This window comes from Ochlerotatus camptorhynchus, unplaced genomic scaffold, assembly GCF_037179485.1.
Source record: "Ochlerotatus camptorhynchus isolate MF236.1 unplaced genomic scaffold, CSIRO-AGI_Acam_v1.1 ptg000180l, whole genome shotgun sequence".
NCBI classification, from domain to species: Eukaryota; Metazoa; Arthropoda; class Insecta; order Diptera; family Culicidae; genus Ochlerotatus; species Ochlerotatus camptorhynchus.
In genome coordinates, this window is record NW_027040670.1 from 2,655,192 (window position 1) to 2,943,549 (window position 288,358).

The 288,358-nt window shown below is 40.9% G+C and overlaps 1 protein-coding gene across 1 annotated transcript; it reads left to right on the forward strand.

Annotated features, from left to right (window-relative positions):
• Positions 1-22,210: 22,210 nt before the first annotated feature.
• On the forward strand, positions 22,211-183,737 carry LOC135701934 (knirps-related protein-like). Its single transcript, XM_065222886.1, has 3 exons — positions 22,211-23,495; positions 155,321-155,398; positions 180,064-183,737. The coding sequence occupies exons 2-3, from the start codon at positions 155,321-155,323 to the stop codon at positions 181,327-181,329; spliced, it is 1,344 nt and encodes a 447-aa protein (XP_065078958.1). The 5' UTR covers positions 22,211-23,495; the 3' UTR covers positions 181,330-183,737.
• Positions 183,738-288,358: the final 104,621 nt, after the last annotated feature.

Here is a 288,358-nt window from a genome sequence, read left to right on the forward strand (position 1 = left end):
GACCTGGGTGAACAGGAAGCATGGAGAAGTCAACTTCCACTTGACGCAGTTTCTGTCTGAGTGTCTGGTCATGGCTGCTTAAGGAAGTACCTACATCGGATCGGACACACAACGTCATCCTGCTGTCTGGAGTGTGGGATTGTGGAAGAATCACCAGAGCACGTGGTCTTATAATGTCCTAGATGCTCGCCCTTAGCGCGGAGAATGTCGTCGAAGAAATGTGTCGAGAGGAGGGCACCTTTAACGCCGTCAACAGAGCAGTAACGCAAATCATGTCAGTGCTGCAGCGAAAATGGTGAGAAGACCAGCTAGAAAGTAGCAATGAGCTCACACAAGTGCGAAGTGAAAGACGGAGCCGAGAGAACTCTCCGTCGGAGTCGGCTGAATCCACCGCCGGGGGTTAGCTGAGTAGAACGCGATGCTGGGAGCTTAATGGCTCACAAATTGGAGAGACGATCAGCGAACTGGAAGCGCCAGTTAGATGGGGTAAAGTGAGATGCGTAATGCACAGCCCCCTCCAAAGCATGCTTGGCATACACAGTTGTACACACCAACTGCTCATTTGTTAATAACTTATTTTTCTTTCAAGTAATTGATAGATTAGGATCATAGTTTACTATAGATATGCAAATAGTAGGTAAATCTTAACATTTGAATCAACGCCAATGATTTTTTACACGTAAAGTACGAGGTGTGCAGCGAGCATTTCTCACTTCATTTTTACAACGCAAAAAAAAATACAGTTTATTACTAGAATTAAAATCTACTTTTTTTACAAATATATAACAAGCTTAAACTCTATTCTATCAACTGCTTCAAAAAGAACTATGTAACGTCAACTGTGTGCGAAGTTATTAGCAAATGAGCAGTTGGTGAGTACAACTGTGTATGCCAAGCATGCTCCAAAGTAATACGACAAATGGTTTCGGGGGAAAAGGGCAGGCGTCCGAGGTGGTTTTAGAGTGGTAAGAATCTCACACACCGTGCGCCCGGTCGTCAAGTGGTGGCATGATGGCCTTTTTGAAAGTTTTCCAAGAAAGAAATTGTAAACAAATTCTGGAACCGACAACTAAGAGCGCTGTACCGGACAAAAAGAAGCATATCAATTCTAAATTGGCAGGGGATTATTTTCAACTTATGGTTTAAATGAAAACATCAGCAACGTTCTACTAAGCACATCCCGCGCTTTACCTCCCTTTTCGAACAAATATGATAAAAACAAATGAAATGATTCTACTATAGATGCCTACTAGCTTTGTTTACCTCTCCATACCATGAATTTGATAAAGAGCTACAAATTGTTGAGATATAGTTAAAAATCTAACACTGCTTCTTGATTCCGCTTGCAGATATCAGCAGCTTTGCGACTAGCAAGGATCTCGAGCGTCAATCCTGCATTTACATGAAATTTATCAAAACACTAGGGCCACCTAGCGAGAGAATTGCAAACCAAACTGTGCACAATTAAAAAGGACTTAGCTTTCTGAACAACATTGCAGATTAGTGCTAATTTGGATGTATCAAATATCTTGAGATGTCGGCGCAGCATTTTCACAAAATTCATAAGAACACTAGCGCCAGCTAGCGAGAGAATTCCAAACTAAACTGTCATCAATTCAAAAGGTCCTAGCCTCCCGAACACCAATGCAGAAAACAGCCAATTTGTATGTAACAGTGATCTAGAGAAATCGACCCAGCATTTATACGAAAATCAGAAGAACACTAGTTTCATCTAGCGAGAGAATTCTGATTTAAACTGGCCACAATTCAAAACGTCTTAGCAATCTGAACAACAATGCAGAAAACAGCAACTTTGTAAGTGGGTCGTTCCATCTGAAGTGACCGAGCCAGGAACCCTCTCCAATTTAAACCAAACTTGGTGGAGTAGCTTATTATGGACCAATATTGAAAAATTCAAAGTCTTAAGCCGATTGGACTGCCAATCGGCCTACCAATCGGTGACCACCCCATTTTTGCCGATTTCTAATCAACACCAGTTTTCAATGCTATAAATCTCTGTAACCATTAAACCAGACGGCATTGGGTACCGTTTTAGTAAGGAGTTTGGACGTACAATCGAATGGCATGATCAGATTTGATCTCCAGTGTTGCCAACCTTGCGATTTTGTATTTAACCTTTTTAGGGGCTGTTCATAAACTAGGTAGACAGTTTTTTTGGGATTCTTAACCCCCCCCCCCCCCCTGCGTGGACAATTGCCCATACAAAAATTATAAAATTTGTATGGGCCGTGGATAATTGTCAACCCCCCCCCCCCCTAAACTGTCTACGTAGTTTATGGACAGCCTCTTTACATCTTTTGACATCTTTTAACATCTTTTATCTACCGGTTGAGCGAAAAAAAAATTAACAAATATGCTGTATTAAGGCCTGTACTCGAAAAAACTGCACCACGCAAAAGTGTTCCCCAAAAATTTATTTTAAGTCGGATTTTCTTGAAACTTTCAGGGAATAAACTAATACATATGGATTATGTTTCGGCATAGTTACTTTATTCAATTTCCTTTCCATCGCTGAAAGCCCGCACCTTTCCCTTGGGACCCCTCATTACATTTTGTGCAATGGTGGAGCCAACCTTTTTGGTCACTTTCATCCATTCTTTCTTCAACTCCAGCTCGTTCTTAAACACCTTGGACGATTTTCGAACTATGGCCTTCATTATTACCCAAAATCTTTCCATCTCTGGTGAATTTGGGGGGTTGGCGGTTTTTGGTACAAAAACAACGTTATTGTCTCTGTACCAATCCAACGTCGATCGCGCGTAATGGCATGATTTCAGGTCCGGCCAAAATAATGTCTCGCCTCCGTGGGACCACAGGAAGGGCAACAGACGCTTCTGGAGGCACTCGGTGCGGTAAATTTCGCTGTTGATGGTGCCAATTGTGATGTACGGTTTACTCAGTTTACCGCATTGGCATATGGCCTGCCAGTGCAAGTATTTTTTGGCGAATTTGTCCACTTTCTTCTTCCTTATGTCTTCCGGAACATCAAACCGTGATTTGGCAATGTAGAACTCCAGCCCCGGTATCTGCTTTGCATCTGCCTTGATGTAGGTTTCGTCATCCATAACCACACACATCGGTTTCGTTAACCACTCTCGATACAGCTTCCTTGCGCGGGATTTGGCCGCCGTGTTTTGTTGATCACGCCGGTTCGGTGCCTTCCGGACCTTGAATACACGAAGCCCAGCTCGTTTCATGGTTTGCTGAACGAACCAGGCGGAACATTTTGCCTTCAGAGCCGCGTCGCGAATCGAAAGGCTCGGATTACGCTTGAAATAATCCAACACCTTACGGGCCTTCACAGGGTCAGCTGTCTTCGATTTTCTTCCACTTCCAGCCCACCGCTCGGTTGTCTGGGACTCCTTAAACGATTTTACTGCCCGAGACACAGTTGTATGGGTGATTCCCAGTTGTCTTCCGTTTCCATCTCATGGTCGCAGTCGGATTTTCCATGCCGGCGCGCAAAATTCTCCGACGATTTTCTTCTTGTTTCGATGACATCTCAATAACCACTAAACCGATTGTTATGAAATTTTGCACATGTAAACAATTTACTCCAAACTAGTTATACCCAGATTTTCATCAATTTTAACCCACGGATAAAAAAGTTTAAAAAAATGATGCATTTTTTTTTTCGAGTACAAGCCTTAGGCCCATATTATAGGTGTCACTTCACGGTGAAAACTATGTGAAGTGACCAGTTGTCACTCACTGTGATGTGATTTCCGTGTAAATCAAACGGGAATAACTTCACCGTGAGTGACAAGTTGTCACTTCTCCGTGAAGTGACATGGGTAGTTGTAGTAGTAGTAAAATTACGTGTATTTCTGTTAATTATGATTTTACATTGTTGTAACATTTTAATTGATTAGTCTATCAGGCTCTTCATCTTTGTTTCATTTGTTACTCTAATTTATGTATTAACGTTTTTCTACTAGCCTACAGAATACCCCTTTGGGGGTGTGTTATGTATGATTTGAAAAAATGATAACCTACCTAACTACGAGTATAACTTAGCCTAACGTGCTAGATCACGTATGATCTGATGAGTTGATCGCAGACAGGTGTCTCTGAACCTTTCCAGGATGAATACTCTCCGTTCTTCTAATGTCTGAATTCCAGCCAGGAGGTGGATCTCAGAATTTATAGTTCGCGGGGGACTGTTTAGGATCATCCTAAGGATCTTGTTCTGGATCTTTTGGAATTTGAGGTGATGGCATTTCGCGCAACTCTCCTAGATTGCCATACCGTATTCGATTACGGGAAGGATGATTTGTTTGTAGACAGCAAGCTTATTTTTCAGGGTAGACCTCCTGTTGATGAGTGGATACAGGGATCTTTTCAGGATGTTACACTTGGTTTTCGTTTTATCAACGTGCTCCCTGAAAATCAGCTTGCTGTTTAGTTTTCAGCCGAGGTAGACTACCTCTTTCGACCATTCTACCACTGTTCCGTTCAGGCAGATCTTATTATTCTCCGACGGAACAAATCTGGGAAATTTAGAGTGTGGAAAGATGATGACCTGGGTCTTTGCCGCATTGATAAGGATCTTCCAGGTGTTGAAATATTCAAACAGGACGTCCAGGCCTCTCTGAAGTTTGGCAGTCAGAGCTTCGATGACCCGACCCTTGTAGACGATGGATGTGTCGTCTGCGAACAGAGACAGCGATCCACCATCAGGGAGAGCCGGCATATCGGAGGTGAACAGGTTGAATAAAATGGGGCCAAGGATGCCTTGTGTCCTTGTGGAACCCCGGCACCGATGTTGAAAGCATCCGATGTGATGCCATTCAGAGAGACTCGGAACGTCCTGTTCGATAGATAGTTATTTATTATCTTCACTAGGAAGTTTGGAAGACCGTACTGCTGCAATTTGAGCACCAGACCATCATGCTAGACACTGTCGAACGCCTTTTCAACATCCAACAACGCCATGGCAAATGTTTTCGACACAGACTTGTTCCGTCTGAAAATGTTTGTTACTCGAGTCAGCTGGTGGACGGGCGAACGATCGACCTTTCTGAAAACCAAACTATTCCTCGAGTAACAAGTTGTTTTCTTCGGCACATGTTAGGAGCCGTTGGTAGAGTGCTCTTTCGAACAGTTTTGATAACCCTGAGAAAAGGCTGATTGGTCGATAACTTGAAGGAGAGGACGGATCCTTCCCAGGTTTCCGGATGGGTATGACTTTAGCTAACTTCCAGCACGAGGGGAAGTAGCCAAGTTGGAGGAACAGATTGAAAATCAGTGCCAGATGGTTTTAGAATGTGGACATGTGTTTGAGTTCCAAATTCAGGATGTTGTCGAATCAACAGGCGAAAAGTTCGTCATCCGTAATCTCGGATTCCTCGGGAAAATATTAGGAATCTGACGGAGGTTGGTTGCGTTTACAGCTACCTCAGCTTCGTGAGGGCTGACGATGTTTTGTCCGAGATTATGGGATCTGATGAAGTGTTGACTTATCGCGGCAGCCTTCTCTTCAGGAGTTATCAGATGAACCACTGGGTCGCCGGGACTATCCTGTGGGGTCAGTGGTGGAATGGGTCTTGGCTTATTTTTAAGGATTTTGGATAGTTTCCAAAAGGGTTTTGCACAATCTGGGAGGGATCCGGATCCTGTTAGCAAAGTTCTGATTTCTGAAGTCCACCATCGTAGCTTGGATGGCTTTTGTTAGGCGATTACAGTGGGTCTTCAAGACAGGCAAGCCAAAACGCTGGTATTGCCTTCGTATGCAGTTACGGAGTCTAATGATATTTTTGGTAATTCAATCAAGGTTCAGAGTATTGCTCACCTGTCTGGATACTGGCACGTGTTATTTCCTGGCCCGGGATATCGCTTCCTCGATGGAACGCAGACACCGGTCAACGTCTTCGGGCGTCTCCGGAAGGACACCGTAGGCGACAGTGGAGTCGACGCAGTGTTGGAACTGATCCCAGCTGACGCGATGGTAGTTGCGTCGGGAAGCTTGGAATCGGTTGACAGATGAGCCCACATCGGCAGCCACCGGATAGTGGTCCAAACTCAGCTCCTGGTGGGTCACAGGTTGCGAGATGTTGTCTCCCATGTTGCTGACGAAGATGTTGATGGTGTAGTGTACGCCAGACCGGCTCAAGCGAGTGGGAGAATCCGACGCTATTATGGTGTAGTCATCCTCTTGCAGGTCGTCATTCAGGATTGTGCCGTTTTGGTTGCGTTGAATGTTGCCCCAATCCTAGTGTTTGGTGTTGAGGTCGCCAGCAATGATGTGCTTCTCACGGCGTCGAGTTAGTCTGATGATGCCTCTCCGCAGGTCTGCCGCCGACCCGTTCCTTATGGTGACTTGTTTGGAACTGTAGGCCGCAATGATGGTAATAGGGCCGACAGGAGTGGAGACTTCCACACCCACCGTTTCGATCATCTTCAGCTGGAAACTCGGTAGCAGTCGACAGCCAATATTTCTCCTCAATGCGATAGCCCCTTCTCCTCCGCAGGAGCTGATCCGGTCTAGCCTTACAAGTTGAAAATCGGGGAGGTGAACATTTATCTCCTGCTTCAGGTGTGTTTCAGTGATGACGGCGATGTCAATGCTATGTTCTTTTAAGAAATCAACGAACTCGATGATGTTGCTCTTGAGCGAGCAAGCGTTCCAGTTGGCTATTTTGATGGCTTCACGGTCCATACTTTTGCACGAGGGTCATAACTGTACGAAGCTGTTCAGGTAGTGTCTTGGTGGTGCGCAAGATTATGATCACCTCAGTCACGAGGATCACTAGTTCGTCGCTTGTGAGTGCAGAATTGTCTTGTGAGGTGAGGTTTGGTGGACGCATATCAATCATTTTACATAAAAACGGTGCTTTTCTATCACATATTACAGATTTCAGTACTTATATAGCACTGAAAAAACCGAACGGTATCTTTGCTTATGCTTTTAGGTTATCATTGTTACATAGAGAATTATACTATGGAACAACTTGCTATACCCGCCTCCATTAGCCAAAATCCGGGCAATTATAATTAAGGCGGAGCATAGCAAGCCGTTTTATAGCATAATTCCCCAAGTAGGAGGGACTTACAATGTTAATCTGAAAGTATAATTTATAGGTACCGTTTTATAATTTCAGTGCTTGGTATTGAAGTAATCGATTCCATGCAATAATGTGTCACAAGTCGATTTTTTTTTCTTTGGTTGTTAATAGCAAATGACGGTAAATAGAGTAGGGAGTATCATTCCGCAAAAACCCATTTTAAAATTCGGGAAAAAATAAAAGTTATAGGTACAAATGCCTTTGCTACTATTTCAAAACAAAATGCAAAAAATTAGTAATATCTAAGGCACTTGTTGAGTTGTGCCTATGTTGCCCATACAAATACGCAATTTAGTTATCATTTAGCATGTTGTTTATTCATGCAATATGGCCACAACTCAAAAAAGTAAACCCATTTTTTCGGGACCTTCTGATCTCAAAGTTACTTCTATGGCTTAACAAACCTTGAAATTACTGTTGATATCCATTCTGTTTTGTAAGTAACTTATTGAAACCCTTATATGAATAGTAATAAAAGTAACAAATTTGTCTTGATTTCAAATCCTAGCAGCAGCGAGATTGCCCCGTTGACAGCATTAGTATCTAATGATTCGGGACTCTTTTATTTTTTAAAACTGCATTAATCCATTTGAGAAATACCAGATAAAACAACAAAAAAGCCCTTTTTAGGGCCACAAACTAAAAAAAGTATGGAACTTGAACAATTTAAAGCATCAAACTCAAAAACTAATGCACCGACCAATGCGGTCCTACGTCAAGTATCACAGAATCTTTCTACTTTTTTGGAAGATCCTAGACGTTTACCCGTTTTCTTATTTGTCACAAACAGACTGATAGTTTACCATGAAAGATGCTTCAAGATTCGTGTCGTTGGCTAAAGGACAACATCTGAGGATGCATACTGAATTTTATTTACATATTTCTTTGATTGAAGAAATGCATTACCATCATTAAAAAATAACTGACGAACAGAGAAAAAAAACAACATAATTAAAGAAATAATGATCATCTTCCATATAAATAATCCCAACTCCAAACATTACGTTTCCCTTTCCGAACTTTTTTTTTAAATAATAATTGTTTCCATACTTTTCCGACTCTGAAGAAAACAGCCCATTCACAGGTAGTCTCGAGAGCCTGCATCGGTTGCCTCTGTCTCCTGTGGTATTTCATCGTTTGTTTGTTTATCCGTGCCCCTTTCGTGTACCTTGTCTCTGAGTAACACACTGTATCACTTCAACCGCTTTACCCCCTTCGAAGGTCGCAACCGCAAAAGTCAACTTCCAGGTTGTGTATTCATGAAGAAGGGCATTACAGATTTCAACACATCTTCGCTGCTGGCCCAGCAACCAAAACAAACGAGGACAAAGAAGAAACGAAATCGTATGCGATCGGCCAGAAAAAAAAAAATGCAGATAGGAAGTAAAGTTTATCCTCAGTGGATTTGGAAGAAGCATTTGAATAATTTCAGTGGATTAAGTATTCCCTCCGGTAAAACCCCCTGAGCAGGACATCTCCTTCAAGCGCACATGCTGTACAACTGTGTAAGCTTCGGTTGGTTTCATGTACGCTGCTCACGTCTTCGGACTGATTTCCGGGAATTTCAGACCAAGCTCCCGAGTACATTCCACTGCTGCCGTTGTAAGAGTGAAAACCCGTCGTCTACTGGAAATGAGATACGGACTGGTTGCACGATGCTAGATAAGAAACCTGACCGACAAAACGACAATTTGTTCGAACCGATTACTCACTCACCCATCCGGGTCGACCCATTCCACGATGTTTCATTTGTTTTTTGCTAATCATAAAACTGATTGCATCCGAGGAATCACTCAACCCGGCTGAAAACCAAACTTCTTGGAGACATCCATTTTACGACCGATGCAATGCCGTTTTCTGCACACGTAGAGTCGAGGAGTGCAGCATTTTTTTGTTAACCATAACGAAACAAAAAATCGAAACTTTTATAGCCCCTCCGGTTTGTCCTAAAAGATCCTCGCCATCGCCTGGTTCCGGTGCACAGCACAATTCTGCCAACAACAACCAATTTTTGCATGCATTCCGGCCCAAGAGCGCATTTAAAACATTTTCGCAAACGATGTGACAAAAACAAAACCGAAAAAGCAGCATTATTATAGCCGTCATAAAATTGCTCTTTATTCTGCCATTAAACAGTTATGTTCGTTTCTGAAAGCAGCAAGCCCAGGCGCGTTTATGTGCTATTTTGGGTGAAAATCTCGCAGCCAGGAGGGAAGATTGGCAGACCGCAGCCAGCCAGTCAGTAGGGTGGAAGAGAACCAGTCGCATCAGGTACGAAAACGGCGATGGTTGGGTGAGGAACATGCGTGCCTGAACATTGTATGTATGAGTGTCCTTTGGATAGGTCGAACCCAGAGTAAATATTTGGAGACTTTTTTTTTTGGAACTGTCGTAAAACGGAGAAAGAGCATTGTGCGCATTTGTCCTTGCAAGGTCTTAAAAAATCGTCTCCGTTTTTGCGTACTCGCTTGTAAACCAATAAAGGTCGATTGCTATTTGCAAATTTTTGGCATTTGGCATAAATGTTTGTTTTCCAGGTACATGTGTCTGCACGATGTTTTATTTTTGGCTGAAAACTGTGGTAGAAATGAGCGACTACATAGGGCTATAAGGTGAATGAATGCATCTTATCAAGAAGACTGGAAACTTTTCCAGAATACAAGAGAAGATGTAGTAGCGCTGCGCTTGAACGGATGGGGGAAGCAACAAATATAAATGAGCAAATACACAACCCTTTCTTACCGAAACTTGACACATTCAAATTTTTAGTTCACAAGTCACTTTGTGATGCATTTGCTCTTTGTGGAACATGGCTTTCTTCAGACACCGATCTCCCTTTCTACGATTTTAACATTATTCGCCTTGATCGAGCAATTTTGTATGGAGGGGTGCTTCTCGGGATTACTAAGCTCTGTTAATTTTATAGAATCGATCTGCCTTCCGTGACAGGCATTGAAGTTGTCGCATGTCAGGTAAATATTCGAGGTCAAAGCCTCAGTATTGCCTCAGTATATCTTCCTCCAAGAACTGCGATTTCTCGCCAAGGTCTCTCAGATATCTGCTCAGCTTTATCTGAGCCTCGGTTGATCTTAGGAGATTTTAACTCCCACGGTACACAAACATCGACTGGCCAAAATTTGCGGCCACGGTTCTCGGGGGTATTGAATCGGTTGAGATACTCCCTCCGCTTGATGAGTACTCCTTTTTATCGCGACTTATCGTTGACTGCACTCTTCAAGCACAGACGAAACGCGTTCCGGGTGTTTCCGTTCGCAAACGACCTTTCACTCTGTAGTGGGATAAGGATTGCACCGACGTGAACAACGAGAAGTCCGCCGTGTTTAAACGCTTCCGCAAACACGGTAAGGTCGGGGATTTCGAGCGGTATACCGACCTCGAGAAAACCTTCAAAGACTTGACTAAAGCCAAAAAAACGCGGTTACTGGCGTCGGTTCGTCGATGGTTTGTTGCGAAAGACTTCCATGAGAACACTCTGAAATGTCGGCAGGAAAATGCGAAACGTGTCATCACCGGTCAACGAAGACAAGGAGAACTCAGACAGTTGGATATTCAGCTTCGCGCGGAAAGTTTGCCCGGATTCGGTGTCGGTTCAAACCAACGTTCGTGATCGTCCGTCGTGTAGTAAAAAAATAGATTCCCCGTTTTCGATGGTGGAATTCTCACTTGCGCTCCTCTAATGTAACAACTCAGCTCAAGGAATGGATAGAGTCAAGTTCAACTTGCTTAAAAATCTACCAGACGTCATGAAGAGACGCTTGTTGAACTTATTCCGTATACGGAAATTGTTGAAGAAAATGACTCTTTTTCGTCTAGACAAATGGGACCAGTCGAATGGTCTACTTTTAGGTACGCAATTTGGATTTCGGAGAGGCAAAGGAACGAGCGACTGTCTTGCGTTGCTTTCAACTGAAATCCAACTGACCTATGCACAAAAACAGCAAATGGGTTCAATTTTCTTGGACATTAAGGGGGCTTTTGATTCTGTTTGTATCAATGTCCTTTCAAATAAACTCCATACCTGTGGGATTTCACCAATTATGGACAACTATTTGAGCAACTTGTTGTCTGAGAAATATATGAGCTTTTCTCATGGAAACTCGACAACTTTACGAATTAGTTACATGGGTTCCCCCAGGGCTTCATGTTCTGAGGCACAACATCTCTGATCACTTTTTATTGTCCTTTCTGGTTCTACTAGGTCGAGACCTTTTGGTGCGGCGAGTATAGAAAAAGGAAACTAAGCAAAACACATGTTCGGTTCGTTCGCTATGTGCAATCGCACCATGCATGCATTTCTGACCGTCCTCATTCTATCATGGTACTATGTGAATATGAATTAAGGAAAATGTAGGTTAACGGTTACATTTGTAAATTGAATTGTTGATGCGTTTTAACTCTACTAATTGATTGATCAAGAAGATGCATAGCACACATTGTTTGCTATTTCAAAGACACCTGGAATTCAAATTACAGTCGAAATTCCTTTCAGAATATTGGACTGTTCAAGATTTAAGCATTCCGGGTTCCAACTTAAAAATTTAATATCTTACTTTCTTCATTGCAATTAATGAATCATTCAGTCTTATAACTTTGATTCTGTGCGTTTCCATAACTGTGTGAAAAGGTAAAATAGAGGGATGGTAGTATTCAAGGCTCATACTGATTACAAAAAAAAAAATATTGTATACAGCCATTCATAGCACAACGATATAGTGGTTCTCAAAATTTCGTAAAAAAAAATAAGTTTGTTCCTTATCGTAAAATATTATTCGCTCAATACTCTTATACCTCTATATCTATTTTCATGTATACCTATAGTGTTAAAAAAAAAAAAAAACAATGTAATCAATGTTTTTCAATATCAATTTTTAAATATCATTATATTTGTCCTAAAAAGTATTTTTAATTTCCTTTCATTTGATATTTTGATACTTGAAATCTCAGTGGTTCAAAAGTTATAAATCTTTGAAAAAAGCCAGTTTAAATTATGTTTTGTTTTGACCACCCTAACATGGAAATAGTCACCCAACTGGAAAAAGTACATGGGTCAAATATTTTATAATAAGAAACAAAACTACCAAATTTTACGAAATTTGAGAATCACTATATCGTTTTGCTGTGGAGTGGGTGAATGCATAGAGTGTATCTCAAAATTGATCGTACAGCAGTATTTAAATATTAGAAAAACGCCTCTAGAAGCACAAGTTAAAAAGATACGTCTCTGAATTTTTGGCAGCTGACTCAGCATACATTTATCAATTATTGTCTCAGTATTAGGCATATTTGGTTGGTTGTACAAAAAGTTACAGCAATTTAAGGAAAACGCTTTTTTCTTGAAAAACTTTATTTTCTTGGGGGGTGACCCCGGCGTAGTGGTTAGTATCCATACCTCTCACGCCAAAGTCATGAGTTCATATCTCACCCTCCGAACAAGTCACAAATAACCCAAAAGTGTTAAAGTGACTATACAAAAAAAAATCTTGAAATAAAATGACCATAACTTCTAGAAATTTTGCTCATTTTAAGTCGTAGTAAGGATCATTAATATGCCACTAATTTTACTTAAATTCGTCCACTAGGTAAAAAGTTGCAAATCGAGCGTTTTATTAAAATAAATCTAACTTCATTCAGGCTCTTCCAATTAAAACCAAAACTACAGCAATGAATCAATAAACATCATTTTTGGCCGCTTTTGAAAATTTAGTCGATTTCAGAACTTATGTATGGGCCCAAATAAGAGGCATTTAGGCTGACATTACATCCATTTCCCTATCTATGCACCATGTTTCAAAGAATTGTCCAATTTTGAGATACACTGTTCATTTATAATTCATATATTAATCATATGGGTAATCCAAACATTTTGTTTAATATCTTCTAGCCTTTTCTACACGTGAGTTTAAATACATTCTGAGCGGATCAGCAATATTTTAGGTAAAAAAGGTGTTTTTCAAAGGATGATTTTAACGCACTGTTCGGAATTTGAATCAATACGGTAAATCGCGCGATGATCGAGACGTTTCCGTCGGATAAGATTATTTTGCGGCCGAGTGTCTAGGAAGCTATGGAAACCGAAATGGCTCTTGATTTTGTTTTATGCCCTTATAGTATAAACCACCATCGCACTTCGTGAGTTGCCCCAATAGAACCCTTGCTTTTGGTTTGAAACAAATTCGTTCTATTATATAAAAAAAAAGAAGTATACATATTCATTTTCTTCCGAACTAAATAAACCACCATCACACTTTGTGAGTGACCCCAACAGTATCCTTGCTGTTGGTCTAAATCGGGTCAAATCGCTTCTAATAATTATTTTATATTCAATCAAGTAAACCACCATCACACTTTGTGAGTGGCCCCAACAGCATCCTTGCTGTTGGTTTAAATCGGTTCAAACCGCTTATAATTAATTATTTTGGTCATTGATAAAATAAAATAAACCATCATCACACTTTGTGAGTGGCCCCAACAGTATCCTTATTGTTGGTTTAAATCGGTATACACACATCTAATAATGATCTACATCTCTAGACAGCCGGCTGTTTAGAGCATAAATCGAAAACACTTATAAATAACTACACAAAACAAAAGATCGCATCACTTATCAAGGTGAATCCTGATCCAACGAACCTAACCCACTAACAAAACCTCCTTCCTGTGACTTTTGTGGGATGCAGAGGTAAACACGGTCCCAAAACAACAAAAGTCACACACTAACATTCCTTCCCTCTCCCACCTGATTGCAAGGACGTGGCCGGTGACGTTATTGATCTTTAAAGGTAGGAGTCACTGGAACATGTACACTGAGAATGGCAGGTTACTCCCAAGCCCCATTCAGTTGATTCTTTGTACAATTTCACTGGTTCAGATCAATCATGGAGTGCAACTATCGATACGTGCAGTCAGACTAAGCTAAGCTAAGCTAAGCTAATATCTTCTAGCCTTTTCTATATTGTTTTTTTTTTTTTTTTTGTTAATTCGTTTATTTTTCAGGCTTAGTCGAAAAAACTTTACAGAGCCGATATATTATTTTTCTTCTTCAATAAGGATCTTAAAACAAGAGTTAAGGGGGTTTAACCGATTACTCGCGGTCGTCTCGAGGTTAGAGAGTTTTATGGGGAAAGGTTGAGAGGATTATGAATTTCATTTGTTTTAATATGGTAACTATTTCTGAAACACTTACTTAAATCTAAAGAACTGATGATTTCAACATGAGATGAACATGAATACTAAAGAAGCAATGTATACACACACACACTCTTCCTCGCAAACACATTCATCCTGACAAACATACCAAATAAATTAAGAAAACAAACTATCTACAACCTAAGGTTAATGAATTTCAAAAATTCATATATGATTTTCATATATTCCAAATCGCGCCCAGCCAAGATATCTCAAAATGGAACATTGGGTTGTCTGCCTCGAGCCCGAAGGAAATCATACAAATGTGATCTGACTCCACGATACTCCGCACAAGACCAAAGGATGTGGTCGCGTCCTGGTAACCTTGTCCTCATTCACAGAGATTGCTGTTTCCCAACCCCATATTGCATTGTATAAAGGTTATATAGGTACATCTTGGTAGAAGAGTGTTTGTCACCCAAATGGAAATTTAAATAGTTATTATTTTTTTTTTAGAGATTGATAATCTTATGGCATCTTACTGTATTCTGCAGTAGACTTTTTTTTTCGTTGGTTTGTTTTCCGTCGATCTTGTTTACCGAACTAAGTACCAATGCTACCAAAATCAACGGCGGCAGCTCCCACACCTTGACCCTACATATCGACCCATCAACTCATGAACCGGGGACCAACGGCTTTACTAGCGGCGCCAATGGTATAGTGGTAAGCGTGATTGCTTCTTACTTCATAGGGCCTGGGTTGAATTGCAGTCGACGCCGTCGGGATTTACTGAGTCATAAGATCTCTGATCACGCCTTGATAAAGCCGTTGATCCCCGGTCCATGAGTTGATGGGTCGAAATGTAGGGTTCAGGTGTGGGAGCTGCCTCTGTGGCGTCGGTAGCATTGGTACTCAATACCACTGGTGGCTTAGCCCTCTTCATTGGGGGCGGCAACCAAAAGGGGCCACTTCATAGCTTTTCTTTTTCATTTTAATTAATTAAGAGTCATTTTCCTGGCTTTTTTTTCCATAATAAGCCAGAATTTGCTTCATAATGTGTAGTGCTTTATCAGCCAAAGAGAGTTCCAACAACCGATCTGAGAGAATAATTGGTTGTTTTAGTAATTCTAATTGAAAAATTAAGGTTACCTCGCACATAATTCACTTTTTCCGGCTCAAGTGGAATGCGTTTAATTGTGTTATGTGGCAGTTGAGCCCGATGCTTGGTTGTCGTCGTTCGTGGTCTTCCACATGGATTGTTAAAGGATCTTTCATCAAATCATGAGATTCCTATGGTGGTGGAATTTCATTCATCATCATTTTCTCGACTTCCCTGGGCATTGAGTATCATTGTGCTTGCCACACAATATACAAATTCATTAATTAATAACTGTGGAAGTGCATTTAGAACACTAAGTTGAGAGCATGCAATCAGCTAATTTGCTCAAAGCAATAAGCTTAAAATGCGAATAAGAAGAAGAAGAAGAAGCATAAAAATAGACGATGTGAATAATTTAAATTTAGAGTTTAGTTTTCATGGCAAATTCTAGTGGAATTATATTCAATATAGGACACACGAATCATGTAAAATATTAGGCTACGATGACTCTTATATTATTATTAATGATCAATTCCTTCACATCGAACATATTTTAATAGACATGAATTATGAAATTTATTTTGTTGGGAGAGAACTGATATTTAATGTTAACATATATTTAATTATGAGCTAATAAATCGACTAAGCCTCCGGAAGTTAATAACATTATTCGACAATATATTAATATAAGTATTAAAGACGAACAGGATGACATCAATTTTATATCGAATTGTTGATTCAATGTACAGGTAGATTAATATCAATAAATAATGCAAAATATATTTGTAAAAATCATAATTCTCTATGTGATGTTCATAAAGAAAACAACAAGCATCCTGATTGACTCGTAATAAATCAAAAAAAAAACTAGATTTCAGTGATTTTTATAAAATATTAAATTTTGTTTTTAATTATATTTTTTAGAAATATCAAAATACGAATACAACCGAAATAAAAAAAAGCATATCAAAATATGTTATGAACATGATTTCTTAAACGTAATTTGTTATAAGTTTGATAGTATTTTGATATCCGACTTTGCTCAGGTTACCACTTTTACTAATGCTTTCCCAGCTCCGAAAGGGTTTATTTTGGTATGAATTGTCATTATGGGTATGTCGTCTTCTTGATCAATAACGACAGCACACTTCCAACCTATTTTATTTTAAGATATTATGCTACTCCACAACCTGAACCTCTATGCCCTGTGGAAAACTGTGGATCAATTAAAAGGACTTTTTTGTTACTTTTCCCATAGAGGAGCAGATAAGATAATCTATTTTGAAATGCTCCAAAGGGATAGCTGAATACGAGACACCGGTTTATACTGAATAAATTCGTGATATAAGCCGTTTGTGATCCAAGCAATCTTTGGCAATCTTTCGAATATCTTATCATTTATTATTATTTATACACAGTTGCCTCTAATGATCGTCACTTAGAAACAGAAAATAGTGAATTTACTTATATTTTGGAATCATTAATACATATTTTATGTATTGATAGTAATTATAACTGGCATTGTTATAATTCTGATAAGATGAGAAACTCCTCACAAACCACTTTTCATTAATATATCAAAATATAACACACGTTGATATAAATATCAACCATTGATATCATTGTAAAATGTCAAAATATCCGGTTGACTGTTCGACTCACAAACTGTAATCAATCAGCTTGTGGGTTGTTAAAAGGGCTTGTTTATCGATTCGACAAATATAAAAAAAAATATTATCCTTATACCTGTTACCATGTGATATAGTTAATTAAACGATAAGAATGATAAAAATGGTGGGGTTGTGTACAAGATACGATCGCATGGTTGACGTAGCCTACGTTAAGCTGTGTTATGAAATTCTCGTGCATTTTTCTAGATATTGATTCAAAATACCTATGTCTTATGTACATATTTTGGATGTCCTACTTAGTAAAACTTGGTTAAATTCAGGACCTCATAAAAATGCGAATACATATCCTATTTCATTTGGTTCCTAAATTACAATCAGATATGAGTAAGGCTTTCTTCAGGTGATTCATTGAAGCGTCCAACAATGACCGTCATGATGGCTGATATTCCCTATTTTCAAGATTTCAAGGACACAAATCTTGGACGGTTGTGACATCACTCATGAAATTGAAACTCCTTGTGTACTGGACTGCAACAAACGTGAAGTTCCAGTTTCTTTGTTATAAGTTTTGTGAGAGCTGATATCTGTACTCTTGAAATTTTTATGTGGTAATGAGATTGATCAGAAATAAGGTTTCCTCAGCGATTCAACTTCAAAACGCTAAAAGGAGTGCACAATTTTGCACCAATGTTATGCAACATTTCATAATTGATCGGGATATCAATTAGCCATGAATCCCTTCAATAAGTTCTCGGTACATCTTTTATCTACCGATTGAACAAATAAAAAAAAATACTAAGACTGTGTTCCATTTGGAAAATTTTCACTTAGATTTGACACTTCGAAAATAAATTCAGATGTTCGAAAATCCCTCTAATATAGATCGTCCGATTTTCGAAAAAGCGTCTGTCAAAAGTGATTTCTTGTCGGTCAGAAATACGTCTGCTGGAAAAGCAGGTTTATTTGAAAATTTTCCATCTGTCAAATTTAAGTAAAAATTCACCTAATGGAACACAGCCTTAATAACTTGAGCAAAGAATCGGTTCCTTGTTGTGTTTGTCAGATACTAAATAAAAACTTCTTTTATCGATATGTGTGCTGAAAATACCTGGGCCGAGTGGATTCAAGGAGAAAGTCGACGAAGAGAATATTGTCAGTGTTACCTAGGACCTAATGCAATGTTCAGCTTGAATTGTTTCGCTTAGCTGTAGCAATGTAAACAGAAAATCGATGACGGGAATCGAACATTACAAGTAGGCCCGTTTGAACGCTCACTGTCGAATTTCAGAACCTAGCACTGAAAAAAAAAACTCGACGATACCTCTATTAATGCTAAGAGATAAGCATTGCAAGTCCCTCCTACTTGAAGAATTATGCAATTGAACGGCTTACTATGACTGCTATAGCATAATTTTCCAAGTAGGAGGGACTTTCATAGCTTATCTAAAAGCATAACTAAAGGTACCATCTGATAATTTCAGTGCTTGGTACAGAAAAATGTAATTTGTGTAGGAAAATCCTTTATATCACCACAGAACCACCCCGTTCCCGCTTTCTTATAAAAAATAATGAATGTGCGTTCACAAAACGCACGAAATCTTAAAAAAACCACATTAGGATTTTTTTTTAATTCAATCAATAGATTAAAGATGTACCGAGAATTAAATGGAGGGATTTCAAGCTAAAATGTTCTGACCGCGATACGACGATCAATACCGAAATTTCATTCAAATTTCATAAATGTCCAACCCGTTTTGTGTGGTGTGCTGCTGATTTTCAGTGTTGCCCAATGATTAGGAAACTTTCATAAATAACGTAGTAGTTGAGGGAGGAGAGGGGTTTCAGAAGTTGGGACCGGCAATCTATTAGGTATATTGCAAAACACGCTCCGAGGAGGAAGAGGGGTTAATTGGTCTAATATATACGTAATTTATGGATGGCCATAATTTTACTTCCAAGGCTGTGTCGCAATGAGCGAGTTAAATTTAACTCGTGGTTAAAAGCGACAGATGAGTTATCGAATAACCCTGTTATACGAGCGTGGTTATTTCGGATTTTGGTAACCGTTGCTGAGTTTTGTTTGAAAAATGATCAATTTCCGGCATTTTCAAACATTGAAAATAACTTTCGAAATGTCACGTTTAACCTCGAGTTAAATTTAACTCGGCAATTGGTATACAGCCCAAGCAGTATTGCTCGATTACTTTTTCGAAGGGCCTTACCAGCTTTTGTAAACAACGCATTTGATCGTCGATTTGGCGTAACTGGTAGCTCACTCACGCATGCTAACACTACCATCAGATAGAGGAAATTTTCCCCTACCTGATGTAGTGGTGTTAGTATGTGGGGCGAGCTATCAGTTATGCCAAACCGACGATAAAATGCGTTGTTTACAAAAACTGATATGTCCTTTCGAAAAAGTAATCGAGATTTGTAGTTACAATTCAGGCAAGGAGCGCCGCTACCAGGTGCAAAACTCGGATTCTGAGCGCTTGATAGGAACCGCCTTCCTACTGCTAATGCTGCTACTGCTACTGCTGCTGCTGCTTACCCGCCGTCCGAAGCAAAAATGAGTTAAGGCACATTAGCACCGCTGTTTTATAACTTTTCAGATTCAAGTAGCACGATGTGCAACCAAATTGTACTTGATTATGAGGACTGGGCTTGGGAAGAACGTTTATTTCATGAAAACAGTGATAAAATTATCACTTTTTATTTGTACATTCTTAAAACATTTTTTTTTTATGAAAACTTGAAAAAGCGTTTATTGTAACAGCTTACGAAATTTATTTCCTATCGATTAGTTTATTTGGATTTTAATTTCATCTATAAATGACAACGTTGTAAAGGTTCAAAACCTTACACCTTTGCGTGACGGTCGCAATTTTAGATTTTCGATTTACCCCCAGTACCTTCCCGTAAGACGTAGTTTACGTCAAAATAACATCCCTTCTAACGAGCAGTCAGAAATCAGAACAGCTGAGCATCAGAAGTCCGTTCAAAATTAACGAAGATAATAAAATAAAAAGTTAAAAATTGGGCTAAGGTTAGGTGCTCGTACCTATTTAAAGAGAAGAAAGGATTATTTATGGATATTAATTAATATAATCCAGAAATACTTCAAGTCCCCGCGTACATCGTACGGGTTAGGCAAAAATGTGCGTCTATCTTGAAAAACTGTCGCATTAATGGCCCTTCGCTCATTTTCAACTTCTATTCAATTTTCATACTGCCGTACTCTAACGGAACTATCCACCTACCCTCTTCTAAAGATCATTCTCTAGCTAATAAATCATCACACTAAAGCTTCATGTTAGCATTTCCAACCAACTCTGATAATCCAGAGTTAAACATACATTCCACTTATTTGGAAAATTTGAGAAATCTGTATATTTTAAAAACATCTGTAATTTGTGCATACAGATATCTATATCAAAATGATGAGAAAAATCTGTATCATTGTGGCATCACTGAGACGATGATGAAAAGACCCACCTCGACCGGAGGAAAGACTTCATGCAGTAGGACGCATGACTAGGCCACCGTCATCCGGTCAGCATCGACTTTCACTGGTGTGGCCTCAATTTAAGAAACAACCGGGCCTTTTCAGGGACACCAATTCAAAAACGGAAAGAGTTAGGAACTAAATGATCATCATATTTGTTCCGTCCACTAGCGGTACTATGTCAAGCTTCCGTTTGTGCCGGAATTTACGCGGTTTTTTTTCACACGGTTTAATTTTATGTGGCACGTATCCCCCGCGTAAAAAGCAACTCCAGTGTACTTAACGATCTTTTCTTGTATCTTACAACTGCAAATTATAATATCGTCAAATGATTTGCTAATTCCTACAATCATTGTTTTACAGCAAACGAATGGCCACAAGCCTGCAGACAATCACAAATGGCAATGTTAACTGTTTCATTCATGAACTGCATTTGCAAGGCAGTCCGAGTAAACATCATCGAAATGTTCTTCTCTCTAGCACATAAATTTTCTGATTGTCCAATGTTTTAAAGTCAATATGTTTCGAGATACGTACACCTCACACAATATGTATCGTTTCCATGTAAGGGGCACGAATTTTGAAAACTTGAACTTCATTATTTATAAAGAATACGTCACTTTATGTATGTACTGCCTTATTATTATTTTTTAACTATCCTAAATCGTCACATCGCTATTAAAACATCGTTGTTTGTGTCAGGTAAGACGGTTTTTGTCCCATACTACCTGCCTTGACACATTTATTGGACAAAAAACAAACAAAATTGACCTGGATTTTTTAGAAAACCCATATCCATTATCATCAATTACACCCCGTCCTAACCCGTAGTCTGGGTAGCGAATTTCGCTACCCCGAAGGAAGTGCACATGTTCGCTTGCTAATATTTTTTCTGGCCATCACTTTTTCCATCTCTCAGGGTAGATCCTAACAATGATCGGCCGGGGTTTCTTTACGGTAATTAGGACCTTACTGCCCAAATAGAGCCCCGGAAAAGGGGGCGTCAATAAAAATCAACCGGGACCCAAAACAAACCATAAAACAATAAACGATCCGTGCGTCCTAGTGCTGCCCCGAGTTCTCCGTTATGATAGCACACTCTGCTCTGGAGTGTTTAGATCTCCGTCGCGAGGTGGCGATCGCTTTGATCATACGGGTGCTGCCACGAGCAAACGACAGTCGGTGGTATTGGTTGAGGTGAATATACCAACACCAGCCCACCGTCAAACGACGAACGACGTGTGGATAAAATAAAATTGAAGCATCAAACCAGATCAACGTTAGATCTGGATTCCGCCTCGTTTCTAATATCGCACATGTTGGGCAAGCGACGGTGGTGGCAGAGCGCGATGATAGGTGAGACTCCGCCCCTCGGGACCGGCCGGTTCCATGCGCTGATTGGTTCGATCGTTTCCCCTTCTATCGTTCGTGCCTTGTGATGCGGGCGCGTGCTACCTGTTGCGATTGAGTTGAGCAAGCAGCATGCTTCTTTGCCGTCTCCGTTGCCCACTATATTCTTCACACTGTTGCAAGCAAGAGCGTGGTGTGTTTCTGCTCTTGTAGGGTGTAGACTGTCTCGATGGGGTGGTTTATAGTGTAGCATACGCAAGACGGAGTACCAACACAAGCATAGGAACGTCTTGGGATCGATTCTTCGTGCTTGCAAGGGGGTTTTTTTTCTTCCGCTGGTGTACCGAACCGTTCGGCGCTGAATTTCGGTTTCAGTTACTGAATGTGCGCGCTCTCGATCACATGGTGTGCAGGTTGTGGTGTTGTGGAACCGAGAGAAGGTTATTGTTTTGAACTCCTCTCAACCGGTTGAGCCCGAGTCGAGTGGTGTGTGCCTTATGCAGGTCGTAAGAAGCCCCGTGAGGTTTTATGTTGCAGCAACGGCAGCAGTGACCAGCTGGTGCACCGATAACGAGGTACGACGGGCGCGCGCCTCCAGTGGTGTACGCATTGTGTTTTGTGCTTGTGTAGTGGTGGTAGCTGGTGAAACCCCCGGTGGGTTCTGGCGCGATTGAGTTGAGCCCTTCTGGTGCAGGCAATCAGTGATCCGGCAGCGTGCGGGGTTAACAGTTCCGAAACCCCGGTCCAGCGAAACAGTTTCCGCTTTTTTCAGTCTGACTCGCACTGCGGACGCATCGTGTACTGTGTGTGGATGGTTTTTAGCGACTGGTCGCGGCGGATTTATTGTGCACGCGTACTGATAAGGAAGTGTTATCGATTAAAAAAAAAACAAACAAAACAAAAAACTAAACAATTGTTAAGAATATGATCTTGTTCGGATTTACAAAAAATAAACACAAACAAATCGCAGCTCCTCGCTGAATACGGTGGAAGATAATTGGATGCGTGTTAGGAGAAAACACCAAACCAGCTAATCGTTGGTAAACAGTGAATGAATTACAAATTAACGAGTTACTACAAATTGAAAGCAGAACAACCAGAACACAATAACAACAAACCTCGCCTCGGCTGCTCTGCTAGTTTGAAGTGCTTATCAGATCGGTGTTAATTGTTTGCCACACGACCACCGATCCTGGCCTAACCCGTGGAAGGTTCGAAAATCTGGAGCGAAAATTGATAGTGAAAACAACAAGCTTGGATTGAACTGGATGGATGGATTTGGAGACAAAGTGATCTGATTGACGCAAGATTAGTGCGGTACTGATAAATGTGGTGATAATACGGTTATAACGAGGAACACAAACAGCAGACTTTCGAGAGCAATTGGAACCCATCAAGCGGCAGTAGTCTCTGTTTGCGTGTGTATGTGTGTGCGGCCAAGTGATTGAAACGATAGTAACGAGCTCTGATTGTGTTCGATCGACTGTGTTAATTAAATTTACTCTTTCGGAAGTGTTAACCGGAGAGCTATGGATAGCTGATTGGAAGTGTGAAGATTAAGCTTTGTTTGAAGAAAAGGAGGAAATTCCTTCGGTACCATTAGAATTTCACAGTCGACTCCGGTCCGGACAAGGCAGACATATCTGGACGAGAATAGCTGATCGCGAGTATTATTCAAGGTGAGTGGTGGAAGGTGCCAAGGTGGGAAACGTTGGGACGACCATACATGGCGATATTGACAGAACAGCTTTCGTCACACACTCGGGGAAAAATTGATCGTCAAAGGAAACTATGGCAATTGTCAGTGACAATGTAGTCAAGTATGAAGATGTGCAATGTTTGTTATTAGTTAAATGGGTAGCTAAACGAAAATAACTTAGCAAACTAAATCTATGCAACCGTTAAAGTGAGCAAGCATTTACGTCCTTAATTGTCTGGGTTATAATAATGTTTAAAATAATGCATGAAATTACAGTTTTGACGTAAGATTTTGACGAAAGTTTCTGTAATAGCCAATTCCAGTGTCAATGTCAAACATAATTTTGTCAATATCGCTTGAAATATTTTAATTGCAATGACAAATCTCAGCACTGGCGTATGATAATTAGTAAGAATTAATTTTGTATGATTGTATATCTAATTAATTTTCTTATAGAACGTTCTTTGAACCACACGGTCGTTTAGTCTTACTCAATTACTGAGTAATTTGGTATCTCTTTTTCTCTCATGGAAGCATTACTAAACTTTCATAAGGTTACATAGAGTTTTGAGTAAACCCAATTTTTATGGTATCTGCGTTATACAATTTTACTCAGTCACTGAGTAAGAATGAACGACCATGTAATGGAAGGTGGATTGAAGTTCCGCATATGATTTAAAATTCCCGAGATTTTTTTTACCGACGGGCTTTTGATTAACAGCAACGATAATCGTACAAACTTTTGATTTAATCACAACTTCTATAATATCCTTGATATAACCTGTGACTCCTATAAAACGTTCAATTAATCAGAATTGATTAATGAATTAATAAGTTGTCATATATGCATAATGTCCATGATATATGATACCATGATATGTTCCTCCAAGGTAGACAACAATTTCAATTTCCTTAACCATGAAACTACTAAAGTTGATCATGTGGTCTAGGATCAACATTGGGTGCAATGCATACGACTTTAAATTGCCAGTCGACACGAGATGAGAAGTCGTACTCAATGCACCGAATAATCAAATTTCCAAGATGAGTTTTGCAAATCAACATGATCTGGCTTTCATGTCCAACCAAACCATTCAAACATTTAAGATGTACAACAAATTCTGAAACATTTAGGATAATCAATACGAATGATCATAGCCATGAAAGGTTCGTCGCTTATTGCTTCGTGCTGTCGAATGAATGAGTGTTGGAAAATTTCTGCAGTACCATAATTTCATCGATGTTTAGAAATAGACTTGAACGATATGGGTGGTAAATCTGGGGAGTGAAATTAGTCTCAATAGAAAATTGATCAAGAGCAGCAGGAAAAAGTGAAAAATTTGTTTTGAATAGATATTATCTAAAGCTTGGGGATGACGGAGATTCATATTTTGTTTAAAATTATTATGCTGGTATGGCAATGTTGATCAATGACTTCTTCCGCGAGTTTTTCGAAAGTTAGGTGAGTTAGATTATTCGATAGAATTGGTTGCTACAGGGTGGATGGACTTTGAATTACGAGTAATTTACGAAAGAAGCTATTGGTTATGTTTGCGACATTGGTCCTTTTGAATGCTCAGTGTCGAAATGTTATCCAGTTCTGTATCTGAAGCCTAATACTTATAAGCAATTTGGCTAAAGACTGCTTTCTGATTGAATTAAAGTGTTGTGCAAAAGTGAAGCTCTCTATCCATTAGACACAGAATCTCAAACAGGGTGAAATTAAATCTTGAAAAGGTATGAAACACAGTTTTATTATCGGAATGGAAACAACGGTTCTTAAAACTCAAACTCAATTGAACATTTGGCCGAAAAATGATAAGTTGAAGAGAAAAGCTCATGAAATTACACTCAAACTTTAAACCAATGCACAGAGTTTTCATCATGGGCCATAAATACCCTCTACATCGTCTGGGCTTGGATGTAGATTTTAAAGCGCAATACTTAATTTTTACAGATTTGAGTGAAATTTTTCGAAATCAGTTCGTACATTTAGTTTAATGGCTTAAAATTAACAAGTGAATTTGAAGTATCCAAAACGTTATTTTTTGCTTGTTTGGTTTTGGTACATATTATGTTATTTTTATCATTTGTGTGAAATAATCCGTTTACTTTCAATTGTTTAGTTGACTGTCTCAATATATTTTCCTGATAAAAATCACTGAACAATTTTGTAAGCCACGCTGTAGCTGTGCATCTTTGCGGCCGTACTTGTACAGTGATTGCTCAAGTGTCTCATGTCGAATCCTATTTCTGTATTATGCAATCTTTGAAAATTGTGGGCATAGTAAATCGTTACTGATTTTCAACCATGATCCCAGACAATCAAAAGCCGAATAACATTGCATCCATAGAATCCTAAATTATAACCAGGGTGTCTTTCATTCATTTTGGCTGAACACATTTTGCAAGAAATTATGGAATAATAATGTATTACGATGGTATTTTGTATGTGTAAGGAACAAGAAAAGATGGTGAATTAAACTTTTCCAAAATCGAATTTAGCTTTTCTAAAGTCAAATTTAGCTTTAGAGTAACAATGAGCGATTTTCTGATCACCTTTTCACGAAGCGTGTTGAGCGTAGAGTGGATGAGAAAAATAACCAAATCACTTATTGCGACTCTCATGTAGCAAAATTGGCAATGTGGGAAACACAAACTTCACAATCTTTTCTTGTAACTAACACAAACACAATATTGTCATAATTTCTTATTATTCCATAATTTCATATAACATTTTTTAGCCAAACTGAATTAATTAAAATGAAAACTAACCTATATAGGACAAAATCATACATAAGTATGTAGTTCATCTTAGGGGTGGTGACAGTAAAATGGACATCTTGAAAATGTCTTTGATACATCAGATACAACAATCAGCCTAATCAAACACGAATGTAATTTTTAGTGTTTTTCTCAGCGATAATCATCCAGAACGATCATCCCGAGCAAAATACAGCATCAAAATTACAGCAAATCGAAATTAAATTTTACTGCAATCGAAATTAAACATCAAACTGTAATCATTATTTGGTTAAATTTTACGCAATTGACAAATTTAATAGCAAATTTTGATTTTATTGCCTAAGCATTGAATATTCGTTTTGTTATCAACAGAAAAAAAATGCACATCAAATTGAGTTTTCAGTTTGCTCTCACTGATAGCAAAATTAGTTCTCAATGTGATGTTGATATTTCAACCGTTTATACAACCAACATGACAGTGACCTGAGTAATCATTATCAGCGACATCACAACATCAAATTTAGTTTTCAATTTGGTCTCAGACTTTGCTCGGGATTGAATCAAGTTTTCAAATAATAAGATTTAGCTGATTCCACCAACTCTACTTCAATTTACCAATATGTAACCATTCCTTAGGGTCATGGATTGCCTAATCAGCTAAGGCACGGAGGTGGCGAGTTTGATTCCTTCCCTTCAAACATTGAAAGCTGAATAAGAGCTTATTCAGCTAAAAAATTGCTAGCATTTAATCAGCTCTAATGGTTTGTTGGGTGGTATGTTCTAGAAAATCATTCAGGTTGGAAATTTTATCGACTTTTCTGGGCATAGAAGCAATACAAAGTCTGCATGTTTTTAAGCAAATTTGTAATCGATACTTACTCGATACTTAAACACGTTGCACAGTGGGGAAAAATCGACCCAAAATCCCACTTAATTAGACGGCGCACGTTAGGAGTCCTGCAAAATAGCCTATCTTATGTGAAAAAAATTTTTGTTTGACTTCGGGAAGTGGTCCGTTTTGCCCGATTTACCACTAATTTTTGAAGAAAAATATAATTATCATCCATAAACTGAACTTGGTGCGCTTAGATTAAGCCAACGTGAATTTTATCCTTGTAAAATTAGCTGGGGAGTTGAAAGGAGCTAGTTTTACTTTGATCAGACGTCAATAAGTGGTCCATTTTACCCGATTTCCCCTTGGCCAATTAAAACAAGATTAAACACTCGGAAAGCATTATTTGACTGAAAAAATATTGAGCTATTTGCATTTAACTTTTGTACAATCATCCAAGAAATCGAACGGTGTGAGCCCTGTCTTATGGTGACCTCTGAAAAATCCTATTTTACCCTATATTCCGCTCAAACTTGAACAAACTCCTATATCATGTGGTTTTATATATTGGCGTCACGCAATTGCACTATAGTAATGTAAAAATGTCCGGAGAATCGAATGATGATGGTCCAGACTTAAGGACATCTGTTTTGCCCGATCTCCCCTCAAATTATAAAAACAAAATAAATCAAGTGGATATTTGAATTGGTACTATAATGCATAAACGGATATGCACCAAATTAACGTGGAATTATCCTAGGAATCGAATGGTGCGAGCCCCGTTTTATGGTGACCTCTGCAAAACCCCATTTTACCCTATATTCCCTTCAAAATTGAACAAATTCTTACATTATATGGTTTTATAGATCCCATTTTAATTTTCTTCAAAACTGAATTTTTGAATAAAAAATTAATCTGACCACCAAAATTTTCGTAATCGTAAATGAACTCTGCAACTTCGTTCTAGAAAAGTTTCGAAAAACTGCCAGACAGCTTGTCCCAACACAGAAAAAGCAGTGGTACGAAGCAAACTTAAAATGCGTTTTTCTCGGCTTGTTGATTTGCCATGAGCGGCAGATTATTCAACCCACTCAAAAAGTTCTTCAAGATGGAATTCTTAAAATTTGATCATTTGTAATGAACGTTATTTAGCATAAGCAGCTTATTTAGGCAAGAAATGGCTTATGCAGCTGAATGTGTGTTCAGCTAACTAGAATGTGTGTTGGGGTTTATCACATTGACTACAATTGTGGACATTAGTGTATTTCGTTTTGCAAAAAGTGTTTGATTTCTTATAGGCCACCTTCCAGTTCCATTCATAACCCCAAAATATAAATCTGTTCAAAAAATGGTAAAGATTGATGGACGTGTAGGACGGTTACGCAATTCGTTTGAATTTTGTATGGGAATTACTATGGATCAATTTCAAATGTCACTTTTATCCCTCTAGCTTTGGTTTTAGTTACTGTAAAAAAATAATAATATATGGTTGCCATGACAATGGTTAATAAACATGTTATTGTTATGTTTAGTTTTGCAGCAATTCAAGAAAGATAAAGATGTGGAAAATTTTCAAAATAGGGTAAATTCAAGACCAACAATTGAAAAGGCCTGTAAACAAACCTTGTAAGGTCATTTTGTAGTGAACCGAAGTCCATCAACGCAAACCAACAAAATGAACAGGTAGGGGAAATTCTCCTCTACCTGATTGTGTTTTACGTTTACGAATGTAGGCTTCGGTTCGCGAGAAAATGGCCTTACAAGGTTTAACCTTTTCAATTGTTGGTCATGAATTGATAGTTGAATCTGTGCCAGACAACAACTTAAATTTCATCACAACAACAACAGACTTGTTGATCGTTGGTAATAATATATTTTAAAAATTTAACGTTTGGACATCTAGAGTAGTGGAGGCCTCATAGCCTAGTCAGGAAAAGGCACGGTATTACCAAGCCGGAGGCGGCAGATTTGATTCCCGGTGCGGTCGAGAGAATCTTTTGGGTTGAAAAATTTCTCGACTTCCCTGGGCATAGAGTATCATTGTGCTTGTCACACAATATACAAATTCATGCATTGGTATTGGCATCGAAAGCTCTCAATTAATAACTCCGGAAGTTCATTTAGAACACTAAGTTGAGAGCACGCCATTAGCTAATTAGCACTAAGCGATAAGCTTGAAATCCGAATAATAAGAAGACGACATCTAGAACCATTTTAATTAACCAAAACCTCCATGTAAACTTCAAACCATTTACGTGACCACTAAATCTTTATTTTCTTCTTCTTCTTCTTCTTCTTCTTCTTATTCTTATTATTGTTCTTCTTCTTCCTCGCGTTTCAAGATTATTACTAATCGCATATTAGCTTGTTGTGTTATTAAGCTCTCAATTTCGATGCCTGTACCCTTTTCGGCATTAGAAAAATTGTGTGGAAAATACAATTATACTCTATGCCCACGGATGTCGAGAAATTTTCCAACCTGAAAAATTCCTTGACCGGAACGGAAATCGAACCCAGCCACCTCCAGCTTGGTCTTGCTTTTTAGTATTGCCTTTACCATCTGCCTTGAGGCAGGTTCAAGCTGGCGTCAAGCTTTACCATTTTTTGCGCAGACTCATATTCTGGGTGACCTAAGCACTTAGAAATACTTAATTTTATACGTGACGGAATCCATCTTTGACATAAAGGATGAGACTTAAACAAACATTTGTCTTGTAAAATTAAATGCTCCGAGATTGTAAAGTTCGTTACTTGACGAAAAGTACGTTTGATTGAGCTTAATTTTGCGTCTACTATGACTCAGTTTTATGTCAAAATTGACGCTCGTATGTATCATTCGCAGAGCACCTAAATTTACAATAGGTTTTCTAAGTGTGTATAATAAATCTAACACTTCTGTTCGAAATGAAGCACCCCAAATGCAGAATTTTTACATTATTTGGGATCCCCTAGAAAGGTAATTCAGTCACTCCATGGTGAATCGATGACTCTCTGACATTATTTCGTATTCCATGACCTCGAATGATCTAAGCTGTTAAAATATAGCTATTTTTTTAATTATCTAGTTCATTTCTTTGCAAGGGTCAATCGCAATAGCCTTACGGAGCCGATAATTAATTGTTCATTGTTTGTGACAAAATTGATGATGAGTATCTACGGTCCATATGGAAGAATGACTACGTTGGTGTACGGAGAAGAGGGGGGGAGGGGTTACTTAAACCTCCCAAAATTTTGGTCAACGTTGTTTTTGCACAGTCCGTACCAAGCCATTTTCAAATGTATGACTGATATACGGCAGTCAGTAGCTGATTCCGTCGGAGCTAGTTACAAGCTTAATTATTTTGAACTGACATTTTATTTGACAAAACTTGATCAAATAACCGTGCAATATTTATGGTATTTTTTTTTCTCTTTTCTGAATTCAAAATAATTTCCTCCGATTCCAACTCATCGACTCTGACTCCGGTTCGAACAAAATACAATAAATATGTAACAACTTTCAATATGACGGCTACCAAGCCTTTGGGGGATTTTTCCATGCTACAGAATTGTTTAGATTTTCCTTCGTTACTTGGGTTATTAGTTATATGGGCACATTGCAATTTTATATTAACACTAACGATCTTGACATGTTTACCTAGGGGTTGAGTACTTAAGAGGGATCGACTTCACTAGGTCTTCAGTGAGATTGACACTGATGAAGACTGCACATCCCAAGTAACCAACTAGCCCGCTAATTCACCTTTTTGCAATATAAGGCTGATACACGGCTAACATAGGGCATGCTAAGCTTTATATTAGCCGCATATTAGTCTTATATTGCAAAAAGGTGAATTAGCGGGCTTGTTGGTTACTTGGGATTGTAGTCGGTTTCAACATACTTAGTGGAATTAAATGGAAAATATTCTGCATTTTTTAGCTCTTAGCTATGAGTATTCCAGTAATAACGCAATTCATAACTTTCAATAAAAATGAGCTCCATCAAATTTCGGCTGAGTAAAATTTTAAGACAAGATTGAAAATTCATGAAAATATAGCTAATGGGATATGGACAGGAAATTGATTGATTGCTTTTTTGAGGATAGTCCGGATATTTTTACAAAAGATTCTTGTTTACTGGTTCAAATATTTACAGTATGAAATACGATAAATAATCAAATTGAATATAAATTCAGTAAATCATCCCACGTATTTTGTGAAATCATGATACTATATTTAAATTAAGTTGTTCTAAAATTTAAATGCTTTTATAAGAAAAAGTTGCATATTTTTAATGGAAAAACATTCGTATCGCTGATGATACTGATATTTGTCAGGTGAAAATTCCAAGCTTAAACATTCTAGTGATTCATTAAGCGTATTCATGAATGTTATGCGACATTTGAACATTGATACTATAAAAAAATCAATTATAATTGTTTGATTGACCGTCAGTAAAATAGCGTCAATGATCTTTAAAAAGTCTCAATGGCCCCCAATCGATTCGACTGATTAAAATTTTAAACGAAATTTCTGTATTTTCTATCGGTAATAGTCATAGCGTATAGTAACATTGGTACTCTTAAAATAAATGCGACACAAATTCTAACAGAAACGTCACAACTTCAACCCATATTGAATAAATTTGTACAGAACTGATCGCTCAATCTTAACTTACTCTTGTGATGGAACCGCATAAAACTTTTTGCAAAGAAATGGCAAATTAAAATTCCTAACAGTTCCAAATGAAATTCAAGAGTTTTTAATAAAAACCATGCGAAATTTCTTCTTACGGAGATAAACTAGCCATAGTCTAAAAATCTCCTTAATAAAGATTTAAAAAAAATCTAGCAAAATGTATAGCATTTGTATAGGCATTCGTCTCAACTTATAACAAAATCGGTCACATCTTTCAAACCACATTTTCCAACAAATTTGGTCTACAACCAACCCAGTAAAGTGGTCACAATTTGTATGAGAATATTTTCACAGTTTCTAACGATCTGTTCTCTAGTTTTCATAAATTAATTTTGACTCAGCTTTTATAAGCACTTGTAAAAATCTCCAATTAAATTGAACATGAGAAAATTTAACTTTAAAAAAAAAACCGTGCATTTCGATGTTGCTCCTCTTTGATTGATCAGAACTAATGCACTTGCACAGAGAACCACGTAGATGGTGCATGGGATTAGCTTTCCATCTTTAATGTACAAGCGCACTAATTCAATCTATTTATAGATCAACCACAGTGCCGACCGTGTCCTCACGGTCTTTTGGGGGAGGGAAAAAAGATTAGTTTGACGTCCGTTGTTACTAGAGACCAAATACACCTCTGCATCTCCACGGCATTCACGGGATGATAATTGTCTTAGTGAGGTGGGTTATTTTTAGATCAGGATTCACTGTGGTAAATGATGCGATCGGTTTGTTAAAGCAGAATTCGTTTTCATTTAAATCTAGTGGGGATAGAAAAAGGCAAAGTTAAAAATTGCAAGGAAGAGGATGAGCCTGAGATTGAACTCCATAATTTCTTCTAGTAACTACTGAGCTGCCAAGCCTCGTCAGAAAAGTAGCCCTAAATGTTAAGAAAATTAATTCTAAAAAAATTTAAAACTCAGAAGTCATTTTCATTGGATTGGTCTTAATTTATATGATAAAACAAAATAAATTGGCGACAACTTCGAATGAAATTGATCACGATGTGGAAAAAAATTAACGACAACTCATATCAAGATAAATCAAATGTCAATATAATAAATCTCATTTACAAATAAAAATGGGCATACAGGTTAACAATTATTTCTGTTACCTTCACTGATAAAAATCACCATAGGGCGTAGATCTAGTATTTGGCCTACTATGCACAACCCGCATTTAACCTCCATTTCTCGAGTGGGTTTGAAAATAAATAGGAATATTTCTGCTAGAGATGACTTCCAAATGTATTAACCTTTCCATACGTACCGTAAGATTTGATAAACAGTCACACATTGTTGAAATATTGTTAAAAATCTAACACTGCTTCTTGATTCCAAACTCGGCCCACGGATTCTAATTTCGTCCTATCGTATTGAAACATCATTGGATTCATTTTGGCCTACGGATGAAGATGAAAAGGGAATAGAAAAACTGATTTGGTCGGAGCGCTTCTTATGATTTTGAAAAAAAAAATGGGTGCAAATATTCATGCAATGAGTTACAATTGACTTTGGGGGTTTGAACTAAAGTATCATACCAATCGTATAATTGACTCGTTAACGCTGAAATCATGGATGTACAGTAAACTCTTCATATCTCGATGCTCCATATCTCGATATGTGACCCCTTTTATCTATATGTCGTTGGTTATCTCGATCCCTTCAAACGGCTTATATTGGTCTATACCTCGATCCCTTCATATTTCGATGATCCTTTCAATATCGAGACATTAAGAATTGATTGTGTGTGATAATTTCTGCTCGATACACCAAAAATGGGTGATTAAGCCCAAGTATCCAACTAACAATTTGAGCAGATTGAAGCTGAATAAACCAGTTCTTGGCTTAAAAAGCATATTGGCTAAATAGTACTACTATTGTTCTGATTCAAATGTTGGTTGAGTAGTTATCTACACAATTTATCGAAAAATTGGCAGAAGTTCTACCATTTTTTATCGAAAATGAACACAATTTTGAATAAGCTAATCACAATTTCTAAATAAACTGTATTCGTAGGGTATAGATCTTCTTCGGCCCAATTGCCCATTTTTGGCCTATCGAGCAGAAAATATCAAATATATCCATGATTTCGGCGTAAACGAGTCAATTATATATTTGGAACGATACATTAAATCTAAAGCTACCAAACATAATATAGAACGCACGAAATTGATGTTTACACCGATTTTAACAAAAGAAATGCTTCAACCAAATCAATTTTTCCATTCCATTTTCAACTTCATCCATACGCCAAAGTGAGTTCAAAGGACGGGATCAGAATTCATAGGCCTAGTTTGGAGCCAAGCAAAGGTGGGCAATTTTTTAGAAACAATTTGTTATTCTTTTTTAGATTTGTTTTCCGTCGATCTTATTTCCGTATTGAGAACCAATGCTACCGACGCCAAGGAGGCAATTCCCACACCTGGACTCTACCCCTATCGACCCATTAACTCTTGAACCGGGGACCAACAAGATTTACTTCCCTGATCAGAGCTTTTATAACTCAGAAAATCCCGGTGATGCCGACTGAGATTGAACCCAGGCCTTTTGGGGTAATCACGCTTACCACTACACCACCGGCACCGCTACATTAGCATTCCAGTCCGTCATCATCAACATTTGTCCAGATTATAAAATTTTAATTTATTTTCTTTTCTTCTGATTGTCATAGACTATTTCACAAACGTTCTGATGTTTCGAAAAAAAAAAAATTAGACCTGAAATTGTTTTCCAAGCCTTAGATGTCGAAAAATGTCTAGGGAAATTTTCGAGCTCTCGACGTATTTTCAGTGTTATTTTTTTAATTTGAAAAATTTCAACAGATATTTAAAAAAATGTTGAAACCCGGTATCTTCAGTATTGGTTCAAACATCGAGGAAAAAATCATATCGCTGAATCTTGAGTTCCTTTTCAAACCCGGACTTGTAATCCAGAATCGACAAATGGTCAAGTATATGTAGGAAAATACATTCTATGGCCAAGGTCATGTTTTAAATGTTTCAGAAGCAATTGTATTTTTCAAGACTGTGTACTTGCATTCGATATGTTCAAAATATCGAAAATTATTCCAGGCCACTCGATTTTCTTAATTTTTGTGTGTGTTAGAAATTTTCAATTTTAATTCAAAAAAATTGGTCCTGGAACTGAAAAATTTATCCCCAATTTCCTAATTTTTCATGGTTGAGATTTAAAGTCCTAGACGCATGCAATATTCTATGTCCGTGATCTTTACATCTCGGATAATGTTTCTTGCTCTAGAATAATTAGATTTTTCTTAGAGTGAGATCAAGAAAAGTTGATTTTTAGCCGAATAACCCTACTATTGGCTTTACAGTCCATTCTCCATACCTCAGTGTTTCATATCTCGAAATGTAACAACTGAGATATGGTTCAACTGATTTCCTCCAGGATGTTTGTTCTATAAGGTGATAATTCTATAACTCGATGGCTGATAACATCTGACTGATAACATCTTAAATGTGCGCTTTGGAGTGATTGTAACGCTATTAAATTTAAAGCAAATGTGTTTGACTATGTGTTCCAAAATTTGGTTAAAATATAAAAATTGATAAAGTTTCAGATTAAACGATGCTTGCCCTTATTCCAACTGAAAGAGGTAACGACGCACGAAAGTGCGACCGTGGCTGAATATGCGAGGTCTGTTGTGCTGTTCATGGCATGTACATCGCATAGCACAAATCAACAAGCCAACAACAACGCGATTTAAGTTTCCTTCGAACCATTGCTTCCAGTTTGGCTGTTTTTTCCAAACTTTTCCAGAACAAAGCTGTTGAGTTTATGCAGTATTATGAAAATGAGAAATACCTATTAGCTACCATTTCCATTTAAAACTTCAGTGTTTATGTATATGTACTTGCTTTTTTACTTTAGCTGTAAGCTGTTGGAGTTTACAGTAGGTTTCTGTAAGAAAATCATATAATTGTTGTTGTACCGAATTTTTCAGAAAATAAGTATGAGAACAGATCTAGTTTCAAATGCAACTCTGAATCATCGAGATATCGAGACGGGTATTGTGACACGGACAGCTTGACAAGCGAGACAGTGCAGAGACCTGGAAAGGATACGAAAATAGTTGAATGTCTAATGCGGGTTGGGATACGGGATTGGATGGACTTTCCGATTCACGGTTGTGTCGACATCGTGTGCCCCAATCGATAGCGATACTTTCCAACGTGCTTAAATAGGATTCGATTTAATCGATTCTACAGCGAACGAATTACGGATTACGATCCAGCATCCAAGATTTTCTTGCGTTCAGTAGCTCCGGTGATTGAACAAGAAGATGGAGCATGAGCATCTCTTTGAATTCGATAATAGCTACTAACTCTTATGAATGGAAACGTACCAAGGTTCCTATTCTTTTGGCTTTATTACGTCACTACTGGGACATTACGCCGGCTGTCAGTTTAGAGTTATTTGATCACTTTTACAGTTGTTAATTGAGAGCATTTGAAGTCTGTACCATTTTTACATTAGTATTATTGTCTGACCAGTACAATCATACTCTATGCCCAGGGAAGTTGAGATATTCTCCAACCTGACAAATTCCGAGACCGGACTGGGAATCGAACCCAGCTGCCTCCAGTATGGTATTGCTTTTTAGCTGAACCTTCACCAACTGAGCTAAAGGACACTGTCGTTCTTATTAAAAAAAAACATGATTTATATGCAACATGATTACCTGAAGTTTTGTTATTCGCACACTCAAAGTCTGATTATAGTATGGCCGTAGCGGTTGGTATATTTTATTAACTAGTTAAGGAGATTAATCAGCCCACAGCTGAAAGTCTCGATAATAAAGAAAACTTAACTAATCCATTAACAGATATGAGTAAGATAATTGTGGTGTGAAATCCTATTTCAACGACTGTACTGCAAGTCTCCAGCGGCTATCTCAAATCCCTGAATCAAATGCCTCCCTCTCCCTCCGTCCATTCCATTCGATTTTCAAGTTTCACTCTACAACTGATCAAAAACCTGATCGTACCACATCAAGCATCAATCGACCACCGCTCTCAAACAGCCTATCAAAACCTTTCAACTCAGTCCAGCGATGCAACATGTTGCAACACCTTTGCTCTTACTGAGTTACACACGAACCGTCCAGCGCGCATCTTCACCTTAAAAACTCGCACCATATGTTATGACACTCCGTTTCACAGCGATTGACACGCTGCAAAATCGTTTAATTAATTTACCTCGGGCACGCAAAAGAAGATCTCACCGCCGACAAATCAACAATCGGTACCGATCATCAGTGTCTACGAACGATCCCCTCCCCCTTTTTTTCCCATTTCCCGCCATTCGGTACCATCAACACCCCGCTCAAACGAAGATCGATTTATGTTAATTAACACCCCACCGCGCATGGAAACCAAAATAAACAAAGGCAACCGCTTTGTCACCTTGGGCCACCCTCCCGGCCCAACTCAGCCAGTTTTCTCGAAATCGTGAGAATTTACGACTCCGATCAATTAACATTTATTAACTTTTATAGATTCAGCGCTGGCCCGTAAACTCACGCAAAACTCTTGCTCTTAAGAGCGGGCAAGCAATTAAACCTAACTAATGTGTTGCGCACGCTAAGAAAAAGTATCGCTTTTAAGCCGAAAACTTCAGAGTTGAAAGACTTTTGGGGATTGAAGACGGTGCTGCACGGCGCATCGCCCCGGAACAAATCGAATCAACAAATGACTTGTTCTCGTCGCCGGTAAGCGACGAACCCTGTTCCTCAAAAAAAAAAACAAAACATTCAAGTGCAGCAACAGCAGCCAGTTACAATTAAAGTGCAAATCCGGACCGTGTCGGCGGCTTTTCGGTGGAGCAAACCACACACAAAGATATGCTAATCGATTGATGGTCGTCATTAAGGTGCACAAAATTACACTTTATAAAACATAACCACCTGAGCGCAGGCCCCGCGTCACCGACCGACAACGCCGTCAAAAATCGACGATCGCCGATGCAGTCGACGACCACCCCGCGCCGGTCCAAGGCGTGTAAAACAGAAAACCGTGTTTATAAATCACATTTTAATTATTCTCAATAGACCGTATTAAATCATAATATTGCCACAAGCCTGGAAGCGCAGAAAGAGACCATACGACGCAAAGCATGAGAATTGTTGCAACAGCTCAGCGAGAGCCGTGGTATCAGACCGCAGAACAATAAGTGCACTGTGTTCTGTTTTTTTTTTGCTGTTGCAGAGCAAATGTGTAGCCGGGGCGCGCACTTGCAAGACGCCGTTCAAGATACACGTGAATAACAATGAGCAATTTAGTACCTATGGTTACGCGCAGCAAAGGCAGGAAGGTGACCGTAGGTCAGCGACCAAACGGCGCTTTGAACTCTTGCTGGCGGTGGTGGGGTGTGACGCGGGTGTTGTTGCAATTGGTAATTGTGGTCAATTTCTGCGGTTGCTATCTACATACCTACTTGATGGAAGTCAGTTTCGGTTGCTCGTGTGTCACTTGGTTCGGTGCTTGCGGAATTAAGACGATCAGGGAAGTGAAACGATTGGCGGGATCAAGTCATGCGATCTCGACAGTCTTTTCGATGAAAATGCGAATCGAAAACTAGTGGTCGAACCGAAGTTCTATCGCGGTTTTATAAGCTCGAAATATGAGTTTCAAAGCTATATTCAACTAAAAAATGCCTGGATGGTGTTATACTCAGATCAGAAATGTAGAATTCAAAGATCTCTTCAAATAGTAGCCTCTAATCATTCTCTGGATGCTGCATTCAGGAGCTGTATGAAACCTTTGAAATGGAACCATTGTTGTCTGCATGGAAAATCCAAGAAAATTAGCGTGAACGCTTCTTTAAAGTACGATCGACGAAACATATTTGCAATTGTATATCTCATGGGGATAAGAGGAAACATCAAGAATTTGATCTCATCAAATGATAATCATCTTTTTTTTTCAAGCTAAATAAGTCTGTTTCATATGGAAGAAAAAAAATCTTATTAGAGAGTTGTATAGATTTTTCTTCTTAAGTGTTTATACGAAAGTTTGAACATACTGAGAGGTAAGCACTTATCATCGGTAAGAGACGTGTGTGTGAGAAAATTTGCGAAAAAATCTAAGGGCACCGGTGGGATTCGAACCCACAATTCCCATTCAGTACACGGGTGCATTGCCAATTATACAACGGTGGACCTATGGTCTACGGATGTATTTGGCTAATGACATTTGAGTTTCGAATCCGTTCCCCACACTAGTCTTTTTGCGCAAGCGTTCTCTGATACACAACAATCGTCTATTATCGACGATATGTGCTTGTACCGCAACCACTCAGTATCAGTCGGTGTGAACAAACAAAATTGACTGCAAAGTCGCTAAACCGTAAATCAAAAAGTTTCTTCTTAAGTTTACTTAAATCTTTGGTTTTTATTAGTTAGGTAGGTTCCGATTGTAGTTTCATTTTTGTACCTGTGATTTTGAGTTTTTTACCTAGGGGATGAGTACTTAAGGGGGTTAGATTTTGATAAGTTCTTTAGTGGGAATGACACTGATGAAAACTGCACATTGTAGTCGAAATACGTTTCTGTCATGGATACCAAAATTAATCAAGTGGAATTAAGTGGAAGATAACCTTTTTTGCTGTTTTATTTAAGCATTCCGCTAACAACCCAACACTTCTTTGTGTTTCAATGTTTGTTGGGTAAGACACAGTGGACATGCCAAGCAATTCGACCCAATAAATAATGTAGCTGGTTAAGGGCTGAATAAACTATTTCTCGATCCTTTTAATTCCGTTATAATTGCTTACCTTTTGACAGATTCAAAATTTGCGAGGTTTTATGAAGCACACAAAAGGAAAAGTTTGCGAGTCATTGGAACTTTTTACCAATGTCACTTCACTGTGAGTGACAACTGGTCACTTCACTTCGTTTGCACTGTGAAGTGATACTCGTAATAAGGTCCATTGTGAGTTTTAGTTAACTTGTCCGGTAGATTGATAAGAGACCCACTTTTCTCAAGGAAAGATAGAACTAGGGTTCCTTCCTCCATTTACTTTCTCCTACGGCATTTTATTCCATTTTTATCTTTTAAGAAAGCGAGTAATGGCGCTATAACCATAAGCATGGACTAGGACAAGAGTTAGTGCTCATGTCCCAACCGCTCGAGAAAAATTGAGCATTACTTAACTTTTTTAGATTAGATGCTCCCAACGACCAATCATTTATAAATAACAATACAGCAATACGAGATGTCCATTGTTGCATCGTGTTTTAATCTTTGATTTTCACAGGCCCGATGTTTCTGAATCATCTTGCCCCTTAAATGCTGCACAGTAGGCCTGGCCGTTTTGATATATTTTGCGCATCTCTGATGTTCAAAATATACCAAATAGACAAGAAAAAGGAGGGAGGTATATCTATCATTTTCCAGGATGCTTTCATGAACTGGCTGTGTAAGTGTTATATTAGATTAGATTAGATTAGATTGAGGAAATTGAAAGAACCTATCCAGACGATCTAGAAGAAATTTGAAGGAAGCTGGCAGTTATTTCCGGGGAACATTGAAGTTACCAACCGGGAACTGTATAATTTTTATAAAACAAGCTTTCAGCACATAGCATATGAGGAACTTAAAACTAGATGCCTTACAAAAAGTGAAGTGATTTAATTACTCTCACTCTATGAAAACTAGTTGAACTACACATCAAAATGTCAAATTTGAAATCAAACAACTTAAATAAAATTTATTTAATTTAACTGAGATTTGAAAACAGTTTGTATGTCTTCATAAACTGCTGTCAGGCATGCAAATTTTTAATTATTTTCCTGTAGCTGAAACTCACGGACGAACAGGAACAACAATTTTTTTTTAACACAATAGAGATCGAGTCTCGTAAATACTACACACTTAGAAATTATTATTTTTACACGAGACGTAATTCAGCTTTGAAGTAAATCATGGAACGTAAACAAACATGGCATGTAAAATTAAATGTCCTGAAACTGAAACATATGCAACTCGACGAAAAGTGCGTTTGATTCAATTGATTTTCTCGTCCTTTTCTACTGATTCTTTTGTCAAAAGGGTCGCTTTCATGTGTCGGTCTCAGGTCTCTGAAATTTGCATGTCTTTTTTGTAGTGTGTATCAACGATTCATAGTTTATTGGAAAACAAAAATTATTAAACAGCATTGTTCCATCTTGGCTAGTTTATTGCATCATTAGTGTATCTGGAAGCTTTAAAATGTCTCTGAATTCGTAACTCACCCATATTGTTTTTCTGGATACACGTTGTTCCAGTCGTTCCAAACAAAAGTCACACAAGCTCTTCGTTTATTCCAGGAAGCACATAGATGAACATTCATGTTTTTTTTTATTTTATTTAATTTTTAATTTTTTTATGGAGCAGGGGAAAGCCCACTGGAGTAGAGCATTACAATGTAGCCCATCTTCCAGCAGGCATAAAACCTCCTAATCTTTTCTTAATTTCCAAAATTAACTTCTATGATATTTTCACATGACACGAGACATCTCCAGTGAGTTTGCACTCTTGTAAGGAGATGCAGTTATTAAAGCTTTTCTAATATCTAGATAGAGCTGGCATTAGGGCGTAACAGCTTGTGTAAATAATGACTTCTCTCGATTATTTCTAAAAAGTCAAGGCTCACCCATGCAAACCATCATCTGCATCGGTTAGGGGAAGCCTTACTCTACCCGATAGTGTTGTTGGTTTGCGTGGGCGTGCCTTGAATTCCTAGAAATCATCACGAGACATTGTATTGTCATTGTTTACAAAAGCTGTTACGCCCTAATTCCAGCTCTATCTAGATGTTTATACAGATAGGCAGTAAGGTAGTATCTAAGGACGATTGTCGGTACACAGATCAACAGATGAAGGTGGACAGTTGCTAGTGAACGGAACGTGGACTGCGATGAATCGGCCAGACGTCGAAGGTATATGATGCCAAGCTAAGGATGTCGTAGTGAAGCAGGGCAGGTGGGAGCGTCGACTCAGCTAGACATTGGAAGCTTAGGATACCACGCTGACCGAAGGGCAGATGATGACCGCTGGGAGCGTCGGAACAGTTAAACGTCAGGAACAAAGGATGTCAAGCTAACATTGCGGATCTGGAACCATTTGTTGTACAAACAATTAGGGGCGCAGTATCAATGGTGGCTTCAGCCAGACATATAACAGTCTTAGTTATCTGACAGATACCTGGTGATCAACCAGACCGAAGATGATGGCCACTTGGAGTGTCGACTCAGTTACATGTCGGGGCGTAGGATGCCATGCTATCAATGTTGCTGACAGAGAGCTGATATTCAAACCGATCGAAAGACAGATGAGGGCCGGTGGGAGCGTCGACTCCAATGCCAGAGAACTGGTGTTCAACCAGACCGAATATGATGGCCGCTTGGAGCGTCGAATCAGTCGGGGCGTAGGATGCCATGCTATCAATGATGCTGACAGAGAGCTGATGTTCAAACCGATCGATTGACAGATGAGGGCCGTTGGGAGCGTCGACTCCACTAGACGTCGAAATGGTAGGATGCCATGGATCCCAAGTTATCGATGTCAGCGAGAAGCAGATATTGTGAATCTGGAACCATTTGTCGTTTGTTGACGAATTGTTTGGCATCTTCATGATTTGGAAAATCCGTGGTACGCTGATCTCCAAATTGAATCGTTTTTCTTAAATTATAACACCTGAACTTGATACAAGGGGTACTGTCAAGGGGTCTTCAACTCTGCATACCTTAATCTGTGCCGAGAGATTTAGCTGTGCCATGCGCAATGTCGAAAGTGCCAAAGTGTACCAATACCCCATGAGTTTGGCAACCTTGAAGCTATAATGACATTTGTGATTGTTTTTGAATTTTAATTTTTGGAGTGGGAGGTGAAGGAGAATCTGGAAGTTATCAAACAGTGTTCAAACAATCTCGACCGATCCACAAGATTCTGACTCGATGTCTATTTGAATTACTGATTACTTTCATTAGGCAGAAACGAAGTTGTATGGTAGATGGAGGAAGAAAATGCCACCGGCATCTTTTGAAATCCTCTACAACTTAAAAGATAACGAACTCGGAATATATGAACAACGGTCATGTAATCGACGCGTCATGTATCTAGTGCGAACTCAGAGCCATCCCTGCAAGAAGATAACTCGTAATATTTGCCGGATTGGAATGTGGAAATCTGTGTTGCACAGTGCTGTTGGCTCATCTGCACGCCCATACGCTCTTGCTGAACAGAAAGTTGCTTTGGGTCGTCAAGCGGGAACCATTGAGCGCACCAAAATTCACTCATTGACCGATCTAGCCAGCACCGGTGGTGTAGTGGTTAGCGGGACTGCTTTCTCACCCCAATGGGTTCAATCCCAGCCGAGGGGTTTTCGGCCAGGTTCGAATATCGGTTTTGCCGAGGATCTTCCGGTGTAGAATTTTTCTTGTTTTCCCCGGAGTGTTTCCTCAGATATTATTGCTTGTGATTCAGGCCTATTCCTAGAATTGTAAGATGAAAAAAGTCACGTCATGTGACGTGGCTCTCCCAGGCTTATTCTACGAATCGTGTGACTCTCTGTCACTAGTGAGGTGACTCAACATTTGATTTGCACGGAGATTCACCTAACTAGTTCAACTTGTTCATTGCAAGAGGCCCCGATGCGATGGGTGGCCTACCGATCGGTCAACTCATTCCTTAATTCAACGTCGGTCTCTGTTCCGCAATCTAGCGTCCGTCCATTCACGGCAATCGAATGTGCAGGAAGGCAGCTTCCACACCTGCGTAGGATATCGCACCTATGCAACACACATGTACCGGGGCCCAACGGCTTTACTTCCCTTCCGAAAGAAGGCGTGATCAGAGATTTTATACCTCAGAAAATCCCAACGGCGCCACTCTGCAGTGAGGGGCAATATCGCTCATCACCACACCACCAGCGCCGCTAACACAAAGTTTTTATAGCGCAAAGTATGAACATGTATACCCTTTGTTCTCAAAAACAAAAGAAGCACTCCAAGCGAATCAATTTTTCCATTTCATTTTTACCTTCATCCTTTTTTTATAAACTAGTTCGTTTATTTGGAAGACTCAACCCCGTTAGCTTTACGGAGCCGATAGTTCATTGTTCTTTGTTTGTAACAAAATTCACTTAATTCTAAGTCTAGTAGGAGCTGGGCCGAATACTCACGGCACAGGTACATTTTCGAAGGATAGGATCAGGGGAGGAGCTTGGGGGAAAGGTTTCGTTGTGTCATCAGAGCGTTGTCGCTAGTATGAACGGTAGTGCGGTTCTAGTTTCGTCTGGAGTTTGACCGGCTACCGGTGACCAGTGGGCGGCGAAGAGACTCATCGAGACGGGGGGGGGGGGGTACTTTCATCTTTAGGACGAAGAAAATCTAATGCCATTTTATTGCGTTAAGATGGAATTTAAAATCGTAGCACGAATTTGAAATCAAGAAGCAGTCAGTATCTCACCAATATGTGAGTCTTTAAAAATCTAAAATGGAAAGGTAAATGCATTTAGAAGTCGCCTACAGCACCGTATTAAGTCAGCAGATGGGGAAGGTGGTATATGCCTCTAAAAAATCCTGAGGGGTGGACATTTTTTTCAAAGATTTTACAAAACTAAATAGAAATTTGTTTAACTTGTGTAAATTTTCTCATAAAAATGGTACTTCGTAAATAAATTAAAAAGTTCAAACATTTCTCAGTTGTTGATTGGCAAATTTCCGAAAAGGTGTTTGTCAAAATTTATTTATTGTCTATCAGTTCACTTCACTTATCGCACATCTTAGTCCTTGTTACTTTTTATGCCTTGTTGATAGTGACAAGACTCGGCTTTGTCCACCGAGGATGATCTTGAAACAAGGAAAAAATGAGTAAGTTATTTTTCACCTATGTGATTCCTAATCTTCTATTCGTTGTTCCCTACTTTGAAGCGGTTAAGACTAAAATTCTGATGCATGGTCATTATCGGTGTCATTCCTTAATTTTGTAGCTAAAGAATCCAATTTTGACTGACAAAATAGTGCGACTTTGGAGGGTGTTTCATCACTCCGAAGGGTATAAATAGCGGGTTCTTTTAATTAGAGCCGGATCCCTGCGATAAATGCAAGAATTACAACTTTAAAAAAAAATCGAATACCTCATCATTTTTCAATAGTAATGGAGGAATACGACATGCACTAAACTAAGGATATGGTATATACTACAATATATCAAATTACTGGTCGCAGTGGTGTTAGGTCCCGAACAGAGGGAAAAAAAATTCAGAGATAAAAGGTGTTGTCACGTCGAAGTAGAATTTGGGAAACACAGTTCTTTTAGCAATTCCTTTGCCTATATTTTCAGCAGTAATGCTTTAAACCTAAAAAAGTATAATTTCTGTTAGTTAACATAAACTTAGGTTCGCAGATTTTAAAGCTCACAATTCTGGTGACCCTATTCGCCTTATCTACTTCTAGCGGACAATTGTGCTCGTTGTTTATATTTTCTGTATTTTGTAATCAATTTTATGTTATAGTTAAACTAGTTCATAAGGCATATACCATAATTTACTTATGATTTTAAGAGGATTTGCATTAATAGATAATTCAATATTTAATCGATTAGGATAACAAATTATCTGTGTTTGTCATATCAACAAATTCTAGTGTGATCAAAAATACATTTGCAATCTATAGTAATAAATTTTAACTACACCAAATCAGTTTTTCTGTTTTTAATATAAACAACGCAGTGAGCCGCACAATCCAATCGTGTTTTCCTTTTTATTTCGCTAAATCATTCCTCTTGACAGTTCTCATCAATCTATTCATGACCTGTCGAGTTAACATCTCCGTTTATCTACTGGATTCGGGAAACCTCAATTCCCTATGGAAATTAGTAACGGGTGTAGTGACGCTCGTTACGCTTTCGCCAACAAAAGGTATGATAGCGACAATTTGATGCGATGTTTACACGAATCGAACAAATCTGTTTATAATAATCCAAAACTATCAGCTCACAACGGTTTGAAACTGCGCACAAAGCTGCAATGCATCGATAGTTGATTGCTGAATGCTTATCGCCTTTCTTGAAGACAGGGAAAACAAAAGAATTCTTCCAACCATCAGGGTAGATTCCTGAATTTAACGAGAGGTTGAAGCTGAATGCTAGTGGAATTCCATCCAATGCTAGAAGAATTTTTTTTAAAAGAAGACCTATCCTGGACGTCATCTGGTGAATGAGATTCAACAGCATTTGAAACGTGTTCATCAGAGAGCTCCTCGTTGACGAAAACACTGCAAAAATGTGACCTGAATAGATCCGCGATACCATCCTCATTAGACATTTCTCGATCTTCGTTTAACATAGTTGATGGCAGACCCGATTCCTTTCGTTGATCTTTCATGTGATTCCAGAAGCTTTTAGGATTAGTTTTGAGCTTATTTTGAAGATGACACTGGTGATCTAGATAGAGTTTCTTGTTGAGCTGCTTATACTGCTTGTTAATACGAATGATTTTCTTCCTCGACACGTCAGTTCAAAGTTGGCAAAACTTTTTTAAAGCAGCCCGTCTAGATGATATAAGATGTTCTAGACTATAGAGGGTGAGTTGGTATGACTGGAGTTTTCTTCGGTACGAACTAATCAAAGATCACGCAATTCTTCATCCCAATTTATGCTCTCGAAAAAGACAGTCGTTGCATAGAAGTCTGCCTTGCAGTAGTCATATTAAATGCTATCTATAGTGTTACGAAAAGAAAATGCGTTGCTCAATTTTAATGATATTAGCAGAGGGGGATGCTGCCTGCAACGCTTTTCTAGTGGCTCAGGCGCCTCATAAATTGAGCTAAGCTAGCTCACGGCTAAGAAAACATAAATCAAGGAATCTATGGTTCTCATTGGAAACACTATTTAATTGCAGAAGATCAGTAGCACTGTAGCTGTGCAGAACAGCTGCTGTCAAAGGTGCAATGTTCGAGCAACCGGATTGAGGATGAAGGAACTCGGTGTCATTCAAGGACCATTTGTTAGACGATAGATTGAAATCACCGATTACGTGGATGCCATCATTGGCATTCAACAACTTCCTCCAGAAGAACTTCTGTTTTCTGTCGCTGGAAGTTTTTACGACTTCATTCAGAAGTTAATTAAAACATTCCCCGGAAATTTTTTCCGGCTTGGCTAGGAAAATTAATCTTTCCGTCCGTAGTCCAAACATTTAAATTTTCGCCATCAAAAACGGCAAGAATTTAAAATTAACTAACCCGAAAAATCAGAAAGATGGCAAACAGAGCATTACTTGGTTTATTATTTGTATAAAACTTTGGGAGTGGGTTAACTTTATATTAAATGCAACGTGTTTTTACGTGATGTTTGCGATTTTCAGAGTTGGTTGGAAATGCTATCTAACATGAAGTTTTAGTGTAATAATTTATTAGCTAGAGATTGGTCTTAGAAGAGGGTGGGTAAAGGGTGTCCCACATCAAATTGCATCACGGAAGAAACGCTGTAGAAAATTACCTAGTTTACCGATCCTTTTCAATATTTCAGACATTAAAATATAACCCATTAGTAAGCTTTTGGCATATTTATTTCATTTAACTTCAATACCATAACCGTACGCTCGCACCTCACGCTTAACTCCACTTATTAGGTTCTGTACAACATCTGGCGTTCCGGTGCGTTGGGGGGGCTCATGTCCTTGGGTACGAAAGTGACTTCGTTCCACTCCAGGACAACATTTGAATAGCAGCACAAAGCTTGATCCGGCTAGAAGATCGTAGGGCCCTCGTGTTGCTTCAACAGAGGAAACAGACGCTTCTGTAGACACTCCTTGAGGTAGATCTCCCCGTTTACAATCCCGGTAGACACGAACGGCGCACTCTGCTCACCACATTGTCAGCAGATCGTTCTCCAAATCATGTATTTCTTGGTAAACTTTGAAAGTTTCTGCTTCCTCCGGAACATCAAACTTGTGCTGGGCGGTGAAGAACAGTAGCCCCGGAAGCTGCCGGAAGTCCGCCTTGACGATTGTCTCATCATCCATGATGAGACAATGTGGCTTCGTCAGCATCTGGGTGTACAGTTTCCGGGCTCGTGACTTTCCCACCGTATTTTGCCGTTCGTCACGATTTGGAGCCTTCTGAACTTTGAACGTATGTAGTCCCTCTCGATCTTTGACTCTCTGAACGAAAGACTTCTACAGATTCAACTTTTTGGCTACATCCCTGACCGAAGCATTGGGATTCCGTTTAAACGCCTTCACAACACGCTTGCGATCCTGATCACTAATAGAACATCCATTCTGACTGCATTTCTCCTCCCGTTCGATGCTCAGAGTTTCGTAGCAACGTTTAATCACACGACTCACCGTTGACTGCATGAGTCTGAGTTGTTTTCCGATGTTCCGATGAGAGAGTTGATGATTTTCCATGTGCTTGAGCAAATTATCGACGTTGCTTTCGGGGGACGCCAAGTTTTTCCAACTTTCGAAAAATTGACAACGATAAAAATACAATGTAAACAATTCACTCTAAACTACTTCTACCCAAATTTTCGAGAGAAAATACCCAATGGGTAATTTTCTATAGCGTTTTTTCCGTGATGCAATTTGATGTGGGACACCTTTTAGATAGTTCCGTTAGGGTGCTTGGATGCCCTCGATTATTCCTGGTAAAAATAAAAACCCTACTCTCTTCCAGATTTTTCTGGGAGAGTTCCGACCCGATATTGTAGGATCGGAATGTTCAATTATTTAAATAGCTGTTTCATTATTCACTGTCTATATCCGACTCAATCAATCCTCACAGCGTTACTGTTGCCCTGAATTTGCCCACAACCTCAGCCACCAAGACAAAAGATCAACTCGCGCGTGCGCGTAAACCTGCGGAACTCAGTCAACCATAACCGCACACTGCTGCTGATGCACCAACTACTAGCTACATGACGAGGTGGACACTGAGGACATTGCACCCCGTCGTCGTCGTCGATGCAATAATCGACCAAGGAACCGTGAACGATCCCAATTACCCTCCTTTCGCTTCCTCTACCTCCCGCACTCCTGACAGTAGTCCAATGGGGATCCGTTCTGAGACTTTTTAATAATTTTCATTGTTACAACCACTGCGCGACCATGATCCGCGGCAAAGATATGATGTACGATCCTCGATTTTTTTCTTCTTTCCACCAACAGCTACTGCACCAGCTAATTATAATTTTGCTGATGATTTAAGAAGTAGCTGCTGCTGCAGTAGGAAGTGTATAATATACATCGACCGACGGACGGGTGTTGCAGCTAATGTGGTGCATTTTTTGACGCGCGCGAGCTCATTCGCCACAGCAGCCGGATGCAGAGGATTATTTATCATCGAACGCGGACAGGCATGAAGTTCTCGGAAGTCGGGTCTTTGTTCTAGTTGAACTTTTTTGCGATTCGGAATTATGACCAATGGATTGTCGTCCGAGTTCTCACGGCACGTGAGGGATCATCCATTTTTAATCTACTTTTAATTGCTGCGCACTTGTTCGCCTTTTTTTTTATTTGAGGAAGAGAAGAACCCGGCAAAAAATTGCAGCTCTTCAAAACACGCCCATCGGCGCATGTACGGGAAGACAACAATGTTGCATCCTTCCCTTCACGGGTTGCTTCCAATTTGATTGCCGTCATTCATCAACGCTGCTGCTGCTGGATTGAGGCTTTCATGAAAGGTAAACATAACATTTAGGAGCAAGATCTCGATCGTCTGGATCGTCTGGCAAAAGTGATGGTTCAAGTTCATCGGGGACTGTGGAAGCGCGGTGGCAGTCTGCAAACAACTGCAGTAACATGGTGAGCCTGTCGTCTGCTTTCTCGCCAGGGAAAAGTGTGCTGCAAAGCAGGGAGAAAAATCGCTCCATTGCGGTTTGCTTCGAGACTCTGTTGCAGATCTGGTGCAACTCTCGGGAGGAGGCCGGCAGAAGATCGCTATTGATCTGCACTGGATTACGGTGCGGATTTTTTTGTTTAGGCAGGGCAGCGGTATGGCGAGGGCGTGTAACTATGCCCAATGGGGCTCCCCTTGGCAGCACGGCAACACTCGGGCTAGTAGTAGGCATAAAAGCGAACGCGAAGGCGTTAAATAGGTTCATTTCCCACGGTTTGTTAATCGCGAGCCAATACGGTACCCGGACTGGTTGGCTTCTTTCACCTGGGTGTTGCTGCTGCTGGATGCTGGAGGGCTGAGTCGAGCAGCGGATAAAGGAGGCAAAAAGTAGAACTAGTTACGACACGGCTCGTGAGGTAGGAATATCCCAGCCAGCACCCACAGCGGTTGGCTAAGTGAAAGATGATGGCAGGGCTGAAGTCAACGGGAGGATTTTCGATATCCTAGAAAACTCGTTTGAAACCGAACCGAATTCAACCCTTTGCCGAAGGGAAAGGGCACATGCAGCGCATCGCGATTCCATTTAATTAAGAACAGAGCGTGCCACTAATGAGCGAGTCCACGCGAAACGCATTCCAGCTACTTATGTTCAACGATCGAACCGATCCCCTTCCGATCCTGGAAAGAGCGGGGAACTTTTACGACATGATCACAGCTCGCCGGATTGCGTGCCGATAATTGTTTTCAATTAATATTCTTATTTATGTTGCAAACTAGGCACATGTTAATGGCTCTTTTAGTCACGGTTCCACCACCGCACTTGCCTCGTCCGGTGATTGATGGAGCCAGTCTGTCACAGGAATTTATCACGCTGAGCAGCGACTGCCTCTGACCGAAATTGATTTCTCGACTGCTACCCAAATTCCTGCAACCGTATCACATTTCAGTATTTTCATGAAATTAATCAAATTTTTCAACGACGACGACGACGACGACGACCATCGCATCTCCCACGCCCCTCTCGGTCCTCTCGCGGTCTCAATTTCCCTGAAGAAATTCTTCACACCGCTTCAATAATCAATAATTGTGTGAAAAAACCGAACTCGGCAGTGCGCTTCCAGCTGAGGTAGCAGCAGCGCGGCGGTGGAAAGCAGATGAAGACCAACATCATTAATCAAAATATTTGTTTTCATAGCGGGGAAAATCAAATGATTTGGATACGCACTCAACCTCTCTCAGCTCCCTCGGCTGGGGTGGCTCGTGGAGTGTCTTTCTTTCCGACCACTCCACGTCGATGGCAACACACTTTACTTGATTTGGTTTCAATTGAAATTAATCACAACCGCGCAGCCCCACCCGGCTAGGCCCGGCTTGAAGGGGGGTTGGAGGAATGCAAATTCCTTGGAAATGATTGCTTTCCCACACGTGGAAATCGACGCCCTTTTTGCCGAAGGTAATGGCGAAATTTGATGAGCGGAAAATTCGGATCGAAGCCTCTGTTGTGCGCCAATCTAGGGCTATTATTTTCGGTGTTTTTCAAGTGAGAAGGTTGCGGAATTGGGTAGTGGGAGATGGTGCACTGAAGAGCTTTGAATTGAAGCTGGCAACACGAATCAATGTACAATGTATGCAAATTGTACTGATGCAAGGGTTGATCCTTAGAGGCTGGCAATCAACTAAGGGAATGCGGTACAGTGCTTTCCCGTTTTTTAAGCCCCATCTGAAATTTTGGCTGACAAAACTGGGATATTTTGTTTTTCAATATTTAACCATCAAAATGATTTTGAAATCAAGTTGAACCATTATTCGTCCACTATTAATTGAATTACTGGTAAATGTTTACTATTCTTACAAAACAAAGGGTACACCAAACGTCTCGAAAAGTTTGCGTGTGGTTTGTTGAGCCGGTACGTACTGTTCGGTTTCCTTAAATTCCGCTTGATTTTCAGCGCTGCAACCAAGACTGAACATCCATATCTCAGTATCAACATAAATACACTAGCCAGGAGCCGTCCCGAGATGTTCGGTATGATTCTGGCTACCGCGTTGATGGCCTTCACTGCCTTCTCGTAGGAGTATTCTACGTGGCTATTGAAGCCAAACGGTCGTCGACCATCACTCCCAGGCATTTCTACACGCTCTTCTAGTTTATTGCGTACTCCATGCATTAGGTTTCCATTCATGTCAACCGCCCTCGGTCTCCAACATTTCCATCTATTCCAACGTCTTGCCTGTTACCGTAAGACGACGTCGTCCGCAAAGCCAACGATCTCAACTTGTTTTGGGTAGCTTCAGCGTTAGATCACCGTTTTAAATAACGTTCCAGAGCCTTGTGGAACTCCCACCGTGATCATCTGTCCCATATTTGGCCGGTTCTGAAAGTAGCGTCAGCCTCCCAGCTGGAACTGTTGAACGCATTCTTGACGTCGATCGTTATCACAGCGTACTATCGATCTCCTCTCCATTTCTGTTTTGACGCCTTCTCGGCTCTCTCGACAACAATCCGAATTGCATCCACAATCCGAATTGCATCCATTGCTGTTCCTGTTCGAAATCCGAACTGCCTCTCCGACAATCCTTGCTCACTTTCCGTGCATTTCGTCAGCCTGTTTAGGATGATCCTCTCCAAGAATTTTCCGAGTGCATCCAGCAGGCACTGCTACGAGTTGCTCGTTGGCGACTTCGTCGTTATCTCCCTCACCGTCTCCGTACGATGTAGGTGGCCAGGTCGTTGGATCGTGCTTCGAGAAAAGTCCTTCCAAGATGACGGGCATGACATCTGATCGGCGTCATCACGACACAGTGTGCGTCGTTAGCAGCAGCGTCTCGACCCAGCTCCAGTGGACAGTTTGACTTGCTCTGCTTCATCTCTCGTTTATGTGCTCCGAACTTTCCTCTACGTTCCTCTCTGTCTGCTTCTGTTCTTGCTCTCTGAACACGTCTTCTGGCCCTGAGGCAACTAGCGCGGAGGGTGCTAATTGCCTTGTTACAGCAGTAAGATGGAGGTTCCTTCATGTCGCAAGTTCTCGTCCTCTGTACTGCCACAGGATTCCGTTTCTAGCTTCACCAGAGCTTCCAGCAGAATGTACCCTCTTGCGTTGGTACATCTGTTTCCCCACTCCACTGCCTAAGCATTGAAGTCTCCTCCGATGACTACCGGTCTTCGTCCGATCAGCGCTTCGGTAAGTCCAACCAGAGCATCTCGGGGAATTGCTCCATCGTCCATCGGGTGCATAGCATTTGAATATTCCGTTAATTTTGGCGATCACGAAACCATCTTCTTGAATGGGGTATCTGCCCATAACTTGTATTGCAGCCATCCCAGCTCTATTCGCCTCTAAGTTACCATTATCGGAAGGTACTCGATACAGCTGCGCAATGTCGCAATAATTGAGGTTTATTTGAGTTATCTCTTTTGAGTTATGCTTAAAAATCAAAAAGTTTAGTAAAATCTTCAGGCTAACAAAATCGGGGTAGACAAAATCGGGAAAGTACTGTATATCGAAATATTCTGTTTATTTCGCTTCTTAACGGAAATCCGCGGCATTTCACGGTTTATTTCGAAGCTGTTTCGCCTGTTTTTTGTTTTGTTTCAGAAAACAATACTTGTTTAATGTTTCAATGTTAACGGAATGTAACGGAATTTCGATTACTTACAATATCTCTATTTCAAACATTTCTGAAAACGAAGAAGTGCATTCCATACTAGGTTGCAGTATTCCAGAATAGGTCTTATGTATGTAATGTTTAATAACTTAATAGTGTATAGGTCTTGAAAACTATAGCTGAACCTCCTAATGAAGCCCAACATAATATTTGCTTTCGTTATGATGGTATTATAGTGTTCTACAAACTGTGAATTTGAAGTTTGCTTCCTTACTATTCTACATTTGTCTACTTTTTGGTTGCCTAAAAGTTTCCAAAGATTCCAAAGAGAGGTGTTTCTATTTTCTGCTAAATACTATTGCGTTACATATTTTTACATTGAATTGAAGTAGACACCGACAGAGGTGACCGAAATGGGCTCTGATAGTTTATTTTCAAAACGAACTATTTGTTTCGTTGCATTAGGTATGATCCTAGGTTCTCTGCTGCAATTTTCCTAATGTTGTTTTATTATGCGTGACAGTGACTGTCGGCCTCATGGAGGCCACTTCTCTTCCTTACTCGATCACTCCCTTACTCGATGGAAATCCAGGTTATTTCAACCGTTTTCCTATACACAGGGTAGCCAGTGAACCATAAATAACCGGAAGTTTTAAAAAAGCCGGGAATTTGACGAGAGAACCGGAAATAAACTTTAACACATTCGAACAAAAATTAAAACTTGAATAACAGCTTGAGGTAAATCAAGCAAACACATGTTTATTCAGCTCAAAAATGGTTTATTCAGCTCTTAATTATCTTAAACCTTAGAAATTCTTTGACTTTTTGTAAAACTCTCCTCAGAAATCATTGGAATTCTGTGCTGAATTTTCGTGTAAATTTCTTAAGAATTTAATTTAAATTCTTCTCCATTTTTCTTTATTTACCTCAGAACACGATTCCCTCGGAATTTTTCTCGGATCTTGCTCAAACTTCTCCTGTGAACCTTTTTCAGTAGTCCTTTGAAATTATTATCAAAAAAATCTTTAAATTATGTTTGCATATATTTTTTTTTATTATCCTCCTTCCTGCTACTCTCCTCACAATCCGCATACAATTCTTTTCAGAATCACCTAAGAATTGTTCTTGAAGTTCTCCCCACAACTCCCTTGTAATTGTTTTCGGAGTTCGTCAGGACTTAATCCTAGGATTAATGTAGGATTCTTGCCAAGACTCCATTGAATTTTCCTTCGAGTTCTTCTTAGAATTTTGAATTTTCAAAAAAAAACCTTCTTATTGGAACCATGAACATTTTTCCAAGACCACACAATTTTCCTGGCACTGTATTTTTCCAAATCTGGAACCTTAAAAAAAAATAAATCGGGGATCTAGAAAAGTTTTCAAAAACCCACATTTTGACTGATTTTCACAGTTTTATATTGTTGGAAATAAAATCCAATCCTATTTTTTTTTTCTAAATCTAGGATAGATTTTCATAAATCACAAATCTCTAAAAAATATATTCTAAGACTCTAATCACATGTCAAAGCCTCAGAATCATATGAATTAAAATTATTTTTGAATTTTAATTTGCTTATAATATCTATGTTAGTACAGATCACGATACTTTAAAACAAATGTCTTGCTCCGTATAGAGTTAAAGATTTTTAAAACTATTTCTTAATATAACCTTTCCGTCTATAATTCGGTATAATGACCCACTCAGCCCAATAGCGTTCGGCTATGCAACCTTAAAAAATCCATAACTCTGCTACTTTGTATATTCTGGCGATTAACAATCATAAGAGGACTTGAGTCTAAAAAAGTTGTTTAAATTGATTCTAAGTACCTCGAAAATAACGTGATTTTGCAATCAATATTTTTAACTAAATATTAAAAACCGGGAATATTTTGAGATTTGAACCGGGAAAACTGGGAAAAAAAACCAGGAATTTTAAATGAAAATTCACTGGCCACACTGCATACAATTTTACAAAATTTAACTCCCCAACTCGATATCCTGCCTTACTCGATGGTCCCTTCAAAATCGAGTACAGAAGAGTTGACTGTAACAAAAACTTGATCGATGACTCGTTAATTAAGGGGCTGGGTGACCTAGTAGTGAGCTTTTTTACATACTGAGTAGAAAATTTTAAGTTAAGTTCTCCTAAATTTATCTGATGCAATTATGGGGTAGCAACTAAGGGTGGTCAATCATACCCATGATCATGCTCATTAGGGCTATTTTAAACTTTTGCAGGGCGTTGTGAGACCTATGTGGACTTTTAATGCAATTTGAGCATTTTCGGTCGATTTTTGCGTCTATAAGTGATTTCAACGTGCTTTAGGTTAATTCTATGAGCACCTTTTAGGTCAGCATTACATTTTCCAGGCTATTTTGGAAAGTTTAGCGTTAACTAGCATAGCTAGTCCACGCATGCTAGCACTACCATCAAATTGGGGAAATTTTCCCCCTACCTGATAGTGGTGTTGGTATGTTTTTTTTAAATCTTTATTTGAGAGATTTTTAGTCGAAGGCTAATTAATCTCTAGTGCTGGTATGGGTGAGCGAGCTACCAGTTACGCCAAATTGACGATCAAATGCATTGTTTACGTACTCTTCCCATATTTTTGAAAGAGTTTGGTCTTTGTTCGCCACAATCTGTTATAAGGACTTTTTATGGGCCGATTATCGTTAAGGTGAAACAGGACGTAATTATTTTTCAAAAATCAAAATGTCAAAATTAAAAAAACTTCTCAAAAATTTCGTTTTTGAGTTTTTTTTTATTTATTTAAAGGGAGATGTTTCTCAGAGTCTTAAACTATATTAATCATCGATTGAGTTTCCACTTGCTGCAATGACGGCCTCCACACGCTTCCGGAATGCACGGCAGGTTCTAATAATGTAGTATGGATCCAATTCTCTCCAGGTACGAGTCAATGTTTGTCTGAGGTTTGCTGTACTCGGGTGGCGTTTAGAACAGGCTTTGGCCTTCATGACGCACCATATTGAGTAATCCAGCGAATTAAGGTCGGAGCTGGATGGCGGCCACATATCCTTCGCACCACTTCTGAGTGCGGTTCGAGGTGTGGCACGGAGCCCCATCTTGTTGAAATACAACATTTGGCTTCAGACCGTACTGTTCTTTGATCTACGGAAGAACATGCTTACTTAAAATCCCGATGTAGACCTCCGTGTTGACCTTGTCGCCTTCTGAAATGAACACAGGGTCCATTTTTTTGCCATCGGAAGCCACCAATCCAAACACCATAACGCTAGCAGGATGCTTGGTCAGATACACGTTCTTGTGCTCGTCGGCCACGTCTTTTACCGGAAGAGAACTAATATACCGGTTGGTCCTGGAATTTGATACGGGATCGACGGTAAACATGCTTACCGGATTTTTTTGCTTAAGGAAGTTCAAGATTTGCTTGCATCGTTCGACTTGTAGCTCCCGGATGCGGTTGGTAATCATGTGGGTTTTTTTCCGTGCTCTCGACTTCACCCCGCAATATTTCTTTACGATCTTCCGTGCCGTAAAGTCATTGATCCCGTGTTCCTTTGCCATTTTCCTTATTGAACGCACTGGATTCACCCGAATCTTCCTTTTGATAGCAGCGATAACCCTCGGAACTCGAGCTGAGTTCGGACGACCTGTGGCCACCTTCGCGGATAGTTATCCTTTCTTTTATCGGTCTTAAACCCTTTTGACGGTCCACCGGGACACTCTCACGGCGATTGAAATGTCTTTTTGTGACATTTACGCAACGAATACGCTGCCACTTCGTCATGGTGCAACTGTCAAACTAAGTAAATCATTTTCTTTTATACACAGCCTACTACGGTATGAGCTATAGGTTACGTACATGCAAAGAAAACCAAGGCATTGTAGGCACAGGTGAAACGGGAACCTTATTTGTATGATGGTGCAAACATTATCACGCATACGGTACTTGCCTGCTGGAATACAGTGAACCCATTTACACTGACAGAATTACGGTTTTAAACGAATAAAACTGCTTTTGAATTTTCAAAAATTAATGACGTAACATGACGCAATAATTTTTCATAAGGTTGAATGGGTCAATCGATCGAATTTGTCATAAGGCAAAAATTGGTGACAAAACAGTGACAAAAGTCAAAACGCCATTGTCATTTTCGACACAATTATCATCATCATTCGCTCGAAAATTCCCCTCGTCTTCGTCGCCTATTCCTCTCCATCACATTTATGACCACAACCTGTCTGCCATGTCCGCATATCAGATCGCGTTTACCGCCCCCCAACAGCCTCACCCATGATTGCATCCAGTTGATCAAATCACCCAACCCGGCGGTCACTCCGCTCTACTCTGCTCTCAGCTCTGTCTGTTGGCTCAATCGCGCCAGTAATTAGTGTATCAAGATTAGTCGAGCATAAAAGGTGCTAATAATCCAATTCTTTGCCCGATCGCGTCCAAAATAGCCGCTGATACGGTCGGAAAGAAATGTACCCCTACAAATGTTTCGGGCTCCGAGTTTTGATTATTCATCGCTCATCGACAGAAAGAGTGAAGAAAAAAAGAGGAGCGGGAAGCGCTCCGATTCATATCGCAACTGCTTTTAAATAATATTTTCATTACAAAACAGAGAGTTGCTTCCGCTGTCCAACCCCCACTTTTCCCCCACCCACCGAGTCCCAACCGAATCCGAATCTGAATCGATTTTTATGACTATTCAAAATGCTGGCTGCTCAAGCTCATTGGGAAAGAAAGGAGAGGATGAACCCGAGCAGCAACCGCATCATAGACATTGATTTCTGCTCGATCGTTTTTTTTTTTTTCTTTTCTATGTCGATTGCGCTCTGAGAGAAAGAGCCAAGAGATGCCGACAAAGGGAATCGGCTTGTATATTTTTATTGCTTTTATTGCTCCAAATATAAGCGTTTCGGTGGGTGCGTGTTTGTATGTTAAGGTTTTCGGCCGCCAGCGGCAGCGGCTTCCTTTCATGTCCCAAGCGGTGGTGGGGCTGCGATTTTGAAAAAAAAACCCAACTTTTCGAGATGATGGTGTGGATCCTTGGCATCGAGGGTCCTGTTTTTCCGCACTGAAGATCAATGTTAGTTATTCAATTAACACGTCGTCGTTGTTTTTGGCTTTGAAATGTGTTGTTTTTCTCGGCTCAAGGGTTGGCGCTGAAGCGGTCGTTGTTGTTCGTGGCGGTGGAGTGCGTTACTGAAGATGGCGTTGGAGAGCGTGAGAGTAACCGGAGAGTGCTTTTGAGATAGCAATAAAATGTTATCTCGAGGAATGCCAAATGTGTTACGTTGCTTCTTTTCGGAGCTAGGCAGTGCGGTTTGATTTATGGGATGATAGGAATTTTAATTGAAATGCACTAATGAGATGACCTGGACACGAAGGTGGATCACCGGTGGGCAATGCTACTGGAATTAATTGCGAAAATTGTGCGACTGAGTTCAGTCGGAATCACGTTGGGAGCATTCGAAAATTGGGTAAAGAGTTCGACTGCATCAACCAAGCTCCAGCTGCCAGCTTTTTTGAATAATCGATAATGTGTAAAGCCGCTCCATTGGACATCGAACTTGAAAGATTTGGTGAACTTGTTTCCAGTTGAAAAATATTCTTATAAATGTATTATCATTGTTCTTAATTTCCGTTTGCTACCCGGAGGAATAACCTCGATCGCGCGTGTTCGGTTGCTATATTGGTACATATGATGAATTTAGCTTTTGCCTATTTTGTAACATAATCCGAAATTCAGCAAGGAGTGGAAACAAAATGAATTCAGGGTGGCAACTTAACCGGGAAATCCGGAAGAACCGGTAATTAAGCGAAAATCAAAACCAACTGGGAGAAATTTGGTGTTAACTGGGTATTTTATTACAATGAAAAAACATTGTTGTATATATTTTGATCGAATTCCGTTTACATCGTTAACAGGTTGAGCAAAAAACAGAGAAGAAACTCGAGAAGAAATAAATACGCATGTATAGAAATCCCATAGCAAAACGATAAAGTGGTTCTCATAATTTCGTGAAAGAAAGAAAGAAAGAAATAATGTAAGAAATTATCAGGGCGTATGATGTTTACTTCACAATTTCACGATAAAGTAACCTTTTTCTGAGTTTTTAGTGATGCATGATGATAGATTACACTATTAACTATATGTCAAGCTTGTGAAATCATCCAGAAAATGGAAAGTCGTGAAATAGGATTAATTTTTTGATCATCAAAATTCGGAAGCGATTTTCTCGATATGGTCATTTTGGAGCTACGGCCTTTTCAAATGTTAGTTTATAGTTGTTAATTGAGAGCTTTCTAAGCCTGTACCATTTTTGCGTTATTGTGTAGCAAGCACAATCATACTCTATGCTCAGGGATGTCAAGAAATTTTTAAACCCGAAAAATTCCTAGACCAGACCGGGATTCGAACCAAGTCGCCTGCAGTATGGTGCGCCTTTACCGACTGAGCTAGTAGGCTAAGGAAAATTGGTTATTACTATTATTATTATTATCTTTATTATTGAGACTTTCAGCCTTTAGCTGGTTCGGCTCTACAGGGAAAATTGGTGTAAATATCTAAATGATAGCTGCATTATTTGCTTGCGGACTAGTTTTGATTTTAACACTCCAAACACGATGCATTCGGTAAAATGTGTAACGGAAAATTGGAAATGTTTGAAAAATCAGTACTCTGCAATTTATCGATCGATTTTAAATCTATTGATACCGAATAAATTTTTAAAGCTTTAAATTTTAGATGGTGACAATAAATTTGAAATTCGTCAATAAATGGCTGAGCTATGATTTTTCAAACATTGCAAGTTTGCCGTTACACATTTTATCGAAGGTTTCGTGTTCGAAGTGCTAATGACACATAAATGTCAATATCGCTAAGGACGCATGTGCCCATTTAGTTAAACCAGGATTAAGGCATGAGTGGAGGTCACTTAATTGGCCTAAAGCTGCTTGATTGCAGTAGACGTTAGGTGAGTGAAAACCCTTGGACTGAAGCAAATACTCATTTAATGGATATTAATGTGTCAAAATTTAATTTCAATTTGTTGACATGAACCAGATGAGAACTCATGTATTTTAAATATTTGGTGAAAAGTCGACACAGCTCAGCGAACGTTGAATATACTTAATGGAATAATTATTTACTTTTGATTTTTCAAACCAGTTAAGTATGCATACGAAGCATATAATTTGAAGTATTTCACTAAATACATACAGGGGTGGTCAGAATTATAGGATACAAGCAAAATGTTGTCCAATGTTGAACTGTTGTAAGTTCGTTGAATATTGTCTGATTTTTATTCTTCAAGACGCATTCAACTGGAAAACTAATAAAATTTCATGAAATTGAACGTGGCTACCGGATACCGGAGATATTCCTGGTTTCTGGAAGGCATGTTGATGTTGCTAAATTTGTGATGAGTTTTTTTCAGAGTGTCCGTTACTAATCTATGTTTTGTTTATACGCCAAAAAAGAACCATTTCCAACGTAAATGACGCACATTTAGTTCAGAATGCCCAGAATGAACCAAGATATGGCCATTCTCCTGGAATTGGTCCTAACGGAGGGTTCTGAGTGTGGTCAGTTCATTTATTCATTCAAAACATGTCGTGCGACACCTCTTTCTTCATGTTTTTTTTTGCCAATTAGCTTTGGTTTTTACCAATACCGGAACCACCTGAGTGCCCTCGGGAAAACCTGTATGAGGGAACAAATTATTTTTTACAAAAAAACATGCCGTGTGACACCTCTTTCTTCATAGTTTTTCATCAGTAGGATTTTTATAGACTTATAATAGATCATTGACCACATTGGCCACTTCCTGAACCACCAAAGTGCCCCTGGGGGAGCCTGTAGTAAGGCACAATTGCATTTTTCACCAAGCTCTTTCTTTATGCAAAACTAATAGATTGAAAGCTTTGTTCAAAAACAAGGAATTTTTATAGAAGAAACCAGGAAAATCGTGAAAAAGCCAGTAATAAAAAATCAGAAATTAACTTGCCACTCTGTATTTGTATCAATTGTTTTTATGGTTTGTAGATAGAGGCCGCTATATGTTTTTGTATTTTTCTTTGAAAATCCAGGTTTTTTACACATTATATCACAAAATCAGCAGTGTGGGTTTTTTTTTCATTTCTGAGTTATATTTTCTAGAAGTTATCAAGTTCAGGGTTTCCGCTCAATACTCCTATGCGAATGTAATATTATTTTAATGGAAACTTTATTATCAGGATGAGTTGGAGAATCTTCCGGAGAAATTTAAAATAAAAACTTCCGAGAGATGTCTGAAGAATCCTACAAAGGAACTCAGGAAAAAAACTCCTGTAGAAATTTAGAAGAAATTGGAGAAATTTGGGATTTTTTTAAGAAGTCAGATGACATTTCTTGAATTAATTAGATTTAACGTCTTGTACAAGTTGACTTCTAGAGAAATGTTTCAATAGCATAGCATAAACCAGGTCGCACAATGTCGTAGGTGGTACGAGCTCCAAACTGTTGTTAAGAAGGATTTATTACCTCTTAGATAAAGGATGTTTCTTCCTCCAACAGACCAGAGCTGTCCTGGCCACGTCCTTGCATCTGGTGGGGAAAGGGGAGGAATGTTAGTCCGACACTTACTTAAGAGAGATGCAGAGAACTCTACGACCCCTTATAAGTGTCACGGGAAGGGTGGATTTTTTTTAGTAGGAAGAGTAAGACACAGGATACGCTCAGCCGGTGTTGCTGGCAATCGTTATATCAAGCATTTAATAAATAGAAGCTGTAAGTAGTTTATTTGTCCGTTGTTGCTGCCCATTACCTAAACAAATTATTCATAACAGTCTTCAGATTTTGGAATCAAGGAACCTTATCAGCTCGATCTTGTTGCTCCGTTGCGCCTGAAAATGTTTGTTGATCCTTAACATATGCACAATTCATTCTGATGTGTTAAAGGTTATTCATAGAATGTGGAATCGTAGATTAGAATAAAGATTCGCCATTGGCCTAAGGCCCACTGTCTGGCAGTGGTATTATGGATAAATTCTGCCTGTAATCATTTCTTATGAATGCAAAGAAGTTTGAACCCGGGAGTTAGAAGGTGACAGCTCTACCGCAGCTACAATAGCCCATTTCAAAAACGCAAGCATTCCGAAGCTATTTTCACTCCCCGCTCCAATACATTCTTCTTCTTCGCATTGCAAGCTTATTGCATATCGCATATTAGCTTATTGCGTGCTCTCAACTAAGTGTTCTAGATGCACTTCCACAGTTATTAATTGAGAGCTTTCGATGCCTGTACCATTTTTTCATTGGTATGATTGTGTGGCAAGTCCAATCATACTTCTATGCCCAGGGAAGTCGAGAAATTTTCCAACCCGAAAAATTCCTAGACCGGACCGGGAATTGAACCCTGCCACCTCCAGCATGGTCTTGCTTTGTAGCTGCGCCAATACATTATCGATGCAAATATACACCATTGATTATGTACTGAAATTTTCAATCAAGCAGTAGTGCAATACTTGATTGACACGTATTTAGTAAGTTTTGAAATAATCGTCTTGAATCAGGTGGACATTTCCTATCGAGGACAGAGGAACGAAAAGGTAAATAAACTTAGCTGAGCGTAGCTACGCGTTCTACAGTTGGCACCACATGCAACTGATAGGAATTTGAACATTTTCACTTAATGCACTTTTCAACATCACTTCTGTACTTTAAAATTAACACTTTTTATAAATGAAATTGTAAATTTACAACATTTTCACTAGAACGAAAACGACGCAGCAAAACAAAAACACGTCATTTTTCCAGCGCGGCCTACTTCGATCTCTCAGCAATCGGCTAAATTTTCTATAGCGACCAAAAATATCCATTAGTACCGTCCCAATGACGCGTTTATCTAGATAAAATTGATAAATAGTAGATTTTAAGCGATGAGCCCAATCTTAGATCCATAGGCCAACATTAGAGCCATTTCCCCTACAACGCAAACTTTTCATATTGGACATAAAAAACTTGTCATCAATACTTTTTATACATAAAAGGGGCTGTTCATTAACTACGTAGACAGCTTTTTTTTGGGATTTTGGATTATCAAGTTTTGGATTTATCAAACTATTGCCGGGAAATCGGGAAAACCGCAAAAAAGCCGTGAATTAGAAATCACAAGGAAAAAAACTGGGAAAGCTTAGAATTTCAATGACAAAACGGTCATTGGAATGTTTCCAAAGCTCCTTGGACTGGACTAAATTTTCAGGATTTTGTCAAAATGCAGACCATTTAGAAGGTATTCTCGGTATAACACCAAGGTTTTTCAGAATCAGCGATAGCAGATAGCTATCGTTAATTGCCCGTGTTCTCGCATTGTTTTCGTCATAATGCTTATTGCAGAACAGATTGTCAAACCTTTGTAAAAACTAGCAAACACATTCCGATCCATTCCTTCAGCTGCAGCCTGACATTGTAGCAGTAAATGATTCCAAAATCCAAGGACTCACACATTCCCATGCACGGGCAAAGTTCATCTCCCGTAGAGAATGACATCAACAACCCCGTAAACATTGATTCGGTCATGGACTACATCGTCATCGCTTCGGCAGTGGCAGCACTCATCACCAACGTGACCCCACTGACAAGATTGCATCGATAGTGTCCTCGATCTCTCAACAAAAACACACACACACGCGGTTGCTCGGTACTCCTCCTCCTCCTGCTGCTGCTGCTGCTGTTGTTCAATTACCTTCCGATATGGCAGCAGACTGATAATTATCAGCAGCCTATCTGTCTCCCTCTTTCTCTCCCTCTCTCTCTCGTGCGCTCTTAACCCACTAAACCGTGCATCGGTACACAACTCATGTACGTGCCACCATCGTCAGAACCTTCAGCCTCAATCCGCCATATTTTCCACTTCTAGAAATCCCATAAATTAATTCACAAAGTATAGCAATAAAGTAAAAAATGCCAAGCAAAGTGATGCAGCACGGGCACTCGGGAAGATGCGACGCGACGCGATGATCGAAGCGTGATGAGCAGCAACAGCAGCTGGGGCAGCAAAAATCGAACCGAGACCTTCACACGTCGCAGCTTGGTCACGTTAAGCTTGACTAATTAAATTTTTATAATCTTGCTACATTTGAATATCACGGCCTGAGTGAGGATGAGGGCGAAAAATAGCTCATATGTCGCCTTCTGGACGGGGGACCGTAAATTGAGATGTTTTAGTGGCCGGACTGGGAGCCCTCTGCCCTCCGGGCTGCCAAATTGAAGACGAAGGAATTGTGGGGCTATTTATTCTCTGGTGGAGTTTCCTGGGCGAGATCGGCTAAGTACAGGAAGCTCCAGGCCACGCCAAGATCGCGGAAACATTAGAGAGCGCACAGCTAAATTTTTCGCACTGTTCGCTCTCACACCAGCAGCAGCAGCAGCAGCACCCGAAAATAAAAACTCCAATAATTTAATAATAATTTATAATTTAGGATCATCAATTTGTCTATTATTTTTTCTTCGTTTGGCTACCGTTTCGCTCTTTTTCGCTTCCTCTCATGAGCCGATGGCGACGACGACCACGACGGGATGTTAGACTCCGCTCCCGATCATTCCGAATTCGCCGAGACCCATAGTATGTGTGCCTGTGCATGATCAGTTCTTTCATGTGGTTATAAAATATGAAAATAATTAGATTACAGCAGCAGCAGCAATGGAAGGTCCGGACGCGGACCTGGACGCCGGGTCTTTTAGGCCCAAGTCGACGAGATTTTTCGATGACGAAGAGCTGTGGGCGAGTGCGAGAAAGAGAAGGAGTACTACCGTCTCTAATGGTATGGCGGGTTCCCAGCGAGCGCGCGCCACTTTTTGTACTTCCTGCCGCCTGTGCTTGAGAAAGTTCCTAAAAGGTGGTGAAGACGCTGACGCGGGAGAAAAAAAAGTGTTATAGATATTTGAAGGTTTTTCGTTTTCTCTCGCTCTCCTCCCCCCACTCGATGGAGATAAGGAAGAGATTGGCCAATGGGTTGTAATTACCATTAAATTCAATGAAATTTTGGTCCACATTTTTTTCCGTGGGAGAATTTTGGCCGGGGAACGTGGGCGCTGTGGGATTAGTGGGACAGGAAGTTCTGGGCCTTCGGTAGCGGATCTGGACGGATGATTTTGGTGGGAAGTTTTCTTAAGGATGGGGTTGCCTGCGACACTGGAATCGACTTTTAGGTCGGTGATGTTAACAGGTGGTTTCGGTTGGATAAATGTGTTCAATATGACGTGGGGGTCATCATCATCTCATGGCACTGATTTGGTAAGCAATAGAATAAGGGTTGCTTACTCACTTGAATCGATTTAGGACAAGAAACAAAGATCGCAATTGAGAACAATTCTTTGATGTTTTGATTGAATGCATACACTGAGAAAACTAGACACACTATATTCATACAATCAGTCTTATGAACCAGGATTGTTATAATGCTTTTAAACCTACGTCGCGAGGGTGCATTTTTTGGCCTATTTCATCCTGTAAATCGACAAAGCTAGACAGTGTTGAGCCGGCCGAGGTGAAACGGAGTATCTTAGAAGGAGTCCCTCGTCGTCACTATACGACATCGATGGGTACAAGTCAGAGAAGGCTGTTGACATGTTGCGTGTTGGCCCTTTCGTCGATCACTCGATCCTCGGTCGTGTCCCATTGGCTTCAATGGGTGGGACAAACAACGTAGCACAAACATACGGGTGAATATTCCCGGTTTGTCCAACTGCAAGTTGTACGAAATTCACTAGCCAGATCAGCTAGCTACCAAGACTCAGCCCTCAAACGTGTGTTAACGACGTCGATGGGCTGGGTGAACACCGTTGAAAAAAGATAATACTCCCAGCTGGTAGCGCTGGTGTGTCCAACGGCTGGCGACTTGGAATTCTTTCTTTTTATCGGTGGTCCATACTGGAACAGCAGTGCTTGTTAGCACTATTTCTGACTATCCAATTCATCCAGGTCCTCTTTGGCGAGCAGGAGCGTGCGCTGCGCCGTAGAGTGAAACGTTCCCTATCATCCGATCCACCCATGTTGAATTGGATGGCTACTTTTGAAGATTCTCTAACACACAATCTTACGATCAAGTTTACCAGCGCTTTCCAGGCGCGCTGGTGTGGCCAACTATCGTTCTTCTTCTACTTTTTTTGCGGGGATGTTTGGCGATTGGGGACACGGTGCCATATGGCTTTCTTTGTTATGTGGATGCTACAAAAGAAGAAACTAGTCATCCCTATCTAGATCGACTGCGACTGGAACATCTTCTTCTGATGGGTGTGTTCTCGATGGCGCTGTGTCATTTTGCCGAAGGATGCTTGACCGAAGGACGTTTCGCCGAAGAACATTTCGCCGAATGGGTTATTTCGCCGAATTTTAATCATTAATCAAGGTTGGTTGGTTGGTTGTCTTTATTTCAGCCAGACCAATCAATATGCAATTTAAATAAATTTTGAGTTTATAAGAAGGGAGCATTCCTAAAAATTAAATAGGGGAAATGGCTCTAATGTTGGCCTATGGATCTAAGATTGGGCGCATCGCTAAAAATCAGCTATTTATCAATTTTATCTAGATGAACGCGTTATTGGGACGGTACTAATGGATATTTTTGGTCGCTATTGAAAAAATAATCGATTGCTTAATTTATGTATAGTCCCAAATTAGGGGCATTTAGACCGAAATTACATCCATTTCCCCTATGTTGATAATTTGGAAAATACGGAAATCAGTACTATTCGAAAGAACTGCTCATGTTTAAAAGAAGAAGGAATGCTTCATGAATCTTACATATTGACTGTTTAGAAAATAACGAAAACAGTACAACTCGAAAGAACTGGTCATGTTTAAATGAAGGAAGCATTCCTATAAATCAAAAATATTGAATAGGGGAAATGAGCAATCGACTTAATTTTTAATAGCGACCAAAAATATCCATTAGTACCGTCCCAATGACGCGTTCATCTAGATAAAATTGATAAATATCAGATTTTTAGCGATGGGTCCAATCTTAGATCCATAGGCCAACATTAGAGCCATTTCCCTTATTTACAATTTTCTGGAATCAGTACAACTTGAAAGATCTGGTCATGTTAGAAGGAAACATTTTTTTTCCCTTGATTTGTTTTCCCTCGATCTTGTTTTCCGTGCTGAGCACCAATGCTACCGATGCCAGGAATGCAGCTCCCACACCTGGACCCTACCTTTTGACCCATCAACTCATGAACCGGGACCAACAGCTTTACTTCCCTTCCGAAGGAAGGCGTGATCAGAGATGTTATGCCTCAGAACATCCCGACGGCGCCGACTGGGATTGAACCCAGGCCTGCTGGGGTGAGAGGTAATCACGCTTACCACTACACCACTGGCACCGCTGAAGGAAACATTTCTACACAAGCAAAAAATTGATTATTTCAAAATTTCCGAAATCATTACAACTCAAAAGAACTGCTCATGTTCAAAAGAAGAAAGCCTACATTTAAATAGCTTGATAGATTGAAAAAATCAAACCTTCTTAATCTTTTTTCGAGACTGATTTCAAAATTTACAGAGCTTTGAGAAAAATTCAAAACCGTAGAAAATAGCTTGCTCTTCGGCAAAATGAACAATTCGGTGAAATGTCCCACTCTCGTTCTCGATGTACCTTGGATTCGAGTTCGACGATATCTTCTCAAAGTTTTTGGATTTGGATCAACCTGGAGCTTTGCTGTTATTCCATTCAGTAATGGCAGTATTCCTCGGGAATGCCTTATCCGAAAAGTTTGGATTTGGTTTGGCAAGTGGTGGAGAGATAATTTTGCTCAATACATTCATGATGAAGATAAAGATCATTTTCGAAATTTATATGTTTGGTGTAAGGCTGTATAAATCACCGCTACTTCAACGACGAATTCATTTCACGTGTGATCTTCCTGATGTTCATAAAGTAGACAAAGTATTCGCCCAATAATGAGTACATTATGTTCCTAACAAGATGTGATCTGCCAATTCCGAACACCTTCTCAACATGGTTGGACAAAATTTGAAATGTTCACTCCAAATTGCTTTAACGGTTTCCAATCGAGTCCTGATTAGCCTCCGAAAATTTAAATTCTCTTAATTAAAAACTGAAAGTCAGTGTTCACTCGACTGTCGATAGAAACACACCACTTTCGATGTGTGTCAAGCGATCGTCTGTTTACTCGGCAGCAACCATTGTGTGGTCCTACTCATTGTTCTTCATCAGCAGTTCTTTCAGTCGATGCGTCATCGACCTGGGAAAGCAACCGTTTCGTGATGAATGTGTGATTGCTGACCACGTTTTGCTTCCATTGGAAGGAAGGAAGCGCTCTGACCCCCGTTGGCAAATCTGCCATACAATGAAACCACTGGAAGCGGCTCCCGTTCGGTTAGAGGAGGCTTATTGGATAGCGGAAGATAAACTGTTTATTGTGTTGTACCTTTTGACTATAGTTTTAAGATGTATTGTATAGTAAACAAGAATCTTCGTCTCTGTAAAATTAATTCGGTTGAGCCTTATAAAATAAATTAATGAACAAAAAACAAAACTGAACGTGCACAAACCATTCGATGTTTGAATGGGATTTTCTCTGAGAAATCCAAACTTTCAGTGCGTTGCCTTGTACCCTTTTCTACGCTTTTCTGAAAGAAAGTTCGGTAGCTATGCTTGAAGGAAATTACAACTTTGCTAAAGATCGTGCTCTAGTCAAACTACAAATAAAATAGCTACAGGGTTGTTACGACAATGCTGATTTCGCGGTTTTTGAGGAATTGGCGAGGATCTGCTAATCAAATTTGCTCTGGCGCAGATTTGCTGACTTTTGCTATATTTGCGTCACAATTTCCATGAGTTTCCCGTCGTTTTTATTTAATAACTCAGCAATAGGGTTAACTACCCCATTTCCGGCCTATTAAGCACAACCCGCACTTAGTCTTTCTTAATCTAGCGCAGTTTAGCACCAAACGGAATGTTATTATTACTGATGACTTCCAAATTTATTTACCTTTCCGTATGTACCGTAAGATTTGATAAAGAGAAACCAATCGTTGAGATATTGTCAACAGTCTAACACTGCTCCTTGACGCCAGACTCGGCCTACGGATTCTAAACTCGGCCTAACGCATTGAAACACCATTGAAACGTCAATGAATTCACTTCCGCCTATCGGATTAAGATAAAAATTGCTTCGGTCGGAGCGCTTCTTTTGTTTATGGGAATAATGGGTGCAAACCTTAATATCACGCCTTCTCATTGACTTTGTTCCGTAGCTTATTAACTAAAGTATCGTACCAAACGCATAATTGACTTGTTAACTCTGAAATCATGGATTTATTTGAAGTTTTCTGCTCGATAGGCCCAAAATGGGCGATTAGGCCGAAGTAGTTCTTTACCCTATTTCAAATTGATGATTTTTCCTATTTCTATTTAAGATGTAAAGTACAAGGGCATTAAAATAAAATATTGAAGATGCTGGACTTTGGATTTTTCTTTTAAAACCGAGACTGATCCTAACATTTTCAGGGCTTTAAATTTTTGATTTCAATTAAAAAAAAATTAACCATGCAATTTTATTCACAATTCCCAAGATATGAATACCATAATTAACTTGGAATTTAGTTCTGAAATATCATGGAATTCTTCTTAAACTACTCGTCAAACTCTCCTAGTAATTAATTTTGAATTTTCTTTTGAGTTTTCATCAAACCCCTTCAGAGAATTTGATTTAGATCCTTGGAATTCCCTTGAATCTATTCTGAGAACGCGATTCCTTTGAAATTGTTCTCAAAATTTTCTTTTAGTTCTAATCAAAAATTCTTAGCGGAAATCCTTCGAAATATTCTTTAGAAACCCCTTGGAGCATTTTTTCAATTTGCAGTAATTTTTTAGAATCAATTCTCTTGAGATTCTGTTATAAATCTTCCGCACTATTCTTTTGAAATTATACCAGAACACTCTTTACATTATGTTTGTTGTTGAAATTTCATCACAACGATTTTGGAATTCTCACTAAAATTCATCAGTTATTTTCCTCACGATCCCCATACAATTGTCCTCAGAAACACGTAGGAACTTCAATAAAAGTTTTCTACATAACTTTTTTTGAAATCCTCTTAAATGACCTGAGAATTCAATTTAGAACTTGCGTTTCTTTTTTTTTTTTCTTTGGTTTGTTTTCCGTCGATCTTGTTTTCCGTGCTGAGCACCAATGCTACCGACGCCAGGAAGGCAGCTCCCACACCTGGACCCTACCTATCGACCCATCAACTCATGAACCGGGGACCAACGGCTTTACTTCCCATCCGAAGGAAGGCGTGATCAGAGATGTTATGCCTCAGAACATCCCGGCGGCGCCGACTGGGATTGAACCCAATTGCTTCCCAAGTAACATTTTTATCAAGGTTTTAAAGTGTTTAACAAGTCTAATTCATGGTCTACAGAACCTCCATAAAACCAAAATTGTTACTTGGTTAGGATATCGTCTTAGAATAATTTTGAAATTCTGTTCAGAATTTCGCCTTCCAAAATAATCAATGTAGGAATCATCCTCAGTATTTCTTTGAAATCAACACTGTGATTCCCTTTAAATTTTACTCAAAATTCCAGAATTTGTTTTCAATATTCTATAGATTGATCTGTATTTTATTTTAACCCATCAAATTATTCCAAGTTTCGGAACAGGGCTCATAACTATCGATTTTTTTTTTCAAATTTGTGATCCTTGATTTATTTTAAATCTCTTTCTTTTAATTTATTTCTTCTCTAAATCTAGAATCATGAACATTGTTATAATTCACAAATTTTGAAGAAAGTTCTAGTGAAGGCTTTACACAATTTTTTGAAAATCTCATTTGTATCGAATTTAATTTTTCCAAAACATTTTTCAAGTTCAATTTCTCATTCTTTACAAGTTTGTCTTAAGACTTATTCAGCCAGATAGCATTAAATCTGAGAATTTTTTAAGGTTTGTACCGGAAAACCCGGGAAAAATCTGGAATTTCAAAATGAAAATTCACTGGTCACCCTGCACAACCCAAGTTACCAAAAGTTCTGATAAAAGGCTATTTGTGGCTTAAACAGCTTGGTTTGTGGTGGTTTATAGAATTCTAAGCAGCCTGATTTTTAAGTCGTTATAAGAACTTCAAAGTTTTGGTATCATAATTGAAGAGCATTCTAAGCAACTTCTGGCGGAACTTGAACGGAACTTTTAAAAAATAAATTAAAAAAAGTTTTTATCCTCTACACCAAAATTCTATGTTTAGAGCTAGCACTTTTATGAAAGTTATTTCTAAAGGCAGATATTAATGTGTATTGATTTATCAGCATTAGTAGTATAATTTGAGCTGTTTGAAGAATGAAACCCAGTCCTTCTCTGCGTGAGAGCCCCAGTACGAACCGCTGCGTCATCGGAGATATAATAAAGTGAGCTGTTGTCCCGCCTACTGTTGGAGTTTTCAGTGCCAGCTGACTGACTTGAATACGAAACACAACACCTTGATGAATTTTAAATTGGTATTTGCCCGCATGGTATTCCAACACATTTGTGGTGCAGTTGTTAGCGCTCGTAGATCGCATGCCCGAATACACGGGTTCGAATCCAGGAAATTGCTTTTTAATATTTTTTTTTTATGTTTAGATACAATGTTGATGCACTGCATAAATATAAGAATTATGATTTATTTGGGCCACTGAGCATTTAATATTTACGACTTGTGCGGATTGCTTCTTGTGGCTTGAAAGTTCTGTCGGAACTTTATTTGAACTTTATGAAACTTGAAAGTTCTGTCGGAACTTTATGGAACTTGAAAGTTCTGTCAGGACTTTATTCGAACTTTATGTAACTTGAAAGTTCTGTTGGAACTTTATTTGAACTTTATGGAACTTGAAGGTTCGGTCGGAACTTTATTGGAACTTTACGGAACTTGGAAGTGATTTTAATCGTTGAATGTGGAACTTTTGGTTACTTGGGAAGGCTCCATTACTTTCACGAGTTGGTTGAAAATGCTATCTAGTTATCCTTTTCTTTGTTTGACGTCCACGTTCGGACACAAACAAAATTCTATATCTTAGGTCATTGCTTACTTTCGTCTGGACCTGGGCTCAGGTCAACATTCCAAATTAGGTTTCAATTTTGTTTCAATAACGTTCTAACCGGACAAAGACGAGAATGAATGCATTCTGTTCATGCAGAGACGTAGTGAGGGTTTGCTAGGTCCTTTTATTTTTCATTGATTTGTTTTCCGTCCATCTTGTTTTCCGTCCTGAGCACCAATGCTACCGGCGCCAGGAAACCAGCTCCCACACCTGGACCCTACCTATTGACCCATCAACTCATGAACCCGAGACCAACGGCTTTACTTCCCTGATCAGAGATTTTATGCCTCAGAACATCGTGGCGGCGCCGACTGGGATTGGACCCAGGCCTGCTGGAGTGAGAGGTTATCATACTTATCACTACACCACCGGCGCAACAGGATTTAGAATTAGCATCCTGCTTGCATGGAAGAAGTTTTGATTGCTTGAGGTAGCAGATTATGATTATTTATTGAACTCAGGGTCACATGGACCAACATTTATAATTTTGTGAAAGCACAACTCTCGATATCAAATTTTCAATTATGCTGATGGAAAGAAAGTGGGGGTCATGTTTGGCATACACAGTTTTGGTCACGAACTGCACAGTTGCTAATAACTTTGCACACAGTTGACAAAACATAGTTCTGTTTGAAGCAGTAAATAGAATAAAGTTTAAACTTGTAATAGGTACGTAAGAAAAAGTAGATTTTAATTCTAGTAATAAATTGCGTTGTAAAAATCAAGTGAGAAATGTTTGCTGCACATCTCGGACCTAAAGCGTAAAAATTCATTGTTGTTTATTCAAATGTTCAGATTTACCTACTCTTTGCATATCTATAGTAAGCTATAATCCTGATCTATGCCAAGCATGGTGCGGGTAATTCCAAGTAATCAGCCTGCTTAATAAGAATCTGACTAATTTGCCGAAGCCCTGTATTAGTCGTATGTTAGTTTAATGTAGCCAAATCAATCTAAATTCCTGGATTTATTGGTAACCTCCCAGGTAACAATTTGGGTTTTATGAGGTTTCTATTAACCAGGATTTAGAATTGTAGAGTGCTTTAAAACCGCAATAAAACTTGCAATGTTACTTGGTCTGGAATGTGTAATATTTGCTTGTAAACGATTTCCCAACGGATATTTACCGCTGCAATCAAGCGTTTGGTTAAACGTGTTATCCATACCAAATGTTTAACGGAGATGAGATGGGCATTACAGTGTACACGGGGAATATATATTTATAACGGGGGATTAAAAACAAGTGTTTCATATGCAGAAATATACCTAACGGAAAGTAAAAAAAAACAGTCAGAAAAATAAGTATTTACATGCCGAGGAGAGGAAAAAGAGTAAATTGAGGAAATAACGGGATCATGAACTTGTTGAAAACATTCTGGTGATCAAGCCAGCGATGTAAATGCATGTTGTTGGGATTAAACCGATCGTTTTATGATAAATTTATTTCTTTGTTCTTGTAGATTGAAAGATAGCAAACTTATTGATATAAAAATGATTAATATTTGTAAATGATGTTATGAGTGAAGCACAAAATGCTCAAGAATTCTGAGTGGACATTGAACAAGATTTAGATTAACCTGTTAAACATATATATGTCACTTGCATTGATATATGCTTTTTACGACATACCAAAACAAGATTTCCGCTCATTTTTGCAATGAAACTCTTTGATTTTATACGAATTTATGATTCCATGAGATTTTAGAGATCTAGATCCTCAACATATTAATGAAAATCTCATCTCATATTTTTTCTACAAAGTAGACGTATTGTAGAGCAATTCCGCTCAAAAAATTATATGATTATCGACGTACGCCTTTTTTGTTGAAGGCAGGGGTGATGTTTGCGTTGGGTTTATTGTTAAATAACCGGAAAAAACCGGGATTTGAAAAATTGGATTTGAATGGACACCCTGTAAATTATTAATATTTATAAAAAAAGATTTCCTACACCAAACAAATTATCTTTTCATGTAGACTCTTTTGAAGAAATCAAACCTCTAGACGGCATATTTCTCGAGATATCGAGATTGCATTAAAATTTTTCGTTTTCGACTGTGTTGTGGCTAGAATATCATTGATATCAGTGGATATTGTCATGTGCATCCCTACAAATAACCACGACAATAACCATATCGTAAACAAACAAAGTCATTAACTTCAATCCGAACAAAGTTCATAGATTCAAATTACATAGAATGCAATTGCAACCATATGCGGCGATTGCGCCACAGCGTTAGAGTTATTTCATTTCCACTTTCCTCTCCCCGCGTGAGGCCTATACCGAAGTGCCAACGCAAGGTGTCATGTTGCGCAGTCGGGTAGGACCACCAAGTCACCAAAAATGCAGACCTGGCAAAGATGCATATTTTGGGTATCGGCACTCCAGTCGTCTCGTTCTTACATGTAGACTAACTAGGATAAGCAAGAACATGTAAATGCTATATAAACCAAATATTTCATAATATACGGGACAATTATCGATCAGCAGTCAAACTCTCTTCACTGCGGTCCTCACTGGTAGATACTCTGTTTAGAGTCTACCACAGTTTAGATACCGCATATCAAAGAAAGCCCTTCTCCAAAGGAAGTCTGTTCGATCGATCCATGTAGGCTCAACCTGCTACAATATCATGAAGGTTTTGTACGAAAATATTCATCCTTAAAAGAACTTGCTTGTACGGACTGACATTACATTTGCTGTAGGAAATCATACAGAGGATGTACAAAATTCGCTCTTACATTTGATGTTCATGCCGTTTGTGTTGCGTGAAATACAAAAATGGCACATGCTTAAAAAGCTCTAAATTGACAACGTGTCCCAGTAAAGTCCCAGCGTCCAAAAAAAAAAAAGTTACACCGAACCTTTTGCAAAGCTTGCCTAGAAATGATCCCAGCGTCATCTTTTCAGCCCGAGCCACTACCCACGGCTCTGCCCGCGGCATTTGTGTGTGGCATCCACGTCGATATTGACGAGGCACCATAATGTACCCGATACGATGCGCAAAACTCCCAGCAGTTGACAAGTTGAAGGAGTTTGTCTTTCGTTACCTACCGTTCCGACGACGACGACGACGACGACGACGACGACGACGAATGCCGCCGCTGGCGGTCAGGACAAATGACAACTGCCACCGCCCGGGTGGCACTGAGTGCGGTCGATCCCGTTCGGAATAGTGATCTAGAAGCTCTGCTTTGACTCTAACATCATCCATCCATCGGCAGACGAGCTACTACGCATTGTGAATATATTGAAACGAATATAATAACCAATAAATTATTGTCATAGCGGCACTCGGCCGAGACGCGCAAGGAGTGTGCGCGGATCGGTGTATTCAAACGCAAACAAGGAATTGAAGATCGCGGAGGGAGGTGGCGGTGAATTGTTACCCTTTTGCATTTGTTCACGTTGTTGAGGTTCTACGCCGATCGGACCGAGTCGGGATTGCGAAATGGATCGATCGATAAAATAAATAACAAAAGGCTTGAAGTCGGATCGCGATCGCGCGCGATTGGCAGATCTTTGCTTGATGCGTGGGGGGAGGAGAAGCGAGGTCAATTGAAGAGAATAAGTTCATTGTACAAGTTAGAGGTTTGTTTTCTGCCGAAGGTTCGCTTGGCTAGTAGCAGCGATCAGCAGTAGCTGCGAAGTTATTATGTCGAAAATCAGTTCGCATTGAATGCGAAATGAGAAGAAGTATTTGCAATGCGATAAACAATACCGGTAATTGAAAGGCTGATTGAAATCGAAATCGCTTGGCCTTGGATTGATGTTCTGTTTGAAGCTCAAACCATGAGCCTTGAAATACCTGTGGTCTAGTGGTTTCACAACGAACCCCAACTCACAGCCCACACGTGTCAGACCTATATGACTAATTCGCTCGCGTGAGTCCGTCCGTCTTGGATGCATCGGAACAAAGCTCAATTAAGAAGAAAGCTCCTCACCCTGCTGGCGGCGGCTCGGGCATAAAGGCGTCCAGAAATGACACAATCATCACGCGCACCGCCCTAAGAAACAGCAATTAATATCGTATTTATATCGAATTACAACGCCACAATGACTTTCCACAATAGCACACGGCTTCGCAATCCGAGGCGATGGTTTTGTACGATTCCCGGCTTTCTTTGTAGCAGCAACATCGGTGAGGCAAACACGCGGGAGGTCACAAATGCCCTCACCCTCCCAACATACGGAAAAAAGGTGCGAAACTAGATCTTCACACATTCCTCCTCCGAAAATGGTGGGAACTGGACTGTGTCTACGTCCCGAAAGAAAGGCCCCCCGGTCCAATTCCCAGTTGCAATTAGTCTATGAGTTTTGTTTGATTTCACTTCGGTGGTCAACCTTCGGTGAGTTTTCCCAGGCCTTACTTAATCCAATTTTCGATTTCATTACGCGCCATGGTTCGATTTCAGCGTTCCCTAACGAGAGCCACCTGAGAGTGCCCTCCATTCCCTTCGTCTCACCACGACCAGTGAGCATCCCAAGCTTCCAAGTGCAGACAAAAAAGAGTCTACACGTTCACACATTCGTCCGATGATGATGAATTAATTTCGGACGATTATTACAGATCAGATTAATTCGGATGATTGTGTGCCGGAGCCATTTCACGCTCTCGATCACTCGCTCGGTCGGTCGTGTGAATGCGACGAGAAAGATCACGCGGACCTGAGTATCGTTCCGTTCCGTTCCGTTCGCTTTCGGCGGCATTTGGCGCGAGCTGAAAGGACCGATAAATTGATCCAAATCTGTATCATTTATCACCACGTATGTTGGAGCCGTGTGTCGATTGGGAAGCCCCGTGTGCTCCGCGCTATTTGAACTTATTAATCATATTGCCCCGATAAGCTCGAACCGATCGTGAATGAGACATGCTAATGAACCATTTCCGAAAGGTGATCTCAGACACCGCGCTCACTTCGACGAATCAAATCGATTGCCCTGCGGCAGCAGTAAAATTAAAGTTCGTGGTGATTGCCCGAGATAGCTGCTAAACCACCAGTCGCGTAATCGCCTATCGTCAGCTCTGTTTCCCAGGAAAGAGAGATGAGTTAACTGGCCGGAAATGCACAGAACAACTTGAGTAGAGTGCGCGGTCAGTAGTGATTTAATTAATTAGAACATCGCCCGAGCCCAAGGGGACTGATCGACAAATGTAAATGACTCAATCACAGCGGCAGCAGGAGCAGCAGGCGTGAGAACCGTTCGTGCCCGCACAGTTAGTGACCAATCGTTGCGACACCTGTTTGCACAGCGCCGCGGCGCGCTGACTCACACTCAGATTCAGACGACGACGACGACGACGAATGTGTGATCCAGTAAACTAATTGACTCTCGTTAGTGGAGCTGCTGTTCACTACCGACACGCGGCAATGTGGCAACGGTCGCCGGGTACTTGTGTTAACAGGCTTGTAGCACATTTTTCACACGTCCAACAACATCGCCCGAGTTGTACAATGTACTGGGGAAAGCGTGCGGGGGGAATTGGGTCGAACGATGCCACCATGCTGTGAGGGGGGGGGGGGGGGAAAGGGGAGGGGGAAAATGGAGTTCATCAATTTCACTTCGTTATTTAGCCCTATTGTTGGAGTGTGGAGTGCATTTAAAGGGATGATGGATGTTCCGAATTCCTTCAGCGGATGACCGGAACGTCAAGAGTCAGTCGATTATGTTTACCGATGATTGAAGCGTTTGAATGGCGCTGATTACATTTATAGAGTTGATGCAACCTCGTATTTCGCAATTTTTAAAGTTTGCCTTACTTTCATAAAGATCGCTAAGCAATTGTAAATTTCTCAAGAGTTCAATTTTGAACTTTCTTGAAATTCTTAGGACTTTCCTGAAATCTTCAATATTTTGACGTAGGACTACGTCTTTAATTTCTATACTTTGTGAAAACCGAAAATGGAACATGAAACAAAATTATGAAAGATTTTGAACATTAATAACTCAGCTGCCCCTGGAGCAATTTCAATAATGTTATCACCAATCGATCAGAAATATGTCTACGCAATGCTTTCAACTGATGATTTTAAACAAGAAACTATTAAAAAGTGGTAATGTCAAGCATTATTCAAAGTAAAAATAAAAAGTGATAATGTTTTTACTGTTTTCATGAAATAATCGTTGTTCCCAAACGCAGTCATCATAATCCAGTTCCACTTGGTTGCACATCATTCTGCTTTAACCTGAAAAGATATAAAACAACGCTGCTGTCTAGCCTCAACTCATTTTCGCTTCGGACGCCGTGGTGAGCAGACAGCAGAAGCAGCAAAAGCAGATTTCTGGCTTGCCGTTGCAGTGTCAAACGTATCTCCAGTCTGATCTACGGGGTGTGCTGAAGGTGTTCTTGGAAAATGAGATCCGTGATGCTTCCACCTACACTGAACAAGCCAAGCGTAAGCGGTCATGGATGTGTCGTCTACGCTTTGAAGCGACAGCGAGTTCGGAGGTTAAATCATCGCCAACTTTAGCAACAAAACGGCCCTTCTCAGGGCCACTAAGCTTATTACAGTAAAGAGAAGGAATAGAATGTATCTACCTATTCAGCACCACACGCCCCCAACAACCGCAAAAAATGCACTTGTAACCAAATTTGAAAGCAGGGGTGCAAATGATTTTGATCGATTCTCTTCATCGATATTTTCTACACACAGTTCGATGGAAGAAGCAACAATCTAGCTTCTAATTCGACGAAGACGACTGGAAACATTTTTGAAGCCGAGTAATTTACGAAAGAGAGAGTTGATGAGAATCGATCAATGTAGATAGGACCTATTGAAAAGCGATCAGAGATGTTATGCCTCAGAACATGCCGACTGAGATTGAACCCAGGCCTGCTGGGGTGAGAGGTATCCACACTTACCGCTACACCACCGGCGCCGCTAACTTTCAAGGTGTTGACATTGGCAAACTGCGATCTTTTAAGACCTGGAAAGCAAATGCAAGTAATGCAAAGGGGATTGGGTTATAACCCACGATCTTCTGCTCAGTAAAACGGTCGCTCTAAGGCCACCGTGCCCCTTACATCACAATAAGCTACAACCAACGATCGTTCATTATCGGTTACAAGAAGCTATTAAAATGAAATGACATCCCCGAAAGCAGTTAACAATGTCTTCCGAATTGCATGTATTACTTTTCCAAATCGTTCTGCCGAGTTCTATTATTCACAATTTTCTATAATAAAAGTTTGGGATGGATCAACTCTGTAATGTAGCGAGGATTGAGTTCTAACCCATGATCTTCTGCTCAATAAGCAAAAACGGTTACTCTATAGCTAACGTGCCCGGTACATTACCACAATCTTCGACTTAACAAAAAGCTATTCAAGTGAAGAGACGTCCCCGAAAGGAGTTGACAATGTTTTTCAAACTGGATCATGCATATTCCCTTTCCGATATTACAAACCTAACATTCGCATCTAATCGCAACAACCGAACTACTCACGACGCGTGAAAATTAAGATCAGTGAAAACAAAATGTGTATATATGCAGTCGGTTTATGTGTTTCTTCAAATGTCTAGTATAAGAATTTAATGACTTTGCCTTTTGTCTCTCTTTATTAGTTTTTTTTTGTCTTGTCCCACCGTCTCGATGAGTCTCATCGTCGCCCACTGGTCACCCATCATAGCTGGTCGAACTCTAGACGAATCTAGAACCGAACTACCATTCATACTGGCGACAACGCTCTGATGAGACAACGAAAACCCACCCCCAAGCTCCTCCCCTAATCCTATCCTTCGAAAATGTACCCTTCTAACCTCGAGTAAGCCGCGAGTATTCGGCTCAACCTACTAGACATATAATTAGGTGAATTTTGCTACAAACAGTGAACAATGAATTATCGGCTCCGTAATGCTAACGCGATTGAGCCTTCCAAATAAACGAACTGGATAAAAAAAAACAAATCCAGCCATAATCGGTGTACAATGGGGTGGCTTCACATACTTTGAATTCAAAGTTCACCACCTCTGCACTCGCTTGGTTCAGAAATCCAGTTTTGAGATATCCGCTGCTGATCTCGATTTTTTTATTAAAAGTCATGAAACTTCACTTCATTTATCAGGACTAATTCTTCATGGTCATTAAACTGCCCCGAAAGCCTAAACTTTCCTGCGATTTTTGATGCTTCCTTGAAATTATCCAGCCTATCACCATGGAGCATCTCAACGACTTCGATTTGGCTGATGATGTTTCTCTACTAGCACAACGGCGCTCTGATATGCCAGGTTAGCCCAATGACCTAGCCGAACGCTCCTCTGCGGCGGGTCTCACCATCAACGTCAACAAGACCAAATCGTTGAATATCAACACGGGCAACCCTTCCAACTTTACGGTAGCGGGGCAAGCAGTGGAGAAGGTCGAAAGTTTCCAATATCTTGGCAGCCAAATAGCATCGGACGGCGGGCCAAGAGCGACATAGGGGCACGAATCAAGAAGGCTAGGGCTGCCTTTGCGAGTTTACGAAGCGTATGGAGATCCAACCAGATAAGTCAACGCAATTTTCACCGAATTTTCAACTCGAACGTGAAATCTGTGTTGTTATACGCCAGCGAGACGTGGTATGTATCAGCGGAGAACACTCAAAAGCTGCAGGTCTTCATCAACCGATGCCTGCGATATATAATTCGTGCCTGGTGGCCTCACAACTGGATCTTGAATGCCGAGCTCCATCGTCGATGTCATCAGAAGCCGATAGCAACAGAAATTTGAGAGCGAAAGTGGAGGTGGGTTGGCCGCACACTTCGACGGGGCAGAGACGAAATCTGCAAGCAAGCGCTGGATTGGAATCCGGCAGGACATCGCAGCAGAGGCAGACCCAGGGGTTCATAGCGGTGGAGCCTCAACAAGGAAATTAAGCAAGTCGATAGGCATCTGACCTGGGCCCAGGCCAAGGGAAAAGCGAGCAGCCGCCCAGGATGGCAGTCTTTCACGTTGGCCCTTTGCACCGCTGGTGGTGCACAGAACCCTTCTTGACCCAATAATCTTGAAATTATCCCCTAAACTTTCCTAATTGTTCCTAAAGTAGTTTAGCCTTCCTTGAATTTTCCGGAACTTTATAAACACCATTGAAGCTCCCGTCATGTTTCTGATGTTCACGAAACTTTTTGAAGTTCGCGGAACATCTTTTAAAATCTGACAACATCCCTAAGTTTCCTAATAAACAATAGAGCCGGCTAATGAGAAATGCTAAATAAGACTGCTGCATAAGGCTGATCTGCGACTAAAATTGTTGCAGGTTGGGTTCGAAGACCATCCATGAAGTTTTTGGTAGTAATCTGAAGCTTCCAGAATTGCCATGAAGCTCTCGGAACATTCTCAATGTTCCACCAAATTTTCTAATATATATGGAACTTCCCTGATGATTCTGCAATTTTCCTGAATTTCCTGGAACTTCTTAAAGGTTATCAAGATTTTCCTAAAATTGATGGAACTAGTCTAAATTTTTCAGAACTTGCCCTAACAGATTATTGAACTTTCCCTTAGAGTCTGGACTTTATTAAAATTCTCGGAATATCCCTGATGTTATTGGAACTGCCTTTGAAATCTGTGAGCTTCCCTGAAGATCTCAAAACTTAGCTTCTCTGAGATGTTTGAACTTCTTCAAAGTTTCTACAATGTTCCTCAATTTCTCTGAACATCTCTGAAGTTTTGTTGACTTTCTGGAAGTTCTCAGAAGCTTTAAAAGTTACTGCAGCTTTCTCGAAGCTAATTAAGGTTCAATTCCCTTTGCTGCATTTTCGAAAAATTCGAAAGCAGTTTTTTTCGACGCATCATTTCAGATTGCAGAAAGCTCGCGTCAATTTTAGGAACTGCCTATAATTTTTCAGAACTTTTGTAGAGTTCCTTACATTTTCTCGAAGTAAATAGTACTTCCCTGAAGTTTTCACTATTCTCCTGATGATGTTCCAGGCATTGGGGCCTTAGCTCAGTCGGTAAGAGCGCAGCTACAAAGCAAGCCCATGCTGGAGGTTACTTACCTTACCAATCAGACTAGGGCCTTGTTGTCCTCTGCTGTCCGAAGAAGTCGTCTCCACTCTACTCGATCCATGGCCACAGTTCGCCAGCCTCGTAGTCTGCGAAGGGTCCGCAGGTCACCTTCTACTTGGTCGATCCACCTTGCCCGCTGCGCGACTTTTCTTCTTGTTCCTGTTGGGTCGCTTTCTAGAACCATTTTCACTTGGTTGTCGTGCGGCATTCTTACGACGTGCTCAGCCCACCGTAGTCGCCCAATTTTTGCAATGTGGACGATGGCAGCTGGTGAAATTCGTGGTTCATTCGCCTCCTCCACGTTCCGTCATCCATCTGCACTCCACCGTAAATGGTACGCAACACCTTCCGTTCGAAAACACCAAGGGTGCGTTGGTCCTCCGCGAGCATAGTACAGGTCTCGTGGCCGTAGAGGACCACGATCAGCGTCTTGTAGACAGTCAACTTCGTGCGACGGCGAATTTTATTCGACCGGAGTTCATTGCTGGAGGTGGCTAGGTTTGATTCTCGGTCCGGTCTAAAATGTTTTGGGTTGGACAATTTCTGGACTTCTCTGGGTATAGAGTATAATTGTATTTGCCACACAATTTTACTAATGCAAAAATGGTATAGGCATCGAAAGCTTGAAATTTATTAATAACTTAGGAAGTGCATCTAGAACACTAAGTTGAGGGCATGCAATCAGTTAATTAGTGATAAGGAATAAGCTTGAAAAATGAAGAAGAAGAAGAATGTTGTTGGAACTGGCCTGAAGTTTTCAGAACTGACACGAAATTTCAGTTAGTTTCCTTAAGTTATTTAAACTTCGTTGACATTTTTTGGACGTTTTCCTCTTTATTTTTAGCCCAATCAACATTACAAGGCTTATCAAGGGTTTAACGGATTCTTAAGAGTCTAATTAACAGACTACAAACGCATGATTAATTCCAAATTCTTACTTGTGAGAACGTCTGTTAATTTTACACAATGTGTCTGATGTTTGTGGAACTGCCTAAAGTTCTTAGAAGTACTTTGGTCATTCCTTAGGATTTTTAAACATACCAGTAGTAATCTTATCTTGAAGTTACTTCTGGAACTCTTGGAGATCTCTGTTCTTCATCGCAACTGAAGTTTACCAATCTACCCTGAAGTTCTCGGAACATACCGTTAAAGATCGATAAACATTCCCAAAGTTCTGGAATTTTCTGATGTTCTTGAAATATCCCTGAAGTTTTACAAATTTCTCAGAAGTTTGTTTGGATTATGATTGTACATGTAATTTGAGCACCAACCCAAAGCTGAAAATTTTTCTAATAAAGCACTTTTTTTTTTGACTATGATGGTCGAGTTAAGCGATACTGATTTTTGTTTAAATAAGTGTTTCTTCTAGAGACACCATGAGAATATTTCTCATGATGCTTTTTAAAAATGAAATGTTACTCATATAAGCAACCGCGTAGTAATCTGCTTGGCTATCCAAAAATTACATGAAGCACTTTTGTATGCAGCTTCGATCAGAGGATCGCAAGTAGATTAAAAGATCTATGCCCCTTGTAGAGTAACCATGAGTAACCACTATGACAGGCCTGCTTCGGGCACTGCTTCAAAGCTTGTGAATCCTCGCCACAGTAATCACATTTTTGGCAAGACTCATCTTTTTGATTTTCACCACATTAGTCACAATGACTGTTGCTTGAACTTGTCTACAACTTGGGAATCTGTAGAGGTCTCCCAAAAGCAGTCTGAAAACTGATATTGTTTAAAGGCTCTCAAATTTATATTGAATGCAATTGCTTGGCATTCAGCATCTGAGTTTGCTGCTGTTGAATCTTGGAGCTTTTAAAGCTTCCCATGCATCGTTGCTGGTTTGGAGCACTCCAACTTGCTTCGGAGACCACACCTTCTATCTGCACATGTCCACATACGAAACTCAACGTTGTCAAAGTGAAAGTTCTCCATAATGGAAGTCTTTCACTTTGGCACTAAGCACCACTAAGAAGAAGACGATCTTCCGATTATCTCTCAGCTTAGTCCAACCAACTATGATCCCGACAATCCTCGCTACACCACCGTCCACCGGTTCATCGCTCAAGAGCGAACCGCATTCATTATGGATTTTTATGGTTGTTCAAGAACCCGCATTCGGTTCACAAGTGTCGATAAATTCCAAAAACCGAGCCATCCAACAACAGCAACAACCGCAACAATCCTACGTGTATTTACCGTCGAATGAATCTCAAATTGGAGCGCGTCGTCTTGTGAGGTAAATCCGAGTGTCTTATCGGCTCTGTGTGTCTCTCTCTCTCTGCCCCCTCTCTACATGTTAAAAAAAGGGTGTATCATATTCACATCATAATCGCAACCTCTCTCGCACGGGTCTCCCGCGCGACGATGGCTGCTGGGAGGCCCACAGCCAAGCCACGAAACAAAAACCATGTAATAAAATTAAATGCTCAATAAAATTTTAATTAATTTTGTATTCCCTTTTCGCCCTCTCTCGTCGCCCCCTTCCTTTTTGCGGGTCTCTCACTCACTCTCGCAGTCAGCAATCTCACACCCTCCCGGCACTGCTGACTCCGTTGTTGCGGTGGGGTCGAAGCCTGATGAAAATACGGAACCAAAGTCGAAACGAAAATTATGATTTCAGCTTCAGCATCCCGCCCCTCCCTCGCACTCGCTCCGCCGACGTAAAGCAGGTTGTAAAAGCCGATGATGGCACACGGCGCGGCGAGGGTGGATGGAAATGACGAAGCAGTCAAAGCTCTACATGCAATTTGCAGATTATGAGAACGAAACGGAGTTCGTTGTGGGGCGGCTGATGCACCACCAGCACTCACACATGTCTATCAATTTGCTGCAGCTCCTCACGAGCGCCTTGTGGTGTATGAGCACACGGTGGAAAGGGCGCAAAGGTCATCTCCTCACGCGCGCTTGTCCCAGGCACTCCAAATAGCGAAAACTATACGAGGTCGAAAAAATGACTGCTACTCCTCCGAAACCAACGACGACGACGACGACAACGGCAGCAGCAAAACGGGGGAGCAGCATTTTTCCATAAATTATTCCCATTCCAGCACGTTTATCATTATATTTTTAAACGATGTACTAAAATTGAATACATGTAGTTTGGGCTGCGGAGCAGCAGCGGCAACAGCAGCGATCGCGATTTCGAAACACTTGACTTGAGGTTTTTCAATTTTTGCACATTGCCAACCAGCAGTAGAACTGTATCAGTCCAGGCCGGGCACGAATCGAATCGAAAAGCAAATTCAGATCACATAAACGACAACCACCGACCGACCGACCGACGGATCGGTGTGCGGTGGAAGTGATGGATTAACGCGGAATGTGGGTGAGGGTGCTGCACCGACCGACCGACGTACCGACCGGCCATATCGGTGATGATGATTTGTTTTTCTTTTTTTTCGATTTGTTCGATACGGAGCAGTGCAGCAACGTGATCGACTCGGCACAATCGCTGACAGCTCACGTAGATTTATGAAACATTAAAGTCATTGTCACCCGTGTGCCCGGTGCAATCCGAGAAACGTATTCAGAGCGTCACGTAGCAGGAGTAGAATGTGACTACTGACTGGCAGTGCAGCAGGCAGCGACAAGCGTTGCAACTCTGCCTACGAATGCATGGCGATCGTGTTTTGGCTGCTCGAAGTCGTCCGATTTGGGGACGCTCCAAAGTATTGCCCGAGGACGATTTAAATACTACAGTGCGCTTATCAGATTGTGAGCAGGTTTGGAATTTGCATTCTCTAGGTATGTTTGGTGGCGATCTGATTGACTTAGACTAGTAGAAGTGCAGCGTCCAAACCTTACCACGAAAATAACAGCTCCAAACCCGATCCCGATCTTTTCGTTTTCACTTTTATCTCACTAGCGTCTTCTTCTGCTCTGTTTTCATTTCAGGTGAGTCCAAACACCGACCGCTGCGATCGATGATATTTCACGACTCCACGCGGGTGCTGAGCGCGCGCGATCGGCATTTTTCACCCGCAAACTGAACTTCACGAAACACCTCCGTCTTGCTCGTCTCCGCCCCCATCGTGACCATCGTCGAAAAAAAAGGGAATGGAGCAAGGCACAATCGCAGCATCAGATCCTCCCTGATGCTCCGATGCGATCTTCATAACGTACTTCGCTCCCTTTATCCGAAACTCAACGGAGTATTCAAAAGGTAATTTAAACTATTTCAAGATCGATTTTGGAGTGCTACACAGCACCGTGCACATCGTTCATTCAATGGACGGTTTGTGATCGATATGATCGATCTCCTTTCGTACCGTCAAAGGCCTCCCCCTCAACCTGAAGATGTTGACGACGACGACGACGACGACAACGATGAACTGCAGTGATGATGATGATGATGATGATGATGGAAGAAAAACGATCAAGCCAAAAGATGCCTGAGGCCAATGTGTTTTGTTTCTGTCTTCTCAAGTATAATATTTATCGAACGCCCTCGCACATTTCAAATTATTTTATAGTTCATATCCATCGCGCGCACCGAGCAAGCGAGTGCAAGGCGAAGAGATGATGGCAGGTTTTCCAACCTCCTCCAATCATTCCTGTTTAGATGACGACGACGACGACGACGATACTCGGTGCTACGCCACGACAGCCTGAGAGGGTGGAGGAGTTGTTTTTTTTTTCGTTGAATGATCTAGTTCCCACGACTCAATCGAATGCCGGGGAGATGTAGCAACTTTGCAGCCAAACCGGCAGACGACGACGACGACGATCGAAGTCGTTTATTTTGCGATCAGAGGTCTCCAATAGAGAGCGGGTGGTGCGAGCGTGCGCGATCGTTTTGCTATCCTTCGGGTGGCGAAATGACATTTCCTTAGAAAAATCGCTGCCGAGGTTCGGAAGGTGTTTCGGCATGGAGGCAACTTTCGAGTGCTGTTTACATTTTCACCCCCCGGGAAATGACTTGGTGTTTTCTCGGTATCACTGGCAAGACAGAGACAGAACGAGTGAGCCTCAGCTCCGGGGCGTGCAGCCACATCAGCATTCGATTTTAATGTTTAAACTTCATGTATATCTCGATGTACCTGCCTGGTACGGTGGTTGCTACTTACTCTGGAGCAGAGCACGGCACTAAACATATGTGAGAGGGAGTTGTCCCGGCCGTCGTCGTCGTCGTCGTCGTGATCCTCGTGGCTCGCTCCAGTCTCATGGGAAGAGGAAGCGCACAGGCCGATCTATTAAACCAAGCAGCCGCCAACTGGTGATGTAAAGAAGCTGGAAACGTTTTGTATAGAGCGGCTCGTCTCGTCGCGTCGCGTCGTCGTCTTCGTCGATGAATTGGATCGTAAAAATACGTAAGTGTAAGGGAGGCAGAGGAAAACGAGGGGGAAAGAGAGCGAGGGAGAGAGTACGTGGTATGGTTTAACAAAGTTGAGCTCATGGGGGTGCACAAGGAAATGTGAAACTTATAATGAATTGGATTTTAATGCTTTAATCGCGATTGCTCGAGTAATCAAACTAGATTAACAAGGCTTTAGAGGTCGGACAAAGTAATCGTTAGCGAAGGTGATGTAGAGAGCGATTTGCCAACAGAGCTGCTGGGAAAACCTAACGGAGTTGAAGCTTTGTGGGTATGAAATGGTTTCTTTCTATAAAAGTTTGTGCAGGGTGGTAACTATCTGGAAAAACCTGGAAAATGTGGAACTATTAGGGAATTTAAAAATGTCTGGAAAACCCAGAGCTATCAGACACTTTCATTATTTTTATTGAGCTGTGAATTCTTTACTAATATTTTCAAGTTCAGATTGAATTCAGTACCCGTCCAAGATATTTCACTTGAAATGACCAAGAAATTGAAACTGCGTTCATAGTGACTATGTGACTACTACTAGGTTTCAAAAACGAAGCTCTAGGCTTATGTGGAAATATTATAAGTTGAGTTTTGGAAGCGTTGGGAGAAATCTTCCATTTTTGTAAATATGAAGAGCAAATATGTAAACTTTTCTGCAGTCTGCTGCAAATTACACAAAGACTTCTTCCTTTAGCGGAAATGCCTGTGTCATCAGCGAACAAAGATTTGTGGCAATCCTCAAGAAGGTTCGAAGTAAAAATGTTATACAATATAGGCTCAACAATGCTACCCTGAGGAACTCCAGTTCAGATCAGATTAGGAATTTTGATAATTTACCTGCAGGGTTCTGTCAGTTAAACATTTTTAACTAATTTCGTAATATAGAGTAGAAAATTAAACTTTTTCAATTTAGCAGTCAAACCTTCATGCCAAACACTGTCGAATGCTTTGAGTTGAATGTTCATGGTGAAATCCAAACTGCTCATCTGCAAAAATTGAGTTCGTATTGATGTAAAGCATCATTCTATTTAAAATTATCTTTTAAAAAAAAATTACTTATTGAAGAAAGCAAACCTATTGGACGGTAGCTAGAAACTTCAGTTGGATTTTTATCCGGCTTCAAAATTGGAACAACTTTTGCATTTTTCCATTTATTAGGAAAGCATGCAAAATGAAAGCATCTTTTAAATAATATTACCAATAAAGACAAGGTACTCTCTGGGAACTTTTTGATGAGGATATAGAAATTCCATCATCACCTGGAGCTTTCATATTTTAAAATTGTTTAGTTTTAGATCTTAATTCGTCCAAATTAGAGCCCCAGGAATCATCAAAAATATTCAGATAATCCCGAGCAACCTGATTCTCAATAGGACTTGTAAGACCCAAACTGAAATTATGGGAAGTCTCAAATAGCTAAGCAAGTTTCTGAGCTTTTTCTGAATTTGTGATCAAAATTTTACCACCTTCTTTAAGCGGTTTTGGTAAGGTTTTGTTTCAAAATTTTTGTGAGTTTTCAAAAGGGTTTGGCCCGAGTTCCTAATATAGATAATTTAGAATCAATATTTTCAAAACTTTTGTTCCTCAGGGCAGAGAATCGCTTTTTAATTTGTTTTTGCAAATCCCGCCAGATAACTTTCATGGCAGGACCGCGTGTTCTTTGATATTGTCGCCTACGGACATTTTTCAGACGGATCAAGAGCTGAAGATCGTCATGTATTATAATTGAATCGAATTTAACCTCGTATTTTGGTACTGAGGCAGCTCTTGCTTCAACAATAGAAGTAGTCATAAATTCAAGAGCATAATTAATTTCATCTCTGGTTTGCAAAGGAATATTTGGATCGAAACAATATTCCATAAATGTTCGATAATGATCCCAATCAACTCTATAGTAATCGAAAGTAAAGCTGTGAGGATTATAAATTATTTCTTGGAATATTTCAAAAGTTACGGGAAGGTGATGAGAACCAAAGTCAGCATGCGTAACCAAAGTTGACATGAATCAGTTAAGACCAAATCGACAGTTGAGGGATTTCTTCCTGAAGAAAAGCATGTTGGGTTGTTTGGATATTGAAAAGTGTAATAACCTGCAGAATATTACCATAAGAATTGCTCTTAGCATTATTCCAAGAGCGGTTTTTTGCATTAGAATCAAAAATAATTTAGACTTATGACCGGTAAATTTCTGAAGGACACCCTTGAGAAAATTCTTTTGCTAGTCTACGCAGTGGAATATTTGAAACTTGCTTATACAAATGTTTATTTCTTCATCGTCTTCAATAGTATCGTACAGACTGGTTTACCTCCGGCTTCATTTTTATTCCTATGTTTGAATAAGTTTTTTGGTCACATTAAAATCGAAAACATCACAGACGTTGCTAAAGGCTCTGAGGCATGAACTGAGTGGACTGTTATAGCTATAACACCTTCTATGTCCTAGAACAACAATAAGTGCAGAGGGCCGCAACTGACGCTAAGGAACGTTCAGAAATATTTGCAGGAGATGGTCCGAGTAGTCTACGTTATTCTTGAGGATGTCAAATACAACCAGCCGTCTTGTCGAGAGTAGTTCCAAATTATTTAGTCGGCATCGTTCCGGATAATCAGGGAGATGAACAGGATCATTCCACGGTAGATGCCGAAGAGAAAAGCGAATGAAAGATTTCTGCACACGCCCAATACGAATCACCTGAGAAGTATGGTATGGAGCCCAAATGGGAGCAGCGTATTCTAGGATACTACGTACCAAAGCTCAGATTACGACGGATGAACCCAAGAGTTTATAATTTCGTTGATTTTGAACCACCGTGAGTCATCTTTATGACTTAGAAGTTTTGCTGGTTTGAGCTTCTTTAGAATGGATTCTCGTCAGAATTTCATTTGAAATCTCATCAGTTTGAATAAGTTTGGCATTTATCTCAGCATTGATTTGGAGTTTTCGACAGAATTCACATGGATTCTACGACAAAATTCTGATGAAATTATCTACATAATTTGTTTGGACTTCAGCCCAGAATTCTTTTAAAATTTGATTCACATTCTCTAAGAAATTCCTTTGAAATACTTTACAGAATCCAATTGCAGTTCTCCTCAATATTCCTTTTTGAAATTCTCCTTTGAATTGGAATTTCTCTTCAACATTCCCTCAGTAATATTCTCATATGATTTGCTCATAACTTCATTCCAATGTTGCACACAATGGGCTTAGGCTTCTTCACAGAATGACCTTGATAATTATTTTGTAACTCCCCCTGCATTACCTCGCAACATTCTTTTGGAATTATTCATAACCTTAGCATTCGGTTGGAATTTTCATCAGTTTTTTGTTCGAATTCTTTTCTGATTTTTCTTAGAAATCTTCTCAGTATTTTCCTTAAATTTCCTTGAAGTTTTTCTCAGATTTTACTTGCGATTCACCATGGAATTCTTTTGCAATTTACCGCAGCATTCATTCCCCATAATTTCCGTGGGATTTTTGACTGAATTCTCATGAAACTGTCGTCAGAATTTATTAGCACTTCTATTCAGAATGCGAAACTCACAGTTCGCGGTTTGGCTTTCAACGTTTAGCAGTTCAGCTGGTGCCGTGTTCTGTGTGTGCATTTTGTCTTCCCTTTGTTTGTGCGTGCTGGCGTTCCGCCTCCCGGACGAATGCTGTCGTCGTGTTTGTGCGTTAAGGTTGTGTTTCAGAAATGCAATCGAAGTGTGCCGTGGCCGCTATTAGACGCGTGGGTTTTCGGTCGCTGGAGTTTTCGGTTCTGATTTCGGCGTTGGTCGCGAGTTGATTCGGTCGGTGAGGAGTTGGCGTCTTACATACGGTGTACTGGCGAACTGAAGCCGTTGTGTCGCGAGTGATTGGTGATGGAAAGTGGATGCAATCCTTTTTTTCTCTGCTGAGATCCCTGCAGTTAGAGAAGCTAGAGTGTATTTCGTGGTTGATGGGGTTTGCGCTGTTGTGTGCGAACCGAAAGGCGAGAGTGCTGTTTTTAACACCGGTTGAAGAAGTAGTGGCAGCATATCTATTGGAGCTCTTCGAAATCATCGTGATGTCATGGATTCCTTTGCAACGTATCGGGTGAGATCTTTCCTTTATTTTTCTCGTAATCCCATGTTATTGTTAGTCATGTCAGTTATACATCACACTTCAAGACCAACAATTGAAATGGCCTTAACTCCATTTTGTAAACAAACCTTGTAAGGCCATTTTCTCGCGAACCGAAACCTTCATTCGCAAACCTAAACCACAATCGGGTAGAGGTGAATTTTCCCTACCTGTCCATTATGTTGGTTTGCCTTTGCGGACTTCGGTTCGCGAGAATATGGTCTAACAAGGTTTGTTTACAAAATGGAGTTAAGGCCATTTCAATTGTTGGTCTTGACTTTACACTTTACATTTTCAGTGTTACATTCACTTGGTATTATTCGTTATAGTTTACCACCAGTTATTAGTTTTTGTTTTATTTTTCAATGCTCCATGAATTCGAGGGACATATTCTCAATTACTATATTAATCACTACCTAACGTAACATTTGAAGGGCCTATCATCTTGTGTAAACAAAACTTGTATGGCCCTTTTCGCGCTAACCGAAGTAGGAGGAATTGCAAAACTTAACTAATTCTCGTTTTTATCACAAGGCTAACTCTTACGACTGAAGTGTAATGAAGAATATCCGCCAAACACTTCCATAAACATTTTTTGAAACAAAACAGTGTCAATCTAGAGAAAATTCATGAAGTCTCCTGGGTAGCAAAGTTGAATTAATCAACTCTTAATTCATCAGACCAACACTAGGATTGGACGATCTTGGTTCGATATTTGAGAGATCGATCTATTTGATTTCGATTTTCGATTTTAAGGATCGATTCTTTATTTATTAAATAATCGTAAGAATCGATCTTTCCGTTCTTTTCGATCTTCAAAGAAGCTAACGAATGTAATTTTTGTGCATCGAAAAACTGATTTCCCTTCACCGCAATCCTAAATTCAATGAATATACCCTCAAATTTAGTATCAGCATAGTCGCTCCTATTGTTGTATAAAATAGGGCTGAGAATATAAATTTGATATGTTGCCTCTTTCATCATGAGGCATTTTGACAGTTAGGTTGACAACAGGGCTACTGTCATTCATTTCGCAAAAAAATATGTTTTATAGGATAATGGAATCATGAGATTTTATGATTATGATGATATTTTGTATTTGTTAGTAGCAAGAAGAATTTGTAAAGTTTGTGTTTCACTCACAAAACCTGATAATTTGACTCATTCTTGATTATTCGCGAACAGCGATCCGAGCATCGCTGATTGTTACTCTTTGAGAGCAAAATTGGCAGGTTTTATGTGAGCAAAACATTCCTTATAGTCTCTTAATGCAATTTACCAATACAAAACGTAATTTAAAGACTTCTTAATCAATTCTTCTGATAAATAAACTAATCTCTCAAAAAACACGAGTAAATAAGAATTGAAACATTTTTCTTTTGATATTTAATCAATTTTCAAGATATACTTTAATCCGAACACATTTAACAGTTCATTATCACTGCTTAATTTGCTCAAAAATGCAGATAAACGTGTTTTAGGATCGATTTGGATCACACATATTAGTTATCTTGCAAAGAAGACGTAATATTTAATTATAATTTAAATGTTCAGGTAATTGGTGCATTACGGCATTTCAGCATTATGAAGAAAATATCGATCCTGCAAAGATCGATTCCTTTGTACCGATTAAATCGGTGTGAAAGTTTCAATTAAGTGGTGCAAACCGCCATGTATTGTGGAAAATTAGTGCTTTGTTTCAAGAGGTGATAGAAGGTCTGCTTGGCATACATCAGGCATTTGACCATTCACAAACTTGCCACTCGCCACCCAAAAAAGCTCGCTTTTAGGTGCACTATTTAACGAATTTTATCAATTTTGGTAGTGATATCGACATGCTTAGAAATCAATGCATTAAGAATTAGGCAGACCACATGTGGTCTGGAGTAAAGAAGTACAGCTATATGTGACCAAAAAATCTATAAAAATCTAAACGCATTTTTTTTTTATTATTTACACCTGTGTCGTGCACAGGTTCACAGCAAAAAAATAATTTTGATATCACGTCAAAGTGGATGCACTACAATCATGTCGAAAATATGGTGTAATATTACTTGCTAAAAAGGATAAAATTATCATTAATACAATGCATGAACTGACATTACGCTGCTTTTACTGCATTTGTTTATTTATGTGGTCATAAAAATTACATGAAATTTTCGACATAATTGTAGTGCATCCACTTTGATGTGATATCAAAATTATTTTTTTGCTGTGTTGGACATGTGGACGCGACGCCACTGATCTTATAATTGTCATTGCTGAATATCAACTTTTTTATCTTTATAAAGTTATATTCATTCATTCATATTTAATGTTCTGATATATTTCATTTCTCCATTACATATATTGTGATTATATAAATAAAAACTGGGTTGTGAGGGAGCATCAGGTTATCATTTGACCTGGAACTGGACGATGGAGTGGTATCCCGAGCAAAGTCGATTAACAAAATGAAAGCAAATCGATATTAAAGTTTGCAGTTCCGATCATAATGAAAACTAATTTTGATTTCAATTGTCGCGACATAAGTCTGATATCATATTGTGATTTCATTATGCAGTCAAAACTTTTTAAATGAAAGCTACTTAACTTGAAGTTCTGCTGTTAACGTCTTGTTTAAAATTTAATTTAAGTTTATCTGTTGTTGAACTAATGACTATTGTTTATTTGTTTTGTTTAACACATTTTAGATCATTCCTGATTTGCCCGGGGTGAGATTTGACTTATTCAACTTTTCAGTCTTTCAGCGTGAGAAGCATGGATGCTAACCATTTATGCCAGGTCCGTATTCAGTTAAATATTATGAATGTAAAATGAGTAATCAAATTGATTTCATTAAAAAAAGGATTAGTTTTCCGTTTGTTTCAACAGTGTAAAATTTTGCTCTCATTTTTGCTGTGTTAACCGTTAAGTCAACCAAAATGAGATCAACTAGAGTATTCAAAATAAGTTACATCATAACAGCAAATTTTGATTACAATTTGATCTTCAGCTTTGCTCGGAATGACAACCGGAGTCCAGGATCCTACCGATTCGATTGTGGTTTTCAACTATTTCAGCGAGATTGACGCGCCCTTCTTTACAAACCATCCTGTAGGAAGCTTAATAAGTATTGTGAATTGTGTTATTCGATTTGTTGGATCGTATCGTTGGAAGGAGGTTCTTAAATTCCCGTGGATTTCGTGTAAGTGTCTCTGCTTACGGGTCCGCACCTCCGTTTTGGCCCTTCATACATCGATATTGTGAATTCAGATCGGTAGCTCAAATTGATCTAGCTATTAACTGGAGCTGCATACAAGACAAGATCTTTGAAGTGATGGTGGCTACCATACATGCATACATACATACTTCTATTCAGAATGCGAAACTTTCCTCAGAAGTGCCTTCATTTTCTCCACAAAATTCCATTGAAGCTTTCCTCAGAATGTTTTTGAAATTTGCCAGAGAATTCTAGTGGAACTATCCTATGAATAATATTTGTTTGATAAGCTTTTAGCTCTTCTGAAAATTAACAGCAATTTTTACTCTTAATTGCTTTGCGGTTGTCTTCAGCATTTCTGCTGAATTTTCTTCAGAATTCATTTGAAATTCTTCTTGAATTCGCTTGAAATCCTCCGCTGAGTTATTATCAGAATTCCATATCAGCTTCCCTTAGAATATTTCCATGAGGGTGGGTCAACTTTACAACCTCATGTTCTCCACTGCTGTTTCAATGCGGATTGAGGTCCCCAACAACAAAGGTTCTAATGCTTTTGTCTATAGGGGAAATTTTTATCCTACCCGATGATGTTGTAGGTATTATCAAATAAATAAGTTAAATAAAAGTTGGTCTACGTGGATTATGAATGGCCCCATGGCCCATTTGATTTAAATAAGAAGGGCCAAAAGGTGGAACCAAATAACAGCGATACGAATTCTTTAAAAAAAATATTATTCTGATCTTGGAATTTTAAAAATATCCCATATAATTCAGATGACATTTTTTTCTTTTCAAAATTCTAAAATCTCTTGCTCTTCCTCCATACAAAGCCGTGGCTTTTAACATTCTACACTAAGCGAACAAATCCTATCAATTTAAGACACAAGATATTATTAGGAATATCATACGATTCCTAAATGGAAGTATCCAACATGCCGAATATGAGCTTATTCGGGCAAAAAAATGCTTAATCAGCCATTAATCAGCTCAAAATGGTTGTTGGGTAAGCTATAAGTAAGGCGGATGCAAATTTTATTTTAATTTTATGTCACCTCACCCCGTTCAAAACTTACAAAATATTAAAGGGGCCTAAACAAATTCAGCCCTATTAAAAATTGTCTTTCCTTAAATTACCGTAAGTGTGGGTGACATTGGGCATGTGAATATATTCATCAATGATCTATTTACGACTGTCATGGAAATGGTTGAATAAAATTCGTATCTAATTTTACTTGAATTAAATCAAAAATAAGTGGGTAGTGGTACCCCTCCAACGGAGGAGTTCGGTAAAGAGAGATGATCAAACCGATTTTTACCTTGGTGAAAAGTTGTCCTTGCTCGCTTTCTACTCTCTATATACAATTTTCACACTGCCGTACTCTGACGGAACTATCAATTCTATACTTTCATCTCTTCATCTATCGTATAAAAATTACCACTTTAGTCTGTTATTTGAAATTAGCATCTTCAAGTATGTAAATCGTTAACTTCATGCAGAAGTAATACAAAACATATAATTAAAGTAAATAATAGACCAATGTAAAAAAAAACCTATACAAAAAATACATAAATCTGTAAAATAATCTTAATGTGATAGTATGAATATTTTCTTCTAGTTTTCTGAGTGAAGAACAAGTTTACTCCAAGATCCATTTGAGATCAGGCTAAATTTTTCGAATGACAGTTTTCGAACTGCCCATCATTTCGGTTGGTTTTGTTACGTTCATCTTCAGGTGAAACTCTAAGTTGTAAAAACTTCCTTACCATGCAGAGTTCTCGTTTTCTTGCACCACCTAGCACAAACCATCAACCATTCCGAAAGTTTCGCCATTCCCTCACAAACAAGAAAAGCTACCCCATCACGCTTAAAACGGTTGCATGCAAATGCAACTCAATTTAGAGGAAATTACTTTTAGTCCTTGCATGCAAATGTGCTCCAACTTGACGCAGATCAATCAGTTAGTCTCGTAGCCGTCATAGCTGGTGCAGTGTGATGATGGCGATGATCCAGATCACCGGTTTTTAAGTAAAACAGCTTGCGGTACACTCAAGGAAGATAAATCGCCATGTGCACGGCCGGAGCCGCCACTGCGCCGCCGCCGTGTCAGACCCAGTAATTGAGAGATATTTCATACTTTACTGCAATTGTCTTAAAGGTTGCGCACTCGCACCGCGGCCCATCTCGCATCAGTCCCCACCAGCAGAGGGCGCGCGTTCTTTTGACGAAGAAGGATTGATTTTCCTCCGAGCTGGCTGATGAAGCACAAGGGACACAAAGTAGCTATTTTTCGCAACCACTAGCAAACCGGGCAGAGTAGTGCTACATTTTATATGGAATACGGACTCTATTTTTCATCGAGTTGATATATATTTCCCATCAGCTTCTTCCCATGACGCGCCGGTATTTGATGCGGTTTTGACGAAGTTATTAATCAAAATAATGTGTGTGTGCAGCGGTGAATCACTTTTGCGCACTCGGTACAGAGATAGAGACGATCTTCTTGAAACAAAGACTTTTGCCCTTTGCGATGGATCAACTATGCGGCCAGAGAGATTTATTAAATTAATTTCTTTTGCAACACTTAAAGGATAATAGACGGATTCCGACGTGATGAGTAACGAAGCTTCATTTGATGACGGAATGAGACAAAGAATCATCTAGACCGATTCCATCTAAGCCATCCAGCAAATGATTTCCAGAGATTGAAGAAATCATCACAAGTTCTCCTGAATCGCAGCGATAAATCAGATTTTACGACCTCCAACTTTCCCGCCCCGATGCGGCCATCCAATTCCTGCCACGATTCGTCATGACCTTTGCCATAACTCACACTCGGCTCGGCAGCAGCAGCAGCAGCAGCACTTCCTATACTTGCTCCCCCCTCGTGAGTGCCAAGGTGTGCATTCAGCGTTTTCAAGATCAATGCAACAATCGTCGTCGTCGTCGTCGGTCATCGTCTGGACAATGGAAGAATTGCAAGTGCTTGCGCGAAAAGTGGCCAACAAGTCCGAAAATCGTTACGACCAATTCAGCGTCGCTGGCCTTGAACTTATTACGGTAATTTTTGTCTCGGAACCGGGCAAAAGCGAGCAAAACAAAATCACAACTTTATTTCGTTTTCACTGGAATAGGTAGTTAAAGTGTGGTGGTCGCAAAAAAAAACTGATCGCATCGCAAAGTTGAGACGCTTTTTTTCCTCCTGCCAGTTGAAAGTGTATCTTTTACTCTGTTTTGATTTGGTCGTTTTCCGCTCCCGTTCGAAGCGCACCATACTGGCTTCCTCTATCCCTGCCTTGGATTCGGTTGTTGTTCCCCACAGGTCTATAATTTATGTTAACGATTACCGACTACTACTTGTTGTGTGTATGTGTGTGTGTGCGTACTGTGTTTGCAATTCCGCCGCCGCCGCCACTTGTGGATCACTGTAGTCATCATCGTCGTCGTTGTCATGATCGTGTGTGTGCTCCAAAATAGTACCAACAGCAATCAGACCTCGGCGCGTAGTAATTTGTACCGGTGAATTTCAATGCGACGAAGAGGACACCCGAATCACGCGCCGCTCGAGGGACTGTGGGTCAGATCCGTGTGAAATGTGGTCATAAATATGAGGTGTAATGCTAGATCTCTTAGTATACTTTTTATGTTCTTAAAAATTAAACTGCCCTGTTCCTTGAAATTCTTATAAGTCTAAAAATTAATGTCTCAGTTTACACTAAGAAGTCCATAAAACTAACTGTGAAGAATTCTCCTGGATTTTAATTACTCTGGATTGACCCTGCAGGTCGTTTGGACTAAGCCTTCAAGTCATCAGTGTTCCTAGGAGCTCTTCGGATTTGATCTGAAATCAAATTGAACTTTACGGGATTATGCTATGTGGGTGTTTTTAGGTAAGATTAACTTTTCCAAAAGATCTACTGATTCTACCAGTGTACCCACCAATTCCCAAGCTCACGCTTGATTTTCGTAGGCAAAAATCAACAAGCAAGTAACTGCGGATGGTATTACCAACCATGATATCGCAGCTACGAATATCAAGCCAACCAAACTCACCAGCTGCAGTTCTAACCAAACCATGGTGAGTTTGAGTTTCATGATTTATGCTTTACAAACGAACGCGACCCGAAACTACCGTCACTGCTAGCAGCAGTAGCTTCGTGTCTGCCATCGGTGAAGAGTAAAGGGAGATAGTAAACATTACTTTCTCTGTCTAGGAATCGAATCTCTCAGCTGATTTTTGCATGTTTTGAATAGTCTTGCAGCATCAAAGGAGCTTGTAAAGTCAATATTTAGCATTTTTGTTCCAATATCAGGCGTGATATTGAGAGAGTATGAGAGCGGAAAAATATCATTTGATTGGTGATTTTGCCAACACTGGACACTATGGAAGTCATCGTACAATTATTTTGAAAGTTCACTGATCTTTTAATTCAAGTTATTTAAACTCCAGTAGAAAATCTTCTGGTATGGTTTTCGATGACCTAACCCAAGTAACCAAAAGTTCTGATTAAAGGTTATTTGTGGCTTAAGCAGCTTGGTTGAAGGTGGTCTATAGATGCCTAAGCAGCTTCATTTTTTAGTCGTTATAAGAACATGAAAGTTCCGGTACCATAATTGAAGAGCATTCTAAGCAGCTTCTGGCGGAACTTGAACGGAACTTTTAGAAAATCAGTTTAAAAAACTACAAGGGACAGCCCTATGGGGTTGTACGCAAAGGTGACGTAGGACTACGTGGTATAATAAATCTTATTTGTTAACTACAGCAGGAGCTTGTGTTTTGTGTATGAATATGAATTTGAGCGGGATTCTCTCTGTTTATACTCTTTAGTATGACGCGCTTGACATAGATGGCCCACAGCGACTTACGAAGAGCTACTGATTCCGATCAATGCTGACAGCCTTTCTTTGTATACTGGAGAACACGCTCACCACGCGGTGATTGATTAAACACCGTTTGGTGAGATCGGACGGCATTCCACTTTGAAATCTGTGTTAGGGAAATCGCTTTTCGCAGACAATTGGTGATAGCGGCGCCGGTGGTGTAGTGGTAAGCGTGATTGCCTCTCACCCCAGCAAGCCTGGGTTTAATCCCAGTCGGTGCCGTCAGGATGTTCTGAGGCATAAAATCTCTGATCACGCCTTCCTTCGGAAGGGAAGTAAAGTCGTTGGTCCCCGGTTCATGAGTTGATGGGTCAATAGGTAGGGTCCAGGTGTGGGAGCTGCCTTCCTGGCATCGGTAGCATTGGTGCTCAGCGTGGAAAACAAGATCGAAGGAAAACAAATCAAGAAAAACATCAGATGTATCCAGTATGATCCGGGCATTCCAAATGTCTGAACTGGTTGTTGAGCTTAGTCAGAAACTGGCCACTTCCCAGTGGCTTTTCCAAAAACATGGCCAAATGTGACCAGTGTGGTCCTTTGTTCTCCAAGTGTCCAGTTCCTCCAAGTATTTAATTAATTAATAGATTTGATACTGAACCTTAATTCTATTTTCCGCTGTCTGACCCGCAGTCCAGCGAAACTGCAATTTTTCGGATAGCCACTTGTCGGATAGCCACACTGCTTGCATCTCCTCCCCCCTAACCCACCGCACTAGCCGGCGATCGTGCCAGACCTTTGCGAGCAGCACTCGCCAAAGTGGCCAATTGACCGAGATCCAATTCGCTCCAATGCGATGCATATTACTTATTAAATTTTATATTTTGATTTGCTACGATGCGCGTGTTACTCAACTGGGCCAAAGACAGTGCTGACTGCTGACTGCTGCTGCTGCTGCTTGGCAAACAGAGTAAGTACAACCTAGTCCAAGCAACTAGCAACCAGCAACAGCATCTTCCCTACCCCGCGTAATTGAAATGACATCGATTTCAATTGCGCCGCTGAAACACACGCAACACCGCTCACATAATCTTGTTTGATCACACCAAAAGCGATGTTCACATCGTCATCGTCATCGTCGTCGTCATTTTGGTCGTCGCGCCAGCCCCAGACGAACCTTCAATTTCAATAATAATTTATATTACAAACCCGATGCAAACAAGCAGCATCGCGAGCGCAGCAGAGGGCAAACAACAAAACCCACAACCACCAAGTTGTTGCTGTTGTTGTTGTTGTTGCTGGTGAGACTTTAATTTTCAATTACCAGCAAATCACAGCAACTCTTCGGGGGAAAAAACGCATCGACTTTAATAAGACCCATCAAGTGAATCTGCCCGAGAGTGCGCTTCAGAGCCCCAGACGCACGTCAATTACTTCGGCAGTGCAGGATTATTGCATCAAGCGCACCCGGGACTAATTTCAATTATTGCGATCTGCGGGTGAGCATACTGGTTCAGGGCAGCAAAAAGGTGGCGCATTAGCACGCAAAAATTGAGAGCGCCCGGTTACTAAGGGGTAAGGGGAAACAAAGCAAAAAGTGGGAGCATTCGAAAAAAAAACGGCTCTAGAATGTTTCGACCACTTGAAAAACAGCGGCTGGAGCTCTGAAGCGGGAAGTACGGTCAGCATCTGTTGCACTGCCGGGTTCTTGACAGTCAGTGGTATAACCTTGGCTGGAGGGCCGTTGAGGTGGAAAATTTTCAAAGTTCATCGATGCGAGGGGTTCATCGCTGTCGCGTGCGTTGAAGTCGTTTGCTGGCATGTTCTTTATACGACCGATGTACACACAGTCAAATCAATTTAGTGCGTTACATATGGCCCCACCGTTCCGAAAAAGGGTTGACACATCTCGAGGTAGAAATTAAGACCAACAAACAACCATCAAGCACCGTTAACTTTCCCACGCCAGATCTCCACCCAACTTGGACTCGGTCATTGACCAGCAGCTCCTACCGTTACGGATCGCTCTTTAAAGCAAATTGAACAACCATCAATCTCCAACTGCTCAACTGGTTGTGACATCCATGACTTCCCCAGAAACAACCCCAAAATCACACCTTTTCTCCGTTTCCAAAAAAAATATACCCGCTCATCTTTCACTCCACAAAGTCGAAAACAAAGCCGACCATCCAAAAACGAGCAAATTACATTTTAACCACCAGCTTCTTCTTGCCATCTCCGAGTATGTGTATTTTTTGTCTTTCTTTCTTTGTTTGCTCCAGCTTGTTGTTTGAGTAGGCGGACAGTTCCCTCCCGCTCTTCAAAACCATCCTAGCGCGACTTGTAGCGCGTACGAAACACGATAATTACGACCCAAACCTATTAAATCCGTTTGCTAGCTGGGCGCACCATTCCCGGGCCAGGCCCGCGCACTGCCATATCATGGGAAGATGATCTCGGCTCCGTCAAACGGCGATAAATATTTTGACACTGTAATTTCACTCGCCTTTTCGAGATCATCTCTGTATGAGCGGTCGGTCTGCCGCCTTTGGTGACTAATTTCATAATTTGATCGTCTTTAGCTCACCGCCGACCGGTGTGACACTTCTCCGTACAGACCCGGATCCGTCGAGAATCGCAGCAAGGGTAATCACGCGGGCACCTACGCAAAACAGACCAATCAAAGCACCTGATAAATGGTGCCATATTAAAACCGTTCTCGCAGGGGGAAACAAAGTGCAACATGCTGGAAACTTGGGTTTTGCATCTTTCATCCTGGCAGTCAGAGCGCTTTTGAACTGCCTGTTGGTGAAGCATAATGACAAGCACATAAATAAGATAAATTAATATATTCTCAGCTGCCCCCCCCCCCCCCACCCCACTTGTTGGAAGTGATGTTGTTGCGCACATAAATGGGACCCTACGTGTTGTTATGCTTGCGCTGCTGCCCTTTGCCTCTTGCTCTTACAACGAACGACGGCCACAACATTCCGCCAACATCGCATTGCCATGTATAGCAGCAGGCTCAGTTAGCAGCAGCAGAGGGTGAGATAGTGTGGGCCGACTGTACTTATCCACTCAAAATCGTAATTGAGTTATCATCGCTCGGTGTGCCCTCAGTGCCACTCTCACACCGCCATTCTTCACTTGCGGGTACGAAGAGTGGTTTGCGAGCAATTAGCCTGCAAGGAAGGAAAGTAAACGTCGGCGACGGCGACGCTGCGTTCGCGTTGTCTCGCTGGTTAAGTAGGAGGAGTGGTCGCCTTTCGGTGAAAACAACAAACCGCATAATCGGGCTACAGTTTTCCAGAGCAGCAATGGTGGGATTGAACCACTGTCGGATTTTCAGAAGAACAACTACCATTAATCTTGATAGGTACTGTTCTGGAAGATGTTTATTTGTACGATTGTGAGTCACACTTTGGATAGATTTAAATTACAGAATTAGAGGTTGAAGGCTTTACGATAGAAAACGGACATCATTCAGTAAACCACTTAATTTTATATACTGAAAACATCCTTCATCTGAAGCGATAATCGAACCCTCGCCCAGAGGCAGCGTTGCCAGGTCAGTTTCAGGGAAATCTGCTCTAGTTGAAATAAATATGGAAAAATCTGAAATACTCTGAAATAACTAAACTCTCCGCTCTTCGCTTCCTCTGAGGATTTCGATACTAAAAATCAAAATCTGGGTAGGATCTACTCATTTCCGACAGCAGTAGGGCTACCAAAAATTGAGTAAACACAGTTGGAACTAACATGATTCATCATTTTGTCAGTCGCAACTTCCTATATTTCTGGGTTTCCACACGCAAACCAAAAATTTATTACAGTGAATGTTAGTTCCGTTTCCTATCATCCTCTGTTCATGAACATCGCAGCGAATGTTAGAAGTTGACCTTGCAGGCGATGCAATGGTTTTTAATATTTTGTTACTCCGTGCTCTGCCTAGGCTTTCGTCTACACAAGAAAGAATTTGGCTTAATTTTGATGTATAACTTGCCTCTATTCTCTACAGCAGAAAAAGCAAACGAAGTCGAGTATGCGAGGGAATGAGCGCTTCTTGTTTGCTTTTAACCTATCCAGGGAGCAGTGGAGAAAGCACAGGTCTGGTAATCGCCACGTTAGTGGCTCGAGTCCCCCAGTCGGCAACCTTTTTTTTCGACATGATTAATTTCACGCACTAATACACTACACATTTTTCTTTCTCCATTTTCTGGCATTGGACCGCAGCTCGGTATATGGCATCCTCGGTTCATGCGGTCTCCACTAACATCCTCTGATGATGAATCCCACATAATTGTAAGCGAATCTTACATCCCACGGTTGGGTGTAGGATTACTAGTTCTAATGTAGTTTTGTGCCAGATGAGATTCGGCACTAGTTGGAGTAGCGCATCAGGCAGCGCTTGAAATCTGACGTGTTTTTCTTTTGCTGCGTATTTTTCGTCAGCGAATTAAATTTTGTTTTTGCTTTGAATTTTTTGTGCTAATGTGCTGAAATTTAGTTTCAAGTGTTCATAAAGTAATCATTTAGTGATACATCGTGTTTTTTTTTCCTGTGTTGAGACGTCCAGTTTTGAAGCCAAATTAGATTAAACAAGAGGATAATATAGCAAGTGCAAAATAGAAACATGCAGTGACAAAAGAACGAAGCAAGAAAAAAAGAGTCAGCCTTGAGTGCTTCGGTTGATTTTGAATTTAACTTCCAAAATCTACGTCGCAGCTTCAGTTCAATTGTTTGATGTCGGTTTAATTGCCTCCCAGGAGCCCGGTTCTCCGAGTTCAGATGCCACACTTTCGGCGCGTAGTTCTATTGAGAGATTCGTCACCGTGGACGAGTTTTAATCCGGTCCGATTGGTGAATTAGCCCGGGAAAGTGCTGATAATGTGTCCGTCGCAAGTTTTGGTGGTGATTCGGTGGCTGACGTTGACGTTGCCGCTTGCAAAAGTGTTCGGCTGCTGGTCCCTTGACGGTGTCGGAGATTGCGACTAATCTGAAAAATGCCTCGCTCAAGACTTAACGGGGTGTAACTGATGGCCGCGAACGGTTCCTAGGGAAAGAACTAGACGCGAACATCCTCCCAGGCATGGCAGTGCAAGAAAATTTGTGTTCGGAGCTACGTAACCCATGGATTGGGGCATCTAATTAACATGAGACAAGTCCAAATACTTTTTACAATAAAAAAAAAAAACATAAACTAAATAGGGTAAATGTCGGCTTCGGCACCCATTGACTGTTTTCGGCAACCAAAATTTAATCGTTAATTTCACTATGTTTTACCATCAACACACTTCCCTGAATGTATCCAAACGATTCTTTAGTCTTTCAGCTTCAATCTGATTATATTTGTAGGACCGAGCAATCCTGTTATGCCAGATTTTTCTTCAAATGAAGCATACGTACTACAAAATGGGGCTGATTTCGAGTTGCCGATAATAGAACAGCTGGTTAACACGCAGTTCTAATGGGAAGGTTGCCGAAGAAAAAGAGGCTGACGACAATAGTCACACTCACCTAAGAAGTTTAGAGCGTTGTAAAAACGCTTTCAAACAGTTTTGAAGAATTCTGTCGATTGGAATGGATAGAGAAGCAAGCAGCAGATGAATTGAAACAAACAGACACGTCAAATATGTGCGTGACGCTGTGAAAATGCTATTAGAAGTGCGGACGCTGCTTAGATTGACGAGAATACGTAAATTCCCCTACGTGCCAGGATTCAAAAGAAGATTTTGAAGCTGGAAGTGTGTCTGTGTAATACTAATATCCAATCGATAGAGGTAATACATACATGCGGGGCTTATTGTAAGTGAAAGTAACCTCGGAATGGGCGTGATTCTCCAGACATTCTGAAATGGGTTTCTGGATCTGCTATAGAGCTATCACCGTCTAACTCCCGGACTAAAGCTGTCTACAATGACCATAAATGTGACATTGTAGAGAGCAGGCTTCCAAATAGTACAGCCTCCTCGCGACAGTTGGTTTATATCTGAATTGACTGTTGCTTTGTGTGCTTTACTGCCGCTTGCTACCGTACGTTCAGATCTGAATTCGAAGTGTATTGGCAACAGTGCACGCACGAACGAATGAAAGCTGTATTAGAACAGTCGCATCTATACCCGCTTTGCTAAAATCATCGTGCTTGGAACGTAGTGAACCGAATGGGCTGTATTTATACAATTCTTTATGACCAGGTTCTCAATGTTTCTGTCGTCATAACAGCCTTCACAAATCGACGACATCCCTCAGCTTACCCAAGTGGCTGTCACGAAAAGGCTGTCACGAGAAATTATATACAATTGATATACGGCAGTGGAGTAACCCAGAAGAATGATCCCGAACAGATATGTCGGCCCGATGTCGGATCAATGTAAGGTCAATTTATGGTCGACGTCGGCCAAATGTCGGGTCGATGTTGGGTCAATTTTGCGTTTATGTCGGGTCAATGTCGGGCCAACATCGGGTTGGGGTTTGGTAGAAGTCAGGTTGGTGTCGGGTAGGCTTATATTTTTCGCCGGAGACCGCGCGTTTTTAAAAAAATATCGGATGAAAATTTTGCAATGGGCAGCACGAACGTGATAGCAACACCGAACGAGCTCCGGCGCCACACTGGTAGTGTAGTAGCAGTCTTACGACACACAAACAAAATTTCAAAGACAGCAGCAACGAATCGGCAGTTCGACGGACTGCTTGTTGTATGTACGAGGAACGTTACGAATGACCATCCGAGGCTGTCATAGCCGAACAAACAAAATACATGACTGAGAACGAGCTGTCGTGTACTGCACAAGATGGCAACGTTGCATGTCGTATAACAGCCTCACTGTGGGCTGTCGCTTATAGCTCAATCTCAAGGCTGTCGTAGGGAAAAGAAAGCGACAGCCGTTGGAATACTGTCATGAGGCGGTACTTTTGGTATGTCTTCCATAATAACACTGCCGGCAGTGGGGGCTAGATGAAGTACACACACATACTCGCACACACCCACACACATACACACACACACACACACACACACACACACACACACACACACACACACACACACAGTCACACACACACACACTCACACACACACACACACACACACACACACACACACTCACACACACACACACACACGCACACACACACACACACATACACACACACACACACACACACACACACACACACACACACACCCACACACTGACATACACAGACACACACACACACACACACACACACACACACACACACACACACACACACACACACACACACACACACACACACACACACACACACACACACACACACATACACACACACACACACACACACAGACACAATCACACACACACACAGACACACACACACTCACACACACACACACACACACACACACACACACACACACACACACACACACACACACACACACACATACACACACACACACACACACACACACACACACAACACACACACACACACACGCACACACACACACACACACACACACACACACACACACACACACACACACACACACACACACACACACACACACACACACACACACACACACACGCACACACACACACATACACGCACACACACACACACACACACACACACACCCACACACACACACACACACACACACACACGGATGAGATTTCGCACTAGTTTTAAACTCGCCACTCGCTCGGGGGTAGATTGGCAGGTTACCAATTAAATTTTCGACAAACGTTGTCTCACAGTTCGATCAGGATCTTGGTTTAGAATTATTATCCCAAGTAAACAAAAGTTCTGATAAAAGGCTATTTGTGGCTTAAGCAGCCTCATTTTTAAGTTGTTATAAGAACTTGAAAGTTCCGGTATCATAATTAAAGAGCATTCCAAGCAGCTTCTGGCGGAACTTGAACGGAACTTTTAGAAATAAATTAAAAAAGGTTATTTTCCTCTACAACAATTCTATATTTAAGTTCGCACTTTTATGAAAGTTATTTCTTAAGGCAGTGATGTTTATTGCATTAGAAGTAGTATTGGAGCTGTTTGAAGAATAAAATCCAGTCCTTCTGTGTGAGAGCCCCAGCACGAACCGCTACGTCATCTATGATATATTAAAGTGAGCTGTTGTCTCGCCTACTATTGGAGTTTTCAGTGCCAGCTGACTGACTTGCATACAAAACACAACACCTTGATGAATTTTAAATTGGTGTTTGCCCGCATGGTATTTCAACACACTTGTGGCGCAGTCGTTAGTGTTCGTAAATCGGATGCCGAATACACAGGTTCGAATCCAGGAAATTACTTTTAATTTTTTTTTTCATCTTTGGATAGAATTTTGACGCACTGTATAAATAAAAGAATTATGATATATTCGGGCCACTGATCATTTCATATTTACGTACATTAAATTTTGTTGTAAATTTTGTGCGAAATGCTTCATGTGGCTTGAAAGTTCTGTCGGGACTTTATTCGAACTTTATGGAACTTGATAGTTCTGTCGAAACTTTAATTGAACTTCATGGAACTTATAAGTTCTGTCGAAACTTTACTTGAACTTTATAGAACTTGAAAGTTCTGTCGGGACTTTATTCAAACTTTATGGAACTTGAAAGTTCTGTCGAAGCTTTAATTGAACTTCATGGAACTCAGAATTTTAATCGTTGAATGCGGAACTTTTGGTTACTCGGGATGGGATTTGATGTGTCACATGTTGGGTTTTCGTCCTAGTCAGAAACTGGCCACTTCCTCGGTGGATCTTGGAACATGATCGGATGTGACTAATGTGATCCCGGGCACTCGTTTTGACTGTCATTAATCTTAGGCCTATGCCATAATGAAAGCGAAGAGGCAAGCAAAGCGTTCCTTATATGCTTTTCAACGCTTCGCTCGTATTTTCACTTCGCTCGTTGTCGATTTAATGATATTTCCCTTTTGCGATTTTAAAGAGTTGATGGCAGCTTTGGTAATTTTATGACCTATTAACAGGAGGGCGAAACCCTCAACCGTTTATTTGTTGCCTGACGATACGTCATATTCCAGAGATGCTCATAAAAGGCCCAAATTGTGCGCTCAAGGATATTGTTTACCCCCTGACGATATGGTAAAGGTATTGCTGAAGGCGTCAATACATTATAAGGGATTCGCAAGTTCATCAACATTCGTATAGTGGAAAGTAATCAACCAAAGTTTGAGAACCGTTAACTTGGAAGGAAATCAGGATTTCTTCGAGGAGAAAATTGGAATAATTTACAGAGATCACAATGGGACTACAAACATAAGCACGGCAACACCACACATTTAGAAATACTTAATCTTACACGTGACGGAATCCATCTTTGACATAAAGGATGAAACGTAAACAAACATTTCATGTAAAATTAAGTTCTCCGAAACTGAAAAATTCTAAATTACGTTTGATTGAGCTGAATTTTGCGTCTATTATGACTCAATTTTAAGACTCAGAGCATCTAAATTTACATTAATTTTTCTAAGTGTGCATGGTGGTGTCGGGAGAACTTTATCAAGTTGAGTTCAATTAGAGGAGTACTACAAAAAGTTCACAATGATTGTGGTCCAACAAAGAAAGATTAATTTCATGAGAAATAGGAATTACATGTACTTTAGCTATCTTACAAAGACACTTATCAGAATTTCAAGGTTAGAAATGAAATCTTCAAGAAGAAGCAAAATCATTGTGTGAGCATTATGAAGGAGTTGATGAATCAAAGCTGTTGCAGATTACAAAAGCATATTAAGCATTTAATAAAGGGCAAGGAACAGTGTCTATTTTTATCATCACACGCAAAAAGTAGCGTTTTAACCCAGTGTAAATGAATTGCGTTCGTTTTGAATATTTTTGCTGTGAAGTACGAGCGAAACGAACAAAAGAGTTCATTAAACATTAACGAATACGCGTTTATTGATATTCACCACTTCTTGATTATCTAACCCAAAATTGTCAAAATCAGAAGCAATCCTCAAAAGCAAAATAATCAAATTCATTTTGGGCAAAACGATTATTTTGAATATTATCGACTCCAGAGCCTAAAACGCCGATATTATCGTCAATTCATCATGAGGCAATAAGTTTCCATCAATATCTGAATAGAAACCAACACAATACGTTCTACAGCGTTATATTTGTGTAATATTTTTTATTTGTTTATCAATTTATTTGATAAGGCTCAACCGAATTAACTTTACAGAGCCGAGGATTCCTGTTCACTATACAATACATCTTAAAACTATAGTCAAAAGGTACAACACAATAAACATTTTATCTTCCGCTATCCAACAAACCTCCTCCACCACAACGGGAGCCGCTTCCAGTGGTTTCATTGTATGGCAGATTCGCCAACGGGAGGAAGAGCACGTCCACTGTAGCAATGGACGCAAAACGTGGTCATCACTAACACATTCATCGCGAAACGGTTGATTTCTAAAGTCGACGCCGCATCGACTGAAAGAACTGCTGACGAAGAACAATGAGGAGGACCACACAATGGTTGCTGCCGAGTAAACAGACGATCGCGTGACACAATGACACAATGCTTCAATCTTCTCTAGTGAGAGCGACTATTGTAGGCAACCTCTTTTTATTCGGCAACCTTTCTATTTGAGCTGCGTGTTAATCAGCTATGCTTTAAATCAACAGCATTTTGAAGTGCGTGTGTTTCATTTCAATAAAACCCTGCTAGATTGCTTTTTCTCAGAGGTAAACATATAGGGGAAAAGTTGGCTTTGGCAATACCTTAACCTATTATCGTCAGGGGGTAAACAAGATCCTAGAGCACTCAAATTTGGCCAATAGTTGCTCTGAAACACAATGTATGCACATGCCAAAATGGAGCTCTCAAGGACGTTGTTTACCCCCCTGACGATAATAGGTTAAAGTATTGCCGAAGCTAACTTTTCTCCTAATCAAATTGAAGCTGAAAGCCTAAACAATAATTGGAATGCATTCAGCGAAGTGTTTTCTTAAGAAAATCCAGCGAAATTAGCGTTTCAATTCGGGTTGCCGAAAATAGTATGTCATGCCAAAGCCGTCATTTCCCCTAGATGAATATTGATATTGACTACAACACAGGTGATAATAAACATTCAGCCACGAATGAACAGAAACAAATCTCGATTTCTGTTCGAAAGGACGTATTTAGAGTAACTGGTAGCTCACACACGCTTACTAACACCACTATCAGGTAGGGGAAAATTTCCCCTATCTGATGGTAGTGTTAGCATGCGTGGGCGAGCTACCAGTTACTCCAAATTGACGATCAAATTCATTGTTTACAAAGGCTGATACGTCTCTTTGAAAAAGTAATTGAGAAATGTTGACTTCGATACTCAGAGGTTGTATTGATCAAGAGAATGTGATTTATGTCAACATTCAAATTCATGCAGGTAGTTGGTCTATCTGTTAAGGTTGTCTTCATTTTCAGCTTAGTTGAGTGTAGAAGGAATGATTTTAATCAGCACACTGGCAAGGAGTATTCCGTTGCAACAGCTTGTCATTTGATATCCATTAAATTGATCGTTCATAGTAACTATAAAATCATTTTTTGATCATGCGATGAGCGATGATATGGCAGCTATGGAAACGCAATATTGAAATGCTCTATTAATGTTGGAAAAAATGCTACTCAGATTTACTGTCCTGCGCGTGTTTTCTTAAGAGAAAGGATCGGAGTGACGTGCATGCGTCTTGAATTAGTTTCTTTTAGACAGTGGGGGCGACCCCGGCGTAGTGGTTAGCATCCATACCTCTCACGCCAAAGTCACGAGTTCTAATCTCACCCCCGGACAAGTCACGAATGACCCAAGAGCGTTAAAATGACTATAATTAAAAAAAAAAATAAAAAATTAAAAAAAATAGTTTTTTTTACAATATTCTTAGAAAGTTCATTTTAGAATCTTCTTAAGAAGCTTATTTTAAAATCTTCTTAACAAGCCCTAAACGATACCTGTCGCTCCGCTCCTCAGACTAAAAAAACACGAGCTGGACAGTAAATATGAGTAGCTACGCAGCAATGGAGAATTTTATCTTGTTTATGTTGCGAATCCCATTTCTCAATTTCCATTGCATCGTAAATCATTAAAACTATTTAACTGATCTCTTTATTTTTCTCTTCCTTTATTTTTGCAGGTAATGCAGCGAGGTGTCCATTCAAAGAAGTTTCTGAAAATCAACGGATGAGATTTTGGACTCCGTATGCTCCGTATGCTGTTACTGTCAACAACGCTTCATTGGAGCAGACATTTGCCAAATGAGATGTAAAATTCCTTTTAGTATACGAACCCTTATAGTTACACATTGGCCTTGGTAACCATTAACTCTCAGTTTTGTATGGATTAATATGGCTATTGCATTTTTGTGCTTATTGGTTGCTCTTGTTTGCAAAATAGAGTATCTTGTACTCCCGTAATGTCTAAAAAGTGGGCTGTTCTGAATTATGGATTGTATGTAAGTTACCTTCGGTCGAATTGGGCACTACCACTATTGATCGATTATGAAGCTGTAGAAATTTGATCTTAAATACTATGCTTTTCGTGCCTTCCCAAGTAACCAAAAGTTCTGATAAAAGGCTATTTGTGGCTTAAGCAGCTTGGTTGAAGATGGTCTATAGAATTCTAAGCAGCTTCATTTTTAAGTCGTTACTTGAAAGTTCCGGTACCATAATTGAAAAGCATTCTAAGCAGCTTCTGGTGGAACTTGAACGGAACTTTCAGAAAATAAATTAAAAAAGGTTTTTGTCCTCTACACCAATTTTATATTGTTCGGACTTTCATGAATGTTATTTCTAAAGGCAGGTATGAACGTGTATATGTTCGAATCCAGGAAATCGCTCTTTTATTTTATTTATGTTTGGATAAAATATTGATGCACTGCATAAATATAAGAATTGTGATTTATTAGAGCCACTGATCATTTCATATTTACAAACATTAAATTTTGTTACTAATAAAGACTTGTGCGGATTGCTTCATGTGGGCTATGACGGACCTTTTAAGTAAAACTTTCTAGTTGCTAAGAAGTTCCGCAGGGAACTTTTAAAATACTTTAAAGTTGCTAATAATTTCCGCTGGGAACTTATTCGGAACCCTGTTGTGGCCATGTTTTCAGCCTTGGCTGAAGTTCCTCAGAAGTGCTAAAGGATGCTTTTTAGAACTTTTTTGAACTTCAAGTTGTTAGGAGTACGCATCAGAACTTTATGGAACTTGAAAGTGGGTTTTATTGTTGAATACGGAACTTTTGGTTGCTTGGGAAGAAAGTCCTGTCGGAACTTTATTCGAACTTTATGGAACTTGAAGGTTCTATCAGTACTTTATTTGAACTTTATGGAACTTGGAAGTGAGTTTAATCGTTAAATGCGGAACTTTTGGTTACTTGCGTTCCTACCTACGAGTTCCAAATTTCTTCATATATGGAATATTTTGCCTTTGTAATAACTCAGTTTATGCTTAACCGCGGATTGTGGACGTTTTCTTCAGTCTATCCATTGCATTCTGAACTTTCATTTAGAAGCCCGTAAGCTTATCTATAAATGTTTAAACACACTAAACGTTAGCTTATGGGGCTATCTGATTTTTTTTGTAAGGATCGCAAATATCTGTAGCCCATTATTGACAGTTACCAAACATAAGCCGTGGGCTGACCAATGTTTGACAGTGTTCACCATTTGGCCACGGTATGTTATACTTTTTAAAATATTGAAATAGTCCCTTTAATTTAGCGAACGATAAGTGTACTTATTTTGATTCCGAAGTCAATTCGATCATTGCACCCGCTGAAAATTTTCCGAACTTGTTGTAGAGATCCCCTCGAATTAAACCCTTGATAAAGTTCTCGGGCTTTGCTATTTGCAGTTAACTGAACTTGGTCAGCAGGGCTAATGCTACCGACTCGTTTTCAAAACGAAACGACATTCCCTCTCTCCAGCGTGTCAACAAACGTGTTGATTGGAGCCACTCAAGCGCATACCTCCCCCGTCAGGTCATAGTTTCAAATTGCACTGAAATGCGTGCCATTTCCCATTGCACACAGGAGTCCCAGCCCGGGCAAGCAACCAATTAACCACCGCAGCATTATCACTAGCAACCGTCCCATCGTCGTCATGGTCACCGTCGCCTCGATGTCGCTGCCGTAACGTGTGCGCGCGCGACATCTCCGATAGATAAACAGGACGACAACCAAGGACTGGATTGGCGCTAATGAGGCAACTGACCGCTCCCAAGGAAGCAAAGGGTGACGATCTCCTCGACATGAAGCTTGGGCAAGCAGCAAGCAGTAAAAATCAATTGGAAATATTTTCCTGTCTTTCAAACGCCCGTAAAGCACACAGGCACACTTCCACTCCACACCCCAACCGAGAGATATAAACTTGCAGATAAGCCGAATCAAGTGACAAGAAAAATGTGTGTACGCGCTAGCTGGAGGCCTGTGGTGCTTTACTGGATCTCCTACCGAAGAGAGCCCCTGCCATCGACTAGTCAGCAACTTTGCTGGTTTAATTTTTATAGCCTTGTAACGACTGTTTCGTCCCTCCACCCATCCTCATCGGCCAATAAATTAATATCTCGTTCGACTCCCGAACAACTTATTGGAAAAAGTAGTCACAATATTGCTGCAGCTTTGAATTAATTAAAACAAAACGTTCCAACTGCCACTGCATTTCATCGAGCTACTTTTTAACATCCAGCAGCATTGCTGGAAAACTTTGTACACCCATATCAACTTTCATTCCCGGTCCCGCAGCCAGGGTCGTAAAAATGGCTTTTATTGGAGTTTTATAACCCCGCCGGTACCCTCGAAACAAAAGCGTCCTAGTTCTCGCAGCATCCGATGCGAGTGCGCGATTAGGATCAGGAATAAGCTCCACATTAAAAATTAATTTGTTTCCAAAGAATAGCCGTAAAAGCGGAGCCCTCAAAGTCCACCGGGTTCTTTTAATCGCTCATTAGATTGATTTATTCCCGAAAACAGTCGTTATTGCCGGTCGATCAACGATCGAGTTTAGGGTTTTTTAGTCGGCTTGCGTCATCTTTTCTCGATTGGCCATCATCGATCGGGGCGCGGGTCGGAGAAGGGATTAATCATCCCCGAGCGGCTGCTTACGAGAAGTCTATTTTCTGTTTCACACCTGACTCTATGATGATGATCGGTCCATTGGTATAGTTCCGGGTGCTTATTAAATGGAAACCTGTCACGACATTGACTAGCGGACACAAAAGACCACGGTGGGAACCGACTGATCCAGATGATGTCAGAGCGCGAGGTGGTTTATAGATTATGACCTAAGTTGCGCAGCAATTTCCAAACGTTGACCAAGAGAATGCAATTCTGTCCGAGAAAGACTTCAACGACCAAGCGACGAACCCTGACACCGTCGGAAGATTAATGATACATCTACTCCACTCGACTCGTCCCGCGCGAGGTGACAAATTCCTTGATCCTTTGTCTCACCGAGCGGTAGCATTTGAAAAGCATTCCACACTCGTGAGCACATTCTTGGGCAACTCCACATCTGTCACCTGTTGCGCTACCGTGCTACTGATCGTTCAATGACAGCCACCGTCGGAAGGCAGGCGCATCGAATTCCGCCGTCCGTTCAATCGATTCCAATTCAATCACAACCCCGACAACAATTAGTCCACCTCCTTGTGTGCACTTGATGATTAAAATATTGAGCCCTAATAATCAACAAGTTGCAATAAAATATCAACGTACCTGCAGTATACGCTCGCAGCCGCGTGCAGAAAGGCATCAATTTGTCAATTAGTATGGAAACAATGTTGCGATCGCTTGTTTGTCGCGCGTCCATGAACAACCACCACCGACCGCACTGCGGGGATGGTGCGGTGCTGCCTGCTACCTACCAACCACGGAGAGCCAGTCCATTGTTTAGCTAGGGGGTTCTTCGAGCTCTTTCGCGCGCGCATAATGATTTCGCAGCTTCAGCCTTGATACAGTTTAGATTGTTTGTCATGGTTTAATTGTTTGGGCTTGGAAAAAGAGCTGTGGATTGTGCGGTGCGGGTGGTCGCCCCAGAGTAACGAGCTCTGCAGACTGTTTGGCTAGGTCAGGATCAACGGAATGGATCGTTTGTTGCTGGCGGAGAAGGTTGGGTGGATTGAGTCATTTCGGTTGGTTGGGGACGATAAGCTTAAGGATACTTATGTTGGACAAACGGGATTCGGTGTGAGCTTTTTGAATTTTCTTTGGTTTGGAAAAACGTCATGTAGGTGCAGAACACAAGCCCTGGAGCAGAACACACTTTTTAGATATTATTGGCATTTTTTGTTATAAATTCTAGGATTTATCATGCAGCAATTCCAGTTCAGAAAGTGAACTGGAACGTGGGGACACTGATGCGTTTTGAGAAGTTTTCCCTTTAACTAATAACGAACTTAATTCAGAGGCTAAATTGAGCAACTGTAATACTGAGCAATGAATTGTGCGATATTTTATTGGAGAGAGTTGGCTGTATTTAATTTAAACTTGTAATACAAATTGAGAATTAAGTGTGTCTGTAGAATAACGTTTCTGTAAACGGTTCGTAGAGTAGTCAGTAGAAGTGCCATTTCTGAACAAATTCTTCGTCAAAGACGTTAGAAATGTAAAACAAATTTGAGCATCAAAACATTTAAACAGGGTGTCGAAAAACCTGGAAAATCAGGGAATTCAGTTTTGGTCCCGAACAATCAGGGAGTCTCAGTAAATTTCATTCAAATTCAGGGAAATATTTCTTAATCATAGAAACTTATGCCTGACAATGCTAAATTCAAACAACTGAATTACTCGGTGTAGTTTGAGGATGGTTGTTCATTTCAATTTTTAAATAGAGTTGCGCACTTGTGCTTGATCAATGCTTGATGTTGTATTTAATGCTTGTAAGTTGAGCAAACATTAATTGCATGTTAAGCTCAAAATCATCAAAATACCCTTTATTTTGATGATTTTTGGCCTAACATTAATTCAGCTCCCACTGGTGTTGGCGCATTTTTGAGTTGAACTGAGATCCTCAGGGTTGATGAAAATCAATTTTCGTAGACGCTAAACGTTGTTAGTTTTTGCACAATTTAACCTTCAAATGGGTAGCTCTTAATAGATGTTGATTTATTTATTATTATTTTAGTCCATCTGTCTTGCTAGTCTCAAAGCAACACTTAAATCTAAATGTAGTCACTCATAAAAAAAAAATTAAAATTGGCCGACAACTAACGATGATGAAATCTGGGGGCATTGATGTCAAAGTCGAATAGGTCAGATACTTTGTTGAATTGATGAATCATGGCGACGAAGGAACTGTTTGCAGCATAGTACTACTTCATGTAGCCATGCTCTCGGACGGAGTGTTCGGGCAGGATCATACAGATTCATTTTGGCCAGTAACTCAGAAACATCATATTCTACGAGCAAGACTTTAGCAATGAAGACGGCCTGCAATACGTTTCGTCGCTCAGCAAGAGTATCCAAGCCCAGCAAACGACAGCAGTCAGCATACGGTGGTAAATTCAACGGGTCACTCCAAGGAAGATAGTGCAGTGCGTATCTGACGAATTTGCGTTGAACAGCTTCGAATCGTGTACTCGATACTGCTTGGTAGGGACTCCAGACAACACACGCGAATTCCAGTAATGAGCGTACACAGAGGATCACGGAATTCTTTAGAGATCTTGAACATGAATCCAAGCTGACGATTTGCTTTGTCGATTTAGAAGTGGCGAGTGTACGTGACCTTTTCATCCAACATGACACCGAGGTCTTTAGTGTGATCGACATGTTCAAGTGCAGTCCCAGCAACGTTGTAATAAAACAAAATGGTAGTCCTAGTTCGACGGAAACTAATTACGCAGCGCTTTGAGACGCACAGGACCATAGCATTAGGTTTACACCAATCATTTAAGATGTTAAACCTCATTGCGTCTGACATAATTTAACCATCAAGTAGATTGGCGAGTCTACTCGATCCAGCTGTGTCTAACAAAAATTAATTCTTTGAGCGCCTTTGAATAAATGCAAGAATGGTTTAGAGTTTAGAGAAGATGATGATTTTTTCAGACTACTTATAGTTCTTGTTGTTTATTAGGTTATCTGGTTATCTTAACAGCCTGATTAGCTCAGAGAATCAACTAAATGATAATGGTCTTGCTTGGATGGATTTTTCTTTGATTGCTGGGAGTAGCACTTTTATGATTGAATAGTGATACAATGATACGCTTCTCAGTATTGTGATGTTGCTGCTCTTACAATTGAGATAGAATTAACTGACAGAATTTTCGAAATAAAAGCGCTTTTTAAGTTTCCCACCGGGGTATTCAGGCCGCGAGTTTGCGTTTGGTTAAACGTACAATCCGTAATAATTTTCTTCCAGAGCTGTATCTCAAAATGTGCTCAAGGGAAAAATATACAATGGGATTAAAGACAAGTGTTTCATATGTATAACACTACGGACCGACAGACTCTTCTCGTATCATGTAAGTAAGAAACTGATCATGAACTTGCTGAAAACTTTACACTATTAAGCATGCCTTTTTCGTAGATTTATATCGAGACAGTTGCAGTTTTTTTCACACATTGCTATCAATCATAGTAGTAACTTCTCGGTTACTGCTTGAACTGATTAGCTGGCGCTTACCACGTTAAAAATTTGTGAATTTAGAAAAATGTGGTCCCCTCCCGTTTTTAGCAATACCCGATTTACGTCTTTTTTGCATTTTGTAAAATGTATCCAACACTTTATTCAATTTGAGATTGTACTGGGCCACTCTTCATGGGTTAGTTGTCCATGAGGAATTTCATGAAAAACTACAAGGGACAGCCCTATGGGGTTGCACGCAATGGTGACGTAGGACTACGTCATCTTATATAATAAATCTTATTTGTTAACTGCAGCAGGAGCTTGTGTTTTGTGTAGGAATAGGAATTTGGACGAGTAATCCTCTCTGTTTATACTCTTTAGTATGGCGCGTTTGACATAGATGGCCCACAGCGACTCACGAAGAGCTACTGATTCCGATCAATAGCGGTACGGCTTCTTCCTCCTTCAATGGATGCTCATGTGGGCTGCAGCTTGCTGCTTGCATGCAGCCTTTCGTTGTGTACTGGAGAACACCACCACTCACCATGTGGTGATTGTATAAACACCGTATGGTGAGACCGGATAGAATTCTACTTTGAAATCTGTGTTATGGAAAAATCACTTTTAGCGGGAAATCGGTGATAGTTTTAACTATCATAGCCACAGTTGCACATTCGTGAAATTTTCAATAGTGACATTTTGGAAAATGATGAAGTCTTAAATTTAACAGATGCGTAGAAATATTGTTGAGCGATTGGTGATTAATTTATTGAAATTTGTCCAGGGGCAGCTGAGTTATTAACGTTCAAAATCTTTCAGAATGTTGTTGCATGTTCCAATTTCGGTTTTCACAAAGTGTTCCCCCATATAGAAATCACAGACGTAGTCCTACGTCAAAACAAATTCTGCATTTTTCTGAGGAGTAGAATGCCTACTGCCAAATCATTCCACTGAGCTTCAGAGTTTGTGAGCGAAGGGGGATAAAATGAGAGTGAGGTTTCTTGCCATTCATGTTCATGTTTTCTATAACACGCTCTTAATCTCACTCTGGATGAAGTTTGAGCTTCTTGCGTCGAACAAAAAAGTCATCCGGAGTCTCGAAAAGCGCACCTCACGTCAAATCATCCTCTCGCTGAAGTTCAGTCTCCCTCTCTCTCGAGGAGTTTTTGTTTACTTCTTCCACATTCCTGCCGCCAGGGAATTATCCAACCCGAAAAATTCCTACACTGGACCGGAAATAGAACCCAGCCACCTCCAGCATGGTCTTGCTTTTTAGCTGCGTACCGACTGAGCTAATTAAAATCCTTGTCCTTATGAATAATTGAACTTTCGGTCAACTTGGCGTTCATTCCTATCATGTCTGTTCAGCCAAATGTCCGTTCAACCAAATGTCTGTTTGACAACATTTTTGAATTTCTAAATTATCGTTTGGCCAAGTGTCCGTTCAGTCTTATGAACCGTGGACTCCCGTTAAACTGAAGCACAATTCGTGCATATTAACGGGGTTCATTTTAAGGGGTTCGAATAGGAACTTCTAGTAAACCTACGACCATCATAAAAGCGGGCTATTTTGTTTTGATTCTGCATTCCGTTTCGCATCGTTCCATTTCGCTTTACTCTATTCCATGGATTAGATGAAGTTTGAGCAATTTTTAGTTTCCACGGCGTGCAGATCAGCGGTTTTCAAATTAAAAAGTAAAAAATTCGATCAGAGCTCCAACACTGAGAAACGCAGCGGCAGGAACGGTAGCACCATCATCCAACCAGCCTCGAATTTTATTGCCAGGGATCTTCATGCAGCGAGTGTATCAGGAGGATATTAATCCATTTTTGCATCACAATAAAACTCTTCGTTTGATGGAAACACTTAGTCAAAACACTACATTTATTTGCCTTATCAAATAAAACTACACGGTTATACAAAAAGAACACGAATCTTCTGCGGTTATCGCAAATGTATGACAATGCCCGGTGGTCTGTCCGATGACCTGTTCGTAGCTAAAAACTTTCCCTTTCTATCCAGAGCAGCGCAATAGATCCAGAGAAGCTGATCTATTGCGAGAGAGGTGACGTCACGGATATTGTCGTTATCATCCTCTCTTTATACTCTCATTAGATCACTTTAGCTGCTATGTGGTACCTACTGACCTAAGCTATCAGAGAAGAGATAAATTTTTATATTACCTAAACCTCGATTCCTTATCCCCATCATTGGATGGTATATATTGTACGGTCTAGACTGTAGACAATAGCCCAAACGTAAACATATCCGCCCGGTGGTTGCACGGACAGGCTATTGTACTGCTCAGCTGCAACAGATGGATGCCAGGGTTGTAGTTGACAGGGGATCTGGATTTCGAACACTCTCACCCACCCTGAAATTGTTGCAATTTCTGAAAGAAAAGAAATAAATTTCCTCTACGAACGGAAAGGATGGGATCAGGATTGGGGGGTGTCGTCGGTTGAGCATCATGATTGATCGGCTGATGAGTGCCTTCTGTGTTGTCCAGGCTAGGAACCCATCCTTCGTTACAACTCTTACGACTCCGTCTTCACCCGGATAGGTTTCCGTAATTCGCCCCATTTTCCACCGTATTGGGGGTAGGTTCTTGTCGCAAACTACCACCAATCTGCCAACCTCGATTGATTTCGCAGGGCCTAAGCGTTTAGTGCGTCCTTGGAGTTGGCACATATACTCCTTGCGCCATATGTTCCTAAATCCTTGGAACTTCTGCTGCAGTTGTTGATAGTGGTTAAGTCGGTTTGTAAGAACATTCAACCAATCAGGTTCAGGTAGATCGTGGAGTGATGAACCTATCAAGAAATGACCTGGTGTCAATGGCTCTAGGTCGTTCGGGTCATCGGAGATGGTCGTAATCGGTCGGGAATTAAGGCAAGCTTCGACTTGCACGAGCAGAGTTTGAAAATCTTCTGGCGAAATCGGTTCTTCTCCAACGACTCTAAGCAGATGATGTTTGGCTGATCTAACGGCCGCCTCCCATAGACCGCCGAAATGAGGAGCATTCGGGGGATTGAAGTGCCATTGGATGCCTTCGTTTGTGCAGTATTTGGTTACCGCTTCCTGGTGCTTACTGTCTCGCAACATCGTGAACAGTTCCTTGAGTCGATTTCGTGCTCCGACGAAGTTTGTCCCGTTATCGCTATAAATATCGGTACATCTGCCTCTCCGTCCCACGAAACGGCGAAGTGCTTGTAGGAATCGATCGGTGGATAAATCCGAGACGTGCTCCAGATGGACTGCTTTCGATGCCATGCAGATGAATACGGAAACGTAGGCCTTAACGGCGACACGACGTGGGCCGGGACGAACAAAGACAGGTCCGAAGTAGTCCACACCAGTTTTAGCAAACGGTCGAGACACAGTGACTCTGGACGATGGCAGCTCACCCATGAACTGCTGTGTTGGTGGCGGATTTGGTCTGAAGCATTTCAAACAACGATGGACAACATGTCGAGATACATTCCTTCCTCCTAATGGCCAAAACTTCAATCTGATAGTGCTTAATAGAAGCTGCGGTCCTGCATGTAACAGGAGGTGATGATAATGCTCCATAATCATCCTGGTTAACCGATGATAAGCCGGTAAGACTAGCGGGTGTTTGGTGCTTTCAGATTCGGTAGAATGACGCAGCCTTCCTCCTACACGTATAAGCTGATCTTCTTGAAGGTATGGGTTAAACCACCTAAGTGGTGATTTTCTGGAGACCATCCTTCCTTGAGATAATGCCCTTTGCTCGTCGGAGAAGGTTTCCCGTTGTATCAAACGAACTATGGTGAATTCCGCTTGTCGTAATTCCAAAATGGTGAGAAAACCTATCGGATGATCTTTCGATCGATTTTGCAAGCGTCTTATCAGCCGTTGCCATACCGCTGTACATCTTATAAGGCTGCACACTTAAAAAAATTCATGTAAATTTAGGTGCTCTGAGACTGACATATACGAGCGTCATTTTTGACATAAAATTTAGTCGTAATAGACGCAAAACTCAGCTCAATCAAACGTACTTTTCGTCGAGTACCGAACTTTTCAGTCTCGGAGCACTTAATTTTACATGACATGTTTGTTTACGTCTCATCCTTTATGTCAAAGATGGATTCCGTCACGTGTAAAATTAGGTATTTCTAAGTGTGTGGTGTAGTTTGGGAACTTGTTGATGTACCAATCATTGAAGTCTGCAAATACGGATGACATCCCTGCTACAACGGTTCGTCGTGTCTCGATCTGATGATCGTCTTCTGTTGGAATTTCTGCCGTAACGGGCCATCCACTCTCCTCACCTACCAACCAGGAATCATTCTGGGCTAGGTCCTCTGGCGAAAGTCCCCTAGATATCATGTCAGCAGGGTTGTCAAGACCTGGTACATGTTGCCACTGAAATTCTTTGGTGATGGTTTGTATTTTTGCTACCCTATTGCCCACGAAGGTGTTCCAGTTGGATGGAGACGCTGTTAACCATCGAAGTACGCACGTTGAATCCGTCCAGAAATAGGCTGGAGCATCGATAATGCGCCGATAACAATGCTCCGCAGAGCTCCAATCGAGGAATCGTCTGACATTTTAGCGGCGCTACCTTAGACTTGGAGGTTAGAAGCTTAACGACGACCCTTCTTTCCGCATCTTGACTCCGCAAGTAGACGCATCCGCCATATGCTCGCTCGGAGGCATCCGAAAAGCAATGTATCTGAACGCTGACTGGCCTGGGAATGATTACACAACGGCTAATACGGATTTTATTGAGTACCGGCAGTGGTTCGTGGAATTTCTGCCAACGCTCACCCACCGTTGAAGGTACAGGCTGATCCCAGTCCAGTCCGATACCATCTTCGTTTCGCCATGCCCACAGTTTTTGAAGAAAATCTTGGCAGTGACGATTGTGGGTCCAAGGAAACCTGTTGGATCGAATAGGCCTGTTATCGTTGACAGGATCTTGCGCTTGGTAAGTGATTCGCTGGGATCGAGTGGTGGAATGTTGAATTGGTACCTAAACTCATCTGTAGAGGGTACCCAAGTAAGTCCCAACGTCTTGACTGAAGGATCTGGATCCATGTTGATCCCCTCCGTAGGTCTAATCGCAAGCTCCTCTTCAGGAAGTCCTTGCAATGTCGCTGCTTGATTGGAGGCCGACTTGCGAAGTCGAAATCCTCCGCCTATCAGCATGTCCACGAGCTGTTTTCGTAGATCAGTTGCCTCCTTGATAGTATCAGCACCTGTGATCACGTCATCCATATACGTGTCTTCTCGGATTGCCTTCGCTGCTAGCGGGAACCGCTCTTCTTCTTCCATCACAAGCTGATGCAGCGTTCTCGTAGCCAGGAACGGTGCTGATTTGGTTCCGTACGTTACTGTGCCAAGCTCGTACGTCGTAACCTCTTCGGTAGGTCGAGGCCGCACAAAGAACACATGTCAGTGGTCTGTCTTCTGCTAGACTGTTGATTTGACGGAGCATTTTTTCGATGTCAGACACCAGCATGAATTGCTTTATCCGACAGCGTAATATGATGGACCGCAGATCCTCCTGTATAACAGGTCCAACATGTAGCGTATCGTTGAGTGAAATACCTGTTGCGCGAACCTTGGTGGTGGTGCTAGCCTCCTTGACCACCGGATGATGCGGTAAATAACAACGTTTTACCGTCTTATGTCTTATGTCATCATTCTTGTGTCTGTTTAGAAAAATGTACATTCGGTCAAATGTTGGTATGGTCAAATGACCTTTCTTCCAAATGTTCGTTAATTCTAATGTCGTTTCAAATATCAGTTTGGCCAAATGACCGAATGAAAAATGTTTCGTTTGGTCAAATATGATTGTACAATTGTCCATTCATCAAAATGTTCGACCGTTAAAATTATCGTTCATTATAATCTCTGTTTGGCCATTTCTAGGTTTGAAAAAATGTCTGCTTGTCAAATTGTCCGTGAAGTCAAATGTCTGTTAGTTCAAATGACTGTTTTTCGGTTCATCGAAATATTTGGCAGGTCCAGATGTCCACTTAGAAATATTTATTTACTGTTTGTTCAAATATGGATTTTGCCATTTATCAGCATAGGAAAAATATTAGTTTGGACAAATTTTCGTTAGACTAAATATTCATTTGGCCAAATATTCTTTCGGTCAAATTACCATTCAACTAAATATCAGTTTGAACAGATGTCCGTATTGTCAAAAGTCCGTTCGGTCAAATGATCGTTGATTCCAATATCAGTTTTCTCAAATGACTGTTTGGTTAAATGTCCATTCGGTTAATTGTGCGTTCATTCTAATATCTGTTTGTTCAAATGCCCGTTCGCTCAATACTTCGATCATTTTTAATATCTGTTTGTTCAAATGCCCGTTAACTCAAATGTCCATTCATCCAAATGTTAGAACGGTCCAAATGTCCGCTTAGAAGATGTCCGTTTTGTCAAATATCTATTCGGTCAAATGTCCGTGTCTAATTGTTAAAATATCTGGGTGGTCATTTATCAGCATGGAAAAAATATGTGTCTACCTGTGAGTACTAAATATTGACGACCATCCCAAGCCCATCAATTCACCTTTTTGCAATATGAGACCAACGTATTGCCGATATAAAGCTCTGCAGCTCTTAATCCTACTGCCAAAAGACAAATTAGCAAGCCTATTAGTTACTTTGGGCTACGATTCCAACTCAAAACGTGACGCCCGAGCAAGAGATGCTAGCGGAAACTGCAAATGCGTAGGCCATTACGGATTGACTGAAAATCACACGAATCAGACAACTGGGGTGGGTCGGCCGACAGGGAGGGTGCGCGCACAGTCTACCAGAGACAATAGTAAATAGAGCGTGCAAAAGTGCGGGCGTGCGTTCCGTTTCGGCTCTTCGCGCTATTGCAAGAATATCTAAATCGTGGCGACCATTGAAGGTACCACCAACCTACAGAGAGCTACGTCTGCAGAATACGAACAAGTTGGTGGAAACGATTCGCAAAAGTTGGGCAAACTCTGCGTGACTCTTGCGAACTGTTGAGCACTTAGCACTGCAACGGAATTGAGCAACGGATCAACAAACGGATGGGCTCATCTCGAGTTCAAAGTGCGCCCGGGGATCGAAATAGATCAATCTGTCCAATAACAGAAACACGCGAACCAAATTGTCGGATTGTCAAATCGCTGCACGCAAATCAAAACAACGTCTGAGTCATTTGCGCAACTGTGTCGGTTTTTTTCTGCAAGTAAAGTAGGTGGCGCAAAGTGGAAACACTGAAATTAGTGCAATTCGTCATGCCTGATTTGCATCGAAAGTGAGTTCTCCTCCGCCGCGTGAGGGTGCGTGCGTCGCCGAGACCCCCCTCCCCCGGTATCCGTCAGGTCAGGTGTGTCGTTCGATCGTGTGTACAAATGTTCACAGGTTTTCTTCGTTGTCTCGATCTTATTCTCTTCTCGAAGTAGCGCCATTCGGTTGATTCGTGCCGCTTGGCTGGGAAAACGGAGTGACTTCGATTAATGATCGAATGTTGCTTTTTTGCTCTTTTGCAAAAGAGCCGCGCACCAGCCGGTTGTCTAGGGAAGAGAGGGGTGCTCGCGCGCTAATCTGTGTAGACATTAGGGCATTAATTATGCAATTAACCTGCTATTGTTGAATGTAAATCAAAGCGACAAAACGAAAGTGAAACACGACGAGGCACTCCTCCTAGAGGAGCACACGGAGATGATGTGACCCGGTAGTCGCGCGGAGGCAGAAGAATGTGGAGCTTAATTAAATAATTGAGCCAATTTGAGCACGATCGTCACGCTCGACTGAGCAGCCCTCACTCACACGGGAGTTTTGATCTAATTTAGCTTCGATTGTCTAACACGGGGTGCTCCAGCAGCTGCATACGGGGAGGTCTAATAAATCGTTCGCTCACCGCGCACCGTCAATAAACTCGATAAAATATTGATCCAAACCGAACTCGTCAGTTGAATGGGAAAGTTAATCTAGTTCCACTGCACAATAGCGCGGGCGAACGAACGAACGAACGAACTGATTTACTGGAAGAGCATTCATCATTCGGCTCCAGCAGGGACTGTCGTCGTCGTCGTCGCCGGGGTCTTAAATGCCATCATCTTCTCGAACCAGATTGAAGATACCTACATTCAATTCCGATGGTATTGTTCCCGCTACTGACTGACAAGACGACCCGCGAGCTTGTGAAAGCCTTGCTCTGGAGCGTGGCTGACGCAAATAAATCTTTCCACATCATTTCTGTTCGATCTCGAAAGTAATTGCGCTCGTCTTTCCGAGTTTTCCTTTATCGAAGTGCGCGTGCACACACAGACTCAGGCAGAGCATTGTTCCGATTTGGAGTTCAATATTTTAGACTCCAGGCTTTCTAGGCTAGGCCCATGGCAGAAACCCCTCGCCCGGTGCTAATCACTGTATCATGTGCGAGAGCCCATTGATTAGAGAGTGGAAACATTACCACCGTGTCGTTGAAATGCAGGCAAGTGGAAGCAATTAACTTCCTTGAAAGCTTCCCTCTCCAGCACTGCTGAGAATGCAGACGACGACACTTGAATGCCATTAGGATGCTCTACGAGACCGGCAATGCGAAGGGAAGCGATGTTTACCCTTCCATTCTTTCAATAACCGTTCTAATCTAAATAAATTCAAGAGTAATGGATTTCAAACAAAGAGCAAAGTGCATTAAGACAAACATTAGAGAATACGACCGCTTGAGGAGTCGGTTGTTTGCTCGCTCGTGGCCTAGAAGCTGACAGCCTTTTAACTGCACATCTCTCCCGCTCCTTCGAAGCTACCTCGTCGTCGTCACTTTTGGTCGATTGTTTGAAGATGACCGCCCGCCGCGTCAAATGGAACACTACAAATGTGTTAAAATGTTGCAGGTACTTCCCAACTCGGCACACTGTCAGATCCGTCGAGCTATAGATAGTGTCATCTCTTCGATGTCCACCTCATGTAAAGGTGCTAATTAATCAATCGTTTGCAACGCCCCCTGCAGCCTTGCACAAGTCGGTAGCCAACCGTGTTCAAACAATTAGAATACTGTTTTCTCAAACACCGTTCGGCAGAGAGGAAAAAAAACCTTCCGTTTAATTAGCCGTTCGGACTTTAACCATCATCAAACGCAAACGCAAATTGATTAATCGATTAAAGCAGATTATGAAGCACTTTAATTAATTACCATCATCGCCGGTGCTGCTAATGAAAGTTTAATTTTCTTACCAACATTAAAGCTGCTCTGCGGTGCATCCGCAGCGCAGTAGCTCCTGTATCCAAAAGAAGGATGATCAGAAAAAAAAGAAGTATATGAAGAGCAGATCCCATCCATAATTTATAATCTGCAATCACTGATGGGTACTGCACTTCTGCACCGACCGACAACCGACTCGGAAACTCCAGCAAAACGTAGGTAAGGAAGCAAGCTGCTCGACTTTGGCCAACCGAAAAGCATCGTTTAACCTTTTCTGCCGCTAGCCTGCCTTCACAGCAAACGGCGGCAGCGGTCGAAGGTACTTCACATAATTATGATCTTTTTATGCGCTCGTCCTCCTACCCTTCGCGGGAGAGCTTAGAGCCAAAAGATCGGTAAAGCTCTGCCCGGAGTTCGTTGGTTCTCATGAACGCCGAGGGTGGACGAGTGCATGTAAATCATTATTTAGATTAAAATAAATAAACATAAATAAAGCGACGAACGATTTTTTTCTCCGAGCTTAACTGAAGTCAGCGATAAATGGTTTAGGATGGTTAGGACGGCGGGTGGGGGCCTTCCGCGAAGACAATGACGACAACGGCGACGGTAAGGGCGAAAGAAAGTAAAACAAACACGAACAGGTTATTCGTGAGTTACCTGGTTTAATTTTGCTGCTGCTCCCGTGTGAGAGCGAAGTGATTTGCGATCACGACGAAATGGCTGAATAGCACCAGCGAACGGTGCAGGTTCAGTTGGTTGGTTGTGTATTTGCGGGCCGATGAATTTTCATGGCGTGGAATTTTCTAATAGAAATATGTAACCCATATGCAGGCAATTGCAACAGGTATTTTGAGCTGCATTAGAAGTTCTAAGGAGGAGCTGCAAAGCTTCCGCGAATTTAACTGGAGTTTTGCAAAAGGCTCATCTGATCTTCACCAGAAGCTCGCTGGAGCTTCACCAGAAGCTCGCTGGAGCTTCACCAGAAGCTCGCTGGAGCTTCACCAGAAGCTCGCTGGAGCTTCACCAGAAGCTCGCTGGCGCTTCACCAGAAGCTCGCTGGAGCTTCACCAGAAGCTCGCTGGAGCTTCACCAGAAGCTCGCTGGAGCTTCACCAGAAGCTCGCTGGAGCTTCACCAGAAGCTCGCTGGAGCTTCACCAGAAGCTCGCTGGAGCTTCACCAGAAGCTCGCTGGAGCTTCACCAGAAGCTCGCTGGAGCTTCACCAGAAGCTCGCTGGAGCTTCACCAGAAGCTCGCTGGAGCTTCACCAGAAGCTCGCTGGAGCTTCACCAGAAGCTCGCTGGAGCTTCACGGGAAACTCGCTGGAGCTTCACCAGAAGCTCGCTGGAGCTTCACGGGAAACTCGCTAGAGCTTCACCAGAAGCTCGCTGGAGCTTCACCAGAAACTCGCTGGAGCTTCACCAGAAGCTCGCTGGAGCTTCACAAGAAGCTCGCTGGAGCTTCACCAGAAGCTCACTGGAGCTTCACCAGAAGCTCGCTGGAGCTTCACCAGAAGTTTGCTCTCGCAACATTCTGAGAGAACCTTACTAGCTGTGTTACACCGCTCGCTGTTAAATATATGTTTGCCATGAAATTGTTAATCACATGCAAGTCTTCAGTCGGAGCATGTTTTCGTAAAGCATCCCACTAATCTTAACCAACCTAAACCAGTTTTTGCGGCAAAATTGTACTCGACTGATGTCTTTCCAACCCAACAGCATTCATATGCCCGCAGAAATTTTGAACAGCAAGTCCAAAACTCACAAGCATCTCAACTGACGATTCAGAGAATTATTTGAGGATGCAACAGGCTCGATCAGAACAATAACCTGCACAATTTTTTTATCGTTACATTCAATTCACTATTTAACCGAATTGTTTACATTACTCTCTTTGGAGGTTGGATTATTATTCTCTCTCACAAAGTTTCACCGATCATAACGGTTTGTCAAGACACTCTGACTGGATTAGATTTTAAGGATATAGTCACTTTGAAGAACTATGAGGAGATAATTTTGGGGAGATTTAGATAGAAAGATGCCAAGACAATTTCAATGGTTTTGAATTTTGGGTAGTATTTCAGTTTCCCGACCTTTCTTTGGCTACCTGGAATTCGACAAAAAAAAACAGGAGGTTCTTCTCAGGAATTCTCAAGAATCTGGAAATTATTATACCTAGTAATTATAAAGGTTTGTCAGAATATTCTTTTTTTATTTACTGTTGTACGATACACAAAGGGTTCTGGATTTTCCTGAGATTTAATTTCGACTTCCCAAGAGGTTTTTTCCTTTCTTTCTAAGAAGTTTCATGTGGTTTTGCCCGGAAATTTATATTTTTTTCTCAGAATCATCTTCCAACTTCCTCCAGATGTATTTTTACTTCTAAATATTTCCCTCAGTAATTTCATCAGATATGCATCTGGTTTCTCCTGCAAGGTATTTTCGACCTCATACCAAAACTCAATTTGCTAGTTGTTCTTCCCATATTTTCAACCGATTTCCTTTGAAAGATTGTCCCGATTTTTGCCGGAAATTTCTCCCGAAATCTTCCAGAATTATTTTGTGTGTTCTGGATTTCTTTCGGTAGATTCTGCTGGCTTCTACAAGATGTTGTTTTCAATTCTTCTGGTTTAATTTGGACGTTCTTCCGACATTCTGCGAAAGCTTTCTCTGATGAATTCCTGAAGATTTTTTTCCAGCGTCCTTCTTTTTTAGTAAGCTTTACCAACTAAGGAACACTTTTTTTCGAATTCTGGCAGATTTGTTTTTAATTCAATGGGATGCTTTTCCAAACTTCCTCGGATATATGATAAAATAACTAAAGCTGAAAGGTTCTCTCAAGGCTTCCAACTTACCTGGATGTTGTAACTGACTACTTTCGGAAGTTTCTTTCCACATCCCTCAGAAGATGTTTTTTATATCTTTATTAAGGAGACTTTCAGCCCTGGGTTGGTTCGTCTCTGCAACCCTTAGAAGATATTTATGTCTTCACCTGGAATTGTCTTCAAGATTCTTTCGGAATTCTTTTTGACTTCCCCTGGAAGTGTTTTCCAACTGATCCCAGAAGTTTTTTTCAAACTTCGCCCAGAAATTTGTTCCAACATCCATCAAAAGTTTCCAATCATTGTTTTTCATCAGCAGTTCATTCGGTCGATGCGTCGTCGACTTTTTTTTCCTTGATTTGTTTTCCTTACTGAGTACCAATGCTACCGATGCCAGGGAGGCTGCTCCAACACCCAGACCCTACCTATCAACCCATCATGGACCAATGGCTTTACTAGGCTTTACCCGAAGGAAGGCGTGCTCAGAGATTTTATGCCTCAGACTGACGTCGTTAACTTTGCAAAGCAACCGTTTCGAGATGACCACCTGTTGCGTTCATTGCTGGAATTGAAACGCTCTGCCCCCGTTGGCGATACTGCCATACAATGAATCCACTGAAGGGGATCTCGTTCTGATGGAGGAGGGACAATAAGTGATAGCGGAAGATAAAGTGTTTATTGTGTTGTACCTTTTGACAATATGTAGCTTTACGATGTTTTGTGTAGTGAACAAGAATCCTCGGCTCTGCAAAGTTAGATCAATTATGCCTTATCAATAAATTAATAAAAAAACAAAATCCCTGGGCTGAATAGCTCTAACTTCATGCCAGGGAAACAGGTATTATAGGTATTATTGCTGTGATTTCTTTTTCTTGTTTGCGCTACCCTTATGGAATGTGATGAGGGCACCGTAAAAGTGAAATAGTTTTGGAAAAAGGCGCTAAACTAAGCGTTCGCCACCTGGACAAAACTCCTAAGTACGGCTCTGTGTACTGGGGGTGTCTGATGGAGCAGGCCTATCCAAATATCGTCCCATCGGAAACCACCCAAGTAGTCATTGGTACTATATTTCACTTTTTTTTTTTTCTAAATACAGCTGAGCAACGGCTAAATCAGTATTTGTAAGTGCTGGTGAGGCCTGTATAAGGCAGGAAGGGCCCCTTATTCGGCTTATTGATTACTTGAGCAGGATACTTATCGGTAGCTCAGAATGTGTGTAAGGATACAGTAAAGTACTGCCGCTGTATTGTATTCAAAAAGAACTGTCAAATTGTCCCGCCAAGAGAAAATGCCGCGAACAATCAGCACTGTTTGTGGTTTATTTTTCAGAGTAAACGGTAACCAGATTGTTTATATTAACATCGGATGACTTTCATTCAGAAGTTAAAAATGTCATGCCGATAACGGAGCTCCTGGTATACACAAACAATTATAGAACCTGAAAAATGCTCAAACAAGTGCTTGGTATAACTTTTGAATTCCACAATGTGCTAAATAAAGAGAAGTATTTTTTTTTCATATATAATTACTAAAATATTGGCAGTAATGAACGCAATACTTGTAGCTCACTGGCTTTGGGAACAATACTGTTTATTTACTTTGCTTGTTGGTACCCCGCTTGACAGTTCCATGGGTACTCCTGGCTGCACTCTTGGCGGGACTCTTATTATAACAGGCAGGTATTCATCCATTATGGGCAATTCTCTTCCAACCTCCATAATTTCCCGTTACGGGAGATCGCGCGTCGCCACTCATTACTGAGCCGAGCTCAGCGTCCAGCTATTCGATAAGACAAGAACTGACAGATGGCATCACCCCGGAACGCTCGCAACAAAGCATCATGGGAGCCCACGTTCTCTCTGATCCAGTCGAGTCAACTTCCTACTCTCACCAAGCATCTATCGCATCCTGGCATCAAAGTCGTTCCGGCCCTGTGGTCAGAGATAGGGCAAGGGTCTCCCAAATTGACTCTTCAGGCGAGTATGCATGCTGTTTCGGTAATTTTTCTCCTGACGATTGTCTGGCTTTCAACTCAACACCCACAATCATTCAAAATGTGACGGACTAAATGCTACTGGAACCGCTTCGAACTTGCGCATTTATTACCAAAATGTACGAGGACTGCGGACGAAGATCGATTCCTTCTTTCTAGCTGTGGATGATTCAGAGTATGAAACTTGGCTCGAAGATTGCATCCTATCTACTCAATTATTTAACGGATCATACACGGTATTCAGACCAGATCGAAGTCCATTGAATAGTCGAAAAACTCAGGGCGGCGGAGTGCTGATAGCCGTATAATCTAGTTTGTGCTGTTTTATTGATCCGGCTCCGATTAGTAATGCTCTTAAGCAGCTTTGGGTTAAAATCATGCTTCCCATGTGTGCCGTCAGCGTTGAAGTGCTTAATCTGCCACCAGATCGTAGAGATGATCTGTTTCTCATCCAGCAGCATATTACATCTATCGATTCCGTTTTATCGTGCTTGAAGCCTCATGATGTCGCTTTCCAGCTCGGTGACTATAATCACCCTCAATTGCATCGGATACCTTCAGAAGATGGAGGTCTCAAAGTAGATTCGAGCAAGTCTCGACTGACGACAACTAGTAGTATGTTGTACGATGCATTCTGCTTCCATAGCCTGACACAGGTAAATGGCGTAGTGAATTCCAATTCACGGATTCTCGATTTGGTACTCGTTGATGATACTGGGTTACAAAGCAGTTGTGTTTCCGACGCAGCCGAATCACTCGTTGATACTGACACCGCACACCCTGCTATTGATGTCACCGTATCTATATCGTTACCGGTGGTTCACGAGCCACTTCATAATTCTAACCAGTTTGATTTTCATCGGGTAGACTAAACGATGCACTGTCCTCGATCGATTGGGAATTCCTGGATTCTAAGCTGAATCTGGATGAAATCGTTGGTGTTTTCAATACGGAAATACGTCACGTCATCGAAGCTAGCGTGCCTCTTCAACGTCCTCCATTGAAGCCGCCTTGGTCAAACTCCAGCCTTTGCCAATTGAAGCGCCGTAGACGATCTGCACTTCGGAAGTATAGTCGCAATAGGTCTCAATTCTGTATGCTCGGTATATTGATCGAACGCAAAGGAACTTGCGTGTGGATCCGAAAAATTTCTGGTCGTTTGTTCGTACTAAACGTAAGGAAGATGGATTACCTACATCCATGTACTTTGATGAGCGTTCTGCTAGTTCAGCGTCTAGTAAATGTGAGCTATTTGCCGATCACTTCAAGAATGCTTTCTCGAATAAATTGACCACGCAAACGCAGATCGACGCTGCCCTCAGTAATACTTCGTCACACAGGTTTGAACTTGGAATTTTTCAAATTAAAGTTAAAAAATTCGGTATCACCTGGTTCTGATGGGATTCGTTCAACCCTACTGAAAAAATTTTCAAGTGCTCTGCTGAAACCATTCAACTATTCAACCTTTCGTTTCAAAGGAAAACATTTCCTGCTGGATGGAAAACTTCATTCCTGTCTCCGATTCACAAAAAAGGGGACAAATGTAATGTTGCCAACTACCGGGCAATTACTTCGAGATAATCGTTAAATATATTCTCTTTGAGGCTAGCAAGAACTACATGTTCTCAGCATGGATTCTTCCCGAACGGATCCGTCACTACAAATCTCACACAGTTTACTTCACTCTGCATACGCTCGATGGACGCTGGTACGCTAGTAGATGCCGTGTATACAGATTTCAAACCTGCATCCGACCGAGTGAACCATGATGTCCTACTTGGAAAACTTGAGAAGCTTGGACTTTCCTCCGACCTAGTAAACTGGTTTAGATCGTACCTGACTGGAAGGTCTGCGAAAGTAAGGATCGGCTCTTCATATTCAGATGAATTTTTAATTCCGTCCGGCGTACTGCAAGGAAGTAATCTAGGCCCGCTTCTCTTCTCGTTATTCATAAATGATGCTTCATTTGTTCTGCCACGCGGACAGCGAATATTCTATGCAGATGACGTTAAGATATTTATGGTAATCACTTGTATTGAAGACTGCTTGAGGACTGGAGCAAGCGTAATCATCTTGATTTGTGTATAGCCAAATGCAACACGATCTCGTTATAATTCAACTACAAGCTATCTGGGCAAACTCTCGAACGCATGGATCAGGGGAGGGATCTTGATGTGATATTGGACCGTGAACTCACTTTCCGACCGCATTGTGAAGATGTGTTAGCAAAAACGAACAAGCAGCTCGGGTTCATCTTTAAGCTTGTTGATGGATTTCGCGACCCTCTCTGCCTGAAGTTCCTCAACTGTGCCCTAGTACGCTCTATTTTGGAATCTGCCGTAGAAGTATGGTGTCCATACAATAGAAACTGGATCGATCGCTTCGAGGCTGTACAGAAAAAGTTTGTGCGCTCAGCCCTTCGACACTTACCCTGGCACGACGTACTGAATCTTCCTCCTTATGAACATCGCTGTATGCTGCTGGGAATTGATACCCTGGAACAAAGAAGATCGTCTATGCAAGCTGTATTCGTGGCTAAGGTGTCGACCAACGTTATTGACGCCCCAGATATTATCGCTGAATTGAATATATATGTTCCAGAACGACCTTTGAGACGACCCAAATTCTTGCATTTAGCTTACCGTCACACTCGTTATGGACAACATGATCCAATCAGATTCATGACACTTCGGTTTAGCGAAATTGCCAGTCATGAGTTCCGTAAAGGTCGGAAGTAAGGTCGGATGTAGTTTCGGAAGTCGGAAGTCAGACATCCAAACTTAAATATAGTTTATTGAATTACTCCTCTACTGCATCACTTTGAAATAGGATATTTGTCTACAAACGCCATCATACAGGTCTTGATTTCAGACCTGCTATGATTGCATAAGTTCAAATGGATTTATCTGGAAAGCTTCTTTTTAAGTTTAGATCCTTCAAGCAGTAATTTATTCAACGCAGAACCATTCAATTTCAACACACTTCCGCCAACGATTGCACAGAACTTTGATGGCTAACTCAATGCCGCAAGAAGTCGCTCATTAATCTGTTTTGCATGCAAATCCGAACTGCATTCCTCCCGCCTAAAAACCCATTCCAAATTATCCAAAAACAAACATTGCACACCTCAGCAGTACACTGCAGTCTGGCCGCCACCACCGCGGAACGCCCCGCCACCTGTCGGGAATTTCCTTCTTTATCTGATAAAGCCAATAAAAATGGCAATTAAAATCCGTTTTAACAACACTATAAGTCTCCGAACAGCACCACATCTATCAAAACCGGCCGAATATTGAACTTTTGAGCAGTCGTCGTCGTCGTCGTCGTAGTCGTTGCACCCACACTGCAGGCACTCACAAATTTATTCAAATTCGCCCAACCGTGGTACATTAGGAACGCGCGGCTGTGCGCCAAATTCGCGGAATAATCCGTGCTCACCCGGTGCACTCACATGGGGGGTGGCAGGGCGGTTGCGAGGGGAACGAGGGATGGCCTCTCATGCGCACACGAAAATGAATTATTTAGCACGGTTTATGACTTTTCCCATAAATCGTTTATCACGCGGCAGCCAGCAGAAAGTCACAGTACGGTCGGTGGCCTGAATCTTGCTTCCTTCTCCGCCGCGACGTCCGTTGGTCCGGCCACCACCACACGGATGATGATGGAGGAGAATTTTGAATTGTTCAGGTAATCTGGGGACGAAAGGTGTTTCGTGTATGATAAATAGCCGTGCAGTGCAGCAACGACACAGCGACAGCGCGGGATCAGCAGCCGGTTGGAATTAAATTTAAATGCATTATGATAATGCGCCAAAAGTGCAATAAAAGATGTTTCATTAGCGGGGCTAAATCTGTTTTGTCTGAAAGTCATGGAATTTCGCGGGATCAGTCCGTCGCTGGTGCATCGCTGACAATGGGATTATTCAATTGCTGGTTAGAGTTCGGTTTTGAATTAAGATTGCTGGTGGCCGGATCTTGCGAGTGTGTGATGGTGGCGAAATCAATTGCAGCAGTGACCGCGCGGGGAACAGACAACCATCACGAAGACAACGACGGTTACACTCAAATGGTGCTCATTAAAATGTCAACATGGAAAGCGATTAGCAGCTGCTGCTGCTGCTTCTGCGATGTGCGTGCCTAGTTTATGGTCAGTCAGGTGACCTCTCCTCCTCGTTTGCCGGCCAAGTGGGTGGAACACTTTGTGCAATATCGTTTACCGGGGCACCGAGACTCTTTAATTACAGGGTTATATTTATTCGAAGAAATTCTATTAATAAAACTAGATTCCGCAACTTTGTTGGTTACGACCGGGGACGACCAACCGGCACATATGGGGATTAGTAGCACTGCCAGCTAGCTGATGATCCTCTCCGCCTAGTGTAGACGATAATTAATAAGACGAGTTTCTGTCTCGCCCCGCAAACTGAGAGCGAGGTGACGGAGCTGGTGCAGGCCTCGAATTAAGGCGTGTGTTGATGGGCGAGGAAACAAGTACCAATCAATTGATTTGCTGGGGTTACACGGGGACGCACTGGAGGGAGGGGTCGATAAGTCCGACGCGGGGTGAATGTTTTGCAATAAAGTGCATCCTAATGGGTGATCTAATGAGATGACGACGCTGGGTCTGGGGAAGAGTTTGCAGTGTTTAAGAATAGCTGAAATGATGACGCGGCTGGGTTAGCTCATTCGGAGGGGAGCTTCTGGTGAAGCTCCAGTGAGCTTCTGGCGAGGGGCTCGGTGGCCTAGTGGTTTGCCCATTTTTGCTTACTACAGGGCTGTTACAACAGGCGTGGATTTCGCGAATTTAGGGGATTTGCGATTGTCACGGATTTGTCACGGATTTGAACTTTCAGTCGAGAAAATCGCTAAGGGACTGATGTACTGTCACAAAAATTGTGGAATTGATTGTTAACTTTTCGTCCCGGATTATTTCGCTGTCAACAATTTTTTTGTTCATTTGGCTCTCAATTTTTTACCGGTTCAAGCCGAGCACCCTGTAAGTAATCGAGAAGTGGTCTCAATCCCATAAGTCACAACGGATTTACACGGAGATTCCCTGAGGTCTGTCCATTGGGAGACATTTTCCTTTTTTTTTCAATATGAACATATATTTATTTTCGTTGTCAAATCATGGACGAAACGTATATATGCGAGTAATTGCCATGCATACCGGATGTTCTGGGTTCTCCAAGTCGTCCTGGAGTTCAGTTGATTTGTTCTACTATATCAGCCAAGACTGCAGTAATGTCTGTAGTATCGAAGTATGTCCAAACAGATTCAAGGTGTCTATGTGGATTGTACCCGACCTATTGCTACGTATACAGGATGTTATGGATTCTGAAATCGTTCTAGAGATCAAATTATTTTGCTACTAGATCACCCAAGACTAATTCAATATCTGTAGTATCGAAATATGCCCAAACAGATTTGCAGTGTCTATGTGGATCATGCCAACCTATTCCCGTGTATGCCAAATGTTCTAGGATTTCCAAACCGACATTTTGATAAGGATAGATATTATCCTAGTCTTTGTTGATTTAGTTAAACAAATCATCTGAACTGCAGGATGATTTGGAGAACCTAGATCATCTGGTATACGTGGAAATTATCCATTATCAATATAGACACTATGAATCTGTTTGGACATATTTTGATACTACAGACTTTATCCCAGTCATGGTTGATCTAGTAGAATACATCATCTGAACTCCAGAACGATTTCTTCTTCATCTTATTCACATTTCAAGCTTATTGATTAGTGCATATTAGTTTATTGCGTGCTCCCAACTTAGTGTGCTAAGTGCACTTCCACAGTTATTAATTGAGAGCTTACGATGCCAATACCAATGCATGAATTCGTATATTGTGTGCCCAGGGAAGTCGAGCAAATTTCCAGCCCGAAAAATTCCCTCGACCGGAAATCGAACCCCCCGCCTCCGGCTTGGTAATACCGTGCCTTTACTGACTAGGCTATGAGTCCGAGAACGATTTGAAGAACTTAAAACATCTGGTATACATGATAATAGTTCATGCATGATCCACATAGACACTGTGCATCTGTCTGAAAAAATTTCAATACTAAAGACATTGTTCCAATCTCGGTTGATCTAGTAGATAAAATTATCTGAACTCCACGACGATTTCAAGAACCTTGACCATCTGGATTACTCGGAAATAGAACATGCATGGTCCACATAGACACTTTGAATCTGATTGGACATTTTTCGATACTACAGACAGTCTTGGTTGATGTAGGCAGTTGAACAATTCAACTGATGTCCTGGACGATTTGGGGAACCTATAATTTCCGGTATACATAATAATAAGTCGTGCATGATCCACAAAGTCACATATATACGATTCGGTTATGATTTGACAACGAAGGGTGCTAGGTTCATATTAGAAATAAAAAATATCATGAAAATGTCTCACCATTGGACAGACCTCAGAGAATATCCGTGTAAATGAACAAAAGCGACGTGACCAACAAGCGTGATTTATAAAACTCTGGTAGTTTCTCGATTGTGTGCAGGGTGTTTGGTTTGAATCGGTAAAGAATTGAGAAAACTAGATTCAAATTAACTACAACATTCAGGATAGCAAAATACGTCAGAGTTTCACCAAATCTGAGCTGGTTTTATTCGATAGAATCTCATAATGTAAGGGTGTTTTATTATGCTCACTAATTACTCAGAATTTATACTATACATCAATAACTGAAGATGATACAATGTTATTTAAAAAAAATCAAAGGTTACAAACTATACTCCTTTACTTCAGTCGGTAAGAGCGCAGCTACAAAGCAAATCCATGCTGAAAGCGACTGCGATTCCCGTCCGGCATTTTTCGGGTTGGAAAATGTATCTACTTCCTTTGGGCAGAGGATGGTACAGGCATAGAAAGCTCTCAACTGAAATGTGAAAGTACTTCAAAGAACACTAAGTTGAGAGCAGGCAAAAATCTAAAATGCTATAAGCAATAAGCTTGAAATGCCATGTAGTAGTATACAAATGCTATTTTTAGGCGACAAAAAAGCGGATTAGTATTTGAAGTCGCGGATTTATTTTGAGAAATCGCGGATTTCACAGATCAAATTTAGAAAATCTTGTAACAGCCCTGTTACTGAGCAGAAGATCGTGGGTTAAATTCCTGGCCTCTTTCGCCATATTCATTTGGATCTATGTGCAATTTTGAGGGTTCTTGTCAATCACGGAGTTTCAACTACAAACTTTACGGTCATCCAAGCCCAAGCTCCGGTGAGCTTCTGGTGAAAACACAACGACAGGGTTGTTATGACCTCACGGATTACGTAAATTTCGCAATTTTTGCGAAAGTTCCATGAACATTATTACCACAGACAAACAGACATAACGTATTGAATATTTCTTACTGTAAACAGGGTGGCCAGCAAACCAGGAAAACCGGGAATATCGGGAAATATGCGGGAATTTGAAATGTAACCGGTAAAACCGGGGAAAACCCGGGAATTCGATGAGAGAACCGGGAAAAAATTATCCATACCAAAGGAACACATTTTTACACCATAATTTTAGAATACAACTTTAAAACAGAGTGATGTTTTACCAAATGAATGTCTTGCTCTAGTTGCTGCATAATTTTCTTCAGTTTATTGTCTTATTTTTTTTAATTAAATCACTCATTTCAAATTGAGTTTTGTCGTTTCAATGTCAGGTGTAAAGTGTTAATTGGACTTAAAAGAAAATATTGAAGATGCTGGACTTTGGAAACATATATTTGTTAAAACCTATGCTGAACTATTCTTTTCCGGGGTTTTAATTTTTCGTTACTCATAAGTCTCATGATATGAATTCTAGAATGAATTAAATTTTATTTAGAAACCCCTTCGAGTATTTTAAAGAATTTCTTTTTAATTATTAGCAATAATTTTTGTTGGGGCTCTGCGAAGAATCTTTCGCACTAGGGTTGAAATTATCGCCAGAAAAAATTCTCTTGGAATTCTTCTTAAAATGCATCGGCTATTTTTCTCACGATCCTCATACACATCTCCTCAGAATCACATATGAATTTTCCTTACAGTTTTTTTTTTTCACAACTCCTTTCGAAATATTTAAAAATTACCTAAGAATTACACATAAAACTTGCATTCTTCTCGACATAAATCCCTCCAAATTCATCTAACAATTTTTAAGGACTTCATGTCAGAATAATTCTGGAATTCTGCTCAGATCTTCTCCTTTGGGAATCTTCTTAAATCACATTTCTTTACCCTTTCAGTAAATAACCTTTCAGTAATATTTTTTAAGTATTGGTCTATTGGACTTGTCACTTTTATTCATGTTCTATGGCTTTTTTCCATAAAAAAATGATAATTTTCTAATTCAAATTCTCGAGTTAAAAACTACAAGGGACAGCCCTATGGGGTTGTACGCAATGGTGTCGTAGGACTACGTGGTCTTGTATATTAAATGTTATTTGTTATTGTTATTGTTGTCCTTCAAAAATGTTGAACTGCTATGCTCTTCTATCATCCAGAACAAAAAACGCGAATATGTTTGTCGTCGAGATATTAACGAAACAGAAAGTCGATGAAGAGAATCGAACAAAATCACTTGCGACATTTACCACTTTTTCAATAGTTTCTCAATAGAAAATCCGGAAGCATTGCTATCGATGCGTAGAAATATTTCTGATTGATTGGTGATTAAATTATTGAAATTGGTCCAGGGGCAACTACGTTATTAAATATCAAAATCTTTCACAATTTCGTTACATGTTTCATTTTCGGTTTTCACAAAGTGTACCCCCATATAGAAATCACAGACGTAGTCCTACGTCAAAAAATGATAGCTCTGCAAATATAGAACCATTTTTTCTTTCCATTACTTTTAATAGATTAGCAATTGGCTTGTGCGTCTTAAAGCTTTATTAGTTTGAAAAATACTTGTTTCTAACCTTTACATGACTATATATTTTGATTCAGTGGTCCAAACGCCATAATCAGGTGATCAAAATATGTGTTCTAAAAGTTCTAAAAGTGTTCTAAACAATAGTTTTCTCTAAATACAAAGCAAAAAAGGTTATGTTCAAAAACTGTTTTTTCATGAATCACCCTAACCTTCTAGTTGTTTCAGTTCGTAGAATGCGTAGATGATGAGATAAAAATTTGACGTCTTGGATAAAAATGCTTGGTTTTGCATCCTCTACAACTTTTAAGAAGTGAAAAACAGTTCCCAAAAATGTCCCTGAAGAGTTAGATTTTAAATTTTACCTTAAAACTGAATCACCCTAATGACTAATCCAATGAAAAGATGCGCTTTTTCATTATCAACAACTCTTTTCAAGACATCAAAACGCTACAACCAGTGGATTTTGCGGAAAACCCAATTTCCATGTATGTTTCCGCTCTGGACCACTGTGCACTGTGGTGAGTAGTACGCTGAACAGATGGCAGTAGTGTGAAAACGTCAAACGCAAGGGAATTGACTATGTGCGCCTCAGGTGGCGGTACTACCAACTAAGATACTTTTAAATTGACCGATAAATGCTTGTTCGATGAAAAACTTGCAAGTGCTATGTCTGTTTGTCTGTGTTATTACACTACTAGCGTCTTTCATTTTTGTTTTCAGTAAAATTGAACTCATCTTTAAAGAGTTATTATTTTTTTAATTGTATACATTTTGAACATGCGAATATGGTTATTGCTGAAATCTTTTCTTAGCTCGAAGAAGCGATAAAATATGTTAGAATAGCGATCTGAGGTATGGCGACAATATGATCGTCATTATCAAGAGAAAACATATTTTCGCCATGTCAACTAACCAGTGCATTCAGGTGGCTCAAAATATGTTCCAAATTTGGTCCAAAATGTGTTTCTATAAGTGGCTTGAAGTAGAAAAGGTGGGCCAAAATGTTTTTTTATTGATGGTCCAAAATAAAATAAATAGCGTCTTCAGCCTGATACATCCTGCTTCTGTGTTTGTCAAAATGCATTGTACAACGATTTGTTTTGACAAAAACATTCAGCGCTTTGCAAAGACCTGAAGAATTAACTATTTTTTGTAACAAAATCATACCTCACACATCATAGCGGTCAAAAATACCTCCGTTACCCTATTGCCACCAAGGAGAAGCGCTACTTTCCTGCCAATCGCAAACGGAAAATCTAACCCAGTTGACAAATGATTAATATCTTCAGCATCATCGATTTCCAATAGCGTTCCCAACGGACTTCCACTCTACCTTCCCTCTCTCCCCCCCCCCCCCCCTTGTCAAACATACGCACAACCATTTGTGATCGACATCAACGAAACCAGATCAATCATAAACGGGCACGATGACTTGCCGGTCGGGTCTTAACATTCAACCAACCCTCCCCATACCGATTTGCCACGGTTTGCACGATGACGACCCATGATGATTTCCAGTTTCCAGCCTCGACAAGAGCCGAGCGGGAAAGGTAGTGGCGGGGCGGTGAGATGGATGAGAAAATGATTATCCAACTATCCAGCACCCATGGGACCCTCCACGGGCTGCTCGCACAGAGCCCGGACGGAATGATGATCCAAATCGGATTTCACGCGGAATAAAAGATTACCGACAATTTGTCAAGCGGGAATTTAGCAGTGTGTTACCATTTAATCTGATTTCGGGTGTTGTTGAATTGGATTTGACGAGTCATTCTGCTTTCGGGACAGAAAGCCCTCTGTTTGCTTAGCCCCCTTTTTGCTGGTGTGACGACGACGGAAACAGATGCCCGAACGAATAAACGAACGAACGAATTACATTGTTCGGCAGATTGCGCGCTCTAGCCAACTAGCCAGATGATGGCAGCGATCATCATCGCCATCAGCATCACCTGGAACGGTGTGACTTCTGCTGTTTAGCTACTTTTTGGGAGCGTGGGATATGTGCCTTGTAGACATTCCACGTTGGCATTTGAAAGAAAATTGATAACCATCTAATCGACGGTTGCGATTCTGTCAATCTTCCCGTTCGGGAAAAGTGTAGCCAAAGTGTCAGTAACAGCTGTCAGTACAAGTGCAGAACATTCCCCCTAACCGCCTCCCACCCCGACCCGTTCGGATCAAGTTCTAGAATGTCCGGAGGAAATCTCATTAAAAGGCGAAACGTTGACATTCGCCATTGTTCGCTCATGGCGGGGTGGCCGAAGCACGGAACCATGAAGGACACGCGTTCCGAGAGCGACCAGTTCATAACGATCGCTTAGCGTATCAAGATCGAGAGCCTATATACTAGAACACGAGTCTTCTACGAAGACGATGCACTTATCACATCCGGTACTCGCTCTCGGTGCCGTGCCCGGTTTGTGTGTGTGTGTGTGTGTGTGTGTGCATCACATCTCCGTTGACAACAATTGCGCGCGAGATCAAACCGCGAGACAAAAATAACGAGATGAGTGCACAATTCATTTGCGGATGCGGCGCTCAGTCTCCCCCGTCCACCCGTTCGTCCATCCGCCGACCCAGCACAGGTTGTGAGCGATATGGAAAATTAAACTATTACAGGCTATTATTTTGCGACTAGGCGGCTCTGGACGTGCCGAGATCGGATCACTCTACACTGGATTGCGTGATTTTGATGCATCACGTGTCTATGGGACGACCTCGCTGTAAGGTGAGCTGAACAGCGGGCTTCCCTCTGCGGTGGGGTCCCGGTTTTTGAACACCAGTGTTGCTTTTCCAGGGTGGCTGTTGGCGATTCACACGCGCTCTCCAAGCATCGGAGGAGAGCCCTCTGTAATAATAATAATAGCCAGGGTAATGAAGAAATAAACACGATTTTTATTACGATAGTTTCTCACGAAATAGGAACTGGAGTGTGCGATTAGATCTCATTCGCTCGGTTGGTTCCTGAGGCGGGGACTCGCGATGCCCGGGTAATGTACCATCCCATACTCTCTTGGGGTAAATATAATTGCTATTACTTTGCATTTTCGAACACATACGCAACCGACGAATACACGATTAACCCCCCCCCCCCCCTCCCCCCTTTCATCACCGCTTTTTGCTGGGGATGATCGACGCCGCCGACACCGCAGACGAGGAAATAAATCAAAATGTTGCATTCGTTCTAGGCGGGCAGACGAAGGTGAAGAAGAGCAGCTGGTAGGAGGAGGAGCCGAAGAGGTGATCTCATTCGACACACCACCGGCGTTTGCGGATTTTATTGGGTGAATATGCGAAATTATTGGCCAATAAAAATGGGCAATTATTAATTTGAGGCTGCATGGGAAAAATGGAAGCGATCGAGAATCATGCGAGGTGGTAATTTCCATAAAGAAGAATGGTGTTTATTGGAGTTGATGAGCTGCGGACAGGATTTTCAGCGGTTGGCGATGACCTTTTCGGTTCAGGGCATCGAAACAAAAAAAAAAGAAGATGTTTACAGCTGCGGTGCTTTATTGGATGAATGATTTTCAACTACAGGCTGCTTATTTGATTGAGACGATTTTTCAACTGGTGTTTAGTTTTGCGGAATTTTCATGTGGATTGTTTGGACCGTTGAAGCGATTCCATTTTGAATCTTCCCTGGATGTTCACAGCATAATGCAAATAAATCCTATTAACTGGAACTTAGAAACTTTCTATTAATCCTCGATGTGAACTCTAATATCTGAAGTCTTGCTGAAGGGTTGCTTCCACTCACTTGCTATAAAAAAATGATTTCCTGAATTTTGAAATCATTAGACGTTATAATAATATGTTGTACTTGTAAGATACAAGAAGAGGTTCAAAGGCAAGTGTTTAACTCATAAAACCTGTCAATTTCGCTACCAGAGTGTTACAATCAGCGATCTTATGATTCGTGAGCGTTCACTCAGAGTGAGCGCTCACGAGTCATAAAATCGCTGATTGTGACTATCTGAAAGCAAATTTGACAGGTTTCATGTGTCAAACACTTGCCTTTCAACCTCTTCTTGTATCTAACAAGTATAAATTATGATTATAACATCCTATGATTGCAAAATTCAGAAAATCATGTTTTTATAGCAAGTGAGTGGAAGCAAGCCTGTCTGAAGATACTATTTTACTGCCCTACCAAGCTCACAATGGTACGCAGTTTCACCACCGATGAAAACCACAACTCTAGATCTGTCATATTCGCAATTGAAAATATCCCACATCTAGGTCACCTCAGACTCGACCGAAATCATTGCGTCATTCAATGCAATCAGCTACACTGGTTGGTTTTATTATGGTTTTGATAAGGTTATACACCTGGCATGAACTAGAAAACCTTAATAAAACGAGAAATAATGCTTGGGCATGGACATCGTGAAGCTATCCCCCAATTTGCTTAGTTCAACCCAAGTATTAATTAAGGTTTTATGAGGGTTCTAAAGACTATGATTTAGACTTGTAGAATACTTTAAACCAACGATAAAATTTACAATGTTACCTGGGAGTGAAGATCACAAATCTCACGTTCGTGGATGATTTGTGATTCAAGAGCTGTTAAAAACCCAAACAAGAACTGATAACTAACCGATATCTTACCAATATCTTAATTTTTGATACTTTATGTTGGTATGCTTGTGGTATAACACCTTATTCAGTTATCTAAATATTTTGAAAAATATTTCATAAATACCAAAATAACAAAACACGATCGTTCATTTTTTTGACTATAACACCTAAAAGTGTTATTGGATTGTTACTAGAATACCTTTCAACTAACAAATTGCGGAATTATGGCATGTAAAAAAACTTTGATGATCCGATAGTTATTATAATAGGGGAAATGACGGCTTCGGAATGCCAGACTATTTTCGGCAACCCAAATTGAAACACTATTTTCACTGGATTTTCTTACGAAAACACTTCGCTGAATGCATGCAAACGATTCTTTATGCTTTCAGCTTCAATTTGACTATATTTTTACCACTGAGAAAAAGCAATCTAGCAAGGTTTTCTTGAAATGAAACACACGCACTACAAATTGTAACTGATTTCGAGTTGCCGATAATAGAACAGCAGATTTACATGCAGTTCAAATGGAACGCTTGCCGAAGAAAAACTGGTTGCCGACAATACTCGCTCTCACTAGAGAAGATTGGAGCTTTGTAAAAGCGTTTCAAAAACAGTTTTTGACAATTCTTTCGACTGAAATTGTTAACGCAGCTGGTAGCAAAAGATTGTAAACAAACCAATACTGCATATGTGTGCGTTCCTTAGAGAAAAAGGCTATAGAAAGAAGGTCGCTGCTTAGGTTGCCGAGAATACGTAAATTCCCCTAACTAAATTATTTAGTAGTTCGTTATTCTTAGAACATTTTTGAGGAATTATATTTGGTATTTTACCTCCTTTGTCAGACTTGTCAATACCATATTTAGTTTGCCAATTATGATGTTATCATACTTGAATTTGGAATCATTTTTTTGGTATTTTACCTCTTATGTCAGGACTATCCATACCAATTTAAGGTATTGAGATATTCATTCCTGCTGGGGAAATGGGGATATTAATCTCTTTTCGGATTAAGGTTTTGGTAACTAGGAACCATCACAGTATAGAGACATTTCACGATCTCTGGATGAACCAAATTCCAGGTCAGTTCTAAGGGTTTAAAAGTAGATTTAAGGATTTTTAGATCTGCTATGGATCCACGAACCGACCATAAAATGGTATGAATTTTCTTAATTTTAAGGGATTTTTTAAAAGTTCCGGAGAAACTTGACGGATTCTAAAAAATTTGGCTCACTCCCTGCTAATCACTTTTAAAAAATTAACTTTTTGAATGTTTTCGGAAAATGGTCATTAAATTTAGCAATAATTAACGCAGTGGAAACAAATTTACCTGTCTACGGATCACACTCCATGAAAAGTTAAAAACATTCCTAACCTCTCAGTCAGCTTAAAGCAGACCGTTCCGCCTGATTGCCCGTTGGAGTCATTCCCGAGAACCATTTCCATCGATTTTTTTTCCTTGATTTGTTTTCCTTGATCTTGTTTTTCGTGCTGAGCACCAATGCTATCGACGCCAGAGAGGCAGCTCCCACATCTGGACCCTACCTATCGACCCATCAAACTCATGAACCGGGGACCAACGGCTTTACTTCCCTTCCGTGATCAGAGATGTTATGCCTCAGAACATGCCGGCGGCACCGACTGGGATTGAACCCAAGCCTGCTGGGGTGAGAGGTAATCACGCTTACCACTACACCACCGGCGCCGCTATCATTTCCATCGATGAATTCTTCCATTCCCATCGAAAATGTTTGCAGTTTCCGTTGGAAACGTCCTGAATCAACTTCGGGAGCTTCCAAAATCATCTTCAAAAACGTCTTAAATTGTCGTCGGGAACGTCTGGAAAGTTTGAACAATCATCAAGAGCTATTGGAATCTCTGTCGTCTGAAACGTCCTTCGTCAACGTCTGGAATCATCGTCAGGAAAATCCAAATTCTCCGTCTGAAGCTTCTCAAATCTAAGTTGGGAAAGTTTGTAATCCAAGCCAATATAGTTTTGAATCGACCTTAGGGGATGTTTTTTAATTATCAGATAAAATAGAGCGAAGGGTTTTGAACTTCATTACATTTTGCCTACAGTTTATGGTTATATGAATGAAATTCTTTTCTTTTTTGATTTGGAGTGGTTAGTTTTTACGAAAAATTTTAGTAAATGTTTTGGGAATTTCCAGACACAGAGAATTAAAAAAAAATCATTAGAAAATACTCAATTTCCCAGGCAATGATTTTTCCTGATTTTCCTTGCAAATTTCCTCGACCGCTCCACCGTGAAAATTTTCGAGGAAAATTTATTCAGGTTCTATTTTCATGGATAGCTCAGATAATTATCTTATCAGTTTATTGCACGTTATTCTATCATCGATGCTTGATTCATGAACTATGAATTGTCAAAGAAAAAAAATTTGGGAAACTTCGAAAACTTTATCTTAAATTTGGCTGAAAAATTAGCCACCCCAATTTTTCGTTCATATAATCATAAACTCTACCTACGAGCAAAATTTCATAAAGGTCTTAGATCCTTTGGCCAAAACCTGTCTTAAAATAAATCAAAAATCCCCGTCTGGAATTTCCGTCTAAAATGTCTGGAGCCTCCATCAGGATAATCGGGAAACCCGGTCAGGAACGTCTGGAACCCCCAACGAAAACATTTGGAATCTCCGTTGGAAAAGTCTGGAATCAACGGCAGCGTCGTTTCAAGTGCCTGGAACCTTCGTCGGAAACGTTTGGAATGTCCATCGGCAGCATCTCGAATTCAAAGTGGGCACGTCTGAACCAGTTTTTGACCCAAAAGGTGCCCTAATTGGCCCTAGCTCTTTTCCTTGGCTTGTTTTCCGTCGATCTTGTTTTCCGTACTGAGCACCAATTCTACCGACGCCAGGGAGTCAGCTCCTACACCTGGACCCTACCTATCGGCCCATCAACTCATAGACCGGGGACTATTGGCTTTACTTCCCTTGCGAATGAAGGCGTGATCAGAGATTGTATGTCTCAGAAAACCCCGGCGGCGCCGACTGGGATTGAACCCAGGCCTTTTGGGGGAAGACGTTCTCTCACCCGGCGCCGCTGATTGGCCCTATCTTCATTTTCTATTTATTATAATTTTTTACCAAATTTATTTTCATGCAGGGTTAGAACACAGATTTTGTCATATATCTAAGCGAATAAAGTCATACACTTTTATATCAAATTTGCGTTAGACGCTAGGGCCAGAAACTTGCTCACTTGCCTCATCTCCGTCATGAATGTCTATGGAAGCACCATCTGGAACATCTGAATTTTCCATAGATAACGTTTCGAATCTAATTCATGAACGTCCCGAACCTCTGGAGTTCCCAATTCAAACATCTGGAGTTCCCGTTGAAAGCGTTTGGAATCCCCATAAGAAATATTTGAAATCTCCGTCTGGAATATCTCGACTTTCAGTTGGGCACGTCTGGAATAGTGTTTCCTAGCCGGGACATCCCAGTCCTGAAACCGTGATTTCTAGGGGATGTCAAAAGTAACTGCAACTTGGAAGAACCGTCGTCGGAATGATAAATGCAGCATCCGGGGGAAACATCCCAAGTAGTCATTATAGTTTTATGAGGGTTCTGTAGACCATAATTTAGACTTGTAGAGTACTTTAAAACCGCGATATAACTAGCAATATTACTTGGAATGTAGACAATTTTGTAGCAAAATGGAAGAACCTTGTGTTAATTTAAAAATAAAAATCGTAAGTTGTATAGAACTTTTGCTAGAATTTGGAAGACGGAAAGCACTTCGGAAATTATTCTGAAACTTCTGATTCAGAAGAAACTTCCAAGGAAGATAAAAAGTAATTTCAGACGACGTTGTCATTCTGGGGGACATTGGAAAAAAAAACTCCAGAAAAAAAAGTCCAACGAAACTTGCAGGAAAATCCGAAAGATACAATGGAAGCCTGAAAGTCTCGTTGGGAAATTTGGAAGAATGTCACAGGAGATGCCCGATGAATCTTGCGAGCATAGCCAGTAGAAACTCCTGAATTAGGTCGCAAGCACTTCCAAAGAAGTCGGAGTACATTTACAGAGAAAGCCAGATTGACCTTGAAAAAATATCCTGTAGAAGTTAGAGCAAGTCTCCGGGAAGATCTGGCGAAACCTCCACAGGAAGTTCAAAGATACATTTGGGAGAACTAAAATGATGCTTCCCAGTGAAATTTGGGAGAAGCTTCTTGGAGTAGTCGTAAGAAGTTTCCTTCTGGAGGAAGGTCCAAAGAATCTTCCAAAGAAAGCTAGAAGCGGTGTCGGTGGTGTAGTGGTTAGTGTGATTGCCTCTCACCCCAAAGAGCCAGGGCTCAATCCCAGTCGGCAACGCCAGGATTTTCGGAGGCATACAATCTCTGATCACGCCGTCTTTTGGAAGGGAAGTAATGCCGTTGGTCCTCGGTTGTGATATGTAGGGTGAGAGTTGCCTCCCTGGTGTCGGTAGCATTGGTACTCAGTACGGAAAACAAGGTCAACGGAAAACAAATCATGAAAAAAGGAAGCTAGAAGGATTTCCCGAGGCATTTCTAGGAGAAATGAAGTTTGAAGAGTGTTAGAACACACTTCTGGGGTAAATCAGGAGGACTTCTGGGGACTGTATGAAAGATCTTCCTAGGGCTGTCGGAAGAAGCTTAAAGGAAAATTGTAATACAAATTCATGGACAAGAAAAAAAAAAATAAAAAGTGTAATATCTGGAGAGAGTTGAAAAAAAAATCAAAGTATAGGAGAAGAAATAAAATCAATGAATCATACACACTAAGATTATTTTACCGAAATCTGTGAAATTTTACCGAAATCTCGACAGCTGAACATTCGGTAAACAGTGATTTTTCACAGATATTTGTTGACAAATTACTGGAAAACTGTGAAAAATCACCGGACTGTTGAGATTTCGGTAAAATTTCACAGATTTCTGTAAAATAAGCTTAGTGTGGCCATTTTCCACAGAGATGGCGCTGTTCTGCTGGCAGGAAGTAATAAAAATCTTCATATAAAAATTAAGAGAATTGCGAATAATCGGCTTTCGGTACATGTTCAGGTCAACAATGGTGAATGACAACCTCAAAAAATCAGTCAGGGACTGTTTTTCCCGGCTGTTATTTTTAAACAAGCTACGATTAAATAGAAACAGAATTTTCCCATACAGGTTGACCCAATTTACTATCAGTCCCTAGAGAGCCAAAAAATGGAATTTTTAGAGAAAAAAAATCACTCTCACGAGCTCAATCTCTCAACATACCATGTATTTTGAAGACACTCTATTTGTGATTTACCTCTCATAGACTACAAAAAATGTCTCGTAGCCCTTTTTATGCATTTAGAATAACATTCCCATTCATGAAAAACGGTGAGAAATCCTATTAGAGGCGGGGCTTAGAAAGTATTATGTGAGCAGAATATGTAAAAAACTAAGGAATATGTAAAAAGGAGGGATTCCGGATGTTAATCTAAATGCATATATAGAGGTACCATACATGACCGCACTGCCCTCTGTTAACAATTAACGGAACCAAGTTTATGCGTAATTTTACATAGATGTAAACATTAAGAACAGCAGTGACATATGTAGAAAAATAAACGCAGAAGCATGATTAATTAAGTGATGGCCATAATGAATATTCCAAAAGATGGCGCTGTTTTCTTGGTAGGTATCGTTGAAATTCAGTATGGAAGAAAAGAGATAATCAATTATTTTCAATAATTACAAGCAGTTATCAAGAATTCGTATGGCCAAGTGCATATAGATAGTAAATATCAACATGGATTGGAAGGGTGGCTGTAAATTAACTAAAACAGTCCATTTCAATACATTTTACTTTCAACCTTACTACCAAGACAGTAAGCTACTTTGCCTCTCAGACTATTCTCACCCTTACGAGCTCAATCTTTGTACATTCCATTTATTTTGATGACACTCGATTTGTGATTTTCCTCTCACAGACTACAAAATAGAGTTCCGGACACTGCAAAACATGTCTGGTACCTCTATATATGCATTTCCATAACGACCGAATTTATAAAGCATTTCTTGTTCAGAATATACAAAAAAAGAGGGACTTCGGATGTTTATCTAAATACATGTATAGAGGGACCAAACATGTTTTACACCGCATTGTCTTCTGTGAACAATTAACGGAAAGCAGTAAATGCATATAACAGTAGTGACATCTGCCAAAGGCTAAAAGTCTCCATAATAAAGAAACAAAAACAAACATTTTGGGATAGTTACATCTGTACCTATGTATCTTTATGCAATTGTGTTCCTCTGTTTTATCAGATTTATTATATTTTGTCTCAAAATAAAAGTTTCATTTGGATGTTTAGTCGAATGGCATACAATATTCTTTATTTCTGATAGTACGTTATTCAAATATTCAGTTGACCTGGGGTGAGTTGTTTAAACGTCTTGTTTACCGATTCGACAAATCCAATAACAGAATTAACCACAGTGCCTGTCATTTAGCAAAAGATTGCTATTTGGGTTAGGAGCTCGTGATCAAAATGAAAAAAAAAAGATTTTTTATCGAAATAATCCAGAGTTAAAATTAATCCTGCTTATCTGAAAAATCTGAAAGTTTTTCTTAATCTTTAATCTGTATACACATATACAGTGTATCGCAAAATTGAGCGTACACCTTTGAGAAACATTTCTTGAAACATTGTGAATGAAGAAAAGGCGTTTTCTCAAATTGCTCTTACTTTTAATAAACGCAACCAAATAAGTCCAACATTGTATTAATAATTGATAAATTTATAATGATTCAGCAGCCAGAAACGTAACCTTTAAATTGTACTTTTAAAACTGTTTAATATAAGGACATCTCCAACAAAACAATTTTGGTTTTATGAAGGTTCTATGGATCATGATTTAGACTTGTAGAGTGCTATAAAACCTCTACAAAGCTTGCAATGTTACTTGGGCTGTACGCTCAATTTTGAGATACACTGTATATGTATCAAAATATTGACTACAGATAAATTTGTATATGTGGCATCATTGCACTCAACGTGAAACTCAACATGTTTCATGAAATTCCAATAGACCAATAATTGAAAAATATTTTGGGGATTATCATATTTCATAAAATACCCTCATATAAAAAATAACATACTGTTTTATTTTGCACAACGCGCAAGTGCTCGTATTACAAAAGTTGGCGCGAGTACTGAAATGTTAAATGGTCTTATAATTGTCCTAAAATTCATCTGACATCAGCTGGCTTTGTTTAATCATCAATTAATTGTGAATGCATATGACATCAATTGACTGTATCTGTGAAATTTGAAGTAACGCTCCATCATATGAGGGAGAACTCGCAATTTGATGGAGAAGAGCATACTGTCAGTTTTGAAAGATGAGTTGGAAACTAGTAGCAATATCTTCAAAAACTTTACTTTCTGCTTCAGAACTTTTCCTGTAAATACCGATTTTTACACCAAAAATTGTGTTCGTACTTTTCTGAAACACTACGCTGTATTATTGGCTCGAATCAAGGAGTGGTCAATCAATTTCTCTAGTTGAATCTGCCCAGACCACCAACATGTAGTTTTTTAGCGATCTCCGTGAATACGGATAAGCGCTCGGATATCCATCTAATTTTCTATTTCCAGTAAAAGACCAAAGGACTGTGCTACCAAACCATTCGTCCATCCAGCTCACTTTCACTAGCTTCTACCCACATAGCATATAGCATCCGATTGGCACGACCAACGACGACCATATCCATTTTCAACCACTGAAGTGTTTTCAACCGAATTCCCCAACGTCTCCGGGGAATTCCTTCCATCAACACAACTCAATTGGGCCTATCTTAATCTCATTTGAAGAAAACGGCATTCAACGCTTCTACTGCTGACCTCCCTTGCGAACCTCCCTGCCACCACACAAACCCACCTTGTAACGACGGCGAAATTAATCGACTATCAAAGCCCATCGGCGCAACCCCAAACCGTGCAAATCCAAGCATTTAAAACAAGTTTATAAAATTGTAAACATAAGCCTTCTCCTTGCCAACCGCCGTTGGTTGCTTCTATTCAGCTGAACCTGTGTTGAGCTGCTGAATTTCTCTGTTTGGCAGATACGCCACCGCTGACTGTCATCCGTCGTCGTTGATCTATCCGCATAGACCGCCTTCTGGTGCCGTTCGCTCTGTCCATCCCGCGCGGCACACACAGGTACAGGTCAGCGTCAGAGTTGAAAGTAATAAAAAATGCAAGTATCGACTTCCCCTCCCCCGCGCATTCCCAAAACGGACTTCAACAACGACGACAACGACGACGACGGGAGAAAAAACAAGCCATAAAAATCACGGGGTGACGCGCACGCTTCAATGCATCCCACCCGCCCGCTTCCTTTGCCCAGCAGCAACAGCAGCAGCAGCAGCATGTGCCAATGGATTAAAAATGTTAAATTGAATTACAAATAATGACTACACCATTCGATGTGTGTATGTTTATACGTATAAATATAGTTAATCGGCGTCGCGCCATCTTTCACGTATCATGATAAGCGCACGTGATCCGTTCACAAAGCCCGCTCGCGCCCGGTGTACAAGTTTGATGGTCGTCTGGGGTCCCGTCTGAGTCCATGCAGGAGACAAAAAAATCGGGCTGAGAAGATGCGCAAACCATCAGCAAATTGGGACAGAGAAAGTGATCATTATCACACACACAAAAAGAGCCATATTAAGAAGCAATACCCAGCAGCATCCGTCTCTCTAGATCACATGCCGTCAGCCGCCGCCATCTTGCCCGAGTAGAGGGACGAGCCCAACAACGGTTGTCATTCGCCGTTGGCTAGCGATCGCGAACAATATTGAATATTATTACCAGCCTTAAATTATCGGTAATAAATTACCTACCGTTTTGTGTGTTTGTGCTTCTGCTGGACTGGGGACATGGACTCGGCCATCTTCTCCAATCGATCGCAGCACACACTTTGCGACATCTCGCTAAACACGTCTGTGGAGTATGGAGATGGGACCGCAGGCAGCTCGCACCTCGCTAATGAGTGGTCATTTTTAACGGCAGCAGCGGCAACCGAGCGTGGCGTAACATTTAGCAAACTAAAACAAACTTGCACGTCCACTCTAACTAAATTAGAAAAAATAACCCCGGGACAGTTTGGAGACATTCATCAATAGTCAGTCGTCGATTGAGTCCGAAGGCAGCCCAGCCAGCCAGCGGGAACGAACGAACGATTTATGTCCCTCCAAGACGGAGACGATGTGAGACGACGGTGTCAGAAGTGAAGCATATTTCACCTTCTTCGCGGCGAGGATGCTCGGGGTTCTTTTATGACACTACCTTCACGGGATGGATTTTGCTCCGTCCAATGGAAAGGGGTGGATCCCGGATGGCTCTAAATCATGCCACTTGGGGCGCATTTGAACTTAGACGTGTGGGAACGATGCCACAAATCAGGGCTTACTACAATGTTGGGATTCGGGCTTCGGGTTCGGGAGTGGGCGTTTGCCTGATGTCTGGACTTGAACTGGAACAATTTGTATCTAATGAGTTTTCCCTTTTTTTTTTCTCTTCGGCTCTTTCCAGATGAATCAACAGTGTAAAGTGTGCGGCGAACCGGCAGCTGGGTTTCACTTTGGAGCGTTCACCTGCGAAGGATGCAAGGTAGGTTTATTAGCTCTTAATATTTAAGGAAGTTCTCATCGGTATCGATTTGTGGGATAGATTTTTTTTTTAATCTCTCCAATTACTTGTGCAATATTTAGGCTGTACACAGCCATGAATCCGGTTACTACCTTACAAAATCGGTCTTTCCAAAGGGAAAGAATGATTAGTTCGGCAATCGTTGTTACTAGAGACCAAATATACTTCTGCATCACTACCATATCGAGAGAAGAATAATTGAGTCAGCAAAAGAGAAAGCACGCACAGTTTTAAAAGATGTGCACTCTGCTTAAAAGAGCACACAAAGAGCTCCGTGCAGTTCACCGCAAAGCACATTCAGATATCAAATGCTTCAAAATTCATGTCGGACGGATAGTAGATCGTGTGCATGGCAGAATATTGTATTAAACCTATGATATTAAAAATAAAGGAATTGTTGACACACTCTGCATGTGCACACATATCTATAAGGACCGGTGTAAAGCCAATGCACACTGCACATCTCTTTCGCAATGCGATGCTTTAGAAACAATGGTGCATACTTTGGGAATCCCGTTATCATCAAAACGGCGTGATGGCTTTTGAACCGACAAAATGATTTTCACAACACCAACATTACTTTTGAATAGCCTAAATGGCTTTCGAAACGTCAAAACTGCTTCAAAATTGATTTTATAACACTAAATTGGCGTTTATATAGCAAGCATAGATTTGTAACCGCCAAAAACATAACAAATAATCATTCAAGCATTGAAATGGCTTTTACAACAGTAAAATTACTTTTGAAACGCCTAAAATGGCTTCAAAGCTTCTGAAGTATTAATAAAAACATCGAAATGGCTTTCATAATGCCAATTTTCCTTTCTAAAGGGTAAAATGGCTTGAATTCGTTAAACGTTTTCATTGACAAGTATGGTTATGGTAGTAATGACTTTCGATGCTCCAAAATGGTTTCAAAACGTTAAAAAGTCCGTTAAAATACCGAAATTGTGCACAAATCGCAAAATGGCTTTAATATTGAAGCTATGTTGTGTAACAGTGTGCTGGTCAGAAATCATAATTGAATCAATCCCAGAAGGTCATTTGCTGTAATTGATTGCAGGTATTTTGTTTCGCGTTATTGCCGTTGTCGTCGTCGTTCCGAGCACTAGCAGTATTATCGAACGGTGGTAGCAGCAGCTCGATAGAGGATTTTATCAATGTTTGGTAGTAAGGGGCTCGAAGGCCTAATGGCGACCGATTTTGCATACTGAGTAGAAGAACGCAGAAATAGTAACGTTTAGGGGTTATACGACTACGCGAATTTCAGGACTTTCGTGGAATTAGGCGTGGATTAGATAAACTTAGTCTGAATTCAACTAAGTTTAAGGTGATTCCTTGAAGCGTCCAACAATGGCCATCATGATAGCTAATATGCCCTATCATTTGAAGTTTTCTAGAGCACAGACCTCGGGCCGAAGTCGCATTTATCTGAGTCTGGTCCTGCAGCTTTCCGACCTATCACTCTAACCAACTGTATCGCGAAGGTGCTCGAGCGCATGGTGAATCGTATATGGACGACGGAGTTGGAGTCAAAAGGACAATTAGACAAAATGCAGCAAGCTTTTAGAGCTAGACGCGGGGTTAAAACGTACTTGGCGGAGTTGGATAGGTCGCTTCCCAAATCGTGATGAACACTGCTTGATAGCATCACTCGACATATCGAAGGCATATGATAACACCTGGAGATACGGCATTTTTCGCACTCTGCGGAAGTGGCAGATAGGTGGGCGGATGTTCAATGTGTTGAACAGTTTCCTCGCCGACAGAACATTCCGAGTGAACGTGGAGGAACATTTATCGAGTGAAATGCCATTGGAAAACGGAGTTCCCTTTCGGTCACGTTGTTCCTCGTCGCGATGCAGCCAATCTTCAGAGTGGTGCCACATACTGTCACCGTGCTCTTATATGCGGACGATATTTTGCTGGTGGTACGGAGAAATAAGTAACGACCGTTCTATCGCGATCTACAAGCCGCGGTGAAAGCTGTCGATAAGTGGGTGAAGAGCGTTGGGTTCAAAATATCAGCTACGAAATCGAACATCTTCTACAGCAGTCCCAACGCCCGTCGAGAACCTAGCAGCATCGATCGTGTAGTTGTACCGAAGACGAATCGTTTGAAAGTCATCGGTGTCACCCTCGACCGGTCACTGACTTTCAAACAGCATTGTAAGACTATGAAAACTATATGCGACTCAAGGCTGCTAATTCTTAAAATAATCGGGGCTAAACTTCCAAGAGGGCAATGCGAGTCTCTTCTGTGCATAGGATCGGCAATCGTTACGTCACGCATTCTTTACGGCATCGGACTTGTCAGCAGAGAGAAGGATACGGTTGTGCAAACTCTCGCACCCATCTACAACCGGATGGTCCGGTTCACCTCAGGAGCGTACGTCACCGGCCCGATTCCAGCGATTATGGCTGAAGCGGGCACATTACCGTTCGATCTTCTGGTTTTTCAAGCTACAGCTCGAGTTGCCATTCGCTTGCTGGAAAAGGATCGCAGAAATGTCGACCTTCCAGTCTTTCAACGTGTATCCGATCGTCTGGCGGCGGTTGATATAATTTTTCCGACCATCGCTGTACGGACACGTTTTGCCAATCGAGTGTGGTATGCTCCCAAGCCACGCATTGTTTGGGACGTGAAACGACAGGTGAAAGCGGGAGATCCCCCAGATACAGTGTGTCCCATCATTCAGGAGTTGCTGGCAAACCGGTTTCACCGTGCTACGGCTATCTATACCAACGGTTCTAGGTGTGAAGACAGAGTAGGAGCAGGAGTAATCAGCGGCAGCGTGCAGAGTGCAATAGGCCTTCCGTCACAATGTAGCGTTTTTTTCGGCGGAGGCCTATGCGATCAAATCGGCTGTGAACGAGGTGAGTACAATAATTGACACGATCATTCTGTCCGATTCGGCTAGCTGTCTTGCAGCAATAGAGAATGGCAAATCGCAGCATCCCTGGATCCAAGAAATTGAATGTCTGCTTCGAAGCCGTCCGATTCACTTATGTTGGGTTCCCGGCCACGCCGGCATCCGTGGCAACGAAAAAGCGGACCGACTCGCCGGAGAAGCATGAAATAATCCGCCAATCAATATCGGTATTCCAGGAAAAGATGCCATTAGGGCAATGAACCAAGCCGTCCGTCAACAGTGGGAGGCACGATGGGCGCAACTTATAGAAGTCAAGCTCAAGGAGATAAAACGTGACACGAAAAAGTGGATCGATCAGAAAAATTCTGCCGACCAGCGAGTACTCACTCGTTTACCAGGCTGACACACGAATTTCTATTAAAGAAATCATCGTCACCGACATGCAAATGGATGTCCGGCACGTAATTCTAAACTGCAAGAAATTGTAAGCAGTCAGGACGAAACATGAAATCAATCCAACTAGTCTTTATAGGGCACTATGTAACGATGATGACAGTGAAAAGCGGTTACTGAAGTTCCTGCATGAAGCTAATATCTATCAAACATTGTGAAAATGAGGAAAAGAGAGAAGCGGATTCAGAGGACGTTAAAGACAACAAAAGAAGACAGAGAATGATGGAGAAGAAACATACAAAGTGGGAGCAGAAGAAGACATGAATGGAAAACAAGATGAAGAAAGGGGGGCAGAAGATTAAGCGAAGAACGAAGGAAAATCAAGAATACGAAGGAGAAGAGTTGCCGCTACCTAAGGGTAAAAATGGAAGCTGATGAAGATGACGGATGATGAGGCGGAAAAAGCAGGATAAGGTGCAGAAGAAGATGGTTATGCAGAGCATGAAGTAGAGCGCGAAGCAAAACGAAAAGGGGTAAAAGAAGACAGAATGGTGAATACAGACACAAACACGGATGAAGAAGATGGCGATAAAGATGGTGAAACCGGCTATCAAAAGAAGATTGAAGCGAATGGAAATCCAAGAAGCTGGAAATGAAAAGATGACAGAGGGGAAGCAGAAGCTGTCGGAGAGGAAAAGAATATGGCAGCGGATGGGAATACAAGAAGCAAGAAATATGAGATGACGAAAGGAGTTAGCAGAAGACGGAGAGGAAGAAAATTATATATAATATGATGGTGAAGAAATGAATGAAATATATAAGAAAACGAAAAGTACAAAGAATTGAATCTGAAGTGATGAATATGTAGTGGAACGAAGCAAGGAAAAAAAGATACAGCAGTATCTGAATTGTAATTTTTGTAATTGTTCAGTGCATAGGCTGTGCCTTCCGCTAAGAAGGCTTATCTAGGGACCAACCCCCTAGTCTATACACCTACTGTCCTTCCCGTTGCACTCGTCAGCTCGTGTGATACTCTAGACACACATGGGTGGTCGTATCCGGGTCCTCCCCTGGGTAGGCTCGTGTCCGTCCAGGTTCTGGTACATTAACTTATCTATATGCATGGTAATTATACTTTTAAAACTCACCTTTTGATTATAATGTCGAAAATGCTGAAACTAAATAAAGGTTAGCGATCCATATAAGGTGTGTGCTGCGACGGAGTAGTAATTGAAGGAAATGAGGATCTGATGTGAAGTATAGGTAATTCTAAAATAGGTAAATCAATTAATCATTAGCTGCTAACAGTTACTAATAAATGGGTACGATAAATCACTCATCAATGAGTATTGCCACTCCCACTGAAAAATGGGCAAAACCTTAATCATAAATGAATATTCGATTCCTACCGTGTATTTAAAGTAAAGTTAGGATCTTATCAAGCAAGCACACACCTTTTACGATTCTTATCCTACTTACGGTTACTAGATACAAGCTTCGTCCAGTATACATTGGCTGTCTCCAACCGGCATGATCCTTTCTGTCTGCTTCCTCTTGCCGGTGCAAGTTTAATTCTTCTTTTCTTGTTCGAATTTTCTTTTTCTCCTATTGATCTTCTGGTCGTGTTCTCATTTGTCCTCAGGCAGTTAATATTAGTACATGATAGGAAGAAAGAAAGAAATAGAACAAGTTAAGTGTGAGCCGCATGCATTGGTTACTTATTTGGGTCATGGTGTTGTCTTGCCTATTTATTTGCCTCTATTCGCTCTCATATCGCAACGTTTAACTCACCCCCTTCCCTCACACTATTATAGTCGGAAAAGAGAACCCATATTTAGTAATCTATCGCGAACTGCGATGCAGAAGATATTAATAGCAAACTAATCTGGTACTGGTCTAAGACATATGACCCAGTGAGTATTGACACCTCACACTGTTGTGAATGAGGACGGACGCGAGATTTACTAGAGTATTAAATGCAAAACGCAAATTCAAAATAAAACTTGACAAGACATCGTCAATCCCCTTATTTTTGGGCAGGACCTGACGATGAGAATCTGATTTTGATCAGTGAACGGGCCCCATATGGTACATTTTCTCACTATGAACCTGTCATTTCCAGCCTATCTGAACTATTTAATAAATGGAAACCATAACATGGGTTACGCTTCCCCTAAGCGGGCCCTCCGCATCCTATCTTTGTCTTATCTCAAATGCCAATGGTTTGAATGTATCAATATATACATTGGAAATGACGTTCAATCAAATAAACCCATACCCCACTCACTTGGCCAGGCTTCAGAATCGTCCAGTGGGCAGTGCGCTCTACACTCACTCCAAGTTCCCTTTCTTTCAAATTCACCCCAAATTTGATATTTTACCCCTTTGAGTGTTGATTAATCACAATGAAACATTGTGACAGAGCACGGACTTGAGGATACTAGAGTATTAAATAATCTAGGTCCTATTAAGGATTATATCTGAAAAATCCAAATCTGGCCAATGCCCACCAAAAAAAAAAAAAAAAAAGATACAGCAGTATCTGAAGCGATGAAATCGGGACCGGAGCAGTAAAGAAGCTAAGTGTGAACTTAACAACTAACACTAATACCACACTGTACACTAACATTTTTTAAAGACACGAATGCATCAGCAGATGTAAGGTGTCGGCAATAAACAACAACAATAACTAAGTTTAAGGTGATTCCATGAAGCGTCCAACAATGGCCATCATGATGGCTAATATGCCCTATCACTTCAAGTTTTCTAGAACACACATCTCAGGCACTATTGTCGCATTGCTCATGCAATTAGAACTCCTCATGTGCTGCAGAAAACACGAACTTCCAGTTTCATACAAAGCTATATGCTTTATGAAAGCTAATATTTGTGCTCTTAAAATTTCGACACCCAACCAGAGGATGTAAGATTTGCTTACAATAACAAGGGATTCATCATCGCAGAATGTTGGTGGAGACCGCATGAACGGAGGATGAGATATACTGATGTATTAGTAAGTGAAATGAATCATGTCGAAAAAGGTTGCCGACTGGACTCGAACCACGAACGTTGCGATTATCAGAGCTGTGCTTTCCAAAATGCTCTCTCTATGCTGCGGAAGAAGAATAGGCGTAATAGCGAACACTGGCTTGCTATAAAAAAATGATTTTCGGAGTTATGAAACCATGAAATAGTATAATGCTAATTAGTGCTTGTAAATTACAAGAAGCGGTCATGAAGTATATGTTTGACACATAAAATCTGTCAATATTGCTTTCAGTGCGTCACCATAAGCAATTTTACGACTCATGATCGCTCACTCTGAGTGAACGCTCACGAATCATAAGATCGCTGATTGTGACGCTCTGAAAGCGAAATTGACAGGTTTTATGAGTCAAACATATACTTTACACCCTCTTCTTGTTACTGGCATCCGTTGACGGCAATCGAATGTGCAGGAAGGTGGCTTTCTCATCTGCTGAGGATATCGCACCCATTCAAACACACATGGGCCGGGACCAACGGCTTTACTTCCCTTCCGAAGGAAGAAGTGACCAGAGATTTTTATGCCTCAGAATAATCCCACCGACCCCGGCTGGGATTGAACCCAGACCCATTGGGATGAGAAAGCAGTTAAGCTTACCACTACATCACCGGCGCCGGCCTCCCCATAGTTCTGAACGATATTGAAGTTCCCAGCACTTTTATGAAGTTTTCGAAACATCCTTTAAATTCTTGGAATTAATAAAGAATTCTCAAAAATTCTTGAAGATTCCCGCATTTGTCTTGATGTTTATGACGCTCCCAACTTCTTTGAAGATTTCTGGACATTGCAATTTTTTTTGAGCCTGAACTTTTCTAAATTTTCCTGAAATTTTAGGAACTTTCGTACGGCTCCCACAATTTATTGGATATTCATGGAACCACCCTGAAGTTCTTAGAACTTCCCCTGAGCTCTCTGACTTTTTCTAAAGACCTTTAAGCTTTTCAGAAGTTTTTTTTTGAGTTCTCTTAAAGCTTCCGACATGCTTTTGCAGTTAATGGAACTGTCATCAAGTTCATGAAATTTTTTGAAGTTCATGGAATTGCCATGAAGCTCTCGGAACTTACCTAGATCTTTAAAGTTCTCCAATGCCCTGGGCATCCCTGTAGCCCTAAGTTATTTCTTAGAGCTTTTGAGACTTCTCTGAATATTTATGTTATTCGCTGAAGTTTTTGGACCATCTTTGAAGGTTTGAAGCTTTTCTGTAGTTTTTGAAATTGATCTTAAGAGATCTGAACCTCCTTGGGGTTTTAAGAGCATTTCTTAGCACTTCTTTGAAGATACTGAATTTTTTATTGGATCAATATAATTTTTTTTATTTCAACCTGCCGGATTATTTTTCAATCGCTTGTTTTTATCACAAGGAGTGGAGTAATATTATGTCACGAAGTAATACAAATCCTTAATGCATTTCAAAAATTTCCATAATAAATTGTGGTGTACAGTTTTTATAAAAGAAGCACATGTAGGTCTATCTGCACCCAGTTAGTTTATATATTAAATAAAACAAATCTTTTTTTCAGAGCTGGTTACTCATGTAATAGTAATGAGTAATCACTATGATAGACCTCCTTCAGTGTTTAAATCAAAGTTCCTCGGAACATTATTTTTCTCCATGATTAATAAAAGTAGTAACAGAGCACTCCTAATATAAAAATATACAATATTTCATTCTATAAACTAGCCATTCTATCAAGGGTACAGAATAATTATGGATCACTTTATTCCAGAGTAGTTTCAGGCGAAATAGCCAAAACAATTTTGTATCGACCTTGTCTGATTTGTATGAAACTTTGCGTAATTGTTTGTTGTGGGTAATGATTCACATTTTCAAATTTTCTTAACGCCTTCCTTGAAATTTTTCAAAAAATCTTAGCACGGAAACGCCTTTTCTGATCAAAATAACGTCTGAGACAAAGTTTTATAGAAAAATAATGCATAATAATATGATATTAAATTTTGGATACTTTTAAGAGTATGAATTAAATAAAAATAAAAATCCCAAAATGGGAAAATAGCGTTAATATTGGCCTATGGATCCAAGATTGGGTCCATCGCTAAAAGTCTGCTTCTTATCAATTTTATCTAGATGAACGCGTCATTTATTTATATTCATGGATATCTTAGTCGCTATTGAAAATTTAGTCGATTGTTGAATTTATGTATGTGTGTGTGTATTCCCTCTAACTTCCACTGGCAGGCAGTGTTATTATGGAAGAACTCTCTCTACAATATCGCATTTATGGTCATTGTAGACAGCTTTAGTCCGGGAGTTAGAAAGTGATAGCTCTATTACAGCTACGCCCATTCCGAGGTTACTTTCACTCACAATAAGCCCCGCATGTATGCATCACCGTTATAAAATGGATATTGGTACTACATACTCGCTTCCAGGTTTGAAAATATACTTCAAACCTGGCACGTATTTAGCTTGTTTTTTTTTTAATTTTTAAAATGTTTTTGGACTGGTCTCACCATGTTAATTTGATCCTCCAATCCATGTGTTCCGCTTTGCATTTCATTTCATGATGCACCATTGTCGCAATACTTCCTTCAACGAACACAAATTTTCTTGCATTGCCATGATCATCTGGGAGGAGATTCGCGTCTAGTGCTTTCCCCAGGAACAGTTAACGGCCACCAACTGCCACCCGTCCAGTCTTGGGCGTATCCAGCGAGGTACCTTTCATATTGCTCGCAATCTCCGACACCGGAGAGAGACCAGCAGCCAAGCACTTTTGCAAGCGAAAAACTTGCTGATTCAAGGCAACGTCGGCCACCGAATCACCACCAACAACCACCCAAAAGTGTTGCATCCGAACTCAGAGAACCGGGCTCCAGGGAGGCAATGAAAACCGACAACCGAACAATAGAACTGAAGTATATTTTGAAGGTTAAATTCAAGGTCAACCAAGTTACTCAAGGCAAACACAGGTAAAACACTATATATCACTAAAATGATAACTTTATGAACGCTTGAAACAAAATTTTAGCATACAAATTAACAATTTCAATTAATTGACTGACAAAAAATGAGCAGCAAAAGAAAAAACACGTCAGCTTTCACGCGCAGCCTACTGCGATCTCCAATTGTTGAATTTATGTATGGGCCCAAATTAGGGGCATTGAGGCCGGCATTACATCCATTTCCCCTACACACTTTAAAATAACTATTTTTACACGAGACGTAAATTATAGAACGTAAACAAACATGTCATGTAAAATTAAATGTTTCTAAATCGAAACATACGCAACTCGACGAAAACTACGATTGATTGAATTTACTTTCTCGAGCTTTCAACTGATTCTTGTGTCATTTGGGCCACTTACATGTGTCGGTATCAGGGCACCGAAATTTACATGACTAATTGGCAGTATATACCTCAAAATTTCCTTAACCGATTTAAAAAAATAAAAAAAAACTTAAGAAAAATGCAAACCTTTAGAACGTTTAGAAACTTGGACACTTGAAAACTGACCAAAATCGTTGAAATTTTGGTTAAATCTTTGAACTTTTTGAAATTACGAAATTTTGTGTATTTTTTCACAGAAAATTAGTAAAAATTGAAACATTTTTTTTTATAAATTACCCAACAATAAGCTTTCAAAGTTTACCAAACAATCTTGTTTCACGATTTTTGTAAATTTTTGAGTATCCATGATTTGAAACATTCCAGAAGATTGCATTTTCAAGTGCTTTAAAAAAACTCATCAATCGTACCAGAAGAATTTGTGATGTTTAGTTTTTTAACATTTTTTTTTAATTTTTACATAAATTTACTATAAACTTTTTTATTTTTGCATAATTTAAAAAAAAACACCTTATTTTACTCTAACTTTGTCTCACACGTCATTTCGATCTGAAGTGCGAGCTACAATTTTTTGAAAATGTTTAGCAAAAATGCAAATCGGAGAAGGTTGAGTTTTTCCAATTTGTCATTTGGCGTGGAACTGCTCTCCATGCACGGCCAATGAGAACGACCCTAATTTGAGTTTAGTTTACTTATAATCGCCAAAAGTGTAGGAACTCAGCAATGAGTAAATTTTCCGCATGTTTTTCTGTGGAAAACCTAAAAAATCTGCCGCACAAGGAGGAAGATTGACGAAAATTTTACTCAGTCTAGGAATACTACCAATAGGCTGAGTGAATCAAATCTTTACTTTTCTCTTATTAAGGATTTTTTTCCTGGACCTGCAAACCTGGAAAACCCTGGAAACACAGTTACTCATACATTTACAATTTACTCATCGCTGAGTTCCTGCACATTATGTGATTTATGAGTAAACTTAATTAAAATTAGGGATGTTCTCATTGGCCGTTCGGAAAGTAGTGGAAACCCCCAGAAAAGCGTTCAGCCAAAAGCTGCAACCATTATCATCAAAACCCAAACCGTTTGAAATAAACATTTCGAATCATTTCTCAACATGGTTAGTGCGCATGCAATGTCAGTACCTCAACCCTTATTTGCTTAGAAAAATACATGACTGAATGCACGCAAAATCCTCCACCTAAAACCTCATTCCCCAGCTCTAGAACAGTCACAAAATGGAGTTCACATGTTCTCTATCAACCCCCCCCCCCTCGCCTTACCCCTTTCTCCTCTCCAATCAACCAGTCCCCTCGATATTTCATCATTACATCCACTTCCCGTCATTACGCCCCCTTTATCATAATCTCCACCGAGCAAGACCTTGATTTTCCAAGTCCACACGGGCCATCAAATTACCGCCCTACGCGCACCGCCCAAAGTACCCGCGCGATCTCCGCAATTGAGCAATCTAAAGCGAACAATGAAACTGCACAAAAACATTGCCGCCATCCATTTGACGCAATATCACTTTGGAAACTCGGCTGAGATTTCATCGTGAGCCCTAGCGGAAAATAAGCAGTTTAGCGACACAAACGACGCAGCGCTGCTCCTCCACACATGCTATCAGGTCGCGGGCAGACAACCCCTCGCACACACACAAACACACACGTACATGTCGTGATATGCCGGCATTAATTTCACCGATTTTTCCTGGCCCCGTCTAGAATCAAATCTCACCGCTACTGCTGCTCAACAGTAGCAATATGGGTGGTGTATAGCAGCAATTACACTACCATCATCGACTGCTACTGTGTGGAGTTTACCTTAGCGGCGGTGACAAAACCGCGCAGCAACAATAAGTATAATGGTAATAAGGTTGTCATTTTTCTTTTTCATCATATGTGGCTTGGCAGCCGAGCTTGCCAATGTCGTCGTCGTCGTCGTTTATGATACGCTGACAACTGGCTGAGCTCGTGGACAAACTAGTAGCAGCAATCGCGCAGTCACTTCTTATGCAACAACAACAACAACAACAACAACATTGACGACGACGACCCGCATTGTGTGTGGTATGAACTTCAGTAGGCCAGGCAGCACAAGCCAACCAACCACGTCTCTAATGTGACATATATAAATTCCATCCTCCGCCTATCCCCCCCGAGTCTGCCCATCATTCGGCTCGCCACCGACCGGTAGCGTTTCTAATGCTTCTTCTGTCGCATAGTAAATTATATTGTTAGTGCAGTGGTAGGTACCTTCCTTCGGCGGAGACTTCGATGACGACGACGATGATGACAGACAGATTGGTGCAACACAAGGACCTGAATGCTGCACAGAGCATGACCAATCTGTCACATACCAACCCACCAACACTACCACCGAACGCCACAGACTGACTTCATTTGGGAGAGGGCTTCGATTCCGAGCATCTTCAGAATCTCGCATTCAATTTGGCTTGTCATTTTAATTTAATTATAAAAAGAGACACGCGATCCATGTCTGCCCATCTGCAGCATGCCTTTCATTTTTTTTTTTATTATTAAGGTGCCGTTTATTGTTTAGCACACTCTATCAAATCCGGGTCGCGCTCCGAAGGCTATGGGAAATGTTACCGGAGCGCAAATTTAATTCTAACCGGTGCGCGTTGGGTGCAATGCAGGATTTAATCGGGAAAAATCTCCGTTCTAGATCTGCAACTGGAACCATCGCGCACAGCACTGCACTCCGATGCCATAAATCCCGTGAAGATATCACTCGCTGAGTGCCCCTCGCAAATCGAGATCACCTTTTACGCGCCTCGTGGAGATCGTGAACGACCTTCAGCTCAGACATTCTTCAACACGCTTTTCCACGCTCATCCGGGTCGAACTTGATATTTGGATCCACCACCGCGCGGTGGTGCAATTGTTCTCGACCGAGACCCCCAGAGCAACGCGAACCAGATTCGATCGAATAAAGGTCGTCGTCTATTTGCCTGCTCTTTAGCACGTCCTCGTCGTCGTCGTCGTCATCTCCTTTTGCGATTTGTTATGATTTATAGAAACATTGTCCGTCCGCCGTAAGTGCCAGTTGTTGCCTTGGTGCTTGTTTGTACAAGTAGGTTCTTTTTCGGGGCCGCACGGGAAAAGGAACTTCGGAATCGATGTTCTATAAATTTGATATTTTATTCACGACTTTGCCTACCGGTAAAAACATCTGTGCCAAAGTGATTGCTTGACTTGTTTCGGGATGTCACCCCCGGATTGCACCCTTCCGAACGTGCAGAACTACAAGACAAATGTTAATTAGAACGTTGATTTATGAGAACTCCGAACCTGGTCCGGGGTGTCGCTGGGGTCGTGTTGCTACCGCGATCGATCTCACGCGGTGAACGGTGACGAAAAAATAAACGCTCTCTGACACCAAATCCATGTGAGCGAGCATGCACCAGCGATTTATATGTTAATTAGCGATTTAAATGAACTCATCATTTCGATTGTTGCGATCATGGGCGACTGCTGGATGGTTGCTCAATGGCGGGGATCGTTGTGTGTGGGATGAACTACTGCCTCAGTTGCCACCGCCGCCGCTAGCTAGCAGTAGAATATATTGGCAAGAACCGTGCGATGATTCATCCTCGGTTTGCTCGGTGGCTCGAGGGATCGGAGGATGCCCTTCGTCAATCCGGCGCTCCCTGTGACGATGGATGTTTTGCCACAAATGGAGCAAAGGTGTTCTGCTGTCGCGGTTTCCCATCATTATAATAAATAATGAGATGGAAAGTGTGTTGTTGGGTTGTGATCGGTGTTCGGATGGATTTGGGTTGGGTAATGGTGCATGTCTTGCCATCTGGAAAGATCCTTCAGGCCGGGAATATGATGTCAGGGCTTAAGTGAGGATTTTAGGACGATGAATGTTAGCATTGATTTCTTGCAATTTTTCGAAACTTCAAAAATATTCCAAGAAGTTTTATGAGATATCCTAAGCACTTAGAGATGGTTCATGGAAGATCCGAGAACTACTGGAAAGTTCAGAAATTTAGGGAAAACTAAAGATCTATAACGCTAAGTTTCATAAAATTCAGCAACATTTCAGAGAACTTCTCAACAGTTCCAATACAAGAACTTAAAAAGCACTCCAGAAAACTTCTGCTGCGTTAAAAATCTTTAGGAAAAGTCAGAGTGCTTCGGAAAAATTTTGAGAACTTAATGGCAGTTTCATTAACATCCGAAAATTTTTTTTTTTTTTTTTGTTTATTAATTTATTTGATAAGGCTCAACCGAATTAACTTTACAGAGCCGAGGATTCTTGGTCACTATACAATACATCTTAAAACTATAGTCAAAAGGTACAACACAATAAACACGTTATCTTCCGCTATCCAAAAAGCCTCCTCCATCAGAACTGGAGCCGCTTCCAGTAGTTTCATTGTATGGCAAATTGTTGTATGCCAACGAGGGTCAGAGCGCATCCATTGCAGCAATGGACACAAAACGTGGTCAGCACTCATACACTCATCACGAACCGGTTGCTTTCCAAAGTCGACGACGCATCGACCGAAAGAACTGCTGATGAAGAACAATGAGGAGGACCACACAATGGTTGCTGTCGAGAAAACAGACGATCGCGTAGCACACATCGAGAATGGCCTGCTTTTGTCGACAGCCGAGTGAACACTGATCCGAAAAATTGTGGATGATTTAGGAAAGTTCCTAAAATTTCAGGAAAAATGATGAGAATTTCAGGGTCGCCAATTAAATCCAGAAAAAAATATCCAAGAACTTTACAAATGTTTCAATAGCAATTTCCAGAAAAGTGCAAAGAAGTTGGGAGTCTCATGAACGTCAGGAACATTGCGGGAACTTTAATGAAGTTCGAAGAACAGCCGAAAACATTATTTATTTATTTATTTATTTATTTATTTATTTATGTTATGGTCAACAGGTAAAATATTCACCCCAATGACAGTATACTCATTCTAGACAAATTAACATAAAATACTCTTAAAATTGCTCTTATATCTAAACCGGGAAACATTGAAGTCAAATACATTGTAGCGTCTGTTAAAGATGCGACACATCCTCCGCATGGGCTCATTCCATCCGTAGTTGGTTCGTGAGAGGCGGTTGTTCAGGAAAGCATGCGATCGTAGATTACGGCGGCGGGTATTGATGACGATACTACTCAGCAGTGTAGAACAGTCAATGTTTCCCTGAAGAAGATCACCGGCGAAGCTCGCCGTTGCTACGTTACGTCTCGCATACAACGCAGTTGATAAGCATACAGATTTCTAGGGTCATTCCAGCGAAAATGCCTTTAAGCATACCGGATGAACTTCCGCTGAATAGCTTCAATACGCATGGTTTCATTTTTGTAGTATGGAGACCACACGACCGTCGAATACTACAAAATAGGTCACACCAACGAACAGTATAATGCTTTTAGGCAGTACCATATGCCTGATATGTTTGCACCATTGAGCAATGTCAAAATTTGAAAAAATCTCAAAAATTTCGTTTTCGAGTTTTTTTTTATTTATTCAAAGAGGGGATGTTTCTCAGAGTCTTAAACTATGTTAATCATCGATCGAGTTTCCACTTGCTGCAATTACGGCCTCCACACGCTTCCGGAATGCCCGGCAGGTTCTATGAATGTAGTCTGGATCCATTTCTCTCCAGGTACGGGTCAATGTTTGTCTGAGGCTTGCTGTACTCGGGTGGCGTTTAGAACAGGCCTTGACCTTCATGACGCGTCATATTGAGTAATCCAGCGGATTAAGATCGGGCTGGAGGGCGGCCACATATCCTTTGCCCAGAACGGAAGATGTTCCTGCAACCACTTCTGAGTGCGGTTCGAGGTGTGGCACGAAGCCCCATCTCATTGAAATACAACATTGGGCTTCGGACCGTACTGTGCTTTGATCCACGGGAGAACATACTTACTAAAAATTCCGATGTAGACCTCCGTGTTGACCTTGTCGCCTTCTGGAATGAACACCGGGTCCATTTTTTTGCCATCGGATGCCACCAATCCAAACACCATAACGCTAGTAGGATCAGGGCCCCACAAAGTCACTTTCAATCGAAAATCGTCAAGCGACGATGAAGCTGTAAACCATCACTTTCAATTGAACGTCATTCTGCCTTCTCTGTCAACATCAACAGAACCACTTTGGATCAGTTTTCATGCTGTTTGTGTTGGCTTGACTCGTGTTCATTTCTTCTTTCATTGTCAAATGAACTTACTTTTGCATTGAAGCGAAGCTGTTCGATCCAAACTCGCGCAGTTTCTATGATTTTTGTTGATTGTTCACTCGGTTCATTGTTGGGGATGTCAAATTTATCATTGTCAGGTGGCTTGTTTACCCATCAACGTGGGTATTTTTTTCATCGGGGTGACGTCTAGGCTGGTTGGTTGTCTTTATTAAGGAGATTTTCAGCAAGACGCTGGTTCATCTCCGCGGGGTGACGTCTAGAGATTGAAAATTGATATGCGACGCCATTTTTAAATCCAATATGGCGGCTTCCAGTTTAAGAGAAAGTAGGAAATACTGTCAAATACCTATCAATAAAGGTATTTTTGGAATTGGGATGATGTCTAAAGGATGAAAATTGATAGCCGACGCCATTTTGAAATCAAAGATGGCGGCTTTCGACTTAAGAAAAAGGGGAAATACAGACAAATACACACAATATTGACAATTTTGTAATCAGTATGAAGTCTACAGATCGAAAATTGATATGCGACGCCATTTACAAATCCAAGATGGCGGCTTCCTATTTCATAACATATGGGAAATATTGTAATACCCATCAATATAGGTATTTTTGGAATCGAGATGGCGTCTAGAGGCCGGAGATCGATATCCGACGCCATTTTGAAATCCAAGACGGGGACTTTCGATTTGCGGAAAAGTGTCAAATACCCTAAAATATGGTTATTTTCAGAATAGAGATGAGACGTAGATGCCGAAAATTGATGTCACACCGTCTTTAAATCCAAGATGGTGGCTTTGGTTCAGAGAATCTGTGAAATACTGTGAAATACCAATCAATGTGGGATTTTTGGTATCGGGGTGACATCAAGAAGCCAGAAATCGATGTCCGAAGCCATCTTGAAATTCAAAATGGTGGCTTCCGATTTCAGAAGATGATGGCCTGCAAATGGCACCGAATACCGATTTTCAGCATCTACGCGTCGCCCGGAAAAAATAACCATACAATAACCATAAAATAATATAAAATCACAACACAATCTATTGCCAACAATCGATCCTATTGTATGTATATCATACAAGTAAATTTAAAATATTGTTATTACAATAGATCTACAATACGCTCCATAAAGCATGAATTTGCAACAATAGAAAAACAATAAAATTAATGTCAAATGACTCAAGTTTATTCGGGAAAAATTGATTTTCTGTACGGTTAAGATAGATAACAAGGTATTGTAGGTTTCCACATTTACCATAGATTCTATTGTGGAAACTATAAATTCTATGGTTATACAGTTTATTTTAAGTTCAATAAATTACAGTTTATTTTAAGAACAATAAATTGTATTGTATGGTTACAATACATTTCATTGTACCTGTATCGTTCTTTTTTTACGGGCGTGGGAATCGGAAAGGTCCCCATTCCGAAAAATACCCTGATAGTAGGGTATTTGACACTCTATATGAAACCTGATGACCACCATATTGGATTCCAAAATGGCATTGGATATCGAGAATAACCATATTGTAGGGTATTTGACGCTCTCTGAACCCTGATGGCCACCATATTGGATTCCAAAATTGTATCTAATACCGATTTTCGGCATCTACACGTTGTCCCCGTTCCGAGAATAACCATATTGTAGGGTATTTTACACTTTTTCCGAAACCCGATGGCCACCATATTGGGGTCCAACATAGCGTCGGATATCGATTTTCGGCATCCACGCGTTGTCTCCGTTCCGAAAATATCTTAGGGTATTTGACACGTTTTATGAAACTTGATGGCCACCATCTTGGATTCCAAAATGATGTCCAATATCGGCTTTTGGCTTCTACGCGTCGTCCCCGCTCCGAAAATACCCATATTGTAGGGTATTTGACACTTTCTGAATCCTTATGGCTGCCATATTAAATTCCAACAAAGCGTCGGATTTCGATTTTTGACATCTACGCTTTATTCCCGTTCCCAAAATACTCATATCTTAGGGTATTCGACACATCCGAAAACCAATTGTCACTATTGTGAATTACAAAATGGCGTCGGGTATCGATTTTCAGCATCTACGTGCCATCCCCGTTCCGAAAATATCGTATTGTAGGGTATTTGACACTTTTTTCTGAAACCCGATGGCCGCCATTTTGGATTCCAAAATAGCGTCGGATATCGATTTTCGACACCTTCGCGTCGTCCCCGTTCCAAAAATACCTATATTGTAGGGTATTTGAGACTTTTGCTGACCCCGATCGGATACTATATTTTGATGCCTGACGACGCGACGCGTGACAAGTCGAATGAGCCCCGAATTGAAGTGAAAGTGGAAAAAACGAAGGAAGCAGTTTTCGAGTCATTCATTGCGTCAATTGAAACAAGTCTTTGCTTCAAATGAAATGAACTGATGCACTTGACGAACGAAACAAGTCATAGGCAAGTCATGGTTGACTAGAGGAATATGCACAGTGACTCGATAACAAGACATACAATGACTTACACGAAAATGATGTTGCTCGAAATGAAGCGATTATGCGGAGAGTTCATTTTCTTGTCTTAGTTTCGAAAATGCAGAACCCTGAGCAGGATGCTTGGTCTGATACAAGTTTCTTGTGCTCGTAGGCCACGTCTTTTACCGGAAGAGCACTAATATACCGGTCGGTTCTGGAATTTGATACGGGATCGACGGTAAACATGCTCTCGTCGGTGAACAGGATTACCGGATTTTTTCGCTAAAGGAAGTTCAAGATTTTCTTGCATCGTTCCACTCGTAGCTCCCGAATGCGGTTGGTGATCATGTGAGTTTTTCCCGTGCCCTCGACTTCGCCCTGCAATCTTCCTTTACGATCTTCCGTGCCGTAAAGTCACTGATCCCGTGTCCCTTTGCGATTTTCCTTATTGAACGCACTGGATTAATCCGAATCTTCCTTTTGATAGCAACGATAACCCTCGAAACCCGAGCTGACCTCGGACGACCTGTGGCCACCTTCGCGGATAGTTGTCCTTTCTTTTCTCGGTCTAAAACCCTTTTGACGGTCCACCGGGACACTCCCACGGCGATTGAAATGTCTTTTTGCGACATTTGCGCGTGGGACAAATCACGAATACGCTGCCACTTCGTCATGGTGCAACTGTCAAACTAAGTAAATCATTTTCTTTTATACACAGCCTACTACGGTATGAGCTATAGGCTACGTGCATGCAAAGAAAACCAAGACATTGTATGCACAGGTGAAACGGGAACCTTATTTGTACGATGGTGCAAACATTATCACGCATACGGTACGTATACAACATGATCCCTGAAGCTGAGCTAGGAGTCGATCAGTATTCCCAGATCCTTGATAGTCGATTCACGTTTCAAAGCTATGCCCGTCAGGGTGTATTCATGGTAAAGAAGCGAACGCTTGCGGCCAAAGATAAGTTCGAGTTTCAAGTCGTCCGCATACGATAGTTTAAGGCATTTCAGGATGGTATTGACGTCATTCATGTAGAACAGAAACAGAAATGGCTCAAGATGGCTACCTTGGGGAACGCCGGATGTCACGGGGAAGAATGAAGAAACATAGTCTCCAATCTTGACAGACATGTTTCGACCAGTCAGGTAGGAGTAGAGCCAAGTAAGCAGGCCATCGTGAACACCTATCCTGTCGTATTTAGCCAACGCATTGTAATTGGTCATTTTGTCAAAGGCTGCGGAGAGGTCTGTGTAGATGGCATCTACTTGATGGCCACGTTCTAGTTCATGAATGATGAACGAAGTGAACGTAACTAAATTGGTTGCCGTGGAACGCTTAGGCATGAAATCATGCTGATCCGTCGAGATACAGTGTGCAAAACTTTGAACCAATTTTTCGAGTATAATCAACTCAAAAAGCTATTCCGCGGTAGTTTTAAACAGTCCTTTTGCAGCCTTTCTTGTGGATTGGGAACACGAAAGACACGACCGGAACCCGTGGAAGTTTTTAACTGCCACCCGGATGAAATAACCATTTCACTGGTGATAGAAAATCGATCGCTGGAGAAGGTTGAGGGAGGAATTTCCTAGACGCAGCAATTACATCCTGAGTGCTGAGTCGTTCGTCGTTGAAAACACTGCTGAATTGTGTGCGAAACAAGTCGGCAATACCCACGATAGAGTCCACTTCCACTACGCCGTCCGTCATACTTGAGGGTAGTCAGCTTTCCTTTCTTTGGGAATTCACATGGCGCCAACAGTTCTTAGGATTTGATTTCAGACGACGCTGAAGCTGGTCGGTTTGGTATTTGCTGTGCCTACGAAGAGCAGCCCTTTTAAATACTTTCAATCTCTTAAGCTCTGAATTCGACCAAGCAGGTTTAACGGGTTCGCGACTGATTCGCTTAGATACGAATTGATCGATTGCGAACAAAAGAATTTTGGATGTCGTCGATGCCACGAGGTTAGAATCACAGTCACGCAGTGCCTCTTACCAGCAGAGGAGGATGATGTCTACAGTTTTTAACAAGCGCGGAGGGGGCTGAAATGATGGAACAATCAGTGCACATCTCCTCACTTAAGAAACAAAGATCGAGCATGCGGTTGTTATGGTTTGGAATTCCATTCATCTGTCCGAGTCTTGCAGTGCAATAGGCATCCAGCAAATCACATGATGCCTGACCAATCGACGAACGGGATGCACAAGGAAAGTGAAATCCACGAGCATTGCGCTTCCAGCAGACGTCGCGTAGGTTGAAGTCTCCCAGGATGATTAAGTTGTCATTGGCTCCGTAATGCCAGCGGCGGTGCGTCCCAGTGGGCAATCAGAAGTTGATAATGGAAGCGTTGAAAAAGACGGAATGCTGGAAGTGATTGACGCATCAAGAATCGAAGGAAGGACCCTTCACCAGTCCCAGACACAGAACCGGGACGGCTGTTGGTCGCTGGCTGGAAAAGCTCGACTGTGCTGGGTAGATCAGGGCCTTCCGTGATACCAGAAGTGATGCGTCCCGGAGTTGAAGAGTAGGTGTAGTTATTGCTTCGTCGTAGTATACCAGAATTTACTCCGGATCTGGTCCACTGGGGGAATCGATGTCCGATGAAGGAATGGCTTTTGGCGTACGTTGAGACTTCCAAAAATTTACTTTAGTGTTGTCCTTAAAATCGTGGAATAGGACACCCTTGGGCCAGGTTGACGTTGAGAGGGCTCTTGACTTGAGGTCCGGGTTAAGTCCGATTCCATGATTATATTAGCAGCTGAAACATTGTGGGAACTTTCCAGAAGTTCTGAATATTTCATGGAAATTACAAATTCTGAAAACCTCAGGGTAGTTTCGTGAACTCCAGAACGTCCAGAACTACGGGGATAGTTTTTGAACAATTTGGGTTGGTTTCGTATGCTTCATGGCGGTTTCATAAATTTCAGGAATATTTTATGAAATTTGGTGAAATCATCGCTCATGGTTTGGTTTGGTGAGTTCGTTCCAGTCGGAAACTATTTTAATAAATTAATTACAACTGATATTGATTCTCTTTTGCCACCTGTCGGGATAACCTCGATGGTCCGTGATATATTGTTCGGTTGGTGCGATGGTGTGCGGTTTTGACTTTCTGCGCAGAAAATCGTGGATCACTTCCAGGCCCTAAAGACTGGAACTCGCAAAAATAAGTCGACAAAAAAATCGTTTCTTTCAGTCAAAATTCATATCACAAAAATCTTCTTTTTTCTTATTTTGGTAGTTCAATTCATATATTTAAAGAAAAAAATGTTCGTTTATTCTTTTGGTTTGCCAAATCCGAACTGCCGTGCCTTCCGCTTAACCCCTTCAATTAAATTTTGCGCAGTGGTCTCATCGACCTTATTCGCCGCCGAACGACAGTTAGATTTAAACTGCTGATATTCCGTTTGATCAAGGCCCAGAACCGTTCGATAGGGCGGAGTTCTGGGCTATTGGGAAAGTTGTGGTCTTTGGGATCCACAACAACGTTGTTCGCATCGTACCACTCGATTACCTTTTCCCATAGTGGCAGCTCGCCAAGTCCGGCCAGAACAGCACAGGTCTATTATGTTACTTTAGGAATGGTAGCAGCCGCTTTTCCAGGCACTCCTGGACGTAGATCTCTTGATGGATGGTTCCCGTAGTAATGAAAATGCCGTTTTTTAGATCACACTTGCATATGGCCTGCCAGACGAGATATTTTTTCAGGAACTTCGAAAGTTTTATGGTTTTGAAAATTTCAACCACCTTCCCTTTTCCTGATGCAGTATAAAACTCCTGTCCCGGAAGCTGATAAGTTTCGTCGTCCATGACGGCACAGTCGAACTTTGTGAGCAGATTCGTATACACCTTTCGGGACCGCTGCTTTGCCGACGTGTTTTGTTTGTAATCTCGGTTCGCCACCTTCACCTTCTTAAACGTCGACAACCTGGCTCGTTTCTTGACCCGCTGCACAGTAGTATGGGAGACATTGAGCTTGCCAGCGACGTCCCGGATGGAGAGGTTTGGATTCCGCTTATATTTCACCGCCACCTTCTTCGTCGTCGCTGCCACGTCCGGATTACGATTGCCACCGCTTCCAGGCTTCCTGGCGGTCGACAGACGCTCCCCAAACACTTTTAAAACGTTTGTCTCGGTCGATTTGGTCACATCCAGCAATTTTGCCAACTTGGCGTGTGATAACGTCGGATTCTCTTGCTGCGCGAGCAAAATTTTTGTCACGCTGCTCCTCTTGCTTGGACGTCATTTTAAAAACTGGAGAGCAACCATTGTATTTATTTTCAACTTCCAAATGCAGCATTTCAGCTTTCTGCCAGAAATACATCAATTTAAAGTTGACCGATTTTTTCGCGTTCCAGACTTTATGCTATTAAAGAATTTTGAAGTCACTAGCCACTAGCTCTTTGGGTATTTTGTGAAACTTGTCGTCGTCATCGGTGCCAGGTTTGAATGGATATAACAGCAACTCAATTATAAGTGGTGTCCTGTGATATCAGAGACTCGGTGGCCTTAGAGTGACCGTTTTTGCTTAGTGAGCAGAAAATCATGGGTTTAATCTTAGGCCCCAGTAAATTTAGATTCGATAGTCACTTTTTTCATAACATCATTTGCACGACCTCTAAACCTTAATCAATCTTTAACATTTTGGCATAGGCTCATATTTTGGGATTATGAATCGAACTGGAGGGTGTCCCATCAGAAATTCATCACATTTCAAAATGAAGCATCCTAATGTATTATTCATCTTATTTTCCATTCTTTTTGTAACAATTTACGTAGCAATTGATGTCAGCTTGGTAGCAATAAAACCACATCATCCAAACCAACAACCTCAACTTGACTGCCCCAAACCGAACGATGAAACCATCCAACAAGAATCTCGTTCAAACCCCGCAACCTACACCACCATCAGCAATTACAAATTTGTCAGAATGATTTATAAATTCACCAAACTGCATCATTTCATCCCTCATTTCTCAAGCCCGAAGCTTTGGGCCGTGTAAAGTCGTCGCCGACGACGACGGCAGAAGAGGAAGCGCGCGAGAGGCGAAAGTGACTTTGCACCATTTGTGAGTGCATTTACCGCGCCACCCATCATCCCTTCAAGTGCCGGTGCTGATGCCGGGGAGTGATCGTAAAAGATTGTAATTTATTATAATTTTTGCACTCGTTATACTTCCTTCGCGCACAAGGGGTTCCTCTCTGACGGTACCACACCTTACGATCTCGAAAAGTCATCGAATATCTCTCCTGTGCGCAGTCTGCCTTCACGGAGGAGTAGGATGATTATGAAATTTTTCAGCGGATCCCGCGCTAATTCATGGGTGCCTAGCATGATGGTCGGAGAGGTATCCATATGAGAGGAGTGCGTGAGTTTTGTCAAATTTCGAAACCATCGGTCCCGTCGATCTAGGTGTATGTAATTAAGTCCAACATTTTGATGCAATTTCCCGCGCTTTTTTTTTTTCGCGAGAGCAGAGGTTGTATTTCCGATCCAGTGATCTCGATATGTTTGCCAGACTTCCAAACGCCGAGCGTGACTACGTCGTAGAGACAAAGGGCTCCGCTAGGCCGCTAGTCGTAGCAACAATGGCGCCGCCAACCGGTGCGCGCTCGATATCTTCCGATGCTGTGTAATTACAGATTTGTGTAATTTAGCTTCTGTGTCTGCTGCAGGAGAGGAGAAAGATGGTAGCATGAACGGCGCAGAGTTGGTACTATTGGAACACGCTTGAGTGATTGATTGATTCGGTATTTAGTGCGCGCTCGCTTCTCGTCTATTCAGCATAGTCTTTTGTGCTACCCCTCTGGGATGGAACGGATTTCTTCAGAACAGCAACGCCGTTCAACGTCTATGAAAGGGAAATTGAACGATATGTACACACTCACACAAACGATGACTCCGGAGAGGGCTTCATCAACGAGCGATCGGTTGGGTGCAAATGAGCAGCACCATGATCGGCAATTAATTATGAAAGCTGCTGCTGCTGCTGCTCGTTTTTGTGCTCAGTGCGCGCGGAACGCAGCAGCTCAAGTGGTGATAAATTAGAGACACTTTATAAACTGTAAGATTTCGCTCCTTGGGCTGTTCGATCGGCACTTCTTGCGGCTGAGTCCTACTTCAGCGATGGATGGCTTCTGGCGTGGGTAATTAATAGTGCACTGCTCTCAAGTAGGTTGATTTGAAATGCGACTTGGATCGGTATGGCACCCGCGGTGGAAGCTCCTGCTGGGAATGCTGGGGCGTTTTACACGGAGCTTACCCATGCTGACAAATGACTCAATTGCGTAAATCGGGATGGGCGTAGAACCTCGCTAATACGGAAGACTAATTTTTCGATCTCTTTCTCTTTTTTTGCAGTCCTTCTTCGGTCGCTCGTACAACAATCTCTCATCGATCTCCGAGTGCAAGAACAACGGAGAATGCATCATCAACAAGAAGAACCGCACGGCATGCAAGGCCTGCCGGCTACGCAAGTGCCTTATGGTCGGGATGTCCAAGAGTGGCTCCCGGTACGGTCGTCGATCCAATTGGTTCAAGATCCACTGTCTGCTGCAAGAACAGCAGCAAGCTGCCCAACAGCAGGCGGCCAATCATAAAACAGGAGCCCCTTCCATTCACGGGATGTTCGGACCACCTGGCGCTTACCCCCATCCAATGTACTCCCGACCTCCCTGCACCAAGGAAGAACTGATGCTCCTCGGCTTGGAAGAATACAGCAAACACCCATCGGCGTCACCTTCGGTCAGCTCTCCCGATAGCCACAATTCGGATAGCTCCAACGAAATCAACGATCGGCGAAATGCCTTACTCCGTCAGGGAAAGCTACACGAAGTACCTACGATCAACAAGGAACTGTTCCTACCGCTTCCGTTTGGAGGCCTCCCACTGATGCCACCGCCAGGTTTCCTACCACCATCCCATCTGATGTTCTCTGGCTTCCATCCGGCCTTGTACCCACACCATCAGGGTCTGCTGAAACCTGCTGACTCCCCGATCCTCAGCAGTTCACCGCTTGCCAACAACAACAGCCGCTTCACACCAAATCACAACACCAGCAGCTCCAACAGTAACACCACGCCCACTGAAACCAAATCACCAGAATCCTTCTCGAAACGGTTCTATCTGGACGCGGTGCTCGAATCGCAGCGGTGTCCCAGCAACGAAACTGCGGGAAGCGCCAAGGAAGAACCCGAACCCGAAGAGGTCGCTCCGGCACCGATGACTCCTCCACGATCACCTGCCGCCGTAGCAGGTCCTCACCAGGACAATCCCATCGATCTGAGCATGAAAACCGGAAGCAGTTGCTCCTCCGAAGACCACCGGACCTCAGTTTCCGGTGCCGACAGTGACGACGAACAGCTGGTCGTCGTTTCCAATGATCGTAACTCACCACCCACCAAATACACCAACAATAATACCCTCTCGAACAACCACCACCACAATCACCACCATAGCCATCACAATAACCATCACCACCACCACCAGCGGCATCAGAGTTCCTCGTCGGCCCATGGGAGTGGGAGCGACTCCGACATGGAAGACCGAGAAACCGAGTACGAACGGGAGGTCAAACGGATGAAGCTGCAGGGAACGACCCCGCTCGATTTAACCACCAAGGTCTGAAAGACCAACAAACTCCTCCGTCGAGTCCTTCGAAGACCCACCAAAATCGCACTGTACAGACTCCTCCCAAACGTCAAATAAACCTGTAAATAGTGGCTACCCAAAAAAGGAAGAAACATAGAAAGAGAAAGAGAGAGAGAGTGCCTCATGACAACCTAGTGCAAGGCCAGTTTGTGTGATTGAAATCGAAAATATAACATGTGCCAGTAGCTTGTTTTACTTTATTATTTTTTGTAAAAACGAACCATTATTCTGTGACATCTTGTGCGTAGTCTCGCACGGTAGATCTAGAGTAAATCGATTGATAAGGACAACGTGGTCAGTAGGAAACCGAATTGGTTCCAACGCTTCCAATCTGTATGGAAGCTCGGAGGAATTCGAAGAAAACCAAATTTGTTTGTATGTACCGATAGGAGTTAAGGAACGCAGCCGGCAAGTGATCGATGGAAGGCTGGGGCATGCTGAGGGGATTAAAGTGGTATATTGTGGGAGTTTTTTTTCCTTGAATCGATATTTTAATAAAGCATTTCTCAGAAGAAAATTCAAACAGAAAGCCACAACAAAATTTTGCTTATGAATGACAAATTATAATCAATATTTCCCCGGTTTCCATATCCCATACAGTATCTCACTTAATCCGATGCATGCTCGAATCAATCATAGATCTTGTAATTTTAAAAACACACTACCCGTGTAATAAACTCAAATATTTATTCTCCTTCCTCCTTAGCAAAGTAAATCACTCCTCAAGATCAACTCCGATCGTTTCCTTCTATTCTTGCCATGCGCTCAACCATGTGGACCCACCGGGTCTTTCCTCAAAACTTGTTCAAACACTTGGAGTTAAATGCTCTGAATCACTCCTTTCGACACTTGAACCACCAGTCCTTTGCCCCGTCGGCCAAGAGTGCAATCATGTATGTCATCTCAATGGACACTCTGTCTGTCTATGTATATTTTAAACCCTGGAGCACTCCTACTCCTACCCTCAGTGGATTGTCCGGCGTTCAGCGCTCTCTGCTACTGGAATTCCCCGTGCACCGGGATTCAAGTCGCAATCAAAGTCAGTTCCCATCCCATCCAGTCATCACTCTTTCGAGTCCTCACAGACTACAAATTGAACACCGTCACTGAAAGGTGTGAATCCCTAGTGCGAATGGGTGAGAAACGCATAAAAATCTTGATATATATTACGAGCGTAAATCCAGAAACCGCCCGAGGGCATCCATTTCAATAAATCTGCATAGAGCAAGAGTCCGTCGCGGCGCGGCGGAGGACCCAGAGAGCGCCTTTCTTTTCACATCATAAACCTACACGTTTATTCCCGCGCCGTTGCTACAACACTCTGATTCCGAGCCAGATCCAGTTCATCTCATAAGCCACCACCACTTCTCCACCTACCACCTCCCCACCCAGTCACCCTTCTATTTCGCTGGGAAAAATTTCACTCTTCGAATCCATTTACACACAAATCGCACGTTCGAGGGACGACTTGGCCTTTGGACAATGATCACAAATCATCCCCACCTATCTATGGTACCCGGCGGACAAACTCAAATCGGACTGCTAACGCCACTGCGAAAACGCAGCCCAGCACAAAACTCCTCTTACCCACCAACTCCTTAATGGTCCAATTTCTCATCATGTGATGAAAATAAAATTAAGGCTGTAAACTTTCGGAGCAAAACATTCACTCACTCACACTCTCTCACACACACACACCCGATACACTCCTCTCATTCTCATGTAGTCACCAGAGAGCTCAAGCTTTGGTGGCCTAACTACCCGCGAATGATAGACAAGCAATGGAAAAAAAAAGTTGTAAAATTAAGGTTAGTTAGTCCAATGTGTAGTTTAATTTCGTTTTTAAGTGGAACCCATAAAACACAGAAATAAACAAACATAGACACAAGCACACACACACACACCCCGTCCCTTCCTTTCTTGTTTGCAGATAGATAGATAAAGTAAACAGAAGAAAAGTGGTTCAGTATTTATCCGAGACCAATTTTTACACGCGCACACACACCTATGCAGAAAAACACGTGAGAATTCGCCTCGTAGACAACGAAAATCGGTAATGAAGTGATCTTTTGGTGTGCAACGAAATGTGGAAGTTCAGCAAACTTTGAACTTTTTGTTGTGAAGTAGTTGATAGTTAGGGCAAATGAGTATAATATTGAAACATATCAAGACAATATTTTATTTTAAATGGATGTTTTAGGTTTTAGCATAGCAATGGTTTGAAAAGCTATTTAGGTAAAGAAATTGTTGACTATTGTAAAAAAGTGTTTAGCGTTTAAGATACTTGAAATTTTTGAAAAAAGTATTTACCATATGTGAAAAAGTGAAACTCTTTAGAAAGACGAGAATAAATATCCTGTGAATGGAACTTATTTAATTCGAAACATGCTGCTCTGCTGGTCTTTTTTTTCGAGCTAAAGCGTACCGAAATTACTTGGTGAACGATCGATTCGTGTCTCAAAGATGTAAATTTGTGGTAATTGATTTTCTTGGGTGAATCGCGAGTGGATTGTCACTTCATCGTCTGTGCATAGAGTTCGATCTTACTTTTACTCTTCTAATGATTGCTTCCTGTGCTAAGCATCATCCTACTCCTCTTTTACGACCAGATAACACTACTAATGAGCGATTTCGATTCGAGTTTTGTTCAATGGATTTTTCCACCCTTGCTCAACCCATCGTGGCAAAAAAAAATCGTTTAAAATCAATTTCGCTTACAAATGTAGACAACTCTCCCGTGCATGAACTTGAAAGCAGTTCTGAGAAATTTAGGAAAGTCAAATAAAAATCAGGGAGCTTCAGAACTAAACTAAAACTTCCTTCCAATAACTTGAGGGATTATCCAAAATATTCAGAGAAATTTCAAAAAAAAACTTCAGGGAAGCTCCGAAGGCTTCAGGAAACTCCAGAACTTTGGAGAAGTTCAGCGACCTTGAAGGGTTAGGTTCGCGAATATAGATTTCATGACAGTTTCATTCACTTCATGAACATTTCAGGAACTTTACAAGAACTTCGAAAAAACTCTTGATAGGTTCAAAGATCTTTAGAAAAGGTCACAGAGCTTTGGAAATGTTTTGAGAATTTCGGGGTAATTCCATTAGCATTTGATAAATTGTGGGAAAGTTTGGGAACATCCTTAGGATTTTTAATAATTTTGAAAATATCTGGGTGGTTTGATTATCTTAAAAAAAATGCAAGACTTTCACAGATCTTCCAAGAACAATGTCCAGAAAACGTCAGAGAAGTTAAGAGTCACGAGCATCAGGAAGATTGTGGGATCTTTAATAAAGTTCCGAGAACTTCTGGAATATATTCATGATAGATGCATTAACATCAGAAAATTTGCAGGAACTTTCAATAAATTTTGCAAATCTCATGGAAATTCCAAGATTTTTATGAAAATTCCGAAAACTTCAGGGTATTTTCAGAACATCAAACGCGTCCAGAACTGCGGGGAAATGTTAAGATCCTTAATATCAGGCTCGTATTGCATCAGGGCAGCTCCATATTTTTTTTTTCCTTTGGTTTGTTTTCCGTCGATCTTGTTTTCCGTGCTGAGCACCAATGCTACCGACGCCAGGAAGGCAGCTCCCACACCTGGACCCTACCTATCGACCCATCAACTCATGAACCGAGGACCAACGGCTTTACTTCCCTTCCCGTGATCAGAGATGCTATGCCTCAGAACATCCCGGCCACGCCGACTGGGACTGAACCCAGGCCTGCTGGGGTGAGAGGCAATCACGCTTACCACTACACCACCGGCGTCGCTTAGGGAAGTTCCATAGTTTTGAGGAACGTTTCAAGAACTTTACTGGAGCTGCAGTGCAGTTCCATTAACTTCAGGACAAGTGCAGGAAGTTGTCAAAGCTTCAATTTAGTTTAAAGATCTTTATGAAAGTCAATATTAGAAAAATTGTGGGTACTTTTGGGAAGTTCCGAGAGCTTCATGTAAATTTATACAATTTTAAGGCGGTTCCAATAAATTAATAAAGTTACAAGAACTTTCAAAAAGCTCAAAAAATTAAACATATTCCAGATAACATATGGGAAAGAGTTCCAAGGCATGTGGAGATTATTGAAGATATTATCAATTATCGACTGAGATCCGTTGGATGTTTCTGCATTCTCAACGGAGCAGGTTCCAGCACGGATTCCAGTTAATTCCGATGAAGATTTTCGATGCTGCAAACGAAAGTTTCAGTGGACTTTTCTGACGTTGTGGACGGAAGAGGTTCCAGTCGTTTCCGGTGGAGATATTCGATGCTGCTAGCATTAGTTCCAGTGGATTTAAGCGGAATGTTCTAACATTGTCGAAGGAGGAAGTTTCTGTTGAGATTTTTAATGCTGCCAACAATAGTTCGCCATTATAGTGCCATTCCTTATATAGAGTGAATCTTCCACAATTTCCAGGTATTGAAATTGTTGCATGTCAGGTTATTTTTAAAGTGCCTTTGTATTGCTTCTGTTTATATTCCTCCTAGAGCCGTTGTTAATCGAAAAAAACTTTTAGATATATGTTCGGTACTTCCTGCTCCACGGTTGATTATGGGAGATTTTAATTCCCACGGTACAGGCTGGGGGGAACTGTATGATGACAACCGTTCTACTATGATAAATGACCTTTGCGACAACTTCAATATGACGATACTTAACAATGGAGAAGTAACACGTTTGGCTGGTCCATCCTCAAATGGAAGTAAATTAGACCTCACACTTTGCTCTTACTCATTATCGTTGAATTGCACGTGGAATGTGATCCAGGATCCCCACGGTAGTGATCACTTGCCGATCAAAATTTCGATTGCCAGTGGGTTCAATCCGTCGGAATCCGTTAACGTCGGGTACGACCTCACCCGTAATATCGATTGGACAATGTTCAAGACCGCGATAGAGGAAGCCGTGTCGTCGGTAGAAGGGCTTCCACCGTTGGAGGAATATAACTTCCTCTCCAATCTGATCTTGGACATCACGCTTCGAGCTCAAACTCGGCCAGTTCCTGGAACGTCTTTCCGTAGGAAACCTCCTTCCCCTTGGTGGGACCACCAATGCACTGAGGTTTATCGTAAAAAGTCCGACGCGTTTAAGCTTTTCCGGAAACGTGGAACACCCGTGCATTTCGAAACGTACTTGGCTCTTGAACGCGAACTCAAAAGCCTCATCAAAGCCAAGAAACGCGGATACTGGCGGCAATTCTTGGACGGGTTATCGCGCGAAACGTCGATGAATACGCTTTGGAACGCGGCGCGAAGGATGCGTAACCGGTCTTCGAACAACGAGAGGGAGGAGTATTCAGATCGTTGGATTCTCAAGTTCGCGCGAAAAGTATGTCCTGATTCCGTGCCGGCACAGATGATTCCTCGCGAAACGACGAATTCGGTAGACGAGATCAGTCGCCTTTTTCAATGCTGAAGCTCTCACTCACACTCCTTTCGTGTGGCAATTCGGCTCCGGGGGCTGATAGAATCAAGTTCAACTTGTTGAAGAACCTCCCAGACGGCGCTAAGAGGCACATGTTGAACTTGTTTTGTCAGTTGCTAGAGCTCAATATTGTTCCGGATGATTGGAGGCAAGTGAGAGTTATAGCCATTAAAAAGCCTGAAAAACCCGCGTCAGATCATAACTCGTATCGTCCCATCGTGCTGTTATTGTGCATTCGAAAATTGTTGGAGGAAATGATCCTTTTTCGCTTGGACAAATGGATTAAGACCACCTACTTTCAGACACTCAATTTGGTCTCCGTAGGGGCAAGGGAACGAACGACTGTCTCACGTTGCTTTCCACAGAAATTCAGTTGGCTTTTGCTAAAAAAGAGCAAATGGCTTCTGTCTTCTTGGATATTAAGGGGGCTTTTGATTCAGTATCGGTTGAAGTCCTTTCAGACAAACTCCACGCTTGTGACCTTTCTCCATTAATTAATAACTTTTTGTACAATTTGATGTCAGAGAAACATATGAGCTTTTCTCATGGAAACTCTACAGCTTCTCGATTTAGTTACATGGGTCTTCCCCAGGGCTCATGTTTAAGCCCCCTTTTGTATAATTTCTACGTCAGAGAAATTGACAATTGTCTAAGTGACAACTGCACGTTGAGACAACTTGCAGATGACGGAGTAGTGTCAATGACAGGGCCCAAAGAGGTCGACCTGCAAGGACCTTTACAGGATACCTTAGATAACTTGTCTACTTGGGCTATCGAATTCTCCTCGGAGAAAACTGAGTTGGCCGTTTTTTCTAGGAAGCATAGCCCAGCACAACCGAAGCTTCAACTTTTGGGTAAGCCGATCACTCATTCCATGTCTTTCAAATATATTGGGGTCTGGTTCGATTCCAAATGCACCTGGAGATCCCACATTGAGTATCTGAGATGAAAATGCCAACAAAGGATCAATTTTCTTCGAACAATTACCGGAACGTGGTGGGGAGCCCATCCGCAAGATCTTCTAACTGTATTATCGGTTTTCGGAATTATCCCTCAGGTTCCTCCCACTGGTAATCGAAAACTTTGAGAAGCTTCTTGAGCTGAACCCTCAAACTCGTTTCATTACTTTGTACTACGTGTACATAACACTGGATGTCAGCCCTTCACAGCATAATCCCCATCGTGTATGCTTCTCCGACTTCGGCAATTCAGTTAGTTTTGATTTATCTATGACGCGGGAGATTCGTGGAATCCCAGAACATCATCGTTCCACGATTGTTCCGTCAATTTACGCTGCAAAGTTTGGCCAAGTTGATTCCGCAAGATCGTTCTTCACAGATCGATCACTAATAGAGGCGTCCGCTGGTTTTGTTATTTTTAACGAATTTCATAGCGCCTCTCGAATGCTTCAAGCTCCTTGTTCCGTATATGTTGCTGAGCTGGCGGCAATACATTATACGCTAGAAACGATCGCCTCACTTGCACCAGATCATTATTTTATTTTACGGATAGTCTCAGTTCTGTCGAGGCTATTCGCTCTATGAGGCCGGTAAAGCACTCCTCGTATTTTCTCATGAAAATACGAGAGCTTTTAAGTGCTTTATCTTTAAGATCTTTTGTCATCACCTTTGCATGGGTCCCATCTCATTGCTCGATTCTGGGCAATGAGATGGCTGACTCACTTGCTAAGGTGGGCGCTATGGAAGACGATATTTACGATCGACAAATCGCCTACGATGAATTTTTCTTCATTTACCGTCAACAGTCACTCGTCAGCTGGCAGAATAAGTGGAGTGAAGGGAGTTTGGGACGATGGATATATTCAATCATCCCTAAGGTGTCGAAGAGTCCTTGGTTCAAGGGGTTGGATGTGGGTCGAGACTTCATTCGTATGATGTCTCGCCTCATGTCCAATCACTATTCGTTAAACACTCACTTGTTCCGTGTTGGGCTGGGGGACAGCAATCTCTGTGAATGTGGACAAGGTTACCAGGACGCTGATCGCATCCTTTGGTCTTGTGCTGAGCATCGTGGAGTCAGATCTGAGCTGTACGATTCCCTTCGGGCTCGAGGTAGACAACCTAATGTTCCAGTTCGGGATATTTTGGCTAGACGTGATCTGGAGATTATGAAACTCATATATGTTTACCTTAAGAATATTAACCTTAGATTGTAAGTTTGATTAACCTTGTGTTTAGTTTGTATTTTGTACGTGTGGGTTTTTTTATGTTTGTTTTAGGATTAATTAAACATTTGTATCGTAAACCACAATTCAAATCTCCTTCTCCCTTTTCCCATCCAAAAAAATTGTAAATCTTTACTAACCTCGAGACAACCGCGAATATCCGGTCCAGCTCCTTTAACTTTAAATATAAGACATCAATAATGTATAACGAAAATGATAACTCGGCTCTGTAAAGTTTATTCGATTGAGCCTGTACAAATAAAGTAATTAATAAATAAAAAAAACAAGAGTTCGCCACTGAAAAATGTTTTAACATAATTCCTATTAGGAACGTACATATTTTTTTTTTTTTCAGTTACATAGTTAATGATTTTTGATCTGAATATCACATAACATAATAAATTCTATGAGAATATTAATAAAGATTTCATTGGACACATAAGATTCATGTGATTTGGTGGTACGATTTCCAATTATGGGATCACATGAAAGTTATGTAAAATTCAGCTGGATAGTTTCCACTGGTTATGTGATTTATTTTATGAGTGTGGTGGATTATTTTTTTTTCAAATCTTGACGGAGCATTCTGAAACCTCCGTCACGTCGAAAATCTCAACTGCAAACGACTGGAACATGCTCCGTTGAGAATGCATAAAAATCATGCGGAGCTTTCGTTGGAAGCATCAAACCGGAAAAATCAGGGAATTTAGGGAATTCCATTTTAGTACTGGAATATTTCATAGAAATTCTTTAAAAATCATGAAAATATTTCCTAATCTTCTCTGAGTTATAGAAATTTTCGAAAAAGCAATTTGGAAAATGGGTAGAAGACAATGATCGAAAAAATTGGTTTTTCCATAGTAACTTCCATATAAACTTTGAATGATTTTTTACCAAATAAGTTTAAATTTTGGGAGGCTAATCAGGACCTGATTTGAAGCCGTTTGAGCACTGTGGAGCGAAAATTTCAAATTTTGCATCAGTTTATTGGTGATGTTTTCGTATTCTCCTGTTGCTTTTTAACATGTTCATTCATTCAATTCACTACCCTGGCTCGGAAATCATTCTGGGCCAACAATTGAAATACATAGGTGGCACAACCCAACGTAAGCAATGGCTTTAAAAACAAAATTCTCGAGAATCAAAACAGTACCACGTAAACTAAAATTGCCATTCGATAAAGGCAGTTTACTCTATCAGATGATGGTGTTAGATTGTTTGGATGTGGTTTGATTTTCTAGGAATTTGTGTTTAAAGCCATTGCTTGCGTTTGATTGTTCCATCTATTTTAATTGTTGGTCTAGCGTTGTTTAAATTAGGTGGAGTCTGAATCGATTAAATCATAACCTTCAGTTGGTTGCAAGATATCACAGAAACGCAAATCAAATTTTGAGACGGCTCTGTTCTTCTAGGAGATTCAGCAGATGGTGAATTAAAGTGTAAATCTTGTGAGAAAAAATTTAAAACAAAACATAACTTCAATTTGAAAAGACATGTGGTCAGGGTTACTTCCACTCACTTGCTATAAAAAAACGATTTTCAGAATTATTAAATCATTAGATGTTATAATGATAATTACTACTTGAACGTGAACGTTACAAGAAGAGGTCGTGAAGTATGTGTTTGACACAAAAAATCTGCCAATATTGCTTTCAGTGTACCACAATCAGCAATTTTACGATTCGTGAACGCTCACTCTGAGTGAACGCTCACGAATCATAAGATCGCTGATTGTGACGCTCTGAAAGTGAAATTGACAAGTTTTATGAGTCAAACACATACTTTACACCCTTTTCTAGTTACGTACAAGTACAACATATCATTATATTATCTAACGACCTCAGAATTCTGAAAAACCATTTTTATAGCAAGTGAGTGGAAGCAACCCTGCATGTGGTTGGTCAGCACCCTGGAGTGGCGGTCAAGCATGCACAGCTAAAAAAAAATAGTGTAAATTTCCCTTACTATGCACATAAATGGAGCGTCATATATCATACAAATTTAGCTTATAGATCGTGTAAATTTATGAGATATGTCATGCAATATCCCATATATTGTATGCAACTGTCCACTTTTGTTTGCAACATTTCTTGCAAGTTGCTAATTTACGTGAAAAGGAAGTTTACATGTATGAATGTTTGCATGCATGGATGTTTACATCGCCAGTAAAATTCAGAATTTTTTTGGTGTGTGGACTGCTGAACGATGGTGATGAGGTTGGTGATTCACCTCCTAAAAAGCTCCAAAAAATCCAAGTATAAATGGACAAAACTAAATATTTAAAAAAAATGGTGAGAATGAGCTACAGAATGCAATCCCTCATCAAAAGAATATGTTCGAAGTGCGTTGATGCCCATGGAAGACGCTATAAAAATCAAACGAGTTACATGCTCTAACATGATCTCCACAATTCGAAAAAGTAATGTAAATTTCCGTTCAATATGCACATAAATGGAGCGTCACATATCATATAAGTTTACATTATATAGCATGTAAGGTTCTGATTCATTTCATGTAATGTAGCAAATATTGTATACAAAAGCCCATCTTTGTAAACAACATTGTTTGCAAGTTGCTCGGTTGCGTGAAATTAAATACAAGTTTACGTGTGTGAATGTTTATATCACAATTAAAATTCAGAATTTTCATCTGTGTTCATATATTGATCAGCTATATTTTTCCTTCCTATTAATGCCTTTTAATGCCATCTTTTAAAATTTGTTTCGTAATAACTCGCTCTAACTTTTACACCTCATTTTCGCCGATTTATTTAATCAATTTCATAACCTATTTGCAATGCGTGAGTTAAAACGGCCCCGGTGGTGTAGTGGTAAGCGTGATTGCCTCTCACCCCAGCAGGCCTGGGTTCAATCCCAGTCGGCGCCGCCGGAATGTTCTGAGGCATAACATCTCTGATCACGCCTTCCTTCGGATGGGAAGTAAAGCCGTTGGTCCCCGGTTATGAGTTGATGGGTCGATAGGCAGGGTCCAGGTGTGGGAGCTGCCTTCCTGGCACGTCGGTAGCATTGGTGTTCACCACGGAAAACAAGATTTTTACAGGAGAAATTTCAAGAAAATTCAACTTATTGCTTGATTCATTTTCCTTCGCCACCTTTTCCAGCTGTTACCTAAACATACACCAGCAAATGCGTGTAACCGTAAATCAGATTCATTAATTTAACTAACACTTTTTTATGTGACGGACGAACATGCCCGAGATTCAGTCCCAATTTGTCACCCTTCTCGGCAGCCGTAGCAGCAGCAGCCTCCACTTTGTAGCCGCTGGTGGGCACTTTTTTTTCTATGCACTCCAATCCTAACCATTCACTCATCACGCTCGTAAAAAAATAGAGAGGCAGACATGCTGCCCGGGAAGTGTTTTGTTTACGCTCCGGTTGTTGTCGCGGGATCACCCCCTAAAGCATTCACTATTAACTCACTGTAAACAAGCATCACGCGGAGCTATTAGAAGTGCCTATTTGTGGCATATCAAGCGTCATCCATCGTCTACGTCCGCCATCGCCATCACCCTAGCTCCCTTGAAAGTTGTGGTGATTCTCTTGTGGTCTTTCCTTCACCTGGCTCTGTCTGCATGCAGTTTAGCATAGAAGAGCTTGATCTACAAAAAATGATAGGACACTTATCACTTGAGGCACGATTTCGACACTAATTAAATCATTTACGAACCTAGCGGACACGACGTCGTAGACGGCGACGTCGACGACTACGGTGTGAACCGTAGTACGAATTAGGAGTACGTCAGTGTTGCCTGGTTACATAAAAGGGCATAACATCGGGAACTGAAAAACTGATCGCTTTTTGGGCAACACTGCCTACCGGCGGTACTGGAGCTGTTGATTCTATTTTGCTCCGTTTTTTCGCTCTATAAACGTTAAAATTGAATAGCAGAGGTGATTCGGCAGACAGACAGCACCCTGGGTGGCATAGGTCACCATACAGCAACATGGCAGTGGGGTCGTAAAATGTACTTTCTCACGAGCCTGCGCCCAAGAGCAGAAGCAGAACAGCCCTGGCCCAGTAGTGTGATGGAATCAAATTAGAAAGGAAATTTTTCGAACCGATGACAAGTGCGAGGTAGGCCGGAGGAAAGCATTCAGCAGCAGTATCTCACCCGGGTCATGAACGGCGAAGCGATTGTTGAATGTGGAATTGTGGCGAACCAATATGTATTCCGGAGAATTTCGCAATCGGATCGGAGGAATCTTTATTGTAGTGCGTTCATATAATCTCATTAGGGTCACTCGGCGGTAGAGAGGGTTAGAGTCAATTGGCTATTATGGAGGATAGGATCAGGTGACTGATGAACAAGGCCACACACGTAGAGTCGAACGTTGGCCACCTTTAACTATTCCGAACTTGAGAGGAAATTCAGTTGGAACTAGGGGTTTCATCCAGTATTATCGGTATATTCAGAAGCACAGTAATGACCCAAATTTGGCAACCACCTTTTTGAAAATATTTTCACGACATTCATTTGCATCTTCATGACGAATGAGACAGCTTTCAAATTTTGGTTATGTGAAATTATTGAAAGATAAAAGTGAGATACATAGAGGAGCCGACAAAATGAGGTCATTACTGTACACTGGAGTCGCTTTTTACGCGGTTTTTTTTACGGGGATTTCGAAATGTACGCGGTTTTTTTTACACGGATTTCGGAATTTAAGCGGTTTTTTACGCGGATTTAGGAATTTACGCGGTTTTTTCACGCGTTTTATCAATATGGGTATTTTTGGAATCGGGGTTATGCCTAGAGGCCGAAAATTAATATCCGACGCCATTCGGGATGATGTCCAGCATCAGCGTGAATAGAGGGGGGCCGGAGAGGGGGCTGACCCCCAGACCTTAGACTGACCTCCCCCAGAAAATTGCAGAAATAAATACCGGAGCAATTTATTTTCCAGATTATCCAGAATAAATTCTGCTGTGATTTTAAATTGCTTAATGTATTACATATTCATGGTTGATCATTTGTTTTGGAATTATCCTTAAAATACGCTACCTTTTATATTTTTCATCAATATCTATATTGAAGTTTTCATCAGAACGGGGGGAGAGGTAGCTCATCATTCTTCCGGTTCGCCTCCTTGCATCGTGCTATAAGGTACCAGGCGATAACCAGGGTAGTTGATCGATAGCTCGATGACGTCATTTCGTTGGCGTCTGCAATGGGAAATTCTCATAGCAGGCGTTGACGATGGGACGTTGTCGAGTTGTTGAATAGCAACTATCGTAGTAACTCACCGATTACCTATCGATCTGCCAAATTTGGAAAGACGTCTGCATTGAATTGTCTCATATAATAATATTCCACCCACTATATCACCAGAAATTGCGAGTAGCTGAGTGGAATGGAGATAAGTTAAGCATTGGGTACAGGACCAAGTCTCCTCTGGGTGGTGCCAAAAGATGAGCGCAATAGAATCATCAAGTTGCCATAAGGCACGGAATGAGACTATTGCATGGCTGGGTAGTCAAAGTCTTCCATTCGTTAGTCATTTCAGGTGGATTAGAATAGGTTTAGGTGGGCGTTGGCCAGATTTGGATTTTTCAGATGTAATCCTGGATAGGACCCTGTCATTGAACGTCGCGTGAAAGTGGAACTTAATGAAAGCCTAAGTACTTTTTCGTAATTATTAGTTTTCGGATTTGAAAGATCGTCGGTTACAGTGGCCTGCTTACTGAGCAGAAAAACGCGGTCCCAGGTCCTTACATATCAAAGAGATTTATGGTAAAATCGCTTGTGTATCGTGTATTTTGCGAAACTCGTTGTTGTCGTTGGTTCCGGGTTTGAATGGATACAAAAATTTGAGCAACGGTATTATGTGATATGAGGGGCTCGGTGGCCTTAGAGCAACCGTTTTTGCTTACTGAGCAGAACATCATGCGTCTAATCTCAGGCCCAACCACATTCAAGATTCGTCAATCGATCAAAGCGAGTGTCATGTCAACACAATCCTTCCCATTCCTTTCTTGACCTGTGTTCGGGCGCGGCTGGCGCTGGTATTGCCTAATTTAAGATCACGAGTTTTTACACATTGAGGATGATTGCTAGTCCCAAGCATCGTCTATTGGTTCTCTGTGTAATTACAGCTGATCTGGCAGTAACAGAGTAGCAACCGTGGGCGGTCAATCAAGCTCAAGCTCAAGCTCAATATCTATATTGAAATTATCATCAGAACGCCCTCTTAATTATACTTATAATTCTTTTTGAACTCTAATCAGAGGTCTTTTGGAATTCTACTTTAATTCTTCTGCTATTTTTCTCACGATAGTTTTAACTCGATTTCTGCTGCACCAGGTGGTGGATGAAAATATTATCCTTATTCACTGAAGAGGGGTCCAGGAATAAATCTTTAGTTTAAGATAGAAAAAACAAAACAAATCAAAGCGTTTTATTGTTTTGAGGAATTTTCCACGTTACGTTGCGATCTTGCTCAGTGATACGCTATACACAATAAATTACCCAGACAACCAGAATGCACGTATATTCAAAGTTGTTTTCATGATATACAAACATATATACAAACAAACAATTCGTATATAATGCAAAGAAATGGGTTATACGTACAAAAGTGGAGGCCATATACGTGCATATTTTAATTTAATATTAAACGAGTTGATTTAACATCATATACGATTTAATCTGTAATAACAAATTCATTTTGAAAAGTCTTACGATGTAATCCGATTTAATTTGTGATACAGTACGATGGAAAAATGAGTCAACGCATATTGGTCGGAAATTTGCATTCTATACGATTTAACTTAAACATAATGCGAGGTATGCCATTCTTATATGCGATTTTGACTAAAACTGTAGCAATTAACGATACTGTCTGTACATTATTATACGACTTCTGGTTGTCTGGGTATACGCAATATTCTTGGCAAGCCTTATTTATGGAAAACATGTTTTTTTTAACTAGTTCGTTTATTTGGAAGGCTCAATCGCGTAAGCTTTACGGAGCCGATAGTTCATTGTTCTTTGTTTGTAACAACATTCACTTAATTCTATGTCTAGTAGGAGTTGGGGCGAATACTCGCGGCTTACTCGAGGTTAGAAAGGTACATTGTCGAAGGATAGGATCACGGGAGGAGCTTGGGGGTAAGGTTTCGTTGTCTCATCAGAGCGTTGTCACCAGTATGAACGATAGTGCGGTTCTAGTTTCGTCTGGAGTTTGACCGGCTATGGTGACCATAGAAAACATGTTGCCGCCATATTGGATTCCAAGTTAGCGTCTGGAATCTATGTCTGGCCTCTACACGTCGTCCCTTTTCGGAAATTCTCACATTGTAGGATATTTGACAGTTTTTCTTGAACCGATGGCCGTCATCTTGATTTTTAACATGGCGTCTGGCATTGGTTTCCGGCCTCTACACGTCATCCCCTATCCGGAAATACCCACACACTTAGAAAAATTTATGTAAATTTAGGTGCTCTGAGATTGACATATACGAGCGTCAATTTTGACATAAAATTGAGTCATAATAAACGCAAAATTCAGCTCAATCAAAAGTACTTTCGAACTTTTCAGTCTCGGAGCACTTAATTTTACATGATATGTTTGTTTACGTCTCATCCTTTATGTCAAAGTTGGATTCCGTCACGTGTAAGATTATTTATTTCTAAGTGTGCATATTGTAGGGTACTTGACAGTTTTTATTGAACCGATGGCTGCCATATTGGATTTCAAAATGGCATCTAGCTTCGATTTCCGGTCTCTACATGTCATCTCCTATCCGAAAATACCCATGTTGTTGGGTATTTGACAGTTTTTCTTGAACCGATGGCAACCATCTTGGATTCCAAAATGGCGTCTGACATCGATTTGGTCGCCATCTTGGATTTAAAAATAGCGTCTGGCATCGATTTCTGGCATCTACACGTCGTTGCCTTTCCGGAAATACCCGTATTACAGGGTATTTGACACTTTTTTCTTGACCCGATGGCCGCCATCTTGGATTCCAAAATGACGTCTGGCATCGATTTCCGGTCTCTACACGTCGTCCCATTTCCAAAAATATCCATATATTAGGGTATTTGACAGTTTTTCTTGAACCGATTGCAGCCATCTTGGATTCCAAAATGGCATCTGACATCGATTTCCGGCCTCTACACGTCATTCCTTTTCCGGTTCCTGTTCTCACATTGCACAGCAATATCTTATATGGACAAGCTTTCGAGACATAACATATTAAGGAAGTTCATGTACACACTAGCGCCGCGTAGTGTGAGAGTTCTGAAATAATATGACCATCATCCGAAAGGACTTAGTCACCTGAACAACTTTGCTGAAGACAGTAACCTTCTATATGGCCAGGTTCTCGAGATACAGTTTATATAGGAATTGCACATGCACACTAGCGCTGCGTAGTGAGAGAATTCTGAACTAATATTGCCACCATCCGAAAGGACTTGGTGATCTGAACAACTTTGCTGAAGACAGTAACTTTCTATATGGCCAGGATCACGAAATATTCTATGTTCGAAATATGATCTATATATTATAGCGCCCGTCATAAATAACATAAAAGTGAAGCACCTTTAGCGGTGTAGTTCCCAACTTAACCTGAATCCAATGACACAGGCTTGTTGGTCTAACCTAGTTCAGCTACTTTGTCGAAGACAGTATAGCTTTATGTATTGAAACAAATGAGATAATCCACTACAGCCCCCATTAGTGAAAATCCCATAAGCTGTGGGTATCCTTATTCTCGGATAGCCCGGCAATAAGGAATCCGGCAATAAGGATTCCTGACTGTATTGTAAAGTATTATACGATATAGTCGCTATCCTGAATTCCAAAATGACGCCAGAGCATTAATTTTCGGCATCTACATGTTATCCCGGTTCCGAAAATACCCATATTGTAGGGTATTTGACACTTTCTGAACCCAATAGTTACCATATTGGATTTCAAAATGGCGTCGGACATCAAGTTTAGTCATCTACGCATCGTCTCCGTTCCGAAAATACCTATATTGTATGATATTTAACACTTCTTGTGAAACTGAAAGCCGCCATCTTGGACTTCAAAATGGCGTCAGATATCAATTTCTCCGCCTCCAGACATCATCCTGATTCTAAAAATACCCATATTGATGGGTATTTGACAGTATTTCAATCAGTACCAATTTTCGGCATCTACAGGTCAACCCGGTTCCAAAAATACCCATATTGTAGAGTACTTGGCACTAGTTATGAACCACTGCTGGGGGTGCACAGGACCCTTAAGTAAGTAAGTGACTCGAAACCCGAAAATACCGGATCCGATATGTTAGGTATTTGGGCCGGTGATCGAGACCATTGAGTGATGTCAAATAAAACTGATCCAAATGGCATAGCTTAGCTCACTTACTTTTTTTTTTCTCTGTTCGGGACCTAACACCACTGCGATCAGTAATTTGATCTATTGTAGTATATCCCGTGTCCTTAGTTTAGTGCATGTCGTATTACTCCATCACTATTGAGAAATGATGAAGTATTTGATTTTTTTACAGTTGCCATTCTCGCATTTATCCGCAAGGATCTCTAATTGAAAGGTTCCGCTATTTATACCCTTCGGAGTGTTGAAACACCCTCCAATGGCGCGCTCCTTTGTCAGTCAATATTGGATTCCTTAGCAACAAAATTAAGGTATGACACCGATAATGACCTTGCATCAGAACCCTAGTATTAACCACTTCAAACTAGGGAACAGCGAATAGAAGATTAAGAATCACATAGATGAAGACTAACTAACTTATTTTTTCCTTGTTTCAAGATCATCCTCGGTGGACAAAGCCGAGTCTTGTCAATATCAACAAGGCATAAAAAGTAACAAGGACTAAGATGTGTTCTTTTCATTACTGAAAAATCCTGTTCCCTTAGTTTGAAGTAGTCAGGACTAGGAATCGGCGGTAGATCTTACATCCCGTAACGTACCACGAAAAAGTGATCTACCCACGTTACGAGGCTAGCTCACTTATTTATGTCCCTGCCTATCACTTTATTGCGATTGCTATGTTTAAGACTATCAAAATTTGTTGTTTATTAATTTATTTGATAAGGCTCAAACGAATTAACTTTACAGAGCCGAGGATTCTTGGTCACTATACAATACATCTTAAAACTATAGTCAAAAGGTACAACACAATAAACACTTTATCTTCCGCTATCCAAAAAGCCTCCTCCATCAGAACTCGAGCCGCTCCCAGTGCTTTCATTATATGGCAATTGACGGATTTCACGCCAACTCATCCAGTGGTTGGCAGCACCCTTTCAGAACCTTATGGAACTTTGTGGGTGTGGAGACTTAGCAATTTTAAGCAACTTTGCGTACTTATTTTTTTCAAAATTTATCTCGCCTAACATTTGATAAGGGTCAAAGTTTTTTGTCGATTTTTTTTTTCAAATCGATATAGCTTAAAAATGACAAGCCCTACAAAAAAGTGATGTATGGCGAACTTTTAGCAAATAATCTGAAATTTTATAAAAAAATTTAAATAAAATAAAAAATCGGTTTCTACACTCTAAAAAAATATATTTAAAAATTAAAAGTCATTTTCCCAAAAATGGTACCCCTCAGATTTGCTTGATATTTTTTCTCATGAAAGGCAATATAACTACCTAACTTTTCTTCATACATCGCAAAGTGGGCGCTTTTAAGAAAAAAAAGTTGTTCGAACAACAACTCTTTCATGTTAATTTTTTTTTAGCGTGTTTCACTCAAAGTCGAATAGTAATACGCGCACAACCTTATTAAAATTCGATTAAACTTTATGGGTATACTTTTCGATAATCTGGGCGAAATCTAGCCTAACATTTGAAAAGGGTACAGAGAAGTTACCTGCAAATCGTCCAATAAGAGTTCAGAACAAAACGTTCTAATGAGGAACAGCCATCTCAGCATGGTTTGCACTTTCCTGTGATGGATTGTATTATAATATATGCATACACTCTATCCAACTTCTATAAAACTACCCTCAAATTGTTCCAAATCAACAGGTAAACTAAGTAAAAATCACTTAGTATGTTTTATTCATGAAAAGATTTCAATTCATGTATTTGTGATTAATTTAATTAGAAAAATAATCATTCATTTATTTTTATGTATTAGGTGTGTCCATTAGTAAGCAATATGCATATATGTTTATACCTCATCTCTCAAGTGAATACATATAATAGCGCAGGTAACTTAACGATTATTTAAGGCATGCCTAAAATAATCGTTAAGTTACCTGCTATAGAGCAGTTATATAACAACGCAGTTAGTCACATGAGAGATATAAGGTATAAACTTAAAGCACCGCAGTCTGTTTCTACCGACATAATCTAATATTTAAGTTTGGTGATATCACAACAATGCTCATAGTTGCTGTAGTGCATAGTTGTTGAAAGTGTAGTGCTGCATAGTTGTTGAAACGAAAAAGTGTTTATATATACAACAATGGAAAAATCTGCTGAATTGATTATTAAAAGGGTGCAATGTAGTGCCAACATAAACAATCCCAATTGCAGCCGCAATAATTTACGTAATTTATCATCAAGTCTCATAGAGAAAATACATTCATGGGGCTTTGATCATCAATTGGATGTAACAATGCGTATTTTTGAATCGTGTCGTGGAATTTTAGTGCACAATAGGACACCTCTCCCGAAAAAGAGGCGATCGGATGGAAAAGAATCAAGCCATGCTCGGAAGTTTGAAGAGCCGCAACCATCAACAAGTCATCAGCAATCAGAACATCAGGAATTTGATGATACACTAGGTAAATAATAATAACTTTAACTGTTTCAACTGTGTGGTTTAAGGATTGTACATCGAAGATACAACTTCATTTTCAACATTTTTTTAGAGCACGAGCTGGATGAACCGCTTATCGTACAAATTTGATCGATTGGTAGGCCAACCTCGGTGAACAATCTATCAAATTTTCACGACTGTACGATATGCGGTTTATGCAGCTCGTGCTCCACAAACATGGGGAAAATTCAGATGCGGCTTCGATGTACCGTAAACGGGGATGTCTTTGATAATGGAGGTAACTTTGATAATGCAGCTAATCCAAAAAGTTATGACTTAATGCTCTTCGTATTCATTATTTTGGAAGGGAACATCGGTTTCCTATCCAAAATATTGCGTACGATGTGCCTTAAGTCATAAATTTTTGGCTTAGCTGCATTACCAAAGTTACCCCTATTATCAAAACCACCCCCGTTCATGGTACTATCACCTTAACAGCGTTATATATTAATGTGTGGTAATATTTTTTTTTTCTTTTCTTTAATTTTACAGATACAGATCCATCGCTAGAATCAATCCCATCAGCGGATCAGATCCAAGGTCCATATAATGTGGAACAATTCAATTGTATAGCTTCAACCTTACAGTTATCACCAATTTCATCGAGAAGTATGAGAAGTATGAATTATCGTGTTCAAAAATCTGCAGAGATCACAAAGGCAGTGCGTAAAAATATATTTGGGATGGATTCAGACGATGTCAACAAATCAAATGATTTTGACGAAATGATCATGCAGTTAAAGGAGAAATTTAATTTGCCTTCTACGAGTACAAATGACAAATTAAAAGTGTTATCAGTTCTCCCTAAATCATGGTCAGTGAATCAAATAGTTAATGAGTTTAATGCACCCCATCATACAGTGAAACAGATGAAAAGGCTAGTCAGAGAACAAGGTATTCTTTGTAGTAAGAAAGCAAGAAGTGGTCATGGATTTAATGATACTGAAAAACAAATTGTTTTAAATTTCTTTGACAGTGATGATATTAGTAGGCCTATGCCAGGAAGTAATGATTATGTTTCTGAATATCGAAATGGATATAAAGAGCATGTTCAGAAACGTTTATTGATGATGTCTCTTAAAGAGGCTTTTATGATTTTTGAAGAGAAATAGAAAAGTGTTAAAATCGGATTTACTTCGTTCACTCAGTTCCGACTAAAGCATTGCATACTGTTGGATAGTACAGGTACACATAATGTATGTGTCTGTACTATACATGAAAATGTTAAATTGATTATTAATAGTGTAAAATTTGATTCATATAAAGAAATTGCAGACAAAATACTTTGCAGTAGTCCTATTAGAACCATAGATTGTTTTTATCGTACATGTGAAGAATGCATTTCCACAGATAGTATCGTGAGGGAACTTACATCAGTATTAGAAGCAGATGATATGGAAGAAGTTTTATTTCAACAGTGGTTGACTACCGACCGTTGTAATTTGGAAACTATTATTAAACCTGCAGATGAGTTTGTTCAATATTTGACGGAAAAAGTTGAAAAGCTCATAACCCATGATTTTATTCATAAAGAGCAATCATCTTACCTAAGTAATAAAAAAAATTCTCTTCAAAACGGTGAAATTTTAGTGATTTGCGACTTTTCTGAAAATTATTCATTTATTATTCAAAACTCAGCACAGGGGTATCATTGGAACAATAATCAAGCTACGATACATCCTTTCGAAATTTACTACATAAAAGAAAACAAGTTGGAAAATTTAAGCTTTATTATTATTTCAGAAGTATTGACCCATGATACAATAGCAGTTCAATTATTTATATCAAAATTGTTAGATTTCATTAAACAATCTATTAGTTTCACAAAAATTACTTTCATGTCATATGGAGCAGCGGCTCATTACAAAAATAAAAAGAATTTTGCCAGTTTGTGCAACTTCAAGTCCAAGTATGGATTGGAAGCAGAATGGCACTTCTTCGCAACGTCTCATGGGAAAGGCCCATGTGACGCAATTGGAGGAACTCTCAAACGAATGGCAAAGAGAGCAAGTCTTGCTCGAGATTATGGAAACACAATCACAACTCCACAAGAACTGTATGACTGGGCAGTTAAACAAACAGATACAAGCATAACAAAATTGAACTTCTGCTTCATATCAAATGATCAATACACAAAGATGTCCGATGAACTCAAGGAGCTGTTCAGTCATGTAAAAACTATACCTGGTACACAAAAATTTCATTGTTTTGTACCTATTTCTCAAAACATAATTTCCACTAAGCGATTTTCACATTCAAAGGAAACTCCGAAAAATTTCACTCTGTTTCCGATAGACTAATAATCAATGAAAAACTCAAATTATGTATGGAGAATTATAGGAAAATAAATTATGCACTAAACAAAAACACTAGAGTTTTCATTTATTAAAACACCATTCGAAATGCAGGAAAATCCTCTGTATTAGGCCCTTTCAAATGTTAGGCTAGATTTTTGTTTTAAGCACGCCCAGATTATCAAAAGGTCAAAATCTTTATGCTCATTAAGTTTCAACGGATTTTAATAAGGTTGTGCGCGTATTACTATTCGACTTTGAGTGAAACACGCTAAAAAAAAATTAACATGAAAAAGTTGTTGTTGGAACAACTTTTTTTCCTTGAAAGCGCCCACTTTGCGATGTATGAAGAAAAGTTAGGTAATTATATTGCCTTTCATGAGAAAAAATATCAAGCAAATGTGAGGGGTACCACTTTTGGGAAAATGACTTTTAATTTTTAAATATATTTTTTTAGAGTGTAGAAACCAATTTTTTAATTTATTTAAATTTTTTTATAAAATTTCAGATTATTTGCTAAAAGTTCGCCATACACCACTATTTTGTAGGGCTTGTCATTTTTAAGCTATTTCGATTTGAAAAAAAAATCGACAAAAAACTTTGACTCTTATCAAATGTTAGGCGAGATAAATTTTGAAAAAAATAAGTACTCAAAGTTGCTTAAAATTGCTAAGTCTCCACACCCACAAAGTTTCATAAGGTTCTGAGAGGGTGCTGCCAACTCCGAAGACGAGTTAGAGACAAAATCACATAAATATTAAATTTTGATTTTTCAGTCAATTACATCCACTGCAAGCAGATACCCACGATTACGGATCGACTTTTTTTTTCTAAAGTTAATATAAATTAATTAATTAAACCCAGCATCTATCAACGATCAACGATAACGCGTGCTTTGTGTGACCTCGCAACCGTGAATTCCAACGCCTCGATAAAATGCGCGATATCAGGTTAACTTTCAACCTCGTGACAGTTGGTGTGGCACGATGACTGACCGTTCCTTAAGAGCATGCACAGAATCTTTCCCCACCGAGGTGCATCGCACTGCATTTCCAGGGTCAGCCATATCGCGCTTATCTATCCCCATAGCATCTCTCTGACAGCTCCTTTATGGCAATTAAATCATATGTATAGCGCACGCCGGCTCACGCGATAGAAGCAGCCGGCCGATTCGCCAGCCAGCCAGTGGATGAAGGTGGAAGATGCAATTAATTTTCAATTAAAATACTTTTATTACACTTTTCATCTGATTTTAGATTATGGGTTGACTCCGTCAGGTTGATTGTTGAGGGCTGTATGTGAGAGCTAGCCCCGTCCAGAGATTGGCATCCTGTTGGAAAAGATACCGGATGATGATGCCCTTTGACCGTGCTTGGTTTCATACCTCGGTCGAATTATTTCTACACTTGCAGAAAGATTTGCGCCGAACAGCTAACGGTTCCTTCCTCTGAGAAAAGCCGAGGCTAGCAGATTTGCACGACCTTTATCAAATCAACGGACTGACATCCCGAGGCGCCTCGCTTTGGCAACGACCGGTCACAAAATGGCTAATATCTCTATTTCCCACCAAATTAGCGCAAATAAATCCACACACACACCGACATCACGCTTTTCTGAGTTTCCATTCTCGGAGGCATTTCTCAACAGCTCCAATAGTGCACCATAGAGCACCACCGATCCAGCTAAAAGACGGATGAAGGGAGAGAGACAGAGAGACCGAAGCACATCAGGTTTTGTTCTACTTTAATGGATTGATTAATCATAATGAAATATTATTATCATTAATGTAGCATTAGCCTATCTCTGGTTTACAGCACCATTAGGTCGGACGGCTTTTGGTGAGGCCAGCAGTTTGCTGGAGTCATAAGCGCGGCACTGGACGAAGGATTGCATTATATTTCCTTCGCACTGACCATCATAAATCCAGACCTCATTGATGCGCGTGTGAATAATACGAGAAATAGCGGGCAAGGTCCAAATCTGCCGCGTCGGAAACGTGTGAATGGTAAATACCGGTCATGTCAATGCCATTCCGGCAAGTGGCTTGATGATGACGCGGGCACGCTTTTATCATTTGGACTTGGGCTCGAGTGAGTGGTGTTTTTCACATATGGACATGAGAGCCTTCCAAATCGAGGAAATGTGAAAATGGGATTTGGCGTTGATCCGTTAGTATTAATGGTGCACATGCGGAAAGTCGGTAATGTGTTTAAACTTTGACGAAATACGATATAATAAAGAAAAGAAACAACTAAATTACATTTGGACCTAAGTTGTCGAATCGAAGATGACCTAGCCTACGGCTAAAAATCTCATAAATAAAGGGAAGAAAAAAACTAGTTTGTCGAAAAATATATGTCAGTAGGGTAAGTGCACCAGTTATGGCGCTACTTGAAGTTTGGTCCGTATTTGGCTTGTACCAGTCATGGCCTATGTAATTTAAATGGTATAAAACATAGGATTGTGTAATAAGGGAAGATGCATAAATGGCGTAGCATTTTAGAGTGACCAGTACTGCCTATGTGCTAAGGATCGCAGTAGGCCGCGCTTGAAAGTTGACGTGTTTTTCTTTTGCTGCGTAATTTTCGTCAGCGAATTAAACATTGTTTGCTTTAAATTTATTAATTTGTGTTCGGAAATTTAGTTTCAAGTGTTCATAAAGTTATCATTTAATAATATATAGTTACACGCCAGCAGCCTAGAATACCGCTGAGTAAGAGTGTCCAAAGTGCACACGACAATCAGACCATCGCCGCGCCACCGCTGTTACCAAGCCATCGTCAGCAGACTCGAAGCAGCGCGACCAGACGAGGAGCATTTTGTAGAATAAGCTATTTTAAGTATTAAATAGGGTTCGATTGGAACTCGAACAGTTAGTGAGTGTTGAATTCTCGAAGTGAGTAGAAAAAGTTAGTAGTTGTGCTAGCAATTTAGTGTTAATCATGTACATTTAGAGCAAATAAATATTTTTTTTTTATCATAAACGTACTCCCACGTTTATAATTATATATCGTGTTTTGCCTGTGTTTGCCTTGAATGACTCGGTTGACCTTTAATCTAACCTACAAAATCTAAGACGCAGCTTTAGTTCCATTGTTCGGTGTCGGTTTTCATTGCCTCCCGGCAGCCCTTCTTCTTCTTATTCGGATTTCAAGCTTATTACGCATATTAGCTTATTGCGTGCTCTCAACTTAGTGTTCTATAAATGCATTTCCACAGTTATCAATTGAGAGCTTTCGATGCCAATACCAATGCATGAACTTGTATATTGTTTGGCAAGCACAATGATACTCTATGTCCAGGTAAGTCGAGAAAATTTCCAACCCAAATGATTCCCTCGACCAGACCGGGAATTGAACCCGCCGCCTCCGGATTGGTAATACTGTGCCTTTACTGACTAGGCTATGAGGACCCCGGAAGCCCAGTTCTCCGCTGTGCTCGGCTGCTGGTCTCTCTCCGGTGTCGGAGAATGCGAGCAATATGAAAGATGCCTCGCTGGATACGCCCAAAACTGGATGGGGTGGTAGCTGATGACCGCGGAAGGTTCCTGAAGAAAGCACTAGAAGCGAACCTCCTCTCAGATGACCATGGCAATGCAAGAAAACTTGTGTTCGTCGAAGAAAGTATTAATTAACATAGTAAGACCAGTCGAAATATATTTTACAATTTAAAAAAAAAACATGAACTAAATACGTATCAGGATTCAAAAGAACATTTTGAAACTGGAAGTGTATGTGTTATACTAAGATCCAATTGATAAAGGTAATTTTTCAGATAAAATCCGAAAAAGGACCTAGATTATTTGTTACCAAGTACCCGATTTTTCCAGTCCATGAATAGTTTTCTGTTTCTTCGCTTTCTCTGGCGACTTCGGCTGGTCTTCTGCTTCTGGTCGTACACAAAAGCCTTTTTAGAGCAGCAATTTGCTGCTTGCAATTGCAGGAACCAGAAAGAGTAACAAAGACTCCATAAGAACGGCAATTTGATGCCTGGATATGCAGGAACTAGAATTGACAGCAGCACGGCTTTCTATCGAATGGCGAGTAGTAGTTGTCGTCTTCAAAATTTTGAAAATAATAATGACGATGAAATGTGATTCATATGAGAGATGCAAAGATATACAGGGAAAACCTGTGATACGATTCAATAAATAATACGACACTAGACATCGAACGAAACACTAGATGCTAACGACACCACCGAATGGGAGGAGCTTCGGTCAGCTACTGTATGGACGAAAGCAAAAATTTATATCTGGCATATCAGCAGTAATCCTCCTCTTTTTACGGTTTTATCGCTTGTCAATTGGACATGAAAAATAATCATTTTTCGAAAGGTACAAAATCATGCCCCACCCATTTTAGTTATTTTATCATACACTTCATCTGCTGTTACTTTCTACACTTAATTATGCGGTGTATAGAAACAGTCGGTAGAATATCAGTGTACACCCAGCCAAAGATCTTCCCCTTCTTAGTTTTTGTCGTTAAACTCCTTCTCTCAACAAGTTGGTAAATCTTAGCCTTTAGCAGAAAGACGCCTAACGCTTTTCTCGGCGAATTTATGATCCTGTTTCACGACATGGTTCTTCTCTATGCCTGTTCAGATAAATTAGTACTTTCATTTATTTTCTCTATTGCGCTAAATCAAACGAGTAGAAATGAGAAGGGATGTCGGTTAGGCGCTAATTGAAAATTCGATTCGTTAATCGTTAATCGAATAATTGGACTTTTGTGCATCCCTAGAAAATAGTGTAATTTCATGTTTTATGGTAGTCCTTCGAAAATGTCGAACAGCAGAATAACAACCAGCAAGTGTAACCCAAGATCCAAAAGTGGTGCGATGCTAGTTTTCATTGATATGACGACGACTAAATTAAGGGCTCGAAAGCAGAGGGGTGAAAGTCAATTATCTTCATCGATTTCCTTATTTGATGACCATGGCTTCACTAACCTATTTCGCACTATTTGTGCTATGATTTTCTATCACCCAGAACAACAAACGTATCAATCCATGTGTTTGCCGTTGATTTATTAACGAAACAGAAAGTCGATGAAGAGAATCGATCAAAATCACTTGAACATGTGGGGCGTGTGGTTCTGAATATGGCGATAAGTGTGCAAAATGTTACGCAATTGCATTCTCCCTATTCGCACACGCCCGAAGATTGGAGGCGAATGCCACTTCACTTTCTGATGACAGTGTTGGGGAAGCAGATACTACATCGACATTTTTCGTCTAGAAACGATTCTCTGATGACTGTGTTGGAGAAGCAACATATACATGTACGTAATTGATGGATTTGTAAGTTATTTCAACGCTTTTGGACAATGCTTGACATTTACCACTTTTCAAAAGTTTCTTGTTGAAAATCAACATTCGGAAGCATTGAAATTTTTGGCTAGAAATATTTCTGATCGATTGGTGATAAAATTATTGAATTATTGGTCCAGGGGCAGCTGAGTTATTAACGTTCAAAATCTTTCATAATTTCGTTACATGTTCCATTTTTTGTTTTCAAAAAGTGTACCTCCATATAGAAATCACAGGCGTAGTCCTACGTCAAAAACCCGCATCATAATTTACTATCCTTTGACTACCCCCGCGCTGCATGGTGGTACTCGATGTTCACCTTCCAAGTGGATGTAAATTCGATGTCACCATCATCATCGCTGGTGTACATATATCTCTGTAATCGCTTCTACGTTTCTGTCGAGTGTAGGTACAATGCCACTTGCGCGGTAGCTTTTCAAGAGCGCTCCATGCAACCAAGACCTCTCGCAACAAAAGCCAGTAGCCAAAGGTGCCATCGCTCTGTCGCCGTCGTTTTTTGGTTTTTTGGAGAGTGAAAAGAAAATCAGTCCCCGTTGTTCACCCAGTTCCTCCCAGCCCCAGTGCTCATCAAACATAATTGGAAACGAGACTCTCGAGCGTCCACTTTGGACCGACCTCAAATTACTCGAGTGTTGATTGACATCTCTATATACAAGTGCTGGCGAGGGAGCTGGCAGGGAGTGTAACCGGGATCGGGGCAGATCGTAAAATTATCTCATGCTGACTGTCACAAAACGAATACAAAATCATATCGGGGAGATAAGGCTTTTTTTTAAAGAAGCACCTTTTGAGAAAGGTCGCATCTTGTGGTAACTGTAGCAGCTCTCTTTTCTCTCTAAAGTGGACCACCAAGGTTTGAACTTTCTCCTGAAATTTTTTAACTGAATCTTATGGATCAAAATGAGATATTATCTGAATTAATATGGCAATTTACGCAAGTGATCATAACCAACTAATTCGATGAATATTCAGCAATCCATTTCCTATTTTCCCACGTCTTACTGACACAAGTAGCATATCACATTTTAACACCGCCAACATGATTTGTGGGCAGATATTCATTCAACAAGCGTACCCTGAGGCGCAATTTAATGTCATTTTTTAAGACTGATCTCCACCGTGAGTGCCTTCTGGGAAAATATGCCGAGCATTCGCGGAGTGTGAACGCAAAACCTATCGACAGCTTCTATTTTACCATTGAGTTTCCCATGGTCTTTTGTTTCCAGGGATCCTACACGGGCCCCATTCAGGATGATAGGCACAGATGGAAACTATAAAGCTACTGTTTCTAATTTTTATGATTTATTTCACTTCGATCATAAATCTCCCTTGGCACAGAGGTGGATACCTTTTTCTACCCAGTTCGCACAGGTAACGATGATGCATCACGGGAACGGGCAGGTACTGATCGCAGCATTTATTACGCCACGAGTTCTCGTTTAAACGGAATTCGCTTGGCAGTTGAAATTTTTGTCATGCATCGATAAGTGGTTGACTGGTCAGGCATCAATTCTGAAAGTGATTTACTGATTACAGTAGGATAAGTGTCCAAGTTTTTTACTCACGTGGCTTGGTAGCTGGTTCTTGATGTTACAAGTTGAACTGCGAAAATGTCAAACGTGATTCAAAGAGCTTGAACTGATGTTGGCTACTGGATTTTGAATATGTCTCTGGATCCGAAGGTCTTGAGATTTTTGTCCCTCATATTGAGCATTTTCATTTCATGCGTTTTTATTTATATTTGCAATCATGTATGCTGGAGCTGATCCGATTTTCATTATTTTATCCAAACTACAGTCTTGATCCTAGAATCATTGACAAATCAACTCGGATCCACTACAATGCATCATCTCTTTAATAGGAAACAACTGAGCAAACCCACACAAAAGAGCGCAAAAAACTAATAAATTTCAGATTTTACCTCTAGGAATTCCATAAAACTTCACATTATTATTCGCTAGGTGCATGAACCAAAATAGGGCATTAGATATTTTTTCAATAAATCTTAGCACAAAATAGGATCATCAAAATGAAATAAGAAACTGGATTGCCTTTTATGAAAAAAAAACACAGGAAAAAATTTCGAATTCGCACACACAAAAATTAAACTGTTCCAAACTTCAATAAAAAAGTACACCTCTAACGTTTTTAAACTAATGTTTAAAAACTGTTCAAAAATACTAACTTTTATGGTATTGGAAACACTGTACACTAAAAAATTTGACAAAATCATAAACATAATTTTTAGTAAAAATTCAAAACTTTTTTTCACGAATAAGTTTTGGAGTTTTTTTAATTGAAAACATTTTAATAGAACAGAAGTCGTTTCCTATGCTGATTTGCAAAGTTTTATAAATAAAAATAAATAGAATATACTTTTTAAGTGATCTACTGTTGGTTGTTAGTCAATTCAAGTACACCATGAAATCACATTTGTAAACGTTCGAACACCTCCAAAAATTAAAGTAATTGTAAAAAAAAACAATTTTGGGTTAGTGAACACATACTATCAAGAGTAACCAATTCTTGATTTCTAATCGGTTTTGGAAACAAAAAGTCAGAGTTTTCGAAATATATACACATTTATTGTGATATTACTGAAATTCATTGCAATTTTCAAAATTAAATTATTTGTTTTTACAAAAACAAAAAAATTAACTTAAGACGCCATTGAGGTGGCTAAAACATGATCCTTACTTCTCGCCATAACACCACTTGTTCTCTCAGAGGCTTTATTCAAAATTGGAGCCAAATCGGTCTACATTTACCCATTTGAAGCTATTATTTTCCGAGTTGATGGTTAAGCTGAGCAAAGAATCATTTTCATCACATCATCAAAATCAATACCATAATAGGAAATTACGGATAGCCGGAGTTGCCCAGGACTACGCGCAGCAGCTGCAAGTTGCACTATACACGGAAGAACAGCTTGCAGCACCTCTTGAAGATGGCTGGAGGGACATCCGTTTCACCATAGGTAGTACTGCAGCAGCGGCACTAGGTACTGCTATCCCGGACCTAAGAAATTACGGTGAATTCAAACTATTACTAGAGGGGAAGAATGCAGCACGGACGAGAATGCTGCAACACAGACAAGCGCGGAACAAACAAAACACGGTTTTCCGAAGGAAGAAGCGTCAGCAGGAAGACCGAGATCGCCGAGCTAAATAGTTCACACAAAGGCTACGTGCCGCAGCCGATATGTGCAAGGACTTGGACGGTAACCTTCTCACGAACGAGTGTGAGGTGATTGAGAGGTGAAAGCAGTACTATGACGAGCACCTCAACGGTGAAGCAGCAGAAAACGAAGGTGGCACGGCAACAGACCTTGGAGCACGCGCAGAAGACTAAAGGCTATCAGCCCCTGATCTTCAAGAAGTTGAGGAGGAGATCGGTCGACTGAAGAACAACAAAGCAACTGGTGTAGATCAACTACCAAGTGAGCTATTAAAATACGGTGGTGGAGCACTGGCTAGAGCGCTGCACTGGGTAATTGCCAATATTTGCGAGAAGGAGATATTACCGGAGGAGGTGTCGTATGCCCAATCTACAAAAAGGGCGATAAGTTGGATTGCTGCACCTACCGCACGATCACACTGCTGAGCGCCGCACGGAGGGGTATTTGATCAATCTAGCTGGCCAAAACAATTTTTACGTTGTAACTATTTCCGATGTAATTTTAATACTTTTATAATGGTACTATGACCATATACATGGGATATGTTCAGACTTTAACCAATTACCAGTACTACTTGATACTTGATGGGCTACGAATCGCCAGGTTGATTCAACGCCGAACGAAGTACTCTTCTCCATTGGACTCGGTCCTGAGCCAATCGCTTCCAGTCGCCATGAACGTTTAGCGACCTGATGTCCTCCTCAACTGCAAATAGCCAACGTGTCCGAGGTCTACCCCGGAGTCGACGACCTCTACCGGGTTCTCTGCTGAATATAATATTTGCTTGTCGTTCTTCCGGCATCCGCACTACATGCCCAGCCCACCGTAGTCTGCCGTGTTTTATAAGCTTCACTATATCCGTACCGTTATACACTTGGTACAACTCGTGATTCATGCGACGCAGCCAGATGCCATTCTCCTGTTTACCGCCGAGTATTGTTCGCAGCACCTTACGCTCGAAGACACCAAATGCTCTCCGGTCAGACTCTTTTAACGTCCACGATTCGTGGCCGTAGAGGGCTACCGGAAGTATCAGCGTCTTATACAGAGCGAATTTCGTTTTCGTTTGCAGGCTACGGGACTTCAGCTGGCTACGTAATCCGTAAAAGGCCCTGTTTGCAGCTGCAATACGTCTCTTCACCTCGCGGGTAACATCATTATCGCATGTCACTAGTGTTCCAAGATACACAAATTCTTCCACTACCTCAAATTGTTCACCATCTAACAACACTACACTACCAACACCACTATTGCTCCCACGCTGTCTACCGGCTACCATGTACTTCGTTTTGGTAGAACTTAACGTGAGCCCAATCCTCGCCGTCTCCCTCTTAAAAGGCACAAACGCCTCTTCCACTGCTCTACGGTCAATTCCGATGATATCGATGTTGTCCGCAAAGGCAAGGAGCATGTACGATCGTGTGATGATGGTACCGTTCCTCTGCACACCAGCTCTCCTAATCGCTCCTTCAAGAGCAATGTTGAACAGTAAGTTTGAAAGTGCATCACCCTGCTTCAATCCATCTAAGGTCACGAACGAGGTCGAAATCTCATCTGCAACCCTTACACTTGATTTCGATCCATCTAGCGTTGCGCGAATCAGTCTAATTAGTTTCGCCGGAAAACCATGTTCTAGCATAATCTGCCAAAGCTCATTTCTCTTCACTGAATCGTATGCTGCTTTGAAATCAATAAACAGATGGTGAGTCTGCAAGTTGTACTCCCGGAATTTATCAAGGATTTGACGCAGGGTAAACATTTGATCCGTCGTTGATCGGCCCTCACGAAAACCAGCCTGGTATTCACCGACGAAGGACTCCTCAAGCGGTCTCAATCTGTTAAACAGAACGCGTTACAGTATTTTGTACGCCGAATTCAGAAGAGTTATTCCTCGATAATTGGCGCACTCGAGTCTGTGCCCTTTTTTGAATAATGGGCAAATGAGGCCATCCAACCAGCTAGCAGGCAGTTCTTCGTCCTCCCATATCTTCGTTAGAATACGGTGGATTGCTTGATGCAGCTGCTCACTTCCGTGTTTGAAAAGTTCGGCCGGGAGCTCGTCCTTCCCAGCAGCCTTATTGTTTTTCAGCTCACGTATTGCCTTTTTAACCTCGTCTAGCGTTGGAGGCTCCACAGCTTGATCGTCGTTTGCGATGTTTACTCTGTTCCTCGATACTCCCTCACTCTCTCCATTCAACAATGTCTCAAAATGTTCTTTCCACCTGGCAGCCACCATTGTTTTATCTGTCAGCAAATTCCCCTCAAGGTCATTGCACATGGCGGGAGATGGCGCTGTTTTACTCCGCACACCATTGACAGTCGCGTAGAACCTTCGCATATCGTTCTGTTCCATACTTTCTTGCGTCTCAGCAATCACGCGTTCTTCGTACTGCCTTTTTTTTCTGCGGTGGGTTCGTTTCTCAGCTGCCCTTGCTACCTTGTACCGCTCTCTGTTCAGCCGGGTACCAGACACTAACATCCGGCTTCTGGCAACGTTCTTCTCAACCTTCGTCAACCTCTGGCACTCCTCATCAAACCAGCCATTACGTGGTCGTCTTTGAGCTGTACCTATCACTTCTTGTGCTGTTGTGTTCACCGCTCCGTGGATTGTGTTCCACAGATTGTTGAGGTCCTCGTTCACGTTGATTTCGCTAATCCACTCATCAAGCTTCTGGCGGTACTCTGCAGCAACACCTTCTACTGACAAGCGATGGATATTGAAACGCATCGATCTCCGGTTCGTTGAATTCGTAACGGTCGCTAGACGCGCCCGAATTTTGCAGACAACAAGATAATGATCTGAGTCAATGTTAGGCCCCCTAAAAGTCCTTACATCAATGACATCTGAGAAGTGCCGGCCATCCACCAACATGTGATCGATCTGGGTGCAAGTTTCGCCATTTGGGTGTCTCCAGGTGTGCTTTCGGATATTCTTGCGTGCAAAGTAGGTGCTACTGATGGCCATACCTCTAGCAGTGGCGAAGTTTATCAGTTTCAGGCCGTTATCATTGGTTACTGTATGTAGGCTCTCTGTACCAATGATTGGACGAAAGAAATCTTCCCTCCCGACCTGCGCATTTGCATCTCCGATTACAATCTTCACGTCGTGTTTTGGGCACTCATCATAAGTTTTATCGAGACTGTCATAAAACGCGTCCTTCACGTCATCGGATTTATCGTTGGTTGGCGCATAGATGTTGATCAGGCTGTAGTTGAAGAATTTGCCCCGAATCCTTAATACACAGATGCGGTCGCTTACCGGTCTCCACCGCATAACACGCTTCATCTGCTTCCCGATCACTATGAACCCTACTCCATGTTCTGCCCTATCGCCACCGCTGTGATAGATATGATACTTGAAGGAAGTGTTGGCGATGGGATCCACCGCCCGGAAGTCACGTTCTCCGGATCTAGGCCACCGTACTTCCTAAATAGCAGCTACGCTCACATTCACTTTTTCCAGTTCACGACCCAAAAGGCCCGCTCGTCCAGGTTCATTTAAGGTTCTGACATTCCAAGTACCGAGTTTCCATTCATTGTCCTTATTTCGTTGCCGGGTCGGTTGCAGAAAATTCCGTTCGTTGTTTTCTCTTTCTTCGTTTTTCTGAGTAATGTTGGGGGTTTCAGTATGCTACCTTACCGGGGTCGCGATACCTACATCATGTTGGTGGGGCTGCCACCTTAGGTGTAGCTGACGTGATACAGCATTTCTTATTCAGCCGCTCGCTCCGAGACAGACGCTGTTTGAGCCGCACCTCCATGGTGAACAGACGCTCGAGGGTCGCACCTCCTCACTTTGCTATCACCACGATCCGGATCCATGTTTTTATCGTGGTGACATTGCCCAGGCTACGCTACCAGCATCTTTTGCTGGCGGTCTTTGTCATCGGCTGACCCGTGGAAGCGTGAGGTAGGAACTTGTGAGGACCAGAGCTGGCAAATGTCATTTTCAATGATAGATCTCACGCGATATTTACAGAGATACTTCTGTCACTATCATTGGATGAGAAAACGATGATAGAGATTTTCTTCAAAATCTCATCGAATTTTTTGTCATGACAGAACGTGAAAGTGTTGTGATCATCGTAATTACTAGCTTACTTAATGGTATTAAAGTTACTTGCACCGAGGAAATCTTAATAATATATTCACTCTACCGATTACATACGGTTGTTTGCTTAAATTCATCTAAATCAGCTAGAAATGTTGATGTCAAAACCGCATAAGAATTATTCTCATGAGTGCTTGATAAATGAAAAATGACAAGAAAGCTAATGATAGGTAGTTTCGTCTCGTGATAGTGAGAGGACCTGTTTTCTCATCGTCACATGACGGCAGTGATATTTACCAGCTCTGGTTGGGACAACACTCCTTCCAGTTTGTCGACTCACCATTTGTACCAGTATCGTACCGTATATCGGTGTAACTTTGGATAATGAGCGTAACTTTCCACCACTTTTTTCTCCTTTTTGTTACACTGGAAAAATAGTCCTAAAACTGTTACGAAAGGTGTTTTTAAACCCCTAAAACGGCACTATGGCCATATACATGGTACATTTTCAGTCTTTAAACCAATTATCAGTACCGTAAATGGGTGTAACTTTTAATTATGAGGGTAACTTGTCACATTTTTTTTTTCCTTTTTGTTACATCGGAGTATAGTCCTAAAAATGCTAGAAAAGATGTTCTGTCATTTCAAGAACGGTGCTTTGATCATTTGCACGGTATATTTTAAGATTTTAACCAGTTAACAGTACCGTAAACAGGTGTAACTATGGTTTACTTGGGTAACTGTCCACCACTTTTTTTTCTCCATTTTTGTTACACTAAAAAATAATGTTAAAAAGGCTACCGAACCTGTTTGACACCTTCTTAATGGTACTATGACTATGGTATATTTTTAGACAAAAAACCAACTACCAGTACTAGGTACCATGGGTGCAACTTTTGATATTGAGGGTAACTTTTCAACGTTTTTTTTTTCTTTTGTTACCCTGGAAAAAAAAGTCATAAAACTGCTACTAATGATATTTTACCACCTATATAATGGTACTATGAGCACATGCATGATATATTATCAGACTTAAAACCAAGTACCAGTAACATACATTGGTGTATTTTTGGTATACGACGGTATTTTCCACACCATTTACTCGCTATTAAGTGTAGCTGGCTAGCAACGTGTTCCTCAACATAATAATAAAACGAAAAACGTTCAGGTTAAGCCAAAAGAAACATGCATATTTAATAATCACAAACTATAAACAAGCACAACAAAACTAAAAACACATAATCTAATCTGAACATGATGAATACCACGGTTTTCCTGCAGCTGATGTTTCCGTGCTATCCGAAAATTCATCCGTATTAGAAACTGTATAAAAATGATCGATTGTAGGTTCAGCTGGCAACAACGTTTCCAAATACTCCTTTAAGAAGGGTTTGGATTTCTTTCGCAGTGTTTGTCTCATTCCCAGTGAAGAACGGAAATTTACATGATTATCATACTATTAGAACTCGTAGAAAACGGCATACCTGAGAGTAGAGGATCCGAGTTAAGAAGTAGCCTATTGAGCACGTCTCTGTTACACGATTCTCTAGAAAAATTCCTGGAGAAATTCTCACGGTATGATCGAATGTGCTAGCTCCTGGCATGAAGACCAGAATTCAGTGCTTCTGGATTAATTTCTTCTATAATATCTAGATTATTAAAATCTTCAGATGATACTCCTCATATGTAACATCTCATCGTACAGTTCGTTTGCGTGGCAGCGTTGCAAACCTTACCGTCGACCATTGTAAGCATCAGCGTGTGTTTGATTTCAATAAATTTATCAAAAACGGCTACTTTTGTTCGTTGCAGTGCATCTATGGAGCTTTGAATGTACGATATTTCTTCGTTAGTGATGTCGACGGATTCTTCTACAAACCTAAATCACGGTAGATGAAACATGCAATTTAAAGCGTCAATATTAATAATAATTGGAATTCATTTTTTTATTATTATCGAACGTCTTTGGCAAAGAAATTCTGTGTCAGAATGTTATGAAAATTTTCTCACAGGTGGCGTTTATGGTTTTATAAACAACAACAGAAATTCGAAAAATTCAGGGTGGTTAATTTTTCCGGAAAATTCTAGTTAGAATTTCTAGATTTTCCAGGATATCATGTACACTCAAGTCTGTTTTAACATGATTTTTTACACGGTTTTTTTTTACACGGTTGGTGCCTTTGAGTCGCAATTTACACACACTAAGATTATTTTACCGAAATCTGTAAAATTTTACCGAAATCTCAAAAGCTGAACGTTTGGTAAGCAGTTCGGTGTTTTTTTCACAGATATTCGATATATTGGAATGACACAACGTTTTTTTATGATGCTTGGTTCATGAGTAATGAATTTTAAAACTATATGGAATTTGAAAAAAAATTATTAAAGTATGACTAACACGTGCTGTAAGTTTTTCGATCATAACTCGAAAACAGTACACCACTCATTCACGCACCACTTATTTTTATTATTGAAAAAAAAAGTTTTCAAGTGAGAAAAAATAATAGAAAAGATTTCAATACCCTGCAAATAGTTTTTGATGATTTCCCTTGTGATTTTCCTCTACCGTAAACATTTTCATTGAAAACATTTTTCAGATATTGCTTTTCATAGATTGCTTAGATAATGTCCTTATCACAATGTTCTCTATGATATTTGGTTAATGAGTTATGAATTTTAAAGTAAAGTCTGAAAACTTCAACAGCAAGTTTCTGAGAAAATTAACCACCACAATTTTTTGCAATCTTTCTCGTTTATGTAAAGGTAGAGTGCTGGGCGATATTTAATATAATTTTGAGACCTTTCGGCCCATTTTGTCCGATGATAAGAAAGTATTCTAATAATAAATACAATAAAATTAACAAACCTAATTCGATTAGGCCGGCAATAGCGGCAGTGTGCTCAGTGGTGTCTTTGTTTTGCGAGGTATCCACAAAGAAAGTAGAAGTGTTTATTCGTACAGTAAATAACGTTCAAATTGCGGCCAATAAAATGGCACGATTTATATACAACTTTGACATGTTGTAACTTTGTTCCGTTATGACCAACTGAGCTGAAATTTTGGCACAGAACTATGAATATATTCTTTAAACAAACGAGACTAACATGCAATGCATAAAGTTTAAAAATGTTTACTTGTGGTGTAATTACATATAAATTTCATCAAAATATTATATAAAGGGTGATACGGTCAAAATTTGGTCAATATCAATTTGACGTATTTCTTTCAATTTTGCATTTAAAAAACCTGAACACCCCTCATTTTGAAGGTGTGTGTGTGTAGAATGTTGCTCCTATTTTGATTTTGGAATTCACTCTTCAGTTGTCAAAATGCCGTCCAAGCAAGAAGAGCAGCGTATCAAAATTTTGCTCGCGCATCGCGAAAATCCGAGCTACTCGCACGCAAAGTTGGCAAAATCGCTAAAAGTTGCCAAATCAACCGTTACAAATGTAATTAAAGTGTTTGGGGAACGTTTGTCGACAGCCAGGAAGTCTGGATCGGGGGGAAATCGAAAACCGGAAGCCGCTGAGACGACAAAGAGAGTTGCCGGTAGTTTCAAGCGAAACCCTAACCTCTCTCTCCGAGATGCCGCAAATAAGCTGGGTGTATCGTCTACAACCGTGCATCGAGCCAAAAAACGAGCCGGACTATCGACTTACAAGAAGGTAGTGACTCCAAATCGCGATGATAAACAAAATACGACGGCCAAAGCGCGATCCCGGAGGCTGTACACGACGATGCTGACGAAGTTTGACTGCGTGGTAATGGACGACGAAACCTACGTCAAAGCCGACTACAAGCAGCTTCCGGGACAGGAGTTTTATACGTCAAAAGGAAGGGGAAAGGTAGCAGATGTTTTCAAGCACATGAAACTGTCAAAGTTCGCAAAGAAATATCTGGTTTGGCAAGCCATCTGTACCTGTGGCTTGAAAAGCAGCATTTTCATAGCTTCCGGGACTGTCAACCAAGAAATTTACGTGAAAGAGTGTTTGAATAAACGTCTGCTGCCTTTCCTGAAGAAACACGGTTGTTCCGTACTGTTTTGGCCGGATTTGGCATCTTGCCATTACGGTAAAAAGGCCATGGAGTGGTACGCCGCCAACAACGTGCAGGTGGTTCCCAAGGACAAGAACCCCCCCAACACGCCAGAGCTCCGCCCAATTGAGAAATACTGGGCTATTGTCAAGCGGAACCTAAAGAAGACCAAAAAAACTGCTAAGGGCGAGCAGCAGTTCAAGGCAAACTGGCTTTCTGCGGCGAAGAAGGTGGACAAGGTGGCTGTACAAAATCTGATGGCAGGGGTCAAGCGTAAGGCCCGGCAATTCGGATTTGGAAAAGCGGAAGCCTAACTGAATATTTTTCCTGAATTTTATACTAATTGAACTTGAAAAAGAAATTTAATTTGATTTTTTAAATAAACGATTTCACCGATTTACACGCGTTTTACCTTGACCAAATTTTGACCGTATCACCCTTTAATTGAGTTAAAAAAATGCCTCCAGCGTACTCGGAGGCAGTGAGGGGCAGGGTTTTTTGGTGGCAATGATAAGCAAAGACAGCTTGAATCAACTAATACTGATTCACATCGCCCAAATCCACCCGAACACAAAACAAATTTATCTATTTTTGCATTTTCATGCTTGTTTCAAATTAATGTATTCTCAATTATCTGCCTGAATAGAGTCCATCCTAGATGTATTTTCAAAAATATAATTTGGTTTGATTAGCGGAACAGAGTCCTCAACGACGCGAAATAAAATTGCATGAAATCACACGACCAACTCGTAAGCCAACTTTGAACTGCTACAGTAAGCAAACAGAAACGAAAAAAAGAGAAAAACAATTAAAGGGTATTGTTCACCTATTATTAACGTGTTCAATGCACTACTGCATTGACAGTTAGTCCCCTTTTGAAAAAATGGGTTTTGGCCAGCTATATTTGTCAAATACCCCTCCGTGCGCCGTCTACAAGGTACTCTCCCAAATTCTATGCCGCCACCTGTCACAATTTGCAAGACAGCTCGTGGGGCAATACCAGGCGCGCTGTCACGGACCAAATTTTCACGATTCGGCAGGTTCTGCAGTAATGCCGCGAATACAACGTGCCCACACATCATTTGTTCATCGATTTCCAATCCGCATACGACACAATCGATCAAGATCAGCTCTTGGCAGATTATGCACGAGTACGGATTTCCGGATAAACTGACGCGATTTGTTAAGGCGACGATGTCCGTTGTTTGAGTATCGGGGAAACTCTCGAGTCCCTTTGAATCTCGGAGGGGTTTACGGCAAGGTGATGGACTTTCGTGTCTGCTATATCAGAAGAGCAGGAATAGACACGAGTGGCACGATCTTCAGGAGGTCCATCCAGCTTCTTGGACCCAACGACGTGGACATTTTCGGAAGAACGTTTCAGGCCGTGGCAGAGCAGTACACCAGGCTGAAACGTGAAGCAGAGAAGGTTGGATTAAAGGTGAATACGTCGAAGGCAAAGTATCTGTTAGCTGGAGGTACCGAGCGGGATAGGGCTCGCATAGGCAGAAGCGTGACAATAGACGGAGATGAGTTCGAGGTGGTGGATGAATGTGTGTACCTCGGATCATTGGTGACGTTGGATAACAACTGCAGCAGAGAAATACGTCGGCGTATTATTGCCGGAAGGCGTGCTAATTTTGCTACGGACTCCACAAGTCCCTGAGGTCGGGTAAACTTCACCTCCGTACTAAATGTACCATGTACAAGATGTACGTGAACGATGCTCGAGGAGGACCTGCAAGCACTGGGTGTTTTCGAACGACGAGTGCTTAGGACCATCGTCGGTATGTGAGAACGGTGTGTGGAGGCGAAGGATGAACCACGAGCTGCCGCAACCCTATGGCGAACCCTGTGTCCAGAAAGTTGCGAAAGCTAGACGGGTACGATGGGCGGGACAAGTTTTAAGAATGCCGCAAAAATTGTGTTTGCCTCGAATCCGGCCGGTACAAGACGAAGAGGAGCACAGCGATCAAGGTGGTTAGGGTCATAACATTGGAGACAAGCAGCCACGGACCGAGTGAATTGGCGTAACATTGTGATGCAGGTGCAATCCTGAAAGATGTTGGACCAGGATAAGTAAGTAAGTAAGGCGACCTGCGGACCCTTCGCAGACTACGAGGCTGGCGAAGTGTGGTCATGGATCGAGTTAAGTCGAGACAACTTCTTCGGCCTTAGTCTGATTGGTAAGGTAAGTAATTGGAAATTATATGCTCAACAGCTTTGTCCACGACCGGTAAAAGATCTGAGCTGGTCCTGAAATATTATTTGAATTTTATTGAAGCGATGTTTGGCTTGTTTTTATAATTCTTACCATTTTTTTTGTATCAGCTAATATAATCGTCTACTGGTTTGGACAAAGTTGTTGAGGTTGGTGGGGTTGAATTTGTGAATTATCGACCCAACATGATGTGTTTAAAAAAAATAACGAAACAAATCAAAACGAGATAGAAGGTTGTTCAAAAATAGTTTTAGAGCGTTTTAAGAAGCATCTCTGGGTTAGACAAAACAATACACTTTATTACGTATCGTTTTAAATATAATGTTTATCTCTTAGATGTAACCAAATGCAGCTTACTTTAAGTAAAAACGACTTTCTAAAGTAGGAAATTTTCAAAGTTGTCCAATGGAGGCAATAATTTTGTGCTAAGTAGCATATTTTTTTTAGTTAAAGCCAATTTATGGAAACCATATACCAAAACAGAGAAAGGTCAATAACTCAGTAATCTTAGAGATTTGATCATATGCGTAGAACATTTTTTTTTTTTCATCAAGAAAGATCTTCTCCCTTAAAATATTTCCACCCAGTATAAAAAAAATGCGACATAAATTGACAATGATTGCTTTGGGTATCGGTAAGTATTCTTAGTTTCAAACGACAGTGTCGATTCTTCGTCGTGGACAATTAAGTAAAAAAAAAATCACTTGAAAATGTCAACGATGATTACAACTTCACAGAAGAAAAAAGTTGTTGAATATTACATCCAAACATCTGCTCAGAGGTCATTCCGCTGGTTGTGTAATGCTGCGTTGTACTATGTACATTGGTTTTGCGAACAAAATTACACCCATTGATGTAATATTGTACCTCCTTTTTGCTATTTCATCATTTTTCATACATTTTTTTTGCAGTGTAGGTCAGTATTTATTTAAAAATTTTCGGTTCCCTGGAGTCTTACCAAATAAACATATTGAAAAAAAAACTTTGATAAATATATTTTGAAATGTTTAGGAATTTGCATTTTTGTAAGAAAATCATATTTTTATGAGGATCCAGTTTTTTGGGTGAATTTTCCCAGTTATTTTAGAAAAAAAAACTACAAGGGACAGCCCTATGGGGTTGTACGCAATGGTGACGTAGGACTACGTGGTTTTATATAATAAATCTTATTTGTTACCTGCAGCAGGAGCTTGTGTTTTGTGTAGGAATAGGAATTTAGGCGGGGTTCTCTCTGTTTGTACTCTTTAGTATGACGCGCTTGACATAGATGACCCATAGCGACTCACGAAGAGCTACTGATTCCGATCAATAGCGGTGCGGCTTCTTCTTCCTTCTATGGATGCTCATGTGGGCTGCAGTTCGTTGCTTGCAGGCAGCCTTTCGTTGTGTACTGGAGAACACCACCACTCACCACGTGGTGATTGAATAAACACCGTTTGGTGAGACCGGATGGAATTCAACTTTGTAATCTGTGTTAGGGAAATCGCTTTTCGCAGGCAATCGGTGATAATTTTAATTATCATAGCAAGAGTTGCACATTCGTGCAATATTCAATATTGACATTTTGAAAATAATAAAATCAGATGCGTCAGAATATTTCTGATGGATTGGTGATAAAATTATTGAAATTGGTCCAGAGGCCGCTTAGTTATTAACGTTTAAAATCTTTCATAATTTGGTTACATGTTCCATTTTCGGTTTTCACAAAGTGTATCCCCATATAGAAATCACAGACGTAGTCCTACGTCAAAAAGCTTTTGGCAACCCTGCTACCAGCCATGAAAAGATTGCTCGCCGAAGAAAGAAGATGAGATTAAGAAGAGTACCAAACGTCGTCGAAGCTACAAAAGTATAGTAAACACAGCCTGGCGAAGACGAATCCAGCGAAGTCAAACGGACAAACGTTTCGGTTGTGGAAAGTATTGAAATCACTTATCATTATTCCAATAAACATATTAGAGATTTTTATTTTATTTTTTCAAAAGGAACATTCATTAAAAAAATATTAGCAATGTGTTGAATAAACATGCAATGTTATACTAAATGGTCAATCGATTTTAGCTTGTTTTATATTTAAAAAGCAAAATCTTTCCACATAAATAAAAGCCAAAATAAAGAGTCATTCTATGTGTGATGATGAATACAAGTTTTACAGTTGGTTGTAGGAAATGAATGTAAAAATATCAGTGCTGTTAGTTTAACCGATTTTTTTGACGCCAGGGAGGCAGTTCTCACACCTATCGACCCATCCACTCATGAACCGGGGACCAACGACTTTACTTCCCTTCCGAAGGAAGGCGTGATCAGAGATGCTATGCCTCAGAACATCCCGGCGGTGCCGACTGGGATTGAACCCAGGCCTGCTGGAGTGAGAGGTAATCACGCTTACCACTACACCACCAGTGCCGCTAAAGAGAAATCATCAGAAATAATTTTAACTTACAACCTTGATCCCAACAGGACACCACTTGTCTTCAATATAAATAAAATCTTTCCATAAATTATTTTCACCCAAAATCAATCGACACACAACCTATTCGCTCGGCATTTTCCCAACAGTTTCCCACGTGCTCGTTCTGCATGACAAGTGAACTGCGAAGGCATAACGGAAAACCCATCTATAAATACAAACAAGAGGAAGCAAATTCAAAACGAGCTGCTTAAGCGTCATGCATTTTGTAAAATTAGATACAATTCCCAAAATTTGGGCTCATTTTCTAATTTTCTAGAGCACTTTTCACAACTGCTCGAGGCTGCTGCTGCTCAATGAATCCATTCAGTAAACCCCCTGCACTAGCTATTGTGATCCACCAAGGTCCAATCGCATTCGAAACGCAATGGGAAGAAGACAGAGAGAACCGCACAGAAAGAAAAAAAAAAACACGAGAGCAGCTACAAATCAATAAATTATTGGATCGAAATATTTGATTATAGAAAAATTGCCTTAATTTTTAATTGAACTATTATTTCCCAAACACTTTGGTTTTCATTTCGTTTTGCTTGGGCTTTTCTTGGTGCTCGTTCTATGCCTACTACTCGTCGTCGTTGTAGATCTCCATTGGATCCCGTAGTTGGAGCGCCTGCTTCAACCTCTCCTAGTAGGTCTGCTACTGCGTTTCTGTGAATGAAACGAAAATTACAGGTTTCATTGGGATCGATCAAATATCAGGTGTTTAGCTACTGCTCATTGAACTTATCTGAACTGGGAATGTCCGTTGTTTAAGCTAGTTGGTTGCAGTTTTGTGGTAGCGGAATTCTGAATCATCCCTAGCCCACAAGATGGATGAGAAGTCTTATGAGCCATTGCGGGAAAAGTTAGCAGTATGTGGTCGTGAACCTCACGCAGTTTTTCTAGCGTCCGCTTGCTCGCCTTTATTTTTCACGAGAATCAATTTGGCTTTATTGAATTTTAATTCTTTGGGAACCGAATGGCTGCAGGAATTCATGGTTCAATTAGATAATCTATTGTTAAATATAGAGAATTAGTGCTCGCATTTTTTTTTTCTGGAAGGAAATCGAAATGGATGAGAAAATTTTCTCGGTAGGACCACAACACTGGACTGCTGAGAGAGGGCAGCTAGATGAGTGTGATGAGAGTCGAATTGGTGGTGGCCACTGGCTGACTGACTGATGGATAGAAGGGTGATCGCCAAACCGGGACGCGATGATGAGCCAATGAGTTGAGAGCGTAGGCCCTGTGAGGAAGCAATTATCTCCGAGCAGCGCTTAGGGCTCGGCTATAAGGCAATCGATCGAGTTTCGATACCGCTTCTTCCTGTAATAATGAATTTCTGGGCCGGAATGAAGGTCAGTTTAGAAAATAGGCTGGAAAGATTCTCGAGTGGAAAACTTATGAATGTTCGAGATGGTAACGGTGTGAGGATGCTTGACCGAAAATGGGATAACAATGCGGTTTGAATTAAAGTCTTTGGAATTCTTCTAGGGAACGTTCAATGTTTTTTTTCTACTTGGAAATTCAATCTGTCACAAAAACTCACGTGTCAATTTAAGGTGAAGGAAATCACTTAAAATCCCCTTAACAATTTTGACATTTTCTGCTCCAGTAGAACCACCTGTTTACACCGTAAAACGAATCTTGATAGATAATTTATGTTATTTCAGGACTTGCAAATGATCCAAAGCCTAGCTATTTCCTCGTAGCTTCTAATGCGCAACCCCGGAGGGGCGGTGCAGCGAATGATTTCACGGTGATATCGGAACAGCGCGATTACCGACACTTCTGCGGCAGCTCTGGAACAATCAAGACAAGGGCCACGTATTTGTTTCACTCGCCATGGACAGAAAAAAAAACCGTTGCTTGAAAGTTGCTTTGCTGTGAGAGAGCCACAGAGAAAGCTCGCCGAGGGGAAATATTATATTTCCAGCCCATGAAACTCTCATCCGCGTAAACAGATATGTAATGAAGTTATTATTATTTAGTTACATGTGCAAATCAGATGGATGGGAAAATGTACAATAATCACGAAGGCACCCTTCCGATGGGATTTGCTTCGATTTGGGCTACCCCGTTGCACAATTTGCTGCTGTCAAAAGCACTCTCCAAACTGTCTTGCCTCTGAGTCGTGGTCGAATTATTCAAATGGATGCAAAGTGCCTCAACTGGGAAACAATCGCCTGAGCAGTCACCAAAATGTCAAAACACCACGGCCATCGGTATCCTTACAGACTAGTGATAACTCATGACTTTGAAACGTTGGGCAACCAAGCGCGGATCCTTTGTTAGCGGTGACCTGTTGGGCCAAGACCGAAAACAAGTTGCGTAAATTGTAGGCCCGCGGCCGAAGCCATTACCAAATGAGCCCATCAAAAGAAGGTTAACTATGCTTACGGTCGCTGAAAGAAGAGCCTTAAACGATGAGAGTGTGACGAGACGCGACGATGAGCTGGTCCAAGCCACACGAGAAAAGATGGATCTTTTCATATTCAAATAAACCCAGTGAAGACACACTCTGATGCTTCAAATCAAATCAATCAATTTCATTGATTGAATCATAAATCACCCGGGAAGTCTTCTACGCTTGCTTGGTACCATTCACACACACACACATATGTTCTCCACATTTGTTGATCTCATGGGGCTATTGTGTGTCCTCTGATGGTGAAAACAAGGCTTTAATACAGTAAAAAAGACCATATGCGTGTGCTGCTGCTGGTCCAAACAAGAAGGCTTCCCGCGTCGAGCGTTGAACAGGTTTTCACAAAAGAGCCTGCTTTGAAAATGCCTTCATTTTGATTCGATATCCAAATGGAACTGGATGGCCACCTGAAAATCCGAAAGTGTGAAATTCAGGACTGTGCGCTTTTTTAGTTGGGATGATCAGTGAATGGCAGTTTGTTGGTTTCGAACTTTTGTGTTGAATTGACGGAAACTTAAGTTTCAATTAAATCCTAATGCTTTCTCTATGCGATTGTACATTGGCTTTGGATGGATTTCGAGTAGTATTGAAACCTTTCATCGCACATTTGTTTAAGGCTTCTTGTGACATTCATGACTTGTTTTAAAATGAATACGTGAGTAAAGCATTTAATTCAAAATTTATTCACATTTAATTGAAAGTCACGTAATTAATTGTTTTGGAAAATATTAAGAAGATAAACCATGGTCCACTAAGTAATTTTTTTTTTCCTTGATTTGTTTTCCATCGATCTTGTTTTCCGTGCTGAGCACCAATGCTACCGACGCCAGGGAGGCAGCTCCCACACCTGGACCCTACCTATCGACCCATCAACTCATGAACCGGGGACCAACGGCTTTACTTCCCTGTGATCAGAGATGTTATGCCTCAGAACATCCCGGTGGCGCCGACTGGGATTGAACCCAGGCCTGCTGGGGTGAAAGGTAATCACGCTTACCACTACACCACCGGCGCCGCTGTAATAATTTACTCTTGATATGAGGTCACCAGTTGCATACAAGTGAATTGGGATAATGCATGTCGTTTCGAATAGTAACAGTGAACATCCCAAGAAAACCACCAAACCCGTTAACTACCCGATAATCGTCCTTTTTGCCATATAAGGTAAATATAGGGTTTCCAAACTTTATATCAGTCTTATATAGCAAAAAGGGCGATTAGTGGGCTTGTTGGTTACTTGGGATTTGTAGCATTTGAACTTCATGCTACATTAATTTAATATCTAATCAGAATACCGCTACAAGCTCTGAATTAATATCTATGGAAGTACATCTATAACAAAACATAAGTTGAGAGCACCCAAGGGGTGGTGCACATACTATGTCACACTTTAAGAGGACAAGTAATGCATTAGGTATATGAAAAACGTCACTAAAGGGGGTAGGGGGTTGAGTTTTCCTCAATTTAGCGTGACAAAATAAATGGATCGCCCCCAATAAGCTAATGTGCGATAAACACAAAGCACTTAGTGCGAAAAAAAGAAAGAGATTAATTTATTTGAAGCTTTCTGAGTTTTTTTGAAGTTTCCTGAACATGTACGGTGGCCCCTAAACTATTTCTTAATTTCATTCAATTTCAACGAAGTGCGCTGACATTAATACAAGGCTCTAGAACTTTTAAAAGGTTAATTCTGAAATTAGGCAGTGTTTTCTTAACTTCTACGAAGTTCTCCAAACTTGTCCCCAAAGTTCCCACTACGAAGTTGCCTGGTTTTTTACAAATTTTCCTGAATTTCTGTGAAGTTATCTGAATTTCTATGAAGTTAACAGAATGTATATAAAGTTTTCTGAATTTCTACGAAGTTTCCTGAACTTCTAGTAAGTTCCATAAAGTTAAAATTAAAATCCCTGGATGTCAATGAATTTCTATGTATTCCTACCAAATTCTCTATTTTTTTTTCCTTCAATGAATTTATTCAAGTTCAATGAATTTATACAAGGTTAACTGAACTTTCACAATATAATTTACACATTTTTTCGAAGTTCACTGAAGTTCCAAGAACTTCGCTGAATTTCTGCAAAGTAAGCTGACCTTGTATTACATTGGCTGCTGTTATATAAAATCTCAAGGTCTTCTACACAATTCTCTGATCTTCTACGATGTTTCCCTTAATACTACGAAGTTCATCGAAATCAAATGATGTTTCCTCTACTACCCTGAAATTCTGCAACGGCTCAATTTAAAATAAAATAACATATTGAAGTGAAGACATGTTAAAACATTTCGACCATCTCATTGAATATTTTCCTATACAGCCGACATCCCTGATCCTTAATGACACCCAAAACACTTAACACTTGCACAACATTTTATTTTGAAGCAAAGTGGCAAAGTGACGTAAGCCATAACATCGCCACTCTCGATGTGTGTCACGCAACCGTCTGTTTACTCGGCAGCAACCATTGTGTGGTCCTCCTCATTGTTTTTCATCAGTAGTTCTTTTGGTCGATGCGTCGTCGAGTTTGGAAAGCAACCATTTCGTGATGAGTGTGTGAGTGATGTCCACGTTTTGCGTCCATTGCTACAATTACTGGAAGCGGATCCCGTTCTGATCGAGGAGGCGTATTGCATAGCGGTAGATAAAGTGTTTATTGTGCTGTACCTTTTGACTATAGTTTCAAGATGTATTGTATAGTGAACAAGAATCTTCGGCTCTGTAAAGTTAATTTGATTGAACCTTATCAAATAAATTAATAAACAACAATAACATCAACGTTCATATTTTGAACTTTGTTTAGATCAAATTCAACAATTCCAGTTATCATTTTGATAATTTTCGCAATTATTGCGAGGTTAAACAAAAGTATCTGTTTTCTGAACAATTTAGTGAATGGATTTACGTCATGATTACAATCATGGCAATTGAGAGATGATCCATGACCGTTGAAAAAATGTTATAAACATTAGAGAAGTCCAGAAAACTACTGGAAAATTTAAAGTTTTTGAAGAGTAGTATCAGGAGTAGGAGATATTCACAGGCTAGTTTCTCAAACTAAAACAGAATTTCAAGATAGATTCATTGCATGCCAAGTGAAATTCGAGAACGTAATTTCATTTGAATAGCTTGTTTAACCAGGTCTTAAACAATCGTCACGTCGGTCATAGCTTGTTATGATTGCCTGAACCATGCGTAAAGAGAAAATCGAAACATTGAACGTCGCGTGAAAGTGGATCTCAATGAAGGCCTAAGTACTCTTTCGTAGCTTTTAGTTTTAGGATTTCAAAGATCGTCGGTTGCAGTGGCTTGCTTACTGAGCAGAAAAACGTGGTCCTAGGTCCTCTCATATTAAACATGTATGGTAAGATCACTTGTTTATCGTGTATTTTGTAAAACTTTTCGTTGTCGTCGGTGCCGGGTTTGAATAGTTATAAAAACTTGAGTAACGCTATAATGTGATATGAGGAGCTCGGTGGCCTTAGAGCAACCGGTTTTGCTTACTGAGCAGAACATCATGAGCCTAATCTCAAGCCCATCCACATTCAAGATTCGTCAATCATTTTATTTGTTAACATGACTACATGGTAATAACAGCAACTCGATGATTAAAAAGGAGCTCGTCTGTTTAGTGGCAAACGTTTTTGCTTACTGAGCAGAAGACCGTGGGTTCAATCCTAAGCTCCTTCGCGTTATATGATTGTTGGGACATCAATTCAGCTTATCGTTTACCAAAACGAACCCTGCTGCAAACCCAACCCTATTACCCAATATCCCAGTGATTCCTCGTGGAAGTGCAGAGGTGTTCTCGGCTTCCGTCAAAGCGAGTGTCACGTCAACACATTCCTATACCTTCCTTTCTTGACCTGTGTTCGGGCGCGGCCGGCGCTGGTATTGCCTAGTTTAAGATCACCAGTATTTACACATTGAGGATGATTTCTAGCTCCAAGCTTCGTCTATTGGTTCTCTGTGTAATTACAGCTGGTCTGGCAATAACAGAGTAGCAGCCGTCGGCGGTCAATCATGCTCATTAGAGTGATGCAAAATTTGAAATTTTCGCTCCACAATACTTAAACGATTCCAAATCGGATCCTGACTAACCTCTCAAAATTTGAACCCATTTGGTGAGAAACTGAGATGGCACAAACCATTTGAAGTTTGTATGGGAATTACTATGGTAAAACCAAGATTTTTGTTCATGTCTATCAAATAATTCACCATATCGGTCTACTTCAAAAGCCTTAAACTTTGCTTCTAGGAAATTTTCCCAGCTACAACTTTGCTCAAGACCACTTTTTGATTAAATGCAAGGATCGAAAGTTATTAATGGTTCAATGCACTGATGTCTTATGATCATGCTCAATCAACTGCTCAGCAGGCAACATTGGTGTTTCTGGGGCGTTGAATAGGACACAAAAATTATGGCTACTATGTCACACTGCAAAATACAGTGTTGCCTACAGCGCAGCTGCTTGATCATGTCATAAGTCTACAAATCTCTTAAATAATTAATAACTATTTCCTGTCTCGTTTTACATAGAAACGATCTTCAGCAAAGTTGTAGCTGAGAAAATTTTCTATAAGAATAGCTATCGAGCTGTTTTGCAGCTCAATATGGAAAAAGACTAGAAGGCAATGAACAAAAAGTTGAGATTTCCCATAGTAATTTACATGTAAACTTCAAAAGGTTTGTGCAAAGTCTGTTTTTAACCAAATGAGTTGTAACTTTTGGGGGCTAATCACGACCCGATTTGAAACCACTTAAACACTGTGGAGCGAAAAAGTCAAATTTTGCATCAGTCTAATGCTCATGCTCATGCTCATGCTAAAACAGAACTTCAAGATAGGTTTAATAACTTCAAAGAAATTTTGGGATCTTTCCAGTAGTTCGGAATAGTCCAGAATATTTTTTCCTGAAAATTCACTTGGTGTTCTCCTCAGCGTTCACTTTAAAATCTCCCGAAGTTCCCATGGAATTATTCGAGAAATTCCATAAATTTTCTTAAATTCTTTCTGTTCCTTCAAATAGAATTTTGTTTAAAATTTCCTCGGAATTACCAGGCAAATTCTTCTCAGTAAGAAACCTTTTGGAATAATTCTCAGAATTTTCATTACATTAATTTCAGAATTCCCTTTCAAAATTCACTCCTTCCCTTGTTATTCTACTCACATTGAATGTTTCTTGAAAATTAACTTCTGCACTAGTATAATTGTGTCGCAAGTACAATCATACTCTATGCAGGTGGCTGAAAATCTCCTTAATAAAGACAACCAACCAACCAACCATACTCTATTCCCAGGGAAGTGGAGAAATTTTACAACCCGAAATATTCCTAGACTGGACCGGGAATCGAACCCAGCCACCTCCAGCAAAGTCTTGCTTTGTAGTTACGCATTTACCGACTAAGCAAGGGAGGCAGTTCTCCTCACAAATTCCTTTGATTTCTCCTCAAAATATGTTTGGAAAACTCTCCTGCAATTCTTTCCGAATTCCTTTGAAGTTCTCCTGGAGTTGTTTTCAGAGAAGCCCTCCACCTCCAGTATTCTCTAAAAAATTCCAAGGAATTATGCTCTAGATTGATTTTTTCCCACAAATTGTATGAAATCACCTTGCTAAGAAGCTCCGTAGGAAACTTTTTCGGAACCTTATTGCGGCTATGTTTGCAGCCTTGCCTGAAGTTCCTAAGAAGTGCTTGAGGTGCTTTGGAAACTTTTTTTGAACCTGAGAAGTTCCTCGTGTGCGTTTTTCGATGATGATGATGATGATGATAGGCCCACCTCTTACACCTACAAAGGTTTGAGCTGGACGAGTTATCTTTCAAATAATTAAATATAAACATTTTCACCAGGTTTGCAAATAAAATCGAGCTGGTTACAAATGTCCTGTTAAATGTCTATATACTATAGGCATCAACCAAAAACATTCAATGGTGTAACTAGTTATCAAGAGTCCAAGTATAATCCTCGAGAATACTTCCACACAGATCGAAAAAGTGTAAATTTCTGTTCAATATGATGCACATAAATGGAGCGTCACATATCATATACGTTGTAAAATTCTGAGACATTTCATGCAATGTAGAAAATATTGTATACAAAAGCCCACTTTTGTAAACAACATTGTTTACAAGTTGCTCGGTTGCGTGAAATGAAATACAAGTTTACGTGAATGAATGTTTCCATCACAATTAAAATTCAGAAATTTTATCTGTGTGTATTTAACGCGCGAGGCTACAAAATCAAAATACTAATAATCCATCATCACCATCGAGGCAAACAATGTAGTTTTTTGTATATGCTACACAAATTACTAAAATGTCTTTATGACAGTCTCCATACAAAATAATCCGTTAGGGATAACTTCGTCAAGATTCATGATTTACCATTCATACAAATTTAACTGCTCAATAAACAGCTTTTACAAGTGAAATGCAATGTCTCTTAAATTCTGTGAGTGTAGTTGCACGCTTGATGTGTCTAGGCATCGAATTGAAAAGCTTTATACCTTTGAAAAATAATGAATTTTGTGAAGTATTATTCAAAAGATGTGGTGTTCTTACTTCATCCAAGGTTGCAAATACTCATTTCAGCTAAAATAATGTTTTTCGGAATAATAAAACCAAAAGATGGTATTATGGCATGTTTTACTTGTAACTTACAAGAAGAGGTTACAAAGTATGCGTTGGAAACAAAAAACCTGTAAATTTTGCTTTCTATGAGTCACAATCAGTTATTTTCTGATCGCTGAGTGAGTGAGTGAGTGAGTGAGTGAGTGAGTTTGTGAAAAATCGCTGATTGTGACTCTCATGAAGTGAAATAAACAGGTTTAATATGTCAAACACATTCTTTGCAACCTCTTCTTGTATCCAACCAATTCAAAATTTGATCATGGCATCTAATTATTTCATAATTTAGAAAAACATTGTTTTAGCTGAAATGAGTATTTACAACCTTGACTTCATCCGCGTGTCTAGTGTTATATCTATGAAAATCAATTATAGCTTCTAAAACAGCTAGAAAGTTCTGTTGGAACTTAATAAGAACATTTTATGCAACTAGAAAGTGGAGTTTATCATGGAATGCAAAACTTTTGATTGCCATGAAAATTGAACACCCCAAAACACCCCTTTTTCAGCGCTAAACTTTCAAGTGTTTGGTGATTCTTTCTCTGACCGCTGATGGTTCGCATTGAGAGGGTCCTAATATTAATAGCCCACACCATATCGAACCCGGTTTTGTCCGTCGATTATTGTGTATGATTCAGAGTGCATATTGCTCTTTCTTTCTCACTCTATCTCGCTTGCCCGCAGACGCGCGGATAACTACACACATGAGCCTGTATGGACCAAATCGATCATCATCAGAAAGCAATAGAGACGTTATCCAGTCAGTGTCAGAGCGCGTACGAGAAAATCAGGGAACTGCTTTATGAGAGCTTTGAATAGATTGATGATTGGTTGATGTGTCTGTGGATGAAAAACATCGTGTTTAGGATTTTTTTTTCGTTTATGGTCATTTAACAGGTTATTTTGTGATGGTTAAAGATGAAAAAAAAAATCTAATCAGCAATAAAAATATACATGTTATGAATAGTGAAATCGACACACGTCATATCGATTGAAAAGCCGTCGAGTCTTTTCAAATGCTTCTTATTCAAATATTGTGATACACATGAAGGAAGTGGCAAACCTGGGTACAATTCCGAGGCTATTGCAACTAAGTCAGTATATGTGTCCGCTAGGCGGAGGTTCATTATATTTGATTTCAGCTTTGATACATGTTGAACCTTTCCGTCAGAGGAATTCAGTTCAATTTGATCGCAGGAGGAAGTTGCGGGCGGGGCAGGAGACGGGGTGTTACATATCGACTGCTCCGGTTGAGCAGACGCAGAAAGGATGATTCATAAGATCGTCCAGATATGTGTAGGTACGAGCACGATAAGGGCGGCGTTGGCGTGGGCGCTCGATCGGTCGTAATGCTCGCGCTGACTGGGACCCTCGAGGCAAATCCATATCGACACGAGGAAGACGCGCCGTGCTCTGGAGGGTGAGAGCGAACAAAACTTCACACTCGATTCCAGTAATCATCAGGCTTGTTCGTCTATAATTTTGTTTCTTCCTCTATCAGACACTGACGCGCGATGCTCAAACGCTGCAATTAGTCTAAAACTGAAAGACTGAGCCAACGAGAGCGTAGCGCAAGGTAAGGTCGGACCTGGAGGAGACTCTATTCGGTTGGCTGCTGTGGATTTATCGGTAGCAGTGGAATATGATTTTTGCTGGGAAACTGCCGAGCTGTGCATTGCGGTGGGGTGCAGCCAGGGAGTGGGAAAGAGAGCACCAAGTAAATACGGGCGCAGGCAGAAGGGAACCACGATCCGGCGAAGACGTAATCGACGTTAATATCAGTTTAATTCAAAAGATTAGAAAGAAAAATCGGAAGCTGTTTCTCCGAGCGCCCGACAGGCAGCAGCAACGGACTGACTGACTGACTAGAGCGTGTGAACTTTTGGGAATTTTCCTTTCGGTTTCATCCGACGCTGACGGCGCACGCCTGCTGCTGGGCTGGATGCTCTGAATCGATGTCCGCTAGGGCTGTGATTCATCTCTTTGGCAAGCCACAATAACAACGCTTCCAATTCGGAGATTATTTTAACCGTTTCCTGTCCAACGTGTGTGTGCACTGCGGAGTTTTATTGATAATTGCAAAATTAATATTAATCATCAAACTGCTTCGGCCCTGTTTTGCTCATATGGTGGGATCTGGTGTGAATGTACGTTCTGTGTGAACATTTGTATTGCAGCAGTTGTTAAACAATAAATAAAGAATAAATTAAGGTGCAACTTTATTTTCTAGGCTGAAGCACTACATGTGGCTTACGAACGGAACGATTGAATTGATTGTCATCAAACTTTATTTATGCGTATGCTGATGCTTTCCATGAAGATCAGCAGTTTATTTAGCCGAACAACACTATTGATAACCTGGGAACTGTGAACTCACTCGATATACTTGTCAAATGGGAGCCAATGCGAACAGGCAGTTTTCGCTCAGCTTCTGAGACGTGTAGACGTTTTTCAAATACGCTTATCAGAGAGTCAGGCATTTTTTACAATTGTCCTTGTGTCGCCGGGCCACGTCGCGTGCAGTGTTTCCGCGATGAGGCCATCGTACGAAAAAACCTACGTTTTTTGCCGTACGGTACTTGGTCTGAAGAGGGAAGATGTGAAGAGACTACAGTGTCATAGAGGCGAATCATGCGCGTTCGTCAAGGTCGCCGACCTAGCTTTGGCCCAACAAGTGGTCGATGAACACGACGAAAAACACGAAGTGGAATGCAGTGGAAAAAAATACAAGCTCCGTATTACCATGGAAGATGGAAGTGTCGAAGTGCGTGTGTGGGATCTTCCCGAAGGTGTGTCGGAAGAGAGGATTCTCGAGTTCCTCAGTCGGTATGGCGAAGTGCTCTCAATCCGGGAGCTTACGTTTGGTGAAGGTCACGAGTACGGTAGCGTGCCGCTTGGAATCTGGTCTGTCCGCATGGTGGTAGAATGAAATATCGATTCGTGGGTCACTATCGACGGAGTGAAGGCATACATTGCCTACAAGGGTCAACTGCAGTCGTGCCGTCACTGCCACGAGCTGACACACACGGGTATTTCGTGTGTACAAAATAAAAAGCTGCTGGTCCAGAAGAGCTACGCTAATGTGGCAAAGCAAACGGGACCACAGCAGCAGCAGCAACAGCAACAGCTGCGAAAACCATCGACCCCGAAGCCGCCACGAAATAAACCAGCTGGCCCGAAGCCTGCTGCGCCACCACCGGTAACGTCGGAAACTTTTCCCGAATTGCCACCGTCGACAAGTGACAACGAACTGTTCGGCCAGAAAACTCACATCGGCCAACTCACCACACCAACAGAGATGGTAGTACTATGCCAGAATGCGAGACCCCAACACACAACAAAACCCCAACCTCCAGCATCGTCGAGAACGCTCACCAAGGTGACCGATATCAATTCGGATTCGGTGGAGCTGTTCAAAAAGCCTGGTGGTGTACCTCCACGCAGTAAATCGAACGGCAATGAGACAGACGAGTCAAACACTTCCACGAGCAGCAGGCGAAGTCGAGGGCGACCTATCCTCAAAAAGCCCCGCCGCGATGACGAAGACGACGAGATGGTTGAGTAATACATTCCATAATGTCTCTCACATCCTACAACGTCGCTACCATTAACATCAACACCATCACGAGCCCGACGAAGCTTAACGCTTTGCGAGCCTTCGTCAACAGCCAAAACCTTGACATTGTGTGCCTGCAAGAGGTGGAGAACGAGCAGCTTTCTTTGCCAGGCTTTGTCGTTGTCGCAAATGTGGATCACGCAAGGAGGGGGACGGCGATCGCACTGAAGTCGCACATCCAGTATTCTCATGTCGAGAAAAGCTTGGACGGTCGGCTGATCGCTTTACGAGTGCAAGATGTCACTCTTGTCAACATCTATGCCCCGTCGGGCACTGCACATCGTGCTGCTCGGGAAATTTTTTTTAACGACACTCTTGCCTACTATCTCCGCAACCGCACCGAGCAAGTAATTCTAGTGGGCGATTTCAATTGCGTGCTTCGCCCAAGTGACTCGTCCAGCCCGAACACAAGTCCGTCACTCAGAACGGCCGTCCAGCAACTACAGCTTATAGACGTGTGGGAAAAACTGTACCCACGAGATGCTGGCTTCACCTTCGTCAGCAGAAATGCACGATCCCGTCTTGATCGTATTTACGTGAGCACCGGGCTTCGCGACCATCTACGAGCAGTGCATACTCACGTCTGCTCGTTCTCCGACCACAAAGCGCTGACACTCAGACTCTGCCTTCCCCACCTTGGACGTGAACACGGCCGAGGCTTCTGGTCCCTTCGCCCCCACCTGCTGACCGACGAAAATGTGGCGGATTTCCAATACCGGTGGCAATATTGGACCCGTCAGCGCCGAAACTACGCCTCCTGGATGGAATGGTGGCTGTCGTATGCTAAGCCCAAAATCAAATCTTTTTTCAAATGGAAATCGCGAGCTGCTTTCGACGAGTTCCATAATGAACACCAGCGACTCTATTTCGAGCTACAGCTAGCATACGATGGCTACTATCAGAACCCAGCGATGCTAACTACGATCAATCAGATCAAAGGCGAGATGCTGGCACTGCAGCGCAACTTCTCGCACATGTTTATGCGCATCAACGAGACATACGTGGCGGGAGAACCCATCTCCATCTTCCAACTGGGAGAACGGAGAAGAAAGCGAACCGTCATTACCCGGTTACAAACCATGCAGCACGATACCATTGATGATCCTCACGCGATCGAGGCGCACATGGTGAATTACTTTTCCCGCCTATACTCGGAAGAAGAGAGAGCAGATGATGAGAACACGTTCGTCTGCGAGAATGCCATACCACCCAACGACGAGTTAAATGAAGCGTGCTCGAGTGAGATCACCACGTCAGAGATTCTCGCTGCAATACGGGCCAGCGCATCCCGTAAATCCCCCGGCTGTGATGGTCTCCCGAAAGAATTATACTACCGCATGTTCGACGTCATCCACCGAGAACTCAATCTGGTGATGAACGAAGCGCTCACTGGCAACATTCCTGCAACGTTTGTAGACGGTATCATTGTATTGGTCAAGAAGAAGGGTGGCGACGACACAGCCCGCTCGTATCGTCCCATATCGCTTCTAAACACGGACTACAAAATATTCTCTCGCATTCTCAAAACTCGGCTGGAGGGTGTGATGCGAGCGCACCACATACTAAGCGACGGGCAGAAATGTTCAAACTCAGAGCGAAATATCTTCCAGGCAACTCTCGCTCTTAAAGATCGGATAGCTAGTCTCCGTCATCATCGCCGCGCCGGGAAACTCATCAGCTTCGACTTAGATCACGCTTTCGATCGGGTCCGGCACTCATTCCTTTTCGAAACCATGCGCTCGCTCGGCTTCAACCAGCATCTCGTCACTTTGCTCTCCGAGATCACTTCCCGCTCCACCTCTCGACTGCTCGTGAACGGGCATCTCTCACGGCCGATCGACATCCAGCGCTCGGTGCGGCAGGGGGACCCGTTATCGATGCACCTCTTCGTGTTGTACCTTCATCCGCTTGTGTGCAGACTTGAGCAAACATGTGGGCTTGATCTGCTGGTGGCATATGCGGACGACATCAGTGTGATCGTCACATCAACTGCACAAATCGATTCGATTCATGGGCTATTCACGCGTTTCGAAATAGCCACCGGCGCCAAGTTGAATGTACGCAAAACTGTTGCCATTGACGTTGGATTTTGCGAGGGAAATCAAATCGACGTCCAGTGGCTGGAAACAGCCAGCACGGTGAAGATCCTGGGAGTGATTTTTGCAAACTCGATTCGGTTGATGACGACGCTGAATTGGAATGCGGCGGTTGGCAAGTTTGCGCAACTGATGTGGCTCCAGTCGTCTCGAACCCTGACCCTACTTCAGAAGGTGACTGTGCTGAATACGTTTGGAACATCTAGGATTTGGTACCTTTCATCCATTCTACCTCCACTAGGCGTACACATAGCGAAAATTACGTCAAGGATGGGCACCTTCCTGTGGAGTGGGATAGTCGCCCGGGTACCATTGATACAGCTGGCGCGCAGCCGGGAGCATGGTGGACTGAAGCTGCAATTACCGGTGTTTAAGTGTAAGTCGCTCACCATCCACCGACATTTGCGAGAGATCGATTCCCTACCTTACTATAGATCCCTTCTTCTCCACGATAATCCCCGCCCAGCAATTTCTATAGATCTTCCCGACATCAAATTAATCCTATCAAATTTATCCCACATTCCTCTCCAAATCCAATATAACCCCTCCGCCGATCAAATCCATCAGTATTTTGTCCAGCAAATCGAACTGCCAAAGGTGGAACGCAACAGTCCACAAAACGACTGGCCACGCACGTGGCGAAACATTGCTGCGAAGCAGCTCTCTTCAACGCAGCGATCGAAACTCTACATGCTCGTGAATGGTAAAATCGAGCACCGAAAACTACTGTTCGTAATGCAGCGAGTACCGGACGAAAACTGCACACATTGTAGCAATCAAACGGCTGAAACTCTTCTCCATAAATTTTGTGCTTGTACTCGTGTCGGCCCGGCTTGGACGGTTCTACAGCAGAGGATAGCAGGCATAATGAATGGATGGAGACGACTCTCTTTTGAAGACTTGGTGATACCTGTCCTAGCAGGAATAGACAGAAGAAGGCGTGTGGAAGTGCTTAGAGTTTTTATTAAATACATTTGCTTTGTTTGTGACTGTAACGATAGAATTGATGTAGATGCACTGAAATTTCACCTAGATCTAGAATAACAAATTGTAAATACTATTATCAAATGAACTGACCAATAAAACTTACTTATTAAAAAAAAAAAAAAAAAAAAAAAAAAAAAAAAAAAACAGGCACTCGGGAACCAAACATAGGAGACTGTGATGCTGTGAATAACGTTACCTTCAGATCCGTCTTTGAAAGTATTGCCATCTTATAATTCAAAAATGCATTGATAGTTTTGTTTATAATTATTCTTACTTTATTATACATTTGTTCAATTGATTTTCACAAATAGATGAATAAAATAAAGCCATATTTTTTTTTCTTAATCACCACGTGACCATTCTTCAGCTCGTAGTATCTGACTTGAAGCTAATTAAAGCTTTAATAAATGTATTTTTTAAGGTATGACAATCAATCATATTTGAAGGTAATTAGTTATATTACCCCGTTCCGTATTACCTCACCCTACCCTGAAAATCGGCAATGGCCTTTTAGTTACGGTATGGAGCAAGAGTCTCGAGTTTCCAGACACAAGAAAGGCGTAAATCTATGTATAATCCAGCTTCAGATCGATTTCTATAATGCAGGGTTATGAGTCATTCCGGGTGATGGAATTCAAGGTTATGACATTAGACTGGCCCACATTTATATGGGAGATTCTTTTTATCATTTTTCAGTGGGCCAACCCCCAGATTTGTGCCATTAGCCACTCTCTGAAAATTTCAGCTCATTCGGATGTAACACGAGCTGGCGCTTTTGACTTAAAGTTTTTTTTTTTCGAAATGTATGGAGAAATAACATCATTTCGTGCACAAAAAACTGGTTCAGCAAACTCTTTTGAGCTCAGAATTTCAGAACATGTAGCTCAATCAATAAGAAACAACTTTTCTGAAGACAGCTTCATGATTCAAGCTAGTATTATCGAGATATTCATAGTTGAAGATGCTAAGATTCAAATAACAGGCTTCAAGTGGTCATTTTATACGATAGATGAGGGATTAAAGTATAGAGTTGATAGTTCCGTTAGAGTACGGCAGTGTGAAAATTGTATAAAGGGTGATACGGTCGAAATTTGGTCAATATCAACTTGACGTATTTCTTTCAATTTTGCATTTAAAAAACCTGAACACCCCTCATTTTGAAGGTGTGTGTGTGTAGAATGTTGCTCCTATTTTGATTTTGGAATTCACTCTTCAGTTGTCAAAATGCCGTCCAAGCAAGAAGAGCAGCGTATCAAAATTTTGCTCGCGCATCGCGAAAATCTGAGCTACTCGCACGCAAAGTTGGCAAAATCGCTAAAAGTTGCCAAATCAACCGTTACAAATGTAATTAAAGTGTTTGGGGAACGTTTGTCGACAGCCAGGAAGTCTGGATCGGGGGGAAATCGAAAACCGGAAGCCGCTGAGACGACAAAGAGAGTTGCCGGTAGTTTCAAGCGAAACCCTAACCTCTCTCTCCGAGATGCCGCAAATAAGCTGGGTGTATCGTCTACAACCGTGCATCGAGCCAAAAAACGAGCCAGACTATCGACTTACAAGAAGGTAGTGACTCCAAATCGCGATGATAAACAAAATACGACGGCCAAAGCGCGATCCCGGAGGCTGTACACGACGATGCTGACGAAGTTTGACTGCGTGGTAATGGACGACGAAACCTACGTCAAAGCCGACTACAAGCAGCTTCCGGGACAGGAGTTTTATACGGCAAAAGGAAGGGGAAAGGTAGCAGATGTTTTCAAGCACATGAAACTGTCAAAGTTCGCAAAGAAATATCTGGTTTGGCAAGCCATCTGTACCTGTGGCTTGAAAAGCAGCATTTTCATAGCTTCCGGGACTGTCAACCAAGAAATTTACGTGAAAGAGTGTTTGAATAAACGTCTGCTGCCTTTTCCTGAAGAAACACGGTTGTTCCGTACTGTTTTGGCCGGATTTGGCATCTTGCCATTACGGTAAAAAGGCCATGGAGTGGTACGCCGCCAACAACGTGCAGGTGGTTCCCAAGGACAAGAACCCTCCCAACACACCAGAGCTCCACCCAATTGAGAAATACTGGACTATTGTCAAGCGGAACCTAAAGAAGACCAAAAAAACTGCTAAGGGCGAGCAGCAGTTCAAGGCAAACTGGCTTTCTGCGGCGAAGAAGGTGGACAAGGTGGCTGTACAAAATCTGATGGCAGGGGTCAAGCGTAAGGCCCGGCAATTCGGATTTGGAAAAGCGGACGCCTAACTGAATATTTTTCCTGAATTTTATACTAATTGAACTTGAAAAAGAAATTTAATTTGATTTTTTAAATAAACGATTTCACCGATTTACACGCGTTTTCCCTTGACCAAATTTTGACCGTATCACCCTTTATAGAGAGTAGAAAGCGAGCAAGGACAGCTTTGAGGAAGGTACGAATCGGGTTGATCATATCTCTCTGTTTGGAGAGGGATGATGATGGTTTTAGTTTTTGCACGGTCGTTTCTGCGAGAGAAGAAGAACACGTTACAGACAAAAATAAGCTCCACTTTATCACCTCTTTCTCATAGGTCATAGTTATAGACCTGTCAATGTGCTGTCATGTTGTATCTAAAACGAATATTTTCCACCAACAACACCCACCCCCGGAAGCAGCCATTTTCGCCGTTTTGTACCTGATTAGAAGTCTTAAAAATGTGGAAAAAAATCGAGAAAAGTCAAAGGGAACCCGAGAGGAAATCCCATAACGAACTTTTTCAAAGGATCAGGTAAGCTTTAAGTTAAGAAAAATCAATATAAATACTTGCACTAATCATTATATTGAGTTCCATGTCATTTGATGTATCCCACAATGTATTTCAGCGCATGTCAGAATCTGTCCACTTCCCGGGGGTACCCGGTACATCTGAAAGAGGCCATTGTGATCATTGGGTCTTTATATGTCCACAATTGATCTTCTAGTAAAATTCTAATGTGATTTGAGGTGTCGCATGATGAGTTTTTGATTTTATATCAATATTTTGTGAATTCCTCAGTGGAATCTGGAATTCACATTTTTGTTCATATTTTTGGAACCATAATTCAGATCGGGAAAAAATTAATAGTGATCTATGGGGATCTGAAACACATCTTCTGGAACTTGTTCTAGCAATCTCTGCAAAAATTGATTGAGTTACACTCATATGAACTTACATACATACTCACATAAAGAAACATTTTTCGATCCCGTTGAGATGAGTCTATTGGTAACGCCATTCGTCTCTCCGGGTCTTGGAATGAAATTGTGTTTTTCAAGTGTTATCATAGCGTTCCGGTACACCTTGGTGTACGAGACAGGCAAAAAGGTTGGTATCCGCAAATTGTATGTGACTATGGCATTACCAAACACTCCCGGGTAACTAGCTCAATAGCATGAGACCGCTGAACTGTGTCGCAGGGCCGGCATGTTACTGGGTATTCGGAGGGGCTACGCGGACAAAGTATGGAAACACAGAAACATTCACATTTTCTAAAACATTTATTGCCCTTTTCTGTGGCGTGTGGGTGTGGGTTTTCCATATATGTGGCGTGTATGCGAGGGTTTGAAATTTGCACTGTACTCACTGCTGTAGCGGGATCTCCTACGGCGTCGCGACGCTGGCGTTGGCCCACACGGCTGCTAATGCACTACCGTGTGGCCGGAAACCTGCGGCGTGGGCTGCAACCAGCGGATCTTTAGCGATTAGGCTCGGAAGCCATCTTGACTTCCGAGCCGAGTCGTGTGAGACCCTTTTATTGTACGGTGCGAGGTGTACAAGATATACAAAAGCACAAGAGGTCTATTTACCTGAACGGAGGCAGCCCTTCCATCCCGAGCCCCTAAAGGGGGGGGGGGGGTCGGTTTATAAACAATTTCACTACACTTCACAAATTAAGAAAGATTTTGAACGTTAATAACTCAGCTGCCCCTGGTCCAATTTCAATAATTTTATCACCAATCGTTCAGAAATATGGCTACGCATCGATAACAATGCTTCCGAATGTTGATTTTCAACAAGAAACTATTGAAAAACTGGTGAATGTCCAGCATTGTTCAAAAGCGTCGAATTAACTAACAAATCCACCAATTACCTACATGCATATGCTGCTTCCCCAGCACAGTCGTCAAAGAGTAGTAAGTAGACGAAACAAGTCGAAGTGGCATTCGCCTCCGATCCTCGGGCGCGTGCAAATAGGGAGGATGGAATTGCGTAATATTTTGCATACTCATCGCCATATTCAGAACCAAACGCAAATTCTTCGAGATAACCACCATCCGTCGTCTGGCTCGCCGGGGCGGTGTCTGACGTATCTTCGGTCTGATTTACGAGGTGTGCTGAAGGTGTTCCTAAAAAATGAGGTCCGTGATGCTGTCACCTACACTAAACACGCCAAGCGTAAGTGGCCATGGATGTCCTCATCAATAAAACGGCCCTTTTTAGGGCCATCAAGCTTACATCAGTAAAGAGTTGGAATAGAATTTATCTGTGCTTGTTTGTTCATATTCAGAACCACAAACCCCCAACGACCACACAAAATGCTCTCCAGAGTTGTAATCTTGTAACCAAACTTGGAAGCAGGGGTGCAAGTGATTTTGATTGATTCTCTTAATCAACTTTCTCTTTGAAAAAAAATACTACAAATTTAGTACGCCTACAATTCAAAAAACGGAAAGAGTTGAGATAATAGATAATAGATTAATTAAAAGAACTAAATGCTCTTCACATTTATTCCGTCCACTAGCGGTCCTACGTCAAGATTCCGTTCGTGCCCCTAGGCACAGACCCTTCTACTTTTTTTCTTGTTTTCAAGTAAGAAGTCATGATAAAAAAAAAAAAATGCCAACTGATAATTCCCGGTGCTTTACAAAATAATTTAATCAAACAAAATCATCAAGTAAAAATATCTAGGATTTACTTTCGAGTGTAATGACGTCACCACCATCGTCTACCGCAAAGTTTACAGTTTTCCCTCTACCAACACATACGTCAGGGCGTGATCTCCACACCTTGTAAATACCAGGTTGGGACAAAGGGTTCAGTTAAGTGGCATCTTTCCCGTCGTCCGTGTGAAACGGACCATCAGACTCGTGCGCCCGCCTGTCAAAGGGTAGCTAAACGGAGAAGAGTGAAGTTCGCTATTCCTCGGAGCGAAACTTTCCCGACGGTCGCCAATCATCAATCGACGAGGTCCTTTTTCCGCTGCAATCCCTGTGGACCATTTTTTCCTAGAGTGCGGACCGTTTGAGTGCGTAGCGAAGAGCGTACCACGGTCCGGATTCAAACCAAAAGGAGGGGCGGGTTTCATTTCATCCCGGGTGGTCATAGAGGAAGCTTAGTACGCGAAGCCGTGCGGCGGTAAGTTGGTCCTCTTTTCTCTAAGGGACCACGCTAACAGGAAGGTCGTCTTCCGTCGCCATCATCGCGTCGTCGAGTCACCACCGTCAGCCATCAACGAGCCGTCGTTCTTCGCATCGAAAAACCTGCGCAGGGTATGTTAGAGCTTGTTTTTATTCATGGCCATGATTTGATCTTTTTCCGTACACTCATCCAGAAGTCCAACCCGAATAATCGATTGAATTGAATTTTAATGAAGATTGAATATTAGTTTTTTATGCTTTAGAATGTTTTTCTCTGGAATAAAATACACTCGCTATCTTACGTTCAGTTTTTCCTTCGATTACCGCTCAGTTGAGTAAGCATTCCTTCTTTCTCTTTCCGTTTCGTTCATGTTCTGGGTAAGTCAGCGTAATTCTTTCGTTCCGTTAATACCTTCGGTTCTACGGGACTTGGCATTTTGCCTTTAATAAAGCTAGTTGTGCCATTAGTCATCGGAAACCGTACAAGGGGTTCTCTGAGATAAGGTCTCATGAATCGGGCAAATTCGCAACACGACCAGTGGTCTCTCCTAACCGATAGTAGCACTTAAACCAATGAGTGTTACGAAAACCTCAATGAAGATTCGTGAACGATTAAACATTATATGGCATCTCTGCAATACAATAAAACAGTGTCTTGTTTGCCTCCACCATGGCAGGATGGCGTAGCAATCGGTGTGTTTTAATTCTATCCGCCTTCTTAATTATTATTAACAATCAACACAACGTAGGGATCCCGCCCGTGTGCGATCACCCTCATTTTATCTGTCAAACTTTCATAGCGAATCAAAACAAACATGGTGTAGTACTAAACTTTAGACTAGAATGGGGTACGTTAATCGATGTACTTGAGACCGATAGGCTAGCCAATTTAAAATCGTTAGTTTCCACCGGTTGGCAATATTTAGCACTGAGAAGTGCTGTTTACAGCTTTAGGTAGATTTAGGTAACACTTCCCTCAGCAAATACCAAATACATCCGCAAGGCAAAACGATGCGATCGGTCCAATAACTTGAGTCATAAGAAATATTGCTATATATTTTGAATAACGGCCCCGCTAAGCTAACGCAATTGAGTCTTGACAAACAAATGAATTAAAACAAATAACATCACTCTAATCACTTAATTCTGACCAATAGAAGTATCCCAGCCCAGTTAGTTTAACGGCACAACTCTGAACGCAAAATATGTACAATTAATCCTGACATGCCTCACCATCCAGCATTAGTACGATTATCTCTCTATTTGCAAAGCATTAATCTGAAAATGATGGGAGCAAGGCAGATTACACGGTGGGGAGCATGATGAAACAGTTCATCTTCAATTTATGCTGCCCTCTTTCGGGCCCGTAATGTATGGTATCAAATTATACGTGAACATGAATGAATAGGACATGCATGCAATGCTGGATTGCAGTGATAGGTAGGGGAGAGTGGCCATATGTGACGCTCCGTTTATGTTCATAATACTGAACAGAAATTTACACTTCTTTTTCGAACTGTGTGTTTATCGCAGAAATTTAAATTTCATACGTTTCAAGGTAATTTTAAGCTGAAATTTGTATCAGTTTGTGATTTTTTTATATTTTTGAGACCAGTTCTAATGATTTTACTCCTAATATTTTTTCAGTTATCACAAAATATTTTGGATATTCATCCACAAGCACAAAATTTCCACAACTCATAACTATAAAAAAGTTGATTCAGTGTTATATTCAATTTCATATAAGTTTACATTATATATCATGTAAAGTTCTGAGACATTTCAAACAATGTAGCAAATATTGTGTAATGCCTGGACTGACGGGCTTCGGATAAAATGTACAACGACTCTTACGTTTCAACTCGAATCATCGAATGTCGTTTATTTCTCATTTCTTTTAGTTTTATTCTACAGACTTAATCTAGTTCTACCCTTTGAAACCAACCTAAACTAACTTGCACAACTTTCATGTACACATGTGGCATCGCGAACAACGTTGACTCATGGCTTGGTTCTTTGCGTGGGAAAAGAGTGTCACAATGTTTATGACTCAATTGGTATATTTGTTTACACAGCAAAAAAATAATTTTGATATCACGTCAAAGTGGATGCACTACAATCATGTCGAAAATATGGTGTAATATTGCTTGCTAAAAAGGACAAAATTATCATTAATACAATGCATGAACTGACATTACGCTGCTTTTACTGCATTTGTTTATTTATGTGGTCATAAAAATTACATGAAATTTTCGATATGATTGTAGTGCATCCACTTTGATGTGATATCAAAATTAATTTTTTGCTGTGTATGCTTCGGATAGAAATTTCCTTAGCAGTAATTTATTGCAAGCGTTCTAAATGCGAGCTATGGGAAAATATTGTCAGCATGAGGCTCAATGCTCATGTCATGAAATTTGAAGGATAATGAAGAAGGATAATCTAAAAAGGATTTGGTTATGTGATTTGGGTTAGGTATAGAACATTCAGCTCATGTGTGCTCCACGTGTATAGCATGCTGTAAATATGCTACAATTGTATACAAAAGCCCATTGTTGCAAACAACATTGTTTACAAGTTGCTCGGTTGCGTAAAATGAAATACAAGTTTACGTGAATGAATGTTTACATAACTATTACAATTCAGAATTTTTATCTGCGCAGCGCACACGTTATTAACGCTAGATTTGACGTAATTTTACACGATATTTCATGTAGATTTAAGCGCCATATCGCATAAATCTGCAATGTTGTATACAAAATTGCGAGCAATTTCAATTCTTATGCCAAGTATAGCTCAAAACAAATCGCAAGGAGAGTTTTCACGGCAATTAAGATTTTTTTTTCTTTGCGTATGAAAAAATCATATTAAATTCTGCGATTTATAGCGCACACAATATTAACGACGGATCAAATGTACACCCTGCGTCAAATCCTTAATAAATTCCGGGAGTTCAACTTGCAGACTCACCATCTGTTTATTGATATTGATATTAAATGCAAGGAGGTGGCGCCCCTATCTCTACTAATAATAGCAGGTAGTCGTAGCGAGCATTGGTGCGAGCTCACGCTCTGGAGAAACGAGCTTTGGCAGATTATACTAGAACATGGCTTTCCGGAGAAACTGATTAGACTGATTCGCACAACGCTGGATGGATCGAAATCAAGTGTGCGGGTTGCAGATGAGATTTCGACTTCGTTCGTGACCTTAGATGGATTGAAGTAGGGCGATGCACTTTCAAACTTACTATCCAACATTGCTCTTGAAGGAGCGATTAGGAGAGCTGGTGTGCAGAGGAACGGTACCATCATCACACGATCACAGTGAAAGAGGCCACGATTGGGTTCACGAAAAGTTCTACGGTAGAACTTCTACCAAAACGAAGTACATGGTAGCCGGTAGATAGCGTGGCAGCAATAGTGGTTTTAGTAGTGTTAGATGGTGAACAATTTTAGGTAGTGGAAGAATTTGTGTATCTTGGAACATTACATGCGATAATGATGTTACCCGCAAGGTTAAGAGACGTATTGCAGCTGCAAACAGGACCTTTTACGGATTTCGTAACCAGCTGAGGTCTCGTAGCTTGCAAACGAAAACGAAATTTGCTTTGTATAAGGCCGACAACATAGTAGAAGTGATTCGAAGCGATTCGATGCGATAGCAATTGGCGCGTGCAGTGTAAAATATTTGTTCAAATTTGTTTCAATTCAGCATGGATTCATTCGATGAGGAATATTTCGCTTCCTCAAGCAATTAATTTCGCAATGAACAATAAAAGAGAGTTTGCAGTTCACCCGATCAATCGAAATAGAAGGCGAGATAAGGAGTTCTTCAGATTGTACGAAGATCTTCGTAAATATCCAGAGAAGTTTCGGTCTTACACAAGAATGGATATGGACACATTCGATCTGACAAACACAGATTATCAGTCCAACACAACACGAACAGCTATGTCGCTTTGCTGAACGCTGCACACCTCTTCGCATCGCTTTCACTATGTTAGGTTTGGGCTTAAGACGCTGATTGGTGATGATTTGGTGTCTTCGAGCGTAAGGTGCTGCGAACAATACTCGGTGGTAAACAAGAAAATAGCATATGGCGGCGTCGCATGAATCACAAGCTGTATCAAGTGTACGAATAAAGTGAAGCTTATAAAACACGGCAGACTACGGTGGGCTGGGGATGTAGTGCGGATGCCGGAAGAACGAAAAGCAAAGATTATATTCAGCAGAGAACCCGGTAGAGGTCATCGACTCCGGGATAGACCTTTATTTTGTTTAACTAGTTTGTTTATTTGGAAGGCTCAATCGTTTTAGCTTTACGGAGCCGATAGTTCATTGTTCTTTGTTTGTAACAAAATTCACTTACTTCTATGTCTAGTAGGAGTTGGGCCGAATACTCGCTGCTTACCCGAGGTTAGAAGGGTACATTTTCGAAGGATAGGATCAGGGGAGGAGCTTGGGGGTAAGGTTTCGTTGCCTCATCAGAGCGTTGTCGCCAGTATGAACGGTAGTGCGGTTCTAGTTTCGTCTGGAGTTCAACCGGCTATGGTGACCAGTAGACGACGATGAGACTCGTCGAGACGGGGGACAAGACAAACAAAAACTATTAAAGAAAGACAAAACACAAAGGAATTAAATTCTTATACCAGACATTTGAAGGAAACACATAAACCGACTGCATATAGCAGATATCGCGAGTTCCCAACACGTCTCTGATAGGAACATAGGGTTGTCTTCCTTGGGCCTCGAGGGCATTCAAAAATTGCTCTCTGGCGGCGTCATTATCCGTACATAGCCAAAACTGCGTGATCGATGTCATCGTAACCGTTTCCACACCGACAGATGTTGCTGTCCACGAGGTTTATTCTATTGAGATGAGCATCTAGCGAGTAGTGGTTGGACATAAGTCTACTCATCACGCGAATGAAGTCACGACTTAAGCCCAAGCCTTTAAACCACGCTCTCGAAGAAACATTTGGAATGATTGAATGTAACCACCGTCCAAGATTTACATTGTCCCAATCGGTTTGCCAACTCGAAAGGGTACTCTGACGCACTAAATGGTAAAATTCATCGTGTGAAATTTGCCTGTCCTAAAATTCACCTTCCTGGGCGCCCACCTTTGCGAGAGAGTCAGCCTTCTCATTGCCTGGAATTGAGCAATGTGAGGGGAACCTTACAGAGGTAATCATATATGATCTTTCGACCAGCATACTCATCTACTCCCTTACCTTTGGAAGGAAATAAGATGAGTGCTTACCTTGTTTCATCGACCGAATAGCCTCGATTAAACTGAGACTATCCGAGAAGATGAAGTAATGGTCTGCGGGTATGTTGGAAATCATCCCCAATGCGAAGTTGATTGCTGCCAGCTCAGCAACAAACACGGAACAAGGTTCCTGGAGTTTGCGGAAGGCGCTAGAGTTTTCATTGAAGACACCGAAGCCAGTGGATCCACTGAGACGAGACCCGTCTGTAAAATATCTTTTCATGCAATTGACTTGTTGGTACTTTTCAGTAAAAATACGCGGAATAATAATAGGTCGAAGTTGATCGGGAATCCCATGAGTTGCTTGTTTCATGGTCAGATCATATTCAATTGAGGAACTGCGATTGGTGAAGTGAGCACGGTCTGGAGTGTAGCAAGGAAGACACATATCTGACGATATATAGTGGTGGTAGATTCTCATAAATCAAGATTGCGTGTTCAGCCCAAGAATTTCTTCAAAATTTTCAATTTTAAGTGTGTTCGTCACTCCACATTTGATTCGTATTCTGAGAGAGAGCTCACCGAAACGGTTCTGGAGGGGTGCTACTCCTGCCAGATCCTCGAGACTCATTCAGTTTTCTGCGGCGAAAATTAAATCCCTACATTCCTAGCCCAAGGCAACAAGTTATCTAAGGAACTTTGCAATGGTCTTGCCACGGTATGTGAACCTCTTACGGAAACCACACCGCCAAACATTGCCGATATCTTTGACATAAAAGTTATGAAGAAGAGGAGACATGAACCTTGGGGCAGGCCCATGTAGCTAATTCAGGAAGTTGTCAGTTATCCAAGGGAAAAAGTTCATTTGCTTTTCTGACAACAAATTGTACAAGAAATTATTTAAAATTCCAGAAAGTCCACATCTGTGCAGATTGTCTGACAGGATTTCAATGGAAACTGAATCAAAAGCCCCCTTAATGTCCAAGAATACTGAAGCCAATTGCTCCTTGTGCGCAAAGGCCAGTTGAATATCTGTGGAAAGCAGCGCTAGAGTTATTTGTTTGGACCCACTGATCGAGTCTGCGAAGGATAATTTTCTCCAACAATTTCCTAATGCACGAAAGCATCGCAATCGGACGGTATGAGTTATGGTCAGACGCTGGTTTGCCAGGTTTTCGAATGGCTATTACTTTGACCTGTCTCCATTCAGGCGGTATAATGTTGTTTTCTAGTAAGGAATTGAATAAGTCTAGCAAGCATCTTTTAGCGATATCTGGGAGATTTTTCATAATATTTAATTTAATCATCTCGCTTACCGGCGAGAAGTTGTTCGATGAATGAAGAGCCATAGCGAATTCCAGCATTGTGAAGGGTCTATCCAGAGAACCGCCGCTTGGAGACGTTTCTCGAAGAATATGTTGTGCTGGAACTAAGTCCAGACAAACCTTTTTAACGAATTCGAATATCCATCGGTTGGAGTATTCTTCACTCTCATTAGGAGATGAGGTTTCGAGCCACCCTCCACAAGGTGTTCATTGAGGTTTCTCGTGAAAGTCCTTCGACAAAATTGCGCCAATAACCGCGTTGTTTTGTTTTGATTAAATGTCTCAGCTTTGTCTCAAGCTTTGAATATTCCTCGAAGTATGTGGAGGTTTTGTGTTTACGAAAAGTTTTGAAAGCATCAGATTTTTCTACATACAATTGTGTGCATTCTTCGTCCAATTCAGGTGTGGCTGGTCTCCTTTTGAAGAGTGCACTTGGAACTTTTCTTTTTTGTGCTCGACACCGATTGTCACCGCCGTTGCATATTTCTGCCAATCTATGTTCCATATGGAACTCGAGATGGTTCTGCAGAGTGAGGGGCAAAACTTAATTGAATGATGATTGGGGATAATTGATAAACTTCCACAGACAATCCAATGAGAGCGATCTTCAACACAAAAATAGGTCGAGTTGGCTTTCTCGAGCCGTAGGTTTTGCTATACGTGTCGCTTCACCAGTGTTCAAAATAGTCAAGTTGAAATCGTCACATAAATCGTAAAAATAGCCGCTCTATTGTCATCATATAGATCGCCCCACACAATACCATGGGAGTTCAAATCACCCAGAAGGAAGAATCGAAACTAGATTCCAGCGTTGACTACGGCTAATGGAGGTTCTTAGTGGAACATAAACTGAAGCTATGCTAAGGCTCTTCATATTTATTTGGCACGCGACGCCTGATAGAGCAGGAAGGGAAATTTTGTAGAAAGGGTAGCACTTTTTGATCCCTAAAAGTACTCCTCCATAAGAATCGTCTCTATCCAGGCGAATAATGTTAAAATCGTGAAAGTTGAGTTCTTTTTCGGAAGAAAGCCATGTTTCACAAAGAGCAAATATATCACAATCAAAATTGTGAAGTAAAAATTTGAACGAGTCTAGTTTAGGCACTAGACTACGGCAGTTTCACTGCAGCACAGTGATCATAGCTTCAACCTCGTTCGAAGAATTATCCATAGAAATATATGATTGATGCAAGGAGGGGCCATGAAACAGTCAATTGCTTGAGATATGATTTTATTGTTGGAAGCAAGGCAGAAATTAAGTCCGGGGTAGACCTCGCACACGTTGGCTTTTTGCAGTTGAGCAGGACGTCAGGTCACTAAACGTTCATGGCGACTGGAAGCGATTGGCTCAGGATCGAGTCCAGTGGAGAAGACTACACAGAAAAAAATCCTGAATTTTAACTATCGCGTAAAATCTCCCTTCGTTTAATTTTGAGCTATACTTGGCATAAGCAGCGAAATCGTTTACAAGCTTGCATACAATATTGCAAATTTATGCGATATTGCGCTTAAATTTACACGAAATATCGCGTAAATTTATGCCAAATCTAGCGTTAATTTTATGTGCGCTAAATCTCACAGAAATTTACATGACTTTTTCGAACGGTGTACTTCGTTTGGCGCAGAATCAACAAGGCGATTTGTAGCCCAGCAAGTATCAAGTAAGTATATTAACGCTAGATTTGGTGGAAATTTACACGATATTTCATGTAAATTCAAAAGCAATATCGCATAAATCAGCAATATAAAAGCTTGTAAGAAATTTCGTTGTTCAAACCGTCTTTAACTTAAAATTAACCTTGAGGAGACTTTACGCGACAGTAAAAATTCAGAAACTTTTTGGAAACTTTCCCGAAAATAAAATCCGGTTGGATTTGATAAAACAGGGAGAATCAAGAGTCCCCAGGGATCAAGTGAGTCCAGCTTCCCCTACCTTTATGGCTGCTGCGGAAAATTGGATGTGAACGTGATTGCTTACATGAGCAGCAGAATTTGCAGCAGCTGTGGCAGCAACCAGCGCGCAGCCACGAAATGATGAACCTTTCTCTTGGTAATTTCCATCCGATATGAACGATCCCCTGCATCGAAAGGTCAATGCAGCATAGGTCAAATCAAATTTCTGCAACTGCTCTTTCGCCGGTGCACCTTATCATCGGGAAGCATTCTTCCGCTTGAATGTACTCGGTGTGGCGAATCACACGCTGTGTGTGTGTGATGCCTAAAAAAACGAAACAGGAAAATTAAGTCAGAGATCGACAACTTTAGATTCATGATTTTTGTAGACAACAAGCACATATTGCCAAAATAAATTTCAAAAACATACAAACATGCTAACGGCCAACCTCCGAAAGTAACATCAATCTAAAAGCGACGAACCACTAATGTTTTCCACCAACGACGTCAGTGATGATGGCTGGAAGAGTCAGTCGTCGCGCGTTGGAGGATAAAAGCGATCAAGCATCAATCTTTCTGGGAATTGGATTAGGCGGATGTACGACCTCCTGTCTGCGGCGAGTCTGTGCCGCCGGAGGTAGTTTACGCCCGGTCAAAGTGGCAGGATGATCTCAAGTTCGTCTTCCGCTGCCAGCACCGCACTCCACAGTCTCAGGCCGATCGAGACCGAGGCATAAGTGTATCAAAGGGGTCTCTGACACACGTTCTCACCCGTGAGTCAGCGCATTATGTGTTACATGTGTATATATCACTGGAGAGGGCCCCGATTGCCGTGGATTCAGTTGGCAGCGAGGTGGGTGAGAAAATTATGACTGACTGACAGACATCCATCCTGTTTCGGGACGTGATTCATGTGGGAGCTGATGGCGTAGACTGGGATGAACTGTGGTTGGTACTGTAAAAAGATCGTTTTTATTTTCATTTACGGAAACGGTCCCTGAAAATAGCAGTCAACATTTTGAGAACAGCTTCTTCACCAGCCGCATGGTCCCCATGTCGATTGCCTTTGTCCCTAGAGTAGAAGAGTGTGCTCTTTTTCGTGCTCGTGCGGGGGTGGAAGATGATGATTATTAATTTTATGCCTCGACACTGTTTTTTGGTGTAAACAAACTGAAGCCAAATATTAAATTAATTCAAGTTGATGTTTGACGTGCTGTCGTTCGACGATCCAAAACCATCAGCATCAGCAGGTTCCATGGCACGAAACTCGACGTTGGTTGTTGAATGGAACCCCCCTCATTCAAGATCACAATGAGAGTGAGAGAGGTTATCATTGCCATAAGAAAAGGCGATCTGCTCTAGCTCTTGATAATTCCACAAAGGGGATAGAAAGTGATCGGGCTGTGATCGTGCGTCAAACTGTAAGAGGTGGGAGTTGTTTTCCGAAAGAAGCGAGAAAGCATTTTTGAGTTTGGAACTGGAACGTCCATCTGCTGGTAAGTTTTGGACTTGGTGGACACGCGTGACTTTTGTTCAGATGTTGCGTAAGCTTGCCATAGTGATCGAGATGGCTTATGACAATGTGCCAGTTAGTTGCTTTCCATGACGTGGAAAGTGGTGGTCACATCTTGTTTTAATGTGGTTGAATTTGAGGTGGCATATACAGGCGATTAATTTGATAAAAAAAAGATCCGTGCTGGGAACAGGGATAACAGGGAAAAAAAATCATTACACTTACCCTAGGGCTTTGTGAGCCTCCATGGCTATATGTGATCCAGAAAAGATGATAAGGACTCTTCTGTATTGTTTACAAAATTCTGAAAAAAAAAGAATATGTCACTCGATAGGTTTATGTTGCAGTGGAAGTTGACCACATCCATCAGGGCTCCCGGAACCTGTTTCGGGACCGGCATATCACCAATGGGGTTGCAGTTTGATGATATGGTCGTGAATGATAAGTTTTTGATGGGATGACGTCAAAGTTAAATAATGTATGGCACAAAGGGTAGAGCACTACTTCAGCATAAGCACCCATATCCGTCATATTGAGCAGAAACATCAAATACAGGTTGATTCAAAATAACTGTCACCAATTTCACATATATGCAATTCTCAATGGGTATAATAGGCATATGTTCAAGTATTTTCGTTTTAAATTGTGTACAAATATCAGCTTGTATTGATAGTACACACTTGGAAAAATTCATGTAAATTTAAGTGCTCTGAGAGTGACATATACGAGCGTCAATTTTGACATAGCTTTGAGTCATAACAGACGCGAAATATAGCTCAATCAAACGTAGTTTTAGTCGAGCAACGAGCTTTTCAGTCTCGGAGCATTTAATATTACATGGCATGTTTATTTACGTCTCATATTTTATGTTAAAGATGGATTCCGTCACATGTAAAATTAGATAATTCTTAGTGTGTAGGATTTGAAATTCGTTTTTGATTTCAAGCAGCCATGCACAAGCAAATGGAGCATGTCATAAATCTGTGTAAATTCGAGTCTTATCTTTTAGAAACTGAAATCTCTTCGAAAGAATTAAACATCTATTTTTGGCATTACTTAAGAGGTGGGAGATCTGTTCAATATCAGAGCTTAGACGCATCGCCAGGACTCCAAAAGTTCATTCCCGTGACAAATTTGGCTAGTAATTAAAGGTAAAGGGAGAGAGATTTGAATGAAAGTATGCTAAGTTGACGGTTATATATGTAGTATGTCTGGAATATAATAAAAAAAAATCATGCAAGCCTTTAATTGTAATGATAGTTTTTAAAAGTGAAGGTTATTCCGAATCACCCAATGCACAGCAAAAAATTCTGAATTATAATTGTGATGTAAGGCTTGTACTTGAAAAAAATGCACCATTTTTATCCGTGTGTAACTTTTTTATCCGTGGGTAAAAATTGATGAAAATCTGGGTATAACTAGTTTGGAGTGTATTGTTTACATGTGCAAAATTTCATAACAATCGGTTCAGTGGTTATTGAGATGTCATCGAAATAAGAAGAAAATCGCCGGAGAATTTTGCGCGCCGTCATGGAAAATCCGACTGCGACCATGAGATAGATCAGAAGACAACTGAGAATCACCCATACAACTATGTCTCGGGTGGTAAAATCGTTTAAGAAGTCCCAGACGACCGAGCGGCGGGCTGGAAGTGGAAGAAAATCGAAGACAGCTGACCCTGTGAAGGCCCGGAAGGTGTTAGATTATTTCAAGCGTAATCCGAACCTCTCGATTCGCGACGCGGCTCTGAAGGCAAAGTGTTCCGCCTGGTTCGTTCAGCAAACCCTAAAACGAGCTGGACTTCGTGTATTCAAGGTCCGGAAGGCACCAAACCGGCGTGATCAACCAAACACGGTGGCCAAATCCCGCGCAAAGAAGCTGTACGAGAATGGTTAACGAAACCGATGTGTGTGGTTATGGATGACGAAACCTACATCAAGACATACGCAAAGCATATACCGGGGCTGGAGTTCTAAGTTGCCAAATCCCGTTTTGATTTTCCGGAAGACATAAGGAAGAATAAAGTGGACAAATTCGCCAAAAAATACTTGCTCTGGCAGGCCATATGCCAATGCGGTAAACTGAGTAATGGGTACCATCAACAGCGAAATTTACCGCACCGAGTGCCTCCAGAAGCGTCTGTTGCCCTTCCTGCGGTCCAACGGAGGCGAGACATTATTTTGGCTGGACCTAGCATCATGCCATTACGCGCGATCGACGTTGCACAGCAAAAAAATAATTTTGATATCACATCAAAGTGCATGCACTACAATCATATCGAAAATTTCATGTAATTTTTATGACCACATAAATAAACAAATGCAGTAAAAGCAGCGTAATGTCAGTTCATGCATTGTATTAATGATAATTTTGTCCTTTTTAGCAAGTAATATTACACCATATTTTCGACATGATTGTAGTGCATCCACTTTGACGTGATATCAAAATTATTTTTTTGCTGTGTGGATTGGTACAGAGACAATAACGTTGTTTTTGTACTAAATACCGCCAACCCCCCAAATTCACCAGAGATTCGTCCGGTGGAAACATTTTGGGCCATAATGAAGGCCAAAGTTCGAAAATCGTCCAAGGTGTTTAAGAACGAAGCTGGAGTTGAAGAAAGAATGGATGAAAGTGACCAAAAAGTTCGACTCCACTTTTGCACAAAATGTAATGAGGGGTCTTAAGGGAAAGGTGCGGGCTTTCAACGATGGAAAGAAAATTGAATAAAGTAATTATGTCGAAACATAATCCATATGTATTAGTTCATTCCCTGAAAGTTTCAAGAAAATCCGACTTAAAATAAATTTTTGCGAACACTTTTGTCTGGTGCATTTTTTTCGAGTACAGGCCTTCAATATTCATTCACGTTTGGGCGCATTTATATATTTGTTTACGCTGACGATGTGCTGATTGTGGCCACCGGTCCCACACAGATCCGAACCCTACGGCAAGTGCAAGCGGTAGTCTCTGCTGTCGTCAAATGGACCGACTCGATGGGTTTCCAGCTGTCCGCCAGGAAGGGCGTCCGATGCCACGTATGTCCGTCTCATCACCGAGTCAATAGAACCCCAATTACGATCCACGACCAAGCCATTGCAACCAGGAAAACAGTTCGCGACCTCGGCGTACTGATCGACCGAACGCTCTCCTTCGACCAGCATTTCCAACAGGTCAAAAAGGACTGCCGCAGTCGACTCCACCTCGTTAAAACGATCTCTCGGCTCACCGATCTAACAACCGCGATGTTCGGTTCCGGGTAACGCGAGCCATCATCGACAGTAGGTTGCTTTACGGGACGGAAATTACTTGTATCGCCTCCGAGAAGCTGGTTAGAACCCTAGCACTCGACGAGGGGAACAGAGTCCTCCACACGGCCGCCGACATCGACCTCCCCCCAGTGGCCAAAGTCCATTGGCATGGAGAGAAAAGTTGGCACTCTTCACGAATCCAATTGGACAATCGGATCAAGAACCACTTCAAAGCCGGGGATGCATCCGTGATTTTGCGCAGATCGGTTGCCGAGTTACTTGAGTCTAACTATGCCGACCACGTACGGCGGTACACTGACGGCTCCCGAGCGATAAACGGAGTAGGTATCGGGATTTTCGGAGACGGTATTGCTGAAAGCGGCAGTCTTCCTCCACAGTGCTACGACGCCAGCCAACAAACCGATACTTATCTTAACCGACTCACACAGCGTCATTTAAGCGATCACCTCGGAAACACCAAAACACCCATGGATCCAGGCGATAATCCAGTACACCCCACCGAACACCGTGTACAAATGGATTCCCGGACACTGCAGAGTGCCAGGTAACGAGTCTGCTGATCACCTTTCCGGAGCCGGGACATCCCAGACTCACCGACAAGGTACCCCTACAGGACGTCAGACGGTGGATCATGCGGACCATTCGAGTGGCATGGGAGGCCGAGTGGTTCCGCAACAGAACTGCCTTCATCCGCAAAGTCAAAGGGTCAACTGAACCGAACTGGACAACCTGAGGGATCAACGCGTGATTTCGCGGCTTCGAACCGGGCACACCAAACCCTACTGTAACTATGTTGGCCTGCCGTTTCGCAGAAGCTGCATCATCTGTGGGGTACCCTACACCGTCTGCCTAACTTCCAGCATCAGCGATCTGCTCGGGAATGATACTCCGGCCTCGGCAGCACTAGTAACCTTCTTAAAAGAAGCCAAAATCTACCACTTGGTATAGCAGGAATTTCTTTCGGCCATCGAGACATCTCAGCTGGATGGATTTCCCCTATTGGACCCATGCCAGCTGAGCTCTTTTTATTGGATTATTAGTTTGTAGCTTGTTTTAAATCATTTTGTTTTCTGTTGTTCCTCTGTTTCACTATTTTATATCTTGTTATTTTTTCCATATAAGTTGAAGAGCCAGCAATCAAAGTTATTTACAAAATGTTAATAATCCATGTATTTAGAGGCTACTCACTCAAAGGCCTCTCCTTTCTCCGGAGATGAACTAGCCATAGGCTGAAAATCTCCTTAATAAAGAATAAAAAAAAAACAATCTAGCCGGTTTTGTGGACGGGTAATAAACAACAGACCAAATCTTCACGTTCCGGTAGATCCTCCAAAAATGTCACGAATATCAAGTTCCTACACACCACCATCGATTGTAATGTCGCTTACGATACTATTGACCGTGAACAGCGATGAAATATTACGGACGACAACGGTTTTCCCCGGAAACTGACTAGACTGATTAAGGCTACGATGGATGGTGTACAGTGCTGCGTGAAGATATCGGGTGCGCTATCCGACCCGTTTGAAACACGCAAATCACTTCGACAAGGTGATGGCCTTTCCTGCCTTCTGTTGAACATTCCGCTAGAAGGTGTTATGAAACGTGCGGGCTTTAATATGCGGGGCACGATCTTCAATAAGTCCAGCCAGTTCATCTGCTTCGCTGACGACGTGGATATTGTCGGAAGAACGTTTCAGGCGGTGGCGGACCAGTACACCAGGCTGAAAAGTGAAGCAGAAAAGGTTGGATTAAAGGTGAATACGTCGAAGACAAAGTATCTGTTAGCTGGAGGAACCGAGCATGATAGGGCTCGCATTGGCAGAAGCGTGAGAATCGACGGAGATGATTTCAAGGTGGTGGATGAATTTGTGTACCTCGGATCATTGGTGACGTCGGATAACAAGTGCAGTAGAGAAATTCGGAGACGCATTATTGCCGGAAGTCGTTAGTGCCTACAACGGACTCCGCAAGACACATTTTACAGCAAGACGCTGATAACCCAAGTAACATTGCAAGTTTTATGGAGGTTTTAAAGCATGCTACAAGTCTAAATCGTGGTCTACAGAACCCTTATAAAACCGAAATTGTTACTTGGGAAGACCGGTAGTACTCTACGGGCATGAGACATGGACGATGCTTGAGAAGGACCTGCAAACACTGGAAGTTTTCAAACGACGTGTGCTTAAATAGAACCATCTTTGGCGGGGTATATGAAAACGGTGTTGGGAGGAGAAGAATTAACCACGAGCTGGCGCAACTCTATGGTGAACCCAGTATCCAGAAACTCGCTAAAGCGAAGAATTTGCAGCCAGGAATCCAGTTAGTTGGCGCAACATTGTTCTGCAGGTCAAATCCTGAGGGACGTCGAACCAGCAAAATTAAAAGTAAAGTAAGTAACTTAAATAAAGAATAAATCGAAGTTCCAGATCTACATTAAATGTGGTCATTTTTTTTCCATTGATTTGTTTTCCGTCGGTCTTGTTTTCCGTGCTTATTCTCGATATTTTTTTAAAAGACTATAGTCAGTAGAGTGATGCAAAATTTGAAATTTTAGCTCCACAATACTTAAACGATTCCAAATCGGATCCTGACTAACCTCTCAAAATTTGAACCCATTTGGTGAGAAACTGAGATGGCACAAACCATTTGAAGTTTGTATGGGAATTACTATGGTAAAACCAAGATTTTTGTTCATGTCTATCTAATAATTCACCATATCGGTCTGCTTCAAAAAATTTCAACTGTACTTGTAGGAAATTTCCAGCTACAACTTTGCTCAAGACCACTTTTCAATTAAATGCAAGGATCGAATGTTATCAATGGTTCAATGCGCTGATGTCATATGATCATGCTCAATCAACTGCTCAGCAGGCAACATTGGTGTTTCTGGGGCGTTGAATAGGACACAAAAATCATGGCTACTATGTCACACTGCAAAATACAGTGTTGCCTACAGAGCAGCTGCTTGATCATGTCATAAATTTACCAATCTCTTAAATAATTAATAACTTTTTCTTGTCTCATTTTACATAGAAACGGTCTTGAGCAAAGTTGTAGCTGAGAAAATTTTCTATAAGAATTGATATCGAACTGTTTCGCAGCTCAATATGGAAAAAGAATAGAAGTTAATGAACAAAAAGTTGAGATTTCCCATAGTAATTTACATGTAAACTTCAAATGGCTTGTGCGAAGTCTGTTTCTAGCCAAATGAGTTGTTACTTTGAGAGGCTAATCAGGACCCGATTTGAAAACATTTAAGCACTGTGGAGCGAAAAAGTCAAATTTTGCATCAGTCTAATAGTCAGTGATAATAAAATCTGTCCAATGATAGTCCTTCTTGAAGGAAAACACCTTAGGGATCCAAAAAACTACATTTTAGATTACATCGAAAGGTAAGCTGATGTATGGAGCCATTTTTTCCTAATTCTCTCATATTTAGGAATTTAATCAGTAGTGTTACACGGTTATACGCGTGAGTGCCTGTCATACTATACCTTCGTGTACTGTATTACTGTAAAAATGACTGAGGAATCGAATGGTGATGGTTGCATCTTTACAAAATTTCAATAAATTACTCATTTTGCCCAATTTCCCCCTTTTACTGAAGAAAATAAGCCATGATATACTTTTATACGAATTAAGACCTGTTATTTTGATCGTTCGGGCACTTTCCCTCTGTAAAAACGTGTGAGGAATTTAATGATGATAGTCTCATTTTGTGCTGACCTCAGCTTATTACCAATTTTTCTCGATTATCCCCTTTCATTTAATAAATCAAGTAGTATTCGAATTCACGCATGTAATATTAAATACTCGTTTATTATATCATTTTAAATATTTTTTAAGCATCAAAAAACGCTAGTCTCATCTTGCGCAGACTTTATATAACTAAACATTTTGCCCGATTCTCCCCTTTTATTGAAGAAAAAAAGTAAAATCAAACGATTATACGCCACATTCATATTAAACCCTGAAGCACTGTCCTACTGACAATATCTAATGGTAATAATCCCATTTAAAGTGAACCTCACCTTCAATAACTTTATGTATCAAGTTGCACAATCCATGTTTCGTGTGTAAGGAAACAAACAACAATCATTCCACTTTCTAAATATCAGCTTCTTTCCAATTCAGTTCCGTTTCAACTGATCCTAGTTGGTAATTCCTTACCACTTATCTTTTCATCTATATCCCTCCAAACGATCATTTCTTCTATGAACCAGTAAATAGAAAATACAAAGATATTGGATTTGATGAAAAATTATGAAAAATATTAACCCTGCTGATCAAATCGATTCTGTTTACGATGCATGTAACGTGAAATCATATATTCATGGCTTTTACAGTGACAGGGTTAGGATGCAGGAAGTTGATATAAAACTCAATTTCTTTCCATATACATTTTCTTAAATCATAAGATCAAATCAGGCTTTCTACACCAAACTTATAATTAGTAACATCTCTTGTACTTATTCTTCATCGTGGCTGTCACTATAGTTATCATATTCATCAGAATCGTCATCATTGTTACAAGGTTCGCATTGAGGATTCATGAAATATTCTCTCATTTTTAACTGAATGTTTCGACAAAAGATCTTCTTCGCTTAGAACTGTGTGCCATAACCTATGTTCCGATCTTGGGGTCTGAACGAGCCAATGCAGACTTCATCAAATCTGACAAATTGGCCTCTGGCGAAGTTTTGCAAGCAAGATGGGGTGAATATATTTATAATTTTTTTGGAAAGATTCACCAGCTTGTTCATCCACCAAACTCATGGGAAATGTTTAAAGCCACTAAATTATTTTGTTTATATTGCATAGATTAGTAACCGATGATCTTACCAACTTATTCACGTATTCTGGTAAATGTTTGTATTTATGAATACATGGAGGTAGATTTCTTATAAAATGCTGTGTATACCTGCTCTTCTAAGATGTTGTACAACTCTGCTAACTTTTCCTTGTTCAAAAATAAGTTTGACAAGGCCAAACAGCTTATCAAACGCAGGTTTCTCATCATATCAGCATCCACATTAAGAACTTCTGCAAACATTTCTGGCTCAGAGAGTAGCCTTCTGGCCATGTTTGGATAAAATGCTCCACAAACCCCAACTTGCCCTATTCTGCACAGGACGAAACTATTTCCATTGGATTCCGGAGACTTTTTCCCATAAGAATGCTTATATTTGCAAAGGTTAAATCTGCGCTGATCAGAGATAATGAATTTTGCTCCTTTTATGTCGATTTTATCCCACTGTGCGACGTCAGGGAGGCAACTCCCACACCTGGACCCTACCTATCGACCCATCAACTCATGAACCGAGGACCAACGGCTTTACTTCCCTTCCGAAGGAAGGCATGATCAGAGATGTTATGCCTCAAAACATCCCGGCGGCGCCGAGTGGGATTGAACCCAGGCCTGCTGGGGTGAGAGGTAATCACGCTTACCACTACACCACCAGCGCCGCTATTAAATGTGGTCATGGATCCTATTTTATTACCAGTGTAGAGTTGTGACCTGAATATAGGCTTTGGAAGTCAGTGGATTATTTCTGTACAAAAAACCGGGAATATCCGTGTATAAAGACTGGAAAAAAATGTTTGTCTATTTTTTTGGTTTGCCAAATCCGAATTGCCGTGCCTTCCACTTAACCTCTTCCATTAAATTTTGCACAGTAGTCTCATCGACCTTATTCACCGCCGAACGCCAGTTAGATTTAAACTGCTGGTCGTTTTCCAGGGATTTATTAGTTTTTTTCTTTTTTTTTGTGATTCCGTTTGACCAAGGCCGATCCGCTCTACCGTTCGATAGAGCGGAGTTCTGGGCTGTTGGGAGGGTTGTGGTCTTTGGGTACCACAACCGCGTTGTTCGCATCGTACCACTCGATTACCTTTTTCCCATAGTGGCAGCTCGCCAAGTCCGGCCAGAACGGCACAGGTCTATTATGTTACTTTAGGAATTGTAGCAACCGCTTTTCCAGGCACTCCTGGATGTACAGTGGGGGAAATTCGTTTAAACGCAATGTCATTTTTGCGTTTATTTTCAACACAAAAGATCGAGACAAAAAATCAAATATAGTTTGTCATAGCCCATCAGAAGTCTCGTATTTGAGAACACAATTTGATTGGAAGTTCATAATGACTTTTGAAAAAATCCCAAAAAAGGTGATTTTGGGGGGGAAATTCGTTTAAACGCACTTTTAGTTTTATTAATCAAATCGAGTTCACAGTTCAAAAATCAACAATAAACAATAGTTAATACTTCGTTTGCTTTCCGTTTTTCTGAATAGTTTCGAAAATTCTGTTCGGCATTGATTTCACCAGCTTCTGCAGAGTTGTATCAGGTATCAAGCTCCAGGCTTCTCTTACGGCTGACTCAAGTTCACGAACTGTTTTAAACTGCCTTCCGCCTTTGTAAACCTGTCGTGCCAGGATGCCCCACAAGTTCTCGATAGGATTTAGATCCGGACTACGAGCTGGCCAATCCAAAAGACTGATGTCTCGTTCAGAAAACCATTTCAAAGATTGCTTGCTGACATGAATTGCTGCATTATCCTGTTGAAATACGAAATTTTCCGGCATAACGTCTTCAGTAAACGGGATCAAAACATCTTCCAGAAGCTCCAAGTACTTTCCCGAATTCATCCTGGTTGAAATGGTGGCAATAGGGGTCTTTCCATGGATCGAAAAAGCGGCCCAACACATTAGAGTACCACCTCCAAAGTTCCTGCTCAACTTAACCTGCGGAGATTTCCTCAAATCGTGCCAATAATATGCGGTGCAGTCTGGGCCGTCCAAATTGAATTTCTTCTCGTCAGAAAAAATAACATTGTCCCATTCCGTAGTCCAAGACATGTATTTTTTAGCGAAATTCAATCTGGCGCTAATGTGGGCCGGTTGAAGATTGGGTTTTTTTGCTTTTTTGGTGTACTTTAAGTGGCCACTTCCATGTAGAATCTGCCGTACACGCCTCTTAGAAATGGAAAGCCCCATTTCTTGCTTGATTTGCGCAGCAGAGAAGTTTCCAGAGTCTCCCATTTGTATGATTTGGTTTCGGACACGGTTGGTGATCTTCGAATTTCCCTTTGTTTTCTTTTTTACGCCATACGTCTTGCCTTTTTTCAGCAGGTTCCTGATTGCTGCTTCCGATCTGTGGATCACACGTGCAATTTTGCGATTGCTCTCACCGCGACTTTTGAGTTCTCGAACCAGTATTTGCTCCGACTGGCTTAAATACTTTCCTTTACCCATTTTGCCGAAAACAAGCAACAACTACCGCGCAACGCAAATTTAAACTCGTGTTAATGGCGAACGAGGGCTATACAGTGTAAATATGACAGATGCGCAAGATAACAGGAGCATAGGTACGCTCAATGCGGCTTTACGTTAGTGTGCGTTTAAACGAATTTCCCCCCCAAAATCACCTTTTTTGGGATTTTTTCAAAAGTCATTATGAACTTCCAATCAAATTGTGTTCTCAAATACGAGACTTCTGATGGGCTATGACAAACTATATTTGATTTTTTGTCTCGATCTTTTGTGTTGAAAATAAACGCAAAAATGACATTGCGTTTAAACGAATTTCCCCCACTGTAGATCTATAGATTGATGGTTTCCGTAGTAATAAAAATGCCGGTTTTTAGACCACACGTGCATATGGCCTGCCAGACGAGATATTTTTTCGAGAACTTCGATAGTTTGATGGTTTTGAAAATTTCAGCCACCTTCCCTTTTCCTGATGCGGTATAAAGCCCCTGTCCTGGAAGCTACTTGACATCCGCCTTCAGATGACACATGACGACACAGCCAAACTTTGTGAGCAGATTTGTATACAGCTTTCGGGACCGCTGCTTTGCCGACGTGTTTTGTTTGTAATTTCGGCTCGCCATCTGCACCTTCTTAAACATCGACAACCCGGCTCGTTTCATGGCCCGCTGCACAGTAGTATGGAAGACATTGAGCTTGCCAGTGAAGTCCCGGATGGAGAGGTTAGGATTCCGGTTAAATTTCACCGCCACCTTCTTCGTCGTCGCTGCCACGTCCTGATTACGATTGCCGCCGCTTCCAGGCTTCCTGGACTGTCGACAGACGCTCCCCGAACACTTTTTAAACGTTTGTCATGGTCGATTTGGCCACATCCAGCAATTTTGACGACTTGGCGTGTGAGAACATCGGATTCTCTTGCTGCGCGAACCAAATTTTGACACGCTGCTCCTCTTGTTTGGACGTCATTTTGAAAACTGGAGAGCAAACGGTGAAAACTCATCATAGCAACCATTGTTTATACAGTCAACTTCCAAATGCAGCATGTCAGGTTTTTTTTATGTATTTTTAACAGAAATACACCAATTTGAAGTTGACAAATTTTTGCGCGTTCCGGACTTTACTACATGCAGGACAGCTTCCAATTCTTTCTATTTTCGCGAATTTGGTAAATTGTTCAAACGTCGTAGCCAGGTTAAGTGTGAAAGCACACTGCACTATTCAATTTACTTCTCTGCCCAGACCGTTTGTACCAAACGGTAAAGGACGAGGCAATGAAAGAGCCAACAAAAACATTCAGTCACTCACGAACAGGCGACTCACACCGCTTGCCTTCGCTCACACAGAACTTGCTCGTACAGCTTCCTTGCACGGTTTTTGGCAACCAGGTTTTGTGTCAGCGTCCTGTTGGGATGTTTGCTGGCATGGTACGACCGGAAACCTTCTCACATACAGATTCGTCGAACTGTACTGTGTGCCGCACTGAACCTTTTCGCTAAATCACGACCGGAAAGCCCAGGATTCTTTTGGACTGCTATTATGACCTTCGCTCGTAGTTTTCATATGTTCCACTTCTAAGTTTGTTTTGTTTTGCACGATCCAACGTTAGTGTTTCCCGATATTTACAGTCGATTTTGGAAATTTGAGAGCCTTTGCAATCATTCTTCCTGACCACGTTGGATTTTGCACATGAGTGTGCAGAATTTTTTCACGTCTGTCACGTTCTATCTTCGATAACTTTTGAACAAGTATATGAATCCTGATGAAATTTTCACTACTTAATAAACAATCCTTCCGGTTCAAAACACTGACATTAGTTACTTGCTATGGCAACTCGAGGCGCTTCTGTAATTAAAAAGAAGCGGCCAAATACTAACTGGAACAAACTTTATTCATATGAAAATGACTCATTGAACCTGACTATTTTGCGCATCGGATTTTGCGAATTCAAAATAGGGATTTTTGTAATAATCCTGCAGTGGGTAACGCGTTCTATGGGGGATAGTTTAAGTTGACCAGTCCAACAATTTGGGAATAATCAATGTTTCCTAGCAGTAGTTTAGCAGCAAACAAAACATTAGCTGAGCTACATGGTTTCTGAAGAGTTTACGTTCAGAGCAAACGGCAGCGATTTTCATACGGCAAGCAGGGTTACTCCACGGAAGAAATCTCAACGCAAGTTTAATGAACCGAGATTTGATAACTTTAACTCTGTTGGTCTAGATGTACTCATACGGGCTCCATACAATTGTTTCAAGCACCGAACGAACAGGAGTGTAGAACAATGATCGAAAGCCGTTGTCAGCTCTTATCATGAAACCCATGCTTCTGTTTATAGCAATTAAAGGGTGTACCGTTTAAAATCCGCACACACAAAATCCATTTGAAAAATTCGAGTTTTTTATCCCATTATCACAAAATTTTCAGGGAGTAAAAAGAAACAATTCAAGTTAGTTTTGGCATCATTCATTTTAACTTATATATTAACCCATGCTTTCTTCATGTATTCTACATTCTTCACCACTTTGGGTCGTTTTAGAAGGTGCCCCTTTATAATGGCCCAGTATTTTTTCTATTGGGCGCAGTTCCGGAGTGTTAATGGGGGTTCAGTTCTTTCGGCATGAAATCGACATCATTCTCCTTATACCACTCTAGCACGTCCTTCGTGTAGTGGCATGATGCCAAATCCGGCCAGAAGATCGCCGGACCGTCGTGAGCCTTCAGGAGAGGGAGAAGCCGTTTTTGGAGACACTCTTCCAAATTCACCTGTCCATTTATGGTGCTTGCGGTAACGAAAGGTGTACTCCGCTTTTCGCAAGTACAAATCGCTTGCCAAATTAAGAACTTCTTGGCGAACTTCGACATCTTCTGTGTCCGGAGGTTCTCGGGAACATCACACTTATTCTTGGAAGTCACATACAGGTTTCCTGGAATCTGGTTGAATTCACATATGCCTCGTCGTCCATTCCGCAGCAGTGTGGTTTAATTAACTTCTGGACGTAAAACTTCCGGGCACGGCTTTTTGCGACCGTATTCTGTTTATCGTCACGGTTTGGGGACTTCTGAACCTTAAACGTACGTAGTTCAGCTCGAGTTTTCGTAATCTGCACGAAAGTCTTGCTTACATGCAAATTTTAGCCACATCTCGAACTGAGGCGTTCGGTTTCCGTTTAAAGGCCCCAACCACGCGTTTGTGATCGTTCTCGTTGACCTGGCGGCTTTTTTTTTTCCTGATCTTTGCTTACAATCCACTATCAGATATCAGGCGGTCAAAAATCAAAAAATCGACTTTCACTAATCCTTATTTCGTTATTTTTGGTCGATAGTAAACATTTCAACTAAGACAATCTGAAAGTTTAAAGCTTCTAGCAGTTCTAGTTTCTGAGATATCGGATGTCGAAATCAAAAAAGAGTAAGAAAAGTACAAATTTTGCCCCAAAAATACACTACCACTCAAATAAAATTTCAGCCACTATTTATCATATAACTACCACATCATTATACATCGTTGAAAAGGTAATTTAATAAGCTTTCCGAAAATAAAATCCATTTGGAAACTTGATGGAGACAAAAAAATTTAAAAATAAAAATAGAAAAAAAAATAATTGAAAATTAATGAAAATTTAACTTTATTGACCACCAACTTTCGAGTCTCGCACATTCCCAGGCTAATTCTTAGCTCTGGATGAAGTTTTGAGTGTACTCTAACAAGTACTGAAGAGTTTGCCTGCCCCAACCTGCCCCATTGGAAATATAAGCTATTTGAAAATTTTCGGTTATTATGGGAGATTTCAAATTGTACAAGAGCCGGCTTGGAAACAAACTTTTTCAACAATTATTTTGCAACTTTTGGAGTTATATTCGGTTGGTATAGTCGAAATATATTGTTAAAGAACATTTTCTAATATTTCATGACCAACTTTTAAATAGGGCTTAAGCTTTTGTACAAAAAGAAGTCATCATTATCATAAAGTTCACTGTTGGATGAACGTAAAACTACATTCGTTTATGCTTTATTCTAAAGCATAGTACCTGGGTTATGACGATTATAGAAGCATATGCGTAAGTATGTACCTACGCATATGCGCGGATGAGTTTAATTTATACCTAAGTCTGTACTTAACCTACTGTAGTGTCAATTTGAAGCCATATTGTATTTTGTGTAGCTTTTATTTAAATTACTACAGTGTAATTCAAATTTACGGTTGAGACCAAGTGTGAGCATGGATAATAGAACCATTATTAATCTATTACACGCAAAATTAAGCCATAGTGACAATGTTCACAGAGCCATTGAATTCATTTGTGAAAATTATAACATCTCGGTGGAAAAACGTAAACGTCTCGATGAAAAGATCCATAAAATCGTTACTAAATACATCAACAAACGGCATGAAGCTAATCGCACGAAAGAGCGATTTGAGTCGTATTTTCGGAATTGGCTTGACGGAGAATTTGGCATCGAGGAATTCATCGAACAGGAGCAATGTGTTGCCTCAACCTCGGCCTCGGGAACAAAACGTGGACGACCTTCAAAACCTTTCTTGGATTTGAGTGAAAGAGGAAAACGTCGCGTCATCGATAAAGAAGCAGTTGATCCAAAATTCGATACCATCGAGAAAGCTTTGTTATTTGCAAGACGGACCGCTTATAATCGAAAGGATTTTAATTTAGTTAAAGTTATTGGGCATATTTTAAAAAAACCAAAAAAGCTCTAAAACCATGCTGGCTCAACTAACTGATCAACGAGGTATGATGTCACCAGAAGAGGCTTTTAGTGTACTTATCGAGGCTGGATTGAGTAGATTTCAATACGAAGTAATACATAGTGAATCACCTTCAAGATTTCCACCTTACTATGTGATCGGAGCAGTGAAAAAATATGCGCCCCTCCTAGTGAATTCATCGAAGAAAGTGCATTGAAAATAAGAGTGAAACTCCAGGCGGCGCTGATGGAAAATACAGTGAAACGAATCGTCCAAATAATTGATGCAGAGCTCAACGAGTATGTGGATAGCAACGATCTAGTTTCTACGGAACTGGTTCTTCTATGTAGCTGGGGTATGGACGGATCAACTGGATATTCGCAATATCATAAAGTGCTACCAGAAGGATGTCAGGACGATTCAGATGTATTTTCGTCCACTTTAACACCAATTCAGTTGTTCATGTACAATGATCGAAAGGAAATTATGTGGTTTAATCCCATGCCTCAAAGTATTCGATTTTGTAGGCCATTCATCCTTGAATTCATTAAAGAGAGTAAAGAAGTTATTCTGGCTACAAAACAGGATGTAAAAAAAGAAATGAGTGAACTAACGCCAGTGAAAATTGAACTCTAAAACGACAAGTTTATACTTGTTGATTTTGATTTTGTCCTCAGTATGATAGACGGAAAAGTCTTAACTTATATCACTGGAAATTCGTCGATGCAGAATTGTCCAATATGTGGGGCAACACCAAATGTAATGAATGATGCAGAGAAACTCGAGGAAGGATTTATATCAAACGAAGAAGCCTTGCATTACGGCATATCTCCACTTCATGCTTGGATAAGATTTTTCGAATGCCTTTTGCATATTGCATACAGAATGGATATCAAAAAATGGAAGGTAACGAAACCTTTCAAAGAACTATATGAACAAAGAAAAAAACATGTGACGACACAGCTTTACGAAAAATTTGGAGTAAGAGTAGATCAACCACGATCGGGTGGAGCAGGTACCAGTACTACAGGAAACGTTTGTCGAAGAGCATTTGGAAATCCCAAGCTTTTAAGCTCCGTGCTGAACATTGATGAAGAGTTAATTTTCAGATTCCGGAATATATTAATTGCTATTAAATGCCAAGAGCCAATAAACCCGGAAATATTGGGTGTTCCTCCCAATAAAACCATGGTAGGTTGTCTTTGTTCAATAGATTTTATTCTCTGAAAACAAGCTTGAAACTGTAACCGTTATAAAATCGTAAAAATTAAATTTTAATTAAAAAAAAAAGGTTAGGCCCTTTTCAAAAGTTGGTCGTGAAAATGTTGGAAAGTGATAACGCACACCTTATATTGATGAAACAAAGCAAGAATAATAGCAGAAATTGTGAAAAAATGAAAGAAATATTTTTGACCGCCTGGTTGTATGAAAATGCCCCATAGTGCGATCAACAGTCAGACGTTCTTCAAATCGTTTTATGATACCAGACACCGTGGAATTCGCGATTCCCAACTTTTTTTTCCCGATAGCACAATGCGGCAGATCTTTATTCTCAAAGTACTCGTGCAAAACTATTTCGCGCACGCACTGTTCTTTTGTAGCCATTTTGAAAACGTTTGCACACCTGGTGAAATCAACTCACAGAGTGTAAGCAATACACATTAAACTATGTCTACGCAGAATTTCAAATAATTTTACGGACGGATCAAAAGTTAGAGCAATTTGAGTGTGTGCGGATTTTAAACGGTACAACTTTATGCTCGAGTAATGATCGCTGAACGAAACCTGCGAGTCTAGGAGAACTCCAAGAAGGACCTTTCTTCTTCATCATCATCGCATTTCAAGCTTTTTGCTTATCGCATACTAGCTTATTGCCTGCTCTAAATTTAGTATTCTAACTAGATGCACTTCCACAGTTATTAATTGAGAGTTTTCGATGCCTGTACCATTTTTGCATTAGTTTAATTGTGTGGCAAGTATAATCATACTCTACGCCCAGGAAAGTCGAGAAATTTTCCAACCTGAAAAATTCCTAGACCGGACCGGGAATCGAATCCAGCCACCTCCAGCATGGTCTTGCCTTGTAGCCATGCCTTTACTGACTGAGCTAAGGGAGGTTCCAAACGCCAACTCCAAGGTCCTTCACTACGCTAACCCTCACGATCGGATATCCACTGACTTCATAAACCCAGTCAATTGGCATATCAAATCAAATTTAAAACTGGTCATGCGATGTGCATTTTTCAGATCTGCAGTTACAAAAATTATGCTGTACTACTACAAATTCCATGCAGTTTTACAGATAGCAAAACGTCATTACCCTTTTCCCCCGTTCACCATCTCTTAGTCGATCTTCATTTTGCTCCTTCAATTGGAGACTTCTTCCGTGTAAAGGAGATGACACAACATTTCTGCACACTGATTGCCATTGATTCATTTTGATGTTTTTTTTCCTGAAAACAATAGATTGTTCCGTTTTAAATATAAAATGGTGTGTACTTGTTGTAAAAGGTATGTTTGTGTTTACTATTCTCAAAAAGGATTTCACATTGAATATTTTTTTCTAGTTATAATAGTAAACATCAACACAATTCAAATATCAATATTGCAAACATGTTGCGTGTTTTTGTCCCAATCATTATGTATTGTGTAAACGCTGTCATGAATGGATCCCGATAATTGACTCTCATAACGTCAAAGTCAAACGATGACGCACTTTGTCCATCCTCGGTTAAACCGATTTCTCCAAGGGGGGCGTTACCTTTTTAATCAAAGCTTATTCTTCACTTCATCTCCTCCTTGCTCGAATCTCCCGTGTTGAATCTATTTACCTGTTTACCGAGCCAGGCACACGCTCTACACAATCCCATATGCTGAAAAAAAAAATCCTCTGATTGATAGGACGTTTCCGAGGTATCCCTCTGTGCCTATCGGGCTATTCAATCAGACTCTAAATTGTAAGCATTTCAAAAAAAAAATCAACCGGGTCAGTTCGGAACCGTGGTGCTAATTGATTATTGCGGTATGGGAGCTGGTTCAAATCAGTTCGGACCGCCAGGTAGGTAGTGACTTTATGACACCACGGATCAAAAACACCCCCACAGTCTGCCCTCCATTGCCACATTTGGTGGGATACCTGCGACCCATCCGTCGCCGTCGGTGTGTAATGAAAGATATTTGATAAGCGAAACTAATTTCTGGATATTTTATTATGTCGAGCCCTGAACCAAACAGCAAAGGTCACCTAATAGATGGTACAACACGATTTCCGACGTGGAAAACCCTTGGGAGAGCAGGTCGTTAGGCACCGTCGATGTGTGTGAGAATTCACACGTCCGAGCATCGTTCCTCACGCGAATCGGGAGGGTGTTGTGGAGTTCTTGCCTCGGAAATTATCAATTTCGCTAACCCGACGACCGACGTCGTCGACGACCTGCTCTATGCGAGGGAGTTTCGATCCCAAAGTCTACATATCGACCTTCTTCGTCGTCGTCGGATGGCGGCCTGTTCTCTTTCTCTCTGCGCGGTAAAATTGCCGTAAATTTATTACAAACGAAATGAAGCATAAATTTTCCCGTGAAATATTGATCAGCACGTATCTATCGTTCGTTTGGAGGTGGCAGGCCCGTGGCTGCCCGTAGTACCCGCGGAAGGTGGAGAAAAACAAAAACATGCACTCGATATTTCTTGCACTAGCAGCGCGCCATTTATCCCGGACCGACAGACGAGGGCCGAAACACTAAATAAAAATTGAAAAAAATCTCACACGACGAACTGTAGAGACCTCTCTACACGCCCGCTAACTGTATCGCCGGGGTGATACAGATGGTTTCGGTGCCTATATATTTTTTTTATTCCTGCCGAACATGATGGGAAGAATGCGAATCGTGGCGTGGATCATCACATACATATCAAAGTCATAACCGGCACCGGTGATCTATAATTCAGACCCATTTCGTAATAAATTGCATTCAATTGATCACGACAACCAAAACGAGAGCTGCTAGAGTGAGGAGCTAGGCATGCAGTGGGGCTGATTATCCTGAGGATCATGCTGGAGTGGGCTGGATATGAGCAGTGAGCGAGCTCCAGTTTGAAGGGCGAACGGCTTTCAATATTTCATCTAAATTGCTGTTGATATTGACCTTTTTGGAAGTGAGTCAGAGCGATTTCATGTTATGAATAATAGATTATCATTAGGCTATAATTTTGCCGTTGTGCGGAAAGATGTGAAATTCTACAAAACAACGCGGGAAAATAGATGGAAACTCTGGGGTTGGAAAGGGTTGGAATGAGTGTAAATGAACTAGACAGGCACATGTCGGAATGTATTATATAGGGTTCGTCATTGGGCTTCAGATAGCCAGGTATTACCAAGCTGGAGGCGGTATGTTTGACTACCGATCCATTCGAGGAAATCATTCGGTATTGCGATAAAAACTACGACAGCCGGTGGGATTGGAACCCACAAGTCTTGTTTAGTACACGGGTGCATTACCAATCATACCCAAGTAACATTTAACGTTATAAGAAGTATTACAAGGCTTCTATAAAGCAACATTCATAAAACTCTGGTCAAGATAGCTTTGCCTTTATTACATCTACCAAAACCTCATTAAGACTAGAATCTGTCTAGTTGGCCCACCCTGAAGAAAGTTCTGAAGAGTGCATTATCGAGACATTTCAAGAATGACATGCTGTAAAAAGGTTATATGACGAATGCATTGAGAACCATTTGAAATCCTTATTAAAAGTACAATAAAAACCATTTTGCACCAATACTTGTGCCATTTGGCTTTAACGTTTGCTAAGCGCACTAAAAATAAAGCATCAATCAAGATAAAAAGGAATACATAAATATCGTCCAATCTTGCCAAATTCATTGTTCCAAAATGAATCTGTCCAAAATCCTCATAAATTTCCTCATCATTAAAGTTAAAGGATTACTAAAATTATCGAAACTCATAGTGTGGTCTATTTTTAGGTGACAGATTAAATCTAATGTGCAATGTGCGAAAAAAAATAAGTCCGTCTTCGGAAAACGTTGATTTGACTAATTATTTTTAATTTAGGAAACGAAATATAGTTATATGTTATGTTAATCATTGCTCACAGCCGAGACAATTTGATGATTTTCGTAATTTCTATTACGGCTCATTCATGAATTGATAAGAATAAAGTTATTAGTAACTGGAGCACGTAGGTTAAAATGAAATGTTATTTATTTTGAATTTGGAACAAATAAAGAGTTAAAAAAAAAACAAAGTTATTTTAAAGGAAAAAAACCTTGAAAAACGAAGATTGTAAAAAAGCAATTCCATAAGCCATTTTGCTTTCATGAGCTCGCTAACAAATGCAAAACTCCAGCGTTGGATCAAAAAGCAGGTACTCCCGAAGTGAGTCTACGTAACTTGGAACAAGTGGAAGCTCAATCGTTCAACAGTTTTCCGCAGTCCCAGTTTGGCACTGACGCTATTCGAATCATCATCGCAACGTTGTTGCATTCATAGTCGGATCATCATATGCTGTGTATTCCCATCAATGTTAAGCATCTAATTTGACGGCTTCCAGCGCTTCGTAAACCGCATTCACTTCGCTCCTCTCAGTCGGCTGCTCTGTTGTTGTGGACCGATTTTGTCGGAACTGCCCTCCCAGCATTGCTAGAATTATTACTCGATTATCCTTTGGCATTTCCTAGTGACTCTGCGTTTGAATACCCCACCCGATTATGTTTTTATCTGTCTCTAGGCAGATCCATCTTTTTAGTTTTATTTGTAAACAGTGGGAGGTTTTATGATACACTTCATTAAAACCAAAACCCATCAATATATGCTTTTTGATCCTGTTTGAAACCGAACGGTTCCATAATTACTTGTATAGTGATAAAACAGCTTTTAGGATAATTTTGTCGTGATATCAATAAAACAAATACCAATTGATTTACTGAACAGTTTTATAAAGGGATAGAGTGCTGCATTAAATTCATTTCTAAAACCAGACTCTGTCTGATTTTCTCGTTAGACTTTAAAAGGTTTTTTAAACAGTATAAAGCTGAACTTCAAATCAAGAATTTTTGGCTTTGTTAAATGCTGTATTTAAACTAAAAAGATTGCTTATTGCTGTTATAAAACCACAATAAATCGGAGTGAAAGCCAAAAGGCAGTTAAATTGTTATTTGGGTACTAACTACTGGTACCGCTTGTACCCAAGTATTTGGCTAATGATCACACAGTGTTCAAATCCGTTTCCCACTACCGCATTTAAATAGCAAATTCTCTAGTGTTCACCGTATACTGCAAGCTATTCAATGTCTTTTTTCAGCAGCTTGTTTTAAGGACAGGGTTGATAGAATTCACTAATGGCTGTTGTCATGGCTTATACGCCTTGTAAAATTCGCCATAATAGCGGTCATTTGCGAATTCTATCAATCTTGTCCTTAAAGTGTAGCAGATGACAACAAATGCATTAACTTTCTTTGGTGTTTTATAAGGCCATTGCAAATGTAGATTGAAGTTTTTGTCTGCCCTCTCCTTCCCTTCAAAATCGACTCAAAAATTAGGGGAAAAAATATAGTAATACGTAGAACTAGCCAAGCTTGCAAATGCTCATTACAGCTAAAATGCTATTTTTCTGATTTATGATGTTATGAGATATTTTAATAAAAATTGTTATTTACAAGATGCAAGAAGTGTGTATATGACACATAAAACCTTTCAATTTAGCTGTGACCCTCTGCACAGTAGCGATTAGCTGTAACAATGAGCAACGCGATGAGCGAGCAATTAGCGATCATAAAATCGTTAGTTGTGACCTTCTGATAGCAAAATGGAAAATTTTTATAAGTCATTCACAAACTTGCTTCTTACAAATTAAAATTATCATTATAGTATCTCATAGTATCATAATTACGAAAAATATCATTTTAGCTGTAATGAGCAATTACAAGCCTGGAACTAGCCAACTATTACCTTAATTGTGTCAAGCTTTATTTACAGTGAATAAATTAAAACGTCAAAAACTTGATACAGCAGGATTACGAAGGAGATGTAGTCGATAAATTATGTGGCAAAGAATCTACCGACAAAGACATTTCGAGTGCCAATGCTATAGCATAGACCAACAGACATAAGACATTGAATATTTCTCACTGTAACACATCGTCGCTAAAACATTACCTCCATCTGTTGAGTATACTGTGATGGGTTAGTACACTGAATAGACGGTAGTAAACGTCAAACGCAAGGGAATTGACTACGATACTTTTTAAATTGTTAAATGCTTGTTCAATGGACAACTTGTAAGTGTTATGTCTGTTTGTCTGTGGCTATAGCATAGGATCAAGTTAGTGATTTGTGACATCAGCTCCGTTTCTTTTGGCAAAGTTTGGAACGCTTCAAATAAATTCGTGGATGTTCAGAAAATTTCGTTTAAGATCAGGAAACTTTCCTAAAGTGCAGTAAAATCTGAAGAAGTTCTGAAGTTGAGCTAAACTTGTAGACATTCTGTAAACTCCGGATGAGTGCTGCGAGCAGTATAGAAGTTTGCTGATTTTTTTTTAAACTTCAATGATCTTTGTAAAGCTTTATCAGTCTTTTTTGTAAAATAAAAAAAAACTTTGGAGGGCTTCAGTGAAATTTGAAAAAAAAAAAAATACAAAGTACAGCCCTATGGGGTTGTACGCAATGGTGACGTAAAACTACGTGGTCTTACATAATAAATGTTATTTGTTAACAGCAGCAGGAGCTTGTGTTTTGTGTAGGAATAGGCATTTGAGCGGAGTTCTCTCTGTTTATACTCTTTAGTGGAAATAATTTTTAGAAATGAATTTAGTTGGGACATGTTCAGAAATTTAATTCTTTCGAAAAATCTTGGTGGCCCTTAAAAGGACCGACGGTAGTACAGACTTAAAGCTTTTGAAAGATAATGATGACGTGTACACGGGATTAGCAAATCGGAGCGGACAATCCCAAATTCATCGGTTAAATGATTGGTCACTCGCAAGAGTCTCGGCTCGTATGCTGCTGGACTCCTCCCCTTTTTAGTTTTTCTCGTTAAACTCCATCTCTCAACAAGTTGGTAAACCTTAGCATTTAGCAGAAAGACGATTAACACAGACTTTTACGGCCAAAAACTGCCATATGAAGACAAACTGCGGCAAGTGTGCTGGAACTCACTCAACTGCGTCCTGTGAGCAAGATAATGACATCGAGCCAACGTGTGTCAACTGCGGTGTAAACCACCAAGCCTCCTATCACGGATGTCCCAAGCGAGTGGAGTTGATGAATATCCGTCGGAAGGCTACAATCAACAATCAGCCGGTCTCCTCCGTAATCATCGTTCGCCTCCTGTACTCACGGAAGTTCAGTACCCAGCTCACCAGCCCGGATGACATGTTCCAAACCTATCCCCACTTCCGCTCAACAACCAACAAGCCAATCCTGCGAGTATACAAATGGTTCCCAGCAGTCAGACAGTTCAGCATTGCCTTGCTGCTGCTGCGCCCCAGCCAATTCCAGGTTCCTCCACCGCTTCTGGTTTATCATACGCTGGTGCTTTTTCAGATGAGCCTTTCGACGATTCTCCGTTCACCTCGGAGGAACTAGTGATGCTCGTAGCCGAGGTCATTATCATCATGCGCACCTGCAAGACTCGATCGGAACAGCTACATGCTGCCCTGTCCCTTGTCACTAAGAATGAACCGTGAAGCCATCAAGATCGAAAATTGGGATGCTTGCTCCTTGAAAAGCAAAAACATCGAGTTTGTTGACTTTCTCAACGAACGGCACATCGACATAACCGTCATCACCGAGGCTCACTTGAAGCCCGAGCTGAACGTCTTCCTTTCCGACTTTCGGCTCGTAAGGGTTGATGGCATTAGCTCCGGGGGAGGGGGAGTGGCCATCGCTGCGAGACGGAACATCAGCTGCCGGCTACTACCAAGCTTCCAGCTGAAAATTATCGAAGCCATCGGAGTTGAGGTGCGCACATCGCGGTCTACTGCCCCAAGTAAACCAACATTAGGGACGGCTCGGCCAAGGTAACGGCGCCAAAATTTCGTCATCGCTGGCGACCTGCATCAAGCCCGGGCCAATAGTCGGCGAAACCAGAACGGCACAATTTTGTGCAACAATCTGCAGGAAGCCCATTACAACATCTTGTGTTCGGGCACTCCCACCAGGTTGAGTCGATCCGGATCTCAAGCCACCATCGACATCTTCATCAGCAACATTGGCGATAACATCTCTCAACCTATTGCCTATCAGGAACTGAGCTCAGACCACTATCTGGTGGTGGCCGAAGTAGGTTCCTCGGCCAATAGGTTTCAAGTTTCCCGGCGAAATTACCATCGTGTCAACTGGCAGCAGTATCAGCGCTGTGTGGATACAGCAATCGACTACGACGTCCTACCGGAGTCGTTCGAAGAAGTCGATCAGTGTCTGCAAACCATCGAAGAGGCGGTATCCCGTGCCAGGGAGCAACACGTACCAGCATCCAGACAGGTGAGTCATACTCTGAACCAGGGTTGCTTCCACTCACTTGCTATAAAAAAATAGTTTTCGGAATTATGCAATCATTAGATGTTATAATGCTATGTTGTACTTGTAAGTAACAAGAAGAGAGTGTAAAGTATGTGTTTGACTCATAAAACGCTTTGAGAGCATCACAATCGGCGATCTTATGATTCGCGAGCGTTCACTCAGAGTGAGCGCTCACGAGTCGTAAAATCACTAATTGTGACGCACTGGAAGCAATATTGACAGATTGTATGTGTCAAACATTTACTTAATGACCTCTTCTTGTAACTTACAAGTACTAATTAGCATTATACTATATCATGATTTCATAATACCGAAAAACATTTTTTTTTTATAGCAAGTGAGTGGAAGTAACCCTGCTTTGAACCTTGACAGCCCAACCAACGATCTTATCAGGCTCCGTAACATCATTCTTAGGCAGTTCCAGCGTTCTGGGCTGCCCCATTTGAAGACCAATGTCAATAGCCTAACCAAAGTTATCCAGGCCAGGATGATGGAACTCAGAAATAAATTTTGCCAACAAGATTAGATCTCTCCCAGATTGTGCAAAACCATTTTGGAAGATGACCAAAATTTTGAAAAATAAGTCGTGACTGATCCCTCTGCTTTCCTCTGTTGACTAGAACTTGGACCCAACCCTACTCATAACCCCAGTTGAAAAGTCCAATGCTCTTGGCCCACATTTTGTGATTTCGCATAATCTTAGCCAAACCATGATGAGCCCCCCCAGTCTGCTGTACTGGAGGCAATGTTTAGAGTCGCTGACACCCCCGTAGTAGTGCATGATGATAGCAGAATATCGGCTGATGAGGTGATAGCAGCTATTGGAAGCACTAAAAACATGAAGGCCGCGGGTATGGATGATGTAGTCAACATCGAGTTGAAAAACTTGAGTATTGACTTCTTCAACCATCTTACCCTTATTTTCAACAAATGTTTGGAACTTGGCTCCGGATGACTTTTTTGTTCGACGCAAGAAGCTCAGAGTTCACCCAGAGTGAGAGTAAGAGCGTGTGATAGAAAACATGAACATGAATGGCAGCAAACCTCACTCTCATTTTATCCCCCTTCGCTCACAAACTCTGAAGCTCATTGGAATGATTTGGCTCGAGACGGTTTTATGACAGGTGGGCAGGAACTCACGGTCTCCCAGTGTTGGTGAGTTCTTTGCCGTTAATGTTTACGAAAAGTTCACTATTTTGCCATACAGAAATTCAATACAAATTTTTTTATTTGCGGATTTGGACAGTTTTTGACCTGTTTCATACGACCGGAAGGTGTATGCTGGTCACAAATGCCGTGCCAAACTGATTTCCTACGCAATTAATCAATCTTTGATGTGAATTTCGCTAATAAACACGAGGAGCATTTCTTATAGCAAACATGCCATAACAAAATGGGCATGGTTCATTTAAGTAAACAAACTAACACTTCTTCCTACTGTGGCACCTCTCTTACTCGCCTGGGATTTGGCTGTAGGCATTACTCCTCAGAAAAATGCTACGCTCGGCTCATTTCAAACTCGCGAGCGAGGCTTCATCAAGCCTACTATCGCCCCATCAGCCTCTTGTCCTCCATCTCGAAGCTATTTAAAAAGTTGATACTCAGCCGTCTGCTGGTGTTTTCAAATGATAATAACATCTTTCTCAAAAAGCAATTCGGGTTTAGGAACATCATAAAGCGGAACAAATCCGTTTCCAATACATCTGCCATGGCATTGTTGAACGTTGAGAAGGCGTTCGACAATGTCTGGCATGAAGGCCTAGCGTACAAGCTGCATCGATACAACTGTCCGATCTACCTCGTGAAGATCATCAAAAACTACTTGTTGGGCAGATCATTCCAGGTCTACTTGAACAATGTCCCCTCTGATACGTTCAACGTTGATGCAGGGCTCCCTCAGGGTAGCCTGCTTAGGCCTATCCTATTCAATATTTTCACGTCAGACGTTCCTCCCCTGCCGGGTGGTGGTATCCTGTCAATGTTCGCAGATGACACCTCCATCATCTATAAGGTTCGAGTGATCCGTGCTCTGGCGAGTAAACTACAATCAGGCCTGGATGTTTTGTCCGACTATTTTAAGAGCTGGAAGATTTGTATCAATGCAGCTAAAACACAAACCATTCTGTTTCCACACTTTAATTCATCTAGGCTTGTTCCGCCTGCTAACGTCAAGATCCATCTTGATAGCACTCCCATTGAATGGTCGAGTGAAGTAGTCTACCTTGGTCTCACCCTTGCTATTCCGATCCCATGTGGACAAGACATCCACCAAGTGTAACATCTTGATCAGGTCGCTCTACCCTATGATAAACAGGAAGTCCACCCTGTCCCTCAAAACAAGCTAGCTGTCCACAAGCAGATCATTCTGCCGGCTATTGAGTATGGTATGCCAATCTGGGAGAGTTGCGCTTAGTGCCACCACCTAAAGCTTCAGAGGATCCAAAACAAGATCCTCAGAATGATCCTTAACAGTCTACTGCGAACTCGTAATTCTGAGATTCACCACCTGGCCGGTCTTCAAACACTCGAGGAGCGAAAGACGTACATACATGCTGGAATGGTTCAGAGTCACCTGTCTGCGATCAAACCACCAGATCATTCGTGATTTTGCAACCTAGTTTAAGTAGTTAGGTAGGTTTCTGTGCTCAAGTAGGTAGGTTATCAATTTTTTAAATTCAAACGAAAACAATTCCATAAAAGGGTATCCTGTAAATTAGCGCTAAACGCCATCATCACATTATAATAACCAATTAACTAGAACAAAGATTATTTATTATTATTTAGCTTTATTTAGGAGGCTTTCAGCCTTAGGCTGGTTCGCCTCCAATAGAACAAAGATGAAGAGCCAAAGGCTAACCAATTGAAATGTAAAACCAAATGTTGAAACATACAAAAACCATAAAATAAACGTAAATTTATCTACAGCGGCGCTGGTGGTGTTGTGGAAAGCGTGATAGCCTCTCACCGCAGCAGGCCTGGGTCCAATCCCAGTCGGTGCCGCCAGGATGTTCTGAGGCATAACATCTCTGATCACGCCTTCCTTTGGAAGGGAAGTAAAACTGTTGGTCCGCGGTTCATGAGTTGATGGGTCGATAGGTAGGGTCCAGGTGTGGAAGCTGCCTCCCTGGCGTCGCGTCGTTAGCATTGGTGCTTGGTGATCGACGGAAAACAAATCAAAGATAAAAAATGTATTACACAGACTCATATTTTGAGGTTATGAATCAAACCCACTCACCTTCCATAATAATTGCCAATACTTTTTACAGAATGAAGCACCCTAATGTACAATTTAGAAATTTTCATGGAAAAGTGATATAAGTTGATTGGATTTTCATCGAGTAAAAGAGATCCAGCAGGGGCTGAACTAACAATGGGCGATCTTGGATCGAAACACAAAAGATCGATTCTTTTGGTTCGATTTATCGATTTTTTTAATCGATCTCAAACACGACAAAAATTGACTGGATCGATCCCTTTCATTCGATTTTTGTTTAGAATATTATTGAATATATTTGTTTGTTTAGAATATTGATTTCTTTTGTCTTCACCTTTACACATGACTTTACTTTACTTTACTTTTCCCGTAAGAAAAGCACGGGAAAGTAAAGTCAACTTTTTTTATTCATACGGCTCATTGATTCTGCAAACATCCAATGTGACAGTGCAGTAGGTAAGAACGAGGAAGAGAAAGTTTGGGGCTCCAGAGACGACTAAAAACCTTTTTGACGTTTAATTGTCTCTCTCTATATAGCACACATGGATGATCGGATGGTTTTGGTTCTCACTAATCTGTTTCCCTCTTGCTCGCGCTCATTCGATTTAAAAGGTGCAGTAGTGTGCGCCGATTAAACATTAAAAATATCTACAATCGTCTCTCCGTGCGGCTCTTCCACTTCTGTCTTTTACATCATTGAATACCAACAAAACGAATATAATAACCTTTTATATCACTCACCTAAACAAGTATCATGAGCAAAAACTTCCACGTCAAATGAAATCAAAATAGTAGTTTACTATATTGGCATCATGCATGTTTGATATACTCACAACTTTTACTGCGTATTTACTACACAATTTATGTTTAAATCATATGAATCATCACACTAAATTACCATTATAAGTGAAATGTCATAACAAGATAGCTTATGTAACATAATATCAACTTTAGAGTGAACTTGGCGTTATTCTGCACCAACTTTTATATGATCCGAAACATTTTTGTGCCATTTTGAAAAACGAATCGATTCAAAATGATTGATTAAATCGGTGAATCGATTATTTTCAAAAAAATAATCGATTCACTAAGATCGATTCTTGCCTCAAGATCGCCCAATGCTGAGATGGTCACCTCGGCTGAATTTATCGATATATATTTTCAAATTTCATTTACTTAACTTAGACTTAAAAACAAACATTTGTTCAGTTCAATCCCAGTCGGCACCGTCGGGATTTTCTGAGGCATAAAATCTATGATCCCTTCATTGAAACATTTGTTCAGCACAAAAGCTCCATGTATTAGTTTTTGAAGATTCTTAAATATGTTCGCTGATATTTAGAAATATGTTAGGATATTTTCAAATATATCCAAGATGTCTTGCCCCTTGTCAAGGTTGACTGTTTTTAGGCCCTTATTATGAGTATCACTTCACGGTGAAAACGAAGTGAAGTGAGCGTTAAGTTGTCACTTCACCTTGAAGTGACATCGGTAATAAGGGCCTTGAAATTGCATTTAAAATGAGACTGCCCAGACAACCAGAAGTCATTTACCAGCGTACAAATATAATCGTAGATTGGTCTTGATAAAGTCAACATCTCATACCAGAATGAGATGCGTCGTATAAAGTTTAAGTTAAGTTGCAAAGAATGCAAACTTTCGACTTATTGGCGATGATCCTTTTTTGTATCGTACCGTATCATAAATTAATTCGGATGAAGTTGTATGGTTTTTGAGACAGACATTGTTATACCAGAGAAGATCGTTATTTATGCCTAATCAAATCGATGGACATTAATTGTCAATTAATCATGTTTTGTTGTTTTTGCCATCATCCACATCCAGAGAGCCAGTCATTTCGAATGCATGGGAATGGTAGGAAACCATTTATAAATGCATGAACATTTTCAGGTTTTATTCATTATCGTCTTTATGGGCAGTTTTAGATACACAAAAATTGCACGAGTACATTACTATGGTGATAAGGTAAACACTCGTTTATTTTTTTCTTTCTGTAAAAGCATGTTTAGTCACAAATCGTGGATTTTCTGATATTCTCCATACTGCAAAAATGATTTTCCTACCACTGAAGGGGCGACATCTCTCGGATCTTCAGTATAGCTACTACTCAAATCATATAATTAAATTAATTAATTAAACTCGTATATGGCTTCTCCAGATAATCACAGATAGCATAAGAATCCCAAAAAATCTAAAATGCACGTATATTCAAAGTTGTTTCTGTGATTTACGATCATATATACAAACAAACAAATCGTATAGAATGCTAAAAAATTGTTTATACGTACAAAAGTGAAGGCCATATATGTGCACATTTTGATTTAACATCACATACGATTTAATCTGTAATAAAAAATTTAATTTGAAAAGCCCTTCGACTTAATCCGATTTAATTTGTGATACAATCCATTGAAAAAATCATTCATCGGAAATAAATCGGAAATTTGCATTCTATACGATTTTACTTAAAAATAATGCGATGTATGACATGCGATGTTAACTTAATCTTTAGTTATTATGATATAGTCTGTAAATTGTTATACGACTTCTGGTTGTCTGGGATGTGCACGTTAGATCGCATTTGAGTTTGCCGCAAATCTAATTTCCATAAAACTATAAGAAAATTCGATGTTGTAGCAATTCAAGATGAGATTAATGGAACACTGTGGCCCAAATGCGATTTTCTCAACTGAAAGATCGTAAATGGTTACACCTCTCTATGGAGGTGCCGTAGAATTTAAACCGACTCAAGCTCCAATCGTTAACATAATCTGATGCTGCCTTTTTGAAGTGCCTTATCACTGATATAATCCTCTTTACTTATAAATATATGGTGAAGTGGATTCAGTAGTGGTTTCTGGGTACGAAGGTAAGGTATCGAGACTAGCTGCAGGAAATTTTTATTTTTTTTTTTATTTTGACGTAGGATTACGTCTTTCGGCAACATATTGGGGGTGCAATTTCAAAAAACCAAAATCGACCGCATTATGAAAAGAGGTCAGGTTTTGACCACATATAACTCTGTCAATAGCAGATGGATTTTAATTCTAAACAAGTCAATCGATTGGAAATTTCTTTACCAATCTACTGAAATGATCACTTTATTAATTTTAAATTGTTCACTATTGAAAAATACGCAAATTTCCAACTGTTGAAATAGTAATCAAAATTATCACCGATTGCCTGCAAACAGCGCATTCCCTAACACAGACTTAAAAATCGAATTCGATCCTGTCTCACTGAACGGTGCTCATTCAATCACCGTGTGGAGTGGTGTCCGGTCATCGGTGGTATCAGCAGTAGCAGCAGCAGCATCAGCATCAGCAGCAGCAGCAGTGCTTTCAGCATGTGGCGTTGAACATTGTTCTCCAGTAACAATGAAAGGCAGCCTGCAAGCAGCGCGCTGCAGGCCCACATGAGCATCCATAGAAGGAGGAAGAATCCGCTCCGCTATTGATCAGAATCAGTTTCTTCGTGAGTCGCTGTGGGTCATCTATGCCAAGCGCGTCACCCTCGTTCCAAACAACATACAGCTCGCCTCATCCGTGTTGAACACCTTAATAGCTCAGCATTACTCAACCATTACGACAAAATGATTCTTTTTAGAATCACCATAAATTATCGTTGTTTTAGAGTTAATTTTCATTGCATGTTCGATCGCCTATCTGCCAGCCACATCACCCCCAAAGCACTTTGATAATGTACCCAGCAACCAAACGTTTGTCGTCAAATGCGTAACAGTATTGAAGTGGTACATACAAATTCTCGCAATGACCGAACACCACATGACCATGTCAATTAACTAGAGACACTTCGTAAGGTTTTCTCCAGAACGCTAGAAAAAGCAAAAAAATCTCGAATTATATGATTTTTTTTTCCTTTGGTTTGTTTTCCGTCGATCTTGTTTTCCGTGCTGAGCACCAATGCTACCGACGCCATGGACCCTACCTATCGACCCATCAAACTCATGAACCGGGAACCAACGGCTTTACTTCCCTTCCGAAGGAAGGCGTGATCAGAGATGTTATGCCTCAGAACATCCCGGCGGCGCCGACTGGGATTGAACCCAGGCCTGCTGGGGTGAGAGGTAATCATGCTTACCACTACACCACCGGCACCGTTGAATTATATGATTGATCGCGATTGGAAAAATTTGAGCCAGAAATTCCACCAATCTGTATTCGCTTTTTTATTATCTATTAAATAATACAAAAATTCCGTGCGTTTTGTGCACGTAAATGCGTAATTTTGTCATCAGAAAACGAGGCGTTTCCGTGATGGGAAAGTGGTTTCCCTAACACAGTCACCGAATATTGATACCAAGCACTGAGCATGCCAGACGGTACCGATCTTCATGCCTTTTGCTTTAAATTTTAAGAGCATTATGCCAAAAAATAACCTTGCCGAATTCTCTTAAGGTGATACGGCACGTCATGCAACAATGGCTGTCCCTAAAATCATTAAATAAACGTATTATGGTATGCGTACAAAAGACATCTTCCTACAAAACAATAAATTACTAATTACATACCTTAAAAAATGGGCCTGAATTGTATGAATAAGATCTGGATACATATTTCAATACTTTGCCACCCAAATATTGCCAATTCATTCACTCATTGGTAATATTTACATTAAAAAGTACGATCAGCGGATTTTGCTCTGCTCAGGGCATGAAATTACAACAACTGTTTTAACTAGCTTTCACTTCTCAGAACCACACTAAAAACAATTACAACACGTGCTTCTACAAGTACTTTCAAGTTAATTCATTTTTAAAGACGATATTTACTTAAATAATATCATTTGCATCGTTAAAAACTCGAGCCGCGAATAATTTTGCAAATTGAAACTGTTTTGATTACCTTTTTTCTACACACCGCATTACGGAGGTGTGTGTAAGAATCATCTTTCATCGTATCCAGTGTTGTCGATTTAATTGAAACAAAGTGTGTAAAAAC

Coding starts and splice junctions, on each gene's coding strand:
- LOC135701934 (XM_065222886.1), top strand. CDS start 155,321: ATGAATCAACAGTGTAAAGTGTGCGGCGAACCGGCAGCTGGGTTTCAC. Junction 155,399..180,063: donor TCACCTGCGAAGGATGCAAG/GTAGGTTTATTA, acceptor CTTTTTTTGCAG/TCCTTCTTCGGTCGCTCGTA.